This window comes from Lepidothrix coronata, unplaced genomic scaffold (assembly GCF_001604755.1).
Source record: "Lepidothrix coronata isolate B3197 unplaced genomic scaffold, Lepidothrix_coronata-1.0 Scaffold104, whole genome shotgun sequence".
In the NCBI taxonomy this organism is placed as follows: domain Eukaryota; kingdom Metazoa; phylum Chordata; class Aves; order Passeriformes; family Pipridae; genus Lepidothrix; species Lepidothrix coronata.
Window position 1 is genome coordinate 2,892,374 of NW_016690284.1, and position 288,358 is coordinate 3,180,731.

The 288,358-nt window shown below is 38.5% G+C and overlaps 1 protein-coding gene, 2 long non-coding RNA genes and 1 other non-coding gene across 10 annotated transcripts in view; 2 read left to right on the forward strand and 2 right to left on the reverse strand.

Annotated features, from left to right (window-relative positions):
• Window positions 1-1,271: 1,271 nt before the first annotated feature.
• TRNAH-GUG lies at window positions 1,272-1,343 on the reverse strand. Its single transcript has one exon. It is a non-coding gene; the product is annotated as a tRNA-His (tRNA).
• A 25,771-nt stretch (window positions 1,344-27,114) lies between these two features.
• On the reverse strand, window positions 27,115-29,396 carry LOC108501571. The gene is made up of 3 exons (XR_001876221.1): window positions 29,213-29,396; window positions 28,561-28,608; window positions 27,115-27,153 (listed from the first exon to the last, which is right to left on the reverse strand). It is a non-coding gene; the product is annotated as an uncharacterized LOC108501571 (long non-coding RNA).
• An 18,405-nt stretch (window positions 29,397-47,801) lies between these two features.
• NFIB (nuclear factor I B) lies at window positions 47,802-217,004 on the forward strand. Of its 7 annotated transcripts, none has more exons than XM_017823632.1 (12): window positions 47,802-48,131; window positions 54,256-54,787; window positions 143,450-143,503; window positions 153,944-154,012; window positions 155,961-156,081; window positions 157,866-157,984; window positions 173,808-173,939; window positions 176,276-176,460; window positions 187,086-187,251; window positions 190,744-190,826; window positions 199,378-199,466; window positions 210,349-217,004. In XM_017823632.1, exons 1-12 carry the CDS (start codon window positions 48,102-48,104, stop codon window positions 210,476-210,478), a joined length of 1,710 nt encoding a protein of 569 aa, XP_017679121.1. In that variant the 5' UTR covers window positions 47,802-48,101; the 3' UTR covers window positions 210,479-217,004. The 7 variants fall into 7 exon arrangements, with proteins under 7 accessions (XP_017679121.1, XP_017679122.1, XP_017679124.1 ...); XM_017823633.1 differs by having other exon boundaries at window positions 187,086-187,224; XM_017823634.1 differs by lacking the exon at window positions 47,802-48,131 and adding an exon at window positions 53,760-53,857.
• Window positions 217,005-256,814: 39,810 nt separating this feature from the next.
• Window positions 256,815-288,358, forward strand: part of LOC108501576 — a 36,388-nt gene continuing 4,844 nt past the window's right edge. Inside the window, exons 1-2 of the long non-coding RNA XR_001876225.1 lie at window positions 256,815-256,993; window positions 269,795-269,926. This is a non-coding gene — a long non-coding RNA (uncharacterized LOC108501576). The remainder of the gene's footprint in view (window positions 256,994-269,794; window positions 269,927-288,358) is intronic.

A 288,358-nucleotide genomic window follows, 5' to 3' on the forward strand; every position in this document is an offset into this window, starting at 1 on the left:
CGGAGGAAGTTTGCCAAGAGCTGTGAAGCTTGTGTCTGGTTGCCTGAATAGTCTTTGACCTCAGAAGGACATACACTGTCTTCAGCAAGAAAAACTTTTGAGAACCTGGCCTCAACTGTTAGAAACATAAGTCTGTGTACCATTACTGAGTATTTATTGCCTCCTCATTTTTCAACTTGTCTCTTCTTTTTAGTTCTAGTCAAGACTGTGTGCTTAAGTATGAAGAAATTATTTGGTCAAAATGAATACTTTTTACTTCAGTCATCAGGATTTGTAGCTATCTGAAGATAAAATTAGAATTGGTCACATAATCTAAGTTCATTAATACATTTTTGAGCATCTTCTATTAATAACAAAATAGAACTGTGTTGCTGTATGGTTCAATCAGTTTATGAAGTGTCACACTTGGAAGTGTGTCTTGAAAACTTCTTCCCTTGTGCCTTTCAACTAACTTCCCTACCTCACCATCCCCATACTCAAAAACTACTGGTCCCTACCGCTCCCTGTCCCAACAGACAGAAACACCCACCAGGCAGTATAGCCAGGAGGACTGAATAGTGCTTAGATAAACAGAGAGACATATTAGACCATTTCCCCCCTGTCCTGTGGTAGAATTCTCTCTGTCACATCATCCTCTTCCACCCAAAAGGGCATTGCATTTCCAGCAGCGTCTTGCTTCTCTTAATCAAATTTTAGACCTAGACACGATGTCTTCCATTTGCTGCTATTGCTAAGTGTATAATTCTTGGAATAAAGATGGTAGGAAGCCTCACAATAAAGAAATTAATAGCATGTAATTTAATGCCTCCTTTGCTGCTTTTTTTGGGAAAAATTCTTCTGGAATTGTCCTTTGTGGTGAGTCATCTCTGAGGAGAGATCATAGAAATAAATGAATGTTTGCTGGGAGAAGGAAAGGATGTATGTTAAAATACTAATAGTGAAGTCAGTGAAAATGTTGTCCCAGACAACTTGAGCACAGCAACATCTGTGTGATTTTCTTGAAATCACACAAAAGGAGATAAAAACCTGTTTATGCAAAGAGTATCAACCACCTTATCATGTAGCAATGAGCTAGATGACCTCCTTTTTTTTGTTGTTTGTTTGGTTTTTTTTTTTTTTATTTGTTTTTGTTTTTTGTGCAGCTACTGCTTTCTCTTCTCTGTTTTGGAACACTGAGGTCTGTTCAGCAATTACTTCTGAGTGAGGGCTGTGTGGGTGTCTCCAGCACCAAGCCTCCAAATGCGAGGACTAAAACAACTTCCTTTCCCTCGTGCCGTGACTCGGATTTGAACCGAGATTGCTGCAGCCACAACGCAGAGTACTAACCACTATACGATCACGGCGAGCTACAGTGGGTATGTCCAAGGCACTGTGTTTTCTGTCCCCTCTAGCAGAGCCGTGCAGGCATTGCCACCTAGTGTGGGCCGGCTATAATATCCCGCGTGTGGGCATCCTCCCCGGAGTGACCACTACTCTTGAGGCACCCTCGGGCATCCCTCGGCCAAAAACAGTGCTGCTGACAGAGTACATGCTGAAGACAGGCACAAATGCTGTGGTGGCAGAAAAGTATTCCTTCTCCTTTTGACAATTGCAAGCTGGTGAGGAAATCTTTTGTTGCCTTCTGTTTGGCCAACATCTGTCTTCAAATATACAATAATTTTGGTCTCTGAGTCTTCTTTCTGTTTTCAAAAAGTGATGGGGGGAAATCTGGTGAAAGGACTTTCAAAGTTACATAACTAATTTAAAAGCTGTTAAAAGGGAAGCATAAAAACACACGTTCCACTCCTGCTCTAAGCCAGATTTCAACCAAGGTTGCCATAGCACATAGTATCAGGCACTGGAATGTCACAGCAAGCTGGCACATTGTGACAGGTTTTGAAGGGACACGGCAGACAAATATCAATTCCAGTAAAATAACAAATGTTGACAGCAGTGAGTCATTAAAGAAGGATTTCTGTTGAGGCTTGAGAGTTAATGTTTCAAAACACAAGTGTTCTTAGTAGAGTTATTCTAATAATTGTCTTATTAAAGATCTTATATCCACTATTTAGTCTCACTTTTTAATTCTGTGTCTGACAGCAATAATAAGCAAAGATTGATAATAGCAAGTATCTTTACAATTTTGTTAATTAAAAAAGTGGAAGGAATTGGGGGATACACCAGATGGTTGTGCTGCCATCCTGAGGGACCTCCCAAGCTGAAGAAATGGGTTGACAGGAACTCCATGAAGCTCAACAAGTGTCAAACCCTGTGTCCAGGGACGAACAGCCCCATGTACCAGCACATGCTGGGGGCTCGCCAACAGGAAAGCAGCTTGGCAGAAAATGGCCTGGGAGTCTTGATGGACACCAAGATAATCATGAGCCAGCAATGTGCCCTTGAGGCAAGGAAGGACAAGAGCCTCCGTGGCTGTATCAGGCAGAACAGTACAGCAGGTCAAGGGAGGTGATCCCTCCTCTGTCCTCAGCACTGGTGAGACACATGTGGATGGTGTGCCCAGTGCTGGGCTCCCCAGTACAAGAGAGACATGGACATACTGGAGTGTGTACACTGAAGAACCATAAAGATAATGAAGGACATGCAGCTTGGAGAGTGGAGCTAGGACTTTTTACGCTCAAGAAGAGCAGGCTTAGGGGGGATTTTATCACTATGCATAAGTACCTTATGGGAGAGTAAAGAAGTTGAAGCCAGCTTCCTTTCTGTATGCATTGATAGGACAGAAGGTGATTGGCACCAGGTGAAATAAAGGAAATTCCTTTTAAATATAAGAAAAACTTATTTACTGTGAGAGTAGTTGAACACCAGATCAGGTTGCCCAGAGAGGTTGTGGAGTCTCCAACTTTGAGATATCCAAATCTGACTGGATATGGTCCTGTGCAACCAGCTGTGGCTAACACTGCTCAAGCCACTGTGGTACTAGAGATTTCCAGAGGGACGAGTCAGCCTCAGTGATTCTGTTTCTCAGGAAAGGAAAAAAAACAAGAGCAACCCAAACCTCTTAACAAAAAATAAAATGGCAGTGCTTGTAAACATTTTTTTCTTAACATTTCTGTAATGTACACTTGTGCTTAACAGCACAGGCAGTTGAGCAAAGGGAATTCATGAGTGCCAAGAAATGGGATACTTGAAAAAAGATTGACAACTAAATACTTGAAAGCGTGACAACCTTGCCTGTCAAAATCCACAACATCTGTGTGAGCCAGAGAAGTAAGCAATAGCTAGAGGTTGAGTCTCTTATTTGGTACAAAAACACTTAGGAAATCTTTAAGTGTCTTCTCCTATGTTTTCAGAATTGACAAAGGCTTTGTAACATGGATCTTGCCCAGCACGTGTCCTGTATTTTTTCTGGGTGTTACAGGTGCCAAGTCATAGGTACGTATGTTTAAATGTATAGATTAGCAAGATTGCCTGGAATTTTCTAGCTTCTCTTTTTGCCAAGGTGAATAAATATAGATTACATTGTTTCAGCCAAATTCCATGTGATTCTGAAAAAAGGGCGTTGGCTATCTACTAGCTGCAAATAAATAAAAATATGTCAGTTTACCACTGTATTCAGACTACACACCTTTTTTTTTTAAAAATAACTTCACTCAATGTGGCTGGTTGTATGTGCTAGAATAATAATAGGAATATCCACAATCATGCTGCAAATTAATTCCATTTATAGGATTTTATCTTGTCCCAGTATTTGCAGTTCCGAATTTGATCCAAATGTCTAAATTATTTTAGCATTACACAAGGCCACATTTCTGCACCCAAATGTGTATGTACAGCTTTATTTGCATTGCTTTGTAAGACTTTGTGTTAAATGAAAGACTTTTACATCTGTAATGCTTGTGTGTGGTCTCATGGTGATAAAATGCCTATCCACTTCATAATTAAGGTTTACTTGCAGCCCAATAATCTGTCTCTGTTGCTTCTATCCTCCATACATCTCTTTCATTGAAAACAAACCCTATTGTCAGAAAACCCATAGCAAAGCAATACTAATTGGAAGATACTGTGTGTCATTCAAGAAAAAGAGCAATTTTTACAACATTTTAAACATTTTAAGCATGTTTGCTACATTAGTAAGTAAGAATCAAAGCTTATGCCTTTTTTTGCATTTGATCTTTTGCATTTGTAACTGTTAAGCGTGACTAGTTGCTGTTGGCATCAAGGGAAAAACCTGTCACATAACACTGTGTCAGCATGTCTGAATACAAAACATGAGCCTCTGGAGATTCTTTGGTTTCGTAGTATGTTAGTTTCTTTAATTGACTGTGGTTGCTGAAATTTAGGTAAGACCTTGATTAATTTGAAAATTTAGAATCTTGTCCTAATGGCACTGAATGCCAGCAGGTGTCCTTGAAATAATCTTGGCACACCATGTTTCCAGTGTTTCCATTTAAAAACAATCCTAGAAGTAGTGTTTGGCCCTAACCTGGTAGCACATGCAGAAGAAACTTAGCTGTGCTCATAGATAGTAAGGTTGCCTTATATTAGAGCAGACAATGTCAATGTCAAGGAAAAGAGGGTTCTACAATAAGACAAAACCCAGAGGTAAGTAGATTTGAACAAAAGTGACATCATCTTTTTTTGTGTTCAATGTGTGGCTATTTGGAGGTAGCAAGACCACTCAAGTGTATAAGCAGCCTAACTCACAGCGGTAGAACAGACCTCTGCCCCAAGACATCTAAGAAGTCATCTGTACAGTTTTCCATATTTTAGGACATGTTAGCACTACATGTTCACATTCTGCTATCTCTACCAATAAAATCACTTCATCCTGACACCCATATTCCCCTCATGGTACTACCTTTCTTTCCTTGTGTATAACAATTCAAATTTTCACTGGATTGAACTTCTGTTCCCATGTAATTATATCAAAATAAAGGAACACATGAATACATGCTATAGGTTATTGTAATCTTGAATAACTTCCCACAAAATGGACTCAGAGGAAGAGGCTTCTTCCTGGGCTATGCCAAGGACACAGAAGAGCTAACTCAGCTGCTAAGCCCTTTGCACTTTTCTGAGAAAAACAAGTGAACCTCCTTAAGGAGTGTCCATTCCAAAGTAAACTCTGACAAACTAAGTTTCATTGCAATCATCCTGATGACATGGTATCACTAAATTAGTCTGAAAAGTTCTTTCTTGTGGTTAGACTAAAAACTTACAACGCAGTATTACCTTTGCAACTAGGCAAAACACAGAAATCGAGACCCTTATTTTATTTATTTTTTTTGTTGTCTGGGTTGTTATGAGTGGACAGATTATATGAGAATTCAATTTAGACTGTAGAATGCTTAGGGTATGTAAACAATGTACTATTAGACAGTAAACATATTTGGTTTAGAAGTGTGTTAGCATTTTTTTCCAGTATAATTTTTTTAAAAGTTGTGATGGAGAAACTCTTCCATCAGAGAACCTCTCCTATGAGGAAAGGCTAAGAGGATTGAGACTGTTCAGCTAGGAAGAGAAGGCTTCAGGGTGACCAAATTGTGGCCTTCTGGTACCTGAAGGAGCCTTCAAGAAAGGTAGAGAGGGACTTTTTACAAAACTGTGCAGTGGCAGGACAAGGGGGAATGGCTTCAAACTGAAAGACACTGGGTTTAGATTAGATATTGGGAAAAAATTATTTGCTGTGAGACATTGGAACAGGTTGTCCAGAGAAGTTGTGGATGTGCCATTCTGGAAATGTTCAAGGCCAGGTCGGACAGTGCTTGAAGCTACCTGGCCCAGTGGAAGGTGTCCCTGCCCGTGGCAGGGGGGTTTGGAACCCCCTGATGATATTTAAGGTCCCTTCCAACCCAGGCCATTCTGTGATTCTATGATAACTATGGCAATAGTGGGGAAAATTTTACAGGAGCCACATTTAACTTGATTTACAGCTTGTTCTGTGGAAAGGGTAACCGTGAGGCAAAACCACAAAGGAAATATTCACACGTCTCTTATGTGGAGGACTTTCAAAAATATTCAGACCAGCTGCACTAATGCAACAATCATCAGATCATCCTGATTACATAACCAAATCAAATCTGATCATGGATGGTATTTAAGCATCTTTCAAAATAGGAAAAGGATTTCAAAAACAATTTTTTAAGTAAGGGATTTTTTATAAAATGAAAAATTATTTCAAAATGTGTTAGACTCTCAGAAGCTCAGCTTTCATAAAACAAGGTACACATGACATCTGGAACATTTCTAAGAAAGTTTACGGTTTTCTTCTAGGAAATAACAAGGCTCTCTCACTTGTTCCGATACAAAGATTTCCATAACAGAATTATGTAACAAGGCATGAAATGACCTTTCAATTGCAATTCTGCAGCCAAGCATCTTGTTATCTTCACCTCAGTGTAGACATCATTGTCTTCTTTAGCATCTACCAGCAGCCATGAATCCCCTGTCTTTCCGTTATGTGCATCTCAAATCCTGTGCTTCTTGATTTCAAAACTCATTGTTGGTTTCCTGAAATCTTCATCATAATGCCTAATTTCTCTAATACATGAATAGTCATCAGCAGCATAGTATAATCCTTCTAGCAATATATTGCTATTCTTAGCAAACATCAGAAGTGCGTGGATCAGAAGCACTGTGTCTCTGCCGGCGAGTCTTGCCTTGGTGTTCTGATGAATATTTATGATGTAGCCTCCTGACAGCCATGTTTGCCCAATATTGTCAGCTCATAGCACCTGTGGCTGGAGCAACTTTGCAAATATTGCTGCTACAGCTGAGCATTTATTTTCAGCTATCAACCTGTGCTCATTGCTGTTGCAGGAAAAAAATAATCTACCAATTTCTAAGGGAACTCACACAGATTCCTTTTGTCTTTCAGCTGCTTTCTGTAGATCATGATTTTCAGTGTAAAATCATGTCACAACATAATTAATAAGAGACTAATACAAGATGGTCCATAAACAGTTCATAAACAGTTATGTGAACTCTTGTGCAAATTGATCAAATCTTTGTACAATTTTACTTGAAATGTGCTTCAGCTTCTGTACAGATACAGGTTTCTTCTCTGAGCCTTTTTAGGGATATTGCCACTCCTGATACAAATGTTTCTTTTCAGAGAAAGGTGACGCTGGTATCACCAGAGCTGTTGCTACTCAGAACCTCCCATGTTCAAATCCCTGTACATCATCTGTACATGACTACTCTTTATGTCGTTTGGCTATCAAAAATTCTTTCCTCATCTTCTGTTTTTGATGTTTCCTTCAGACTTCAAAAATTTTTAGACAACCTCAAAAACATAATGGATTGTATATTATAAATATATCAAAAGTTCATTCTGTATAATGTTTATAACATAAATTTCAGCATTAGCCTAGTAAAATACTATTAGTCAATGATATTACAGCAGTGTACCAGAGTGCCTGTGAGAACTTAGATTAATTTCCCTGTTGATATCATCCCATTGGCAACCGTTAGATGTTGACTACAAACATGCTAGTGCTTGCCCTGCTTCTGTGAGTCTTTTTGCATTGCAATGAAAAGATACTGTAATTTTTGTTTTTTCTTTTTAATGTACCATTTTATATCTCCGAGGATAGCTTTTGCTAATTCAGTTGTGACTCTTATATTGGCTGCACCGAGAGCTACCTAAATGACTAGCTCAACAACCTACACCGTAAACCCTACATAAACTAATTTCTATTCTTGTAACAAACCAGTAGATTTTAAAAATTATTATAAGTTTAGTTGGTGTTAAAATAATGGTGTTAAGATGATTATAGTCAGATTTCATTGTGCTAGTTACCTCTTGAATATGCTATTTGGAGTAAGGAAAGTGCTACTCATGGGGATAACAAAATGAGAGCTGCTGTTAGTAGAGGCCCTTTAACCCTTTAAAGGTGGCAGAACTTTCTACTGCTTTCAATACTAAGGTTAGAAAGACATTATACTCTATGATATGGTCTTTTATTGTATCTACTGAATGCAAACAAATGAATAAACAAAAAAAAAAATCCTACCCAAACCCCACACGTATATTGTTAAAAAAAAAAAATCCCTAATTATCTTATTTAATATGCTACATGCAGCTAAAAGTGGTTAAGATATCATATTCTTAATGTTTTGTTAGGCTGAAAAATTAAAGAGTACAAAAATTATCTGGCTTAGATTTGCCTGGTAATTAAGATATACCTAGCAGGAGTTCATAAGGAACAGGCATAATAATGTCCAACTTCTGGCTTCCTTGAGAAAGCTAATTCGTGACCCCTTGCTCTTCATTCAAATGGTCTGAAAGAGATTTTCTAAAATTTTTAGAGAATACCAACTTTTAGAAAAGCTCAAACAATCGGTCACTTGATATCTGTAAAATAATGAAGTGTTAAATGATTACCAGGTTAAAAATCAGTCCAGGAACTGGATAATATTATAAATTGAGCCTCAGAACTGAATTAAGGGCATTGTTTAACATCATCTGATCTCAGAGACTGACTCACACTATTAAAATCCGTTCAGTGGCTATGAAATGATCTTATAAACAGGGAATTGTTATTTCATAGCGATTTAACCATTTAACCATTTAACATTTTGAATATTTGAAGGATTCAGATTATTCACTGATATGATCTGATTTGTTTCATTGAGAATCTGTCCTTAATACATAGGGGGAAAAAAAGTAGTTATATAAGGGGCCAAAAGAAAAGTGATACAAGGTTTTCTCTGTTTACCAAATCATTTTCACCATCTTCCGATCTTTCCCTTTTTGATGTACATCAGAATCATATTAAACATGATGAGGGGAGAGCTTTTATAAGATTTGGGACTGTAAAGTGATTGCAATTCCACACACTGTTCATTTTGTAATTTAACTAGATTTACTGCTGCCAGCTCTCCTCTGCTAATCATTCACTGCTACATTCACCTGAGGTTATAAACAGTTCACATCTACTGGCCTAACCAGCCGCATGTTCACCCTCTAAGAAGGCTCTCAGGATGACACATGTTCCCTAAACGTCTCACATAGTAGGCAAGACTAATTATAAGTGAGATATGAACACTTCCGATTTTGAAGGATGGTGACAGGAAACAATAATACTAGCCTAGCTAAGTTGTGCTAGAGTGTTATGGTTGATATTATTGATAGATTGGTATATTACCTGTCTGTAATATAAAATGGATTAGGAAAATTTGCCATAGGCTTGCATCAGCTGACCACAGTAGGCATATCATTCAATCTACATATAATTAGGTTTTTCACCTTGACATGGTTTAGGAATGGTACTCCCTAATTCAGTGCCCTGCACTTAGACTCTCCCAAACCACATATCACTCGCTCACTCCCCTCTTCAGTGCCAATCACTCCTGAAGCAGCTCAAACCCCTTCGTAAGCTGCCAGGGTCTTGTTTTCATTTGGGGTGTAAGAGGCCTCAGATCCTTTGTGTCACTGACTCCAGAACCCCAGGATTCATCACTGAGTCTCCCCAGATACTTTTTGCCAAAGACTCCAGAAAGGGCTATTCTCCCCAGCTGCAGTGTAGAGCACATTTTTCACATATTGTCCTGTCAAGGGCTACTGCGTGAACAATCTCCTATTTAATTTGTTTAAACCTGATTGTTGTTCAGGACCCCTCTTAAAATATTCTGCTTCCATGTCACATGACAGAGACATCTAACAATCTGACTGCAATCTGGAATATGCACTCTCCAAAAACCCACAGTGCCTAGGAAAGCCTGGTTTTCCTTCTTCATAGTTGGTGGGGTCATAACTGCTATTTTGTTGGCCACATCCATTGGAATATGACCATGTCTATCTTGCCATTTTATTCCTAAAAACAAAATTTCCTGGGCAGGTCCCTTGACCTTACCTTGTTTAATGGCAAAATCAGCCCTCAGGAGGATCTGGATTATCTTCTCCCCTTTCTCAAAAACTTCCTCTGTTGTGTTGCCCCATATGATGATGTGATCAATGTATTTCAAGTGTTCTGGACCCTTACCCTTTTCCAGTGCAGTCTGGATCAATCCATGGCAAATAGCAGGCCTGTGTTTCCACCCCTGGGGCAGTCAGTTCCAGGTGTACTGGATGCCCCTCCAGGTGAAAGCAAACTGTGGCCTGGACTCTGTTTTTAAAGGAATGGAGAAAAATTCATTAGCGATGTCAGTGTGGCACCACTTTGCTGCCTCGGACTCCAGTTCATCCTGAAGTTCCAGCATGTCCAGCACAGCAGCACTCAGTGCTGGCGCGACTTTGTTCAGGCCACAATAGCCTATTGTCAGTCTCTACTCTCCATTGGGATCACTCACTGACCATTTAGGACTAAAGGGTGAGCGAGTCTCGCTAACCACTCTCTGGCTCTCCAGTTCACGAATCATCCCATGGATGGGGGTCACGGACTCCAGCTGGTGCGGTGTCGTCGATGGTGCACTGGTGTGGTAGCGATCAGTACCTCTTGTTCTTTGACCCTCAGCAGTCCCACAGCAGAAGGGTCCTCTGAGAGACTGGGCAAGGTATTCCACTGTCTAATTTCCTCTCTCTCCACAGCAGCTATCCTAGAAGCCCAATGATGCCCTTTTGGATCCTTGAAATACCCTCTCCTGAGGTAATCTATGCCAAGGATGCATGGGGCCTCTCTGCCAGTTGCAATGGGGTGGTTTTGCCACTCACTCCCCACCAGGCTATTTCAGCTCCCAGTACAGTCAGCTGTTGGGATCACCCTGTTACTCCAAAAATAGAGATGGATTCTGGCCCTACATATCTTGATGGCATCAAAGTACAGTGAGAACCAGTGTCAACTAAAGTCTTATACTCTTGTGGGTCAGATGTGCAAGACCACACAGATCCACACAGTCCAATAGATCCAATTGTCCCTTTCCTCCACCTGGCTGGAGGCAAGGCCCCTCTGGTTCTGGTCATAGTACTCATTGCTCACTTCTTGTAAATATAAATTGGAGGTCTCTTCAAGAAGATATGAAGTAACATCAGCCTTCTATTCTGTCTGAGGACCTGCCCACTGGAAACTGGAGTGGCATTTATCCTTGAAGAATTTCCTGTGGTGGTTGGTGTTCCTCTCAACTCATGTACCTGTGCTGCTAGGGCAGAGGTGGGTTCTCCATCCCACTTCCTCATGTCCTTTCTGTGGTCACACAGGTAAAACCACAGGTTACCTCACAGCGTGTATCCTCTGTTTCAGGCAGGGAGGCACTTGCTCCCAATAGGAGAGACTCTGGTCCGTACTGGCAGGGCATGGGACATTTCTTCTCCAGCTTGCTTGAGTCTTTCAAGTCTGTCTGAAGTCTTGGACAGTCTTTCCACAACCAATGCACAGGTCATTAGGGAGGAAAAAAGATGATCTTCATATTGATGGAGTTGGGTAGTCACCTGAAGCACTGCTTGTTCTCCTTCCTTCATTGACATCAACGCAAATGAGTTGGTGCATGATGATGGCATGCTCTGTACAAACTTCCAACACATGGATTGTGTACACTGGACCTCACCTGGATCTACAGAGGACCACTCATTATTTGAATCCCTGTAGATTACCTCCAGCACAGCTGATTCTCTGAGGTATAGGATACCTTTCTCCACAGCATTCCACCTGCTTGGGCATACTACTAGATCATCCTTGAGAGAATACCTTTTCCTCACACTTGACAGGAGTCCCCTCCAGAGGCTGAGAGTTTCTGTTCTCTTCCCAATCCCCTTGTCAATGCCCACATCCTGGGACAGGGGCCTCAGTTGCTTGGTTTCACTACCATCTGGTTTCATATCATGGGCCATGATATCTCAGCATCAGAGCAGCCAGGTCACCAGGGGCTCTCCTAACTGGTGCCTGACATCTTTTCACATACCTCACAGCTCACCCAGGGATAGGAATTGAGTGAATATCTCTGGCTCTGCCCCTTCATCCCTCACTATGTGAACTGATTTTCTCTTGGATTTCTTCTTCTGTATAAGGGTGACTGCTACCAGCACAGGTTGTTCCTCTGGTTCAGCTGCAGTTTGAGTGGCCACTCCTCTTCCTCCCCTGAGGGTGCTGTCTAGTGATGAGCAGTGTCCAGTGAATAGCAGCCATGACCTAGCACACTGCAATAAGTTGCTCCTCTCTGGAATGGTTACAGCTTCTCCTTGCACGTATTCTGTCACTGTATCAGGGTCCTGTAGTTGTTCAGGGGTAAACTTCCAAATAACTGGAGCAGACAATGTGCCCCAAAATTGGCCTGTTTTCTCCCACATTCCATTCCACTAATGACTATCCACTCTCTAGGCAGATTTCTGAATGACCTTCCTAGAAATCTCTTTCCTGACTGTAAACATGGTGTGGACCACACTAAGGAGACCTGGCAGATGTGGTAGCAAAACCATGCTTTCCTTAGCATCCAAAAGGAATTCAAAATTCACAGAAGCACTTGTAACAGGCCTGAAGGAAGAAATTGGAGTGAAAAGCTGCATCACCCACAACACGTGTGTAATTTTAACAGCAGCATGTATAACAATCTCCTAAATGTGGCTCAAACTCAAGCACCTAACTGCCCAGGCAACAATAATTGGTTGGAAGTATTTTAAGCCTTCCTATGTATTAACTGATACAGCTTCAGAGTTTTGCTGATATGCTATTGCCCTATAAAAATAATAAGCAAAAAGAGGTAACTGTCAGACCCATGATGACATAAATTTTTATGAGGACTGAAATGACAGAATTCATCCTGATTTTAGATTTCACTTTGACTGAAAGCACAGCACAATGAAAATATTATTACAGTCAAACACAGCCCATGGGGTTTGTTTGTTTGTTTTTGTTTGTGGTTGTAACAGTTCGTTTGGATACATGTCTGGAATAAAAGCAAGTGCAAGAAACATTCAAACACACAACATATCTTTTATTACAGTGAGAATAATAATGATAATAAACTTAGCAAAAAGAATTAAAAACTAAAAAAAGGATACAAAATAACTACCTTATTGGGTGCCATTAAAACAAATACTGCAAACAGCATTTAATACAGTATTAACTACTGAAAAGGGAGTTAAAGGGATACCAAAAAAGGGATCTTAATACAATATTATGGATAACTATTAACACGATATTGGTTAGTAAAAAGGGAGATTAAAGGGAAATACTATGAACAACTTATTTACATAACAATATTCAATAATAAAAGGGGAATTAAAGAAACACTAAAAGGCTATTAAAAAGTTTGTTCTCTCAGTTGCTTCTTATCAATAAACTGTGCTTACCTGCACAGACAGGCCAGGGCTACCAGGATCTGCAGCAGCTGGTTGGTACCCGTGCTTAGCGGGTGTCCCCACGGAGCAACACAGTCTCAGTGGTAGGATGAGTGTCGCTCAGCTCAGCAGTCCTGACACCCCATTTTTATCAGCTCTACATTATACTACGTAGGACCAGTACATAGTATAAGGGGATGCTTGAGTGGCAGCCAAACACCGCCTGTTCATTACCTAATGGCAATAGTCTGCGCATGCCCTACTTGTAGGGCAAGGGGCAAACGACCCCTGCCCGCATAATCTTCCTCCCATCATCATCCTTCTCACCCCTATGTATGACCTCTACTATTGTGTTTCAAGGGTAGATGTATCTATCTTGCAATGTGTAGCAAAACCAAGGAAGAACTCAGCTCTTATAAAAGAAGATATCAAACTGACTTGCTAAAAAGCACAATGGACCTTACAATTAGCTTGCGCCGTAAAGTTACACTGTACCATACTCTAGCTGGTTTCACATCCTAATATGATTTCTTTCTCACGCCTCTATGCTCCATTGATTATCTAATTCAAAAGTACCCCCCTTACAGTGGTTTGCTTGGTTTTTGTCTGTTAAGACTCAGTAATTTGCTTCATATAATTTTGACTTTCTGTGTCTGGTTAGGCAATATTTTCTCTCCCTAAAATTTAAACACCTTACTATTTCACCTGAGCATTTTCTGCTGGCTAAAACAAGCTCCCCCTGCTGGATCTGCAGAAAAGAATATGCATCTGCCTAGGTCTTGTGGACAAGGGCTGGACATTGATTGGAGTTTTGCCATTTGTTTTAGGAAAGTGGATTTGCTTATTGACTTAGCTTGTTAAAAGCACCACTTAAAGGAAAATAAGTATTACCTACAAGGAGTGTTGAACCACTGATGAAGACACTGGGTCCAAAGGGTCAAAGAGGCCTTTCTCAAGACTAGTGTTTTTCACTAGTCATTAGAAAGTCATCCCTTTCTGTGAAAAAAACCCTAAAATTTTGAATAGTAAAGAAATCTTGCTTATGCGTCTCTCAGCCCCTACAAGCTTCATTTGCTTCTTATTACGCCTCACATCTCTCCTTCCCACGACAGCAGAAAAAATGCTCAGCCCTCTCTTTCAAAATTCTGAGACCTGTTCAGAAATCATGAGGTTTGACAAGAAACCTTTAAGACACCAAGAGAGCAAATTGTTGAAGGGGCTGTTCAAAAGGGAAATAAAAACAGACAACTAAGTTTTAGGATGCTCTCATGTTAATGAAAGATGAGATTGTTTATTTAATGGCTTTATACTGAAATAGAGTAGGTTTAGATTTGATACTAGCAAGAAAATCTTTACTGTAGCAGTGGTGAGACATTGGAACAGTTTATCTAGAGAAGTTGTGGAAGCCCCATGCCTGGAAGTGTTCAAGGCCAGATTGGATGGGGATTGGAGCAACCTGCTATAGGGGAAGGTGTCCCTGCATATGGCAGGGGGGGTGGGATTAGATCATCTTTAAAGTCCCTTCTAGCCCAGACCATTCTATGATTTTATGATCATAGCATAATAATTTTATGTTATAATATTTATTAATTATAATCACATGGTTATAATAAAAATTATTTGTTTATAATTATAATTATTATATAGTCCTCAATCCCCAACAGTTGCTTAAGGGAAAACACCAAATGCCACAAAAATCAAAATAATTACATACAATGACACTACAATTCATACAACCTGCAACAAAGCCCTCATTTTTCGAAGTTTGGTACCAAACAAAATCAGCTATCACAAAATGTGTCCATCCTAAATACTGCTTGCCCTTTGGATCGTTGCTATCCCTGGACTCAGCATCATCATCATGGCTAGGCTTTGTGAACGAAGATTTGGGAAGGGCTTTACCCACGTTTGTTGCAAGTGCATTGGTGGCTAAAAAGGCCAATACGAGACAGGCATGTCCAGTTGCAAAAGGCACAGCAGAGAGACTCCTTAGGTGGTATATTCTGCAAGACACGATTCTTTCTGCGTTGTCTTTTCTCCTCAAGGGTGATCCTGCGTGCGTTCTCAAAAGCATCAGCAGCATTATAGATGGTGTGTCTACAGACCTCGCAATTGGAGGCCAGAGTAGACCAGTTATGTTGATCAATATGGCCGAGGCTGAGATGTTGTTTCAGGGAGTCCTTATATCTTCTCTGGACTCAGCATACGCTGACTGCTGAGGAGCTTCTAAGATGTGTGACATGTTTATGTTCCAGTTTGTAACATACTGTCTTTACCAGTAAGGAACTGTGGCCAATTAAGCCTAAAGCTTTCTTGGAGCGATCAGCTTTCCTCCAAAACAGACAAAAAGCATGTTCCATATTAAATGGTACTATTTTGCACATCTAATATTGGTCCCTCTTGGAACTGGTTTTCATAAATCCCATTGCATCTCAGTTCTCTTCCATGTCTCTTGTAGCAGTCTAATGAAAGATTTTTACATAACCTGACCTTTTGGGGTTTTATTCATGTGATTCAAATTTTGATCTGTAATATGCATATGCTGAAGAAGAACAAAGTAAAAGTGAAGAAGGAACAAAACTATCTTTCCACATAACTGTGGGAACTCTTTGCTTGGTTACATGGTTATAGGAGGATAATGTGTTTAAGTATAGCATGTTTCTATCTGCATGTTTCCTTCTGCTGCTAACTACTGTAGAAAAAGGCTATTCTTAAATAAAATAGGACTAGTAGTCAATGCCACAACTTGCTATGGAAAAAGCTGCTCACAGAATGGTTGGGGTTGGAAGGGATCTCTGGGAGTCATCTAGTCCAACCTCCTGCTCTCGCAGAGACACCTAGAACTGGATGTCCAGGACAGTGTCCAGTTAGCTTTCAACTATTTCCACAAATGGAGACTCCACCACCACCCTGGGCAACCTGTGCCAGTGCTTGCTCACTTTCACAGTGGAAAGGTGTTTTCTGACATTCAGATGGAACCTCATGTGTTTCAGTTTGTGCCAATTGCCTCTCTTCCTTTGACTCAGCACCAATGGAAAGAGCCTGACTGCATCTTCTTTACATGCTCCTTTCAGATATTTATATATATTGGTAAGATTCCCATGGAGCCATAGACAAGACTGGATTGGCCACTGTTTCATTCTTCATGTGTCTCTGGTCTGATTAAGGGAAAATTATACCTAGGAGTGTTTGCTCACGCAGAGAAAAAAACATACCTTATCTATGAACAGGATATGCCTTTTAATGCGTCAGAAGAGCAACACTATGGATATGCTGAAGCCAGATATTTCCATTGTGGTTTTTTTGGGGAAATGTTTTTACTGACAGTATTAGCTGGGGGAAGTCCTAGTAAAAACATTGCTGTATCTTCTACTGGACTTTTTTTGTCATGTCCACCAGGCAACCTATAATGAAAATTAGGTAAATCAGAGCTACTTTTTTAAACTCTAAAGCAATTCTTACTGGCACTATTGAAAAGGCACTAGAGCTAATGCAGGACAACTCCCTGCATTAGAAGAGTTTGGGATTAGGACAGCCACAGTAAAGGATGGCAAAGTGATAATCTGTTGACAGTAGTCACTTCTTCCCATGTGTAGTAAGATGCTTCCTTTATTAGGTCTAACATTAGCATGATATGACCAGACTTTCTCTCAACAGACTGACAACTACAGACTGACAATTCTAACCCAAGAAGCAGTCTCAAACAAAGGAAAAACTTTTTAGGAAGGCCAAGAAAGTAACAAATTTCAGCATATGCTTGGATTCAGTTTCTTAAAGAGTCTGAAGCTAGAAAATTTTGGGGTTTATTCAGAATTAAAAGCTCCATAATTATAAAAGTTGCGAGAAAAAGATTGCTTTAAACATTTCCTAATCCTCTGCACATCACAAGTATCCAACAACAGATTTCATAATGCTAATCATTACCTTCTGAGCCTGTCAATCCAGAAAATTTTCCACCTACTATATAGTTCATCTGTACTGTCTACATCTCACCAATCTGGCTGTAAGTATAATATAGGAAATTGCCCTGAAGGCCTCACTGAGCTGAGGAAAACACTGTCCACTGTTCTTCTCTTGTCTACATGGGAAGTTACAGAAGGTAATCCAGTTGGTCAGGTGTGATTTGTCCTTGCTAAGAACATTGTCCGTTCTCCCAATCACTTCTTCTCCTTCAGTCTTCTGGACATGGCTTCCAGTAGGATTTGCTTCATAATCCTACCATGGACATAAAGTGAAGCTAACCAGCCTGACATTCCCTAGACCCACATCTTTGGCCCTTCTGAACAAGGCTGTACATTATTAACCTTTTTCAAGTCATCAGAAACCTCTCTGAAACACCATGACAGTTTGAAGATCATACAGTGTGTGTCACAGGGACATTAGCCAGCTCCCAGAACATCCTGAGGTGCGTTCTCTCTGGTCCCATGGACTTGTGCGTGTCCAACCTGCCTAAGTGTTTTTTAACTCAACCCTCCTCTACCCTGGGTAATCCTTCATTCCCCAAGGCCTTGATAGTAGGCTTAGGAGACCTGAAGACAAACACAACCAGTAAAACGAGGCAAAGACATCACTGGGGGTCTTAGTCTTTTCCATAGAATTATTTATTGCTGCTTTTAACATCCCTTGACAATATCAACTTCTGCTGAGCATGGACATTCCTAACTCCATCCTTTTTGTATCTCAAAAAGTTCTTGGTGCTTTGGCATGTTTTGCGTAATTTCCTAACAAAGAGACCTGTATTCTATTTCTTATACTGCTTTTGGTTAACACAAAAAGGTGAAAAGCTATTCAGCACAGAGTTCCAGGGTCCAGGGCTATTGCTCTATATCTCTGAATCTATCCTACATTGCACCTTACAGTAACTGCACTTGTCTGCTGAATCAGAACTTACATCATAAAAGTTCACATTCCTGTGCCTTGAACAAACATACTTTGATAGAATTCAAAGAAACTTTGAAACAATAAACATGACTAATGTTCCATCCATTTTATCTTTTGTGTTACACAGCTGAGCAAGAGCCATTTTTTATCAGTGCTCCATCAGCAGCAACATCAAGTCAGTCTCTGAAGCCTTACTAAAAAATCATTTACAATTCACAGTTTCAGGTGCAGGTGGCACTGTGTGACACTAGCCATGGGTTTTGCTCTTTCTGTATTTACATTCCTTTTGTTCTAGGTAGTATGGACAGCCTTTGACCTTTTCACAACCTGTGCTTGTGACAGGCAGCTGAGGTTGTTTCTTTTAGAACGTAATAAAAGAACACATGAGCAGAGGATTTTTCAAACTTATGGGAAGTTCTTTTTGAAACATATTAGGCCTTGTTAGGGGATATATTTTACTGTTCCATAAAAATCTGATGTAGAAAAGTCAGTGGGTTCTTTTTAATGAGCAAATATGGGACATAGGGAAATACATTTAGCATGCCAGTTAAGACACACATAGCAGGAATACATAAACTCCATAATTAGTTGAAATCCATATTCTGCTCCAGTGTCATGTATGGAAAAAAGCACATTGCCTTCACTTCTGGTGCTTCAGAGATAGTGTACTCTTTGAGATTTTTAACTGCTTTTTAATTCTGTTTCTGCTGCACATAAAGTAAAAGACAGTAGTTTTCCTATTGTCAATTCAGAACAGAAACAGTCTGTAAGAGATAGTTCTTCATGTCCTTAGCCAGATATTCCTGCCTAATCTTGATGTAAAGCTATACTTTATGCATTTTCTAGTAAAGGGTGCATGCATGTGTTTGTGTTTTTAACTTTTAATACACAAAAAGTAAAATGTTCCGCAATGTGCTATGCATGGCATTATCACTTTTCTGTGTGCTCAGTCAAAAAGACATAGATGAAGAACGTTTAGAACAAGCTTTTCAATTGAGTCTATTTTCTTTCAGCATACTGAATACCATAAATTTTGAATCTGGAAACTATTACAACATTTTTAGAAGCTGAAAAGTAATCATAATGAGAGCTTGCAAACAATGAACTCTATTCTCCCTCTGACACGCAGAAGGATTTATGGACATATTATTGCCCGTGCATTCAAAGAAAAATCCCTTGTGCATCAGCACAATAGGACACAAATAACCACTAAGTTCTTCCACAATTACAGGGCTAGTTTCACCCATTTATGTTTTATGTTATTATTATTATTATTCTAACAGTAGATGGCAACATTTAGTTGAAACTTGGAAAATCTTAGTGAGCTTTACAGAGTCATTTCAGTTCCATTTTTATTCATGAGACTTAGAAATACAGAAAAATAACTATAATTGGAAACCATAAATTAACTAAATTGTTTAATTATCTGTACAAATTAATATGGCAATTACCTTATTTTCTTCCAAACTCCATCCTGTCCTGGATAGTTTCTGACTGAAAGCCAGCTGTGCTCTGACTATCTGGTGATTCAGAAAAATGTCAATGTCCTTAGGGTTAACCTTTCCTTGCACAAAATCAGAGAAAAACAGCAGGTTAAAGGGTTAGCAGTAAAGCTTTTCCTTAACTGTACAGCTGAGATTCAGATAAAAACTGCCAGCATCTTGGTATATTTGGGTCAAGGTTTTCAGTGTAAGTATTTAAAGTTCTCCAATTTTTACCATATTTGCTTAGCGCTGAAGTTAATGAGAATTCTACTGTTGATTTGATGGAAGCATGAATATTCTGCGTAACATTAACAGACAGAACTTTTCTCAGTTATTAGCATTACAGTAAAACTGAAATCTCTTGAAACTTCAGAAACTGTAATGGATGCCTGCATGGCTTGGGTGCAGGCTCAGGCATTCAGTAAAGCAGTTTACCTCCACTCACCCAAGATGGGCAAGTATTCAGATCCTGGGCTGTATTCTAGTCTTCAAATACACACTGAAGGTACTTTTCTAATGTCTGGCCTTGGCAGGACAGGTCAAAGGTTTAGGAAAGGAAATGTGAGCTGCTTGGAGTTCTCTGGACATGCTATAAGGTTATGTCTGTATTTAATTAGACTAGGCAGCACTGCCTGAACTAAACACTTCCTCATAGGTCTGTTCAAGCAAAATATTTTCTTCAAGTTTTAATTGTTTTAAATATTAAATACAGACTTTGTGTAACATACATCTCTGTGTGTGTGATTCCTTTTCTGGATCTGCCTTGAAATCTTGGGTTTCAGCTTCACAACAACAGCAAAAAGACTACAAAGTCACAGAACATTCACCAAATTCTTCTGTTTAAACTACAGTGAAAGTAAAAAGCAGATCAGCAGGTATCTTAATGTGCATGGCTTTGTGAACCTCTCTGACCAAGACACGGTATTCCTCATGGATTGTGCATCAATCACTACGAGAGACTAGGACATTATTTCTGGCTTTCAGAAGCAAAGCCTGGGCCTTGCGCTGTTTGTGCAGACAAGTACAGAAAGAATGTCATTTGAGAGGGAGAGCGGGAGCTGAGTGAAGAGAGGGGGCCCTTGTGCAGGGAAGAGAGAGGAAAAGAGAAAGGAAGAAGGCCCAGACACTGGAAAGCAAGATGACTTTTAAGCTGCCAAGGTTTTAACAAAAGCAATCATGAAGTTATCCAAGAGGAAGTGAGTTTTTTATCATAAATAAACAGATTATTTCATGGGCGTGCTCTGGATCTCACCACACTTCCATGCGTATGCTACTAAATGGTGTTTGGTCTCTGACTTTTTCTTGCAGAAGGATCTCTTCTGCAGAACTTCACTGAAGGCTGCACATTCCACAGGGCCTTTTTGTGGATGTGGAAGAGTTCAGCAGATGTCCCATACATCTATAGCCACTGCACTTTTTTTCTGATAATGGAATGAAAAATGGATGGACAGATAGATAGAGTATTAAGAAATGGAGTATTCTGTAGTTGTAAAACCTAGTAACTGCAGGTCAGCTTCTGTATTCTTCAGATTCACTGAGATTAAGCTATCTGTAAAGAAGAGTTTTATCAGAAGGCGGCAGAAGCATCCAGAGATAGAGGTAAATAGACTAGGATTAAATAACTGAGGCTGCACTCTGTGCTTCCGTTGTGACTGCACAATTCCTTTGAATGTATGTCCCTGCAAGAATTCAGTGCAGCCGCTTGAAAAACCTCTGACTGGCATGAGTGAGAATAGGAAAGTGCTAAAATTTTGGCTGGTTGCTAGTACTGGTTTTGAATCAAGTGCAGGAGAACCTCCCAGCACAAAAGATAAAGAAATTTAAAAGCTGAAAAGCAAGACAAATCAGGAGATTCAGGATCACTCATCTTAAGAAACTGTGCATTACATTTACAAGATGTTATGCCAAAGTAGATTTCTATTTGCAAAATAAAGAAGTCTGTAGGCGACTGAATGAACCTGGAAGGAATTAGTCAGAAAGGACAGGCACACATTATCAGTAATCTCTCCTAAAATGACAATGCATTTAGGCAGCAATTGCCTACTAGCAGTGTGTGCCATTTGATGAAGCTAACCCTAGAGGTTAAATAGAGGGGTTGGAGCATAACTTTATATACACTGCAGCTTGAAAGTAACATGGGTAAAAGAGGGCCTCTGATTTGATGCTGCTTTTTCTGGAATGTATAGTGCAACTGGATCTAAATTTTGGGAGAGTGCCCAGTTTCAGATGTCTAAAGCCTCTGTTGAAAGCAGTGGAGACTATACACTGCCAAAGTTTTATGTATGCAACTGCAGATTGATTGCCTAATGGCAGTGGTGGGCTTTGATCATGAATGTCTGGAGAGAGAAGTCTCAAGTAGGTGCCCTTTTCCTCATTTTTCCCTTTACCCTTCTAACTCCTAACTCTACTCTTTTTCTTTGTTTCCCCCCTGCATTTACTACAAGCCTTTCACAGATATCTGAGATATAAAAGTTCCTCTCCCCACATATTTCTTTTCTTTAACAGCTTGCTAGTTGAGCACTGTGCAAGGAGTTAACTGGAGAAGGTGCAGGGGTATGCAATTGCTCTAACACGTTGTCTATTTTGGGGTTTATTGGTGAGAGAAACAGATGAAGATAATTTCCTCTCTTTCTCTGTTTCTTATTAGTAAATTGTGAAGAATTTTTAGGTACAGAACATTCAAGCAAGATCATCATCTGTATGCAAGGGAAAATTATTTCCTTATAGTTTGGTCAATGTGTGAGTCAGAGTCATATAAAAGATGTAATAAGCTGCTTCTGCTTGCAATTAGAGGTTTTGTTCTGATGGCAAATTAAAATTTAAGTCCAGTAGAATTAGGTGTGAAATCTTGCAGATTCCCAGCTAACTGTATATTGTGATTCCATTTGGAAGCTAATAGGACTCAGAAAATTGCTCTTATTGGCCTCTACTCTTCATTTTACCTACAATTCTAGAATTGTGCGAAAAGACAGCAAACTGCCACAAATATATTTTCAGTCTATATTCACTGCTCACTTCCTTCTTTTGATGAAAATAAGCAAGACACATCAGTTTTTATACCTTTTTATTAAAAAAAGGGTACCACTCTTAATGCTTATACACCTAACAGATGGAATGAAATTACAAAGAAATGCCTGACAGTATAGGTTCTGGTTTTTTAGTGAAAAATTTGCATAGTCAAAGAATTCAAACATTTTTTGTTTTAAATTGTGCTTGCCCTAAATCAGCCTGTTCATTTTTCTTTATAACTGCAGTTATGGGGAATCATCTCAGAAGCTTCCAACATCTGTCAGAAGCTTCTGCCACAAAGACAGATGTTTGAACGATCCCCTCCTGCTCAGTATCAGCTGTTCAGCAGAGGTTGCCTAGAAAATAAAGGACCGGTTACCTCTAATTCTGGCTGCCTTTTCAGGAATAATATGAGGAATTTTTTAATAATAAAGGTACCTTCTTTGTTCTGGGGCTCAACTAAAAAGCCTCTGGCAAACACAGATTCAGCTCACCAATAGAACTTGCTGTGGTGAGTTGAACTTTACTTGCAGGCCAATTATACAGCCAGTATAATTTTTTTTAAGGTATAATGGGGCTCATCACACTGAGTCCCCCATGAATTCTGCATCTCTCTCTTTCAGGCATGAATGATTCATTAATTTGGTGAATAAAAGCAGCAGCAGATCAGGCTACTTGAGAAAGAATGTAGGTAGCCTCATGGTGTGCTCTGCTGTGGGTGCAGAGTGAGGTATTAAATCTGATTTAGCATTCAAATATAAACTGTCTTGAAGGTCTAGTTGCGGATGTTCCTGCCCATTGCAAGGAGGTGGATGAGAAGAGTTTTAAGAGGTCCCTTCCAACTCAAACAAATCTATGATTCTATGAAGGCTACACTGTCACATTGCTTTATTCATAAGTTAACGTCCTTAGGTGTGAATGTGAAGAGGATCTAAAGAAATGAAATCAAGAATGCCCAAACCAGGCGATAATATAGTGTCAGTACACTCTTCAGAGTTGCCATGTGATTTTCTCTAAATAGGCTTCACAAGGAGCGGTCTAACCGTAAAAGAAATCTCTGTTCCTGTTTTCCTTTCCTTTGGTCCCTTGCTTACCATCATAGCAGAGGTTCTTCAGAGTCTAAAAGCCTTCTGAGAGTTGAATCACAAAGCAAAACAACGAAAACGAAACTTGATTTTGCATATTAGGGTCTTGACCAGAGAAGGGAGCAGAAGAAAATTCCCTAAAAATGAACTCCCATGAAAAAAATCATAAAACCTCATAAAAGATTAAGTATAAAAAATAATGGTGATCCAAAAACATGGTAACAAAACATGGCAAATCATTTTTGGAGGGAACTCGTTTCCTTTTCATGAATTAGGATGACCTCTGCATACTTCACCAAAGTTCTGATTTTACCACTCCTGAGCTCATAAAAGAGGGTATATTTCATCCCAGCGGTAATGTTAATATACTGTGAGTTAAGCCCAGAAATATGCACTGAACATCCCCCATTACCAGACAGGGTGGAGCCTTCTGCATAGGAATAAGACTTGAGTAACCCTTTTGAAGCCTTTCTCCTCTCATGGCCCTCCCTGCTGCTACACTCTGGTCTGAGGAACATGTATGTGTGGAGATATGACAGCCTGCAAAGTAAGATACCCAGGTAACCCCAGAAACGCCAAGGCAGTGGAAAGAATTAAAAAAAAAGTTTATTTAGAAGGCCAGAACACGAGAAACCTCACAGTGCAGTTTGCACACTGGGCCTCAGGAAGGAAAAGGCCAGTTCCCACCCTCTCAGGGCCACTTTATCCTCTCTGTTTCTCCCCTGCCTTCCCAAGGCCTCTGTGTATGTCTGTTAGGGCTATCTCTCTCCTCTCATATATCAGAGAGAGAGGCTGAGAACTTCTCTTGTTATGTAGTGGAGGGACAAAGCACTGAAACTGCCTTTGAGAAAGAGTTACCATTTAGGCAGAAAGCCTTCCTAGTGAAAACTGAGTTCCTAGGTTTCTGTCACAAATACTTCTGAAATTGTACCTATCCCGACACAACCTATGTAGTGACTGGGCTTGCTGGAGCCTCTGTGAGAGATCTCCACTCACACTTAATATTGGTTCTTAATATTCAGCAGTCATTGGTGGATTAGAAACACCACTATTCACATGTGGGTCATGAAGGGAAGGAAATTAACATAAAAAAGTACGGCACAGTGTGACCATAAGTATTACTAGGATGACTACTGAAACATGGGGTGGCCTCCATCTCTGATAAATTACACCAAAATCTAATTTGGCTTCTCTAACAGCAGGCATCCTAAGAGCCACCTTTGCCTCACCTGTCATTTCTAAATAGGCCATACGTGCTTCAGTTACCAGAGGTGCAGGAAATTCCCAGATAGCTACTCTGTCTGGAAATGTTACAGGTGGACATATTCAAATAGCAAGGAAAAAAATTATCTCCTTCTCTTCTCCTCATTGCAGCTAAAGCTCTGATAGAACATTACCATGGCTTTCCTCAACCTTCAAGACAGAGCAAATCTAGGTGCTTTATCCTTCCTTGTTAATTCCCATTTCCTCTTCTTCTTGAAGTTGCCTCTTTACTTTGCTTATATACACATCAATCAAAGAATTTGTTTGGATTTCTGTCTAAATTTCTGCTATTCTATAATAAGAGGAGAACAGTTTCTTTTCAGGGATATGGTAGGAGCTGATGCTCCCATTTTAGAGGGTTGCACAGCTCTGCCAAGCTCATCTGCCTAAAGCAAAATGGAGATCAGGTGTGGCACACTGACCCCCCTGGAGGTAATGCCATCCTGGTGCTAGCCTCTCTGCTTCATGAAATGGGACAACGCAGGCAACCTGGCTGACTTTGAAGACCTGATTGCATGATTGAGTTAGATAGCAAGAGTGCTGACTTATAAGCAGCCAACTGATGTTAGATTTGAGCTGATTAAGAAGTCAGGGAGGGAGTGGGGGGTGTAGGTCCTCAGCAAACAATGACACCTCTCTGTGATGAGATGGCATTCTGGAGCACATGGCGCAAAGCTCAGACTGCAGGAAACTGACAGCTCTGTGGAAAAGCTCTGCATAAACATCTCTGCAGGCATCAAGCTCCCTGGAAAAGCTGCCAAGATGATTCCACAGAACGTTACTTTCCAGTTTGCTCAATGAAGAAGCAGCATGCAGTGGTAACAGTAAACAGTTTTAAGCACTCTCCACACCTCCGTTAATTAAAAACTAAGCTGAATTCTGGAGCCTTAATACAGAGTTGCGTCCATAAGCATTATTGTAGAATACTTAGGAGACCAGAGTAGACCAAGAGTTTGATTATTTCAAACAGAGCCTGTAAACTTCGGTTTTTTTCCATTGCTTCCCTTCCGTAAAGTAAGGCTTATGGTCGGAGGTCCGGCGAGCCAGCGTTTGAGGGACGGCACAGGGCCACAGCTGGGGGAGCTGCCGTGGCCTGGGGAGACACGGGGCCCATGTGGGTCGCACGCCCAGGCGGCAGGGGATGCGGTGGGCGGGCAGGGCAGAGCCGGGGCCGGGGCCGGCCTTTCCCGCCGGAGCGCGCCGGGAGCCCCCCGCGGGCGGCGCGAGGGGGCGCGCGGGTGCCGTGAGGCGCTGCGCGCTCGCGCAGATGCCGCGCCCGGGGCGCGCGGGGGCGGCTGGCGAGGTGCCGGGGGCGGCCGCGGGGCTCTGAGGGACCGGAGCGGGGGCTGCTCCCCCGGAGGGAGCGGACACCCGGGGCGCCCTAAAAATAGTGCCGGCCGAGGCCGGGCTGGCCGTCACGGCGCTGCGGGGGAAAGTGCCAGGTGGGTTTTGGGGTGGGGGCGAGGAGGGGTGCAGCACGGACCCCGGGCGACCGGCGCTTCTGCAGCCGGCCCCGCTGGGAAGGTGCCGCCGCTTACCCGCCGGCTTCGGCAGAGGGGTCTGAATCCGCCTGCGTGCAAGAATAAATGAGGGAATGCCTCGAGACGGTCGGTGAATGACAGAGAGGGCTGCGCCGCTGCCCCGCTACAGCCGCCCTGCCCGGGGTGCCCTCGGTGCTCGGAGGCGGGGGGACCCGCGGGCGAGTCGGCCGCGGTGACCACAGGAATCCCGGCGGCCTGAGTCGGCGGGAAGTGGTCTGTAAAGCCTAGGGAGCATTTTCCCGTGCTCCCGAGGAGGTTATTCGTACGCGAAAAGGTGTTTGCGGAGGCGAAAGGGGGCGAGGGCGACGAGGTCCGGGGAGCCCGTCGCCCTGGCAAAACCCGGCCGCCTCCACCCAGGTCGTCGGCCAGCGAGTACGACGCACAGTTGGAATGAAGCTTCCCGAAGGCTCCAATGGCAAGCAAGGGATGCACGCCCTCCCGCTACCCACCATCCCAAAACTATGTTTGTGGCCTTCTTACTTTGTATTTAGTGTGTTTATTAAGGCTTTATGTTCGCGAGAGGCTGCATTTGCGAGGAATGCTGTGCTGCCGAGTGCCTGCATTGGCGCTGCCGTCGCTGGGAAGCGCCCGTTCAGGCTTCAGCCCGCGGTCCGGCGGAGCTGCTGCTCCCGCTCGGGCGGTGCTGCGGCGGGACTCTCGCTGTCCCTGCACCCTCGGTGCCCGCCGAGGCTCTCCAGGCATGTGCCCGTCCGCTTATTTTAAATACACCGGTCCCCCTGGATGTTGCAACAGCGAAGTAAACAGAGATACAAAGAAAATGCGCCTAACTTGAGGAAAAACGTCAGTGTTGCACTGTCAAAGAGAGCTGATCACTATTCTTCAAGAACCAGTAAAAAGCAACTAAGAAACATTAATCATACAGAGGAATTAGAGGCTCTAATATTTGAGTGGCCTCTGTATAATAATATGAAAATGTTACTGCACAGCAATAATAGGTATCCAATTTATCGATGTGCACAGGCAGGAAAAAATAGCCTTTCTGTTACGTCTTTATGCAATTTCGGAGCATTAGTACTGAAATTAGGGTAAGTGGGAAATAATATGTATAATTACAAGAAAAAAAAACGACAAAGATTGAAAAGGACAGGCGGTTAGCAGCACACAAAACCTCACGAAGACAGTAGGCTTGTTAGGTGCAGGGACTGTTTATCTGGATGGCTGCTCACTCGATTTTTTAAGAACAAACGCTATTTTTATAATAAAGCACTTATTGCTTCTCGTCATAACAATAATCACTATACGAGCAGAATTTTTCCCCTTTCTCTCGCGCGTAATGATTATGTTCTGTTGCCGAGAATGTAATGATTTCGAGCTGCAAAACTCGGATTTTCAGATTTTCTAGGTGCTCCCCTTATGCGCATTTCTTCCTCTCTGTGCAAAGAAGACTACTTTGCACTTATTTTATTCATTTGACTTTGTTCAGCCACTGGTCCCTGGCCAAGGAGAGCATGTACACAGTAACAGAAAATCCCGTGAAGAAGATCGTAATGATCAGGCACTTGATTCAGTGTAGTGGTTTTGCTAATGCCAGGAGTAACTGCTATGAGAACTTTCCAAATCTGCAGCCATGAAGTTCAAAACTCTTGTTATAATTTCTATGCCTCAGACTCTACCTATGCATTCATACAAATGCTTATAGCATTGTGTTCTCAAGGGCGCTACCTTTAAAACTCTGGTTTAATGGAATTCACTCTATAGGAAGCATCACTTGACAGAAGTGTATTTCTCCTTTCCCTTCCCTTCTACTTTGTTATGTTTCTTCATAACACTGTTTGCGTTTATGTTGGACGGTTTGTAGCTAAACACACAGAGACGGGTTTTTAAAATGGACACAGTAGTAATATCAGCTGGAACTCCTCGGAGGACGCGAGAGGGAGGGGGCGGGGGTGAGGAGGAAGAACATTTAAACGCACTTTAAAGTACTCCATTACTGAAACAGTAGCTGCAGAAGTGCAGCTGGGAAGGGGCAGCAGGGCTCTTTAAATGATATTTGAATCGGACTCGCATTTTAAGTGCTGTTTATGAAGTACATATGGAACTTTCCAAAACTGTTCAGCAAGTGCCAACAAAATGTATCTATCGAGGAGATAAGAAGACAAGGGAATATTTTATTTAGTTCTTACTTGTTTTGATAGCTGAGCACATCGTTATGGTCATCATAAGTGTAGCACCTACAGTAGATTTATCAGTTTAATATTCCCCTGCAATACTAAAAACGTTTCTTTACTTAGGCAAATGCTCCTGTCTAGTTTATTCAAGGTGATTTGCCAAGCTAAGGGAGCCACTTCCTGTAACAGGTACTTTGACAAGGATAACCGACAGTCTTATATATCAAAGAGTAGTCAAACCGCAATGAGATTCAAAGCAGGGAGTGTTGGAACATTTTGTTCCAGAGAACGAGCTAAAAATAACAGCCCCTCCCCATGTTGGAAGGGGGTTGATTTTCCCACTTGGAAGGGCAAAGAGAAATCAAATTATTAATGTAATCAAATAGAAAAGTCCACCCGGAGAGGCGAAGGGTGAAAGGGGTTTTTTCTGAAGTGTCAATGATTTAAATAAGCTAGAGTCCAGAGCCCGGCTCTGAACAAGATTTGATGGATTGTTGGAAGCTTTAACAATTTTATACCTTCCTCATGACACATCAGAACGTGGCATTTGAACAAGGTCATAATAATGCCAAACTGCACAGCCAAGTTCTGCCACTCGAAGCCAAACCTCAAAGTCTCATTTTCAGCCCAAAACCGAGTTCCTTCTACAGCCTCACGTTTTACTTACCCGCAAAACAGACTTTCTAAAGATGTCAAAAACTGCTTTGACATCTATTTCGGAGATTAGAGGCTAAATTGTGGTGCACGTCAGTAAGGAAATACCTAACAACATGATAATTACACCATCCACCTTACTGGGATATTTGGTTAGAGACTTTCAGCATCCACCCTGCGGGAAAAGAAAGTTTCTTTACTTGTAGACAGTAGGGGAAAATAAAAGCAAAACAGCAACATCAAAAACCCCAAGCACCCACGTTTTTAATCCCCTGATCACTTTTTCTGCAGGCAGGGAAAGCTTTCCTCTTTTCCAATAAACTATTTCCAAATAGCTATTACTTCCCTATTCTCGTGAGCGGCGTGGGGTGTTTTTGGATTTGAATGTTTAAAGCACAATAGAGACATCATATTAAAATAGCCGGCGGCAGCCCAGCCGAGCGGCGTCGTTTCCCAGCAGCTCTGCACAGCCTCCGAGGCCGCGGAGAGCCGCGCTGCCCGGGGCGCGCTGCCGGGATGCCCCGCGGCTCTCGCCGTAGCCCTCGAGCATCCCAGCTCAGCGCCACCGCCCCCGGCACCTCCGGCACCGGCCAGCCTTTGGGGCTGCCGCCCTCCGCACCAAGGCGGGTTCCCCCTCCGGCTTCCCAGTAGCCACGGCGCGGGTGGGCGGCAGCCCGCCTTCCCCTCGTACTCACTTTGTTTTCACCTGGTACTACAGTACAAACTCTGTGTCTTCCCCTCCTCGCTTTAGACGCAAACACAAGCTCTCCTTGATTCGGCCACGCCGAGTACCCCCCCACCGAGATGGGGCGGCAGTCCCGGCCTCCCCCTTTCCCGGGGGCAAGAGGCTTTCCTCTTCCCAACCAGGGAGCCGGGGCCGGACCTTCCCCCGTTACCTCTCTCTCGCCCACCAGGAGCAGGGGGGTAGTCCCGCACCTCTGGCCGCCGGCCTCTGCCTCCCTCAGGGTCCCGTCTGCGGGACTTCCAGCTCTTTTCCTCTTCTGTCCTCCTGTTTGTCTGCCCGCCTGCCTGCCTCCTTTTTTATTTTCCCTGCCGGTGACTTAAGCCCAAGCCAAAGGAGGCACAAGGAAAAATAGCCGTGGGCTCCAGGTCTATAAATACAGCTTGAAGCGAGCATCCAAAAGTTTGCAAGGAAAGGAAGAAAGACAGCGTAGAGAGACAAAAGCCAAGCATCGCTCCGCTGCTGCCGATGCTCTGGCTCTGCTCGGGCTTCGCGGCGGATCGAGCCCGTTCGCTGTTTGTTTGGGTGGGCTGTTTTGGGGGGGCAGGGAGGTCGGTGGTTGTTGAAGGTTCGGCACGTTCATCATTTCAGATTTAAATACGCGAATTTTAGAGGCAAATACCAGTCGATCGATCAGCCAACTTTGCAGCTGCTATTGTGAGAGTAAACTTTCTTGACGCGGCTGAAGCCACTAGTGGAGGGTGGGTTTTTTCTTTTGTTTATTTTGGTTTGGGTTTTTTTTGCAGCTGGTGAAACCTAAGAGTCTGACCATTTCCTTGTTCTCTCCATGTTTTGTGCTTCCATCGGCGAGTAAGAGAAAAAGAGGCAGTCGGCTCTTAAAAAGAGGGGTAGCGGCGCCCCTACCTGCTCTGTGTCGCTGTCTTAGAGCCTGTCTTTGGAATACGCGTAAGCAGGGCTGCGGTCCGCCGTAGAAGTAACACTGGCATGTCAGAGAGGAAATGGCCAACATATGCCTGCCTTATCCTAAGTGTTTATTCATGTTAACTGCTGTCTTCTTCATCCTACGTAAGCTCTTTCTCAGTACGGAGCAGTAGCCGGTCAAACGAACAACAACGACAAAAAGAGTCAAGGAAATGTGCATATATAGGGTGAAACACGGAGAAAACGACCCATTTTTGGAGTTAATCGATTTGGGAGATTAAGGTCGTGAGGACCAAGCAGGTCTGGAGTTAGGGAATGAAGCTAGCAAGCGGAGAAAGTGACTTTCGGTGCGCAGACAGCCTTTGAAAGCGCAAGGAGGGACATGCCAAGCTGCCCTGCAGCGAGAATGCGAAGTGGAAGCAGAAAGAGGCCGCAAAAGAGTGAGGAAAGATGCTGCCCGGAGCGGCCGCCTGCCTCCCGCCCGCCTCCCCTGGGACGGGCTGCCCCAGTCCCAGCGGCTGCCGGAGGGGAGGGAGCGAGGGCGGAGGGGGCTTCTCCCCACGGAAGAGCGAAATAATCGGCGGCTGATGTGAGACAGAAATACAGGGTGCTGCGAAAATAAGGGCTGAAAGGCAGAGGGAAACAATCCAAAGAAGTAAATTGACGCTTCAGCCTTCAGCACTGCAGCTTTGCGGGAGTTTGTGCTTGCTCTGCACGACAAGCGCTAGGCAAAAAAGATATTCCCACACGGAAGAACTCTGCAGGCTTCAGAGGAGCTGTTTTAAGGATCCTCCTACATCTCTCACAGTGGCAGGAGGCAGCTTTACTGCTATAAAAGGGGGAACTGGAGGTTTCTGCTCGTCACCCTGCCCCCATGACACTGTTCACCGAAGGGGAAGAGTTGATCAGGCTTGCCAGGATTCGAGGTTCTTGTTTAATTAGCGGTCGTGAGAGTTATTCACAGGCATTACTTTTGGTTTGGGGAAAGGATGAGGAGATAGAAACTGAGTATCTGCTTTATCTTGGAAAATTCACCAGTGGCCAACGTCTAATAAAATAGCAATACTGCACAGCTTTTGTGGCAGCCGGGCTGTGGAGCCATCCCAATACCTACTCACTGGGCTAGCTCTCACCACATTTGGCACTTCACATGCGTTAACACTTGGAGCAGAGGCTTCCCCACCATGCACATGTGCTGTCACTAGGCCACCACAGCTTTACTGATGACAGATTTCTAGTAACTGAATAGTTACTTCCAGTGAACGGATTGCACTGCCAGCCTTCTCAGCCCATCAGTCTGCCCTGGGGGTGAGCAGGGAGATGGGGGTGGCCAGGGAGCTGCACACAGATGGGGGGGGGGGCGGTAAAACAGCCCACAGGCATAAGCACAGGGACAGAGAGGTGCAGTCCGTCCTGCACCCACAGTAGGTGTCCCCGCTCACGGGGGTGAGCCTGCCAGCCTTCCAGGAGCAGCTTGCAGCCAGGGCTAGGTCTATTTAAAGCCACTGCTCTTGCTGCAGATTCCAGTCAGTGTATGCCAATCCCCTTGGCTTGGCAACATTATTTTTGGCTGCGGCTCCCTCCCACATTGTAGGAAATACAATAAAATTAAAACAAACATTAAAAAAAAAAGGAAAGAAGAAAAAGATGCTGAGTGAGTGCTCCTGGTCGGGTAAGGAGAGGAGCCCATGGGTGTCACATGTCTTCCCTGCCACACTGTTCTGTAGTTACCTCCCCTCCAACTGTGGCACCTCTACTGGCCAGTTGTGAGATGGCTGGTGTGGGGTGAGAGAAGGCAGCATAGCAGTGTAGCCCCACACCAGCTGCTGTGGGTCCTTTCCTACTGCATTTGCTCTGACTCCCTAAAAGAGTGTGGCCACCACTGTGGTCCAAGCCCTAGAGGCAGCAGCCTACCCCAGGTCCTAGGGCAGCTGCCGGGGATGGCCTTGGGATCACCCTGATCTGGACAACTGTTTAGGTAGGACAGACCTCTCTGTGTGAGCACCGCTGGATTAGGGATGGTCTTGGGTCCTGTTGGTGTGATCTGGATTTAGTCTTCAGCTTGCCTTCAGGAGAGGTGTTAGAACAAACTATAGCTTTCCTGGAGCAGGAGGAGCCTGGTTTCTGATGTTTGCCATTCCGCTATCACAGCTTGGCCTTAAAAAGAGTAGTAATGAAAAAAGGCATTTAAACAAATCCTGTTCCTGAATTGTGGCCATGGGAGTTGTAGGCACAATGGGTACCGGAAACCAAGAAGCCTATACTTTCTCAGAAAACTTTATCTGTCAAAATTTCATAGAAAACATGAGGGGATGTGGTTCAGGGAGGGAAAGTAAATCCATTAGGGAAAAAAGAAACCTCTCTTACTGTTGCAGAAGAAAACACTGTGTAACGTTGTAATGGAAAAGCACTGATTGCTTTTTCCTCTAATTTACCAACCTATGCTTCTACCTCCATACAGAGAGCATGAATATATGCATTTATTGAAAATACATTCTTTACTGAAAAATTAGTAGTATTTCTACTCAGAGGCTGTAAGTTAATTTTGCCACCTTCTTTGGAAAGGCTCTTGTATTACTTTCCTTCACACACTGTAAAGTCTGATAGAGCTTTCTCCATTTACACACCTTTCTGCTGGTTTGGTTTCTCCTACTTCCAACTTATTTTCCTCTCTTTGGCTCAGTAAGAAGCAGAAGGAAGACAGGGAGGGGTTATAATAGAAATGGTAAAGGTGGGGGCTAAGATGGTAAAAAAGAGGTGGAACTTGCTTTGAGTTTGCCTTAGCAATCAGTACCACTCTTGTGACAAAGCTTGCCTTTGCTCATCCTAGTCAAATTGAGCTGCTCTTGGCCTAGACTGACCTCCTGATGCTGGCAGTCACATCTTCCTCTCACTTTCCTTACTTCCTCTACTCAAGAGCTGAGTGCTGTCCTGCTCTGTCACTTGCTTGTGTTAATGCATATTGTACTGCAAAGTATATTACTTCATTAATCAGTTCAGCCGGTTAACAGAAAGATTAATAGTCTTACCTTATTAATTTGAGTACATGCATCTCTATATTTAGAGTATTCAAAGAAGTACAGGCTATGATTAAGATACAGAGAAGCTCCATTATAGCCCTGTTTTCCATATGTTCAAAGTGTTCTGAAAATGTCACCTTTGGAACTCAAATTTCATGTGTCTAGTAAAAACTACTAACATGCCAGGAAGTCTTCCTCTGAACACAAACGCTGGTTTTTCAGAAAAGTCCGTATCTATTTAAAGTAAGAAGAAGGACTTTAGCTTAAATACTTCCAAACAAATTTTTTCACTCTGAACTTACATGTCCTTGAGAGACAGGATTGCTTGTCCAGCTAGTGGTACAGGCAGAATATGGATTTCCTTTTAAAATTGGCTCTGAGAGGGTCACTACAGAGAGTGGCTGCCGATGAAGTTCAAAATCATTGTGGCATGTTTTGGTAGCTTCTCAGTGCTGTACTGCTGTTCCCTGGGCCCATAGTGTTCCGCTCTTCTTCCTTATTGTGGCTTACCTCTATGCAACACAAATTACCTGTGGTCAATTGTGGCTTATGCACATGTAACTCTCCTGTCATGCGACTCATTCTATTTTTACATGCAAGTCTCACCTTAGACGTGCTGCCGAGGTTAACCAGACCTTGACAACACCAGGCTTACCAAAGGGTTTCGTTACTCCCTGATGTGATCATGGTTTACAGTTTCATTTTAGTAGCTGCATGGAAAATCAACAATATTAGTGAGGCATGTTCAGAGATGGAGATGAGAAAGCCCTCTATGGCTTCAGGGAGTGCCATTATAAATCCAGTGCAGCAAAATACAGCAACAGCACACTTTGACATGGACCTGCACAGCTGTGGTGAGCTTGAACGGCCCATTACTGCCTAAAATATCTGCTTTTGAATTAAAGAATTTATTATCTTTTTAAAAGAAATCTATGAGTCACTCTGGCATCTTCTTTCTCTAGACAGTGCTTCCTGTAACATCCACACCCGTAGAGCACTATAGAGTTGTACTCCTAAGACTCTGTCTTCAAGTCTAGACTGTAGACTATCAATGTTTGTTTGCATGTAGTAAAAATCTCCACCCAAAGCTGTAGAATTTGGCTTCCTTGAGGTTGTCCATTCACAACCTCACATCCCAGGAGAGGAGAGAATAAATTTGACAGTCTGTGCTAATCTTCACCTTAGTCTTCAATGGCTGCTTAAATACTCCCCCTCCCCAATCCAGGATGCCAGTATTTGCCTTTAGCATTTAAGGTTTAAAATATCAACATTCAGTAGGCTTCTAGGCCAGAACAAACTTCCTGTAGCTCACCAGCTCTCTCTCTGCCATGGTATGCTCTTCACTCAGCAACTCATGAGATGGCAGGTGGAAATTTTTACACATGAGAAAGTTACTTGTCTTCTTAGCAGTAATCTCTCCTTACAAACATCCTGGAATGACCCCTCAGTCCATTTTCCCTCACTTCTTTTTCCAGTCAGTTAAGAAACTAACCTGAAATTGCTCCCCAAAATGCACCCATGAATGGGGAATCTGGTTTCTAGCAGATGACATATGAGCCAAAATGCAGGGCTAAAGGAAGAGGTCTGTGGTCTTGCCAACTCATAGAATATAAGGAGATACTCTTTTTTTTCTTTGACTAGAGGACAAGTTATATGCTCATCATTTTTCCTGAAGAAAGTTTCCTCCTCTTAGAGTGGTTAATAAGCAAAGCAAAATCAACGAAGTATAATAAAAGAGCTTATATGGCCATGAAGTGCACATGAACTCTGGACAGAAGTGAGAAAAACATTTAGGCCAGTGAAGAGGAACACTTAAGATACTGATGTGACGAAGAGCAATGACGACAAAAAAAAAAAAAAAAAAAAAAAAAAAAAAGAAAAGCTAATGAAATGGAGGAATGTAAAGTGACTTCTCTGACCAGGACTAGAAGAGCATGTATCAAGGCAGAAGAGAGAAAGCAGCAAAGCAACTGGTCCTATGGTTTCCAAGGCAGGGGTTCCCACTCCTGAGGCATAACTAGCTCCAATATTTCACTGGTGTCCTCTCCTGCACACTGTTTTCTCACACAGTCAATTCTGTCACCAGAGAGTAGAAGATTTTCAGTTTTTCTGGAACTAGAAGTAGGTACTGCTCCTTATTCACTCTGTTCCTACACAGTGCATTGCTGTGTGGCCAAAGGGAAATAGTATCCTTCCGGAATCCTTCTCAAGCACCAATGTGACTGTACCACCAGCACTTACTGGCATTGCAAATCTGCATCTTTAAAAATCATTATTATAAGCAGTTGGAGTGCCTGTAATGGTTCTAAAAGTGTTTAAATAACTCATCATTTGTAATATCTTTTATTTTAATATTTTTAAAATTCATTAATAAATCAATTAGACAATCTTCACAGATATTCTCAGACATTTGAATGTTCAAGGAAGAAGAAATTAGGACAACTAACATATTCAGCTTCCTAATAGGAAAAACATCAATGCAAAACATATCCATCTGTGCTAGAGGAGAGTGCCATGTCTCATTTTGTTTCCATAGCATGAAATTTCCTCTTGCATATTACAAGCAATGCAGAGAGTGCTTTCTTTTAGTTCTTTTCCTGCTCACTGGGCCCTGCCCCACTGAAGATGACCTGTCTCAGGTCTCCTGTGTCTTAAAAACTGGTGGAGAGTCTTGGAGATCCTCTTCCTTGGAGACACTATGCAGCAGACTGTAGAAGCCAGGAGACTAGAAATGGCACTAGCCAGACTTTTTTCCAGAAATTATTCAGGAAGAAGGACTGTCTTTTCTTTATCCTGCTGAATTCATGTTTTACCACTCTTCACCAGCTGACAGGCTTCTGTTGGGTGCAGTGATACCAGCATGAAGAGGGCAAGAGGTGTTGTCAGCAAACTTGCTGAGGGATTCTCGTGCCAAACTTACCCTAGAGCCAAATCTGATCACCTATGCAATTGCAACACAGTTAGAGTCTAAGAGTATAGGCCATGTGGCAGCTCTTCAAGTATACCTTCACATAGGTGTTTGGTCAGCTGAGATAAGCACGCTTGCACCCAGAGCAAGAAATAGTCTGCCAAGTCAATTTGGATGCTGTAGGACTCATCTTAGAAACAGTGGAATATGCAAAGTTCAGTCAAAAGAGACCCCCTAATTGGATCGGGAAGGAGAGTTGGATCTCGTAGATTGGCTTGCAAAAAATAGGAAGCCAAAATAATTGTCTTCTAAGGGCCTGCCCTGGCTCCATTTCACAATGTTCTGCAATTTCTAAACTTAAAAAAAAAAACAACAAACAAACAAAACAAACCTGCTACAAAAATACAGCTGCTACAAAGTCAGTTAATATGCTGCTGGTCGGTTCACATATCTTGGCTGAAAATGCTTCAAGGCAAAAGTAACAACAAAGATGTGCACCCCTTCTCTTCCTGTTCACCTTAATGAGGTGTGAACTCAAAGGGCTCTGTATGCCATTTAAATGCTACCATTAAGCCTCAGCTTTTCTTTTTTTTTCTTTTCCTTTTTTTTCCCCTATTAAAAACAATGATGTCACAGTTCTTAACAATCTTGTGGATTGAGAGACTCAAGGGTCTGGGGGAAGAAATTACACTTTGTCATGTTATGAAGGACAGATGAAGAGCTGAAGGCTCTTTTATGGAATGTATAGGAGATTTTTTCCTAACTTTTACTGTTTCATTCTGTTATCTCCTAATCTTTTGATTTGTTCTGGTGATGATGTGATGATGTGGTTGTCTGGTGGTTATGGTGGTGCTTCTGCCATATTTTTACAGAAGAGTCCAAACAAATAAAAGTACATAGTATGAGCCTATTAATTAGGCAGGAATAGCCACTGTGCATCAGGATTCTGCAGCTGCTTTCCTGGACAAGGAGAGGGAGACTTGCTGCTGACTAAAACTGTATATGCCATATTTTCTCTCCTGTGTTGTTTTATTATCCAAAGTGAAAAACCTAGCCTACTATAATCAGTAACAACTTTGCTACTTCTTGCTGAAGCCACAGAACTTTAGAAATAATTTCACTAGATCTGCTTGAATTCTCCCTTACCTAATACGCCAGAGCAGGGCTGGGAACAAATGGCACTTGACTCTGTCATGGTGGGAACTCCAGGCTTTGCTTGGCAGGACAGGGAATTACTGATATCAGCCTCTGCAAGCTTTCTGCCCAGTACTCCCCACCTCTGTGCCCAGTGTTTTTTATCCTGGACTGCAGAGTGCTTGCCTGGGGGAAGAAGCAGAAGGAATCATTTTGCCGGAGCCAAACTGGGAGTTATAATTCCGCCTAGTTGCTAGGAGACTGTGCGGGAGGCTCTGCGGGGCCGGGGGCCTATAAAGAGCAGCATGACAAAAGTATGAACTTTCAGAAATAATGAGCAAGTGTTGAGCACATGTGCAAATCGTGGATTTTTCGAGGCACCCTGCTCAGACGAACCAGAACAGGTTGTTTCACAAATAGCAAGCATCACCTTTTTTACAGTAACTTTTCCCTGAAAAGTGGGAAGGTCCTACTTGAAAGCTGGTGAAGTGAGAGCAGTTTTTCACATTTGCAAAATGATGTATTTACCCAAAGATACTTGGGTTTCTCAGCTGTCCTGTTATGCATAAGGATGGCTGTATCCCTCATGCACACAGCCAAACTGTACTGAGACTCTGCCTACCACATTGTTGCTTAACATAATCCTGCTTACTTGGTCTATTCCATGGCTGCACTACTTCGTAGACTTTTACTGGTGAACCATTGATATGCCAGATCCTCTTTCCCTCATTTTATTTTCCTGTGCTGTTGATTAGTGAGGAAACCTTGAAAATACAAAGATTTTAATAAAGCAAATTTGTATCAGCATCTCAGAAAATAAGACTTGAAATATTTGACCTTTCTCACAAATTCTGTTATAAAGGTGTCAGATAATTCTTTAATTATTACTTGTTTTAGTGGAAATTCTACAAGTGAGTCTGTCTTCCTTCAGATTGTTATCTACTCATACTCAGATAGGTAGCTGACTTGGCAACAATTACCCATGGAGGAAAATTATTTACAGTCCTTTCAAGTTTCATCCATTGTGAATGTTAAAAAATATCAAGTATATAGATATACAACCTCAGAAGACTGAAAAAAACCCAAGAGTCAGCAGACTTTAAGGCCATCCTGTTACAAAATGTATGAGCATTTGATTACACTTGTGGAAAAGAAAGCCAAAATGAACATATGTTAGTGCTATACAATTGAGAAATCAAAGGCAACATAAATGATACATAACACAATTTTTGAACTTAAAAATACGTTCACAAAGGTTGCCTATGACAAACAATTTAGGCTTAAAGTAAACTGAAAAACTATGGCAACTTTGCACAATAAAATTTTTCTTTCTAAAAAACTAAAATACCTATTTCTTTCCTGATACCATTATTTCTGTTATTTGATATAATATAAAAAGTTCCCAATTGTTTGCTAAATCACTTGCAGAGCTAGGCTTAGTAACTATACAGACTCAACAAAAACAACCAACCAACCAGAGAAAGCTGCAGAAAGTAATGGGACCGTCTACTAGAAACTGAATCTTTGTCATCCATCACAAAATTAAACCTGAGGAGCAACAAACCCCCTCAAAATCTATAATGATATATTGTCAAAGTTCTTGTAAAAAAACTCTGTTAAGCGCTGATGACCAGCACAAATTGTTAATTGTAACTCTCAGACTCCAAGCTTTTTCTACAAAAAAGGGGAAAAAAATTAAAATTAAAAAAATCAATACCCACAGTTTCCTTCTGGCATGGAAAAAGGTCTGCTCTCCACTCAACTGACTGGCTGCCATTAAGTTTCCAAAATATGCCACACACAGAATGAACAATCATTTCCCCTGCTCACTGAACAGACAAATTCATAATCCAATTTTTCTAGATCCAACTTCTTCATAAAATGATCAGTAAATAAAGACAGAAAAGCTCTACAATGATTGTTCTTAAGTCTGAAAGCTTATGTTTCAGATTTTTTTTTCCTATTTCATGGCAATTTGTGCTTCAGAGTAGAATGTATTTTTAGCAGCTTAGGCTTTTTTCTTGAATCAGACAAAAGAGAATTGAGTTCCTGAAAGGCCCCCATATTCCCGGCAATGGTCTCCAAGCAATTATGAAGATTCTTTGGAGTTTGTACTTGGCAATTTTTAACAGGAAGAAATGTATTTGTTATCTGACTGATTAAAACTCGTTACCCACTTTAACCTCATCCAGTTTTATTTATTTCATTGTAACTGCCTTAATTGTGTAGGAAGTTTTAGATGTGAAATCCTGCCTCTGTGAGGATTACTGCCTTCGGGTTTGGCCTGGAGAACAATTCCTCTAGAGCGGAGTTCATCCTGCAGGAAGGGATGACACAGTTTAAAAAATTCGGCATCTGAAACCATGCAATTATATTACCTGTCTGCAAAAGCCTTTCACAAAAATACGCACGAAGAACCATACTCGTCAAGCGTGGCCCGGGAAGGCTGAAGTAAAATATTTCACCCTTAATACGCAAACCCCCGTGACGGCCCTGCTGTGTGCAGCAGCCGCCAGGCGGAAGCGGAGAGCCGCGCTTCCCGCGCCAAGACCGCAGGAGGAGAAGGAGAACGAGATGGAGGAGGAGGATGAGCAGCCTGTGGCCGAGGAGCTCATGGCCGAGGCTGGAAGGAGGCTCGGGCCGCTCCGCTCCCCACTCGCGGCCGGGATGGGGCGGAGGAACGCACAGGGACGCGCAGAGACGGCTCTCCCATAGATGCACACATCTATATATATACACATAAGCGTTTAAAAATTGTAAAAAAAAATAATTTTTTTTCTTGGGTGGCGTTCAAGTCAGACGCCACTGAAACGTGCTCTCCAGCCTGGCAGGTCAAAAGAGGAAAGAAGACTGAGAAAAGAGGAGGAGGATGGTCTAACCGCAGGCTGTGACTTTACCACCTTTTCCCTTGCTCAGGCCAAGAATTTCCATCTCCTTCTGTGTCAGGCAAAAAGCCGGCAACGAAATAAATCCAAAACAAAGCTGACAGCCAACCTGAGTAAATAAAAGTAACAATCCGCCCCTTTCCCTCTAAAAAATCCCCCAAAATATCCCAAATGATAAAAGCAAACAGAACAAAAGAAAAAAACCGGCACCCCATCCCAAAACAAAAGCCACTTCTGGAAATAAAAATTAAAAATATAAACAAAAAACCAAGAACAACAGAAAGACCTCAATACATTGAGTCCTTGAGAATACAGATATATACCCTGGAAAACGTGAAGCCAAAGGCCTAGTGGTGTGTTAGAGATTTCAAGATCTCATTTATTTAATACAATACACCATGAAGGTACATGGTGTTAAAGTAATTTTTTATATATTATATATATTATATGTATATATTATTTTTAACTTGATTGACTCTTGTTTTGTAGCTCCTCCAGGCTGAGATTGTGTCTCTGTGGTTTCAAAGTGGTTATTATAGCCTTTTCTTAAATGCTGATATCACTTCTGCTTTACAGGGTAAGATATAAGCAGTGGATTGTTTGTATTTTTTTTTGGCAGCTTTTGTATATGGGTCACACTTTTATGCCAGAAATCAGTTAATGGGAGTTTGCGTCCAAAAGTGCTGAACTTGGCACATTTCCTGCTTCAACTTTTTTCCCCTCCCCCTTCTTTTCTGGCAGACAACTATCAGTTAAATGCTGGAAAGGATTAATGCAAATGCTACATTATTTGTATCTTACAGACAGTTCTTTTCCCCCTCTTTCTTGTTGCTGTAGAAATTGCTTCTTTACTCACGTTTTAATATAATATTTTCTCTCTAGCTGTTTTAGTGGTTTCTGTAGTTAATGGACTGCAATTTTAATGTATCATGTTGAGGAAATGGCATTGCTTCTGTGTATGGTCTGCTCGATAAATTGGAGGCTTGTGCTGGTCTCTTTCATGCTATATTGCAGGATGCAGTGTTCGGGTGGCATTTCTGGCTTGTTTTTTAAAGTTACTCTAAAGGGTTTCTTTTTGTTCTTTCCTTCTCCCCCTCCTTTTTTTTTTCACTGCCGTTTTGTTGTAGGACCTGTGTGTGTATTTTAATTCATTCCTTTCTCTTTCGTGTCTGTTTGTATGTGTGAGTGCGTGTGTGTCTGTCTGCTTTCCCTCTTGTCCTCTCTTCGCCTGTGTGTCTGGGCCACATTTTAATGCACAATATCCCATCCATTAAGTTGTGGTTGAATGCGGAGTGTGTGAGGATTTGGCAGCTCTCAGGTTGAAGGGGGCGGGGAAGCCAGTTTCGACTCTGACACAAGATGCCGATGTGGCGTGATCTGAATTATTATTAGTTCTGCGAACATAGCCATCTTCTCCTCCCGCTCCTGGAAAGTGCTGCCATTGAACTTGCGACGGGGCAGACAAGATTTCCAGATTCTTTTTTTTTTTTTTAAAAGTACAGTAGCTGGCAGGGAAAAGGCGCCAAAACACACAGGATTAACTCGTAACATTCTCTGAAGTGGTTTTGAGCTGCAACGCTTAAAATTTTAACGCTGAATCACAAGAAAAAAATATCAAGCACTTTTTAAATTGTAATTTAGGTAGACATTTAAATCCAGCTTCTAGACACTGCCCTTCCCCCGCCTCCCTATCCCAATATTCTGAGAATCTAGCAAGTGACATAAACTGCCAGAAAAGAAATGTGCTGGAATTTTATTTGTGTTGTTGTTGTTTATGTCTAGGGCATTTGAGATCAGCAGATGTGAATTTTTAAAGAATTTACTGCATTGGAGAAAGAGAGTTTCATGCCTTTGTATGGCTGAGAATGTGATCTGCAGAGAGGACAAAAACTGCACAGTTGTGTAACCCAAAACACTGTGGTTTACAGCTTCACACTTGAGGTTTGATGTTTTCATTTGCTGGTCTGGGAGCTGTGGAAAGTCCAAGTATTAAAGTCCTCATCAAGCCATATGTGGACAGGGGTCAAGCGCACACACTTGTCATATGTATGTGTGTCTCAGTACAGAGTCACTAGTGTGTTTTGTTACTTCTGATTGTATATATGCACACTTTCTATCTGCTCATATATATACACAGTTTATATACAGTACGTTTTTCTTCCTATCACCCAAAGCCCCCCCCTCAAAAAAAAGGCTAGTAATTATGATGATACATAATTTTATTGGTGTGATACCACACTGATTTAGAAGTTGTACTGCTTGCTGTTTACGTTTTAAGTCATAAATAATTTACAATTCAGTCACATATGAAAAATATCAAGGCCCCATAAACCAATGTATTATCAGTTTGCTTATTTAACTAGTTATTGTTTTCTTCCTGAATTTATGTTCATATACATACTCTTATACATACAAATATGCCCAGAAAGCATTCCTGCACATAAGAAAACTGACCAAGGCTCTGATTATGTAAAAGACACAAAACTTTACTTTGTAGGTTAATATGCTGGTACTAGAAGTCTTGCAAGGCACCATGATCACTCATACAGATAAAACCACCATTAGGTAACAGTATAATAATATAATATTATTTAGAATATTTGTTACTCCTAGTTGACATAAACTAAACTCTATTTGTGCTACTCAGTATTTATGTATGTACCTAAGGAATTGTATATTGGACAGACATGTGTGTTAATGGCCTTTTCTAACAAAAGGTGAAAAAGGAGCTAACAGTACTGTTATTAAACTAGATATAAAAATACTATAAAGCTTGTATTTTGGATCATAGAGACCTTTTACACAAAAGTTTTGGTGCTAGTTCTCAGATATTTAATATTTTAGATTAAATACCATACACCAAAATCTTTCTGGTTTTCACAGAGAAACTACTGGAATTTTCATGGAAACTTGATTTCTTATAAGTTCACTATATATGTTTAGACATTTGGCTGAACTGCCCACTTGTATTCTGAGAAAATCTTAGGTTTCACACTTCAGCATTAGCAATACCTTTCTTTTCGATGCATAATAATAAGTCTTGTGCTCCAAAACTTGAAACAGTTGAGAAGTTGTCCAGCCAAAAGGCAGCAGCTGAAATTCTGCTTTAGGTGGCATGAAAGCACCTAACTGTTTAACCTTTAAATGTTATTATCTCTGAAGTCTGAGGGCAGTGCCATTTTGCTGCATTTGGTAAAGTTTGTGAGCAATGTCTGAGGGAGAGAGGAAAAACATAGGTCTGCACTGCTGGCAGAAAACTGCTCTGGGGAGTGAGGATGGGAGGTAGGGAGTGAGCCCATCTGGCCATGGTGTCAGAAAGTCTTTCTGGTTCTTTGCTATGAGGTGAGCTGCAGTGTAGGATGTCCCCCATCCTGGCCACCTGTTCCAGAGTTGAGTGTGAGGCACAGAGGGTGCAGATTCTGGGTGAGGGTGACTCAGCTTTGGTATCTGCCACTTACCTGTGTAAAAACTGCCTTTTCTTCCTGAACATGCATTTTTGTTGCACAAAGTTTTCTAGCACCCCTTTGCTTGTGCCCAGCTATGTGTGTGTCCAAGTATTGTATCCTACCTTAGGCCATCCTGGCTCCTGGAAGTCCAGTGGGTTAGGATTAGTGTTAGAGAACAGCTCTCTCACCAAGAAGGTCAGATGATGACTCTTATTTTCTTAATTGCCCACATTGAAATGCTAGTTGAACTTCCAGATACAGCATGGAGATTGGCATAGCTCTAGCAGTGAGGACAAAAAGCAACTGTCCTCCAGCCTGGAGCTTCAAGGGTAGAGAACTTTTAGAAGTAACAGTATTTTTAGTATGTGGTCTGAAGGGTCTTTGGGGGTGTGGGGAGTTCATGCAAGCCAGGATTTGAAAGCAACTGAATCACTTTCTCACAAGGCCTCCCTGTATGCCAGGGACCAGCCACTGTGTCTGCTGTCCTTGCTACATCAATACCATATTTCTCCAGGCTACCCAGTTACCACATACCTTTTTACACACCTCTGCAAAAAAGTGGTAGAGAGTTGCCCTTTTTTATTGTTTTAATGTAGTGCTTTCTCCATTTTGGAAAAATCTTTAGGTTGCTTTCCTGTGAAAGGAGCTGAAAGGTTGAGGTGGGATGAAGGAGGGTGGGGAGTGTAGGCATGTGCACAACTGTTTGTGTGGAGAGTTCTCCCAGGACAAAGCCTTCCTCCTGTACGGGTTCCCACTGGGATTAACCAAGAGAGCAGCAGTGCTGGAACATGCGTTTGAGTGCTCAGTTCAGCCTACTTTTAGTGATGTACTAGAAGCCTTAGGGTCAAACTGGAGGCAAACCCATGGCAACATGTACTAAGCCTGCCATGCCTCCTAGATCATACAGAAGACAAGGTGCTGCTGGAGCTGTGCTGGCTGGGCAGCTTCATTTCCCCCAAGATGCCTTCACATGAGGGGCCTGTTCAATTCTGGCCAGCAAACTGCCTCTGGGGGTGGGGGTGTCTGGCTTTATCGTGGTCCCCAGCAGTGCTATTCTGGGGGATGCTGGCATATGCTGCAGGGCTGTCTGTGCTCATCTGCTGCCTTGTGTGCTCTGGGTAGGGATGCAAACCCACCATCAGCTGGCTCTTGAGGGCATGCAAACCCAATCTCACACTCAACATCCCTTGCAGTAGCAAGTGCTGTAGAAAGTGACCATTTTCTCTCTGCCCTTACCTTGCTCCATTTGTTTTTTCCTTCTTGCCTCACTTTGCTTGCTAGACTTTGCCAGGCAGTTCTTGCTTTTGGTGCACAGGACTCTAGCACAAAGCAGTCCCCTGGCCAGATCCTGGGAGAGAGTAGGGCCGCCTGCAAGCCCTGCCTGAGAATGGAGAGACCTCACACCTATGCAGCTCACAGGGGCAGTCTTGCTGATGTAGTGTTGGGAGCTTGCCCTGATCCTTATGGAGGGATGTGAGGGATAAAGGGGACAGAGGAGCGTTATTTGGTTTTAAATCAGGGCTGCGATAATGGCTTGTTGTGTAAGAGTTCAAATGCTCAAAGAGGTGTGTTCAAGGACATCAGTGCATTTGTGCCAAAGGGAATGTCTTTCACGGTAAATTAACTCCACTTAAATAGAATATTTATTTGAAGGGAAACTCTGGTATTTTAAGCTGGTGTTGTCAGCTTTTTGCAGTGTCTGAGTAAAGCAAAAGACATAGGATTTGAGGGGTATTCTACAACAGATATAAATTTTACTCATTATGGGTAACCCCGAGTTTGCCTCATCCCTTCTTGCCGAAGTGCATGCCCTGAACTTGTCACTTAAAAATACGATCTGTAGAAGGGAAAACGCACCGCGTTTAAACCCTGCAAGTCTGAGGGAACTGTGCAAGAGCAGCCAGAAGCCGAGCTGTGAGGATGCGGCGTGGATTCTGCAAGGGTTAACGCGTTTGGCTCATGCTGTTTCCTTTGACATTACCTGTCTTGTACGGGCTCTCTCCTTCCCCCGCCCATCCCTTTGCTTAGTTTGGTTTGTAAATTTATGGGGATTGCAGCTGGTAGCCTTGGCAAGCTCCCCTCATTAAGAGCCTGCTTTGAAAATGGGCTGTGTTTGAGCATTTCCGTAATGAGGACAGGACGGGGTTAAAAAGTGACCATTTCATGGTTGACTTGAACCTGCTTACTTTCCTTGATGTGTCGTTGTGAAATGCCTGACGTGAATAAACTCTCACTTTGGGCAAGGAGGAAGTCAGCGGTCCCTCCGGGACGCCGCCGGGGGCTGCGCGCTGGCACCGGGAGGGAGCGCCGGTGCCGCCCGGCCGCCGTTCCCGCAGCCGGCAGCGACAGTTCTGGAGGTGGGGGCCGCACACAGCGGGTGCCCCCTCAGCTCTGCAGTGCATCGCAGTCCTCCTCACAGGCGCAGAAATTAAGTTTCGCTCACTGCTTTTCCCCCCCTTTCCCAGCTACCCCGGTTAAAGCTGCCCCGGGAGAATGAAACCAGACCTCGCGCCCTGTTGCTGCCTGGGAGCCGGGACCCCTTCGCCGCCCCCGGCCGCAGCCTGCGGGGGCGGGGACATCAGTCACGGGCGGTGCGGGGTAGGGTCCCCCCTTTGGGCGGGGTGGCGGAGGGGGCTGCCCTCCCCCGTGTCCCCCGCGGGAGGTGGGGGCGCCTGGGCCCCGCCGCAGCTGGCAAAGTCGTACCCCGAAAGGAGAAGAAAAAGAAGCCTCTTGCAGATGGCAGGCCCCCCCCTCCCCGCCGCCGTCTTCCCGCCTCCCTCCCCCCCCCCCCCCCCCCCCGCAACTTTCTCCCACCACAAGAGCGGGAAAATGAGGGAGGGATGTTTGCTAAACGTGCTCGTTCCTTCTGCAGCGTTCGGTGGTGATGAATGCAGAGGGAGGGCAAAGGAATGGGATCTTATGGAGAAGAAATGTGTTTGCAGGGGTAGGAGGAGTGTAAGCGGTAATTGTGTAATTAATTAATTAAAAAAAATACTTAAGTCTCATTTGGGGAGAAAGCTGGAACGGGGTCCAGAGGGTGTAACCGGTGAATTTTTCAACTTCCAAGTTTTGCAAAGGGACAGGCGGAGGGGTTGGGGGTGGGGGGACACACACACGGACACGGCGAGAGCAAATCGGGTGGGAGCGCCAGGGAGAGATTTATCGTTTGAATTTTCAGGAGATCATTTTTATTAAGGTGGGCGTTTGGAAAGCAGTCTCACCACTGCCCGCAGAGCGAGCGAGGGCGGGCGAGCAGAGGCCGCCGGAGGAGCCCGCAGGCCGCGCCGCCCGCTCTGCCCGCCCGGGGCGCGCTCCCGCCCTGGCGCGCTCTCGCGGCACGATCCCGACGGCCCGGCGAAGTTTCTCCTGCCATCACTATCCGGGAGCTTCTTGCTCCGCTCCGGGCTGTAAGGTTGAACTTTCGAGAGCGTGGTGACAGTGTCGTGTTATTACGGCACCACCACCAACTTCTTAAAAAAAAAAAAGAAAAAGAAAAAAAAGGATTAAAAAAAAAGAGCTAAACAAAAAAATCCTCCCGCCCACCCCCCCACCCCCTCGAGTCCTTCCCCCCTCATCTGCAAAACAACCAGCAGCAGCAGCAGCAGCAGCAAAAGCAAGACTCCTGAGCCGCCGACTACAAGAGGGTTAAAAGTGTAGATTGGATTTCACCCCGGGAAATCTAGCACACCGAGTGAACTTGAATCTTTGGCTATTTAAGGAGGACTGGGGTTTGTTGAGAAGTTGTGGTGATCCAGAGCAGAGCCCCGTCCTGATTGATTTCATCTTCCTTGAGTCTCAGATGACTGTAAAATGAATAGATGAAATTATTCCTTTTTGAGGCTTTTCTTAGGGGCTCTCCGGGCAGCGTGTTCTCAAAGCGAAGTCATGATGTATTCTCCAATCTGTCTCACTCAGGTATAGACGCGTTTTATTTATTTTATTTGTTAATTTATTTATTTTCACGTGTTTGTTGGGATTTTTTTTTTAATTTTTTATATGTATGTGAGTTGTTAATGAGTCATTGTTGGTAGTTGTAACGGGTTAAAACACAATTGTAACTGCTTGTCAGATCCAAACTCCTCTCTCAGGAGGGAATATTAGAAAATAAACTGTACCAGGGCATTGTTTTGGGGAGATCCATTCAATGTGTCACCCGTAGACAAATACTGTTAATTGTTGGTGCATAAGAAGTCAAAGGTTAACAAACTGGAGATGAGCATAATTATGCTAAAAAGCAGGTTTGAGGAGTATTGATTTGATTGGAATCATGCGATTTGCACTCTTTTCAGCTCGCCAGTTTACGCAGAGCCTAATGAAAGAGTTTGAAAGCAAAAGTGCTTTTTTGACCAGACACGACGACTCGCCGGTGCGAAGTAATCCCGTCTTATGCTTAATTAATAATATGTAGCCTGCCAACAATGAGGGCGATGTAAGCGGGGATGACGAGGCTGTGCAGTGTTTTCTCCTTCGGTTATACAAGGGCACACGGCATTTTCCCCCTCCCAGCTAAATTTGTGGTGCTGGCGGAGGAGCATGCACCCTCCTCAGCATGGGGAAAGACCGAGCCGGTTTTACAGCCGCACTTGCGGCCGCCTGTCGGTCCCGGGCGGCGGCTGTCACCGGGACGGCGGGAGGGAGCGGGGCGAAGCGGCGGCCGGTGCCGTGCGGGGCGCGGAGGGCGGGGGCGGCTGCGGCGCGGCCGGAGCAGGGGTCCCCACCGCAGCAAAACGCGGGTTTTGCAACCTGAGGGGTTTCGGGAGCAGGTTTGAGAAGTTCCCTGGGTGCCGCGGGAGCGTCCTCGCCGGGAGTACGGTAACGGCGAGTGACGGCCGGGGCACCGGAGCCTGTTCCTGACGGTAAACCCGATCTGCAAAGCCTGGGAATAGTTTTCAGCAGCTTTCGTGAAAGTCTGTCTTAGGAGGATGTGATGTAAACTGATTAAGCGATAACTGCTTGCTTCCACATTGGTGCAACAAATAGCTAAAGAAGTAGAAAATGTGCGAAAGTAACGTCTCCTGCAAGGCTGCTACAGAGCGGCCAGCGTTGCACTTACAGTTCCACTGTGAATAAATAAATATGATTTAAGTTATTTCTCCGTTACAAAGCATTGTAATTCAAAAGCACTAAAGTATTCATAAATTGTGACTGAAGATGGAAACAATGATAAGGCTTATTCAGTGGTTGGATACAGTCCTGTAGTTTTTTGGCTGACACATTTTTTATTGTTTATATTTTGTTTGGCATCTAAGTGTGATTGACTTAGATATGGATATTTTCAGCAAGTAAACGTGAGCTGCAGTGGAGGAAAGCTGGAAAAGAGTGCTGTTGAGATATTTCTTCTTCAAAAGAGAAGCATTTTGTGTAACAGATACGCACATGCTTACAGGTACACACACAGAAATAATTACTTAGCATGGAATCTGCGGTTAGTAAAAATTCTGTGTAGGCTGTCCAGCCTGTGAAATTACTGATAGGCAGTAAGACTTTGGCATCAGAGTATAAACCTGAGAGTACTACTCAAGAAAGCACTTTTGACATTTGAAACACACAAATTTTCACAACCACCTCTATTGCAGCGGTAGTTCATTTTCTTGTTTCCTGATCTAATGCCTTTTTTTTTTTTCCTCCATATACTTGCTTTCTGGACTCACTGATGTATGTAATAGATTTCCTCATTCTTTACAAATCTGTATTAAAATACTGCACTCAGGTATATATGAAAACACAACATCATACTTCTACAGCCATTAATACATGGAAGCAGTTCCTGGCTTTTGTGTGTTGATACCTTCTCCATAATATTTTGCAATCACGCTCTATCATGTGCCAGGCAGAGACAGTTCCCGCTTAGTGATACATACATGGAACACAGTTGCAGCAAATTGATTTTAGTTTGGAATCTTTTTCTACCTACTTGGAATGATACATAAATTAAAAATTAAAATTACACTGGCAGTGAGAATCTATATGTTGCATTCTTTGTTTAAAGAAAAAGATTGATTCATCTCACTTTGAGTTGTGACTGCATTAAAGTAGTGCTGCCAAAACTGCTCTCTATTGTGATCTCTGTCTCTAGGGCTCTTGCAACGCACATTGACTGTGGTAGTATATGTTCAGAAGAAAATATTTTGGTAAAAGTAAACACAGAACACCTGTTTGAACTGAGCTCCTTGGGAAAGCAGTAGTTCAGTTTGTGCTGAGATAACGCTGAAGCACCTTTCAGAAACAGGTCTAAAATCCAAAGTACAGCTTTAAGACAAACCTTGACACTTTGGGTGTTACCTATCACACTTTCAATAAAAGTTTGGTGGGTCAAAATAACTCCAAGGAAGAGGAAAACTTACCAAATGCAATTTAATTTTAGGGGCTTCCTTCCTCTCTTTCCCATATGCCTCTCTCTGTGTTTTGGAATGAGTGTAAACTGCGTTTATCTGTCTTGCTGAGGCATGAATAGGATGCAGTTACCGCGTGCCTTTTAGTGCTTGCTCTCTTGTAATATTTTTGCGGTGGCTTATTTTTATGTTATAGTAGTCTGGAAAGTCAGAATATGTTGTATTTTCTTTTCCTTGTATATGTTTTTCCACCAAGCGCAGAGAAAATCTATGCAGGGAAATTTAGTAGATGAAGATTTCTGTATAAAATTTCTATACTTCTGACTGGCTTATTTATTCTTCAGTCCTCAGTTTGAACTCCCATGAATTGATACAAAGTTTATAAAAGTGGAAGATAGGAGAAGTGTGTTACCTATCCCCTTTACCTTTTCCAAAAAGAAAACTTGGCCTATCTATCGTCATTGGATGACTGCTATTTTTTCCTTTATTTACAAGCTACATAGATGTTATATAGTAACTTCCATTTTAATTTAAATTGCCAGTTCACAATGGTTCACCTGAGCCATTTGATATGACATTTCAAAATCTTACCTTTATAAATCGTTTTATTGCAAGAGACACTGTGATGCATGGATGCATGCCACATAAAAAATAAAAAATAATTCAATATTGCCTGTATGAATATTAAGGGAAAAAAATAAAATTCTGTAGATGCCTTTTTAGGAGGTTTAGTGGAGAATGCATGTGATTAATTGCAAATCTTCATTTAGGATCAATTTTATGGGCACCACTTCTTGTCGTCAAGTAGTGTTTCATTTGAAAAGACTCCAGGTGCACAAGGAATTGCTCGAATATATCTGATAAAATTGCTTTAGAACAGGATGTTCTTTGCCGTATTTCTCCTTCACACTCTTTCACCTATATTTATATCTTTAGGACTTAATGATACTGTGAAAGAAAAGCTTGAATACAGTTTTTAAAAGGCTGGGGTTTTTGGTGTGTGTTTGTTGGGTTTTTTTCCCCTCTCTTTGAAAAGGAAACATTCAGCCAGTACAGATTGGAATTTAAACAGTGGAATTCTTACCTGTAAAATTTTCATAGATGCAAAATGCTGTAAGTTATTATTGGTAATACTGTGTGCATTACCTCAAGGCATAGCCATTCTGAAATAGTTTATGATGCTCTTCTTTGAAATTAAAACTAGATGTGCAGTATTCTAGTAGTGTAGAATATGTCCACGTTTATTTTATTGCCATTTTAAGTTCTAAATACTGAAGTCGGTTTAGATGTAGGGGAAATCATTGTACTGAGACAAAAATTAATTTCTCCCAAAGCTCTTCAGCCACCTGCCTTCACCTCACCTTTAGCCCCAGCTGTTAGAATTTTCAAAGTCTGTAGTAAATCTGTTTAATTCAGCCTAAAATGAATTGCAAGGATTTAACACTGTACAGTCTTTATGCTTACATTAATTTTTCAAAAAAAAAATTTTTTTTATTTGAAAACTCCAATTAAGATTACTTCCATAGAAGAAAAAATAAACTTTCTTCAGTAGTTATAACTGAGGGGGGAAAAAGCATGGCATCAGAAAGCGTATGAAGATAGGGAAGTCTTATCATGGGCTGTGGTTACTCAGAGCAGTACTGCCTTCTCACACAAAGAACAGATTGTGGTTTAACTCTTTCGACAGCCTAGTTTTATATGCCAGTATAGTATCAAAATTGTTCAAATCTGTGCTGGAAACTACTAATCAGTTTAATTGTTGCCTCTGTGGGTCTTTGTTAAGCATCATATTGTAATGCAATTGTTTATGTCCTGAAGTATCTTCCTGTATTGTCTCTCCTTTTTTTTTTTGTTCCTTTTCTTTTCTTTTTTTTTCCTGTGAAGAGAACATGATCATAGGTAGACTGCTTGCAACTTTTCTGTTGTTTTCTGTTTGATTTGAGAACAGTTACGGAAGAGAGGTAACTAGATCTAGTGGGGTTTTTTACCATTCAGGAAATTTTGAAGTTTGTTTGAAATTTGAAGATTTAAACATGAAATCCTTTGCCTGAAGCTTCTACAATGGCAGTCTGCACTCTATAATTGAGACCATTAGTTATACTTTCATCATTTTTACCTAATGGAGTTAATCAGCCTATTGATTAAACATAATTCATTCCTTGTCTAGCAGCGTAACTAAAATAGTAGTTTGTTAATTGTATTCTTGAATATAATTACATAAAAAAAGATTCAGTTTTAGTTTGATTGCACCGTGCCACTCAGTATGATGAGCAATCTGCATGGTATTTAAAACTAAATATGCCTGCTCACAGGAAGAAAGATACCTCCCCTAAGGTCTTCCTTCCAAATCAAAATACAGTAATATTTGATAAGCGGATTGCACTGTTTTAAACAGCAGATTTGTTCATGGAAAAGAAGTTTTTGAGAAAGGTCTAATTAGATATTAACATAGATGTGTGGGATGGTACTTTAGGCAGACAAATCAAATTAATTGAATTGCTATAAGATGTACTTGTAGACAACAACTACGCATTACCTCCTTAATGCAATCCATATTGCTGCTAGGCAGAAGATAAGAACTTGCAGAGGAAGCCAAATGACAGAAAAGGATATTTTGAAACTGTAAATAAATTGCATGGATTTCATAAAAGCAGCATTTGACCAGCAGTGGACTCGTAATGTCTTTTTGCCACAGCATGCAGAAACACAAAGAATGCAAAGTTTGTGCCAAGTTGCCATTTTTCATTGTACACCTCAGATTGATTTTTAAGGGGTTTAGAATAATTGCCACACTCATGTGATCAGTTAACAAATTAACTGACTCCGTGGGGCTTCAAAACCCACAGTGGAGCTGCCGGAAGAACATAAATGTAATTTTTCTTCTCACCTTCATAGACTCTAATTTTACAGAGTTTGGGGGATGGTGTGAGGGAAGCCCAAAGAGCTGAAAGTACAGAAGCTTCTGTTCAGGATTTGTATATGACATGGTTTGTCTTTTGCCTGCTTTCCCTTACTGTATACTGGTTTCTCTAGTTACCACCACTGGAATGGTGCTGTTTCAGTGCTGGAATGTTGGACGTTTGATAAGAAAATGGATCAAGTTTAATGGCGCATGCTCTTTGTACCACCAGCAGTCTCTTGCTGAGAGCATGCTCCAAAAGCGGGAACTCTGTGGCATTACACTGAGCATGTATATGCTTTGTGTTTCTGTGCCACAGAGAAGAGAAATGAACTGTGGCATTTGCCTCAGCATTCTGAACATTTCTGCTCAGATTTTTTAAAACCGTATAGCGTCCTCTTTGTGCAATGGTACTTTTCTTGATGTTAGCTGTTCACTCAGATATTTAAATGTTAGGGAAAAAAACCATCTTGGTAGCATCGCTTTTAAATTATGTAGTCTCTGCAGCATTGTGGGATGAAGTGAGGGGAGGCATATAAAATAAAATCTTCACATGGTTCTTTCAAAGAATGAAATATGGGGAAAATGTGATTTTCTATGCAGTTCTCGCCTGCTGCCTGACAACAGTAGTAATTTCATAAAAGGTGTTATGCAGAAATCTGTGTAACTTTTAAGTGTTTATTCTCTTTGTCTTGTATTTCACTTGAAGATTTTCAGAAACCTTTCTTGATACTGCTTCAGTTATGAGATACTGACTTTCAGTTTTCTTTTTCTCTTCTTCATTTTTTTCCTTCACTTCTTTCCACAGGATGAATTTCACCCGTTCATTGAGGCACTTCTTCCACATGTCCGTGCAATTGCCTATACTTGGTTCAATCTTCAGGCTCGAAAACGCAAGTACTTTAAAAAACATGAGAAACGAATGTCAAAGGATGAGGAAAGAGCAGTCAAGGATGAGCTACTTAGTGAAAAGCCTGAAATTAAACAGAAGTGGGCATCCAGACTCCTGGCCAAGCTGCGCAAAGATATTCGCCAAGAGTTCCGGGAGGATTTTGTGCTCACGGTGACTGGGAAGAAGCACCCATGCTGTGTATTGTCCAATCCTGACCAGAAGGGCAAGATTAGGAGAATCGATTGCCTGCGACAGGCTGACAAAGTCTGGCGTCTGGATCTAGTCATGGTGATCCTGTTCAAAGGCATCCCCTTGGAAAGTACGGATGGAGAACGTCTCATGAAATCCCCACATTGCACAAATCCAGCACTTTGCGTCCAGCCACATCACATAACAGTATCAGTCAAGGAGCTTGATTTGTTTTTGGCATACTACGTGCAGGAGCAAGGTAGGAAGCAGATTGTCATATTTCTATGTTAGTATGTCAAACTCTGATTCCAAGTAGCCCTATTTCCCCTGTGGGCTTCTACCAGTGAACGTTATTCTGTGGTCTGTAGACGTAGTGTGGGTACATACCCATTTGTAAATCAGCATGTGTACAGATATACTTAAGCACACACATATTCCTACAGACCTGTGTGACATGCATGTTTGATATACGTGCCTTGTTCTCTTTCAGGAGAGACACATACCAAGGCAGTACTTTCATTCCACTGAAGTTGCCTTTTTTTTGGTCAAAAAGTGGAAATATATAATTGTGACTTCAGAAAACAGTCTTCTTTTAAAAAAAACAAACCACCAAAACCAACCCCTCCAGTAATGTTAGTAACAGATGAAGGCATGTGCAATTGTACATACTACCAATATTTATTATTGTCTTTGTAGTTACAAATAACCAAGAAGTTATCCTTAAACTGATGAATCTGCTATCACATGGAAGAGCAACTGTAGACTTTCTCATGCCTATAAAACAAAACTTGAAAATACTTTAGCACAGATATACTTCTTGTATTTACCAAATAGAATCAGAATTGCAGCATACATTATCTAATCTTTTATTAATATTTTACATTGCTAGCTTATCTTACGTATGTGAGCTTTAAAACAAAGATCCAGGTCATAATATTTTGAGATAATTTTCTATGTAAAGTGTATTTTCATAATCACACTCATATACTTTAATTTGGCAAGTAATTGAAATATGGAAAATTGCAGGAGCTCTATAGAAAAGCTTCTTAAACTTAGTTTCTGCAGAATGCAAATAAAAACAGGGCTTCTGATAATCATGTATCAGGGCAAAAACCTACTAGTCATATTGCATATTCGATAAAAATACTCATAGGCACGTTCCCTAAAGTTGTAAATGGCTGTAAGTCGATAAAGGTGGGGGTTTTTTGTCTGATGCCAAGGCTTCTGAAATGCGTTTTCTCTGTTAGGAATCATTTTGGTTCTTTCTGGTGATGATACCATCTCTGTGTGTCTTTGTACTGCTGACTGATCAGCAGTAATAAAGCATTTATTTTTTAGCTGCAGATCTCAACTACGGAAAGTTTGACCATCCGCAGATGGTGGGGCCATTTCACAACTTGGCCTGGTAGTAGGCAGAAATGGCCTGCAGAAGGGCAGATGGCAGGCTGTTATCTGATGCCCGATAAATAACTGCAGGATTTAACTGGAAAACAAATGGAATTGATTTTTTTTAGTAACAAAAAAGTAAAATTGCATGGCTTCATTTGGTGTGTACTCATTCTTTCAAAGAATAGATAGAAAACACAATCTTTTTCTTTTAAGTGAACTCTTTTAGCAGTTGCCAATGCAAGAGGAGTGCTGTTCAAGTGATCATATAAATCAGGTTATTTTTTTTTGGATTATTTGTCATGAAAAAAAGAAGTGTTGTTTTCCCCCCCCCCCTTACTTGTATTTTTTGTGGGTTTTGTCTCTCCACAGCAGCAGACACGTTTAGATATTTTACAGCAAATTTAAGTAGCTGCAGAGTCTGGTAAATCTGATAGGAAGAAAGATTTCTTTGATAACATTAAACAAAATAGCTTAATTACAAATAATTTGTACCTTTAAACTCCTTTTGTGAAAAAAAGTTCAAATTATATTTTGAATGCATATAGTGTAAGACATAGCTACTGATTAATTCTATGGATTTACCCGTCTCTAAAAGCCAAAACTGCAAAAGGAGGCAAAACAGTTTAAGCAGCTCTTGAGCCGAAGAATCTGGGGTCAGAGTACTCTTAACACACTGTCGACTTACAAGTTGTTGGAAACTAGTAACTTGAAGTGGGAGAAGGAATTGCAGGGCATAGCTGATTTTGTTGATTTAAATGGATTCAGAAGATGAGCTTATTTAAAATACTTGTCTAATCAGAAATTAGTAAGATAAGCATTCTGTAATGTTATAACTTTCAAAGTTACACGATGGTACTTTGAGAATATACTGAAAGATGAAGCTGGTTAATTTCTATATACGAAGTCACTCTTAGGAGACGCTTTTGTTTATTGTAAACTGCCTGTATTTTGTATCTGTCTTGGTGCTTTACAGTAAATTTTCCATTAACATCTGTTGGCGCGCTTCTTGAAGAAGTCATACTAAGTTATCTATGTATTTTTTTCCCATTTTATCAAACTTTGATTCTCTATACTCCTTGACAGCAGGTTAATTGTGGCACTTTGTAGTGCACTTGATTAAGAGCGCCAGGCTTTGTGAAAGATAAACATGAAGTCAACCAAAATGCTGCTTTATACATATGGTGTTTTGCCTTTTATTTGTCTTTCCAAAGATATAAACATGCTTAATAGTATAATGTAAAAACTAAGTGGAAACATGGAAACAATTAAATCCCTGAATGAAATATGAAGAAGGAATTAGCACATAACATGAATAAAGGGGCCAAGTAGTTTGCTTTTTTGTTGCTTTAAAAAAAGAAGATTAGGGAAAAAAAGAGGAGGAAGGATAGTTCGAGTGCCAGTGATGGTTGCCAGTGGCACCAGGATTGGCATCAGACCTTCTTTGTTTAGCCTAGGATGTCTGTGATTTGTTGGTTGGCATCCGCATTGCAGTGCAGAGTAATGTTACAATATATTGACAATTTCCAGATCTAGAAGTGTCAATAATCTTTTCAGTTCTTAACAAAAAGAGCTGCTACTTCCATATCTGCCTTGAAAGAAGAAATTAGGACTGATCTATGAAGTTCTGTCACTGACCAACTTCCTCTGATTCTACTTTTCGCTTATCTCAACATTCAGCATCTTTTTTTTCCTCTGTGCTCTTTCTGCTATGCTCTTGTGATTTAAGATTTTTATAAAAAAGTAAAAAAGAAAAGAGGATTGTCATACGTTGTGATGCTGCTGCTTTCACTGAAATGGAGGAAGAAAATGGGAAGTATATACTGTGATCAGTGTTTAACATCAAAATAATTCTTGATCATAAGACACTTCCACGGGGCTCTGCCTCTTGTGTGTATCAGGTGTGTGTGTATGTCCCACAAAGAGATTTTATAAAACCCAAACTCAAAGATGGCATGAGTGCTGTTTCTATTGACAAAATTGCCTTTCCCCCCCCGCCACCGTCAGGCATCGGAAAATGTCTATCATTTGCTATTTCAGTCCATAAAATCATTTGATGGTATTTGATTCAGTGCAGCGCTTATGCTGTGTTCCCGTTGCTACAAGAACCGCCATTTTGTTTGTTGAGTGCCAGGAGAAGCGAAAAAAAAGGCAGACAATGTGCTTGATGCCAATAATGGTTGCCAGTGGCACCGAGGTTGGCATCAGACCCTCTTTGTCTAGTTGCTGAATGCCTTTGATTCGTTGGTTGGCATCCGCATTGCAGTGGGCACATTGGAAAGTTTTTGACAATCAGTGAATGAAAGCTGCAGTACTTGTTTGCTGCAACAGAACCTAGATAATATAAATCCCTTCTTCTGATATATGTTTTACTTACTCTTACAATAATTAAAAAAAATAAATTAAAAATTACCTTCCTTTTTTTTTTTCCTAAAACATAAAATACCTTTAGCAATGTGCCTTCTGCAGGATTCCTAAATCCTGCATCACCTCTGCTACTTTTATTTTTGCAGCATAAATAAAATCCTAAATTGATGTTACGTATTTCAGCATATGCTGAATGAAGCACAGTAGACCTTGAGAAATGCTTTGGGAGTTTAAAGTACTGAAGCAATGGTACATGTAAATGTTAACATTTCTAAGTGTTTTTAGTGCATGTGCCTCTCAGAGTATGTTTCTCTGATCAGTCATGTTACTGTTTACACTCTCCTTTGTCCTTATGTAAGGGTGATATAATTGGGGGAGCCCACATTCCCAGCTGTTAATAAACTCTGGAGTCGAGAGAGGAGAGGATCTTTTAAACTATCCAGGGAGTGGGGCAGAAAACAGACACAGATGTCCTTAGTCCCGTACTGTATAGGCACTTTTGGTTTTTTAGTGTCTTAAACCATCAAGATGCTGCCACAGCTCCAGCTGCATGACTTTGTTACCAGGAAATTGGCAAAAAGAATAAATAATTTCTGTTGGAAGTTTCCTAGATAGTTAGCATTAATATTGCTTTCCGGTTAACTGCTATTATCTTGTTAATTAATAAGAAGGATTAGCAGCTCTACCCAAAGGGCTGCACAGAAGGAAGCCTGGCCTATGTGAGTCCCTGAGTCGCCAGACTGTGTCCTGTCTCTTGGGGATTGGAGTGGGGGGGCTGGGCCAGGAAAAAAAAGAGAAAGCAAGAGAAAAGAGATGAGAGAAGAACAAGGGCACTGGCCAGCCATGAGGAGAACTTTGTGTGTGGGACCCTCCTGCCGTGCTGCCCCTGCTGCTGCTGGGAGGTTGGCAGGTGCCGGGTGTGGGGATGGCTGTGCCCTGGCCCTGCTGTAGGTGTCCTGCCCCCCACTAGTGTGGTGCAGACAAGGGGCTCGGACATACCCTGCTTTTGGTGTGCTCTGCACTCATAAAAAGCATGTTTGCAGACGACCCCAGCTGGGGCGCAGGGTGCTGCAGCCGTGTTGAGTCAAAACTTTTGCCACACAGCTTAATGCCAGCAAACTGGCAATACCTAACCAAGTGGGGATATTGCTTTTTCACTTTGGATGGTCCCGGCAACATGTGCACTTTGTCTTACTTGAAAAATATACCCTCCTTCCAGAGAGAATTGTAATTCTTTTTTGAACGTAATACATATGAATTGCAGAAGTGGTGGGTTTATCAGTGGCTTGATCTTTTTTAAAGCTTTTTGAATTTTGTGAATGTATTTCTGTAGGTTTGTATAGTAGTTTTCATGTTATTCTTTAGTTTTCACATAGAAAGTACAGCAAATTTATTATATAAACATGTTATAACAATTCTTTCTATATTTTAATATGATAAATAAAATTATTTTGGTTAGTTTGATGTGACTACGTGAAGTTACACCTAAGATCACATTCAAAATCATATTTTAATCAGTTTCTGACTAAGTCGTATTATGTTCATATGCCTAAGTAGTGTCATACTGCCCAGATGGATTTTGGATGAGGGTTTGCATTTCTTCTGTGCACTGATGCTTCCGTGTACAATTAATAAAGAAATTATGGGCTTAGAAGTATCAATCAGTCTATTGAATTGCTGATTGGTCCTATGTCTATTAACTCTAAGGATTTGCCTCCTTCTGAGTAGCTATGAACACACAGTAGAACATTTTACCTGTTTTACAGAATGATATGTCAAGGTGCAAGGTGATTTGTTGGAGTTTACACAGCAAATTATGAGTTAGAGCAGGAACAACAGGAAATAGAGCTTATTATTACCTGTACCTACAGGCATCTAGGTGCTTTAGGATCTTGTTACTTGCACAGTGAAATGGCATGCTGATCCCCTGGCTAAATCTAAATTTTGAATCAGAAGGCCACTGCAAAAACAGAAGTATGAGTTTATATTTTAACTGCTCTAGTATGAGAAGAGCATTTTTTAGTTGAAAAATCTCATGAGGAATAGTAAACCTTTTAAAAACTGAATTACTCTGGGCAATTTCAGTCTATTCAGGCATGCAGAAAATGTAATTTTAAAAAACCTTTTTAAACTGGAAAAGACACTTTATATATTTATTTATTTTCTAGTTTCCTAATGTAAAATTTTGGATAACTATTTTGTTGACTGTCTCTATTGTGCTGAAAATTACAGGCAAGAAAGACATTTGTCATTATGAGATGCAGGTTAATTTAGTTTATATATGGGCATAATAATGTTTTTTCCATTGATTATTATAGATACTTTGTTTATGAAGAGGTACGATACTGAAACATTCTGAAAGGTTACTTAATGCCATTTTTCAGAATGTTTATGTGTGAACTGATGTTCGAACAGTAGATCTGAAGAATTCAAAATGTTTTTTTTTTCTTTTTAATTTTCATTTTCCTCAGAGCAGGATTGCAGGTCATGTGACAGATTCATGAGAAAGGAAAGGGAGTTTTCCATATTTAATTTTATTGTTGCCAACAGGAATTAAATATACATACATTCTAGGAAGGAGCATTTACCTCATTCTGGTCTTTCTTACCTGATACGCTAAAATGAGTAATTTTCATAGGGTTAAATAACAGCAATTGTGTTTAAGACAAAAGAGATTTAGGTTTATATAAATTCTATGCAATTAGTTGAAAATTTAGAGCTCAGTGTTAATTTATGAATGACATTTAGATTGACAGCAAGAAGCTATAAAGAACAGAAAAGGAAACAGAAGATTCTTGCTTCACTGTAGTTTCAGACAGAGAAACAATACTGTGAATGAAAAGAATGCTTCTAAACTATAAATAACTGCCCCATTTCATAAAGAAAATACTTCAAGCAAAACCAGAGTTTTATGTTTTAAATTTTCTTAAATTTTCATGCATATTGAATTCACTGTAACTGTGAAAATTTCATTAAAATAATTAAACACTAAATAACACTGCAAATTGGATTTTAAAGTTAATTGCATGAGATTGCTGTCAAGTTCACTTCTTTTTCTAGCTTTCCTTTCTTCCCTGCCTTTTCCTTCTTCTCCTCCTCCCTGCTGCTCGTGTAGTAACATAGTTATATTAAGGACACTCGGGCCCTCTGACACTGGTGCTTGGATCAGCAGACTAACCATGTCAAACACAGTAATTCAAGAGGCTTCCTAAAGCTTTACATCCAGTCTCTGCAGCAAGGTGAAATGTTTCTTTGCTGTAATTGCCCACGTTAGGATGATGTTAAGATAAATTTGAAGGGCTATCTTAACTGAATAGGGTTGCTTCTTCCATTGTGGGGCAGAGAAAAAGACTCCTTATCTGGAGTCACTTACTCATGGAGTCATGAGGTGAATGAGAAAAGAGAAAAAGATCTGTGTGATTAGTCAATTTGTTTGATAGATGTCAATCAAGATGTAGCTTGTTATAGGGAGGTTTAATGATTTTACTCTGTATCTCTTTTTTATGTTTTTAAACTCTGGTGGAATTTTTAGAAGTTGTTGCTAAAAACCTGGCTTAGGGCAGTGAGGCCTGGATTAGAAGAAGTTGTAAAGGCTCAGAACCTAGTAAAGAGGGAGTAAATCTTAGATTATTAGCTTTGTGTAAGAGAAAACAGAGTTAATTTCAGTGTGTATATTGTACTGTCTGGGAGCAGTGAGTTGTGTGTGAAGCTACACAGTTGTGTGTGAAGATTGTTTACATTCTCCCTCCACTGAGTTCTCCTTTGAGAGAGGTTCTTTCCTTTTTGAAGTATATTGGATTTTTTTGATTTTACATAAAAATATTTCTTTAGCAACATCGTTATTGGCATTTGACTTTTGTTCTACCTTTGTTTTTTCCCCACAAAGAAAGTGGTGGAAAACAGGCACTTCAGACTTAGCTTTTAGGGGGAATTTTGAGGAAGAGGTGACAATCTAAAGTGTGTTTATCAATAACAGTGTTTTGAATGTTTTTGACTAGCCTGAGGACCAGAGCTTTTGCCTTCATGCCCTGTGACTTCTATGTGTTACATCCTGCTTGCTCCCAGACCCTCTTCAAGTTCAAAAAGGTGACTTAAAGTTAGAGGAACTTCAGAGTCATTTTACCATTAGTTTGCTCCTAATTGCCTATGGTGTTTATTTAAACTACTTTTTTTTTTTTAATGCAAAGAAATAGAGGAGAAGTTGCTGTGATAGGTCATCGAGGAAGGCGTGGTGTAAAAGCTTAGCTAATGCCCCTTCAATCATTAAGTATTCTTTTCCCTCAGAGAAAATTTTCACTTTTTAACACTAAATGCCTGTCTCCAGAATAGAAGGGACACATTATGTTTTCCAGTATTCTTCTGTAAAGGTGCCTTCACTAAACGCATCTCTGTGGCTGTAAGTGGGGTTTTAACTATTTCTCCTCTGAAAAAAATACATACAGAAATTGAACAAAACAATTCCCATTTTCTTCCTTAGGGAGTGAACAGGAAAGCCAAGTGCAAAAACAAACAATTATTGAACTCTGAGAAACTTGGTGTGTCTGTCGAGAAATTAGGAAAAAAGTTGTGTGATTTTTGTTTGATATGAATGCTGTGCACAAGAAATATAGTCTATATTATTTGCGATTATTTAACAATTGATAATTTAAAACATTTATATCTTGAACCTATTGTTTATGTATTTGACATCCTGATCTTCAAGATATATTAACTTGAATTACTATACATATTTTCATAAAGGATGAATTTAAACAAGTGAAAGATGGTTATGAAGTAATTATCTTAAATTTAGCATTGTATTTGAATTTGTAGTCAATTATCTTGCCACGTTCTTCACAAGCTATGTTCTGTGATGTCATAGGATTTATACACTTGTCTTCAAAATAGAAACAGATACATTTGCACACATTAGAATCCAGTAATTACAAACTGTTTGACTTTAGAAATTAAATGTAACAAAAATATTCACAGAGTATGTATTTTTTGCTTGTTAATTGCATTGGCCTAAAATGCCAAACCTTTTTTAATGAAGTGACTAACAGAGAAATGCTTAGAAGATTGTTATGGATGTGCCTTATGTCTGAGAGATAGCAGGTACATTTACTGGAGCATCAGTTTTCCATTGCATCAGTAATGCCACTGAAAATGATGACGGACTTTTTGAAAGGTTGACTACACACCGGTGTCCCTGATTTAAAAGTGTGAAAACTTCTCCTAGTCAAGACAACTTATTCTGACATCTGCAGTTTCTGAAAGGATTACCTTAAATTTGTTATGCCACGTTAAAACACGTGTTTTATGAGGCTGGCCTCAGCGCCTGGCCTTAATGTCAAGAACCCTGCTATGTAATGCAATGGGTCTTGTTAGGTTTAATTGACCAAAGCTGATTTGTTAAAACAATTCATTTGTGCTTAACTCATGCCTAGGCCAAGCTGCTACCTGAATCTCTTGACCTTGACTTGTTCTGGGTCATGAAATGGCTGCGAACTGCTTGACCTCTCCATTGTTCAGCAGCCATGCCACTTCTTCTGGTTCTTTGTGGTAATTGCTGACAAGAAGACCTCAGCCCCAAATTTACAGCCCAGCGGCTTCTACAGTGTCTTTCTGGAGCAGCTGTGTCCTCCTTTGGATGTGCTCCTGATGTCACCACCTTTTGTCTGCTGACAGCGATGGGGACAAATTGACTGTCCTCCAGAGCAGAAGAAGTGGTGTGGGGATTTCTAGGAGCTGGAAGAAAACTTCATCCTCTCTCAGGCTGCTGTGGAATTCTGCTCTATTGAGGTGCATGGGGTCACTACATTTTTTGAGGACAAAAGTCATCAGTCTTAGTCAATCCAATTTCATTGTGAGCTTTGTTTGAGTGGGATGTGCTGGGAGGAAGGTTCTGCTTTGAAAATATTTAGAGATTAAAATCTAATGGATATGCACACTGCTTCAATTTTTAGGAAAAAAAAGTGCTCAAAATAATTTCTGGGCATGAAATGGAGAAGTGTTTCGTGTCAGTGTCATAAATGGCTATTGATTTCTTTAGTACCAAAACATCAATTTCTACAAGACTGAGATTGTATTCAAGAGCAATCATGGTCTCTAAAGCAAAGGACTTTAAAGGTAATGCTTGATGCAGTATCTAAAATTATTGAAAAGGGACAAAGAACAATCTTTGTCATACTTTTTTTTTTTAATTGTGAAATGGATTATTTCTAGTGTAAGCTACTTCTTCTTAAGTATTACTCTTGCTGGGGGGGAGTCATTGGCCCTTTATCTTGACAAATTGCCTACTGTCAATATCCCTGATGCTAATGTCAGCTTCTTGATGTAGGCTTTGTGCTTCCTGTAATTGCCTACAGTTTGACTGCTAGGACAGTTTAGTTTTTTGAGATGGATATTACATCAAATCATCTGCTGCATTGTGACACTGTTTTAGGAAGTAATGCCTTTTAAAATCAGTAACTGGATTTGTTGAAAAACTGGCATGATACAACCTTGCTGGGTTAAGAAAGCTACTAGGCTAGTACTGGTACCACTATAAAACAAGTAAATTTGTAATCCAATTGTCATCAGATAATTGATATGTTCTTATTTTAGGGCTTTAGCCTTAAACTTTGCTTATGTTTATTCAAACAAATTGACACAGTGTAAACCCCATATTCTTTCACAGCACTTTGCACTGACTTCTGCAGAATATGGTCAGGTTTGTATTTCTGCAGTACACCTGATTTCTTTGCAGACTTATTCTGTCTTTTCTTGAAAAAAAAACCAAACCAGATTGTCTGTGTGCATACAGCATTCCCATGTGCTTGTAGATGACCAAACCTTTTCTTTCTGTGTGAAACTCTGCAATGTAGGTGTGATTTTTAATTGCAGTTTTATATTCCTCTGAAGGAAGAGGGTGGGAATGCTGGTGCAAGGAGCTTGAATACTATCACAGTGATGACAGTGTAAAGTATGTCTCAATATTTTGATGCAAGGACTTCAAAATCTTTGTCCTGGTCCCCAGCCCTGCTGTGGCTCCCTTGGTGACCTCGGGCAGGTTACTTAATCTCTCTGTGTCTCTTGTCCCAGGGAGAGAGAACACAACTTGCTTCAGCACTGCCCCAGCGAGGGTTGTGAAATACTGAGGTAATGTACTGCCTAAAAAATTCAGCCCTCCTGTATTTCACTGCAAGAAAAATCCATGTGCTAGTGCCCAGCCCCCAAGTGGGCTCTGTGTTGTAAAAAAATGTTATACCCAGTTTTCTCATGCCCAGACGGAAGAAACTTGCCCAAGCAGGGAGGGCCGGCACAAAGCATTCCTTCACTGAAAGCCCTGAGGTGGTACTGCTTTGTGGGAGAAGGTGTCAGAGAGGAGGAAGGCGCAGTGGAGTTGGCCCATCATAGGAGACTGGGTCTGTGGTGGGAGCACTCCTCATGTCACCTGTGCTTCATTCAGCAGGAGCTCTGGGCAGGGCTGGCCCTTGAAGGTGGGACATGGCTTTGGTAGCTCAGGGGGCTCTGTGAGTTTCCTTGCCCTGCTACAGTGAAGGAAAAAATACTTCAGACAGAAAGATAAAAGAAACACTCATCATGGGGTAACTGTATGTATGTTCATCCACGTTCAACCACAGAGGAGGCATTTGCAGTGCTGCAGGGGTGGCCTTTGATCTCAGTCATCCTTCTCTCCACTCTGGTTACAGGTTTTCAGTCAAGTGGGCCAATAGCTCAGGCCAGAGAACACTGAAGTTCCTCTACTGTAGTCCTGTGCACAGGATGATCAGGAGTTTTGGTGAGGTGTGAGACGAAAACCAAGCTGATATACAGTGTGCCTGTGTCTGGAATATGCTGGCCATCCTCTTTCATCTCCCAGGCTTGGGCAGATCTGGTCTGTGAGGCAACTGATGGGGTCACCATTGTTTTGTATAAGGGCTTAGTCCAGAGCTGTGTCTTAGAGGGCCTACCTTTGTCTGAAGCCTCCACTGATTGTACTGAAACACTCCTAAATACTTCATTAGTAACCTGTACTTTTTGGACCCAGTGTGCCCTCTACTTTTACACCTTGAGTCACTGCTTTCCTCATTCCTTCCTTTATGATGATATTTCAGGGTTGGTAATGAACCAGCCATAATAACACCTACAAAATTACTGTGTCTGCTTCTCAGAGTGGGAGGTGACAATAATTTATGAAAACAAAAGTAAGTCTGTCAATGCACTTTCCCACCTGATACTGAAACAGTGCGGTTTACAGTGAACCAAGGGTTAACATCAAAACTTATTCTATTGTTTATCTTCCAGTTAAAGAATAACCAGCTTGTTCAGAAAGGAGAATTGGAAAATTGATTGGACTGTCTAGATTCAGACACATAATTTCAACTATATCAAGTTGTGATTTTCCCATATATGCATTCATAGGTGGGTTCACTGCTTGTAGTTCAGTCATCTGTAAAGGCTTATGTTGTAGAAGTCACGGACTTTGATGGTTTTATTAAACCCAAGGGAATTGCTTTTAAAGCTATGTGTAATTACTTTAACTGGCTGAACTGTTTTTTTTTTTTTTTTTTTTAGTTAAGGAGACCTATCACATTGTTACATAGAGCATAAGAAATGTTTTTTGCATCTTAACTATAGTGAGGAGTGCTGGTATATTTTAAAAGGTGCTAATCTTGCATTGTCATACACAAATGCAGTGTGTGTATATAGTCCTTGGCCTTTCATGTATTTTTTTCACTATATTGCTGATATAACTTGAATATTCTGGGACAAGAATTATAGTTGTCCTATAATGATTTCTATTCTATTTACAACCTCTAAATAAAGGAAAAGCTGCTTATAGTAAAATGAGGATCACTGGTCTTTCAGTAATTAAATAGACTTGTTATACTGCATTAATCCTTTTTGGAACATTTGGAATGACTTCTTAGCACTCACAAACACGGCATTAGGGCCAGCAATTAATCTGTTGTTTGTCCTTCAGTATTTGTGTGATGTAAAGAATGTGTGTTCAAAGATGTATTCCAGGTTCAGGACTAGGATCATTACGGAGTCAAATAATGATATTGATCATTCAGTAGTGTGAAGCGAGACCTAGAAGGAAGTTGCAACTAATTGCATCCAACTGAAAGGACTAATGATGTTTTTCAATGCTGTCTAGTTTTGATTGCTGTATGTATGTGAGAAAAAAAGTGTGAGTTATTTGGAAGTAGCCAGAAACTTTCTAATTTTCTGATTAGCCTTCCTTATAGGTAGGTCAAGAAGTGAAGACTCAACATTTCATCAGTAAAGAATGTGCTCAAGAAAAAACTCAGTATCTTTCTAATGTTGAGGGTAGTAGTATTTTTATCAAGGACAGGTTTAGGAAGCATCTACCAAAACAACACACCTAAACTTGAGTTGTCTGGCAGACAAGTGTTTCAGGTGATCTCTTGATATCCTTTGTAATCTCTGGGTTCAATGATGCTAATGCAGTAGTCAAATTTCTTCCTTTTCTGAGCTTTGACTTCACAAACAGTGAGCAACTAAGATCACCTGAACTTTCTCTCAGACATTTGCAGTTCTGTAATTGTTTTTCTGGACATAGCATGCTTAGTTTTCTTTGATCAGAAGGCCATACTAATTCACTTGGGGTTGTGTTGGAGTCTTATGCTGTTTTGTATTGTTCAGCTGTAATTAACTTGAAGCATAGTACAGAGCATTAGCTTCTGAGCCTAGGTTAAATCAGCAGAAGAGTCTTATGTTCCTGTGGTCTATAGTCTTAGAACACATTATCCTATTGCAGTAAGATAAAAGTGTTTCAAATATAGTCCAGCCGGTTTGACCTTGTCAGAATTCAACTCATATTATTGGTAAGGGCTTGCTGAAGTGTTTCACAGTAGGATGAACATTAAGACAGACCCTATTCTGTCTAGTGAGAGGGCCATACATAGATCTTTTCTTAAGTTCCACGTCATAGTATAGTGAGATACTCTTCTCTGTGCTCATGACACTTTTCTTGCCATTAATAGGCACTTGTGTCTGAGACCAAAAAATGCAGTTGAGACACTGCAATGCAACAATATTAGATCATGTAGATATGACTGGTGAATAGTAATAGTTGTGGTTTTTATTTTGGGAAAGAGTGATTAGTGACAGCTTTATTGTAGCAACTCTATTTATGAAGTTATTGGCTTTCATTGTAAATGCCCTGGGAACAGGTGTCAAAATTAACAGAATGTAATCTAATGATTAATCTACACACTGCAAAAAGTTGCAAATCTAGAATTCTTAGATTTGATTTTTCTGAAGTCTGCCTGCACAAACACAGTGATAAGATATCATGGTAAGGTATGAGGAAGCTCATGGGAGTCCTGCATTCATATGACATCTTCATGTGCTTTTATGTACACTGCTCCTATGGGTTCCCTACAGGGTGATGTCAACACACTTGGGAAAAATATGCCCATTGGAGTAACCATAGGAGATTAATTTGAACATGTCTCTGTTATATGTATGTTTTGTTTTCTAATACTAATATATGCATCTGTGTTTGTTGATGTGTGTGTTGATGTGGTGTTTGATACACAGTTTCCAGTTTCAGTGAATGGTGTTTGGTACACATCCTAATTATTATGCATTTTATTGTCTAAGATGCCTTACCTTGGTTTTAAAATCTGGTTTTTTTATCACTGGTAACACATGACCTGTTTGAAAGTGGCACATAGAATTCCAGAGTCACTTAGGTTTGAAAAGACCTCCAAGATCATCATATGCAACTGTTAATCTAGCGCTGCCAAGTCCACCACTAATCCCTAACTACCACATCTGCATGTCTTTTAGGCACCTCCAGGGACACCTCAACCAATTCCCTGGGCAGCCTGTTGCAATGCTTTTGGTGATCAGTTTTTTTCCTAATAACCAATATAAACCTTCCCTGGTGCAACTCAAGGCCATTGCCTCTTGCCCTGTCACAAATTACTTGGGAGAAGGGATTGACTGCCCGCTGGCTACAGTCTCTTTTCAGGTAGTTACAGAGAGCACTAAGGTCTCCCCTCAGCCTCCTTTTCTCCAAGCTAAAGAACCCTGGCTCTCTCACCTGCTCCTCACAGAACTTTTTCACTAGACACTACAGCATCTCTGTTGCTCTTTCTGGACTTGCTTCAGCACCTGAATTTCTTTCCTGTAGTGGAGGGCCCAAAACTGAGTACAGGATTCAAAGTGAGGCCTCCCCAGTGCCATACTGACATATTTCTCGTTGCCTTTGTGGCAGACAGGTGGGTGGCAGAATAACTTCATCACTGGCATCACAGACGATGAATAAATGTGCCAGCATTTCCTTTCTTCATGGAGCTGTCTCCACAGTGACGGTTAACACTCATCAGCTCTTTTGGAGACTGTCACCATTTGAGAGCTAGGTTGCTCTTTGTCAATGGAAACTGCAGCAGTAACCCAGCTCCTCCTGACCTCTGGGGATGTGGGGAGGGGGTGAGGTGAGAGAGCAGATGTGGGGCTATGGAGGAATGGGCAGGGTCTGAGTGAAGAGTACTGAAGAGCGAGTGTGAGTAGTGGGCAGTGGAGGATGCCATCTCCATTGCCAATAGCACCAGTTTTGAAACCCCTTGCACTAGACAGGTCTGTTGACTTCTGAATAGTAGTCTCTCTTCTCATGTCTCCATGGAAACCCAAAGTTAGTGTATACAGAATGTTTGTGGCTCTGGATGCTGGGAGAAGAAAATATGCATATCGAATGTTGTGTTCCATTTAGAAAAAATAAAAAAAGGAGAAAAGAATTTTAATTTTTCTCCCTTTCCAGTTTTGTAAATGTGAGGGACATTCTTCTTATATTTTGTAGATTAATATGGATCGTGTCTAGTCTCTTTGAACCTCATTTGTCTCAGGAGGGGTTATTTTACAGTAATTTAAAGTCATAATACTGAATTCATGTTTCAAGGTCTGTGTTCAGATTCATACTGCTTCTTTAAAGGATGCTTGGCCTGTTCAGAAGCTATTCTAGTGTATTGGGTTCCCAGGCAACAAAACTAGAACACATATGACTGAAGTACTGCAGACTCTCTAGACTGTAGACCTAATCCTGCAAATCCCTATTTACATAAATCCCACTGATTTCAAAGGGCCTGCACATGAGAAAGCAGGTTTTACAGGATCAACCATTCTTCCTAGAGACCAACATCTGTTGCACCAACTGTGATAATCTCATGACTGTTAAAGAAAACTCTAAGGAAACATTTTATCTGGGCTAAAAGAAAACAGCAAAATAGTAACATAGTTATCTAGTTCTATAAAGTGGATTATTATCAAAAGCAACTTTCTGTGTATACTGTCTCTCTGTCCTTCCTGTATATTTTTATTTACTCTAGAGAAAACGCTATATGTAGCCATGCGTTTTTATGCTGTTCTACGTCCATAGATGTTGTATAAAGTTGTGGGCCATATACAACAAAGATGCTGTATAAAGTTTGTGGACCATACTGCAGATGTTGAGATATGCTTATATACTGAAAGAGACCTTTGGCATGTAGGTTAATGACTGTCAGTGTCTTGCTTTTGAAGATTTTGGAAATAGAGAAAGAAATGTCTTCAGTACAATTGTTAGGTATTCTGGGTCTCGCCATTCAAGTCTGTGCTGTTTTGGCTTTGGCTGAATTAACTAAAGTAGAATAGTCAGAGAGTCCACTTGGCATTCACAGTGGAAGGGTGGATGGGCTATGGGTAAGACTGCAAAGAACTGAAAAAGAAGAGCAAAAGTAGATGGTGGACATGCTGGGAAGAGTAAAGTCCAGTTCCTTTGCTTCCCTCTAAGAACAGAGAACACTTTCATAGCTGTGGTAGCACTTGCTGCAGCTGGATTTTAGTAGCTTTTGTGCCATGTACATGAAGGTCTGGTGTGAAAGGGACAATAGGCTGCTGCCTTACCTTGGGTGATTCCCAGTTCCTGTGGGCCTGGTTTCATAACACGCAGGAGTGTGTGGAGTTCTGGTGGTGAGGTAATTTAACGTGTAGTCTTGGGATTTCATGTGTGTGTTCGCTGCATTCCTTGGGCTGTACAGCTGAAGACAGAGATGAGGAGTTGTTCACTATCCCTTGCAGGACAGAGGTTATAATAAAACAGTTATAGAAAAGCAAAGCAAAAGAGCTTGGCAGCTCAGTTGGGCCATTAGTATGTTGAAGATCTCCCTGAAGTTCAAAAGCAATGGTGGTCTGCTTCAATGGTGAAGTACGTGCAGAATTGTTCTAGCATTTCACTCATGTTTTGTGTTCTCTGCACTTAAAATTTACAGTAAGTCTGCACATGACAAGGACAGTGGTCTGAGATTTCTATGAGCGACATATTGGCTGCTGCTACTCATGTGATCAGATCAATGGAAAAAAAGAGAGTAACATGGCAAATGTACCTACAGTACATCCTATCAGAAGCTGCAGGGTTGGTGGACAGAGTCATGTTTTTCCTCTAGATGAGTGCATATTCTTGTAAATTTTCCTGATAATTTTGAATGTTTTAGATGATTATTCTCTCACCTCTCTGAAATTAATAAAATTATGTTCAAAGTCTAATAGACAAGGCTTGAGGAACCTGTATTTTAACTGATATGCGAAAGCTAGGATATAAATGAAGCTTCTGTATAGTTCAACTTGAGAAAGTAGCCTGTTCAAAGGTGGTGCTTTTATTCACAAACTGTAACTTTATAGCATCTTTTCTTCTCAGTATCTTCTCTGGTTATTATGAGTCAACTTTCCTTAAATGTGCAAGATTCATAATTAAGAGGACTTTTCATTAGGGGAAAAAATGTTCACTGTAGGTTTTTCTTCAATGCATACACTTCAGAAGGAGTATTTTTCAATCTGTAGTGTATGGATTGCCTATTTAAGTAATCTGCTCCCTATTCATGAAGCCATACTGAATAGTGTGTTAAATACCCTTTTAAATTAAATATTTAATTTCAAAAGTTCATGGTGGTTTGTAAGAAATGGTGAAGATTATTAGTATAATGTTTATTGATAAAAAGTGTTAGGGTATCATGGGCAGCTCTTTTGTAGGCAGTTTAAACTCTCTGTAGAAGTAGTGAAAAGAAATTACACAATGCAAGAGTATATTTCTATCAAAATACTTAAAAGGCTCATCTTGGAAACCACAAAAGTGTGACTCTGGCACAGCCTTTATCCAGATAACGGTATCAAAATAAGACGTGTCTTACAAAATTTATGAGTTGAAGACATTTTTTTTCGTACACAAAGTAAATATTTGAACATACGTGGCAGGTAGTGTTCTCACACATTTGTTGAAAAGTGAGAAATCTGAGGCATCTAAACAAGTTCAGATTTTTAAGAGGCCACTTGCTTTAAAATGTGAATGCATTTGTTCATGTGAATGTAATGAACCTTTGACCTCCAGCAAATTAGTGTAAGCCATAAGTGACCTTGAAGTGCTTTCTGTCATGATCTTTATCATTGCCATGGTTGTCTTTCCTTTTGGTGTTTTTTTGACTTTTTTTTCTCCTTTACCTATGTTGTCTAAACACATTCATAGTGTGTATGCTCGGTAATAGCAGTTTATTTCTACATGGTTTACAGAGAGAGTTAGAAGCCAACAACTGTAATTACGTCCATGTTCATAGCTTAGCAGCAAACTAGGAAAGTGAAGTTAAGGTACGCCATTGATGGAGTACATCCAGTAAGAATTATAGGGTAAAATCATTGCTATACATTCTTTTGGTTTAATGAAAATTGTTACTTACATTTGGTTTGGGGGGGGTTACCACTGCCTGTTGTGTTTATGTGACCACATGAAGAGTATTTAAGTTCTGTGTTTTGTGAATATATTTGTGTTGTATTTATTTGCCACTTCTTCCTTCTGAATCAGCAAAACTGTAAATTACAGATAGTAACTTTATACAGTAAACTGACACTTGTGCTTTGTGGAACTGGTGCCATTTTTACCACTAGTGATGCAAGTATGGGGCCCCTGGTGGTCTAGTGGTTAGGGTGCAGGACTCTCACCGCTGCGACCCGGGTTCGATTCCCAGCCCCCCGGGCAGATGGAGCTCGTCAGCCCTGTAAGGCCATCCATCTAAGAGAAGGTCACTCTAAACAAACCTACGTCCTGGGGACCTCACTGCCACTGTCCAAGCTTGCTCGGCCCCGGCAGATGAACCTCAGGATTAAAGGGTGGGCTCAGTTCAGCGCACGCTGTGTCTCACCTAAAAAATCCACTGCGCAGGCTCAAAGGGTCAATGACCTTTCCCAAATCTTCGCTCGCGAAGACTGGGCATTATATGATGCAAGTATATAAGCAAGGTTACATCATGTACATCAAAGTTTAATTGTGAAGTGTCACACTATTCTCTACTGGCCTACTTGCTCATGTTAAACATATTCAAATGAGGCACCAGCCTATAAGGTTGAAATAAGTGTAACTGAGATTAATATACAATATGTATTCTGTAATAAGGGAAGTCTTAACGTTTAGGGATCCAACTCAGTTGCACATATGCATTTACATGTATAATTATTTTTTGTTATTTGGTGGTTAAATCTGAATGTTCTGTGAATGTGTAGAATATAGTTTATTTGTTGTGGTTCATGTTTTTATCTTTCTTCTTGCCATAATCATGCACATATTTAAATATTTTCTTACAGAAGCAGACTTGAATTTAACACAGAAATACTTTATTTCCTGAACAGCACCACCATGTGTAACAATGCAAATCCTCCATCATTTCTGTGATGAAAAAAGTTTAGCCAAACATAAAAGAGTTGTCCATACACACAAGAGGCAGGTCTAAGACCTGAAGCTACTGAAGGGTCTAAGTGTATATGATATGTAGCAAGAGGTCTGTAGATAATATGAAGCATCTTCATTTAATGCATTAAACAATTTTCCTTAGGCTGAACAAAAAATGTATGGCAAATTGAAAAGGAAACTCTGATCTCCAATATCTCTGCTCATTCAAGTGGGCCACATTACCCTGTTCTCAACTGTTGAAATTTAGGACTGGTTTCCTGCCTACATTTATTGGTGTGCCTCCTGTTGGTTCTCTGAGACTCCACTAAACTCCCTCTTGCATTAGTCTTGTGTGGTACCATCATGTTGGCATCCAGTTTTAGAAGGGAAAGTGCAGTTACATTTTTAAGGATGTTAGTGGGCACTGCTGTGGAGTATGTGACATTTTTGTCGCAACCTAATTCTTACAAAATGAGCTCCCCTTTTAGGGAAGTGCTTTGTGCTAAAATGGTTTAGCCAGTAGTTACATGAAGAAAATTGAAGCAAGATTAGGATATATTTATATGGCATTTTGTCAGCAGACTCAACAAACTTTCTCTATGCTGTTGAGCCAGCCAGGCACCTTGCAGCAACTACAGGGCACTCAGTTTTGGCCAGCTGGCTCATGGCACAGTCATACTGTTGCCTACCAAATACCATGTATATACATCCACACTTGCAATAGCAATGTGAACAGGGGAGTGGTCAACACTGAGCTTGCAAATAGCTCCTCTCCAGCTCAAGTGACAGGGATGAGGCAGGCCATGTGCCAAGGAAGGGTGATGGTGATGGCAGTTGCTTTTCAGATGCAGCTCCTGTCTTCTATCAGGCTCCCTTTGAAGTACCCAGCTGCCACTTAGCAATGTAGCCCACTCTTGTAACCATGACCTAGCAGAAGCAGCAAGAGTGGCTCCAGCTAATTACCTTCCCTCTTTGCAAGGCCTCCTTGCTTGTTTGCAGTTTGTATGGAGGGAGGGAGGGATGGATTTGCTATAGACTACTTTGTTTTCTCTGTTTCCTAGTTGAAGGGCTTTCTCACTTACTTCAATCTCTAGCCCCCCTGATTTTTTTTTGGGAGTTTGTAGAAAACCAGAATAAACCTAAGTTCCCATTAGTTTTAGAACACTGTCTTTATTGAGTTATACATGCTTTGGATTTAAAATGTCCTGTTTCTGCTGGCAGTGACCACAACATTACTTTTTTTGTTTTGTTTCAAAACAGTCCTTGATAACTTAGATTTGGAGACAGAGAGGAGAAATTACCAGGATTTAGCTTCCAGTTTCTGTCTATTCCTACGTCTGTACTCTCCATTTAGTTTTCATTTGATGGAAAATTGTGTCAAAAATGCTTATTGTCATACTAAAATGAAAAGAATAATCTGAAATAGTTAAACTTCCCAGGAAATAGCAGTGGTTTTTTCTCAACTAATATTTGTCATAGGATTTAATGTGGTCATTCTTTTTTAGGGACTGAAAGGAGATGCTCAGATTTAGCATGTGTACCTTGTTAGCAGTGTTTTGACAAAGAGCAGCAGCTGCATAAACTAATCTTTCTGTAGCTTTCACACATGGGACTGAATTAACAATGAGGCACTTTCAGTATCCTTTCTATGTTTCAAAAAAAGTTTCCTGGTTTCTGTACATTTTTCCATGTGTAACTCTTACCTATAAACTGAGGCAAGTGACAGACTGTAAATGGACTGACCTTGCATGATGTTTTATATGTGATTTATAGAAGACAATGGCACTTATGTTTATACTCCTGGTAAATTCAGATTAAAGTGAAGATTAAAGTCTGTTATTTGCAGAATGTTGTAATGATTACAGAATCTAGAATAAAGCTTTGTTTGAAATTCCTGTGTCTCTGAAGTATAGAAAATCAAGAAGTATTGCCCCAGGTATGTCGTTCAGCCTCACTGAGGTAAGCAAGAGGAGAAAGAGCTCTGTGGTTATTGGTTATAGTAAGCCTTTGAACTCATGGTATATATTGTTAGAAAGTCTGTATTTACCTATGGCACAGTCAAGGCACAAGACTGGATAACTGGGCCTTTAACTAATTTCCAAATGGATCTATGGCCAGAAATTGAAGTATTATATATTGTCATAGTGGAAATATTTGGAAATTTTGAGATATTTTAGAATAACAGCAAAAAAATGCAAGCTCCATTTTAATTGCACTTGCCATTTGAAAATTCTGTTTGAAATTCCTGCACTAGAATTATATAAGGAGGACATTCTGGAATTAAAGGGGCTTGGTCTTTGCAAGTAAACAGGAAGATGGCAAAAGGATATAAAGACAGAGCCTAAGCAATATGTCATTAAATTTTTTTCTTTCACCTTGTAAAACTTAAGTAAAGCTTAAATTGCTAAGTTCAGAAGAGTAGGCTATTATCACTACTTACCAAATAGTACATGCTTGTGCATCTGTCAAATCCATATATGAAAGCCACAAACAGAAGCACATAATTTGGCACAGCACCAGAAGCATGCCTCGGCACACTTCTGGAGAGTCTTCCAAATGACTTACTGATTCAAAAATTCTATACTGTTTGTCTGTGTGCATGTGCTGAGTATCTGGAGGAGTTAATCATGAACTTTGCCAGAAAACTATGTGTGTTATGTTTTAATTTGGGATATGATGATCATGTATCCCTACTAATTTACCAGGAGTTCTAGACATATTACAAAGGGGATTTTGTTTGCTTGTTTGTTTTTGTTTGTTTGTCATTGTGGTGTGTGAGGAATGGTGATGTTTCCACTAAGAGAAAATTCACAGAGACAATGTACATGAAATGTGCTGGTATTGAGAAATACTTGTTAGTCAGAATTGCCTTTTTTTTTTTCCCCAGTTACTTTGTTTTCTGCTATTTCTTTCTTCTCTTTCTGTTGAATTTTTTTAAAGAAGGGGTTTGACTAGTGCTTGGAGACCTCAAAACTAGAGTACAAACTCGTTCATAAAATAAATCTCTAGTCAAGAAATCAGTTTTTTTCCTCCCATGGTAACCATTGTTCCTTATGTCAATCCCCTTAGGCTCTGGCACATCTTTTATTTCACAGTGAAGTGTTTCAAATATGCAGATAAATTTAAGGATGCAACTTCATTAAATAGCTGAGATGACTTTATGGATGACTTCTGCAAAGAGGCTCTTCTCTACTGGCCAGCTCCCACAGCTTCCCACAGAATCCTTCTCTTGCCCTGACACTGGTGGTTGTTTGTCTCATCACTTTGCTGACTTTTATTTCATGCTGGCAGGAAGTGCTTAAGTGATCAGGGGGCGAATTTAGTCTGGAAACTCATCTGGTTAAAATGCTACATTTACAAAAAGCAGTTGTAATGATTTGACAGTTTGAAACACAATGCAATGAAACATAGCAGAAAAGTAACTGATAATTTCATTTTTTGAGGAGCTTGAGTTTTTTCCTTCATTTTAAAAGAGTGATCTTGTGTCTCTCATGCTTCTTTGCCACTCCAAATCAAAATTACAAAATTTTAAGTAATTTATTCTGTAGGAGTTATTCCAGTATAAATTACTGTTGTAGGCATAGATGTTTAGAAGTGAAAAAAATGCTTTAGAAGAGGAAAATATGCTTTAATGCCAAAGCAAGTTTTCTGAAGGGATATTATATTATGCCAAAAGAGCTGTCCTGGTAAATCTGCAGTATTGGACAAGTGTTTTGTGAACAAACTTATTTTTTGATTGCACACTTTATGTGCAAGAAAGTGAGGTAGATGCATCTGTACTCTGGTTCATCCTTATGTCCATTCTTCAGCTGAACAGTGACAGACATTGTATAGATACTCAGAGAGAAATCTGCGTTTTCTTAGATTTTAAAACCTTCGATGTGGAAGTATTGCCACCTTACAGTTGTAAGTGTAAAAACACTTACACTGGGGTTTTTTTTTTTTTAAATTGATGCTGAAAATATGCTGAAAGTTGAGAGTGATGAAAGACAATTTATGTCATAAACTGAGATTCTGGCTTTTAGTCTGGACACTTCTAGGACAGACAGAGAAGTACAGAATATTCTGTCGCAACAAGAAAAAGACAAAGCCCGTTTTGTCTTTTCTTAGTGTGACCTTGGCTGGCTGCCAGATGCCCACCCAGCTGCTCTCTCACTCTGCCTTTGCAGCAGAGCAGGGAAGAAAATGAGACCAGAAAGCTGCTGGATTGAGATAAAGACAGGGAGGTCACTTACAGATTACCCTCACTGGTAAACATACTCAATTTGGGGAAAATTAATCTAATTTATTGCCAACTAAAATAGAGTTAGATGCTGAGAAACAAGAAAAAAACTAAGCCACCTTCCCCCCACCTCCCGCTTCTTTGCGAGCTCAACTTCATTTCTTCATTCCTGACATTTCTACCTCCCTCCACCCTCTGCCCTGGTGGTGCAGGAGGATGGGGAATTGGGGTTGTTGTCAGTCCATAATAGCTCCTCTCTGCTTCTCCTTCCTCTTTTTCCCCTGCTCCAGCATGCATCTTCACCATGGACTACAGTCCTTCAGGAAATACCCACCTACTCAAATGTGGAGTCCTCCACAGCTGCAGTGTGGACATCTGAATGTGAGGAGGCACTTTGCTGTGCGGGCGAACAGATTTTCCAGAAATATTGTGGAGTTACCCTCACCAGAGATACCCAAAAGCTGACAGGACACAACCCTGAGTAACATGCTGTAGGGGACCGTGCTTGAGCAGGGAGATTGGACCAAATTTTTTCCAGTGGTTCTTTCCAGCCACCCATTCTGTGATTCTGTGTAATCTGCTCTGGAGTGGTCCTCTCCACAGGCTGCAGGGAAATACCTGCTCCACCATGGTCCTGAAGCACTCCCTGCATATCCTTCTTCTGTGAACTTGGTGTTTGTAGGGCTTTTTATCACACTTTTTTGCCTCATTCCTCACTATTTTTCCCTTTCTTGTATACGTTTTCCTAGAGGCACCTCAGTCTTGGGTGAGGATCTCAGCTGTGGCCTGTGGTGGGTCTGTTTGAGCCAGCTGGAGCCAAGGCAGACTCTATCCCTTCCACAGAGACCACCCTGTATCCCCTCAATGCCAACACCTGGACACCTACACCCAATACACTCAGCATTAAAGGATGTTGTTTCCTGTTGGAAGAAGACTCCATTCATTGCATATGCCATGGAGCATTAAGCCTTTCATTAATAGGTAACAAAGAAGAAAGGGAAACACTCCTATTCTTCCTTCATACTTCCTTCAAACTTACTGCATTAATCTAAGCATATATTAGATATGCAAAGTATCGGAGATGTATTCTACATGAAATTTTTCAAAGACTTGGTATGGAACAAAAAGGCTTTAACAATTGCATTCACTGCTTTGAATACAGTTTTCAAACATAGCTGTACATGTGAGGAGGATGAGACACGTCAGCAGTTGTTTCAGCTGAGATTTTGGGTGAGCTTAATTTATGGAGGTGTGAGTAAAATCTGAGTTAGTGTAGGTAAACAGTTTTTTGGCATCTCTGTGGGAAACTGTGGTTTAGTATTACAGGACCGATTTATTAATTTCAAAACTTTTGATAAAAAACTTTGGATTTGCTTACTTACTTGTTGTGGTTGGAGACTCCAAAACTAAATGCTACTGTTCTTCGTTCTTCTCTTTTACCCCTTCACCTCCCCCAAACAATAGAGAAATTTTAGGACCCTAGTGTGGTATATTAATTATTCTTCAAATGGGTTTAGGGTTTTCTCTTTGTATGGAAAGCTGTTTAAAGTAAGCTAAATAAGCACAGCTGCAAACTCAGCTACTCTGTTCTACACTCCAGTAAAAACTTTGTACCCGCTTTTGGTGTGAACATTGTCAACTTGTGCTGAGTGCCTTTGTGCAGGGAAATTTATTGCATTGGCAGAGTTTAGTAATATGATGGCATTGCTAACTCTGGACAATGCTGCAGTGATTGCCCAGTGTAGACAGACTGTTAAATGAAATACATCTTGGAAGCTACCATATTTTCCTGTGTAACTGATGTGGATGGGCTGCTGAAGAGAGAATTCATCTGTTTATATGTACTTCATATTTAGATCTTTTTAGAGGAAGGATGAAAACTGACTTATTTGACCTAAAAGTCTATTGATAATGCCAAGAATAAAATGTAGTAATCTTTTTTCCCTGTAACATTTAATATAAAAAAAAGCTCCTCAGTAATTACTTTTGTGAGGCTAACAACTAATCATCAGAATTGGGATTAAAAATTTGTGAAAAAAGTAAATTAAAAATAATATGAAAATGAAGATTACAATTAATGCTGTCTACAGTTAAAGGATCACAAAAATTCATGCACTATAATAGTATAATAATTTTTATATGTATCCCTAAGTTCAAACCAGTAAAGCTAATTTCCTAAGGTAAATTTTCTATTGAAAGGATATAAAATGTTAGATCTTGGCTTACTTTTCCGGTTTAGTTTAATAAGTAAGTCCTTTTATGGTTGATAATAAATGAAACATACATGTGTTCAGACCTGCATGTACATTTGTCAAATACTTCAAAGATCCATTTTGCATGCACCCATTCATTATGTAAGCTGTCTGTCTTAGCTCCTATCAGTCAATGGCCAGGAACTTGAGTTCTCTGGGAATCTGATTCGAATCCTTCAGTTTCATTCGTAAGCTTCTTGTTGATTCCTGCCTGAATGGAGGTCAAAGGCAAAACTCCTTTGGACATCACTAGGTGCTTCAGCTTCTCTGCTCTTAGAGTGAAACTCTTCATACGTTTGCTTATCTCCCAGTCACAGTGAGGCTTAATCATGTTTGTAAGACACTTCGAAGCACTTGGATAAAAAGCAGTGCAGTGGTTATCAGTATAAAATCTGCAATTCTCTGTGGTTATTACATTGTGCTGTCTTGGAGACTGCCATATTACCTTGTTTCTAAAATAGGAAATGACTGTGGTATTTCAGAGGTTGTGGTTTTGGAACTGTCAATAAATCCTGATAAGGAGTATATGTAAGAATCCAAAAGCTATGGACTAGGTTTTTGAGTGCTCTGTGTTTTGTATTAGCCTGATGATTGGGAGCAAATTTTTAAAATTTTACCCTTACAGTACTAATTTTAAGATGATGGGAAAAAACCCTTTTCCCTGAAATCTATGAAATGAAAATGAAAAATTGGGCACTCTGGTAGATCTACAAAAAGATGAAGTTGTATTCTCTCATAAAATAATAAAACCTATATTTTTAGGGGCTTCACTGTCAATACATAGATCCAGTTTTATAAGTGTAGTTTTGTGTCCTCAGTTATGCCTAAAATATTGTAAGTCTATTGTCAGCTGGGGGAAATTAGGGGAAAAAAGCCTTCTGTTGTGTTCAAAAATGAGTTTGCATTTCTGAGTAAAGCCCTGATGTGTTGCTCTGGGAAAACGGAGTCCAGCCGCTTTATTGCACAGATAGAGAGGAAGAATGATCCCACAATGGGTGGTATAGTCTAGCAGCAGACAACTGTTGGCACTAGTACCACATTTGGCGCTGACGAGAGTTTTGGTTTGGCTTAATCACAGTGAGCTACACTGCTTTTTAAAATAATTTTGGCACCCGGGACCAGAAACATACACCCTGTTGGTACAATCTTTAATTGAGCATGATTCAGAACAGAAATAGAAAGTGTAGTTAAAGGCAGGACAACACATTTGGGCACTCCTTATCTAACAGTGGTGGAATGGCTTTACAGTGTCTCCTTGTCTTTGGCACTGAAGGATGCTGTACAAAAGGAAGAATATATGAAAACATGAACAAAAAAGCCCCAACAAACATAAACCACAAAACTGAACCCCCCAGACTTAGAGGTTTTTTTTTTCTTTTTTATTCTGTACTACTTCTGGATGTACCCTTCCCTTCTGTCCTGGAGTTCAGAGGAAGTTTGTAGTAGGGTTGGCTGCTGCAGTGTTCTTTCCAAGCACTGCTGTGGCTGGAGAACACATAAATAATGTTGAACATGGACAAATTTCAGACTGAAAATGGTGGAAACTGCTTTCAAAAGGCTAGGAGGTACTACTGCGATTAATCAGTAAAAGTCTGGAATAAGAGTTGTGTCAGAAGTGCCTACTGAAGAATGTGGTCTCACTGGCATAAAAGACTGAAGGTTTAGTTTGACTTCTGGTGAACTGATATCTGTTTAACAGGAAAGCATCACTGAAATGGTTGGTAGTCTCAGCAGAGAAACCCAAGAATGAATAGGCATGATTGACTGAACAATTATTGCTCTTTTTGATGTGGTTTCTTTAGAAAAGCATTAAGGCACATTGATAGATCAGTGAGAGGAAACTACTGTCCCTGTTTATATGTGATTTGCTCTGTAGTTGGGGGATTTGAGACATTAACAGGCCTGCTTTATGTGTTACTTTTAGTTGTGTTTTGTGTTCCTCCTCCCTTTTCAAATCTGAACAAACCAAGCAGTACTAGTAGTGCGTTTGGTCTTTTCCTATTAAACCAAAACTGCCATAGTAGCCTAAAGTATTGGAACTTTTATAGACAAGTTTCATGATGAGTGGCTTCAGAGAAGTGAAAGTTTGCAGTACTGTCTCTGGTTCTTCACTTTCAAAGTGAGTAACAGTGCAAGGGGGAAAGTTGGATGGACAAACAAAATAATGTTGTTTGGCATTGTTCATACAAGTAATGTTAGTTACAAAAGGCTGGAGAATTAAGCCTTTTCAGGAGTAACCATTTTACATACCCAAAGTGGCACTTTCAGAAAAAAATGTTTTCATAAAAAGGAGGAAGAGAGCATTTATAAAATTAGGAGAAATTACGCAGAACACATTTATCAATAAAAATTTAAAGAGGAAGTAGTAATCACAGGACTTTTTCCTTGTTTTTTTTTTTCCTTCCCTGGTTGCATGTCAATACTGCTGCTGCTAACAATATCTGCAGCTACATGCAACTGATTTTGAGCAGATTTGTGTTGCTGTGATTTTTTTTTTGTAGTTTGTTTCCTGCTTTGTTGTACAAAATGTCACCCCTTGTCCATATAAGCACTTTCTTAATCAGATGTCTTTGTGCCTTCAGATATGATTGTCTTATCTCTTTAATGCCACTGAAGGTGAAAAAAAGGCTGTTTCCCTCTTGCTAATTATGGTGAAGTGACACGTTATGTTGTATTGTAGTTAACAAATTCAGGGGCACTGAGAACCTTTAGTTTTGCCCCTTGGGAACGTGACTTTTCCTCTTTTGCTCAGCTCCAGGAAACTTGAACATTTGTATTTTCAAGACCACATACCATTGGGAAGGAAGCAGGGGTGGAGATGCGTGCAGAGATTAAGTGGATATGAGAAGCGGTCTGCTTTGTAAAGATCTAGGAACTGCAGAATTTGGAGAAAGGTGCACTCTAACTGCCGTGTCCTTTGGCATTTTTAAGAGTTTGATGACAACGTTGCTAAATGTAGCAACCTGTCAGAAAATTCCATGTAAAACTGCTTTTCATATCTGGTTATCACAGGTCACACGTTTTTGCATAACAATCCCTTCGTGCACTTTAGCATATGCAACCTGTATGTGGTGCATGTGTCTGTGTTTGGGTGTGGGTGCACAAGCTTTCATAGACTCTAGCTGCATTTTTCTGGAATACATAATTATTATTTATCATGGTAAAGAAATTCCATAAACATGGGAACTAGTTTTTACAAAATAACTTTGTAAAAATATTTTGACTGGTTTAGCATAAGCTCTTTTCACTTGAATATTACATCTGCAAACAGTAGTCTGGATTTAAATTTAGACCCATAAATTCTGTGTCTCTACTTACTTTGATTTCTGATGAGATAATATTTTGGGAAAAATATGTAGAGCCTTCAGATGAAATCTAGATTTACTAGGTATTTTTTAATTTAATGGTGCCACTCAAACTTTTGTCATGCACATTGTTGTAAGTGCAGTTAACAGTGTACCAGCTGAGAAAAAATTTTTCCTTTTCTTCCTTGTTAGAACCCCCTAAACGTATCAGCTCAAGGCCAGATTCAGCATGGTTCATAGCTATGCTTAAGTTCTTCTGTAGGGCAGCATGTCCTAGAGCAATATATAATTTGTGTGTTCTTACAGTAAGAACAGAAACAGTACATTCCTGCCAATTGAATTATTCACGTTTTTATCAATGAATAAAAACTGTACATGTATTATTTTTCCTTTTTACCAAATAGTCCATTAAATTAAAATCACTGAAAATACCGAATGCACCATATTCTTCCTTGCCTTATTTCTTCACAGTTTTTCTGGGTTTTTTTGTGATGTGAAGGAGCAATATGTGCATATAAATCAGACAGGGCAAGGACAGATTGCAGGGACAGCAGAACGAATAGTTCTGTATTAAGGAGTATGAGTGTAGCGGGGAGGAGCACACTTAATTTTTCTGTCTACAGACCTAATAATGCTTTAGAGGAAGCCATAGGTTTCAGTATCGACATATCAAGTCCCCAGTGAAGACGATTTCTCAAAAAGTGGAGCTGTTGAGAAGACAGAATGTGAGGCTCATCCTCCCAGGCATATAAATCTGTGCAGAGCAGCCTGTCTGTGTGATTAATATATTTCCTGTTTCTTCTTTATTCTGATTCTGCAGCACTGACACATTCAAGTGATAGTAATTTATTTTCTAGAATGTTTAACAGTCTTATTTGGCAAAAGCACAGCTGGAACTTCCTTCTTAGTATTTACTTTCTTTTTATACCTCTCAACTTTGGGCTAAATGAGAAAATTGAATAAATCAACCAAAATCTTCCTTCAAATAGGAAAAATAATTGAAGTAAAACCAAATAAAAATGAGTAGTTAAAATGAGGTTTCAACATGGTTTTCACAGTGATTAGCATACATATTACTTGAAAAATATGTAGAAGGCAGACAACTAGTATCATCTTGTCTGAAAGCTAATTCTACGTTTTTTAACCAGAAATAATGCTGGAGGTCTTTCTTTGCAAAGGGTGGTGTTTGCTACTAATGTAATGAAAAATAGACATTAATGAGAGAAATGGTGTAGGTGAAGACAATCTGTGCCAAGTAATTTCCCATCTACTTTTCAGGTTGTGTTTTGTGACTTACTTAGAAAATGCTTTCTGTTCCTGTAACTGATAAAAACCCCCAAGTTGTGATAGAGACATTTTTTGATGGTGGACTCTTCATAACAGAGAAGTTACTCAGCAATTCTGTGTCCTGTTGTGGACGAAGTGCTGTTGACAATGAATGAGTTGAGGCTAATGCAAGACAAAACACTTTTCCAACATTTATGTATTTTGTGCCTGACGTATTTTTATTCACTGAACTTAAACACAATATATGAATGTGTTAATGGTTTGTTTTATCTATCACTTGATTTTGATGAGAGTCTGAGAATTATTTAAAATTAATTAGCCATCAGTTGCACTTCGTATTTAAGAACTACTTTTGAAAGTGAAGTACAGGATAAGGTGCAGGGGTGTGTCTTTTGCAGTGAAAATTTGTTATGCTGTCCAGAAAAGTGTTACGAAGTACAGAAAATGCATACCATGTCTGTGAATGCCTGATACATTTAGAAGTGTAGCAAGCTGATGCATGGTTTAACCTTTTTAGTTGAATTCATACCTGTGTTTGAAGGAAAGAAACTATCACCTACATGAGTTGTGGCAAAATGATCCAATAGCTTCAGTAATCAGATTAGTAAGGCAACGTGTGGATATGAAGTGTGGCAATGCTTTATCCTTTACAATTTGAACTTAGTGAAATCTGACCTGCAGATATTCTACCTTTTGAATATTTTATTTCTTTTGCTGTTTTCGAAATAGTTAAAGTTTGGCTTTTTCCCCCCCAGTATTTTCCTTACTTTAGTCTTTGTTAAATCTGAAAATATCTGTAGTTAAGATAAGAGTGTTACATTTGGAGTAACTGAACTAGGGGGGGGAGGGAGGGGAGAAGGATAAGATAATCACCAGGTTGCTATGAAATCATATGAAAAAAAGATTTCTCACAAAACATGCAGATTGATAATCCTGCTGTGAAGATCAATGTGTTAATAAGTTTTTCTTCTCCTTTTCTTCATAAAGCCCATGCAGAGGTGTAGGGATTTGTTCTGCAGGAAAGTTTTGTCCGCTTCTAGCCTCTCTCCTTTAGTTTTTGCCTTTGGGCAGTTAGTAATGCACATTTTTAATAACTGAAATGTGGAAGGTTAGATGTTTTTCTTCTGGAGTTTTTTTCCATATATTTGCCTCCCCTAATGCAGAGTATGTTTATTTCTATGTGTGACAAGACTGCAGTCATGTGTTCTTTCTGAGTTATAATGATTCAGATGTCATAATTAATTTGATGAGCAGGTGGGGGTTATTAGCCTTGTGCTTCACTTGCTAATAGCTGCACAGCTTTTCTAAAGTACTCTTTCAACTAAGGAGGCATTTCTTCACACAGAATAAACAGTGCAGCACAAAAGCCTCAGTTAGATAACTATCCATGGGTTTGAAAAGCTGCCAAGCAGATGTTGTTATTGGAGCGGGCCCAGACAAGATTGGGCAAGGCAGATGCGAGATGGGGGAGGAGGTTACGCACAACCCAGGCACTTTAACTGCGGTGGCTGGAGAATGGGAGGCTGGGAGGTGTCTTCCCATAAACCAAATCCATTCTTCACTGGTCTCATGTTCATTCCTCAAGACCCACCCTTTAACTGTAAATAAATGAGGAGGAAGCCCCCTCCCCCTGCTTTGTCTTTATATCCATTTGGGAATGAAACCGAATGTTCATCCAGCAGTCAGTGACTTCTGGTTTGCATTAAATCGGCTGTGTGCAATTTTTGAAGGGCCTACAGAGACTTTGCTTCATACCTATCAACATATGTAATGAACATGACTGCACTGACATTTACCAGAACTCTTAGGTTCTGCTCTATTACTATAAATTAGGTTGTGCAAATTTAAGACAAACTGCTGTTTTCTTTCCTGTCACCTCTTAATATAGGAGTGTTTTTTTCCTGGTGAGATTTTTTTCTGTATTAAAAAATTACAAATATCAAATATCAGCCCTTTTTTATTTTTATCAATTTAAAATAAAAAATACTTTGAAAATCCAGAGGATTTGTATTTTACCCTCTCTGGATTTTTTTCTCCTCTGTGTTCCTAGGCTTTTTAGAACACATCTCGCTGTCCCCCTCCCTCTCTCTCTCTCTCTCTCTCTCTCTCTCAATAAAATTGTATAATCCCATTTTTCATTGACTTGATCTCAAGCCAGTGGTCTGGGGTTTTATTGCCAAGGGATAATTTTTGATAATAGGCTATTAAAACACTTGGAGCTTCCATCCTATCTTTCAAATCTGTATATACATAGATTGTATTTCTGTGGAGATAGAAAATCCCTTTGTTGGCAGAAATCAATGAATTGTGTGTATGTGTAGTATAAATAGCTTAAAAGAAATAGATGCTTGTTAAACTAAATACAGCATAAAAATATCAAAAATTCCAGGTGACTATACTTCCTAAAAGATGATGTTCTGAGCCATTAACCTCTATGTTTTGTTATCTGCAATGACGGTTTGCTGCCTCTTTTACAGACAAGTATGGTACGTGCGGGAAGGTTGTCCTACAGTCTCCTTAACCGTGGAAATTACTGGTACATGACAAGATGTACAAGATGTATTTGACCTTTCATTGCCATTTAAAATGTAGTTAATATTGGTTTTAAACAGAAAGACAGCTTAGACCACATCTGTATATTCTGTACAAATATGTACAATTAAGTATTTGGTATATTTCACTTGTAAACTTTGTTAGTCTTCTTCACTAAGTATTGTAAGAGTCATAAAAGCCCAAACTAAGAGTTTATTTACCAGGATATTATTTTTGGTAGCTTAGATTTGATTTTTCCAGTCTGAACACAGTACATTTATGTGCTTCACAAGATAGCAAAGTGAGAATGACTTCCCAAATTCAAAGATTCAGTTTTCGTTTCATGAATGAAATGAAACTCCTTGCTTCATTCGTCTAAGAAGTTTTTTCCCTGAATCTTAACAATGTTATTTTTCATTGTGCTCCTTCAGCAAGTCCATGGAAGATTGCAGACCTGCTAGAAACCTTATTCTTTTAGATTCTTATTGCTAGAGTCTGGCATAATACAATTTAAAAAAGAAGAGAACATAATACAGCTGTATTTCAAAACCAAAGCAATCAGATAGTTTTAGGAGAGAAAAGCAAAGCACAGTTCCTATGCATCTTCGTGTCTGTGGCAGACAGGTTGACCCAGAGTCCTTTGTTTTGCCATTTGTTGCTCCAGGAAGCTGATGTTGTAGGACTCTCCATGCATCAGTCCTTACCTTCAGGCATTTGTTCCATTTTATCCCTCTTTTTTTTTCTCTCTTGATTGACAAGTCTCAGAGGTGAACATTAAGATGTTGATCCTTAACTGTGTTCCAGAATAGTGCTACTTTCATGTCTCGTTCAGATGCACACATAGGATTAAGACTTGTCTTCTGTCCAGGCCTCATTAAACAGAACCAAACAAACAATCCACCCCCAAAATCATGTATCTAGCAATAGAAAAAAACAATTGAAAAATTCTCAGATTTTCTAGGACAAAAAGAAAGCCTGCAAAGGATATTTACTAAAGACTTCTCTGCTTAAGGGCCTTATACAGTTTGATTCTAGCCTTTTAACCACATTACATGATTTGAAGTTGGTGGCAATTTTATCTGGAAAAAAACCAAATGAAAACTTAAAAAAACCCCAAAAAGATATTATTTGCTTAGTTTATGTTTAACTGTTTCTGAAACACTTTATGGTTAGCTGTATGTTTACAGAATTGCTTCTTCTTTTCCTGTTGGTCTTTCAGTTTCTCCACTACACAGTGTATCATAATCATGCAAAATAAAAAACTTTAAAAGAGCTTTAAGCTACATTAGAATAATTTTAGCAGTCCTCAGGGCACCAATCTAGTGTCTCAGCACTCTTTTAAGGGGAAAGAAATAAGAGAGGTTAAAGTAAATGTGAAATTAGGTCCCTTCACATGTAGAAGTTCAACTCCTTTTCAGTATATTTTATTACGTTTATTCAAGATGTATGTAACCACCCCAGTAATAGATTTGAACAATGAAAATAATAGCATATGGAGTAGGTAATCAGTGGAGACACTTCTCTGATGTCATGATCTATTTCTACTGTAAGAGTTTCTGACATATTTCACAAAAGGTCTAAAAATTTCTTCAAGGAGAAAAATTGCGGGTACAATGGGAGACATGAAATGCAATAGGAAAAAATCACTGCCATTGAGCAGTCAGGACTGCTTAGTTCAGGACCGACCAAATATAAATCTGCATGGAGCGAAGAATAATAGTCACACTGGGAAGCATGAGAAACAGTGACCTTGAAAGGTAACTGATAATATATGATAGAGAATAAGAAGAATGTGGCAAAAATGGGAATCACTTCCATGTAAACAGGAAAATCCTAAGCAAGTGACTGATGTAATTTTGGCTTTCTGGTCCAGAGCATTCGCTGATACTGAGCATTGCTCTTCTTCAAGAAGAACAATTTTTAATGAATGTTTTGATGAACACTGCTTGAGGTACTAGTCTAATGGCTAGTTAAAGCCAACCTTGAATCAGATGCATTTTGAAGGAGGCAAAATAGTTAAGTGAATTTTCACTAACTTTTTTTTCTGGAATTATTCTTCAGCTCATCTTTTCATTTGGGATCAGACATGCTGAAATACCACAAGTTCTTACATTATTTCTACTCCATTTGATCTTGTAAGGTTCGAGTCCAATGTTTTGTTAAATATCTTCTTAGGAGGCAAGAGCCAGATATAAAACAAAAGCTTTTACCACTTGAATAATGCTGGATAGATGCTGTGATGTTTTTCAGTAAAACTATAACCTGTGCTCGGTTCAGCTGCAGAAATGTTTGTGTTGGAGTCATCTGTTGTTCTTTGCACTTCCCTAGGTTAGTAAGTCAGTCAGTGAGTTCTGAAAATCAAGTACTTTGTTCCATGATTTTATGTTTTCTAGCAAAGAAAAGTTGATATGCAAGTAACTGAATTAATTGCTGCAAAAGAATACAGAATATAATCATGGCAGAAACACTAGTAATTTGTGATAGTCACAAAATATTGTACAATCATAAGAATCTGTGTATCAATTTTATTTCAAAGGACTCAACCGTTACCTTTTCTCAGTGTCATTGCCATCTACAGGGAAAGTTTTATGGTTTTGACCTATACGTTTCCTAGCCCCATAGAAGATTTCAATTATTTTATTTCTCTTTATAATATTACATGGGTATTGAGATTCTGATTTCATTAACTTCTTGAAATGTGTGAGTTGGCAAATGGCTAATATCCAAAGTTGGCAAATGGCTAATATCCATATATTTCAAAATACCTATGTGTGTTTACAAATCCTAGCCTCAGTCCTTTCCCATAATTTTATTCCAGCAGCCATCTTATGGTATGTAACATTACTAAAAGTGGGACAAACTCCTGTGTTTGACTACACATGAAGTTGGAAGAAGAGCAAAAATTCCCTGTTATCCCATGCCAGGATGCCGTAGAGTACAAGAATCCAGAGATACAAATCTGTCCAGAATCCCAGTGCAGAAGTACTGAGTGGAGCTAGAATATATGTGGTCTTCAGCCTTTCTAAGAAGCAAGATCCCCTAAGACAGGCTGCAATTCCCTTGAAGTCATACAAATCCACCAGTAGAAGCAGTGCTTTAATATAATTCTATATATATATGATCTACGACCTCAATGCATAAATTCTTTGTTTTATATTTGCTAAAGAAAAGACTGCTCTTATTTGTGTGTATAATTGGCTTTTGTGATTGATTTAGCAAGTATTTACTTTTATGTCCTTTCTTCCCTTTATACCTATTTTATACTATATGACTACCATGTATAGTTGTCTCCTTGATGGTGCTTTCAAAAGCACATTTACAGAGGTAAATAACTTAAGGAATAGTCAAGTGTGCTTCCAGCTTCTGAAGACTTGATGGGCAATATGAGAACAAGGTTTCTGTGTGGTCTTCTTACTTGTCATGGCACTGGGCAGAGTTCATTGGAGAAAGGTGTTTTCATAATCACAACAGTGGAAGAACCCACAAAAGAGCCTTACTTCTTAAGGAGCAGAGTGCATTGCAGGCCTTCTTAGAGTGCATCTAAGGTGGGAAGCAAAGCCTCCATTCATAACAGGAATCTAAAGATCCGACCTTGTCCTTTCCATATTGCTGGGGAGAAGGTAGACAGAGAGAGAGATGCAACCGTATGTTAGCTAAACACTGTTCTGAACCCCAAACAGTCCTTAAAAATAGTGAGTATGAAGTGTCTCATGGGTCAAGAAGGGTGGCTTAGGCTTCTGCTTTAAGCAGCTGGACAGAAAATGAGACTGGTCAACATCTTTTGGGCCCAGAATTTTGTCAACCAGAATATTTTCAAAAACAAATCCCCAATGAAGCTAAATGCTGTCACTGTACGCTGTCAAGATTCATACTGTATGTCAAGCTTGCTAGGATTTGTTGTCTCTTTGGCAGCAAGCTGGAAAGATATTTTCGGCTCTTGTCCCAAATAAAGAGTTTTGCTGTATTCATGTTACTACTACTACAATTCTGCAATAGTGGTACAGTTGCTTTCTTTTACTTTTTTTTTCAAAAAAGGTTCATTTTTTTTTTCTTTTTATTCTTAGAGGGACTGGTAACACTATTAAGCGTTGAGGTAGCCAGGATCTTCCCTTTACAAGTGTGCTTCCCATTGCTCATAAATCAGTCAAGCTCCACTTCTTTGAGCTTTGACTTTGCCATGCAGGGTGTCACCTGGAGCTGAATTTTATTATAAAGTTTCAGCAAAACTGGGTTAGACATTCCTGAAAATGGCATTAAACAAAAGTATGTTTGATTTTAATGAATGTGTCTTACAGCTGTATTGTTGAGAAGCTTTGATGCCTCCATGCCTCTGAGCAAAATCTTGAAATTTGGCATAGAGGTCATTCTGGTCTAAGGGTATTCCTGTTGATATTGTTGTGAAAAAAAGGCCTGAATGTGGCCAAGTTGCAAGCCTTTGCGAAGGCTCAGCTTGCATGTTAACTTACAGTCACATCTGACTTCTGCAGACAAATTCTTTTGAAAGTGCTGCTTTGAGAATTTCCAGTCCAGGAACAGCCCTGTATTTTCTGCAGCTTTTGCTAACAGCTCTTGAGGTCCTATTTGGATTTCAGAAGAGGAATAGGTTCCTTCTTGTCTCAGTTCTTCATCAATCAGAAAAGTAAGGAGAAAAGCTCTTGGTTTTTAATACAGTAGGAACAAGGAGTTATTTCAGAGGAGGAGCGGAAGGATGGTAATAAGCTAGGATAAAGAAGAATGGGTTAATTGTAAACATTATACTGTTAAAAATATAATGTGATGATATTTGATTTACTAATGGAAATTATACAGCTTTACAAAATGAATATATTTTTTAGGATAATTTCAAGTGAAGGAACAAGAATTCATCTTTGGCTAGCTGAAAAGGCAGTAGTGAATGGAGGAAATGAACAAACCTCAGCTATTTCTCCTTGCCTCTTTGGCATTATTTATTTCTTCTTGGAAATAAAAATGTTAGTGAAGCCATGAAGCCACAGACCTATGAAGTATTTGTGCATTTATGAAGCAGATCTGATGCTGGTGTGGTCAGCAGCCATTATTCATTAGACAATTGTAAGCTGCTGGTTCTTTTCTGTAGCAAGGGCCTTTCTATGGCAAGATATGAAGAAAGATAAACTCCCTAGTAACGCAAGATCAGACCCGAATTTCTTCAAAATATTTTGATCACATCATGGAAGTCAAGCTAGTTTATGTTTTCGTCAGAGGCCTGCTGTGAATGGCAGTATTGATTGGTGTGCAGAGGTTGATATGACAGTGTACTGCAACTCTAAAAATTAGTCAGTCTGAGAAAAGAGAGTTTTCTGTGTCTGAGCAACACACCGTAAATTACCTTTGTCTATTTTCCACCCTATCAACTTGCAAACTTACCCTGAGTTGTTATAGCTGCACGGGGCTTGTTCCTTTTCATCTGTTACCAGTAGCAAATATTCTACAGGCCAAACTATGTCCTCAATTGCACTTTTGCCTTGAGTCAATCTGCACAGGTGTGCAACTTTAATAAACAAATGTAGTTGTAATAGAAGGGCTAGAATCTATTTCTCATGCTCTGTTAACTATATAAGCTCTTCAAAGCTAATCAAAGTAAAAGTCTTCTTTAGTTTCCAAAATGAGTAGGTTGGCCCTGGATAAGCATGTTGCTGGGTGCTTTAATAAGGAACCTACTATTTTGTTTTTACAAATTTTCGTAGTAGACTTTTCAATTTTTTTTTTTTAATTACATATACCTTTGGCCTTTTTAAAGGTGAAGTCCCCACACCAGTGTTCATCATGCTCCAATTAATTCAGTGAAACCTTTTTTAACAGACTAAGAAAAAATGTGTTGAAATTGCTAAATACATATATTTACATAAATTTGACCACATTTTTGCAGTTATTCCTATTTCTTCAGAGTATCACTCAGAATTTTATATTTGGATTAGACAAGAAAACCCTTCTGGTCAATTCTGGTATCTACAAAAGAAAGTGCTTTAATTAATACTTTGCATGAAGAAGAATGACAGATTAGGGCCTTTGACCTTTTGGCAGTTAACCATTATGTAACATACAGAAATCTACAATAGTTTATCCCCATATATATGGTATGTCCTCATAAAGTTCTTGCACATAGCTCATTGAGATATTAACGATTGGTTGAACAACAGTCTAATTGACCAAACCGGTATTGTTAGTAATGATTTTTTTCTTAGAAGAGCTGTAGACTCCTGCTGCCTGTGTTTTCCGCACTGAATTTGAGGATGAAGCTGCTGTGGTGTACATCCGTACTTAGAAATCAGAACAAGGCGAAAACTTTCACATGAAATATCATCACAATTATAATCACACTCTTTTGTTTGTGTTTCTGAAAATGCCAAAAGCTTCTGCCCTAAATAAGGTTGAAGCCTCTAGTAATAATGCCCAGTTGCTGTGTTTGTGTTTGGTGCACAAAATTACCTGAGTAAAAATTGTAATTTTTCAAAAAAATCAGTAAGCTGAAGGAGTTGTCAAAGACAACCCTCTCTTTTTTTTTTTTTTTTTCTCCTGGCATTAAAACATTCCTTTATGCAGGCTCTGTGCAATGAATATGTAAAGAAGGAGATACTTGAAAAAACAAGATTTTTCTCCTAACTTTTCTTCTTCTAACACTAAAAAGAAATCTTTTTCAAATGAGCTTTCCAGATGTTCAGATAATATAGCCAAATTCCTATATAAAGTAGTCCTGAAAGAACTTGGTAAAAAATTATGTTTGAACCCCTCCTGTGTAACAGTTTGAGACCCTTGACATAGAGACATCTTTAATGGATATTTGTCTGAGATTTCCACATTGACATGGCAGTGTCTTTAAAGAAGTACAGTTCTTGAACTTCTCTGATAGCAGTTTTAAAAAGGGGTTTTCTTTTACACTTCCCTAGACAGTGACTAATTTTAAGGGTGTGGGGATAAAATTACAGCTTCAGATGTGCTTTTTACTATGCTTGAGGAAATCAGTTGCTGACTGTGGCACATAATATGTGAGGGACTTGTCTTTCCGTAACTCTTGGTTGTAGACAACTGTCTTGGTTTGTCTTGCATGGCAGCATGAGCCTGTTTGCACAGGTTGTGCAGCAGAGTACACAGAGTGTGCTTGCACCAAACAGGTGTTTACCCTTTGAGTGTTTGAGGTCATTTTACACTGTGCTATTCTGAGCCTTGATCTTCCCCCAGCCCTGTCCTGGCCCCTGTCCTCTACTCTCTCCTTACCATCTTTGATTCTGGCAACAAAAGTTCATTCCATAGCTCAGGTCAGACAGAAATGATGCATTGCATCACAGCTGCTTTTATGAAAGTGTTTATTTCATATCTGAAATGTTTTTATATACATTTGCTCTGCTATGACTTGCAGGAGGAGAAAGAAAGCAGTTTTACTGGAGGCAAAACAGCCACCTGTGAAAACTAATTGCGTAGGTTGTGTTGTGCTGGTATCTCTGGGAATGATCCGTCAGGAAGAAAGTAAATATCCTTAATCTGCTAGGAGATCACCTGTATGCCAAAATGATCTCCTTTATCAAAGTGGTGATTGAAATGTCCCTTCAGATTTGTGATGGTATGCGCACAGGGGGGAGAAGGACTGGAAGGAGGCATAACTCCTGTAGAGGCAGGTGCCTCATCCCAGCGAAGTATATAGACGAATGAAAAATTGTGAACTTGAGAGGCTCTAACTAAATTGTCTCATTAAAGACTGTAATTTAATATGCTCAGTATCCAGTTACTTTCAAAGAAGAATTTCAAGAGACCAGGTTGCTTTTCAGCTTTATCTTTTTTTTTTCCCCTCAGCGAGATGAGGATTGTAGTGTCAAGTTATGCCCCTCTCCTCACTCCTCCCCAAAGTTCTGCTCTCCATCAGCTTTCTAAACAATTCAAATTTAAAAAAAAGCAGAACTCTAAGGCAGTTCAGCTGCCTGCCACCTCTGGGCATGTTGTTCATGCAGTCATGTGAAAGCCTGCCATGGAACTCTTGAAAAAATTATCGGGGCATTTCTTCAAGGCACAGGCAGGAACAACTGCTTTGTTTCTACTACGTGCTGTGCTCCTCAATGGCTACTGAGAACTTGCTGAGAAGTGCTGGCTCTCCCCCCTCCCCAGACTGCAGAGGCTTAGGAACAGTGCCCAAGTGCTCCATGCTCGGTCCTGTGACCCTGTGTCACAGGACAAATGGTGATTGGACTCTCTGTCAGACGTGTGAGGAGTGCGAGGACTTACACCCAGAATGCTGCTTGACTTACTGAAACACCAAAGGCTGGGGTGTTTAATGGACAGGATTATTTTAGTACAGTCTGACTGTCTCTTCATTCCGTGATGACTTTTTCTCATTTTTTTAACCTTCCTTTAGAGACAGACCACTCCAAGAAACGACCACTTCTCTGTAGGAGTATGAAAACTTGCTACTAGCACCATTCCTGTGACTTGTGACCACTGTGTAGAGGGTTCAGATGGCCTTTCATTGACAACTTTCCATCCCTATTGTTTCCCTATTTTTGGATTTTTGGGTTGTGGGGACCCACAGAGAAAATGATAATTAACTGCTTTTCTGACCTGTTTGTATAAATGGAGTATTTGACTGATATTTCACTACAGCTTAATCCTTGACATATGTACTTAGTGACAGTAAAATACATTACAGAAAGTTGTAAGTGTAAAGCTCTGTGTTTTAAGCAGAATATAAAATCATGTTTTCCCCACCCCCTTCCTTATTCTTAAATTCAATTTAACAAAGTTAATTTTGGGATTTGGGAGAAAAAATAACCCAGCTGATAAAGAGAGAAGTGAATCAAAGGGCTGAGCTTGTCATGTGGCATGCACTGTAATTTCTAGTACTCAGAAGTTGAGAATAATAGAGTATTTAGAACAGTAGACAGTCTGTGTATGAAATGCATATCTTGAACACTATTCTATTAGGAATGAGTAACTAGAGGAACCAAAACTGGAGTGACCTTGAAATCTGAAATTGATTCTTAGTATTATATCACTAATTAAATTAATCTCATCTTTCGGATTGACAGAAATGGATGTAAGTAGTAAGAGCGAGATGTTAAAATGACAGATTGTATACAGTATTGAGAGATTTCATAACATATGGGACCAAATGAAGTCATAGAACTAGTCGTCAGTGGCAGTGAAGATCATGTTTCATTAAAAATGTACATTTTTCAGAAGATGAGTTTAACTGCCTTGTATTTTGATGAGGCTCATAGGAGGTAAACTAAGGCACAACAATTAGCTTAAGTGGATTTTGAAAGAATGCTGAGATCTTGAATGCCAGCTCCTTGCTTTGCATCCTGAATATTCAGATTTCTAAAAGATTTGACCGAGGTGCTTGGATTTAATTTGTGACTCATGGGTCATGGTTTTGCTTAGTTTGTATACAGTGTAGCAAGAATAAGTGACATTACTCTGAAAAACATGCTTAGTAGGTTGGTCTCTGATACAGTGTGATAGGTATACCTTTATTCGACGATTTAGAAGAATACTGTACTATAAACCTGATTGCCACCAGGCAGAAGGATACTGAACCTGAACGACAAAAAAGATGTCCCCCCCAAATCAAACACAGCGTGTATTATTTTTGTTCTGTGTTGAAAATTAAATAAGTGACATTTTTTACCTCTCTTGGTTATTATTGGATCACTGCTTTTTTAATTTCTGTAATTTGACAGATTATTTTCATTTTACGGTCATAGCTGCTTTCAAGGCAATAGAAATGGTTGTCATGGGTGCAACTTTAAACCCTTTCCGCTTGGACTAGGGACGAGACAGAAGGGCCACTTGTCAAAAGTCTTGAATGCTGGAGGGGAGGAGGATGTTACTGATGCCAAAGAAATCCGAGAAACACACACCTGTTGTTATTTCAGTGCCATTCTTTTGCTGATAATTGGCTAAGGTTTAAAGTTATGTGTGATTTAACTCTAATTCATAATTCCACAGGACAGTTAGATACTAGGGTGAACAAGGACAAGTCAAGAGCCAAGATGTTACTGACTCTTGAACTGACTTTGGAAATTGGCAGTGGTCCTCCAAATTAAAAGGAGTCCCTGCATTTTTGCAGGCAGATACTGGCACACATCTACAGACACAGACATTTGAGCCAAGGGGTTTGGGACTGCATTTCAGCCCCATCTGCTTTTGTCACCAGGCCAGCCTGACATGCTTACTTTGTCAGCCAGAGATTTTTTTTGTTCCCAACTCTGTGTCTTGTTGTGAGAATTCCTGGCTTCCTAAACTATTCTGGGCAGCTGTGTTGGGCCTGAGGCTTTAGCTCAGTGTTTAAAGCCAATTTTTCTACAACACTCATGTTAGTTTGTATCTTGCATCACTGCTTCTTTTGAATCTGACAAGGGGATACTACCTAACAGTGGTCAAAAGCAGTGGAATTTGGCTTTGTGAAAATCACTCTAACACCTGAAGACTGACTGTTAAGTCAACCATTTCTCTGTATGTTCCTTTTGAGATAAAAATATCTGCCCTGCCCTCCAGTAAAACAAAGGGCCTTTGCAACTGAAAGTGGAGGAGAGTGTTAGCTCCCTCACCTTTTTTTTTTTTTTCCTGTTGTGAGGATGCAAGAGATACTCTTCAGCATCTCATTCTTTCCACATATTTTCCCTTCTTCTTAGCAGTTATTCCTCATGAGGTCCAGAGGACTTTCTTAAACATAGAATCATGGAGTCGTGGAATCATAGAGTGGTTTGTGTTAAAAGGGGATCTTGAAGATCATCCAGTTCCATCCCCCTGTCATGGCCAGGAACACCTTCAACTAGATGAGGATGCTCAGAGTCCCATCCAACCTTGCCTTGAACACCTTCAGGTGTGGGGTGTCCGCAGCCTCCCTGGGCAACCTATTCCATTGCCTCATCACCCTCACAGTAAAGAATTTTTTCCCAGTATGTAATCTAAAACTACATTCTTTCAGTTTGAAGCCATTCCCCTTTGTCCTGTCACTACATGCTCTTGTAAATAGTCTCGCCCCATCTTTCCTTTAAGTTCCCTTCAGGTACTGGGAGGCCACAATGATGTCACCCTGAAGCCTTCTCTTTTCCAGGCTGAACAATCCCAATTCTCCTAGCCTTTCCTCATAGGAGAGGTACTCCATCCCTCTGATAACTTGGTGGCCTCCTTTGGACTCACTCCAACAGATCCACGTGTTTCCTGTGCTGAGGACCCCAGAGCTGGATGCAGTGCTCCAGGTGGGGTCTCACCAGAGCAGAGTAGAAGGACAGAAACACCTCCCTTGACCTGCTGGTCATGCTGCTTTGGATGCAGCCCAGGATACAATTGGCTTTCTGGGCTGTGACTGCACATTGCCAGCTCATGTCCAGCATCTCATCCACCACCACTTCCAAGTCCTTCTCAGCAAGGCTGCTCTAGATCTGTTCATCCCCCAGCCTATGTTGATACTGGGGATTGTCCCAGCCCAGGTGCGGCACCCCTTAATACCTTTGGGATATTTCCCTGATGTTTCCCTGTTGGCTTCATACACTGATAGAGGAAACAGAACATACAAAAAAACACCCCAAACCCAAAAAACCTGCAGGAAAAGGGTTGTCTGTTTTTTTCTCCAATTAGCCAGACTCAGACAGAGTTCAGATTACTAACTGCATCAATGCAGCTGCCTTGTCAGGGAAGTGTTATTGAAAAACTTGCAAACTTTTAAAGTAGAAAAGATATCTAGTTCTTTTTTTATATCATTACTGCATTTCACTTTGCAAATTATTTGGACACCTACAGTATGATTTATGCTGCTGAGTATATCATATAAAAGAGGAATAAGTCTGTGTATTGGATTGGGTGAAATTTGCAGGGAGAAAAATCTGTTATGAAAAACATCCTACTTACAAATAAGTTCCATTATTTTTTTTCAATTTGGAATTCCTTTAGGTATTAGATGAATATACGTTTTCTTCTAAGACATTTTTGGAGTTTCATTTCCATTCCATACATGTAAATATCTACCTGGTTTCTGTTCAGCTGTACCAGGCCACATGATCTGGTGTCATCTCTTAGAAGCATATTTTCCAGGGTGGAATTTGGTCAGTGCAATTGCTGTAGCTGTTTTTTATGTAGTTGCTGCTGGAGGCCTGAGTGAACACTGCTCTGTGCCCCTCCAAATCGCAGAAGTATGTTGCAGAGGCAAGGTTTGCCATGCTGTGTCTGTAACCCCTGGAAGTTAATGCAGGCGCAAACGTTTGAGCTGATGACATTTGTTTGCATACCATTTGCAGCAACCTGAATGACTGGTTATTCTGGTCTGGAGAAAACAGCGCTGACATCATGTGATTCTGGCAAAGTGAGCCACATTGGATCCTGGCCTTTGAATACCCAAGGGGCTGGCAGCAGTCTCAGGGGTTGGCCAGCAGCCCCATTGAGCTCGCTAGTAATCAGTTGACTGCTGGGCTGGACAAGCTGCCCTACTTTCTCTGACAAGCTCTGTCTAAGAGAATGATGGGCAGCCTGCCACTAGAGCTCTTTAGTGGAGTTACTGAAGATTAACTGTTTAGCAGCTCAGCACTGACAGTGCTTCCTCTTGAAGAATGGGTGCCAGAGAATACGTTGTTGAATAGGGATGCTACTTCTTTCACTTGTTACATATTTTAATCTTAAGAAGCAAGAGTTCCTTTTTTGTTTGCTTTTTTTTTTCTTCCCCAGTGCCTTTCTTGCCAAATTTCAGAGAAATGCTGTTAAATTTGTTTTCCTTTGAAGTTTCTAAGGTTTGTTTTATATATTAGTGAAATGAGACATTCTGCTAATTACTGAACATTGCCAGGTTCCTACACTGCAGAAATCTCTGGAGGAAAGACAGACACAAACGAAAACCCAGAACATTTAGTATTTATTTATTATGACCGATGTACTCATGTATGTTTCTTCTAATAAAACATTTTATGGGTCCTCTATGACAGATAAAATGGGATATTCAAGGTAGAGGGAGGGTTACACTTGTGAATAGTTTTGAGGACCTGATTGTCATAAACACAAGACTGATTGCTATCTGAAGTGTAACGAAAAAGTCATAATCATAAACAAGAAAGGTTATATTAACAAGAAACCTGTTTATCAGGTGATACTCTGAGTTGGAAATACAGTTACAGTACTGTTCCACCAAAATGCAAGGAGATACTAAAAACAAAGTCTGTAGGACAGGCATTTTTTTCAACAGGTATTTTCTGTGGCATTTTGCTTGATAATGGTACTGTTTCCAAGACACATTTTTCTTGGAGTCATTAATAATTTAACACAAACCAGTGTTTTTAGATAGACTTTGCAAAAAGTGAGTTTGCTGTGTTATTATCATGATTCAAAACAATTAATCCAAATTCTTCTGAAGTCAGTGGAAGTTTTAATGACATTTCCCTTTCTGAAAAAGATGAGAAACACAAAAGATTATTATTCTGTGTTTTTTTATTTCATCTTCTACATGTGTAAACCAAGTGTCAAATCTGTATGTAGTGTAAGCAGGTATACCTTTGCATTACTTTCAGTGCAAGTCAGCTGGTTCTTCAGGTTGGCTGCATTTGAAAATTATTTTCCTATCTCTTAAGAAAACGGCAGGCAGAGAAATTCAAAGATAAAATGACATTCTGAGAATACCTTTGGAAGGTTTTAATTTAAATATTTTGGAAAATCCCATTTTTATATGTTATACCATCCTGTCTTCTGCTATGAATGTAATACTTTGACTCCACTGATTTATAGGGCACTGCCCCAAACAGCCCAGACAATGAGTGGCAATTTGGAAACAGTTTTCCTACTATTAGACAACTTACAATGAATTTATTTTTGTGTTGCTTTCAGAAGTCTTTCTCCTCACATTTTTTAAAACTTTAAGTAGCCTTATTCTTAAGTTTCTTTGGTTTAGGTCATAGTTAGTTCAAATGTCTGCTTTGCAGACAATGGTTGATCAGCTGACTAACCAATCATTGTAAATATTTTCTACCAATTGTCTGCTATAAACATGAAATGTTCTGAAACCCGGTGATAAATTGGACCCATTGCTAATAGGAGATGCCTTGCCTCTTTCACCTGGCAATATATATTTTTATCCCACCCAACATGCCAATGAGACACAGTTTCCTTGTTTATAAGTGGAAATACATCAAGAACGCAAACAGAAGTCTCCTGTATTTGTTTCTCTGGCTTTTTACTTGTGATCTTTAATTGCTTTTCTATCATAGGACACTCTTTGAAGGGTCCAGGCATGGCAGAAAATTTTTAGTGACAGCATTTTTAGTTAAAAGGAAGAATGCAAAGTGGTTTAAATCCCATAAATATTGCAGTCAGTCTTTGTGAGTGTCATTCACTATGAATGAGAAAGCAGACTGTTTGTACAGAGGTAAGATGTATATGTGCACTAGGGCATTTTAATTTACTCCAATCTTAATCATAACAGAGGTTGTCAAGATACTTCTGGAGGGTACTAGTAGCCAGATTTTGAAAAGAGGATTCCTTACTTACTCAGATAAACTCTTTCCTGTATGATGAAGCTTTATGGGGATGGATAGTATTCTAGAAACTCATGAAGACCTATCTTCTAACTGATATGCTCCTCTGGTGCATTCATGTGTAATTCAAAAAGGAGAAATTGATTGCATATTGCAGCATAAGAAGTGCTGATTAAGGAATCATATTTTAGTTATACATTTCTGATTCTCAAGACATAACTGTAGTCAATTATAGGAAAAGAGCACAAGTTCATTTCTCAGCCAGTGTAATTTTGAGGAATTGTCATTTGAATTCTCTCAGAGTGATTCTTTTGTGATTGTGATGGAGGTACCTATATATCATGACAGGAACATGCTATTTATGTCTGCATTTCTCAAACTCTGGTTTGAGACGAATTACCATAGATCATTGCAGGAAGGTTTTTTCAGCCATTTAGCTGATTGTATCCTTTTCTCCCTTTTCTTTTACACCATTAAGCCAGAAAAACATAGTGTTTCAGTTGGCTACTGCTGAATGTGAGTGTTCATGGGAGTAGGGAGGAAGAAAAAGTATTGAAACTTGGAAATTATATTTATTTTTGCTTAGGGAAAAATAATTTATATCAAATATATATGTACATATTTGTGATATGCTAAAACCAGACTAGTTTGTGGAGAACTAATCTGCATTAGATAATTTTATTAAAAATTCCCTGACTACAGATATTTGCAGATATTGCAGATATTCCCAAGTGATTTGTGAAGCCTCAGTGCATTTTTAAACATGACAGTTTATAGAGCTTTCAGTTGCTCTATTTCAGCACTTCAGCATGAAACAGTATTTGAGACATAATTTAAACATTTTCTTGAAAGTTTGCTTTCTCCATTTTTATTGAACAATGAACTGTATAAAATAAATTCCCATGGAGTAAAAGTATGTTGTAAGGTCTTCGACTGATACAGAATAATTGCTTTGTTGATTGTATATCCATTCATGATAAGATATGCATAAGAAGAAATCTGGTACAGAAGTATAAATAATACTTATCTTTAAGCCAGCATCTGTCATCTGCTTCAGCAGACAGTGTTTTCTTTCATTCCTGCATAAAAAGAGCTGAGAGATTTATGGAGCAGCTTTGTTTGTGCTCTGTGATGCTTAATCAATTTTTATTAAATTCTAAATTAAAACTTGGCTTTCATCATAGTCTTTTTTTTTTTTTTTCTATGAGCAGACATATCTGATGTATAGAACAAGAGAAAGGCTCATGACAGCCGCAGAGTTTATGCAAAGGTGGGAGGGCTTCAGTCCTGAACTCCTGAGCACTTAGTTTTCAGTGGGGCTACTTTCAGTAATTTTTCAGAAGCTACACTGGTATTTCTGTCTTCAGACTGCAACGGTCCTGAATACAACTAAACCAGAACAACCTTTAAGCTATTAAAATCTATGGACTCCCTGTTTGGTAGAATTAGTATTGATCTTTGCAAGCAATCTTGGAAAGAATTTTATTATTATTAATTTACAGATGGTATGTATGGTTCTGTTAATCAAATGGTGTTTAAAAATGGTTTTTCAACTTCATGGCAGTTGAAAACAAATCCAAATTATACACTGAGATATGTAAATAAGTAGTGTTATCTCTGTTTAACAGATGAAGAAATTAAGGCAGAAGTGCAGTTACTTATTCAGGGTCACATCTCTTGAAAAAGGCAGAATATAGGCTACAGGAGTGCTTGAATCCTCTGCTCAAATCACATCTCTAATAACTGTAATAAAGAATAGACAATTACTATGTACACAAATTTTATTTTCAAAGTTTAGATACATGAAATAAACGAGTCATCTGAGACAAAGAAACATGTCTTAGAATTTGGTAGTTTGTTGCAATGCTTTGTTGTTTAGCTTCACATGCCACTCGTGAAATTGATGACCTCTTTATGACCTGTTATTTTCTCTCTATGAAGGTACTTACACACTCTAATTAAAACACTTTTTTCCTTCTTTTTGAAGAAGTCTAGAACTTACTGTGTGACTTCTAAGTAATGTTTATGTCTCAATCCTTCACTAAAATATGAGGACAAAATGGTGCTTCTGTTGCTTTCCTCTTTCCATAGAGCTACGTCATGTTTTGTCCTGAATTATGACTGGGAGCTTGTATGGCTATTTGCGTGCTTGAAATGTTTCAGAGTCACAGGTTTTGGGCATATAGTCTTCCATTCTTGTTTTTCCTGTATAAACAACTCTTGGAGGAAGAACTGAAGAGGAATCTTCTCAGTATACTCAAAGGGATCTTGATAAATAATAGAAGAAATTGCCTCTTCAGTGTCTTCAAGGGAGTTTTAAAAATAGAGATGTAAAAAGAAGTTTTTTGTTTACCATAACACTTCTGCTTTCAGATAGGTTGGCTTGCATCTTCTACACATGGTTTCTGGTACGCACCAGGCTGACTTTGAGATTGTTTGTTGTCCTCATTCTACTGAGTGCACTAACAATAAGATTTGCTAAAAAGCTGCTTTAAAAGACCCCTTTATGCATGTTCCTTTTAAGAAATACAGCAGGCTGTAATGTGAATTCAGTGTGTCTGAACGCATTAATTTTCTTTTGTGGTCTGTTTTAGAGAATCTGAGAAACTAACTTTGGTGATAACTCTGAGGAAACTGAAATACAGCCTTCAGAGTTCTTATAGCTCAACTCCCAATCAAAGAGATGTCAGTTAGTTCTTTTTGTGTCCTTTTACCTCTTTATCCACTGAAAACACTGCTTGTTATCTGTTCTGAACACATTAGTTCTGTGTCCAGTGCAGCAGCAGCAGCATGGAAAAAAAAGCGTGGGGCTGAGAAACTGGAAGAACTTAGAGAGGAAGACAAATAAAGAGAAGTGTCACTGAAATTTTAAAATGAAAACAGGATGTGGACATGATGTACAAGTGTGCTTTCATGATACAGTGCAACTGTCTTTGTAGCTGCCGAGCTATATGCTATACTGCTGTTTGCCAATGTTCCTTTTTTTTCTTTTCATGGAATGCAACATGGACCTAGTAAGTTCGTATCTATTTCATGTGGAATAAATTTAGAGTAGATGAACTGAGTTTTTGGAGCCACTGCCAAATGAGGTGGTGATGATGGCTGGAGAGGTTTAGAGTTTGGGAGTACTTCTGACTGAAACGCAGCACATACTGCATCATGCCTTTAACCATGATGCTTTAGACACGCTGCCGAGTGTTTCTAACAAGATAGTGCTGTTACTGCATTTTGCTTTCAACTTTCCTGTTGTATAGCATACGTTTCCTTTTTTGTTTTATAAACTGTGCTCTCCATAGTTTTTGTACCTCTGTAAACAGTTCTGGCTATTGATACTTGGGCAAAGTAGGAAGAAGTTTCTTGCAGTTTGCTCCTTGTTACATGATGTTATACACTCCATACACAATCTTGGTCGTGTGGTCAGTTTGACTCCCTAAAGTATGGTAAAGACTTGGATGACATTTGATTCGTAAATGTTAGAAAAAAAAGTGGAGGTATTACTTTTATCTTTTAAACGAGCAAGAAGGCAACTATCAATATTTAGATCAAGACTTTCTAAGAAAAACACGAGTTTAGTCTTCCACTTTGTATAGGGAGAACCTGAGTCTTCTTTTTCATAAAATGCAAACCCTGATGATTAAAATTTAGTGAATTTTGTTGAAATCTCAAAAGAACACTGTTTCAATCCAGAAACTATTTATACATTTATAGGCTGAAACTTTGTCTTTTCTAAAGAAGAAAAATGATATTATTTTTACATTTGGAAATGGTCATAGAAAACACCATTGAGCCTATGCTACACAGTAAGTTCTCAAGTTGTAAAATATACATTAATACTTTTGGTAATGTTGAAGAGGTTATAATCCATTTTAACCCAACCTCTTGTAGTTTCCTCTTAGCCTTTTCCTTTTTAAGTTTTTAATGCTGCTGTTTAAGGGACCTTGTAATGGATTTGGGGTCTCCATTTGAACTATAAAGTTGCCCCTGTCTGAAGGAGTTTGCTACCCTGTATCTGATGGTGGTGTATAATGGTTGTGCATGATTTTTCTGTCACCATAGATACCTTTGAGGAGGTAAGATTATATTAACTATGTATCTTTTGCAGCTTGAGATGTTTCTGAGACACTGAGCTTCTGAAATACTGAGTATTTTTAACTTGGGTGTTAAGCCTTTGCAACTGTTCACCTCAGAGCCCTCTGCATATCTGTGGCGGATAAAATGATTTGTAGTAGTATAAAACAATAGCAAACTTTTCAATACTTTTTTTTGGTAAGAGTTTTTTAAATGTGGTGATGTTTACCCAGTAGCATACCATATCAGCATGCAATAGCATAGCTCTTGTAACGTTAATCTGGTCATCCACATCATAAACAGTTCTGTAGGCTGGTAAGAATAGCAAGGTCAATACTATGTGATGTGGTTTTGGCAACACTTCCATTGTTTCTTTTTGCTTGTGCTTTTTGTAAAAGGTACCTGTTAACTCTGAAAAAAAAATATGCTAACCAGTAAGCAAAAATGTACTTCTTGTGGCTTGGCTATCTTAGTTACTATTGTGAATAACTTTCCTATGTTTGTGTTTGCAAGAGTGGTTTTCCACTCAGAAGGGTAACTGAGTCGCCTTCTCTGCCTACACACCTTCTCTCTTTCTTTCTCCCCAACAACAGGCCAATTCAGTGCTGGGCCATCATAACATTAGAAAAACTGTTCACCTTGAGTGATTTTCTGCTTGTGCGAAAATGTTATTGCAGAGCTGGAGATTAGGAAATGAAAAGTTAAGGACCAGGAGATCTCTCTTGAGCATAGCATTTATTTGAACAGCCTGGCATGTTTGTGTTTATCTGCTGGTTTTCTGTGTTGTTGTGCTTGGGAATTTTTTTTTTCTTTCCTTCTTCTGGTAAAAGAGTGAAGAATAGGTATGAGTTCCAAAGCACTGACTCATGGGACCACAATGAAGCATTAGGATACAGCCATTTCCTACCTTTGTTTGAAATCAACCGAGTGGCTCTGGCGGATGTGGCCCTCAGCTGCAGGGCTTGGTGGAAGGAAATGCTTTTCATCTTTATGGAGTACAGAATGTTGCTCAGCAATTACTTTGTGCATTGCATGTGGCAAGCTTGTAAAAGGCTTTACTGTGTGGTGCTATATACATCATAGTCACCTGTGGCTCCAACGTTATTGACTCCAGGAAAAACACTTGCCAAGTGGTTAGAAAAGTGTGGCAAGGGAGATGAAATAGTGAATTGTAAGAGCACTGTCTACCTGCATTATAACTTTCTGAGACTATTTTACAGGTGTAAGTAAAATATTATCAAAAATATTATCAAAATATTATCCTCTTTGAATCTGAGAAACGCAATGAAGAACTAAAAGAAACAATGGGAATACTAAAAGAAAAACAATGACAATTTAAAACTTAAGTGGTTGATGTGTATTTATCTTTAGTCTTGAAATTGATTGAGACTCTTTCCTATCATTTTTTTCTGGGCTCTTCTATAACTGACTCTTTTGACCTTTCCTTTAACAACACTTGATGTGATTTTTATTTATTTATTTTTTTTAAAACTGTGTTTAATTGGTATGGTTTCTCAGCTGATGATTTCAATTACATCTCAGAGGCAATTTGTTTATTGGTGACCTACCATTCTTTATTTATATAGTGCCTTATTGACATCTGCAGTCAGTGTTAGTGAACATTTAAATTTAAATTTAAACAATTTAAAGAAAAGGCAAATCCCAAATTTAAAGAAAAGGCCAAAAAGTATAATACTGGTAACTCTCCAAAGAAGGGTTAGGAAACAATGTACGGACAAATGCTCTTGCTTGGAACAAAATAGAAAAGGGTCCCTGGTTCATGTATTTGTCTATGTGTGTTTTTAGTTTTTGTTAAGCCAAAATTAAACACAGTAGAGTTCACTGTTTGCTAATCACCATGTGTTTACTTTCTCTTCCAAAACTGAAGTTGCCAACTAATACATTTCCTACCCAGTGCTATGAATCTGTCCAAATAAACATGGGAAGTAGTAAAACAATGACACTATATGAAAATATATCCTCATTCATTAAAAAGAGTCCAAAAAATTTTGTGGGATTTAGCAGTAACAGAGAAATGTGCATCATATAGACTCTCCAGCATATGAAAAAATAATAACATAACATGAATGATGTTTTCAAGAAAAACAGTTATCCTGTGACTTACAGAGATGAATACAGATCATTCATTTTGTATCACGCTCCTTCTGCAATTCCTGTGGACTGGTGCGTTTTGTGTATCTTACGGGTTTATATTAATGAGGAAGGTAAGTATCTTTCAGAGAGAAAATGATCAATTCTAACTACTGTCTCAATCATTAAAGGTTACAATTGTGTCCTTGACAGTGAATTTTAAAAGGGCTTCTCTCACAGATCACAGAGGCAAGAGCAGAAATATTAGATGCAAAATCAGACTCATAGAATAATCATGGAATATCTTGAGTTGGAAGGGACCCACAGCAATCATTGAGACCAAGTCCTGTCCCTACACAGGTCAACTTAAAAATAGCGTTAACCATCAACGTTGTCTATCATTGAGCTGGGGAATGGGAGATGACTTTTTTCAACACCTCACACTGTGCTACACATACTGGATAGAAGATAAAGAACTACACAGAATGCACAGAACTAGACCATGATATGAAGTTTAACAAACCTATTTTCTCAAGATCATACTGTTTTTGATACATTTTAGATCTCATCCATAGAAAGAGACTTTTGGGAGTGCATCCCAGTATGCATAAAACTTCATGGGAAGCCATACTTTGAAAACCCTCTCTTCTTGAGATATAGTCCTGAAATGGCATTTTTCCCTGGGGATTCTCCTAGTTGGCAGCAAGTCAAACAATTGCCCCTTTCTTCTAGCAAACCACCTACTTGTTCTCTGTAGATCCGATTTTTTGAGCCCCATCCAAAGCTTAATACATTTAAGTGTCCACGACTGGCCAAGCAAGGTGACAACTTGGGACTGTCTGATGTTTCACTATAACGACTACAGAATACCCATTCTGCATCTGTGTGTTTTCTTTTAAAGTGCCTATGATAGCTGCAATTACTTGTTCTGTTGATATTTCCTTTGCTTTTAAAATTTTATTTGTTAGTGTTTATGAACTTGAATGGCAAGAAAAAATGTTTCTGTTGCAGTTAGGAGCACATCCTTTACAATGAGATGCAATCATACTGTGTGTTTGTTTTTCCCCCAGCAAGGAACCCTTAAATCAGTGGAACAAGTAGGAATGTGATATTTCCATCTCTGCTGAAGAAGCTGTGTGCATAGGAAATGTCTGCAAGAGTGTGAGGGCAGCAAAAGCACGAGGACAGTGTACCTGCGATTTCTCCTGAATGTTTAATAAGAATTTTAAAATATTTTTATTACTTCAAATTGTAATTTTCCATGACATGAAGTAAAAATCTGGGGTCAAGAAATATGAACAAAATCTTGATGATATTTAATGAAAACAATGCAGTTCCCCAAAGCTGATCCTTAGCTACTCTACTTCCTCTATACTTGAGAAATCTCTAGAAATGACAGTTGATATAAAAATTTAATCACACTGGGCACTGTGCAAAACCATCACAGACATAATATCTGCCCTAAGGAGTTTATGGACTATTTCAAGGCTTTATGCCAGGAGAGGGTGTAGCAACAGTGAGAACTAGGAAGAGGTAGTAGTTCTAGGAACTTGTGACTATCCTGTCTTCCTAGATAAACACTCTGCTCACTGTCAGCATCATTCAGCAAGGTTAAGATACAAACAAAAACACTGGTGCATTTGGTAATCATGGCTAGTCATCTGTCTTATGACAGGCTTGGTGAATTTATGAGATAGAGCTACTGTCAGCTCTGTTTCTCAGATTTTATTATATTGGCTTGTGGGCAGGAGGATTTGGGCCTCAACTTATTAACTCCTTGTTTATAGTTTGTTTTTTGATATACCTACTCCTACAGAGGAGCAGTGCTGACATGCATCTTTAGAACTTTTATTTCCAAAAGAAGAATGTTTTTATAGAAGTTAATAGTTGAGATTTTTCTTCTTCCCTTGCATTTCTGATAAGCTGAGAAATACTTTCCCCATGTGAACATTTCAGTCAGTGGGAGTCAACTAATAAGCAAGCATACAGTGTATCTGAAACAGATAAAACAATTTTGTGGGTACAGGATGCTGCGTTCTTTAGCTGCTTTCACTAACTCCTCCTTTCCCTGGGTCATTTATCTGGTGAAGGAGGCAGACTCTGCTGACAGATCAGGAGCAGATAGTCACCATTTCAGGAAGGCATTCTCTCTACAGGGCATCCTGAAGTACATTCTCAGAGCTCAGAGGAACTGAACTGAATGCCTGCTTTATTGCCCTGGGTAGGGAGGAATGGTTTGTAATCAGAGGACTCCTTAAACAAAAGCCACGAATTCTGTGTAGAAGTGTGTAAAATGCTAAGACAGAGGTGTGCTATGACCACAGGAATTTTATCATATCATATGGGATCAGTAGTCCAGTATCATGTACTTAGCTCTTGGTGCAGTACTCTGTGTTTGATAGCAGCTGGTGGAACGTGCAAGAAACACATTAATTGACAGTTGGAGAATAACCTGCCCATAGGGGAAGTAGCTTTCTAAGCTCAGGCAATTAGTGGTTTTCTTTTGCCTTTTAGCAGGAGTTTGCATACTTTGCCTTTAGTGAGCAAGCAGTTTAGTTTGCTGAATAAGAGCTTTCATTTGGCTGCAGGAAACTCTGTAATTGTGTTGTGCTCCTACTTTCAGAGCTTGCACTCTGCTACTCATAGGTGCAGTATAAATGGAAAAGGGCAAGGTAAGAAAGCTCAAAGCAGAAAGGCAAGATGCATTTTAGTGAGACTTCAACAGTAAAATCTCTATGATTTACTCTTTTTTGGGCTGTTTTTTAAACCTTTAGGCAAAAATGTGCTGCTTGTTATTGATGTATGTGATGTGATGTATGTGTTACAAAGTAACACATCGTGTGCTTTATTGAAGGATATTATGCTTTTTATGTAGTAAATTGTAAAGACTTAAAAGATGTATTATGTACATGTTCTAATCCTTGGGATTGTAATACTGATCAGTAAATGAGATCAACACCTTCCCTATGTAACTCTCCTCTCATCAGATGTCTCACTAAAACATGCATCTCAAACATGCCAACTTCCACAAACCTGCTGTGGTTTGGCAAAGGGAGTGTTAACGTCATTCCTTTCAGAAAAGATGAACAATCCTAAATGTCTCATGAATGCAAAGATTTTCCAGAAATTTAGACTAAATATGCAGGTTTTGATTTTTTTTTTAGACTCAGCTTGTTTACATATATTTTACGATATGCCTCATGTTCTTACTATTTGAATGCTTCGAATCCCTGTTGACTGTCATCAACTGGCCTTTCAATTCCACAGGTGCAGTCCAGTTCTTGGACTTAAAACTGCAATTTTTAATTAATTTGTAATTTACATTAAAATCTATAGCTACATCACTGTTATTGCAAGACCTTGTAGCAAATATAATTTCTCTTTATCCACAGAATTAAAAAGTTGATATTTGATGAGAGGTTTTGGGGGACAGTGGCAAATGCAGAGTTAAACAAGTGACCAGTTTATGTTGAACTGAACATTCAGTGTTGATGGATCCTTAATCCCTAAACAGATGGTTTACCACAGTTCCATTGTAGTCCAGAAGTACCTCTTGCATGAGAAAATGCAGTCATGCAGAAACAGTACAAACACTATTGACTTGCCCACTACTTGTAGCTGCCCCTTCTTTTCTCTTTCTTCCTCTTCCTCTTATTTTTTAACAGAATTCAGTGTTAGTTTAACTTTTATGCCCATAATGCCTTTTTGCCCTTTACCTAGGATTTCTGTTTTGCTTTTAAATTAGATTAATATGATCCAACTAGGTGTATTCTGTGATTCTGTGATTCTGTGAGTAAAAGGCCTTCAGTGTGTACTGCCTATGAACTCATTTTCAAATTTGACTGTTTTGTTATTATCAGAGACTTCTTTTGCTTCACATAACTTCTCAAATCATGGCATTTCAAAATCCTGAAGTCCTGTAATACCATGTTTTGTGAAAAAGGGAGGGGAGAAAATAGATTTTAGTTCCTGCTTTTGTTAACTCATTCTTGTTTTATGCAGAAAAAGAAAGAGGTTTTATTGCTCAAAGTTGAAGATCTGTCAGCTTGTAAAGCATTTCTTTTTATGTGAGGAAGATTAAGTTGGCATTTTATGCAAGTTCCCTAGCATGCACCTTTGTGTCTTGTCATAAGGCACATAATTACTGCATTTCACCACTAGCAATCATTCTTAAGTTAAAACCTGGTATAAACCTCTCATTAGTAAAAATAAGACAATGAAAGTAGGATGTACACCTACAAAATGAGAACCGATTCTTAAGGGAGTTAATCTCTTCATTGCACAATAGATAAAAATAAATAATTTTCACTTAGGGCTTTTCTTTCACATGCAATCAAAATAGTTTGTGATAACATCTGCTGCCGAGAACTTCATAAACATAGGGTTTTATTCAGAGAGACTTGATCTTCCTTCTGTACTGCATTCAAATAAGGGAATTTCTTTTAAGTCACAACATTTGACAAGATTTTGATGCTGCTTGTATTACAGAGGGTAGAGAGGCATTACAGGTGGTTCCACACCACGTATTTACAACCTCAGCCAGGATAAAGACTGTTTTCTGGATAAGGAAAAGCCTGTGGTCAGACCACATTTTCTCTAAAATGTTTTGTCCTGAACTGTAACTAGAGCATGGAGGCTGACACGGTCCCTGAGAGTGGTACTTGACAAGTGTGAGATTATTTTGTGCCAGGCTCTTATGTGTCTTCCAGTCTTGCCTCCTATGTAAAAATCATATTCTCTTCTTATCCAGTTCCATCAAGCCAAAAGATGAAGAGCTAACAAACTAGATGTTTTTTCTTGTTTTCAAAACTTTCCCGAGTTAGCAGGGAAGCCTGAAAAAATTTCAGTGTACCATGTTCCAGTGAATTTCACTCAAAATGAAAATAAGGCTAAGATATCCTCCATATCATGTCAACATTTTAAATGCCATTTTCCTTTGGAAGGCCTACTGTGAGATCATTGATACCTGTGTTTGGTACCAGCATTTAGTGGGCTGCTATACCCACTGATGAATTTGCAGTTTTAAAGGGGAAAAGAGAGAAGGTAAAAAAGGAAGGGAGGGAAGGAACAGAGGAAGCAAAGTGGGGGAAGGAGAAAAAGGTTGCAGGTCCAATACACTGAAAGGAAGGTGTGAGGACTGTGTTCATAAGTAGTGCACACATCCAAATTCTGCTTATTGCGTCATTGCATGAGATACATCTCCAGAATTCACTCAAACTTTGTGTTTAGTATATGGAAAGTGAAGGAAGGTCAGATAAGTGTCTTTTTGATGTTCTGGTATGGTAGTGTCACCAGGAGCAAAGAGTGATGGATAGATTAGAAATAGGTTCAGATGAGATTTTCAAAACTGACTACTGATTTCAACAGTAAAAACTATGGGAATGCAGCCAGTTCAGTGCAGAGTGCTTTTCAGAACTCTGCTCTTGTACCAGAAGATGGGCAGGCTAAACCCACCTGAAAATTCAGAAAACAGGTTTTCAGGCTAAGAAGAACCAACGTTGCAGAGCTGCTTTGCAGGGTTTACATACATGACTTAAAATGGAAGCACAGAACAAAACAATTTTCAGGTAATTTTCCAAAACTTTTTAGTTCCAGAGACAGCTTGTTACATACAAAACCTCTGCGTTTCAAAATCAAAATTAGCAGAAAGATAACATTCTGTTGTTGAAGTAGGATACTAAAAGTTAGCCATGCCAAATTCCTTCCCTACCTTCCCTGAAAGCAGTTGAAAAATCTATTAAATGAGGTTTTTTTCACACATTGTATCCGGTAGGATTGAACCATGGCAAAACTAATTTCTAAGAAACCTGCCATTTATAATATTAATTATAATAATGATGAAAGATTCTAAATAAATTAGTTTTTCCAGAAGCTATCCACTAGAAGTTACAGTGAGAGCCAAACCACAAGCACTTTTTGGCCTCTTCAAAAGATTAGATGTCAGATGGAATGCTTTCAAAAGCAAGGATGTGCTTGAGGGGAAAAAGAAGAAGAGTAATCTTGTTAACCAAAATAAGTAGAATTCAAAATTACTTTTGGAGCTTTCCCTTTCCTATTGAGAGAAAACAATAGGAAGGGAAATGTTCCTAAACTGAAATTCAGTTCAGATGTAAAATACACTTGCCATTGCAGAGTCTACTATCCGTTGCAGCGTGAGAATATTCTCCAAAATTGCCTAATTTTATTCTTCCAAGTAGTGTGACTTGCTGCTTCTACAAGAACTCTGAGAAGAGAATGCACAGGAAGTTAATTCCTTCAGGTGTGTGTAGTATACATCCTAGAGTCATGAAGCACTTTACAGAGTGAAATATCAAATGAAACCAACTACATTCCACTACTGACTTTTCTCCAGGCTCTTTGAGCATAATTACTGTAACCAGTAGCAAGTGCAAATATCACTTCAGTGTAATAGGTCACCTTTGTTCTGAGTTCCAATTACCCTACAACTTGTGCGGAAATCACATAGTAAAATTGCTCAGTCACCAGTTAAGTGGCTCACTGATTTTCCAGGAGGTTTAAATCCCCAACTGTTACATAAACCAGTTGGGATTCATCAAAATCTGGGAAGCAGTTATTTCTTACACCATATTTATGAATAATGACAAGACGCTGCCAGCTGGTGTGTGTAAAGTTGTCTAGACCAATCTATGAACAGTATGTTTTTGCATCTTTTCTTATGGCAGCGTTGATGGCCAAGGAGGCAGACTGGATAATTTTCCAATGACTGCTAAATGACCTCAAGCTCGAGTAGAAATAATGCCTGCAAACGCTGCCACTTTGGCTGCTGTGACAGAAACACTAAAATAAAATAAAATTGGAAGGGCAGCAGCACTTACACTTTAGGATAAATGTTGTCTTATAGAAAAAGGAAGTTTTCCACCTAGGTCTAACATTTCATAATTTTGCAATGTGGAAGTTTTGAGTCATCGTCAGAATTATACAGTGCTGATCAGACTTTGAAATATGATGATGAGTTAACATTTGGAGGTGTGACCAAGTGGGATAGGCAGTTGTATCTGCAGTGAAAGACTGCATGAAGGAATTTATTAAGTTTGTTTTTCTTTTTAAACCACATTTAGTGGCATCTTTTGACATGCATTTCTTTACTATCTTGTGTACATGTTGAATTCTAGAAGGCTATGCGGTTGTATTGCACAGCTTGGTTTGTTGTTTGTTTGGTTTTTTTGTTTGTTTGGTTTTTTTTCCCTCCTTGTATTTATTTTTTTTTTCCTAGAAGGGAGCTGTCCTGTAATAAGCATCCAAGCTACCTGTAGTAAGGGTGAAAATCCTAGCCAAAAATACTGGATTCTGAAAGAGGTGAAAAGGAAAAAAAATGAGGTGAGAGGGAATATGGGATGAAGAAGACTTTTACGAAAGGGAAAATTTTCACAAAAGAAAGGAGGAAAGTAAGAGGAACTGTAAAGGAAACTTAGTTTTATTGGAAGAGGTCTCATTTTTCCCATGAGGCATATATATTTTGGCATAGACAACAACTCCATCTCTAGAAAGGAAGATACCAGCTGATACCTGGATTACCACAAATTACTTAATTCTTTAATTCTTTTTAATAAAAATTACCCATAGATTTATTGGGAATATTGTTGTCCTTGTGCATACTAACTATTCAATTCATGCTGAAAAAACAATATGTAGCTTAGCTTTTTTGGCAGAAATGCTTGATAATTTTTATATATACCACTCATAAATTTGTAAATAACATGCAGCCAGTTCCCCTGAGTGATCCCTTGAACAGTCCTAAATACTATTATTTTTATAAAGATTACTGTACTTGGGTAAAAACACTAAGAGTAGCACAGTCACAGTCCTTGCTAATATTTTGCCTCTTTGAGAACATGTTAACTCTCTCTCTTTCCATTTTTTATATTACAGTGTGTTCACATCTAACAAGTGCACATTTCAAGAAAATTGAGTTCAGCCATGTGTAATAGAAAAACATAATGCTATTGATCTCCTAAAGTCTCAAAAGGGAGGTAAATGTGAAAACATCATTACAGTTTCCATCTATTGCCCCATTGTGCTACCATATTGTAGAAAAGGGCGACCAGTGAGTGAGTTTATTTATCATTTTGTTTTGGACCTGAATACAATGGGTTGCTGTGGGGAAGATCCTGACTCCCAGAGGAATCTAGACAAACTATGACTCATTAGACATTCCTGAAGCATGGTGAAATGGAAAAGTCAACAGAGTGCTGTAATATGTGGGTATAAGTTATGCAAGGACAGTTAAGAGTATAGTGTTGAGGGATTAACAATATATGGTAGGTATTCCATTTAATTAACTAGATGATGCTATTCCTACTATAGCGGTATCTGTAGAGAAATGAATCCCATATCAGCATATATGTTTAGAGCTCTCAAACCAAAAGCTCAGCTAAGTCAGCAAAGAGAACTTCCATTTCTGTCTGGAAATGAATGAACCTCGCTGAGACACTGTATAAATAGCCCCATGTTGGCTACTGTTTTGCAGTGAATACTTGCCCATATATCCAGAAGTCCTCATCTGTGTTTTGGGGAAGGATGGTAAGAGTCTGTATTTCTTACTGAACCATGAGTAGGTGTTAGGGTGATTCTAGCACAGAATGTGTGGAGGAGGTAGATGCCCTTCTGTGCTGGCTGCTGAGTGCTGTGTATCCTTGCCATGCTTCCTCAGTCCTGCTTAACCTCTGGCTTTTTAATAGGACCCTCATCTTCATGATCTCTTTCCCCTTGCGGAGATGCCAGTTTTCTTGGCTGGTCACCAGAGTGGATCGGTCTCACTGCATCTTCTTCCTGTGCCAATCAACAAAATCATTTGCATTTTTTGCTCTTTCTTCCAGAAACAAGAGAGAGAACACCAAGTCCCTTCAAAATGAGAGAAGGATGGGAGGAACAGAGCTTGCATCAATCTCTGGTCTCCTCCTTCATCACCCACTGCAGCTGATGAGAGGCACAGAATAGGACAATGAGAGAAAGGGCTGATTAATTCAACTGATCAGAGAGGGACAGGTTTGCACAGGTGTTCACATACGTATTTCTGTTTGCTGTGGTTATTACTGGACCTGGTACAAAGCCCTGACAGATTCTGCAGGGCTGGCAGTCTAGGTTAGGTATAACCCTGTCCTCTTTTGCTACTCGGATGAGCTGCAGTCTAATGGCAATCATACAACAGCACTCCACATTGCTCTATTCTGTGATTTTAGAGAGCATCCTGACATAAACTGCTTTTGGGGAATAAGTCAGGCCTCTTCCAGAGTTGGTAATGGTGCACTAGGCTGTCAGCTAGTGTTGAAGACTCTGGTTGCCTTCCTGACTGACATCAGTCATGTTTTGGGCATGCAGTGTTATCGTGTACATGCTAGGAATGGCTATCAAAGCTAGAAGTGACCAAGGATATTAAATTTTAGCAAAATATTCATGTCTTTGGTATGTGTGCAGGCTGCACCTCAAGAAGTCTCCTCTGTAAAAGACATATTTAAGTAGTGTAGACTGTTCTCAAGTCATCTGAGAATTTATTTTCATGGACCTGATCTAAGAGTGGTGAAACAGGAGCTGACATCCTCTTTCTATAATACAAACAGCATTACAGAAACAAAATATGCATTTTTCCTTTTTTAAGGAAAAACAAGTCTAAACTGTTTAATACAGTTCTTTTCCTACTACTGTTTTGCATAGGCTGGTTGTTGTTATCCATGTTAAGTCAAGGGCGCTTGACCTGCCAATCATTCTCTTGTGCAACTATTCCAGCATTCCAAAGTCCTGACAGAACTCACTAAATGTATAATAATAATAATTTAAAAAAAAACAAACCTAAACAAAATCAAAAAGAATTTTTGAGAAAGACCTCCTCCTTTATTTCCAGCATAGATCAAGTGCCTTCAGTATTCTTTGCCTAACACTGAAAAAGAAATCCACGCAAATCAAAATCAAATTGCAAAAACCTCAACTGGACTAATGTATACCCTTAGAGTGGTGTGAATGACCGCCTGGAAAACTATGTCATGCTGGGAGACATGACTGTTCATATGTGTCCTTTGCATTATTAGGAAGGAAAGAGTATTCAGGATGTACAACCTACGTGTTCCATTTTAAAACTTACTGGAGTATAAAAAACTGCCCAGGGTAATTTTTTGAGATCCCTATCCTCTGTTACAGGTTTCTATGCCTGTGAAATGTGGGGCTGTGTATCTTAATGGAATATGGTGTTTTTGGGAAGATGAACATATCCTGTGGTATCAGATAATCTTTTCCAGAAGCTAAGTGTGGGGGATTTTCAAAAAAAGCTTTCACAGACAATCTTCTGCTCCCACTTAAAGTGGATGCTGGCAGGAAAAATAAAGCAGTTCAACTGTGTTTTCCTAAGAACCCAAAGATTTGAAACAATTCAACCTAGATATGTGTATCATGCCCAGCTTAAATTCTCGATGGAGTTTGTCTCATATACAGGAGCTTTTTTTGTGATGGCGAGGTTGACAGATCTGTTGTTGTGACTGACAGATTGTTTTCTGCATGAAAGTTGATTTTTTGGAAAGCTCAGGTGGAGTATCTTAGTTTCTGCTTAAATTGATCCATTGGGCTCTAGTATGACTACTCGTAGATGTGTATTCAACAGTATGGATTTATTAGGTGAGGATTATAAACTGTGGCATCTGTGAGTTGTATGCAGCTTAAAAAGTGTATCTTAGAAATGGCTGACATTCAGTTGTGTGTGAAATGCATTTTTTGAGCCAAACTTTATATTTACCTGCATTAGCTTTGCATAAATCTGCATTAGCTCAAATGAAGTCTGTAGAACTATTCCTAGTTTACCTTGGAGTCACTGAGAGATGCCATTCACTGCATAGATCAAGTATGTTAACAAACGTTAAGTTCTAAATATCTTAACAGGATTTATTAGTGATTTTAACCTTATTGTGTCTTCTCTTATTTTCCATCCCAGCCAACAGAAAATCTTTAGATAACCAGACTGGTTGACGTACTTTGGGTCAGAAAGGTGTGATTCTGAGTGAATATATTTCATACCATTAAAATCGATTTGGTATATTTCCCAATATAAGTGATCTAAGGGAGTTTTTGAAAACTATCCTTTGTATTGAAATTCAAGTGTTAGGCTATCTTTGATGCAGAAATATGTCACTGCTTATAGATGAAATGGTTGGTGCCCAGTGGCAGCTAGATCAACAGGTATTTAACATAGTTGTGTAATTTTATTTTTTAAACTGCTTTTGTAGTGAGATCTGTTGGGTTTCCCCCTTGGCCTCAAGAACCCGTCTATTTCACTACTTGGTGTCCTCTGAAGACACTCCTAATTTCCACAGATTTTGTGGTTTTGTAGTGTGGCAAAGTCCCACTAGGTGCTAGACAAACAATTTCTGCATTTTTTATTTAAGCCACATTTGAGCTGGGGCTGTTAGAGGTAAAGGATTAATATATCATTCCAGCTGATTAGTTGGTTGTCCCTCCCAAATCCTTCAGGGAGGTTTGCACACTGGAAATTTTATGTAACTTTTAAGTTTTTAATTTTAAATAGTCATCAAAATATCCAAAACTATTATTACAGTGAACAGTCTGTGGCATTTCAGTTGTTAAGCTAAGAAGTGGAAAGACTTTTGTTCCACAAGTTGTTTTCCGTGTAATGTTCCTTACAAAAACCCGTTTAATGTACTGTTTTTTCAGAATATGTTTTTAATCAAAAAGTACATGTTGATGTTTAATGATAAGACAAGAGGAAAGACTGGCCACACCTTAAGGAAAATGCTCTAATCCTACAGCCTACTTGTTCCCTTGCTTGGAAAATCTTTTTGGCTCTCAGAATATTCAACACCATTCAAATTTGCCTTTTCCTCTAAAAAGGATGCAAAACACTAAATCCCTTCTCCAAAACCAAACGCTTGTAATGTTATGAAAAGGAAGAACAGATGGTAGCATAAAGCTTAAGGGGAAAGTATAGCACTTTAATTCAAATTGTTTGACAGAGCTAAAGACAGCCACTTAGTTACCAATTGCTTAAGTTATTTATGCTCCTTTGTGTAAAAGAAGAAAACAAGAAAATTAAAATGTTTTGTACATTTCAGAGAAAAAAGGATAAGGCAAAATGGTAGTTTATTTGATTATGTTGTTTGTTAATGGTAATACCCAAAATGTGATTGATCTTATTAAGCAGCCATACAGAATTGCTAGAATAATTGAAAACTAATTTTATAATAAGTTATTGTATAATTTTTGGTTTCACAGTGGGCAAGTTTACTCTGATACAGTGTGGTAGCCTACTAGGAAAATATTCAGAGCTTCGTAACTTGGAATACTTTAGGTATTTTCCTTCCACTTTTAACTAAATTAGTTTTGCAGTTCATCAGGATTTAAACTGTGATTCAGTGCATTAACTTATCCCCATGCTGCTTTGATTGAACAGCAAAGCATCCATTACCAGTGCCATATCCAAAGTGACATTTCCATACAGACTGCCTGCTGTTTCATTCATAACCACGAGGCAGCCCAAAATGACTTTACTTCTTTTTACAACTTGCAAGGAGTTAATGGACTGTGCTGGCCCCCTGCCAAAACCTTTAAGAAACTTTATTAATGTGTTATGAGGCTGGGACACTATAGTATGGGATTTTATTGGTTGCTCATTTTAATGAATAAAAATATGTATGCACAATTAAAACCATGTTTTCAAGCAATTGTCTTCTAGTAAACGTTGTCTTTGACAATGATATTCTTAATGTTTGCTGATGACAGTTTTGTTTATTTCTTTTTATAATGCAAAACTTTGTACTACAAGAATATTGAATTTGTGTTGTGAATATTCCCTTCAGTGCAGAACCCACCTTTGGCCCTGAGAATCCTCTTTTCTGATGCACAGAAAGAAGCATTGAAAGCTTCTGGTTGGACTTTAACATAAAAGACTCTGAAGACTGCGTGGCTGTGGAGATGTAGTCAGTCTGTACACAGTACATAACATAAAGAGCTAACATGATGTAACTAGCTTCAAAATTAATGCCAGAAAACAGCTGTCAGTTGGCTGGTTGTCCGATGTAATTTCAGTGTTATTTTGCAAACATTTCTTCTCAGCAGGCGTTGGAATTAGTTTCTATTAGACATTTTTAAAATTCAGAATTCAAGCAGACAATGAAGTAGGTAAGAGTCGGTAATACTCTCAACAGTTTCTAACGGCTGGGAACAAGAACAGAGATTGTTCATTGCATAAAGAGATGTGAAAACTTTTTAAAAAGAAAGTATTTAATTACTTTTCCTTCAATCATTAAAAAATAAAAATGATCACTTACAGTCCTTGTTCGCTGAGAAGCATCATAATTTTCAGTCCCTGGAAGCTTTTTCTAAAACTGATAAATACTATCAAAGAAAAAAAAATCATAGCTTTAATGAAGATAACAATAGGAAATACAGAAAAAAATGTGGAAGTGAAATTCAGTAGGGGATGGAATGAAGCATTAGTAGTAAAGCAGAAAGTTTAAATAAAAATGCCTCAGTCTGTTTAAATAGTTTACTATATTAGCACATGTTGACAACAGTTAAGCTCACATAAAAGGTTCCATTCTGCCTTCAGGCCTTAGAAAGCAGTCATGCTTTGCATGTAATTTGAGCAAAAAAGATGACAATGTATAAGGAGACTCATAAAATACAGTCCTTCTTGGTATCAAAATAGAATGATCTTGTGACTTTCATTTACACTGTTTTCCTGTTAAAAATATCTTGAGATCAAAAACCTATTTGCTGGGGACCCTTACTGAAGAGTGCTAGTTCAGGTTTGGTGGGATGCGCACAGTTCTTTTGAAGGAATAGTGCTTCAGAATCCCAGGTGTAGTTCAGCCTAGATTCCTTCTCTCTTTAATCTTTGATACAAGGACAGTTTTGTGTTGATATGCCTGACACTGCTAAAGATGGCCACAAGCAGTTAGTGAACAAAATTCCCAAGGAAATGCTTCATTTGGTAGTCAAATTAAAGATTTGGACTCAGGAATATATCTTCCAAATAAAATGGAGGCACCCTTATGCAAATAGAGACTCTATTTCCAAAATAAGATTTCTGGGGGTTTTTTTTACACATATATTTTATACTGAGATGAGTTAATTGGCTTTGTGAAACTGGTTAATGTTTTATAATATATGTATGTGCACAGGTGCTGTATAAGTATGCAGCATGAATTTGGCAACCTTTAATGCATGAATATATAAGACAGTTCACTTGATGCAGAATTTGAACAAAGTATAACAAAAAATTATATTGCATGTGGCTCAGAGAGCTAAGAAAAACATCAGTATTTCCAACACTGATTGTGACACTTTTGAGCATCTATCTATTAATCTTTGATTTTTGCAAAACAGTTTTTTGTACTTTAGGCAAGATGCATTAGAGATCTCTGGATGTGCAGGATAAATAATACGTTAATGCAAGAAGCAGAATTAACTTATGACAACTTTTGCCTCCTCATTTTTTAGGCTCAAGTACACATTTCAGTGTTCTTTTCTAACAGATTTTTATGGAATTTAGAGCCAGCCATTAGCTAAGGAATGCAAGGAAAGGGGAGGTCTTACTCACAACACTTCTGTAAAACTGAAACATCTGTGGTGACACTCCTGATAGAAGAAATACTTGGAGTTTTCCTGACTTGAAAATTCTCAGCAAAAGGAAGAGAACATAGGAGTAACTGTAGATAAAAAGAAAATACATCTTCATCTTTCCTTACTTTGAATACTTCAGAAACTCAGTGAAAATGTGAACCAATTGGTAGGGGCCTTTCTAAATACACCCACAGAACTGATAATATATATGGATGTTTCCTCCAGCATTAAAATTAGAACGTGAGTATCACAGGTTATTTTAATACAGTAAAAGGAATTTGACAGTCATTTGAAAGCTGAAATAGGTAAAATTTGTCCACTTTGGATTTAGTAAACCTGTTGGCAGTTGCATGCAGAACCCAGGACTGGGATGAGATCTCATTTTCTTACTGCTTGTAGTATGAAAGTGCTGAGTTACATGCAAATATATACTAGTCTTTATCCCAAGTCACTGGCACAGTATTAGACTGGTCAGATAAAGCGAGACCCTGGAATTTGAGCTTGACAAAGCTGTTTGTGTACATCTGTCTTTTGTCTTTCATAAATAAATGGAATGGTATTCTTGAGCACTCCAAATATTTCTTTCAATCCAGATAGGTAAAAAGGGAAAGTTTTGAGATTCCCAGTAAGCTAAGTACCCGGTGCTTCCATAGGGGAAAATGGCCTGTATTTGTTTAGTGTTTTAGCTAAAAGTGCTATATTAACCCAGCGAGGATGAGAAATGAGCAACATGTAGCTATTTATTTTAAAGTACACATGCATTTGAAAGGAAGAAGAGTGATGTGATGTTCACAGAATGAAGCTTCATCTGTAGAAGGTGTAAGAAGAATGTGCGATAGAGAAAATGACATGATTTTGTGAAGATAATGTTTTGCGTACAGGAGATTAGCCATGGCAAATTCTTCAGATACTGGGAGTGATAAAGATGCTCCTGTGCATATTTAGCTGGTAAAATATTTTGAACATAGTCCCTTGTTAGTTTTGACCCCCCTTTTTTTTTTTTTGGTGCAGAGCAGTTTAGAGGTGCACTTATTAAATATTAATAGAAGAAAGACCAATTGGAACTGCATGCCAGTGCAATCCCCATGCTCTTTGGAACCTTAACCCTAGCTCACTGGAACCTTGCAAGGACATCAGCATTGCATACCTGTGTGACTTTGACCCTGATTACTAATTAAACAGGGATGACAGTCAATTCAGAAGTTGAGTGGACGTTACTATCCCAGTCCTCTCTATTTAGAGGGAAAAAAATCTGCTCGATAGAGTAGAAAAGATTAGAAATTAAATGAAGTTATATAAATAGTTGACTGGGCTTGATCTGAAGTCTTCTGATACAGTCTTCTGTAGCCATGGACAACAAGCAATTCATGGATCGGTCAACTAGCATTTTCTCAAAAAGCTCCTGTTCAGATGTTATATAATGATAGTTGATAGGGAGGCTTAGGACAGTAAATAGACAAGGGCAGCACCCACAAGATAGGCTTTGTATTCAGTTAGTGTCCGTAAGGTTGTGATTCTTCTATTAATGGAATATTTATTTTTATGGTGTGGACACTTCCTATTTTCTTATTTAATTTTGTGTGATGATAAAATACCTGTAGAGTTACATTTTTTAATGGAAATTCACTGAAAAGATTATGATACACTCAAGCATCAACTGTCATTATCCAAACCACCAGATCCACCAGATCTATCTCATGAACTGCCCAATGAGTGGTAGAAAAGCAGTGGTCTCAACAAAGGCTTGAAATACCTCTACTTCAGTTGTGGACAGTTACGATTAAAGAAGAGTAACCGACCTAACAAATCTCTCAATTTATGTTTAAATTGACATTGGATACAGTGAAAGAACGCTCTCCTGTCTTTATTATACAGGCTCGGGACAGAATAGCTAAGGTTTCCTAGTTTTGGCCAAAGGTGGGTTGGTTGGTGAGGACTTCTATCTTAAATACAATAGAGAGAGACTCACAGCAGAGGCTTGAGATGTTTGGAAGGGTTTTTCATGTTTTGTTGGTTGCTTGGAAAAGAGACAGATTTTCTTTAGAAGCTGACAAATGCAATCAGTGTGAAGGAGGTATCAGGTACCTGGGGCTTTGTTCATGCCTTGCACCCGAGTGCAGGGTGGCTGTGCTTTGCATTTGCTCCCAGCACAGGGGAAGTGTATGATGATTTGTGCATAATTTAAAACAATAAAATAAGCTTCCCTTCAGGAAACTCCTGCTCCCCCTTTTTTCCAGTGATGGGACGCTTGGAGCAGTCAGCATGCCTTCTCACCCACTGTGCCATGCACAGTGTACTGGTGAGCTTGGTGTCACAAACCTGCAGTGCCAGGTCATGCTCTTGTCTGGAAACTCAGCTCCTTGCCTCATTTAAAACAATCTGATGGTTTTAGAACTAGCTTTGGCTTATGCCCTTCACACAGGACGACACTAGATCGACGACATTTCAGGATAACTGTTTGGCAGCCATTTTAGATACTGCCTGTGCTGAGAGCTCTCTGGCTGCCAAAAATTGCAGACACTCTGTGCCAAAACACTCTTGGCAGTAGAGATAAACTTTGCAGAGATACACAGTCCAGAAATATCTTATAATTACAAAGCACAGGGGGCAGAATGTTTTTACAATACAGCTGTGCTAATGTAAACATTTAATTTGGCAGCCTTCTCCACCCACTTTTCAATTAAACGGGTTTATGCAGATACTTTAGGTCTGCAATAAACTTTATTGCTGCTTCTCTTAGAGTACAGTTTATGAAACACAGATTTAAAGTATTTTGGGGGCTTTCCATCCATTTAGTGAGGCACATTGAAAATGTTAGGCTGTCGTAAAGGGAAGTGTCAATTCCTGTTTTAAAATGCCTTAGCTCTGGCTTCACTAAAAGCCTTTGCTTTAAAAGTATATATTAATTGGGGCCTGTCTCCTTTGCTTTTTCCCAAAACAAGTAACAGGATATTAATAGAAAGAAATGAAATCACTTAAAGACCTACAAAAGGACATTTGTGCTGGTGGTGATCATTAGAAAAGACAAACGTTCCTGGCATTGAAGAATGTTGCTACAGAGAATAGCTCTGAACAGCAGTTCTTATGACTCTAATTGCAATAATTGTGTGATAGCTGCAATAATTGTTCTTATAGAGTAAAAGAAAAATAATTTCCAATCACAAGCATTATTCAGCCTTAGATGGCAAAAGCAGCAAAAGATCCTTTCCTAAAAACTTCAGAATGCTGGGGGTTACCGTATTTTATACTGAGATGAGTTAATTGGCTTTGTGAAACTGGTTAATGTTTTATAATATAAGAAGACATATTAGATCTTTTTACTCCCTATCAAATCAATTAAAATAACTCTCTCTAATTATGTTTGCATTTTGTGGGAATGAAAAGCTTCAGTGTGACTTTCAAAGGCCAAAATGTGGAGTCCTTCCTGACAGTCAAGAGCTCTCCAATTCTGTGAGGGATCACACCATCTCAGAGGGGCTATCTCTGGTTTCAAAGGCTCTCTATTTAGGAGCTAGGCAAAACAGAGTAAGCACAGTCACAGAATAGATTAGCATGTTGTCTAGGGATGCCAGACTTCAGGATTCAAAGGATCAGCTCAGTTTGGATAAGCTGAGGAGTAGGAAAGACTGTTTGTTGGTTTTCCTTTTTTTGAAAGTATGTTCAGACTTTAGTCATGAAACTTGGAATAGCATCCAAGAAACTGCTATCTTGTCTGCTTTAATTTTGGCATTTGTAATTCCAGGCCAAACCACTCATTGTTGATAATTATGCAGTAGCAGCAGCAGAATGAGGGCTGTTGGTTATCCCACAGCAGTCTGGATGATGGTCTCTGCCCCACAGAGTGTTCAGCTTTGATTTGCATGTGTGTGGGGCCAGGAGGTGATGGCAGGGTGATGACTCGTAAAAGGCACCAAGGTTCTTCTCGTATTTTTTCAGTTGACGTGCAGGAACTTGTTGGGGACTGGTTAAAGCATTTTTGCTTTAAATTTTGAATGGGGGAAGGAGAGATATGAAAATAGATACAAGTGACAGTACTGAGGGCATAGTTTACCAGGAAGTTTTTAAGTAGGTGTGCTATGGCCCAAAAGCAAGTGAAATTAACTGCTTAATTTTTTTATGGACTAATTTGAATGGATTCCAGAAAGTTTGATTAGCGCAAGGCCATCAGAAAAACAAGAGCTTCTTCCAATCGATTTCGCACTTTCCCAATGTTCACGCGATGAGTTAATTGTAAATGCTGTTTTTTAAAAAGTATATTTACTTGTCTATAGTAGACATCAAATAAATGTGATTAGGTTAGTAAGTATTAATGCATAACAACATAGACATATTAAAAAGCTAACTGAAGAATGTCAGCTAAAGCAGATATTAAAGCACTAACAACATAAGGTATGGTCTAGTTGTAAGGATAATTCTCTCTCTGTAACAAAGTTATAAAGATCAGGAGTGTGGAAGGGAATATAGTTTATGGAGGGCATTCCATTATTGCAGGAATACAAAGTAACTTTTTCTGCCTTGTGATCATAAGATATTTTCTTAGACTCCTATTGTAGGAGTGATCATTACTTTAAATTGACAGTCTTCTTACTCTTTCTACTACTCAATCAATCTTGCTGATAAATTGGAATTATCTAGATTTTTTTCTCTAGTGCTGTCCCCTTAATTAGGAACACAGTTATTCAAAATTGTTGCTGTGATTAGAGTACAAGTACAGTACGGAACAAAGTGCTTTTAGGAGTAGTATAAGACTTTTTAATAGACTCTGGCCTTTTCATGAACAATAAAAATTCAGTTTGGTTTTTGGTGGTGAAGGACCTCGTAAGTGAGGTACTTATTGTCGCCTTTATTTGGCCACAGGAGTCTGTGAGAATGCTATCATGGTCCATAGGCAGAATCAGCATTTTATAAAAGGATGCTTTGTAATTCATTGGCATTAAAATAACATGTGGTGTTAATATAGTAAAAGCCTGGCTGCAGGAATGAAAAATCTGAGAGGCAGAAGTGAGAAATGCATTGTGCATCTATGAAGAGATTGATTATCAGGTACCTTTGACAACAATAATTTAATAGATAAATGGTAAATAAAATGCAATCCCCTCCTCCTTTCTCAAGGCTTTAAATAACCATGGGTAATATTTGAGATTGAAATAGTGCTTGTATTTTTTCTCTATGAATAGAGAAAAACAACTGGGTTTGGCACAAGGTGATTTTGTACCACTCTGGGAGGCCAGATTCCCTGTGAAGGATCCCTGCTGAGGGTTTTCTATATGTAAGCCAGTCTCCAGGTCCATGAGGGGGCCAGACCTTCCTGGGTAGCAGAGCAACATGTGCCATAGTCTGCATGTTCCCTTTGGAATTTGTAGTCTGCTGCTCTAAGTGCCAGAAGCCTTGACTAACTGATGGAGGAAACATCTATAGTCGTTCTCCCTCTGCACACACTGGCAGTGTTCCCACTTCTTCCTTTGTGGCCATGAGCACCACTGCTGCACTGCCCCAGGTAGCAGTAGCCTGCAGCAATCTTCAGGGCACAGTTCTGGAGTGACCTACCCAGTTCTGCACTCAGGATGAGAACTGTACCCACAGAAAAGCCTGAAACAGTCTCCTTTTCTTTGGGTGTTTGCGAGGAAAGAGAGGTGGCTAACAGCCAGCTTTACCCAAAGCCCTTCTCTCATCCCAGATCACAGGTTTGAAGCTGGATGTTTACCTAATGTTTGGTCAAACACTGGAAGTCAAGTAGTACCACTCAGCCAATGTGGCAAGAATTAAAAAAGTATTTTCAAAGTGGTAAATGCAGTTGGGCACAATTGCCCATGCACTGCCTATCCTGGGGGTGCTTGAAAGTTTGGATTCTCAGGTATGGGGGTTGGGAGCAAAAAATGAAGGTGTGTGGAGGATCTTAGAGGATTCTTTAGAAAGATGCTGAAAGCTCATGCTCATACAGTAGCAGCAAAATTTTAAGTTGCCAGCCCATAAATGGTAGTAAAAATGCTGTGTCAGTTCTTTAGGAAACACATGAAGAAGGGAAAATGAAATATTCTCCTGTACAGCAGAAGACAGTTTAAATAGATTAGGCTCTGGCATAGCACTTAAGTTTATCAAGCGTTTAGTGTTTAGGATGTACAATACAACCGTATGTAACTTGCCAACTATCTGGGCTTCCCCCACTGTTTCTGGTTTGGCAACAACATGGTTTTTCACCCTGTTGCAATGCTGACTGCCAAGGAGACATGGCCAGCTTTCTGCTTCCTGTCTTCCTCTTTGTTCTGGCTTGGTCTGCATTCTGCCTGCCAAGTCACAGATGCCAAAAGCTTATACAAAAAGGTCAAACAACTAAGGCTTGAAGTCACCTATGCCAACATTCGTATTTTCCTTCTATTCTTCTAAATGAAAAGTACACAGCACATAGCTGAGACAGGAACACAGAAAAATTTTTGCAAAAGAGTGTATAGATTACAGTTTCTGCAGACTGCTTGTAGAGGCAGTGAGCACTGAACATTTTAAGAGGAATTCCAAGTGCTAAAGAAATAATCTTTCAGTTTTGTGAATTTATTCCTCTCCAGTCCCACATCAAATTTGTTTTTGCTTATTCCTGCTGTTTTACTGTATTTAGGAGTCAAGTTCCTGTAGAACTTAGTGCTACAGATCTCTGCACTTGGATCTGCACCTACATCAATATCTGTGACCCTGTTGTAACTACTAAGAAAATTAAGTTTTCAGTAATATTTATAATTGGGAAGTTCTAATAATAAATATATAACTGTTCAGATCCTAAACTTCACCAATATAAATATGAAAACTCATGAACTATATGGTTCTGTACATTTTCCCCAGAATAATATTTATTTTCCTGATTTTGGTTCAGCTTTTCTCCACCTTGTGAAACTGAAGCAGAAAAAGATATCTACCACTTCTATTTCTATAATGTTTCTTATGATAGTGATATTCACCTATTGCTTTAATCTCCAAGTTTTAGACTAAACAGTAAGGCTGATAATCATAGCCATAAATGCAGCATGACTTTTGGCAGTGAGTTATAAAACAGTATAGTTGTAAGGTAAGCCTTCTGTTCAGATGATTCATCAAAGTGCAGGTTGCAAAGCACAGCTTACTATTTCAGTCTGTCTTCAAAAGAAAATATTCACTTTATTCATCATCCTCTCATCCTTTTGCCTACCTTACACACCTTTAAAGAGAAGGTGCTTCTTTAAAGTAACAGCAAGAAGCAAAAGGAAAAACAGAAAGATGCTTTTAGCAATAGACCTTTCATAATAAGCAGCATTTGATTGTCTCTTACTCAGATGAGCAAGAAACCCGTACTCTGCTTAGTGATTTTACTTTGTTTTACTAAAAATGTTTTCCTGCTCACTGTGAAAATTGCAGAGTTGAAGAATATTCCTAGACATATGGTGGTGGTGGGAGGAAGATAGAGAGAGAATGCAGAGAAGGTAGGGAAAAGAATGTGTTGTTGGTTGTTTTGTTCATTCATACAGTTGGTTGTAAGCTATCCTGTAGTAAATCTTTAACAATTTTATGAACAGTATTACTAAAGTTAATTGTATACCTGGAGCTTGGGTTAAAAGGGCTGCCAATGTCTTTAATGGGATAACAGCGCACTTTCTAGAGTTAAATATTGCTTGTGGACAGCCATACATATGCAAAGATGCGTCAGTTTTCTGCTGCTCTCCCCTACTAATCTCATGGAAAGATATGGTCCAGAGAATTTGCCTTGTTCTGCCCCATAGTCACTACATTTCTTTTTCATGGCCTTATAACTTCATAAATGTTATATCTTAACACACAAATTTTTTAATGTATGTTTAGTCTAGTTTTTTTTTTAAATGCTGCTACATACTGATTACATATTTTCCATCTGCTTACACTAATACATTTAGAAAGGCAAAGATCATTTTGATGTTGACATTTGTCTTTGGTGAGAGATGTGACTGCCTGTGTTCTACACAAACTTAATGTTAGGCTGTGGCACGTTATTTGAAATGGTATAGGTGAGTTCTGTGCAAAGATACCCATGCTTGCTGGGACTGAGGCAAGTGGCATATGAAAAATAGTGTAGGCTTGCAAGCCTAACAGTCTTCCTAGACTGATCTTTTCTACTCTGTTTCCTATATACAATCACATACCGTCTAACCAAACTATGGTAGCCTCTAGACTAAACTTGGTATAAAACTTTAGTTTTATTCTTATTGTCATGGTGATCTGTCTTCATGTGCTGTTTCCCTCTCCTGAACACTTACATCATGCTGTTATAAATACCTTTGTGTATGGAAGTGATTTCGTTGTTCATTTGATTAAATAGAAGAAAAAGTCCATAGAGTATTCCTAGTGTTTCCTGGGGGAACATAGGGCTTTAGACTTACAGGAGACAAACTGGCTTGATATGAAATGTGTTTTAACATCGTTACAGAGATTTGGTTTTAACAATTGTGTATGTAGGATGACTAATGCCAGAATCACTTTGGAAAAATTGGCCAAACAATGTACTGGTGTATGCTTAGTTTCTGGAGGTTGTTTCACTGCTGGTGGAGTGCTTCTGTTGCCAGCTCTGATGTCGCTTTGCTCTACTGCAAGCAGGCCACACACCTTTGTTCTGCCCCCACGTGCGGAAGTGCCTGGGGGCGAGGGAGCAGAAGAGCACGTTGCTATGAGGCAGCTTCAAGTTGGAGGGGATCCGGGAGGCGTGCTGCTGAGCAGTCTTCTGAACTTTGCTGCATCCTGGGATCAATGCCTTTTTTTTTGTTGTTGTTTTCTTGGTTTGTTTTTTGTAAGTGTGACGTGTGATTGACTAGTGGCCCCTCTGCAATGCTTGCCTGTCAGTCGCACCCACTGGGTGGAGAAACACAGCCCTAGGCCAAGGTGAATTTTGTGAGTGAATTGCATTTTCTCATGTTCTTGCCATTACTGATATCATACTGCTGTCCTGAAAAGGCTCTATTGTTCATGTTTCACTTTTAAGTTGGCATTAAAGGGATACAGGTGTTATTCAGAGGAAAACTGCTTGAAAGCATAAAAGCATTTTGGGACAGCAACGCCACCGAAAGAAGGCTGGGCTAAAAAGGGAGCTGTAAGAATGTTTTCTTTACAGAATCACACAAGGTGGGTTGTGTATTTGTGGAGGGCAGGGAGTGACAGGCAGAAGGGAGGGAAAATATGAATTCCCAGGTTTCCATTACAGTATTGTCACCTGCTTGAAACCGGTCATAAAAGGGCTTGCTGTAATTGCAGTGCATACAGCTGAATTCTTGTGCCGTGCATTGTGTCTCATCTAACTCCTTCAGGTCAAGTGGGTTTAACCTATTTGTCTGGGAAAAATACAGTGCAGAGCTGCCAAAGGGCTTGAATACACATAAGGTGTTAAACTGAATCTTGAACCTGCAATGTGGATGCATAAAGGGCAAAATAATTAGTATCGTTCACAGAAGAAGGGCAGTGAAATTAAGTTGCTATTTTTGGTATAAAGTTTTTAGAAAAATCTGAAATGTTTCTGTAAGGAATGCTGTTGTGAAGGTGCTGTTGTTCATATTTATACCTGTTCTTTCAGTAGTGCACAAGAGAGTTAACATGTTTAGCCCATCAGACTTTCCCATCTACAAAGCCCCAAATGTTATAAGATAACCCTGAAGCTGTATGCATTTAGCTATATGCATTTCAACACATATACAAGCACACACACACACACACACACAGACATACATATGCACAGATACAGAAATATGAAAAGTTATTAAAATTAAAAGATCAGTTTGGATTAAATTTTATCTTATATCTTTAGCTAGCAGAAAGTTAATTTTTAAGTATTAAAGGGCCTTTAATAAGAATGTAAATCTGCAGTTATAGTACACATGTTGAATGTCTAAGTTTACTCATTCTGACTTCATGTCTTGGAACTGTTGGGTGATACAACTCATTTTGCTTTATACCACAAACTGAAACTTGAGTTTCTGTTGTATTTTCAGTAAACTTGCACAATGTTTTTTAACTCCAAAGACTGAATTTTTTATAGATGCAGACAAAATCAGTCTTGATAGTTTTCTCAAGGTCCTGCTGTGTTGGAGCAATGGTAAGAAAATAAGCCTTAGAAACACTCAATGGTTAAATAATGTTCAAGGCACTGGCAAATTACCAGGTGCAGCAAGAATTTTGAGTTAGGCTTTTTGCCTCTCTCTCCCCCCCAATTAGCACTTAATTTTTACTCATGCAAACAAAAAAAAGGTAGTAAGCAATAAAAATGAAAGCCTTGGAATTTGAATCCATACATCTGGTTTTTTAGATAAAAAGTAATATAGTTTTTTCAAGTATATAATACCCTTAGGTACTGCAAGAACATGTGCCAAGTTTTGTAAGTAAACGAAATTGAAAGAGCAAAAGCAGCCTCTGCTGTGTAGTGAACGAGCAAGCAGCTGGTATTGTACTTACACCAGGGAACGTCACCCATGTAGATGATTAGAAAGTTAAGGAAATTAGAAATTAGGGAATTAAGAAGAAGTGAGGGATATGCTAATATGTAATATACAGTGAAAGTTACAGAATTACAAAACAGACGCTCCCATATGATATTACTCACAAAATGACACAATTATGTTGGGAAGGCACAAATGAACATGATCAGATAGGATTTAGTATTTTTTAATAACTTTTGACCAGTATGACTGCAATGGCAGTACTATTGCTAACAGGGAGATGGGGAGTCCGTGGGAAAAATGCTCTTTAAAATTGCTTTGTTTTAAACTTTAAAGTCAAGGTTTAAACCAGGATACATTTTTTCTTTTTTTTTGGTGTCATGTTTTTAGAAATAGTTCCTTGCACTTTTTTTGCAGAACATCCCTGCCCAAACCCAAAACTGGTTTGGTGATACATTTCTATGTGTTAGCCAGTTCTACATTTTACGTTCTCCTGTGGCACATCATGTGATTAGGTATTTCTAATTTTTATCTACTTTAAAAGGTCAAAATAGAAAGAAAATCAATGCATTGATAATAATTTTTTTATCACTACTGCTTCTTAATTATATATATTATCTCTTCTCATTATTTATTATAATCTTGCATATAAACATAGTGCCTGTGAGCACACATGCAATTACAGTCAAGTTTATGAACCACTGGTATGAAAAGATAGGGTGATTTTTCTCAGCCGGTTCTTGTACATTACCTGCTTAGTGCCTACTGATTAATTTAATCTTTTTTTTTCTTTTTTTGTCATAGTTAGCTTGTTTTAATAGTGTGTGTTTGAATATGGACAGGAAAAGTGGTGCATATTTTCTCTGTGAATTTTTAGATTATAGGAGATGAAATTAGATCCACTTTATAAAGAGCACAGTATCATAACATATAAATTTTGTATATATACCGCCATTCGAGGCATCATGTTTTCATAAACATGATCTATGATAACAAATGTTACTTAAGGATCCCCAGAACTATGGCATTCCTTATACCCTGTCTCTGTTAGATGTAAATTAATATCCTAGGACTTAAAAATTTCACATAGCTTCTCAAGACAAGAAATACTTAGCAGAGTATAGACAGCAGCTGCAAAAAAAATCAAACAAACCAACCAAAACCAAACAAATCATTGCTCCTCTAGGGTCTTTTCTTGATGTGTTCCATATTCTTTATGCTAAAGATTGTGTTTTATCACCAGTCATAAAGTTGAAACTAATTGAAAATAAAGCATAGTTGTGGTAGAATTGCAGATCATAGGTCAAAATTAGGAGATCCCTTGGTAAATGTTATAGTATTTAGAAACACTGCAATGATGCTCAGTTTGTCAACTCATTAAATCTTTCCCCTCCTATGTCAGAGAAAACGTTATTTATTGAGGATGTTCTTAAACGCAGTTATGTTTTCTGGAAGAGGTCTTACCTCATGCTATTCTTATCTGGCTTGAAGACTTCAATACTTAAACACTGCGGTGCTCAATTCTAATATTGGAGCTTCCATGATATGGAAAGCCCTAACATTTTAGTTTAATTGCTGTTTATTTCCCCCAGTTAGTGTATAGTGTGGTGGAATACTTGGCATTTTAAGTGACCTCTGTCTAGGGAATGATTGAGAGGCCTTGTGAGCCTCTGTTAATATTTGTGAGTTGTTTGTCAGATGATGTATAAGACTCATGACGTAGCATATGATTGTAACTTTCTGAAAGACTGAAGAATCTGGCTTTTATTACTGTATGATTTAGTGGGGAATGCAATGCACTTGGAAGAAAATATGCAGATCTGTCCTACAGTATTTGTTGAACTGTGCTTTTTTTTGTACTTTTAAACGGTAATTTACCATGAAGTGCCTCATCCAAAACTTGCTGGAGCAACTTTGCATTGATTTTAACAACCTTTGTCTGTGACTCATGTTAACAAAGCTGATTTTTTTTTTTTTCTTAGTCCTGTCATCACCATCCCTTGCCTAAAAATATTACCGCCTTTGAATTTTATCTCCCTAAACTCTTTTTGCTTTACTGTTCTAAAATTCAACAGAAAGTGAAATCTTGATTGCATGGGAGTCAGTGGTAAAATCTATGTTGGCTTCCGCGAAACCAGAATCCATGCAGAAGATTTAGGTTGGACGTTAGGAGGAATTGCTGCTGATTAGGCATTGGAATGGGCTGCGCAGGAAGGTGGTGCAATCACTGTCCCTGGAGGTGTTTAAGAGAAGGCTGGATGTGGCACTTAGTGCCATGGTCTAGTTGACAAGGTAGTGTTTGGTCATAGGTCAGAGTCAGTGATCTCAGAAGTCTTTTCCAACCTAATTGATTCTGTGATTCTCTGAAGATCTTAGTAATATACATTGTGTGAAGGCCATGGTCAAGCTTTGTCTTACAGAACAGAATGAAGTGGTCAGTTTATTAATTAGCTGAAGGTATATGCGAGGAAAGTTCTATTATTTGCTTACAAGTATTAACTTTTAAATTAACATAGTCTATTTGTTTTTTCCCTAAACATCCAAATAAGTCTTTCATTATGTTCTAAATTTTGCTTTTAATTTTCTGAAGAATCTGTAATAAAAGACCTTTATGAAACATACCTTAATCTAAAAAGTTTCTTGGTTTCCAAAAATGAATGTTTCTGAATATTTCTGACTATGGCTAGTATCCACAGTATCTTCCAGATGGATAAAATTAAGCATTCGCATCTCATCTTTTCCTACTGAATCCAACAAGTTTTGGAAAGAAACTTCATTCTTGCACATTCATCCACATGTGGTGTGATACATATATAAATCTCTTCTTAATGTATATGTCAAAAAAGAGCTCAGCTAATATTATGAGGTATGGGAAACATTTGTTTCAGGCCATGTAAAAGTGTAACCCTTTTCTTAACTTAAAAATATGTGTGTGTATGTGTGTGCATACATAGATATGTATTTATTCCATGCACAACTTACAGCTGGGGAAAATTGTTCGGTTTTTAAAATGAGAAACATATGGTCTTTATAAATTCTATAAGAAATATTTTAAATAAATAAGTGTTGTGACTTATTTTGCATAAACAAATAAAGGAATTTAAATTAAAAAGATAAATTTGTGCATGGTATATAAAGCTGAAAACTTACTGTGCTTATTGCTGTTTTGTTCTATTAAGTGCTTCTAGGTCCTTGAATTTCTTTCAACTATATAAAAACTGGATTTACTCCCAGAGCTCCACTTCTTAACTAGGGCAGTTTAAAAACTAAACAAGGACTGAGTCAGTTAATTAATTTAAATGAGATTACAAATCAGAAACACATTACGTAATGTTGATTTAATTACCTTTTTTTATTTACCTAATTAAAACACTCTGAAGGAAAGTTAACAGTCTCAACAATGGCCAGCTGGGTGACTTGGCAGCAGCAGATCTGAGCTGCTGATAAAAGGGGAGGTGAAACAGGGAGCCTGCTATGACCTGTCTGGCTCTGACACCCCAGCTCATCACATGCCACCTTAGTATCAGCCTATCTGGTGCTGGGATTGCCCTGACCAGCCCGAGTGTGGGGATGCTCCCACAGCGGCAGAGGCACAGAGTTTCACCCAGTCATGCCAGCCATAGGTGAACTTGTCTGTGGTAGGAGGGCACGGGGGCATGTGGGGTTACGTGTTAGCTGATGGCTTAATTTTGCTGTGTCCCCAAACCAAAGCAAACAGTTTTATACCAAAATGAAAACAGAGCCCAGCTTCTGCTGACTGGGCTGGCAGACTCCCAGCAGAAGCACCTCCATGCCTGAGCCTTGAAGGCTTTGTGAAATGACATGCCTGCTAGGTACTAACATTAAGAGATACCTTAGCTCTCTGGGGCGAGCAGTCAGATCTATTCCTTGCTGCCTGTTTCAAGTAGGTGAAGGTTAGACTGCAGCACCTTTTTGAGGTAAAGATCGTAGGTCACTGTTATGGCTCTTGGTGTGGCACGTGAGTGCTGATGAAGCCTGTCCACATAGGATCAACACATCCAGCCTTCAGTGTAGCTCCTGCTGTTGCATGGGTCTCCTGAGAGGTCTCTCCTATGGCTACTGGGTGCAAACTAATGAAAGGAGAAAAAAATTCTTGGGCATTACTTGCCTGAATGGAGTCTGCACTGAGGAACTGGGGCTTTCTTGAGATGTGAATATACCTTCTGTGAACAGCAACCAGGACTTTTTTCTGTGTCAGCTTAAGAGCCTTGGCACATAGGTTTCTTCGGTATGCTTACTCAAATTTGTGAAACCAGATCTGCAAATGGATGAAATCTAATGGTTTCATAACTGGAGGATGCCACGGAGCCTTTGCATACCGAACAACAACCAATCCTTCCTTGAATGGCCAACAGAATTTGTCAGTGAAGTGTTGTTTCAGAGCCAAAGACACTCCCCGTGACTTGGACCTAAATGTCCAACTTCATTTCTCTACACTGCTCATTTACCACCTTTTATATGAATACTAAACACATTAAAAACTTATAGGACAGAGTTTCATGTACTTATCCAATGCAACAGCCGAGCAATCTTGGTGAACACAGAGTAACTCCAGGCAGAATAAGAGTAGCAGAACACCATATTTAAAAAAAGTCACTGCTTCAGTGTTATGGAGGTATTCAGTGTGGATGTCATGACTGCATATTGCTAACAGAGTATATGCTGTTGGGAAAAGATGTGAGGCTTAGTCCAGCAAATGTCTTTCTCACAGTGGAGCCTTCCTTGTATTTTAAGGTGCTACTTCTCCTTGTATGAACTGTGCTTCATACCATGTATCATCAGGGATATTCAATCTTGGAATCATTTAGCTTGGAAAAGACCTTTAAAATCATTAAGTCCAACCATGAACCTAACATTGCCAATCCTCCACTAAACTATGTCCCTAAGCACTGTATCTACAGGTCTAGGAAATATCTTCAGGCAAGGTGCCTTCATAACTTCCTTGGGCAGCTCATTCCAATGCTTAGCCACCCTTTTGTTGAAGAATTGTTTCTTAATATCAAATCTAAACCTCTCTTGATGAAACTTGAGGCTATTTCCTCTCTTTCTATCACTTGGTACTTGGGAGAAGAGACCGACCCCCACCTGGCTACAACCTCCTATCAGGTAGTCGTAAAGAGCAATAAGGTCTCCCCTCAGACTCCTTTTCTCCAGGCTAAATAACTCCAGCTTCTACAGCCTACCCTCATAAGACCTGTCCTATATCAAGGAAACTGGTGAGGGTGAGAATTTTATCAAATAGCCAACATTTTCAAGGGAAGTATTTCAATGAAATGTAGTGGTCTATGATAATGTGAAAACTAAATCCCCCTCTAATTAACATATTTATGAAAACAAGTCTGACACTGGGACCCATTCCATTTCCATGTTTATAGCATTTCACCAAGCATTTCAGTGGATACGTAATGCAATAAAACACTTGGAGCTTATTTACACCATAAATTAACTATTATATCACTAGAGTTGGTGTGAATCATGGTCATAAAATTGTACAGTAATTCAGGATTGTCAGATGGAGTAATACTGTAAAATGAAAGACACAACTTTTGCAAAATAAAATTGATAAAAGTCTTTGGGAATTTTGTCAATCCAATCAGTTGCTTTGTCAAGATAAAAAAAGTGGGTAGTAGAAGACAAGTGCGTAGTAAAATTAGGACAATAATAATAATTAAAGGTAATGATTTAAAGTGCATAGATGAAATTATTTATTTATTTGGTTTGAGGATTTTTGTTATTCATGTTATTTACTTTGGAGGAGAGGGAAATAATGTACTATTTTTCTGCCATGAATGCTTTCCTACCATGACAAACTACTGAAAGTCTTTGAAATATCGAAAGTTGATTAGGAAAGTCTTTTCCCCAAGGAGACTGGGCTATCTCCACCCCTGAGGGCTTTCATACCTTGACTTTGTAAAGCCTTGAATGCCTGAGTTTAATCCTGTGGTTGAGCCTTCTCAGGGCAGGGGCTGGGACTACCCACGTCCCTAGCACACTGTGGTAGCCTGTGATCCTTTGATCATTTGTCTTAAGCTTTTTATATCAGATGGCAAAATAATCCTTAAGGATGACAGTCTGGAAGGTAGTTGTGATTCTTGTTCATGACTGTGACTCTGTCAGCTGTAAAGTCAGGTGCTGTATAGGTATGTGAAGGTTTAAACAGCATCAAAATGATACATGGTGCCACATCCCTATGGTCCTTTATCCCCCATACCAAAATCATGGACTATCAAAGAGCAAGAATGTATTTACCTGTTGGTGAATGATTAAATTATTATCTGTCAACTGAGATGAACTGAGTACAAAGGCTGTCTCATAGCCTGTGGCAAATAGAAAAGAGAAATATGTTCATTGAAACCACTGAGGAAGTTTATTTGATTAGTGTGATACCTGGGGACAGTTTACTTTTATTTCTCTGAAACATGGCTCAACAAACTATTTTTTCTTTTTACAGATTCTGACACTATTTGCTTTCAAGGCATTCAATGTTATGCTAATACAGAAAGCCTTAAAAGCAAAAACTCGTGTACAATATGGGGCATAAGGAAGGTATAGCATAGCTTAGTTTTTAAGGAGAGTATCTTCTCTTATCAGCTGAAAAGTGGAAGATTAGACTACTGGGGTGAGAAATACTGAAAATCACTCAGGAATCTGGTGACTTTCTTGGCTTTGCTGGAGTGGGTGTCCTTCCTTCAAAGGAAAGGTAGTGCAAATGGAGAGGTCTTGTCCCTCCCTAGATGGCAAATCATTGGCTTTTTTTTCCACTCTGCTTTATAAAGCCAGGACTGATGTCTCATGGCAGCACCTTTCCTAGTGCAATACAGGGGAAATGGATGCTTATTTCTTCACTTCCACCAGGCCTCAGCAATCATTTTTGCTTAACTCTGGCTGCACTGAGAGTTGTCTGCACTCACAGATGCTCATTGGGATTGACACCTGGAAAAGAAAACATGGGAAAACAAGTATAAAACGTATCAGCTTCTTTACTCATCCTTTTGTACAGTCGACTAGAAGCAAGAGTAATTTGAGATAGAGTTTGAATTTCTTGGTGATCGCCCTGCTAATTCATAATAAATTGTACTTAAAGTGTACGGGGCTACATGACCAGGTAAGAGTAAATTCTGGCTTGAACCTATTTCCTATAAACTGTTCATCCATGGGGCAACAACTTATCAAGGCATCAGTCTCTGGTTGTTGGATTGGTCAGCACCAAGAAGAGCAGAGCAGAAGATATGCTTATTGTACTTGTGAGGTGCATTTTGTGGAAATGGTATGTGGCTGAGCTTTTGCTCTGTAGTAAGAACAACAACAACAAAACTAAGGAAACTTACAGCCAGGAGCTACTTAAATGAAAATGTTGAAAAGTTCAGTTTCGTTACATAAACATTGTGGGGTTTTACTTGCTTCTTGTTGTGCATCTTTTCTTACAACTTCTAGCTTAGGAAGTGGTTTGGGTTTCTGTGGGTTGTTTGGGATCTGTTTTTTGTTGTTGTTGTGGTTGTTGTTTAATTTTCACAGGGCCAATTGAATGCAAAGTGAGCTAGACAGAAAATGAGTCTGGCTTATGTATTTCTCCATCACTCTGGAAAAAAGGGTTCATGTTGTTCATTAATGATATTGTAGAGATGAGGACAAAGAAAGATTTAAAGTTTCTTAATATATTTTTTTCTTCCTTAGTTTCTTTGGCTTTCCAAAAATGCCTCTTAGTCCCACTTTTAGAAGAATATTGCTCCAATGTCTCTCTGTTCATTCAGTGTTCTGCTTATAAATTAAGTTATTCATATAATTTAATCCTATAATGATCACGGTTCTCATGTCCTTTGCAAAACTATTTGCATCCAATCAAAACAGAAGAGTGCTTTATAATTACTGACACTGGTAAGAGAATTGGATCATCACAGGCCATCCCAGGGCTGTGTCTTTCATCTTGAGGATCAGAGGTTTCTCTGTGTTTAAGTGCAGAGTTACGTAGGTTGGTGCTCTCATGCTGAATAAAATTCTTTGCTTTCTCAACTGCGCTAAGTGAAGGATTGGAGAATTTGCTTCTCATATTCATCTGCGGTAATTTTCTTTCGCAAAATCATTGAGACCTCACTGGTGAATTGTTAGTAACATCTACTGCTCAAAACACATTCTGAGAATCAATCTGTAAAAATCATGATCAATGAGTAGTTAACATAAACCAAAGCTAAGTCTGACTGTAAAATGATAATAAACAGCCAACTGCTTATCCCTATAACTGGAAAATTCTTTGCTAAGTTTCTTATTATAATATGAAAACCAATTGTTTAAACTATCATCAGTCTTTAAATCCTGGATCCAGAGAGTAGGAGTAAAGGCAAATTGCTGTATAAGAGCTAAAAATATCACTTTCCTTTGTCCTTCTTTATAGTGAATTTTAACAGGAGAAAACTTCAAATGTTATTTTCTAGTAGGCCTCATTCAGTTTCAAATCTCTGTGATTCCAAAGCTATGCTGTTCAAGCTTTATTGGGTGCATCCACTACCAAACTGACACTTCTTGTAGCTACACGTCTATAGTAGTTTTACACTCAGAACATTGCTGTGCAAAATAATTCTCTCTGATAATCTGAATTTAAGTGTGTATGGTTTGCAGAAGCAGAGAATGCCTATTAGAAGAAGATTACAGTTCACCCCCTGCAGGGCGAACCTTCCCATTGCAACACAGCAAGAAGGATAGAGAAGTCCATATGCAGAGAAACATATTTTTAGCATTTCTTGTAGCTGATTAAGTTTACAAATTGACTTGGTATTTTAAAGGGTTGTGCTCTATCTTATCACGAGAAGAAACAGACATACTGAATGGCTACGTACTGTGCTGTACAATTGCACTCCTAAGAGTACCCCAAGTGTGCAAACCAAGTTCAGAATCTGCCCCACAGACTTGCCCTTCATGCTTCCTGCCCGAGATCGAAGAAGACAGATGAAATTTCATGTGAAATTCGCTATTCAATGTATATTTTATTGTGTACAAGAGACACATATGAGTCAAGCCATGTTTATTAAGCTACATAACAGGTGGCACAGATTTCAAGGAACCTCTTATAGCAGGCAGAGGGAATCTCTCATTCTAGGTTAAGGGCTACACTGGCTTTAAGAAGAAGTGATAGGAATTGAAGGACAAGTATTTGTTAATATGTACTTTTCTTCTTTTCTATCTTTTTTATTCTTTAATTTGGGCATCGTATACAGCAGTGCGTTAAACAACTCTACTTCTGTCTGGAGTCTATTTGGTGGGAGCAATTTCTGTGGTGCTTTGATGTAATCTTTTGATAGTCCTGTGCTCATATGCTACCAATAGCTCTGCTGCATTTAAAAAAATTAATATTTTTTATTCAGTTTGTAAAATTAGATACCTATATATGGAAAAAATGGTGGTGCTTCATTTGGTTTCTTACTGCTTTGTATATTTTGTTTGTCATGTCTTTGTTAAGAATTTCTTGCAGTGGAGCGATTCTTACTATATTATTGAATACAGTGACACGTAGATGGTTTTGAAAGCAATTGATTTCATGAATAAGGATATCACTTATCATTTAGTGTATTAACATGAAATTGCATTCTCCTCTTGATTCATTCAGTGCATACGTTATGAAAAAAAGAGTCTTTGGGATCTACAGGATTTGAGTCTTATTAGTTTTTATGTTACATAATTTAATTTCACAACAGCAGTTCTCAGCAACAGGCTAGGAACACAAAGCCTATATTGTATTTAAACATACTGTCATATCCTCAGTGCAGTCATAAGTCTGTGGAAACAGCATAGGCCTTGGTGCTTTAAGGAAAGGCTAAAGAAACAGGACTTATCACTGCAAGTGCCACTAGTTGCGTGATCTGTTACATCTTTCTGGTCATTGCCCGAGAATAAGCTACCTCTCCTTTGCTGATTATGCAACATTATATTTAGGGGATGGAGGGAAAGGGAATGAAAAGGTACTCTTGTAAATGTGTTTACAACTTGAGTATTTACCTCAATGACTCTCTTGTCCTTATTCAGTGATCTATGAGTTCCTCTTACTAGGATCATTGCATCTTTCACAATGTTTCTGTTTCGCATAAAACAGGTTATATATAGTGTGTTTGTTCAATAATGCTTCACATAGAAAGTCAGGGAAATGACCTTTGCAGAATAAAGTAAAGTATTAGTTGAATAATGAAGGAGAGCATTAAAAGATTTTGAGATACTTGCAAAACAAATTATTAAAACATTTCTTTAATTTCTTTATAGATTCTGGACAACCAGGAAGTCCAAGCCACAATGATCCTGCCAAGAATCCACCAGGTAAATATAAGTTCCAGAACATGTGCATCTAAGATTGTTTGAGAACAAAGATTCTATTGTTAATAGCTAAAGAGAGCATAATCGTTCAGCAACCTATTTTGCACTGGTAAGTATTTATAATCAAGACAAGCTGTAATTATTTTAGTTCTTTTAAACTGGCAGTGCCTCAGTTGCAGTTTCATCAACATTCATTTAATCTAAGGAATTTTTCTTTAATTTCATGGGTTTTAGAATTTTCCAAGCGGAGGTGGGTAGAGGAGTAAGGAGACAAGATCCCAAATAACTTTAATTTTATAAAAGTCTTCAAATGATACAATTTTTCTTATATCTCAATAAAATGCAATTTACCTACTTCTAAAGTCTGTGATATGAGCTATAAGGTTTTTTACTTTTTACATGTGCTTTATAGAATGCAAATATATTAATTTAAAAATATTTTTTGTATCAGCTCAGAGCAGTTTTTGAACATGTTAATGGGTCACAGTAGTGACAGCTGGAATTTCTTTGAGAGAGATGTCTTAGTAAATGGTCCTTTCAATTATTCTAACATAAAAATTCAAGAGAAAATCAAACTCAGACTTCGCCATTCCAGTCTGTTTAGACAAAAGTTTCATTGTATTTTCATGAAATTATCCTTCTCATCAATTGGGTTGTGCTAGTAAATCTTGTAAATCTTTGCCATGTTAGGAATTTTATCAGGGTAAGACACGTGACAGATGCACTATCACTTCTTAATGAGAAAGGAGTGACTCCTGCCACCAGCATCATGCTACAGCATCTCATTTTAGCTCTCAAAAGATGTGTGTATCTGAAATAAGCTGCAACTAACTGAATTTGCTGTTTTTCTAAATACCAAATGAACTATAGTCTGACCAGGAAGTAATTGTGTGATGCTGGGCTGTTGCATATACAGGGATATTTTCTGGTTCTATTCAAACATTATGGAAAGCAACCTTCCTTGTGGCTATACAGTTTTATACTATGCATACAATCAAAGTATACTCTACTTGTGAAATATATCGTGCATGTTGCATGTGAATACCCAAAAGTGAGAGAACTATAGTAGATCATTATACAAAAAGCCATGTTCCTGTAATATAAACCCCAGATACATACAGATTGCAGATATATTTTAGAGATAAGAGGGCAAAACAAGTCAAATAAAACAATTACGAGCTCTTTTTCAAATGATTTTTTTTTTCTTCAAGAAATGATGTAGACTTGGTATCACTTTTGCTTGGAGAGTTGGATGCTGTTTCTTTCCAAACTGTGTGCGATGTTAAGAGTAGACTTTTATTTTTCTGTTAAATACATGCCATAAATTATGTATAATAGTGGTTTAAAAACCCAATGCAGCAAATTTACACCTAAAACAAGTCTGAAAAATTTCCTCATGGATAATTACAGTTTTTTGAAACTTGGAGCATTTAGCTGTAGAGCATTTAATTTTGTTTTAGAGTATATCTGTTTGTGAGAAGGTAGAACTATGTATTTTACTAGTGAAGATCACATCCTGTAGTGAGTCCAGTCTGTCCACTCCTCAGTCTCAAGTCTGGTGAGGAGTAATCTTGCTGCCAGCAACAGAGACCTGGGGAGGGCAGCAGACAAGCTGTATAGGCTTTCTCAGCAGACTTGGGGGTCAATACCTAATGTTTGACAAACTTTAGTGTCTCAGAAGACAGAGGGACATAAAAAGCAGAGAAATATGTTGCTGATTGCATCATGAAACTTCCTGCTTAAAAATAAGAGCATAACACTTTCTCATGATTTGAACTCACTGCTGCCAGTATTATTCCTTTATCTGCTGCCAAGGGGGGACAGAAAATGAAAACTGTGCCTTGCTACCCTTGAAACCCTTCATTTAAGCAGAGACAGAGGCATAATTGAATGTCGTCTCCCAGAGCATACAGGACTTTCTAGCCTTGTTCATCTTGCCTGTGTAATACCATCTTGGAGTTAAATTGGCAAGGTTTAGTTGAGGTGTTTAGTGTTGAGATTTGTGGGACAGCAGAACATAGGACTTCTAGCGCTGTGCAGGAGAATGAGGGGGAATTGCACTCCATTCAACTGGTCTAGGAAAAGGGCTACTGTCCTGTTCTTTCTTACTAAACTTCACGTGATTCTTATTATTAGAGCCAGACAATCACTTCTCTCAGAACCCCAGAGGATATCCACTCTGAAGTTTGTTTTCGGTCCCAGGCCAGGAGCATGTGGACTGGTAGTGCCGGGAGGGTTTGTTCTTCTATCATGTTTTGTTGTAGTGCCTGTGTGGCATGGAACCAGGGTGCTGGCAGGGGATATGTGCTGTTAGCTTTCAGATGCCATCACCTTCAAAAAGATATTGCCACGGAAGAGGATGTTGGAAACTGAATGGTAGTTGGCAAAGCTGCTGGTGTTAAAAGTGTTTTTTTTCTAGGTTTGGGTGTCTGGTAATTTGCTGTCCTAACCACGGAGAGAGGGTAATGTCACTTGCCAAACAAAAGAACATTAAGGGCACTTAACTGATAGCCCAATACAGTATTAAGATGGTGTAGCTTGTGGTGAAAGTGGCATGTAGCTTTTGTAGTTAAATCCAGGGGTATACTCCCCTTAGTTTTATTTTTCAATCACTTTTATCTGATGTATTTTTAAAGAATTAATCTTGTTTTTCTAAGAGGTGTGTTGTAAAGATTGTCTCTCTGCAGGGATTATTAAGTAAATTCCAGAGAGATAAATGAGCTGATTTGAACTGAGAAAGGAGAAGAATCTGAACACTACCGTTGTTGCATTGGCCATTAAGTTCCTGATACCTAAAAGTTTGTATTATGCTATCACAGTTCTAACTATTAAAAGTTTACATGATCTAAAAGAGAGAATAAACATGTCCATGGATCCACTGACGGTGACTGAACAGATGGAGGGACACCTGGATTAATAAGTTTTAAAACTGAAAATACTTATAGCTTTGCAAACTATCAATAAAAGCAAACAACAACAAAAACCCAAAAGCAACCCAAGTACTTCAGGCCTACCTTGTTTCTTAACATTCTACTGGGCATCAGCTCAGACCTACTGCTGAAGCCCGCTGTTTGATTATGGAAATTTAGAGTGGCAGTTTCCCTGTAATGCTGCATTATTGTTTGCTCCTGCAAGTCTCATAGGTTTTGTGTGTAGCTTAAGAAAAATCTAAAAAAAGAGCCTTCTCATACGTGTCTTGAAATACTTGCAGTGGTGTGGCAGGATATGTCCTGAAGACAGAATATGTGATCTTTCAGTAAGTTCACCTGTTTGGCATAAGAAAATTATGACAAAGAGTAAAAATAGAAAAATATCTAGAACTACAAGTAAGCTAATGATATTGACACCTTCCATAACAAATCAGTCTCCAGACATACAGTTCTTACTGACTAGTTCTTCCAGTTGAGGATTTTCCGAGTTTTGTTTTACTTTATTATTCTTTTCCTTACTGCCTGCTGGCCACAACTGTTTGACATTAATAAGATTCTTATTGTTTGCCATTGATTTGAGGTTGCTGCTTGGCAGACTTGATTTATTTATTATACATCAGTGTTAACATGCCTGTGTCCAGTTGTTACCTTGTTGCTCAAATCTTTGAACAGCATTTTTAAGCTACTAAAATAAGAGTAAGAAATAACAATACTGATAGAGTAAAAAGCTATCTTGATAGGAAAATAAAGAGACTCAATTAAAGAAGGTGTTGCCAAAAAGCTTGCAACCAGATGCATTTTGTACAGGTGCCTTCAAGATTTTGGAGCTATTCTTGCCCAACATTGGGGAATGCAAAAATAAGTGCAAAGGAAATGTAGCCATCCTGACACAGACAGCTATGAGCCTTGCTGGTGAGGGAAGAAAAGCGTGTTTAGATTTTTCCTTACATCCAGGCAGTTGAGTTCAGAGGTTATTAAGTTATTAGGTTATATGTTTCCTATGCTAATTTTTTTGGTTGGTTGGTTGGGTTTTTTCTCCTGATAGAACTTATTCCACTTCAGGTGGTTTAAGGAATATTTGCATATGAATTTTGCAGACTCTATAAGATCAGTCAGGGCTGAATGAGAAATGCAGAGGACTTAGGTTTGAGCCTGTGTACTGATGAATATTAAATTATTTATATGGGGTGACACACTTTTAGACAAAGAGATTGAGAAGCTGTCTCTTTGGCTCTTTGCCTTTCATTCCCTCTCACTGCTTCCCTTCTTTCCTCCACAGTAGGCCATGAAACATTGTCAGGGAGTTTGCCTAGAGATAAAATCCTTAATCTAAGTGAAACACAGGTAGGTGAATTCCCAGCCCCAGCCTCACTGCTCTGAAATTGGTTTTACTCTTCTATTTTCACTAGAAATTTTGTTCTTGGAACCACTTCCAAAGAAGACCTGAGTGAAATAACCATCTCTGAAGATTAGCTTAGTTTTTAGTTAAAGAAAGTGTTGCCAAAAAGCTTGCCATAAGCCTCACGTATCTCTCAATATGCAAATCTGTCTTGCAGCTGTAGAGCCCCAAAGGGTTTTTTTGCTGTTTCATATGGGATAGCAGCCATAGGGAGAACATTCTTTTTGGGTCATGCCTTAAGAATTGTGCAATAAATTTATCTATATATGACTGTTTCAGGTAGAAATATTTCAGTTTTAAGTTTTAGAATGCATAGTTTCAGAAATAGCCTCTGCAGAGTAGTGTAGTCTCAACCTTTGCACTCTTGGAAATGCAATAAGGAAATGTCATAGGTTTTGAATGACTCAGACCGCAGATGGTTTCATTATTTTACTGTATTGCAAGTTACCCTCTTGTGGATGGGGAGTTAGCCCCGTAATTAATAGGAATAGAAGAGATATGGCCTCATCATTGTAAGCAGCTTTTCTTAAGCAATGATGCCATAGTAGCAGTTTGGGGATTCAGATAGAATTGTATTTAAACAAACACATATTCAACACTGTTTTTCAGCATGGGAGTGGAGATTCTGAAACGCTTGCTGTTTCCCGTATGCCTTCAGCCGTGGCATCTCAGATAGTGATCTTCATATACAACAGGGTTGGATTTGGTCAGGGCTTGATTTTCTGTGAAGTTCTCCCTCTCTCAAATGCCTTATGAATTAATAATGCCAGTGATTGAGAGGTGGTGCTCCTTCTCATCAGCTTCCCAACACTGAGCCAGGTGGGACATTCTGGGGGCAGAGCCCAGCTGTGCTATTTTGGCAATCATAAACCTGCACAGGTTGTACAGCCCCTTTTTCCAAAAGGGAGAGTTTTTGGCCTTGCACGATGGTTTAAAATTTGATGAGGGTGATTACTACTGTCTACTGGCTTAGGATTACTTTTGAATTCTTGTTTGCATTGACTGTTCTTTATGAACTTACCGTGTGAATAAGTGATGCTGTGATAATTCTTATGCTGTGTTCACTTAAGATGCAGTGGTGTTCAATGTTGGCTGCAATGGATTTTACTTCAAAGTGTGCACAGAGCAAGAATTTACTGAAAAATCTTATGTTGCCAGTTAGAATTCCTGAAACATGCTTTGGCATCAGAAAATTCCTTTTTGGTACCTGGCAATACCATAGCTGTTAGGAAGCAGTCCCCCCAACCTCTTCTTAAATTTTGACTGTAGTTTCTGTATAACCTGGGACCTTCTGGAGTGGAAGGCAAGTCTGCATTTGTGTTAGTTACCCTTTCTGTTTCTTGCTAGATTTCAGGGCAACTCACTTCTTGGATTCCAGAGTCCATTAAAACTGGTGTTTACTTCTTCAAATCACTGCAACAATGAAGGATATTGTAGTTCTGGCTATAATCTTGAGGGTATTGAAAATCTCATTTGTTTCCGAAAATGGCATATTTAGGTTTTTAGTTTCTCATCATGCTAAAAGGTTCAATGGAGTCAGGGCATCTTTTTTCAGCATGTTTGTTTCCCATCCCAGTTAAAACATTATTGCAACTTTCAGGAAAAACAAACCAAAATAAGCTGTGGGTATGTCACATGGCTGGAGATGGTTGTGCAATAATCAATACAGCCTTATTCTCTGGACAGACCTTAGTTCAAGTGTTTTGAATGACATAATCACTGGAATCTTCTTTGTCACTCCTTGGCTAATACTAGTCACCCATAACTGCCTTTAAGTACTCTGGTTTGGTGGCAACCTGTTTCCCGTACCTTTTTTCAGATACTGGTTTCAAAAAGCATGAAGTAAGAAAGCAAACTGCATGTCTGCTGACTATATTTTGACTTACAAAGAACAGTGTGAGACTAATTTTTCACTATCAGTTTGGACTGTAAATAGCCGTACAAAACTGTAACAGCATCCAGAACATTACATTGCATAACTTGAAGTTTACATACAGCTCTCTGCTATACACCAGGCTGAAGCTTCCAGCTTCTCATAGTAGCCCTGATGTTGTACCTATCTTACTGCTAGTATAATTCTACTGCACAGCAGAATTATACTAGCAGTAAGACAGATGCAACATCATTCTACTATACAGTAGAATTATAGTATTATAGTAGTATTACTCTACAGTATCTACTTCTGTGTAATTGCTCTTTTTAAGGATCCATAAATAAAAGTGCACTAATACAAATTTGTTCCAGCACTGTTTGGATCCGTACCCCTGTTTTATAGGTTACTCAAAACCAAGGCAGTATCAGTGAAAAAACTAGATGTAAAATGATACCAGGAAATAGTTTTATGGTTTGGCCCTAGTCAATATGCAACAGAACGTAAACAGGCATTCTATTCATAAAAGTACAATTGAATTAGAAGACATAAAAAGACTGGTTAAAGATTTGTAAAGCTAAACGTCACTAGTAAGCTTTTAAGTAATGTGAGAACAAGCCCGTTAGAGTAATTGTTAATGCAAACTGAATTTATCTTTCTGTAGGCTTATACAATTTTATTTTTCCCCCCTCAGTTTAAGTCTCTGCATGTTTAAAATGGTTAAAAACTATACTCAAAACTCATCTCCTGAAGGCATAGCAGAAGGCATAGTACAGGAATAGAGTAGAAGGACTAGGACAAAATGACGTCTATAGCAGTTGGAGGCATTACTGAAGGTTTCTTCCATTACCATTGCGTATGGGCGCTTGATCAGAACTGCTTCTTGGCTTAACCTCTTTACCTTTCATACTTGATGTCACTGGCCTGGCCATTGTGGAATTGTTTGGAAAATATATTTTTTAGAAATGAGTTTTCTGTAAAAAAGGTAAGCAGAGAAAAGAGATTTTATACTCACCCAGTACAAAAGCTAGAAGGAATTACAGAAAATGATCTACTGTTATATATGGGTTTTGGAAGTTAATGAGTCTTTATGCAGACTTGCGCTATGGTGGTTTTGTCAGAAATGTTCTTTTTGTAAAAATCAGATTTTTAAAAATAATGTCAATTAGTAAAATGCATGCATGCATTTCAGGCAGTGCCATCTCTCAGGCAAGATGAATTTTAGTAAATGACAATACTCAATGCTTGCATTAGGTTTGAATGATAGAGACAGCGAAGTGTTATCATGATCATCAAAAGATACAGTAAATCCTCTATGAGGAATACAACAATGGACTATTATCCAGTGCATTAATGTCTCTACTGAACAGATCATAAACACACAACAAGAATGCTAATTTAAGGCTTTTTAACATGTTCATGCAAACAATGCATTAGGGAATGCTTAATCAAAAAAACCGGTAAGATAAGACCTATACCATATGAAGTATCACCACATATTTTTGTCTTGCCTGCAGTGTAGTAATGAGAATATGAATGTTAACTCTAATTCAGTAGGGTGATCAGTTTCACAAGGTAAAAGGCACTGTCACACCGTAAAATGAAAATGTTCTGTACTGTTGGCCTTCTGCATACTGTCTTGTTGTTTAACCTTTATGTTATAGAGAGTGCATTTTCTTGCAACAAATAGCAGGTGTTTAATGGCAAGAACATTTTCCTATTGCACAGCTGAGAACCAAGAATAGTTCTGTAACATACCCACCATAGATTATCTTCATAACTAGGTGAAACTTGACGTTTACTAGAAATTGAACATACTCTGTTTATTGTTCTGCACCTAGAGGCACCACTGGAGTCCACCTTCCCTGTGGGAATATGAGACTCAGGATGAAGTTTCTCAGTGCCTGTGAGATAAAAAATTGTTGCATCAATTTTTTAAATAATATTTTGTCACATAACATAAAGAAAAAAGTCTAGTTGTTTTTTAAGTTCATGGAGATTGATCCCTCTCTTTCCTTATGCAAAGCCTTTGCATATATCTGTGGGTGTGGTTAATTTTGGCCAATCCAAGGCAGAATGAAACCTGGGTGAAAGACGTGATCCATCAGTTAACAATGCATCCTTTTGTGAGGGAATGATACATAGTGGTATCACGGTGTCAACATTTTTTCCCTGCTCCCATTTTGTTATCACGAGGAGAGAAATGATGTATTGCTCTTCATGGATATTCTCATTACTATCAGTGAGAAAAAACTGAGAATTCAGGAGAGAAGACTGAAGATTAAACATGTGTGTCTGAATGTGTACGTGCATACACATGTACACATCTGTGTATAAAATCTGAAATAGGCTTTTTCTTCTTTTAATAGGAGCCTTGGGCCTTGTTCTCACTATAATATAGTTTGATTAATCTACACTTGGGAAAAGCTCCTCTCAAGTTAGTCTGACTTGAATGAGAGGCATTGTGCTCCAAAGCAGTGGTGTTTGAAAAAGCAGCAGAGAAGTTCAACCATGTGTCATTACCAGCTTCAGAGCTGGCTGCATGGTTGTACGCTGGCTTTAAGCCACACTTTACTTATGGGGCAACTAAAATCAAGAAACCAAATTCTTCTTTGGGTATCTCCCTTCAATGTGATACTTCAGATGTATCCTGCTAGAGCAAATAAGCAGAGAAGGGAAAGATTGCCATTGTTCAAGGAATTACTAGTATTCATCCAGCTTGCCCATTCTTAGGTTAAAAACCAGAAACTGAGACGGAAAGGAGAAATAAAAATTTACTCTTTGTATTTTTTTATGACATGGGTATGCCAAGTTCTGTCAAATAAAGAAGTAAATATTTGGGAAGCAATGCCATCTTTTTATTCACACAAAAAACATGGAGAAGGAGTGCAAGAGAATGCAGAAGGTGAAAGAGAAAACTCTTACTGGAGATATATAAGGTTGCAGAGGCCTGCAACATCCAGGGGAAGGGTAATGAGAGAGGAAAAAGTAGTGGAGATGGAGAGGAGCAGTTCAAAATGAAAGACAGGGAAATGTGGAAGGAAATGAATTAGAAGGAGAGGGAAACCTACAGAGCTACTAGTGGAAATAAAGACATGCAAGTGTAGTGTGCAAAGTGACATTGACTGGAAGATGAGAAGATGACAGCATTGGCAGAACACTGTTCAGGATGATCCCACAGGCCTACAATGCTCTGCACACCCACGGCACTTGGGTCTGACAGTGTTACAGAGATGTCAGGAAATGTGCTCAGTCAAATTCATTCAGGTTCTTTCAGCTTATGTCGTCAGATGCACTATTTATACCTGCACTGGTAAATATACCAGAGGTGATGGAGGAGACAGTTCTGTGAGACTTCACAGACTGCGAGTAAGCAGTGAAAAGCACTCTTTTGGCCTCTGCCCTTTTTGTTTGACCATGAAAAGTAAGTAGAGATTTATCCAGGTATACCAAGGATGGACCTCTCAAGTGAAGTGTACTGCTTTTACAGTCACTTTTATTATTATAGTGACAGTGTTGCTAAATTACTTGAAGATGAAAGCAGTAATTGCCAAAAGAAACCCAAAGAAAATAGTACTGAACCATTCTTTTCCAAACCAGTAAATATTCCAGTAGGTGCAATTTTCATTTGTTTGTTTATTCAGAATGTTTTTACTTATTCAAACATTTGGAACAGAAAATTGGCAGTTTATTTCCAAAAGAAAGAAAGCTGTTTTAATTCAGAAAAGAGACTAGAGAATCCACAGTAAGAAATTCTTAGTGCACTGTCTCATATGAAGGCAAATAAAAACACTGTTGGAGCAGCAACGTGCACTAAGTATAGATCTAAATATTTTTATTGGTAAATGGTGTTTATTACTACCTGTAAAGGCTATGATGCCATGTAATCTCAAATTCAGTAATACAGCTCTTGCAGCGATTATTGATATGAGACTTCCACAGAAAACTGTTTCTTAACTCTCTTTTCATAAGGTTATCTAGTTACAGTACTGAGATAAGTCTTGATTATCATTTGCTGTTTCACTGCAGTACTTCAAATTGAGCCTGAATTTCACAGAAGGGAAAGTGTATCATATACATTTATCTTATATATTAGATTCTGTGAGCAGCTTTCAGTGTACTTTGATCTGTGTATTGTAGTTCTGGGACTCTGTTGATACCATTGTTAGCTGGTGTATAAACCTATCTATAGTTATTTATTAATCTTTTCATTATACTGATTATGGTACTGTGATCTTTTTCAGTGTACCTTGAAGACAGTTTTGTGAAATCCGGTGTATTCAACGTGTCAGAACTTGTGAGGGTGTCAAGAAGTAAGTTATCATTTGCATTTAATCATTTCCAAAGCCTACTGTAATCAAGTGAAGGATTTTCCCTTGAATTTTTTTCTCCTCAAGATGTAAGTTGCATAGAAAATGCCTATAACCATGCACAATTTTGATATATTTGTCCACAGTATTACTGTTCATCTTGCATGTGTTTGTAATAAAACAAATAAGGTCTTCTTCTGTCTCTTTGATATTTAAAGATTGAATAAATTTTTAATATCTCTCTCTGCACACATTATTGGTCTGATATGTCAATAAAATTACCTTATGTAGCAAAACTTTTATTTGTTAGACTTTCAGCTTTTTAAAGTTGCCCTATACATCCTGGAATTTTGCTAAGATGTCTGATTATTCTTTTAGTTTGTTTTTTAATTTGTAGCTCTTAAAAGAAAAATTGCAGCATGGATATAAAAGATAATTAACTTAGTGTATTAAATGCTAGTGTTTCTTTTAGTCATAGCACTGGCTGTAATTGAAATTCTAATTATATTGTCTTGTTTTGGCATCAGAAATATAACACATGAATGTACAACCACCTCCCCCAAAAAATACAAATATAAAAGGGCAGGTGGAGTTTCTACTGCAGAAAAAAAAATATCCCAAAAGAATATTAATTAGATCTGCTTTGTTGACATTTAAGAATTTGCTATAATAGTATGGCATAAAACCATAGTATGGTACATTTTCATTTTACATTGCTTTCTGATTGTTTCTTTTCTCCCTTTACTATTAAAGTATTTCTCCTAAGAAAGAGAATCTGAATGGTCCAGAATAATCTCTTTTCTGATGAGATGAGGAAAAACCAATGAGGCACGAGTTTCCAAAACTGTTTGTCCAGATTTTGCACAGTTGTTAATTCATGCCAGGTCAGGATGTTTGAGGAATTTCTTTAACTTACCGAGGCTTCAAATGCATGTGTTATTTCATTTGCTCAGTGAGCATTGCCATCCTGCGTTGTTAAGGCATACTCTTTTTTTTGTGCTTGCTGAAGATACGTTTTGTTTTTTTAGGAGGCTGAGGATGTGTGAATTACAGCTTTCTTTTGTCAGGTGGTTAAATACATTTTAAAGTGGCAGGCTATTGAGACTGACAGTATTGTAATTATGCTGTGAAATCGTGCCTTATGCAGCTGTTATATATGATATACTTCTAATAATAAGCTTTAAACCATGTGGTTTCTGTGGGATTTCTTACCATGCATTTGTTTAACCTCAAGCCGCAACTGTCAGGAAAAATACAAACCTACAGATATGTTACACAACATGCAATTATTCTTTTAAGTTCCAAAGGTAGTTAAAATGCACAATGCACAGACAATGAACAAAGGTAAATACACCACAATATGTAACATATAATTTACTCTTGAGTTGCCAGAATCTGTATGGTACACAGGAGGTGAAGATAGTGCTGAGTGTATGTATTTGTTGTGTAGGTGTACATATGCAAAGCAGAACCTGTGGCACTGGGTGAAAGAAAAAGAAAGCAGAAAAACATGCGCTCAACACCGAAGGCTATTATTAACAAAAAAGAGTTACCATTAAGGGAAAAGGATTTTTTGTATCCCTGGGTTTATTATTTCCATTTTTTTTCAGTTCTTTAATAAGTAATGCTAGCTGTCCTCGTAAACTCGGCATCATTCATTATAATGTTTGAGGTTTGTGTTATCTTTTTCATATTAGTGATTCCATGTTATTGCTTATGAAACAAATGTATTATGTCTGCATAACTGTTAAGGAATTTCTAGGTACTGAGGAAGATAATTCACTTTTTTAGATATATAATCATTGATAGAACTTGTCTGTACTTGGTTTCTGCAAGAGGGAGAAAATTAGATACCTGCAGTACCATCTTGATATTTTTCCAAGTGTTAAAAATGAAAAGATTGCTGGAAAGATAGAAGATTATCTTTGACGTGTTATGATGTGTTTTTCAGCACCCATAACCCAGGGAACTGGAGTGAACTTCCCAATTGGAGAGCTTCCGAGCCAACCATATTACCATGATATGAATTCGGGTGTAAATCTACAGAGGTCCTTGTCCTCTCCACCAAGCAGGTAAAAACTTGAAATGAGTACTAATGTGAACAATGTTTAATAGTGTAGGACAAGCAATTCACAAATACTGTCAATAACCAACTATTTTATGAATTTTCTCTGATTTTGCGAGGTTAGCTACTTATGTGTGTACCCTAATCTATGTACAGATATGTAAGTTATAAATCTTGTAATTTGAAGTGTTGTAATTATTTCCTATGATATTGAAGATGGTGATAACTTTTGTCAGGATTTGAAGTGCTCACTAAATCCAAGAGAATACCAAGAGAATAGCTACACATCCCAAAAATGCTGCGGAGTTGGAGGAAGGTTTAGCAGTTGGGAACATTCTGGCAGGTCTCAGGGTGGTTGCAGACACAAAGGCTGTCTTTGGGAGCTCCCTCTTTGATCTCTGTCTTGAGATATATGTTAGGAAAGCTACTGTTTCTTGTGGAAAAGGCATTAAGCCGGGTATGTAAAGAAAAGGTGTCTTTATCCATAACATCAGCCCAGCTCATGAAAGTGTGTTTCCTGCCTCACTCAGGGAGCAGTTCTGAACAGAATGGGAACAAGGAGGAACATGTGAGGTAGTTACAGGCTCCAGGTGCAATTTAATCTGAGGAACCCACTTCTTCCTTGTTCAACATGCTCTCTTCTCCTATCTCTGAGAAAGACTCCATTTCCTCCCTCAGGAGAGGCTGATGGGCCCACAGAGGGAGGGGGACCTGCAGTGCTCTCCTTCCCACTTCCAGATAACATAGTGTCTGTCAGGCTTCTGGGGCCCCTTGCTTTTATGAAATTGTTTGATATACCATGAACTCATAAACACTATAGGAGTTGTCATTGCCCCACGTTTCTGCAATCCAGTGAGTTAGGAAGTGTCTGCACAGTGGGACAGGATTTAACAGGACTGTCAGGGGGCTGAGGTATTCCTTCACCAGCACTTGGTGCTTCTGAGTTACTTTGTTTATGTTCCCCTATTTCATTCCATCATATTTTCAGTTTAGCAGTAAACCATGTACATTTTAGAAATGGATGGATTAATTAGAATATATGGATTATTTAGAATAGATAAATTAATTATCACAGTGTTGTAGTAGTAATAGTAATAACAACAATGACACACAATTAAAACCTTCATTCTAGTTTTCTTTGGCAGTCACTATAACAGCTCAGTATATATTGCTATGAAGAATCTTGACTTTCCCCCACTGTATTGAAGTTCTGCCTCATTTTATATAGTGTAACTTGAAATATGGGCCTTTTGTTGTTTTTGATTAAACTAGTCAGAAGTGAAAAGTGTTTGTTTCAGGCTAGACCCCTTTGAAAAGCTTAGTAGTTTGATCTGATGAAATTCAGTAAAATACATTTTTTCCTCATTTACACATTCACAAAAGCTCCTGTTCTACCTTGTCTTTATTAGTAATACTTTACAGTGAATTGTTTTGCTTTCCTGGTTTCTTTCTTGGTTTCTTTCTTTTGCTTTCCTCATGACACAATATCTCTTTGGTAGGCTACAGCAACTGGTTTCTTGGTTGTTCAGTGAAATGCTGGTAGATTTTATGTTACCCGTTCATGCCATTTCTGAAATATTAAGTCAGATGAAAAATGCAAGCACATACCTGCATTACATATTACTAAGTAACATCACCTGTGCAAGTTAATGTAGGCTCTAATATCCACTTTTTTTTCCTTTGCAAGCCTGAATTACTCTCTATTGAAATATTTGTTGAAATCCAAACAGTTTATATACCACTACTAGCTGAATATCATATTCACTGCCAAATTTCACAATCCTTCAACAGCAAAAGACCCAAAACTATCTCCATAGATGAAAATATGGAGCCAAGCCCAACAGGAGACTTCTATCCTTCTCCAAATTCACCAGCTGCGGGGAGTCGGACATGGCATGAAAGAGATCAAGGTGAGTAACATGGGATTATTTTATCTTGAAGTATATTCAAATATACAAGTTGTTGCATCTGCCTTTCCATTCCTGCAGTAAAATGATGGCTTTTCAGAATAATATTTTTTTTTCTGTCTGGAGTATATATATGCTGCTTTTGTAAATGTAGTTAAAACTAACAGTCAACAGGATATTGTATAAACAACTGTGTAATAATTTTTCCATCCGGCGATAGACTTATTGTTTGAAAAGATGTGTGGAAAGTGAGGTACTCGATATTGTGTATGCTGTGATCATCCCAGCAGAATTTTAAGTACAGTGCTTTCAAGGAAGAACCAAAACATTTATGATTTAGTCAACACTAGATTATGCAGTTTCTGTTATACCATGACAGACTCTGATATGTGCATTTAGTCCACACCATGTGACTCAGAATAGGTCCAATAGTTCTTTCTGAAGCGCCCACACGTAGCTCTGTGGGACTATATCCATATGCTAAGGGATGTTGGTAAGTGTTGTGTTCTGGGTTATCCAAAATAACAAACATGTTTGTGTGGAGAAAAAAGTTATGTCTGTCAAAACAGTGAAATTAATTGTCACAATTTCCCTCATGTTATCTTGATGCTTTATAAACCTAGATGCCACTGTAGTCTTTTCCCTCCCCTTTTTTGGTGTGAAAATGTATTTAAACACTTAAACAGTGTTTGTTAATGGATCCTATGGCTGATCCATGGTGCTGCAGCTATCTGGAGAGTCTGTGAAATGTGCAGTACAGTATGTACAAGTGAAACAGAGAAAAAGACATTGCCTCCCTTGCTGATGTTCTGATGTTTGCCCTTCTTTTCCACGTCCACTGCTCATCATTGCTCTCTGTTCTTCAATAACTGACTGACCCTTTGGTTTTATCTCATTTTTATATCGTTTTAAGGCTTTTTTTTTTCCATTTTCTTTCTCTTTCCTTTTTTTCCTGCTAAGTTTTCTGCTTCATCTCCATGTGCAAGGTAGCATGTGATTGGTGTTTATTTTAGCTGTCTTTTAATTTCGCATTTCTGTTGTAGTTGGTCTCCTTTTAATCTGCTTCTGCTTACCCTCTGATCTGTGGTCTCGTTATTAGGCTGTTCCTCTCACGCAATATTTACTAGTCTTTTTCTTCATAATTTCTTCTGTACTTGCTTTTTCTCATGGAGGCTCAGGTATTGTCTTATTTTTAGCTGCTTGCAGGGTTCACTTTTGAATCTTTACAAAAAATCTTACCTGTGGCTTTGCCTAACCAAATTTAGGAACAGAAAATAGGACTTCTGACAGCCAGAATCTTCCTCTTTATGCAAAATATTTTCCTACCTGTTTTGCCAGGAAATTTTAGTATTTTCATGAAAGATCAGATTGTACCTCAATTAAATTTTGTATTTTTTTGGATAAATTATTTTTGTAATTGTTAAAACAGCCCATTGTTTTTCTCTAAACTGGTCTCCAGTTTTGAAATTAAGTCCTTTTGTGCTGCTGAGTGAGCTATAGGGGTTTCTGACAAGTGCAGAGCCGTATTGACATATGAGCACAAGTCCTGCTGACAGAGCCTTTCGTGAATTATCTCTATAGTTCTGAAGTATCTCAATTACATTTTAGGTCTTGAATCATTCTGCTTGCAAAGAACCATGTTCCATGAACCCTGGATTTGTTCAGTTTTACCAGCTTTCTTCATGTTACAATTATCAGTGGTGAACAATGTTAAAATTCAGACTGCTTGAGTATATTTACAATGAACCTTTACTTAATTTCTGTGCCACAGGGTAGCTAGACTTCTGGACTGAAACAGCCTTTAACTCTGTATGTTTTATAAACCAGTGAACTCCAAATGAGGAAGAGAGAATAAAGGAGGCAGACTTAAATCAGTGTATTTTACTTTTACTTCCTGGAGTTGGCATGCCTCCCTGAATATTGTGTCTTCCAGAACTACTGCACCTAGTGAAATTTTACTGGATCCTTGGCAGAGAGATTGTCTTTGAGACACTATAAAGAATTTTTGTTTTTTTCTGTCCTTAAGATGTTCTTCCATTCCTGCAAAGGCACCACTGTCCAATGTGAAAACCATTGCTCGAGGGAAACATAAGCCTTTTGCCCCTAAATGGTTATGTTTGGCTCCAATCACTTTCTGAGGTTATCCTGCTGTTGTAAAAACCCTGTAAGGGGGTAACTGCAATGCCTGTCCTTGATGCGTGGCCTCACTGGGAAGGGGTATGTGGCAGCTCCTGGTGTATTTGTTCTGCTGCTAGTTTGTAACATGCTTGATATCATCTTCATGGCCCTGATTTCTGCTCTCTGGTGACCCGTGGTAGGACTCGAGAGAATGGCATGAAGTTGTGTCAGGACGAGATTTAGGTTAGATATTAGGAAAAGGTTTTTCACCCTGAGCGTGATTGGTTACTGGAACAGGCTCCCCAGAGAAGTGGTCGCAGCACCAAGCCTGCCAGAATTTAGGAAGTGTTTGGACAATGCACATGGTGTGGCTCTTGGGGCTGTCTTGTGCAAGGCCAGGAGCTGGACTTTGATGATCCTTGTGAGTCCTTTCCAGTTGAGGATATTCTATGATGATTCTGTGATTCATAAGAGCACGTATCTGTATAAAGCTCCCTTTAGACACAGTGATCTTACCATGATATGGTGCTTATGAAAACCTCTTTTTCTGTTTCCTTACTCCTGAAAACACAAAGCTAATAGCGATAGCAGTTTGAAGGTGGTTTCTATGCCAGAGATCTCACTGGTGTTACTTCCCTCCTATGGATATCCACATGCCATATGAAGTTAGTGGTAAATGAAAAGAAATAAGCCATTTGGGCTCACATTTGTGTTCATATGGTGTCAATAGGGAACACATATAGTCACAACAGGTACTGCTTCTTCAGGCAGCGTCCAAAGGTCATCAGCATCAGAAATGTGAATATTTCCACAGTACCCACAAATAAGACTATGCAGAGATATCGTGTTTATGGGTAGATAGCTTGTCTTTCACTCTAGTGCAATTTTAACTTTTCTAAGAGAAATAAAATGAAGAATGGGATTGATACTAAGATACAGCATTACTAATTTCAGTTTCATTGTCTAAGTTTCAAACCTGACAGAGAGCTTCTGAGCTTAGATAGACAGATCTAATTTCTTCATCTCCATATCTAAGTGTAATGTATTTTCATAGAAGTTGCAATTAGATAGCTTTGAAAGACTCTTTAATTATGCAGGCTTTTCAAATCTTTAACTCTATTTGTAAAAAAGCAGAAATGTCTTGATGGTGGTAGTTTGGAACTGGAAATAAACACAATAAAACAATACTAGCTGAAGCAGATTGTAATAACATAGAGTTTCATAGGTGTGTAAGAGATATCTTACAATTTTGATAGAGAAAACAGGAGAAAAATTAATGAGTACCACATAAATATACTGAGATTAAAAGAGGACAGATGAAAATTTGCAGTGGGGTAGAACAAGTTAGACCAACCTTTCATTGTTTTCAAAAACAAAATACCATGAAGTTTAGTCAGTGAGTGGACATTAGGAGAGGAGTGATTCTGCTGTAATCTCCATAGCTTCTATAGGTTCTCTGTGCAAGTACGCATCATGAGGGGTAGCAAAATGACTACAGGAGTACTTGTGATGTAGCCAGGACGTGGCATTCGTGAAACTAAGTAAAGTAAATCTACCCCAGTTACAGCAAAATCTTGCTCATACCAGAATCTATTTTCAGTTGCAAAACTCCAGATTTTGTCCTTTTGCTGTTAACTGTCTTCCTGTTATACTGCTGCCAAAAATATTTTGATAAGATTTCCAGATGTTGTACTTTATAGTCTATTTTCAGGGAGCTGGCTGTTTGAGGATGTAATTCTGGGCAGAAATAAGTCAGTGTATTTGAAAAATAGTAAGTTTAGAAATGGCATAAACTTGGTTAAAGACAATCCACAAAGAATTACGTTACTGATCTGATATAAAAATATAAAACTTCCTCTAATTAACCAAAATTAAAATTGAAAATAGTTTTTTATTTGTATTTATTTAAGTCAGATTATAAATCCTTATGGAAGAAAAGAAAATCTTATGAAACCATGATACTGTCCCGGATGTTTACTTCATTGCCTTGCAAAAAAGTTTGTGACTATTTTAAAAATACATGCAACCACAAGAGTATATGTAACAGTTTCAAAAACAAATTAAAAAAAATACTGCAGAATTACAATGTGTTTTTTTACTGTACAGCCATACAGTTGTTGTGGGAAGAGTCTGTAGTTCAGGCCATTATTTTTGCTGTCTTAAATACTTATAAACCTTACTCGATTTCCATGATTTTTTGAGACAGATTTGATGTCTTCTGGTAGAGCAAATAGGCAGGTTTATAACTGCAACTATTTCTCCCAAACCTTCTCTTTGCCATTAGCCTTCCAAGTAATTAACCATTCTTCAAACATCCCACAGTCCCAGAAAGTGAAGTCATCTCTGAGAATGGTGCATTACTTAAAAGTAGGGTCCTAATATGACAATTAGGAGCTCAAATGCTGTGTCTTCTGTGAGATGTTGTGCAAGTTATTTATTCTCTCTTGTGCTTATTTTCTTCCAACTGGATGTCTTAATAACTTCAAAAATGTCTGAATCGTGTCTTAACACTTCTATCAGTAGAAAATATATTTTATATCTAAAAAATAACTTGCTGTAGATCTCTTCCAGTCTTCTTTTTTCCAGGTTGCTGTTACTCAATTCTTTACATGGTTCCATATGAAACAAAATTTTGAGTTCCTGCAGTAGTAAGACTTTGTGAAATAAATATAAGTTTCTGCATGAGTAAAATTGCTGACTGTTTTATAAATTTAGAAATTTTATGCAGGTAGAAAAAAAAAACAATCCACCTCACAATTTGGAAGAGGAAGTTATTAAAAATACATAAAAAATTAGTTACTAGTGCAGTTGATAAAGAGCACTTAGGACCTAATAGGCTAAGAACTGTTGTTGGACATCTTGATTTACTAACGTGTAAGTAAATCAGACGCTTCTTCCTTAACCGTTTCTTTAAGGGAACAGGAATATGACAAGAGGGGAGCAGAGTGTGTGTGTATGTGGCTTTCTTTCTGAAAGCTGTCTTGACAAAGTTCATTAACATAGTTACAGACAATTTCAGTGTCTGTCCTTGAGATCTGTTTTACTGTTCTAGTGTTACAAAAATGTGTACATTGGAAATAAATAAAACAGGGGTTATCAACTATGCATGCTGTTATAAAAGTTGATTCATGTGGCTTTCCATAGTAGTCAGTTGTCTAGAAATACTGAATGTCAATATACAATGAAGTGAATTTTATAGTTTCTTCATCATGTTAGTTCTCTTACACCTCACCCACTTCTACCAACAGTCAAGAGCCAAGATGCCAGCACACCATTAAAACTGAAACAGCTGGACCACCCTCACTGATTGTTTGGCCAGCAGCTGTTGAACTCTCCACTTCTCAGGTCCCAACCCCCTTTGTCGGATACCCCTCTTCTGGACACTTGTCCCCTTTTGCTTTATCCCCATCCATGGGACAGTCCTTCTCCACTGGGATCCTTCCCAATGGCTCTTTCGTTCTTGGGCCTTCGGCTCATCAATCGTCAAGGGAGGATGTTCTAATTTTCAAAGTGAGGGAACTAAAAGAGGAAGTTGTTAATGTGGTCCAGGAGTTGAGAACAGTAACAGATCACCTTAGCTTTTTGGTGTCCTGTGTTAGACAGGGTTTGGAATTTTTTCCAGCTCCTGGTGCTGTTTCTGAAGGTTAATGCTTTAGAAACACAGACTCCATCTAACAGACTAATTCATCTTGCAAACATTTACCTTAATGAATGTCTAATATACGCAGTTCTGTGTTTGTGACTCAGTCCGAGTTCTCAAAATCCTTATATCTCAAAGCTTGTTTGAAAGCAGTTTATGTCTTGTTAGTAACTTGTTACTTCTGCCTTTGTGTTTTTTGTTATTTCAAAATACTCTTTAAGAAATATATACACACACAAATGTTTTATATCTAGCTATCTCAATAGATAAAATTTTCTATGTTTTTAACTAGTATAGACTTATATGTATAAACTTAGTGAACTAGTGTTTTTGGCTAGTTAGCACAGTAGTCAAATGCTGCCAGTTGATGTTTTCATAACTTCATAACTTTCATAACTTCACTTTCATAAAGTGAGATGTACTTTCCACCGAGTAACTTCTTAATGTGTACTTCCAGAGAAAATTCTTAACCATGACTTCTCTTAGCTTGTTGCCTGCTATGATGCTGAAAGAGGCATCACAGTAACAAACAACTCTAGTGAGTAAGTCATACTTGGGAGGCGACAGTTTGGGTTTTCTTTCTTCTTGGTTGCAGAACAAGACATTGGTAGTTTTCATTGAATGAACATTGTGTCTACTTGTTAAAAATCAATATTTCTGCTGTGATAGTTAAAACAAATTTAAAACCAATAGGGAATTGCTTTACTTTTTGTTTCCATAGGGGCAATTCGGCAAGAAAAGCTGCTAGTACATAAAATAAGTAAAATATTATTTTCATGAAGATGAAAAGTGCTTTCTTATTCTTAAAGTTTGAAAGGCACTAAGTATAGAAAAATAGATGAAGGTGCTTTCAAATGTTTATTTAATAAAAATACAGAGAAAGAGAAAATAATAATGTGTGAACAGGATAGCCAAAATGTTATCTCAAAATGAGTGAAGGTGTTTCTACATCAAGAAAATTTACATCCTCCATTACTGAGTGGAATTATGTTAAGTTTACACTCTCTCCAAAAAGTAAAGCAACAGAGATTATACTTTTTTTCTGTTTTTATAATAGCTTTAGACCAATTTGCAACCTGTTCATTAGTATCTTCAAATATTCAGAGAAGCAGATGAGGAATTTTTTATTCTGGGCAGAGCAGTGACCTGACTTTCAGCCCATGAAAACTTCAGTTTTTGAATGAATGAGGAGTAAAGAAATATTTGGAAATAGAGAGAAACACAAACACAGGAGTAGGAGATACAGTGGAAAACATACAAAAAAAGTTTGCTTTTTTTTGCATTCCTGGAAATGGCTGTTATTTGCTCAATAAAGTCACTGTAAAAAAATCTCATTACAGGTTCTTTGTCTTTTGTTCTGACAAATATATTGTGGAAAGACCTATTAATTAATGTTTTCTGTGCATGATTAGTGAGTGAAATACACTCAAGATCCCCCATATAGACCAGTGAAAGATGTAAGTGCAAAAGCATATTTTTCTTGTATGCGTAGCACTTATTCTGCAGTGAACTTTATTCTGTGGAAACATCATGTTACCTTGATGGTGACTCTAGATGTCCTTTAATTGAAATTAGTGATAAAATGCATGTATTAATGCAAGATTTGGCCCAGGAACTATGATGTGTCATTTTCCTGTCCCAATGTTGCTGAATAAGAGATTTCATTAGTATTTTTGAAACCGATAAGCTTGTAGTAGACCTTGTAGGGTATGTATTATCCTGTATGATTTAACTGATGCGGTGCAGAATATCTTCACTTACGAAAGGAATAGGTATCTAGTACCTCACTAGAATTTTTTTTGTTATGTGACATACATGAGATTAAAAAAGTAATTTAGCACACATAATGAAACTCTTTTGGACACCTCTCCTTTTTTGTCTTCATTCATAAATTCTTTGTTTCTGTGCTGTATAGATAGATATATTTGAAAAGGTCCTCTTTTTTACTGCTTTCATACAATCTGTATCAAACTTGATCAAAGTAGTATATTTAAATGAGTTAATGATTTTCTCTCCATTCAAGACCATTCCTTTACATGATTTTATCTCAAATTCCCCTTTAATCCTATTGCATTAGAAACTGGGAATACTTTTCCGACTTTTGCAGTTACGGTTACAATGTTGACTTTATCTTCTAGCCAGGGTCCTTGGAGTCTCAGCATTAATGAGATGTTATAGCTGTACATTTTCCTCGAAGTCGGGATGACTTTCTGTAGGATAATTTAATAAATGACTGAAATGTACTCCAAAGTCTTTATAATTTGTTTTGTTTTTTAATAAGATTTTCTCAGTCTCCCAGAATGCTCTTCTGTCACAGCTATCTGCTGGAATCAAATCTCTCAATATTGCTTCATAGATGATAAAATGGCCCAGTCTGTTTCTGAAGTGTAAAGTTAAATTAAAAAGTAGTCAAATACCTAAAGTACCCTGTAACTGCTTAAGGGTTTTTATGGCAGTGCAGATTTCTTGGAGCCTCATGTAGCTTTGTTAGTGATGGTATATATATTCGTTACAGCAGTGCTGTATTTTTGGTCTGATGCTTTTTACCTCTGTTTCCAAAATCATCCTCATTACTTGCAGTGGGTGTTCCATGTTTAACAGGTGGCAACCCCACTGAGCTCTATATTACTCCTGAGTACTTCCCATATGACATCTGATGGCTGTGTTGGTACAGAGGTGGTTGGATAAACTGAGTCTGAAGCTGTAGGAAGACCTGAGACAGGAGAAGCTGCAGAGGTGTAGTCTGGCACTCTGCGGCTGCTCCCTGTGGGAGGTGGTGGAGACATTCTCACTTTTTTCCAGCAGCAACACCCCAGATCCCCATTGTCTCTGTGGTGACACCAGCATCTTGCGGCTCACACAGCTGCACCATGTTTCTGGTATGAGCTGAGGGTGAGGATAGGTGAGGAAGGCTGGCCAGCTTTATGCCAGCAGATCATAGTCATGCTGATTATTAACCTTACCTAGGAGGTTTACTGTTGCTTTCTGGTGAGGAGTGACAAGATGGGTTTGAAGAATGGGAACTAAGAATTTCTGCCCAAAGTTCTTGCAGAACAGCATGCCATAGTTTCAGCCTGATCTTATTGGGAATACATACAAATTTAAATAGGAATAATCTCTTCACTATGGTAGGTAATTACTTACATGTCATATGATGCAGTCAAACAACTGTTATGGGATTAGGTCTGTATGTCCTGCCCTACTGTTGAATGTTTTTTGAAATTACTTTGGGATATGGATGGTTTTGATGCACACATATTCAATATTTATGCTTTAATCTGACCATCCTAGCTTTCCTCATGCCTTGTTTTATGAAAAGGCTTTTGTTAAAAGTGAAAAAATTTTCAAAAGGTAATTTTAGGAAACATATATTAATTACCCCAACTTAAATGACCATGCACTAGAATTATACTTTCCAAAAGCTTGTGCATATAATTTTAACAGGAGCTATACTGAGTTGTTTTGCTTTGTGTCCATAAAATATAGGATAATCAGTAATGCAATGGAGTATTTCAGTTGACCAACTTTATACAGTTAGTCACAAACACCAACAAAAAGCATCCTGCATTTGTTTCTAGATAGGTTCATCTGGGTTTCCAGCATATCTCCCTATCCTCCCCCTCCCCAAATATGCTGTCTGTTTTACAAACCCCTTTCTGTTGAGGAAAAGAAAGTAATTGAAGTCAACACAGCCCACAGAATGTGGCAGTCAGTAATGGAGTAGAGTATTCTGAAAGTTCATGTGGGTAAGGATGAGAAGAATGACATGTCCACACCATTTAAAGGATTTTCAGCTTTTGTGTTTCATTTGTCTGGAAGTTCTTGTATTACTTCTCTTATGTATATTAATACTCATTGAGCAATACAAAATAAAATAGTGCAATTTATTAGAGGACTAATGAACAAAGACATAATTCAGTTGGTATCGCAAGTAATTTAGTCATTTTGCTGTAGCTTTTCGAAATTGAAATATTGTTTTATTGTTTTGCTTGACAGCTTACAATACTGAAAATGATATTGATAGAAATTCTAGTCTAGCTTCCCAAGTTTTTCAATACAAATCACGAAAGATAATAGATTGAAGTGGCTTATCTGTTGTGAAATGGCAGAATAGCATGACAGAGTGTTTAATTAGCCTTGGGCATGGTTCCTGATGGGAAAACAGGTGTCACAGTCTGGTAGACTGGATTGTGTAATAGAGGAGGTATGCCTGTGAAAATAACATTGGCACTAAGTAGGCTGATTTGAAGATGGGAGGTTATCAAATCTTTGTACACTGAAATATTCTGATCTAGTATAAAATTTTCATATGTAAAATGCTTTTCCACACTTGATATAGGAGCAAAAATAAAATGGAGATCAGTTTTTTAAACATGAAGTGAGCAACTTTCTCCAAACCTTAACACAGGCTGCTCCTAAAGTTCAGAACACTCTCAGCTGCTCATGCATCTTCATGTAAGACCCCACTGTTTCTCTCAAAAGTGACTACAAAGGCCTTCACCCTGAGTATTTCTAAACATGTCTCAGAAATTAACGGAAGAGAAGTGATTGTGAATTTTTGTTGCTTTTGTTTTATTTTGTTGTTTTTTTCATACAGGAAAACATAGTTTACCAGAACTGATTTTTTAATGTAAATAAATAAATAAAATTTTAAGAGGGTTTCTCTCTAGTCCAAAATAAAACTTAGAGTAAAGGGCAATGAGACACCAACAAGTCATTGATTAGAGCACAGATTTCTTAAAGGGAAGAGCTAGTTGCAAAGGCTAATCTCTGTCTGATACAGAATAGGAACTCTTGCCAGTCGTTCTCTGCTACAGACGTCAGGTATCTCAGACACCCAGCTTTTCAGGCATATCTGATTTTCTCTTCTATTTATTCACAAAAATATGTCCCCATTTCTTTTCTTTTTGTTGAAAAGATAAATGAATTAAAATGTTTTAATTTGCAGGATTCTTACTTTCCATTCAGCCCTGGTGCAAAGTCTTTAGGACAGATATAACAAAGCCTTTTTCCAATAAGTGAGAGATGGCTGTGCTTTAAAGTCACTCATCTGTCAGTATTCATTGTTAGGTACTTTATTAAGACCCACAGCTGAGAAATATATAATGCTTACAGTGCTAAAGGAAATCAGATTGAGTTTATTTGAAAAGTGGTGATGTTGACTCTGTTCAGAGTGTCTGTGCTCCTTTTTCACATGCGCAAGTGTAAAGCAAAACAGATTCTTCTGAGTACCATGGAAATTGTTATGATTCTTCATCATCATACACCTATACAATGTGAATTTAAAATTTTGCCCAAGTTTTCACGTGTGCTTCGTACATACCTACCAGATGTGATGAAGGCAGTGGAGAGTGAGGCCCAGCTGGATGTGATGCATGTAGTGTGTCCTGACACCAGAAATTATCCTAATTACTGCCTCTGGGAAAGGATCAGTTAATTTAAAACTGTAGCATGAAAAGGTACCTCTTATAGCTTGACAGAGGTGCTATAGACTGCATAGTTTTCCTCTTTCGCTGTGGTGATACATAAAATTGGACATGGTTTTATTTTGTTTTCTCTGGAGATGATGCTACACTAATAAGTTGTAAAATAAATCTTTACAGATTGTTGTTTGCAAGTCTTTCTTGTAAAGAAAGACTTGTGAAACTAAGCAGTAGAAAATATATTAATAAGAAGAGTTCAAGAATTAACTGGATTAAAAGATAGTTAATATTTCTTTATTGATTCTTCTAACTCCGCTCATGAGCATGTGTCATCAGCAAAAAAAGCGAAGCTGCTATGTTGTGGTGGTGAGCTAGAAAGCAGGTCATCTGTCCAGAAACAGGCAGGTAGACGTTTAAACTTGCTCTGGATCACTGCTCGATTCCAGCTGACTTTTTCTAACAGGTGGCCTTGCCAAGTGGTGTGCCAAGGTGACATTCATCCAGGAATTGCCTGGATGGCACGATGCTTCAGACTGAGGAAGAGGGTCTTTGCTCTGATGCGGAAATTGCCAAAACTCATGTCTCATTAGTGTTTCCTAAAGTTCTTTGGAAGCGAACAACAGTTTAATTAAAGGCTGATGTAAACACATTTCTGCACTTTCCCTACAGCATTTTATCACATTAGAATTGATCAAAATTGTTGCCTTGGGCTGTCTCGAACAGCTATACATCTGGAGCACCATTTGTGCAAGCTGCTGATGAACAGGCTACATATGCTATGCTTCACAGTAGCTCTTCTGCCTTCCTATATAGGCAGATTTACCTTGTTGGGAGATGAGATGATTTAACTATTTTTATTTGCATAAGCTCTTTTTACTTTGATGTGGTGCTTTAAAATGTATAACATGCCACCCATTTGGGTGCATGCATGCTGCATCTCCAAAGTAATATAAGAATACAGGCAATAGTGATTTGGAACAGCACTGAGAATTTCACATTTGAAGAAAATTCTAGGCAGGAGGGGACAAGGGATCAGATTAGTGTTGACCTTTCAATAACTTTGTCCAAGTGCTTTTGGCCTCTTTCTGCTTTTCATCTGTATTTAACATTTTTTTTCCAAAAGTCTGTTGGGTTTTTTTTTAATTCTCAAAGTAGTAAGGATTGGAATCCCATTCCTGAAACCTTAACATGGTCATAAGGGCAAATGGCTTTTTTTTTTTTAACTATGTCATTCATTATGTAATTATCAGTATATAACTAAGTTCCCTATAGCTATTAGACCTTATTACATGATGTGGAAAAAATAAGACGTGTTTTAAAATGAGAAAAGTATGTGTTTTCTATTATATAGAAACAACTAGTAAAATCATATGAAGCCTCACTGTCACTTTAGCGCAACCTTTGTTTAAGGATTCTTGGTGTGACTCTTGGGGATAGTGCATCCCTTCCAACTGGGCATATTCTGTGATTTTGTGATTTAAAGTACTGTATTCAAAGGCTCTGTTTCTTATGCAAAATTAAAGGCATTGAAAAACTGCTTTGCATTTTTAGATTTTTTTTCCTCACTTTTTTGTTTTTGTAACTGGCAACTCTCCAAAGAAACATATCTCACATGTTTTCCTCTTAAATATTGAAGCTTCCTCTCTTGGTCAAGGAGGAGTTGGCTGCAGCCTTTCTTCCAAACCCATCCAAAGAGTTATTCTGTCTCTCCTGTTGGCTTTATGTATTACTTGTCAGGGACAGGAGCAGGAATGCTCCATCATGATGGCCTGACACGTGGGGAGAGCTGTGACTGTTGTGGAGGAAAAAGACTGTCTGAATTACTTTTCAATGCAAAGTGCATTGGTTTAAAAAGAAGCTGCTGCCTGCACTTCAGCAGTTATTCCTTGCAGTTGCTCTGCTATATATAACAAGGCTTCTGAAGGTATCCCATGGTGGTGTGCTGGGCAAGCATACAAGCTGCTGTTTTGGTGGGTAACAAGTATTTTTATGGCAGTACTGAGTTTTATTTTCCAGGCTCACAGTACCACAATGAGAAGGGAGTCAGCTGTATGAGAAGTTCACTAAGTTTGATTTGTAATTTATTCTTTGTTTTCTTTGTGCTAGCTACAGTTCTTATTTCTATAAAGTAGGGGCATGAATTACACATTTTTAAAGTGAATGCTAGGATTATCATAGGTACCAATCACCTTTTCAGTGTATTCTTCTCAAATTAGTGATGCCACTGAGAGGTTAATGGGTATTATGATTAGATTGCACTTCATAAAGCATACTTCCTTTGAGCATTTACAATATTTTGGTTTTGAAAAACACAACTTTCGTGTGTTGAATGAAGTAACAGTTCCCAATCAAACTAAATCTCTGTTGAATTCCAGAGATCAGAGCTGCTGACATATGTAGACCTTCAGGAGATAAGCAGCTCTCTCTTTCATGTGTTCTTTTGTTGAATATGAGCTTTACAAAAGGAAAAGATTTTCCAGTTCCAGTCCATAGTTGTTTGATTTGATTTATTGGGGTTTTTTTCCCCATTAGGGAGACTTAAGTGCAGTAGTTTTAATTTGAAGTAAACTGTTTGTACATTCTCTCTTTTGCAATAGACTATATGTGGTAGAGTCACCAAAATATTTGGTCACTGATAAATTCTATGACAATTTCTGATGGCCACAGTGTTGTAGTCAGAGATGGTGTTTGTAAGCTATTAGACACTCATCTTTTTTCTCAGATTATAATATTGCAGCATTTCTTCAGAGACAGATTATGCATGCACAGAACCACAATACAAAGACAATAGCCAGTTAATTTTGCCCTGGACTTTTATAACACTTCATATCTGTTGGGGAAGTGTGGGAATTTTCTTGCCCTGATGGGTCTAGAGCCTAATATGAAGAAGCTAGGGCTATCATTTCAGCAGAAAGTCAAACATAGTGAAATGTTTGAAAATCATTCCAGGATTATTCCTATCATGGTTTACCTGTGCAAAACTCAACTTAAGAAAATTCAGTGTTGCAATTTAAAAAATTATTTCTTAGCTTAACAGAATATATTCAACAAAGCTGTAAGCATTTGGTAAGTTTTACTTTTTTTGCCTGCTGAGCTATTAAAAATATTCCTCCATTTTCTTCCTTAACAAAACTGATTTACCAAATTTTTAAAGACAACTAGAGCTGCCTCTGTCAGCACTCAGTGTTTTTGAGAACATTAGATTGCAACTGATCAGTATAATAAAATCATAACAACAACCTTCGACATCTGTTAAAACAGAATGATTGCTGAATTGCTCTGTTGTAAGCAGTTCTTTGTTCTTACTGAAGGTTTTGCTGAACTGAATCCTTTTGCAACAGCATTCTTGAAGATGTGAACTTTGCAGGGTATCCAGGCAATCACGAGACTTAGTTGTCAGGGCCAAAGAGGACTGCAGGAGATGCAGGGGGATTGATGGAGGTTTACAGCCAGAGTCTGCTCGGGGTCTGGTGCTAGTGTCTCTACAGGGCTTGGCAGCAGGATGGGACAGAGCAGAGAAGTGGAGCCTCAGTTTCATGGGTCCTGCTCTAAGTATTATTTTCAGGGTGAAAACCCACTCTTAATGTTTATCCAGTTCAGAAAGTATTGCTCCAATTTGGTTTCAATAAGACATTCACATTTTGCAGGCCTGTCTATGACTTCTGAGGTGATTACATGTGTCCCAGAATAGTAAAATACAGTATACCAGTGTACCAGTGTATGATATTAAAATTATCAAAAATCCATTTAAAGCTACATGGTCCATGTAGGAAAATCAGCTGCAAAGTGGCTCCTGTCCAGTAAAGTGCTTAAGAACTTATGTTTTCTTTAAACATGAGTTAGTACCACTGATTTGAAATGGAACCCAAATGCAGTATTGATGTGTGTCCTATAAAAATATTGTAATTAACTTTGAAATAATTTGGTGCAAAGTCCAACAAATGTTTAATTAATTTAAACTTTTAGAAAGAATACAGTAATTCAGAATACAGCTCTATGAAATATCAGTGAGCTTGCATGGTAGAAATCATACATTTGTCCCTGCTATCTTCACATAGTTAGCTCTAAAGAGATGGTTTTGTTGATAAGGAAACTGGAAGGAAGAAATGAGAAGGACTTTCTTCAGATATGGAAAATATGAGATAGAGAATTTAAAAGCATCCTTTGTTCTTAGGGAGGTTACATTGTTTCACTATGGTTTTGGGAAGGGTAAGGGATAAGTTTTGAAATAACACAATAATGAAAACCATAAACTGACATATGTATGGCAGTTATCCTGCACACCTGAGTGTAGGTGTTCCATTAAAAAATGCAATAAAATTAAGTGGCTGTTGAAGGAACAGATGATTTGGTGATGTTCTGGAGAGCTGAGAAGTGTCTAGCAAAGTTTCTTCACTGTTTGACTTGTCTGGTATGAAAGGAATGTAGTTTCTGTTTTTCAGGAGAAAAACCAGTTATGGGATTATTATAATTCTCAAGTTTGAAAGCAATAGTTTAAAATTAGTTTATTGGTCATAGGGGAGTTGGGTCACCAAACGATATTTATGCACAAACAGTGAAAAGAAATACCTTCAGTCTACAAAATGATGTGTCCTGACACAGGCTTCTAAGCTAATGTCACCCTTCTGTTGTTTTTCTGTTACAGATATGTCTTCTCCTACAATGAAGAAACCTGAAAAGCCTTTGTTTAGTCCTACTTCTCCCCAGGATTCTTCACCAAGATTGAGCACTTTTCCCCAGCATCACCACCCAGGAATCCCAGGAGTTGCACACAGTGGTGAGGGTTATGGAGGAGGAAGAAAAAACCTCCCTGTTCTTCTTTCCTATAATTAGGTTGTGATGCATTTTTGCAGACTTTCTTAGAGACCTAATACCATTTATAACACTGATTGAGAGTAAAAATGGAAAAGGTTATGATATCCTTGCAGGAGTGTTCATTAAACTGTTCAGGTAATCTGACTGCTGGAAGTTACTGAAAAGGATTTAGGATTAACCAGTGAATAAAATAAACTGTATACTGCATGAAGAAACTGACAGAGGAAAACTCTCTCTGTATTTCTTCCTTTCACCTAAATCCCTTTTTTATTTTTGTTGTTATGACTATATTGTATATAAATACCAATAGCTTCCAGTTGTTTAATACATGAGAGAAGTCACAACCATGTTCTCTATCACACAATGAAATAAATACCAGTGCATCTTTTGAATGCTTAGACATAGAGTCCTGATAAGTATTTTTCAGCACCTGTTTTCTGGAATCCACAGTGAGTCCACAGTAAAACTTCACTTAAAGTGTGAAGGAGATACTTGTATACTTGTAATATGACAGAATGCATGTTGTCTTGAGGCTTTATCAGTAACTACAGGGAAATTGCAGCATCATGGTCTGTTTAACTTTAGAGGTGAGACTGACCCTGATTTTTCGGTTGAGAATGTGGTCTTCAGAAGTGTCCCCTCAGCATCTCATCATGTCTCTTTATAAACTGAATATAAAGGGTTTAATTTTTTGAGTAGAGCTGGATGACTAGGGGAGTAAAACAGATTTGAAAACTTTCTTCTTTTCTTTCACATGCAGTTCTGCTTTGAGAAGTTTCTGTTTTATGATTTCTCCATGATTTCTAGTTCCCATCATTCAATTAACGTGTAAAGACTATTCTCCCCTTAATATCCACTTATTTTGTTTTATGAAAATGGGCCTGTGCTCATTCTTGTCCCTGTAAGGTTTCCACTACCAGCAAATACTCAAGCACATCAGAGATGATGGGGGAAATGGAAGGTATAGATTTCTGCACATTTGTGTTTGTTTTGCACAGCTGCAACATGCCAGAGCAGTAAATAGGATTTTATATTTACACTGAATTTGGTGGGGCTATGTTTAAAATGAGTCTGCCCCAAAGAAATTATTTTTGATCCTATACTTATGTGTATATCTTTATATTTACTTTAGAGTATAATTTTCAAATATACATACTTGAGTCATAACCTAATTTGCAGGTGAACTATTTACTTGATAGTAAACTTATTTTTATTTTTGTAGGCTGTTCTATTATGTCAGTGAGCAGTGCCCAAAAAACAGCTATTTCAGCTTTAAAAATTAAGCTGAAAAAACCAGAGATGTGAAAGGTGGTCCAGAAAAGCACCTTGTGTTGATACAGTAAAGAACCATGAGTGGTTTATAAAAAACCTTGCTTATACAGACTCGATTTTGCACTTTCCTGCTGATGAAAATGAAAACGTCTTTTCTCCACTTCTATTGAACTTAGTAGCTCTTTTTTAATACACCAAGTAGATGCTCTCTTGGTGTGTAGTAAGGGTGGAAACGGTGTTCTTGTGCTGTTCACTTCTAGACCAACAACTGGGCGGCAGAAAGACGTGCTGTACATTCCTTTCACTATGAAAACAATGCCAGTTGTTTAGACACTGCACACACTTTATAGCTGGAGAAGTATATGTTTGTAGGGGATGGAAAGAAAGAGAATACAAAGAAAAAAAAGGTGTAGATACTTTTTTGTTTGTCAGAGATAATTTTATTAGATGGATTGGTTTCCAGGATCTGAAGTTGGATGTTCATTAGGTTTTTCATAAAGATCAGCAAATATTTGTAGCAATATTGCTAAGTAGATATTTTCCCCTGTCCTCAGATGAGGCAGATAGAGTGCAATACAGTGAGGAATCACTAACTGTTTCTTGGGGCTTGGTTACTTTCCTCAGTGTTGGAGTGCTTTGAATAGAAGTGTGAGGTTTATATATTAAGCAAGTATTTGACTTCTTTATTTGGGCTCCAGATGATAAAACTGTGTAATTGAAATGCCTTTTCATGCTGAAGAACCATAACTATTTTAAAGAAAAAAAAAAATGGAAAAAATATGATGGCATAACTTATAAACCCAAAACAAGATACAGTATTTACAAATTTGAAACAGTTGCACTTTCCATTTCCTGGGAGGATATAAGGGGAGGAACTGTAAGATTTTTTATAAAAATGCCATAAAGCAGGAGTGCAGTGTATTGATTTATAACTGACTTTTTATTTTTCTTGCTGTGACACAGAGGTGAAGAATTTTAGAAGAAACAAGATGCGAAGTAATTTTAATTTTATTTTATCTTCTCCAGTCATCTCAACTAGAACTCCACCTCCACCTTCACCATTGCCATTTCCAGCACAAGCTATTCTCCCTCCTGCCCCATCTAGCTACTTCTCTCATCCAACGATCAGATATCCTCCCCACCTGAATCCTCAGGATACTCTGAAGAATTATGTACCTTCTTACGACCCGTCCAGTCCGCAGACTAGCCAGGTACTGTAACAAGATGCGAACCCTCCAAAACAAATCCTATGAGGAATTCCAGAGCATCTAGGCTGGTATCTCTCCATTTCTGGTCTCAGAGAAATCTGGAAGATGATATATGAGTGATACAACTTTTTCTGTTCATCATGGTTGAATAAAGGGTACAGGGTAATCATATCCACTTGCTCTGTCAAGCATAAGAAAAATAGTTAATTGACTGAACAACCTGGCAGCAGTAACAGAGCAGTCCTGGTCTTGCACCCCTCCTGCAGGCTTGGTGCCTGTGTTCATGCAGGGCCACCAGAGGCAAAGTTCCTGCAGGATGCAGCAAGGAGTGTGCTGAAACATACATATGTCCAAGCACACACATGGACATGGTGTATTTTATAAGCTGGCAATGAAAATAAGCTCTACCAAGGTAATGCTAGCCTGGTTCCATAGGCACCTAAAATTTCTTTGGAGTGAGCACAGCACTGACCCACAAATTCTTTTTTCCTTCCTTTTGTAGAAAACATGCAGTAGCAGATGCGTTGCTGGCAGCTTCAGTTATTCAGAATTGTGTCTGATATAGAAACTTAACATGTTTTTCATTAGTGAAGTAATTTGTGAAGGATTGTGTGCAGAACTGCTTTCCATGACAGCACCAGCACATAGCGTTAGCATGTGATCTGCACTATAGGATGAACTGCAGTTGAGACTTGGTCTGTCAATACCTGGAATATTTCCAATGTCAGTGTAATGTAATCTTTGCTGCTCAGAGTGTTATTTATTTTCGATGCCTTGCCTGAAAGGCTCTTATGGAGCCCTGTTGCTTGTGCTTTAGCATGTTTTTTGGAAGAGCCTTGGGAATGTAAACTGAAGAGACAATGGTCAGGTTTTTCTGCTCCTAAGAGTTAGTTTCCTTTGGAAGGACTGTCTTATCAGGGATGAAGGGGTTGCTATGACAGCATTTTGTTTTGGGCTTCGTTTGTTTGCTTCATTTGTTTTGTTTTTCATCAATAATGACAGGCCTTTCAGCATTCATTTTGGACACAACAGCAATAGAACTTGAGACTGAATCAAACTTTCTATGTTGAATAACAGATACAGACCCTTTGAGCTGTGCAGAAGGTCGTGGTGGCTATTGTCCCCATGGGCTAATTCCCTGGTCCAGCTGCATGACTTTCTATATGTTTAGTTGAAAAAAAAACAACCAACAAAAAAACAGTGGGTCCAAAAACCTAAAATTTTCTTTGAACAGAGAAATCCTAACTATGTGATTTTTGTTAGTTACAATATTAATGCAAATTAAACCAAAAAGCGATCATGAAGTATGTCGATTTTAGAATACAAATTGCACGTGGATTAAAAGTCTTTCAGTCCCGTATAGCGCTTTTTCTGAGACTCAGCTGGGAACGTTGCATGCAGGACCTGATTTTAATTTGTGTAAAATTTCCATGAATAACAAAGTCTAATTAAGACACCCATTAAAAGTCCTTAGCGTTAATTCAGTGCAGAAAATCTCAGAGTTCTGTTGGATTTTTTTTTTTAAACTGATGTCTTAATTAGGCACTATTAGGGGAAAAATTATGCAAATTAAATCAGGCCCTTACTGTTATGCATTTCTTTAATTATTCAGTGCTTGTTTTACTTACATTTTGATTTCTTATATATGTTAAAAGAGCAGATTAGGTGATAATCTCTCTGGATTGTTTCATGTTCTACTTTGGATCATTACTGAAAAAACCCCCAACATCTAAATGAAGCATCTTACTTTCTTTCAGACAGTTGAAAAATGTGCTGTCTTATGATTTTAACATCAGGGAGTATATTAACTGAGCAGGATTTATGCCTTCAATTTTTTGCCCGACTCTCTTTTCTTACCTCTGGTTGAAAGAATAATCTTTAGACTTTAAAAGATAAAATTTTACTCTGCTGATTTTTTTCAAAGTATTAACAATCTGAAAACACTTCATGTGCTTGTATCGTGGTATCGTAGGGAATAACAGGCCTAACTGGCGTAAATTTAACACTTTCATCAGCTTTCGTAGCCTTTATATTAGGGCAATGTTTTTAATTTCATTTGATGTTTGATTTAGTTCCTGAGAAGAAGGAATGGGGTAAATAACAACAAGTATGCAATTTCAGGCATCTGCATCAGCTATTCACCACATTTTATTATCATTAATCACAATTATTAGTAGAATATTTTTAAAATTTAATTCTTTAGAGTTCACCTCTGATATTTGCTGTACATTGGAGTAGTTGCATGCCCAGTCAAAATATCCCTAAATAGAACACTTGAAGTTTGACTGTACAAAGAGTAAAAACAGCAGGATTAATTTTTTGCTTAGGAACCGAAGCAACCGTCTGTGAAGTTTCAGTGACAAAAGGGAATTGTTCTGATACAATGGCATGCTTTGAGCCAAACCAGTTTTTCTTTTCTAAATAAAACATGAATTTTTATTCAGACAAATTTAATTATTATAAAATGCAAAACTGCATCTGTAGGAATACAGGTCAAATTTAGGAATAATGTAGGAATACATCAAATTTAATTATACTTTCCCACCTCAAAACATACTCATTTGGATTTCAAAAGGAGAACTCTGATGATCATTTTAATTTCATCTGTAGAAATAGAAAGGATGGATACCCTGACAGCATTTACCTAAAATGAACTGTTCCTCCCCAACATCTTTCAGTAATACGCTAATTTAGATTGTTACGACAGGCAACTGAGATGCCTTGTATCCCCACAGCAATTTTGAGATTAATTACATTCCTGCTGCACTGATTATAGTGAGACAGTCAAGCTATTCAATGGAATACTTTAAGTAAAATTAGTTTAAAGATATAGAGCTCCCATAGGTTTCCATGGTGGGAAGCAGTGGGCAATTTTCTTGACATAATGTCAAATACTCTAAATTATGTGTGATGAACAGTCAGGAAGTTCTAACAGGCCCTTTGGCTGCAGTGAAAAATGATTCAACAATGGATGATTCTAAACAAAAGAGAGCTGTGGCTGTCGGTTTCATGAATATCTGCTTTTTATCGCCTGCTCAATCTGGAGAATAAACAAACAAATGTACTGAACAGAAATGAACCTTGTTAGCTATAGAGCTGGACTTGTCTTCAGCTAGTAGTCTGAAAAGTTCCCAACGTTATGAGAACTGCTGCACTTTCCACTGATTAAGAATTTCAGCTGAGCCCTTTTTATTATACTTATTTCAAAGCTTTTCTTCTTAACTAGGCATTCATGTTACTAGTTAAGACTGTATGTGTGAGTGTGTATCTGTATTATGATGGGGTGCAGGTATCTCCAACTGGTACTAGTTACTGTAAGTTTCATCAAAAACTAATTTATTGATATGTGTCTTATCCACCTACGGTGTTTATCTATCTACAGTGTGTTGAGGTTTTCAAATCTACCACAAATTTCAAGCATGTGTTACCTTTTTTAATCATTCTAGATGGGTGAATCTTTTAATCCTAGAAAATATTACCTCTGTGTCTGCGTAATGTGTGCATGCACACACACACATAAATATGCACTGTGCACACTTGAAATGTATTAATACTCAAGAGCATATGAACCACTTTATAGTATCAAAATCAGGCTTCTAATGACCCTGAACAAATCGAGTACACCACCACTTGTGGGGCTGAAAACAAAACCAAAAGTTCCAAACTTAGTGCACTGTTGAATTAAATAGAAAAATTTCCTGGTTAAGGTGTGGTGAATCACAGAAGGATCAGCAAGTGTGATGAAGGAAACAATGGTAAAGCAAACAGCTGAGGTGAATTCTGCTGAGGAATATCCTTCAATCAGTGAGAATTTTTTTTTCTGACTGAACCAAGCAAACAGAAGTAGAAAATCTTTCAAGATGTTTGAGTATGGATTTGAAGGGCAAAATCTACATGTAACCTTAGATCAAATGTTGTGATATTTTTGATGACATATGCAGTTTTCAGTGATATGGCAAAAATTGACTCCAGTTTGGAGGAGTTAAATATTGGACCCTTTTTCTCTTACAATAGATGCCTTACATATGTGGTGTCTGAGTGAACTGCTAACTGTATGTTGACTAAAATTCGTGAGCCTGATAAAACGTACTTTGTTGCAATGTGGTCAAGTTTGCAGCTTTATTTTTTTGTTGGTTTTATCTTTTTCTGAAGATAGAAATATCTGAAGTGCTTGAGAAGAGTTGCTTCTGGAAGCCACTTATTTTCCTCTCATAATTGATTGGGATATTCAAGTTTCTATTCAATGACAGACATGCACACTCTTCAAGAACATCAGGCAGATGCTTTGTCATTCTTCAATACAATAACTACAGTCATTTAGTATTGAGAAGGGAATCTTATGAGGCTCTGTTTGGGCTGGTCAAAGGGTTTCCTGTTTGTTCTTGGGAAAGTACTAGCAGAATAAGCCAAGAAAAGCAATGTTGTGTGCATGTGGTTTCTTTGGTATAGCTAGCACCTTTATTTGTTGACATTTAATAATTTCCAGCTTCTTGGGCAAATCCTTTCTTGTAATTTTTACGAAATTATTGAAGATTAAGGAAAGCAATGTGCAGTTTTTAATTGTGATTTGACGGCAGAGAGCAAAAGAGTCCTAGCTTAGTGCTATCTATCAGCAAGGCATTTTAAGATTAATTGCAATTGTAACTGATTACTTTGTGTAGTCTGCACTAAATGCATGGGTATAAGTCTCCAGAGTGCATGAAATAGCATGTAACATAAAGATATCTTTTGAACATTTATCTACAAAGGGATTTCCTTTCCCATGCTTCTGTCAAACAAACTTACCCTGTTGTTAAGGCAAATTACGAGGAAAGCTGGGTATTTCCTTGTGCTCTACCTGTTGACAAATAACCTAGATTTTATGAGCTCAGTAAAATTGTGCTTCAAGATGGAGGACTCTAGAATATCTTATGGCATCCATGTCTGAACCTGGATTGCCGAAACTGTGTGGTTGCTGTCAGTTTCAGCAGCATTTCATGAAGGCTTTCTCAAATGGATGAGACTAAGAGCTTTATAGATCAAAGTTAGCACCTTGATTTCTTATAGAAAGTAGTACAGAAGGGATGTTGTCAGCCAAGAACTGGCAACAACATGTTTTTTTCTAAAGCTAATTCCTCAAGTAGACAGGTAGCTGCATGTCACACCGGATGAAGCTTTTGTGTGGCATCTCAGAGAGAGGTCTGTGTAAGATGTGCTGTTGCAATGAGTTACTCAGATTCCTGGTACAGAAACTAGGGAGATTCATCCTTATGAAAAGTGGTAAGGGGCACTATAAAAAGGCAAAGTACATTTCTGTTGCTATCATAGTGTTCAGTAGCAGAAAGGAAATCTGTATAGTCTTGCTTCATGTTAACCAAATGCTTTCTGGAACCCACCAGCTTCAACCTGAGGGCAACTGCCCTAAAATACCTTCTACAGTCTCACTGGTGATACTCTAAAAATGCCATTCCCTTATGTTTAGCAGAGTCTCAAAGGCATTATTATTATTATTACTCAGATAGGTAACTTGTGTATATGAATTCCACACATGAAACTGCCTGCTGTACCAGTGAGCTGTCTCTGTTGGAATAATAACATGGCCATTGGATTTTTACAGGTGATTTAGCATTAGGGTCCTCTAGGCAAAAGGGAGAGGAGGAGAGTTAGAAAAATGAAAGTTACTACTTCTAGTTTCTTTTACTTGTAGATTTTCTGAAACATCAGTCACCCTCTGTGGATACCACAGAGCACAAGGACATGGGCTCACGGACAGAACTTATGATGATCTCATACTATGATCTATGAACTATGATCTCCAGATTTACACATGTGTCTAGTAGACAAATGTGAAAGTAAAATACTTGGTATGTGATCAGGGGACCAAAATGAACTGGATTTTCTACAACTTCATCAACAAAATTAATTCAATCAGTGGTCTCAAAACTACACTGTTATAGGGTTTTGTAGTGATACTGTCCAGCATAGCATCCGAACTTTGTCATTACAAGTGAGTGGAATTGTTGAGAGGAAATGGGTGATATTATTTCTAAATACACTGCATCCAGTTGATCACCTGGTTATAATAAGGTAACCTTCTTGTGAAACACAGAATTTCTATTAAAAACCTGTGTTTTGAGTTGCGAATATATTATTCTTCAAGTGTAGTAATTAGATGGTATATAATATATATCTAGGACATGCATAGATTAAAATGATTTCTGGCCTTTCTTAATGATTTATTTGAAGATGCTATGTATTTAAGATTCAAAGGAAAATTTTATTTATTTTATTTGGATTTTGAAATTATAATTACAATTATTTTGTTAAAAAAATGTGCAGCTTTAGACATCAAATATATTTGAAAATTTGAGTAATAAATACTTTATGTGAGTTGTTTAATAGGTATGTCAAATTTCTGTTATGTTTGGATATCTCATCTGTAGATGTTAGTGGTTGATATTTCACTATGGCATTAGAAAGACTTTTGTAACACTGGAAATAGTGATCTATATGACAAAACACTGTCCTGAAATGTAACTGAATATGTAAGGGTAAATATGCTGATATTTGGGCATATATTTAAACAGAATATATATCTTTAGACCTGAGGATTGACTGAAAGTGTGTACAATGCACACCATCAGATAGGAACAGTCTGATATTCTGAGTTATGTTACAACTGCGGCAACAAATACAACTCATCTGTGGCTTTGGGCACATGAATGAATTAAACTGTGGCAATTCAAGATAGTGTGGAATTAAAAAACTGGAAAATATAACACATCTGAAAATAAATTTAGCCTCTAATCCAACAGTAGAAAAATGTATAACTGCATAAATCAGGGTTAAATTTGCCAGACCTTCATTGTGTTTGCTTCTTTTCCTCTCCAATTTTCAAATGCACATCTTGTTTACCTAACACAGCTGCCTCCATGGAATTTGCTTGAGGTTTATGCCTCAGGCATCATCTCTGTGTGAATCCATCACAAAGACATATTGAGGCCCTATTTGATAGTAACAGTTGATTTTTCACCTGTAATGCAGTTGTCTGTAAGAATCTCTTCAGGGAAAACTGGAACTAGAACTTAGAACTTATTTGATCTAAGGACAAAATTAATTTGTATTAAATGATGTGCTGTAACTATTTGTACTTGTAATTCACGCAGATACCGTCCAAATAGATATGTAGTTTACATGCCAAAATATCTCTTGACATAATTGTAAAAGTTAAAAGGAGAACAGGTCACAGAAATTATTTCTAGATGGCTGTTTTCAGTAAGATTACAAAGGACGTGTTTCTGACCAGAGGATTTCCCTCTTCAGACTAAAAACTTAAAGCAGGTCAGAGGACTTGAGACATCCAAGAGAGTCAATGTTCATGAACTTCTACTGCTATCAACTACCACAGCCCAGGATCTAGACCTTTATTTCAAAAGCTTTTAGTTTTGTGTTTCCAAAGATAATCATAGAAGTGTGAATTGAAAATAAACCGATGCAGCAGTATCAGCATCAATTCTGAAGACAGGCCAAAGCAATGACTCTGAGACAATTATGTGATCTGCTTATTAGGACTACTTTCATGATCTTAAGCTGCAAACTAATTATGATAACTTAAATATCAGTTGGGTTAACTCTACACTGTTGTTCACTGTAAGAAAGGCAAGTATGGATGTTTCGTGAAGGCTTCTTATGAATGACATTCCTGTAACAGAATTTGGGAGAGCATGAGAGTTCTTTTCATAAACTTGCTTTCAAATGCAGAATACTTAGGAAAAACAGTGATGTTTTAAGAGAATTTCATATGCACCATTTTCTATGAAGAAGAATTATATTTATAAAAGTTCCACTAGGTATGTGCTTAGCTACAGCTGTGGTTAGTTAAATTTAAATACAGGAAACTTTCAGTATGAGAGAAGAAGTTAGGTTTTTAGACATAGTATGAACTTATCCTTTCTTGTGTTATCCTTTTTGCTGTGCAATACCTGAACAATATACACTATTAGACATTACTGCAAAAATTTAAAACTACTATTTTGTTATAAATGTGAAAACACAGGTAAAGTACTGGAAAAAGGAGAATAATAGCCATTAGAGATTACAAAAATAAAAACAGAATAAATCATATATGACAGTCAGAATATATTTGGGGAAATGTGACAATATGCAATAACATATTTAAGAGATAGATAACTGGATTGCTGTTGCATTTGAAATCTAATATGCAGAATCTGAAATCTTGGAACCATGAGAATTAAACTTACTGAAGTAACATTTTCTTACTTTAGAGGTTTTATTTTTGTGTCTAGTAGATATCGGTTTCATTGGATTGCATCTGCACTCAGTTTCATATGTGAGACAGATTTAGAGAAATACCTACCATTTAAGAAGAAACTGGGGAAAACAAAAAAAGAAAAGAAAAGAAAAGAAATGTGTGCGGGGAGTCACAAACTGCATTTGCTAAAGTCACTAGTGACAACCCCATGGTTGTCAACAAGGACAGGATTTCACCATCTATTTGGATGAAGCATGTGATGTATTGGACTGCTGTTGTGTATTGCACTGCTGTTGTGTATTGCACAGGGAAAAACATGGTTTACAAGAGAATGAGATATAAGTATAATCTTTGTCTTAACAATGAACAAGGAAAGAGTTTGCTCATTTGGGCAATATAAGTAAAGGCTAAGCTGGACTCCATGTGAGCCATTGGATTCCCGTTGACTGGGGTCACTATGGGACAATATAATGCTGTAATCATCCTGGGCTCCTGCTCTGTTCTTCTCATTTATTCTCATTTATTCAGGTCTGTCTTTAGAGACAGCTGCTTTTTTAAGCTGACGATACTGCCTTTTTCAATCCATACACGCTCCGTGAAATCTGCTTTCTTAGTTTTTAATAAAAATTGATGATTTTGGTAAGGAATTCTCAACTGTTTTTGTGATGTTAGCACACCACATAAGATAAGGCTCCTAAGGTAGCCCTGTGGCCGCAGGTCAGTGACTCCACCTAGGAGCTACCAGATGCAACTGAGACGTGGTATTCCCTCCAGCAGGCTGTGTGGACAGCTGGGCTGTCAGGACAGGAGAGAGGGCTTGCCTCTGCAGCAGAATTCCTAGAAGCATAGTGAAAATTCATTCCAATATAGCAAGCAGATCTTACTGACAGGAGTTATGTTTAGGAAGTGACTTTTTCTCATTTAGAGGGATAGGTTGTTGACCGTTTAATGTGCATTTTTACTGTTAGTTTTCATTGTAAGGCTTGCGATTTTAGGGAGGGAAATAGTCTGCTAACTGCTCAATGTTCCTGCGGACACCAGATTGGTTTCCATTTGCACTTATATTTTCTAGTGTTTGCTGCTTAGTTTTAGGTGTCCTAAACAAGACTCTACGACTTTCCCTTGGGTGCATTTGCAAAGTCTAGTAGATCATACTGCCAGGACGTTTCTCCTGCTATTAGTTTTAAATTTCCTCCTTCTCGATTTCATTCCATTACCCCAAGTATGTATTTACTGTATTTTCCAAATAATTCCTTCCTCTTCTATGTGTTTATACTCCTCACATACTTGCAGTAATTGTCTCCATCTGATTATTATTTCATTACCAAAATCATGCTTACCTCTTTTAACCTTTCCTTGAATGAGTTGAATTGGGTCTTTTGTCAGTCCATGTCTTTAAGTTATCTTAAATTTGACAAGATCCTTCTGATAAAAAGATTTCCAGTATTTCATAATTTCTATGGCTTTTTTAAAATACTTATGACTCGTATAGTACACAATCAGTTTAAGACAGAAGTTATCAGTTACTGTTGAAAAAACTATTTACTACTAGCTGATTTTATTGCAAGTTATTTACCTTTGGAGTATTTGCAGTCATAGAGAATGTTTAAGGCGTGTTTAAGCACTGGATAAACATTTACATTTACCAGTCAACTTTGCCAATTTCACATATGCCTATACATATAAAGTAGCATTTACCTTATGACCTGCACCACAAGGCCATACACAAACTGCCTCTTGTATCTATGGAAGGAGCGTTCTTACTTATTATGCTCTTGACTTGCAAAGTTCCCATTATGAAACACTTCTGTGTTTTTGGTAAGCGGCTTTTGGCCAGATGTTATGATGTGTGCATTATAGTGCATTGTATCCAAATCCAAATTCCCAAGCATGTGAATTATTAGTTAGCCTTCCAGTATGAGTAATCTCTCTGGACAGCTGTGGTCAAGTCTTGATTATCCTCCAAGCCAGAGTAGTATGGCATGTGAAAACAGAGGTTTCACATCAGTCATTTGCTCTTAATACTTCATACATTACGGCCTCTGCCTGGTCAGTTTACTCCTGCTATGATAGGATTTTTGTTCACAGACACTGCATGAACAGCAAATATATTTTGAAACTATCTGACACATGCTGCACCCAAACAGAAAGAAAGCTTACCAAAAAGTACTGCCACTTAAGCATGTACTACCTATGAGAGAAGAGACCTGCCTGATGACAAATATCTCCTAGAAATTCATGGCAATGCTATAACAGCACATTCCAAAATGCAGGTACTACAACCATGGGCATTTTGGAAAACCCTAAGATAGGTAGGTAGGTTCCTTAAATGCAATGTATATGTTTCACAAGGCATTCTTTTGGTTTTGTTTTGTAGCCTAACAGCAGTGGTCAAGTAGTAGGGAAAGTGCCTGGCCATTTTACTCCAGTTTTGGCACCCTCTCCCCATCACAGTGCGGTGCGACCTGTGACCCTGACCATGACAGATACTAAACCCATCACTACATCCACTGAAGGTGAGGCATCTTCACCTACAGCAACCAGTAAGTATTTCTTTAGGAAACAAAAAATGTCCATCGAAGATTCGATATGATTTCAAATTGAGGCCAGAAAAAGGCGCCTTTTCCTACTATTTGACCAAGTGGGTGCTCATCATTTTACATGGAGAGCAAATGTGATCTGACTGCAAAGCTTTTCCTCTGCAAATTTCAACCAGTGGATCATGTTACATGAACCAAAGTTTGTGACATGACAACTAAAATGAAAGGGAAAAGCCTGCATATTTGACCACTGTTCAAGGAAAAGAAAATGTGTTTGTTCATCTGAGGCGGACATTGTTAAGACACTGAGAAGCACACCAAGACAACCAGGTTTTACAATGACCCACAGATGGAATTACAAACAGATATTGGATAATTTGCTTCTCAATAAACTTTCCTACAGAAATCAAGCCTGTTTGCAACACATACTGAATCCGAGCTATGACAATTGCATGTTAATATAGGTTGTGTCATTTTTACCAGAAACAACTGCTGTGGCAAAAGAAAATTTCTTCTCATTGCTGCAAAGGATGGTAGACCCACTGTTTGTGGTTGTTGTTTTTTTGGTGTTTTTTTTTTTTTTAATACAAAATAACAAACTGCATCTTCAATATTTTAAGCTCTTTATTACATATAGGACCATGTTATTTATCCTATTATCTTCAATGGAATTGCGCTTTTGGAAATAGGAGTAAAGGTGTTACCACATCTAGGCTAATTTCTTCCAGATACTCATGTTTAGTTGTGCAAAATGTTGCATTTTTACTATGTTCTGCATTTCTGTTGTATTTGAACTTTTACTCGGACTTGAGATGGCCAGTGGTGCCGTTGTTTATCAGAGTGGTGAAGATTTTTAGACGCTTCCATATACACTTTGGAAAAAAAATTTACTAGTCTAAAAATAGACTCTTTAGGGTCTGTTACATTAAGATTATTTTTTCTAGACCTATTTGATATTTGAACTGCATATCCAGATGATAACTTCTGGTCTGTCATTAACGGAGACCATAAACTGTATGCCTTTCAAGAGTCACACTCCTTGAAATCTTTTCATTAGAATATGAAGCAGATGTGAGACTTGTGCATAGGAGCGGTCAAGATGTAAAAGAGAAAAGAGAGCTTAAGAATTTATGTTTGTTATGAAAGGATAAAATGTTTGGACGAACTACTGTTTAAGTATAAACAAATAATTATATGGATAGATTTCTGGAAGCATTTCAGCTGTTTTTTCAGTATAGGTAGAGTGTATCTGTAACCCTACTGGTGGTTTGTGGTACAGTTCTTGCACCTTTTAAGAAGAGTTAGTTTTAACAGCAAAGAAGAAACTGTTGCTCTAAACATTTGGACCAGAACAGAAAACTGAGAACACTGAGTTCATGTGTAGTTTCAAGTATTGATGGTTTCATTCTCTTTGCTATTTGTCATGATCTTGCTTGGCCTACATATCTGTGTCAGATGAAGTCAGGGTTTCTGATACACATGGCCAAAAGAGTACACACAGTGCCAGGACTGTGTTGGGATCTGGTAATCTGATCTTAATATTTAACATTACAGGAAAGCATACCTAGTCTGTTCATTGCCCTGCTACTAAGGGAATGGTTAGGACTATATTTTCCAGTTAAATATCTCTCAGTTTGTTGTGCGATTCATGGGAACTTGGGTAGCTCATTCCCACTGAACTTTAGAACATCTTGGCTTAGATACTTGAAATAAGGCCTCCTTGAGCTTCATGGCAGTTTGCAAGTAACTTCTTGTCATTGCAGCACATAGATAATAGCAGAAAAAAATCCCTATTTGCAGATTTTATTTGAATGTGCCAGATAGTGTATAAATGCTACATGCTTAGGGTGTTATGATTTTCAGAGCATTGCAGTAGTCTGTCTGCTGGTAAACCCCTTTGAAATTGGTTTGTTACTGTAACAGCAAAGCACATGAAGAAATGTAGCTTATTGATGAAGAAAATAGCAAAAAATGAGGGATCGTGTCCTACTGATATTGAAATTATATGTATATGAATACATATAAACTGTATTATCAGTCATAATAGACCCATCTCAGAAAGTGCTAATGTTAACTTAATGGGAAAATCAACACTGAATATACTTTATGGCTCAGTTTTACTTTTATTTGCAATAACTGATTGATTGGTTGAAAATATATATTGATATATACTTATATAACTTATGCTTGGCCAACAAGTTATCATGATTATTCAGTCTGATGAGAATTAAATAGCAATTAAATGATTAGCACTCCTTTTCATTCTGAAGTGCAATAGCAGAATTGTTTTGAATAAGAAAGAAAAGCAGGCTTTAACCATATTTGGAGAACCCTGTGGCCTCCACCATAATTTCCTTCTAATAACTTGTTAATTTTTATGAGAGTTTTTTGGTAAAGCCTGTTTACTGTATATAGCATTTTTAATTTTTTTTTTTAATTAATACATTTTGCTTGCTTGTATTTTCTGTATGACTTTAGTACTAACAGGCCAGTTCAGTAAGTACTCCCATCTAGCTTCTCACTGGTATCCTTGTATGTGTCTGTCCATTTTCAGTGGTTTTGCTACTAAGTCTTTGCTATTTTGCCAGCAAGTTTCCAGTTGGTTCAAGTTGCAGTGTGGACATCTCTGCATTGGGCAATGGAGTAAGATCACCTAAGTAACTAGATATGTGCCAATAAAAGCCATGAGCAGGTAATGGCAGAGACCAGACAGGAATGTGTCCTACAGGTGAAGTATTCATATCCTGTAGCTTAATCCCAGCATCACTTGTCATTCTCTTTCTCCTCAGAAATGGATTTCTTCAATCTTCTGTAGCAGACAGCGAGAGACTTCTTTAAATTTTTCCCATGGGAAAAAGTTGTTTCCTGATGAATGGGAGAGTTGAATATTTACTATAATATTGCACCGTAAGAATTAGTTCCTTTCTTATGAAAATCCTAGTCAGATTACATCCCATTTTCAAAGGCCTGTAAAGATTCATTTACATAAGTAAACCAAACTTTTTATTCTAATTTTTGTTGTTCTTTTACAGTTGTGGTTTGTTGTTTGTTTTTGTTTTTTTTTTTTTTTTTTAACAGGGCCTTCACAGCAGTAAAGATAATGTGTATATTAATATTTTCTCTCAACGTTGTAATTTCAGTGATTTCACAGGTGCTTTAGATTGGTATAATGGAAATAAAAATTGTGATTCCTTTAAATAAATATTTTAAGACATCACTTGACAAAAATTAATCAGAGGAACTACTATTTAAAAGAGACATCATTATAATTTACACATGCAGCTTCCATTGAAGTTTATAGGAATTTACACATGCCCTCCTATATGTGGTCCAGTTTTTCTTTTGCTTCCTCTTGACTAAAGGAAAACCACAGACACATCCTATATAATGCAAAATCATAACTCTGGATCTCTCATATTTGTACTGTACCTGCACAAGGTAATAGTTATGATAGGTTGGTATTTTTATCAATATGTTTTGTTCTTCCTTAATCAGCCTACACAGCCTCAGGCACATCCCAAGCCAATCGATATGTGGGACTAAGCCCAAGAGACCCATCCTTCCTACACCAGCAACAGGTGGGCAAGTTTCACATAGGTGTGATGATATAGAGAAGCCTTTGCGATATTACCTTCCTACGTGCTGCCACTGTTATCTTGGATTAGATTGAAATCCTAAGGGTTTCAATATTTGTCATGTGAAGATGAAGTTTATTCAAAACAACTGAACCCTTTGAGAAATACCAATTTAGCCTATGCTGTATTTCTTAGATTTGTGCCATCTTAAGGACTTCTAACTATATTTCTTTCATTATTTTATTTTTTCAAGAGCTCATACATGTAATCTTTAATAGAATTTTAGGAAGGAGAATGAGCTGTTTAAGAAACAAATATTGATTTCAAAATCTGTTTAAAAAAATAAGCAAAATTTCCAAAGCAGAAAGTCCAATTTATTATTTTCAAGCTATTTTGTTTTTTTCCCCGGATATTTAACATTCTCAATGCAACACATCATCACTTCTAGTTTAATAGGCTTAAATTGGTCTGCTGATTTAAAATGTGATAAAACCATGTTTTTGTTCTAGTTTTTTACATCATTTATGTTTCAAGTAGCATTTTGAATTTCACATCTCATTAATGCTGTAAATTTAATGCAAATGAAGTGTTTACCCAAACTGTGAAAATATACAGCCGAGATTAATGGTGGCATACAAATAAATTAGTTGCAGTCAGTAGCAAGGCCATGCACATACAGAAACGCTACATTACTAGTAACAAACATAAATTCAGACCCTTTAGAATTTTAACATACTTTATGATGTGTGTTTGTGTTCCTCCTAGATCTTAACAGTAGAGTACTTTGAAATTCACAGCATGTAAAATCTTATAAAGAAAAAAGCTGATTGGGGCAATAAGAAAGGGGCTGTTAAGTAGTCCTTGGTATTTGTTGTAATGTATTTTTTTCTCAGACTTGGGTTCCTGTCTGCAGTTTGTACCCATGCCTGTTTAATTTTTCAGTAAAACCTACCTGTTCTGCTTCAGCTGGAACTCCCTATCTCTACCCACTCTGAGGGCAAGGTGGCAGTATGTCCGTTTTAAAGGTCACCACATGCAGAGTTCAGAGAAAATCATAAAGATGATGGTTTATTTAAAGTAGTTGGTGCTTTGCCAACTTTTTTTTTTTTAACTAGTGAGACCTAACTGCAAACATCTGTACACTCTGAAAATACCGAATGACATTTAGTGGGTTTGCCAACCATTAATTTCTCAGTAAATTTTCTGGCATAGTGTTTTGTTGGGGGTTTTTAACCTCTCAAAGATTTTTTGTATTATGAAATGTTTTGCAATTACTATAACACGGCTCTTTTTAAAACATACACAGTATATGTTTATTGTGTTTTAAAACACACACAATATCTCTCTTTAAGCACAGCGCATGTAATTTGTGGACTTCTTGTGAAGTTGTGCACAGTATCCTTTGAAATGTCTCTGACATCCAGTTAATTTGGGAACGTGCAATAATTTTTTTTCACTCCATATTTTTTGACACCATTTTTTCTGCAAATTTCCTACTGCCTAAGCACATTCGACCTTCCAAGTTCACTGAAAGACTTACAAACTTTTGTCATGTGCCAGAAAGTAGTGGAAGCACCCTTTATTTTCTCCTGGCTGAGTTTGTGACATAAAAAGCATATATTGCTAATGTTGTGCATCTTCTATTTATTTTGGCTTTGTGCAGATAGAAATATATTTCAAAATTTCAGCAGTGTCGTTGGAATATAAAAGTGAGAGGGATCTCAAGGGTCTTTGTGGCATTTACATGCACTGCGTCTTAAACTCCCCTTCATGGTAAAACATGTGGCCAGGTGGCTTAGGGGAAAGGGGAAACTCGGTTACGTCTCACATGCGCTTCTGAGTGAATTATTCAATGTCACTTTGTTAAACCAATGTTCTCCCTGATAAAATATATTGCTTAATAGTCTCATTATATTAATTCAAGAGCATCAATTGGTGACCAATGAGCCATACAGTAAATTTAAAAATTGTGTTATTGTCTTTGCTGTTAATTCTCTGTTCTCTTCTATTATATACAATGGACATATCTATACTTGCCTGAGTGTGTCTGTGTGTGTGTATGTATGCCTATACATATGTAGGAAATTAATGAATAGAATGTACAGCTGAAACCACTTGAAAGAACAGTATACTTTAACAAAAAAGTTTTTCAGATGGATAAATATGAATATATAAGTATGTATGTATAAGCTTCTAATTAATTAATTACCTTCACTCAACTCTAAAGGCATGTTGGAGATGACAGTGCCATATACATATATTACCCAGAAAGTGAGGTAGAGCATTGAGATTGCCGAAACAACTTCAGTAGAGCAAAGGTTATCCTTTGGTAAAGCAGAAATGGGATTGATTTACTATGTCCTTTCATTACTTTACAACAATTTAAAAGAGACCACTCTTCTTGTGGCAGATTTTAAATGCATTTGGTTTAAAGCAGCCCATGATGAATGAAAAGAAAAATCAAGGGGTACATGAAATAAAGGCAATCAATCATTTTGTATTACTGGAGAGAAATTCTAAATTAGAAAGCCAATGGTTTTAGTTCCAGAGAGGTCTTTTAAATATTCACCGTACCCTGTAATGCACATTGACCCTTCAAGAATAAATATTGTCACCGGTACATTTTTTACCTCATTGGAGGAGTCTTTATGAAGATTTATTCTCTCTGGTTATGAGAAATATTGGCATGTACCCTTGAGTACTTTTTATTGTTAAAAAGAATCATTACGTAGCCCATTTAAATTACAGTAACAACAGTAAATTTAAATGTTACATATGTATTTTGCAACACATGCGCACACAGAATCTTGACAAAGTGACAGCTTTCTAGAACTTCCAGTAAACAATTTATAGCACAGTTGAATTGGAATACTCATATTTAGATGGGAAACACTGAATAAAACTTAGAAAGACAGTGCATAATAGGACCAATGAGAGAGTTTGTTAGCTTTTACTGGTATAGATACCATGAAAATAAGGTGTTATATGCATTACATAGCATGTTACAGTGATAGTTAGGACGACCAGGTTCTATTGAGGAATTGTAACTATGTAGTCCACTTTCTGATGCAATTGCTGGTTGATCTTCCCATTACCTGCCTTGAAATACCAAGTATTTTTATACTGTGGCATGAATAGTTACAAAACGTATCTCACTTTTGTGGCATACAGAGTCACACTTATCTTGTAATTTTGTTGTAAAAAATTCATATCAGCCCCCTTCTGTATATTGCAAAATATTAGAGACCACTCATTTTTCTTTTCTTGAAAAGGGGCAACTGAAGTGGTAAGAGCTAGTACCTGAATGACAGAGTTTTTCTTAATTTTACTGTTGGTGGTTGGTGGAATTATTTTATGAAGTCAAATCTAGTGCTCGTTGCTCTTCATCTGTGCTGAAACATCTTAAATAAATTGTGCATAAAAGTTTGGTTAATCTTTCCAATTGTATGGGAGCACCTTTTTTTCCCCTTTATTTCTCTAATTTGCACTTATTGAAAATTTGAGGTTTCTAAGCCTAGACTGGAGGAAAAAGGAACAAATTGAGGAAAGTTAGTCAAATTCAGCCTTCTACAAGTGGACAAAATTCCTTGCCAGATTCTATTTGTATCTCTATTCTTTTGGCTTATTAACTTTAATGGCAAGAACATTAATTCAGTAACAAAATCTTAATGGTCAGAACTCTCATGGTTATGTGATGGCATTTCTGGCATCTCAACTTCATGGATTTATTATGTTCTTGAAATGACAGACACCTAGAGTCAGGTATATTGTTTCTGGCAATAAAGTTAGAAAGTTGCCAGAATATCAGTTGTGAACTTTACCTGTGTAAACAGTATAAAAAGATAAAAGGATGGATGGATGGATACATACAAAGACATTTGTATTTATTGCAAATACAGACTAATGGTTTCTGTAATATTTCTGTTAGAATGAATGATAAACTGAAAGGTTTTCTTTCTTGACCATTTACTTAACTTTTATACACCTTGGGGCATTGTATGGGTGATTCTATTTTTAATTAGAAAACATAAATAAATTGGATAACTATTGAGGTGTGTGAAGACAATGACCTCTACACCTTTCCTATCACAGTAAAGATGCTAACTAATACTGGCCCAATTGCCAAGGAGCTAGTGAACTCCTCCAGTCTTTGCTCTGATAATCACTGTGGCATGGTTTTCACTAGAGCGTGGACTTTCTGGGTGTGGTATATTGTACTCATTATTTTCACACAGCTTTTACAATTATGAGTCAAACATTTTCAATGTATATAGTAAAAAGGTCTCTAAAATGCAAAATCAGAAAACTGTAGATAGCTTCTTATTTTCTACAAAAGTCTTCTCTGTCTCCTCAGTAGGACGTTCTTACCAGATATATCCTTTATTTACTGAGTTACACAGTTCAAAATGCAGTTCTCTTCATACTATTCATAATGGAACTTGCAAACTTAAATATCTACTGAACACAGATTATTTGTTTGCAAAATGTTTTGAGTCAATGTCACTTTTGCTTTCAGCAGCAGGCTGAAAGAAGAACACAAGTGGACTCTTTAAGAGAACTTCTCAGTAAACTCGGGAAACAGGTTATCAGCACTTTGACTGTTCTTATTGTGTCCCTTATCATAATTGACAGTTTGACGTAAAACTGGGTCACATGATCACCGGGGAGGTATGTAAATGGCTAAGAGGTCACCTTTCACATATGCCTGCTAGAAAGGAAACACATTTAAAGGAAGTTTCAGTCAAAACAGTGACAATATGCAAATGATAAGTTTTATAGGCTTTTCTCAAGTAAGAGAAGCTATAGCACAGTCTCATATTACACTTTCTAAAATATGTATCTACTTTCCTTAGCTGTCACAGAAGCTTGAAATGAGTGTTAGTCTTGGACAGCCTCTCTTTAAATACAAGACTACAAAATCTGCTTACATTCTAACCCCTAAAAATTATTCATACTATGATTAAAGATTGTGCTTTCGGCTATGGATTTATAATGTATATGTGACTTGCATACTTAAAACTCTGCAGGATGGTTGTGCTTGAAAAGTGCCATTTAAGCTGTAAAGGCAGCTGTAGTGAAATCTAGCTCTTGGGTAGAACTTTGCATCAGTCTCACAGCTCTGGAAAGTGCTAAACTAAGTCAATTTCCTGACATTTTACAGAACAGAAGCACTTGGTCTACTGCTCTGCTTCTGTCTGGGCCTGTGGCCCCTTCCTGTAAGGTGGCTGAAGGTGAATGAGGGAGTTGCACTGCCTCCTGGGAGAAGTGCTTGCAGTGGGCTTTGTGCTCCTCTGCTGCTTCATGAGTCTTGTAGGGAGGGCATATCATAGGGATGAGGGCAGTGCCATGCATCAGGAAATTGCTGGGTGCATGTGATTATTCCTCATCTGCTGCAAGGCTGGACATCCATTCCCACTTCAGAATACAGATCCATCCTCTGTTCCTTTGTGGTTAGATGAGAGATAAATGAGAAAATAATTGATAATGTTTTGTGGATGGAAGGTGTTATTAAAATGAAGTTCCTGTGGCTTTCCTTGCTAAAAAAAGACAAAACTGGAGGCTGAAGGGCAAGACTGTCCAACAGGCATCTAGGAAAGACTTTTTACGATGTCACATGCCAAATCAGGAAATTTATTTTGTGTTCGTATCATATCTCTGAGAAAATTTGTAAAGTTTTCAACATTTGTCAGATGTCTCTTGAGGATTATTTAAGTCCCTCTAGTGAGGAATTCAAATTTCCCACCTCTTCTTTTCACATGTCCTGCAGAGTAACTCTTTTAGATGGCTTAGAGTGGTTGAGAGTGAATGTGCCTTCTCATCTCCAGCTGGAATGATTTTAGAGGTCACCTAAGTTACTTTGAGGACAATAAGTAGACAGAAAGCTTTCAGTACAACTCCAGACAATATATAGCACTCATAATACTGTAATAAAGTGCCCTACATCCTTCCAAAGCTTGGTACTCATGTCAGGTCTGTGCCCCCAGGCTTTCCCTACTGGGCTGTCTGGACACTCTCCAAGGGCAGCGTTTCCACTGCTGCTGTGAACAGACTTCTTCTTCCATCAAATGGACCCCAGGCTTACACAGTTCTTTTAAGGTTTTCCAGCCTTTTTGCCCAGAAAGCATTCTACACACTCACAGGATGCTGATGCGGACTTTGGAAGTAATATTTCTATATCCTTTTGACGGTATATTTCTAAATCTTAGACATCTTGATCTTTCAGCAGGAGTAATTTGGGAGAGAAAATTTTATGTGAGGGAGACAAAAAAAACCACAACCCAAAAGGTTTTCCAGGCAGGTTAGTTTCTAAAGATAATGTGGCAGTTATGTGAGCCTACTGAGGAGTGTGGAGCAACAATTTTTAACATTAGGAAAGTATATTTCAGTACAGTTGATATAGTCCTGGGCTTGCCACAGAACCAGTGGTGTAGACCTGTAGTTCTTCAAGGTGTTGTCAGTATTGCAAGTGTGGCACAGCTGGTGCAGTGAATAGTTGGTGTAGCATGGATCTTCATATACATGTGCATGTATGTGTCTACAGCAGATATATAAAATGCGCATGTTGTATTATTACATTGCAGTATTTTGGCGTATATGCACTGAAGTACATATTACTATGTAATAAGAAACATGTAATTACTAACCTTTATGAAATATGTTTAAAAAGCCTTTTGGAGCTTTCTTAATGATAAATTTAACACATTAATTTTACCTGTGGAAGATTTTCATATAGACTACAGGAAAAATATAGTGATTTAGTGCAGAAGCTAATTTACTAAAATGTAATATATCAATCCCTTACTGTTTTCCCCCAAATGGCAAATGCAGTTAGGTTCTATTGGAAGCTAAGTGCTTGCCAGTTTTTTTGAGTTAGATTTAAGTGCATAAAATTATTTGGTAACACTAAGTTTGTAATTTTAGTATTTTTTTAATGCCTGACTTTTACTCATCGATTTTGTATTTTGTGAAAGACAAAAAAAAAGGTGGATGGGTGGGTTTAACCTTTCAGTTTTCTGTTTCAGCTGGAAGTGAGTTTTAATAGATAAATTATAAAGTTTTAAAATATATACCTCTTGTGAAGATGATAACATTTTTATGGATTATAGTAGAAATACGTCTACTGTACAGTGAGTAACTGAGCTGAAATATTTTACTATGTTTTCACTATGAAAATCAGGTTTAGAACACTGTTTTGTATAGTGACTAAATCAAATATTTACTTACCCATTTCTTTAAACATATTCGCAGTTACCTCTAGCAAACTTTTTGACCGCCTGTTTCCTTTTCTGGTTAATTTCATGTGGTTTAGTCATGCTTTTAATGGCTTTTAGAAGGTCCCTTGGAGTTCTTTAGATAACAAACAAGAAACAATTGCTATGAAAACATCAAAGACTAACATTTCCATTTCTCAGACCTTAACAGCAGGAAGCTTATGACTCTAACAGCCAGACAGGGTCAGGTTTGCAATATTGTCTTGTCCTCAGCATTTGTATTTTTCAGGAAAAGACTGCAATTAATTGTGCTCCTGTGAAAACAGTTTATTATAGTTTGTTTGCTGTAGCCTGTGCTATCTAAAAACTGTGAATATGGATAAAATGCATTTAAACTTAGCAATATTATCTTCAGTTTGGAGTGCTGCATCGTATATATTGGAACAGCAATTTATATAAGCATGACTATACAGAGGTTAAAATGTATGTTTTATTCACAAGCCAGATAAGTTCACTTTCTTAAGCTTAAAAATAAGCAACATATCTTTTCAATAAATCTGCTAACACTATCAGGCAGCTGTTAAATAAACAGAGCTGTAGAGGGTTGCTTGAACAATCTGTGAAAGCAGAACTGATGATTTGAGGATCTGGGAAGAATTTGTTTCAGCTAACATTTAGTACATTCCTCATTATATTAAAATGTAGTAAAATATTTTAAATGCTACTTTTCTGAGTCTAAAGCAAGATTAGGTTATTTTATCACTTCATGCTAAGTAATACCACTTTCAGTAACACTAGATTAATAAACCTTAATTACATAATACCTTTACTCTTCTTAAATAAAAAGATAAGGGCATACAGTTTGTTTAATTTTGGCAAATTTTCTAAAAATTGCATGTCTTCTATGGTTTACAAAATGCATGCTGGAAGATATTGATTGTATTTGACCTTTACTCAATACACATTATATAGAGCATTGCTTAAAAACCCCAGCATTTTTATTTCCTTTCTCAAAATATCTCACTATTGAATATTAACATTTCCTTTTATTCCAGCTCAGTTTGTAATCTAATAATGGCTAATTGTTATGTGCTACACACTAGTTACTCTTTTATGCTTTATTAATAAAGGATCATATTAAAGTAGCATTATCTTAAGCAAATCTATAGGCGTTTATTTCTCAAAATAAGTTATTTTTCTTTGTATTCTTTTATTTTTTAAAGTTACTTCTTGGGAAGGTAAGATTTTTGCCATGTACAAGTACTAGTTTGCATGTATTCATTTAAATACTAAAAACTGTAGTATGCTCGATCCATATCTGACTGCTAGGTTTCAATTGACAGCTGAGAATTTGTGACTGGACCATGAATCAAAACGGCAGGCATTTATACCCCAGTGCCAGTGAGGATACATTGGGAATTACTTGGCAAAGGTAACATTTTAATTATTTCCACCCCTACACCACCTCTAAAAAAGTTGCATAGAGCTACGATATCTGTGTTAGTGGGTCTCCAGAGGTATATGTGACAGCGTTTGATCAAAGTATGTGTGTAACATTTCTCCTATACACATTCAGGTTATTCTTCATGTAAAAGCTGAATTTAGAAACTACCTTAGTTAAACACCTGGAACGATAATGTTGTGCTGTCAAATGCAACGGGTTTGTGAATTGAAGGGAATACTGATTTTAGGGTTTAAAAATGTCATTTCCAGTCATATTTTGGGGGCCTCAGTGTTAACACAAAGAAAATAGTACTGTTAGAGGTGTAGATGAGTATAAAACTAAATGGCTGAGGTGGTGGTTGTTTTGGGCAATGAATAACTATATTATCCATAGAGACTTTTCTGAGTAATTGACTGGTGTAGATGTAGGTCACTAAAATGAACATGAAGGTAAGCTATAAACAATCTTATTTGTCAACTAAATAACAGAATAATTAGGGGTGCTTTACACAAAAAAGAGGAGTTTTTTATATGAAAAAAGATCCACAAATAAAACAAGCGATAAACTCCATTAACCTTTGTTATATTATTAAACTGTAATATTTTACACCTCTTGGTATATAATGAAGTATGGTAACAGAAGAGGATGGGGGTGTGTTTGTGTCTAAATAGGTGTATAAAAAAATCAGCATAATTTTGATACATCTGTTTTCATCTTTTTCATGTGCAGGATTATCTGCAGCACTCAACACTTAATGGGAGTTGTACCTGTAAAACAGGTTGGGGGGTTGGGAGCCTGTCAGATGAAGCCAGTCACTCTTGAAATAATTTTAAATACTTTCTGGAAATTTGTGTGTACATGAAAATATATATATTTCTGAATAGTTTGTGTAAGAGTGTGTGTGAGTGTAGTTGTGTATATATATTGTGTGCAAAATGCCTTTTGATACACTATAGTACTATGGATTGTAAGAAGTTTTGGGGCTTTTGAGAATCAACTTGGAAGGCCAATTACTGAATTTGAAAATTGTGTTTACAAAATCTGAAGTTTAGATTTTTTTTCCAATTTTTTCTGTAATAATTTTTTAAATCTGTAAGAATTGTAGTGTAAAAATAAGGCTGTGTCACTTCTGTCTTTGTAGATTAAATAGCAGAATGGAAATTTAGCTAATGGATTCACCTCACTCCTCAAGGGCTATGATTCACATTATAGATCCCCATCATGCAGTAATTGTTTTCAATATACAGCCAGGAATGAATCCAAACTGAACTAGTATAGCACAGAGAGGGTTGATTTATTCTCCCACTACAAAGGGTGTTGCTTTTTCAGGGCATTGACAGCTGTTAGGAAATTACATCACAACAGCCTATCTAGGAATACCCTTGAATGGTTTTAATCAGTCATCACTCGAACCCTCTTTAAAGTAGTGCCAGTTATACTGGCTGAAGCACTGTCCTACTGTTTGCTGAATTCTGTTTTTCAGTACCCATCATACAAGACCATGGGCATAAATTGTAAAAAAAAAGGAAAGGCAGGGGAAAATATTTCTAGCAGTGACCATGAAAACCTTGGTGGTGAATGCAAGCATGCTCCATGATCCACTCAATGTTATAGACAAAACTGCCTTGCAGGTCACTCCCAGAATGCTGCCTGCCACTTTGGCCTGAGGAACGTACAGAAGCGCTGCCAGAAGAGCTTGGGCACGAACTCTGCCATAGGCATTTCCTTAGAGGCTATGTTGCTTGCTCTTGGATTAAGCACAGCCTTGAGGGACAAGGAAACGAACAGTTCTCTCTTAGCAGATTGCTTTTAGGATTTGGGTTTTGGAATACAACATTCCTTAAATTCCACAGGGGTGAGAATCTAAGAGGAGAAATTATACCTGCACAGGTGAAGGAGCAGTGAGACTTTCTAACACCAAAACTAATGCTAAAAAAAAGAGAGAATGTATTGCAAAACGAATTGTCACATGTTGGCAAAGAAATATATCCTAGTCCAGACAAGTTTCCACAACCCCAAATGCTTTGATTATGTTTGATTATGTGATTTCCTCAGATCTGTTGTGCTCATTTTGATAGTGCTTAATCTGACCTCTTACATCAGGCTTTTGTGGTTATTTTAGGTATACTGATTTTTCTGAAATATTAGTGACCTCAAGAAAGTAAAAAAGTTGGCAGTTCTTCAATGTTAACTGCCCTGTCTCTAAAGAGATCAGGGAGCAAACATGGTCAAGCTGAAAGCTTTGTCATGAAGCATTTTTGGTGAACCACAGTTTGAAAACTTGGGGAGAGTGAATGATGAAAAAACTTCTGTTGTTTCTGTGTTCTTTGTCTTATTAATAGTTGCCTATCATACCTGATGGTAGATCTAATGCATAGATTTCAAAATATGATACATAGATTTCAAAATATATTTTCTGGGATTTTGTTTCCTTATAAAATTATGTATCTGCAGGCATTTAAAGACTCAGGTGTAAGACAGTAGTGGTCTGAACTGAATTTTGCGAAAAAAAGAAGAGAATATGAATAATACAAGACAAAAACCCAACACCAAGCCACAGACTTTTTAGTCATTGATGAACACCATGTTCTACAAAACCAGAAGACTTGCAAGGAATAGTGATAAAAAAACCTAGATTAATACTTTGCTTACCTGAACTAACATTCTAGTATCTTTAAAGGAAATATATTAAAAATCCTGTGAGCATCCAAAAAAAAAAAAAGCCAAAAAGACCCTCAGTTACTTGATAAGGTATTTGAAAGTAGTAGTTTTTATTTTGCTCCTGATAACCTAACCATCTACAATTTTGTTTTGTTTTGGGTTTTTGTGGTTTACTTAGAGCATTAATTGTACATATTACGTCTTTATATATTTGTTCTTATATATGTGTTTCATATATGTGTTTCTGTATTTATTTGTAAATATATTTTATTATTTCTGATGAACTTTGAAAAATATTTAAACACATCCATAGAATTAAGTTCACCAGTACCTTTAAGATAATCTAGGCCAATTTTGGGTGTAAATGTAAAGAAGATACCCAGAACCATTAAAAAACCCCAAACCTTTCTTTTTTTTGGTAACTGCAGTTCTGTGATAATACTTGTGTTCCTGGAGACATAAGGCGTAGGGAAGCTGTGAAAATCTCTAAGGCTCATCTTGGAAAACACAGTCTCTGTCACTACGTGAGGGCAAGAGTGTTTGCAAAAAGTACACTTGAAACATGAGTGAGAGTGACAAAAAGTGTGTGTATGAGTCTGATAACGAGTTTGATCCTGAATCTAAGCCACTATTACACTATTAGTAGTATTTCCGGTATAAATACTCAGAAAAGCTGGCATGTCTGACCTCTTTTAGAGCATGTGGAGTATTTGGAGTATTTGCAAGTCTTTCACAGACTGTAAGCAGCTTTTCATTGACAAAGTGTACATTTTAACTCAGCTATTGACAAATGTGTTTTTATTTATATGAATTCTTTGAAGAATCATTCTGTGTTAGTTTTGTGGGTTAACTGTTACTTTACCTTTACAGTATCCAGGCAAATGGACTAGGCTAGCATTTCCTGCTTGTTCTGTTATCTTCACACATCATCACAATAAAACAGCTGGTTTGTTGCTGGAGATGGTGAGGGAAGCTCTGTTCTCAGAGTGCTAAATTTCCTTCTCAACTCTGGTTGTAGAAGTGTTCAGCATTCCAAGCATCATTCCCTCCCCCCCCACCCCAGCACCACTCTGTGTTTATGGTAACAATGCTGATAAAGCAATCAAATGGGATAATCTGATTTGTGAAAGAAGTCAGAGAGGAAGTGAGAATAGGTGCAGATTGCTTTTGCAGCACACTACCTTGTGCATGTTTGATATCCAGCAAACACATAGCTAAAGGAACACAGTCAGGAGCATTGCTGTGGCAAGCACTTTTTGGCAAACACAGACACCTGTTAGAGCAGTGGTTCATATACTCTGACCCCTGCCCCTCCCTCATCTCTCCCTCCTGTCCCCATTACCCTGGCAATGTTTTGGAATAGAAGTATCAATTCATTATGGAATAGAAGTATCAATTCATTATGATTTCAGAAAAAAAAGGCTGAAGTATCCTGATTGTAATAATATTCATGGAGAGAAAATCTAATGATTTCTGATCTTTATAAATTTAAATTACTAACTCTAATAGTTTTGCCCAACTCCATAATGCAGAAAGATGTGCAGAACATTATGTTTCCTCTCCATCTAGGCAAATATGTTCCAAACACTTCTTAAGAAATTAGTTGTATTCAAGCCAGACTTGCATGCTGCCATCCCACAGGAAATGGGTCAGTAATCCATTAAAATGCCATTAGATAATCTAATTTGGGACTTAATCTCTAAATTAACCATGCTCCATACTTGAAGCGTACTTGAGAGAAAGAAAAAAAGTTTATGTTTGAATCGATAGGGGAGCCGAAGCGTGAAGAAGGCTGTTTGTTTTTTCTGTAGCTGTGGTCACGTCTCAAGCCGTCTGGTAACCAGGAGAAACCAGACATGATGTAATTCCAGATTGAACTTGAACTTCAGGGACTTAGAATGGGGGAACAATGGACCATAGGAATCAATAATGTCCATTTTCCACATGATTATGTTTGGAGCTTGAAGTTAACCTTTATGAGAGAAGCAACAAGAACTGCAGTGTGACCAAAATGAATGAGATGATCTAGAAGCAAGATGTAAAAGTAAAGAAAACAACTTCAGTAATATTTTCTGAGTCGCACTGCAGATTCCAGCAGAATTAGAAAAGTTCTTGCTCTACAGTGAACTGATTGCCTGTTCTGAGCACTCTTTGTTCACTTAGGTGGGACAAACTTAATCTTATGTTTCCTGTCATGTGATTTTTGGCAGCTGCAAGGGAAGGAGGAGCATATTATAGACAATTCCCAAGTGTAAACTGTATCTTTAACCCCTTGGTTACTCCAGCTTTCTACTTTGTCAGCTTACCTCCAATTGTTTCTTTTGAAACAGTAGAACTGCACTGGTTTTATTTGTTTGGTTAGTTGGTGCTGTTAGGATTGTCTCTATTTAGTCATGCTAATTTGATAGATTCATAGTTATATTTTTTAAAACTGCTACGGTAAAAAATCTAATGGTTTAAAATGGAAATAGTAGTAATTGGAGGATATGAAGTAGTGCAGGTCTGTAAAATGGAGAGTCAGTTCTTCATAGCCGACCCAGTGGCCTCTGGTAACCCAAGCACGTATTCTCCATGGTTTGGCTTCACTTGGTCATGGCCTTCTCTGTGCAACTGCATGTTTTCAAACTTCCTTTAGCCCTGCTCCTGCACCAAATGCTCATACATGCACGGTCCAAAGCACAGCAGGAACATGCACCATTTCTCTGGGTCCTTCCACTGCTATGGGTAGTCTTTGTTAGTGATGGGCTCTGTAGCCTCTTCCTGTTCTTCCCTTACCCTTTTTTGTTGCACTGTCACAAGAAGGAGTCTGCAGGGAACAGAAAAAAGTATTCTTAGAGCAGAATTCCCTTTTCCCTCTTCTGGACATAAATCGGTAGGTCTTTATCTCCTCCATCTGCTAGATGGGTGGTATGTGCCTGCTAAACTATAAAGGTCATCCAAAATTAACCTGAGATATACTTAATATATCTCTTGAAGATATACTTAATATATCTCTTGAAACAAGTGCTCACCTTGGGGAAATTTGGCAGCTGTTTACCTACAGAGACCAGTTCAGAATGTTAACAAGTAGAAATTTAGCCAGGGCACTGGGATTAGCAAAATTGCATTTCTAAAATTCTTATTATCTTAGTAATTTTAAAGGCTAAAGGTCCCTTAACTAAGTGGGAACCTAGTACAGACATAGATGAACCTTGCTTGGTGGCTTGCTATTGTCTTCTCTCAAAATTGGAGGCATTTCTACCTTTTCTGTACAAAGACTGACTTGGCAGGATCTGATTTATCTTCTGTAAGGTAGTAGGTTCATGTACATGGTAATAAAGCCTCAAGAACGAAACTCTGGTTTAGATGTACTTTCTGAATGGTGAAATACTTTTAATTCTGAAACCGTAAAAGAAAGAAGGTAGTAAATGGTGGAAAATAAGAATCAGAAAGACTTCAGATTTACTCAGGTCAGATTAGATTTGTTTTTTATTGCATTTAGTTAATTGTTTAACATTATTATACTCTTCATGTTATTATAACCCCCAAAATGGACTGTATATACACATAATGTAAGTACTACTTGTGGTCCATTCCAGTAATATTTTAATGAGAGGTTCTTGAAACAGCAATTATTATCTTTAAGAGGAAATCATGGCAGAAATCTTCATTGAATTAACATCTGGAAACTGTAATAGATACTGTAATGGAGAATGTAAACCCTGTAGGCTGCTTGCAGAATTTTCCTTTGCTGTGTTATTACATTTGAACAGATAAATACGTTATTCTTCCTGTAGATAGAGAGGGACTGATGACTGTGTAACACACCTGATAGTCTAGCTATGGTGAAGTGAAAACCCTTCCTGGTAGTGAAATTACTTAAAGATATAATGTTTCAGGAAGGTGGTCCTGCAAATCGTACTTTCTATCACAAAGGCTGCTAGTACAAATCTCACTGCAGTATCTGATGGTGTTCTCATGTAATTTTCTTCAAAACTTAACCTTGAGCAGATTTTTTAGATGTCATTCATATTCCAAGGGAAAGGCATTTATATTTTGACCTGTGTCAGCACACATATCATAGATTTCCTCAGAAGCAGTAAGCTGGAGAGTGGGGTAGGCCTGCTTTATTCCACTCATACATACAAAGATTTTTTTTATAGGAAGGAGAAGCAGTGTGGGCAGAAGGACATTTCATTAACTTCTTCAAGGACAACCACTTTGCCTATGTCCTGTGCAATGGGAAGGAGTTTTGGCTTCACCGGTGCTGAGGCGCTTAGTGGACAGAGGCAAAGCATTGCCTTCATTTTTGTGAAACCATGAACTGGAACTATACCTGGCACTTACACAAACTGCAGGATAGTGTGGTGAAGGGAAAGGTGTTATTCTATTTCTTGCTATTGCTACCCATGTGGACACCAAGGCAGAGTTTGCTTTTCAGCCAGCAGGAACTGTCTTGTCATTTCTGCTAGGATGCTCTACAGAGAAACCATGAATGGTTTCCACAGCAGAAGCTGAACTCTGCAATATTCACAGAGGTCCCTTCAGAACAGGCCAGACAAAGTTGACAAGAGGACCTTGCTCTTCTGGGCTGTCAGTCTGGCTTGGCTGCATGCTGGCTTTCTGGAGAGCTACAAAGCAGACTGTGGCTCATGAGGTAGCTGAAAATTTAGCTAAATTTGCCATAAACATAATGGGGGGTTGTGGGAATGTTGGATAGACATTCAGCTTAGCAGAGCCTGTGTTGCGTTTTTGGTTATTTGTTGTGTCATGGCTGTTCTCAGAACTCTGCGCTGTGATTAGGGTTGTCCTCCTCAGTAGCTTTCAGTCAGGTTTCTTCCTTTGTCTGCAGTGAGCATCTGGTGGTGAAACCAGGACTGCGGTGGCCCAAGATAGACATACTGTAGTATGATAAGGTTTTTTCCCAAAATATGTTTTTTCCTAAAATATAGCCAGAACTCATCATGCCTTGAAGATCATGGCTCAAGAAGAGCCAGAAAACAGAGGGAATGGCTGTTTTTTCCAGCTGCCAGCACAGACTCTGCCCAGTTTAGATGTTTAGACCAGGACTTCAGTCATCTCCCGAGATGTGGGATTGGCAGCTGTTCGAGCCCTGCAGGAGGATGGTGTGAGGCTCTCCCAGTCCCACATGTGCTCTGCTGCTTGCACTACCATTTCTGGCAGAAGGCTTGGTGCGAGCAGTGCAAGGGACTTCAAAACTCCTGTGGGATACACACAGTGCTAACATGGGAGATATCTATTACTCCCTTGGGATTCATAAACAGTGCTGATGAATTTGTTGCAGTCTGCATTTTTCTTATGGTCATAATATAAGGAGGGAGGCTTGAAAGGTTTAAATAAACACCTGTATTAGATTTGTAGGTCATACAGCAGTAACAGTCCAGTTAGGCACTTGCTACAACTTATTTTATTGAGGACTTTCCACAAAAATCAAAATCTCTGTCTGGTATTTGAAGTAGCGGATGAAAAAGCTGCTGCAAATAGTAATTTGTTTTTAGTCACCATTTACTTGTTTTCTTCACCCACTGTAGTCGTTAGAAGGTTGGCAACTTTAAAACAAAGCAAAATGTCACACATATATATGTGTCCAACCACTGAAGTGCACTGTAAATCTTCAGAAAGATAACCTGGAGCCTGTGTGTTTAGCCTTTGCCACAGAAATTGTTTAAATACTATGTTTAAATACTATGTTTAAATACTATGTTGACGTCAAACATTCTTTTAGTTAGTCTTCTATTTTGTTTGAAGTCACTAAATACTGTAGATCGTGTGTTACAGGACAGCAAAGAACTGTGCACTGTAAAACATGCATTCAAGCAGATCCCAAGCAAACAAATCTTCTTGGTTCTTTATTTTTTTGTTACTAATTCCTATTTTAACAAATCCCTGTACTTGGAAGCAATTTGCTTTTTGTCTATTATTTCATAATTTACTTCTTAACATCACTGAAATCCAAAGAGGAAGGAGCAAAAAAAATGCATTTTAAAACAAATTTTGAAGGAAGATGAAGAATAAGTTGAAACAATTAAGCCTCTTAGATGAGATTCTGGTATTTACTTTATTTTTTTTTTTTTTGAAACATAATCTTTTCATCAGATCTCATTGGAAAAATCTTTCATGCATAACTGGGGTTTAGTCTTTGTGAGTGCTTGAAGATTTGTGATGTAACTATTTTTAATTTTCAAAACTTTTTTTTTCTCCATAACAGACTGTTTTTAAGAGTCAGTAGACTTGAAACAAAAAAAAAAAAAAAAGAAAAATTTTAGTGAAATGTATTAGCTGATCTTAGATTTTGAAAAGAGCAGATTTTTTTTTTAATTTCTGAAGAGTTTAAAATTATGAAGATTTTCGGGTGCCCTTCAAGAATATACCAACTGAAAAACAAAATAAAACAAAACACCCTATTGAATAATATTTGTACTTGAGACATTGAAAAAAATAATATATTCATAGTTATTTTATTTCCTTGATGAAATAAAATTGGTGCTGTTCCCTTCAGAATTTGACCATCATTGAGATAAGCAGGTCAGGAATTCCACTTTTTTGTGTGTCTAAAACAGGACACCGGAAATTAATTGTTAGGAGTCAAAATAGTAAATTAACAGATTTAGAGAGGTAAATAGTATGAAATAGGAGTACATGACAGAAGCTGTTTGTATTATTTTTAATATGAAAGACCTGAGGAATATGTCCCCTGGATTTCACAAAAGAAGTTGACTGCATTCTTTAATATTCATACAGCAGCAACTGAAAAGACCACAGAAGTCTGTCAGGTAAAATGTATTATTTTGTACACATTTAAAATAGATAATAAGAGTGTGTTTTACTCTTTACACCACTGCCACAAAAGTGCATCTGCTTATCCAGGAGAGAGCAGTCCAAAAAGGGGACCAAAGAAGAGAGGAAAGAAAACTTCCAGCATGCATCCTCCACAAAACACCGTCAGAGGGTTTAGTCTTCAGATGTGTTATCATGAAACTCATCAATCTATTCCCAGAATGTATTTCCAAGTAAGCAGTTATGTTTGTGGAAAGACCTAGTGAGGAGAAAAACTTGATAAGTGAAATGCAGAGGAAGGATGTGTTTGCATGCTCTGTGTCCAGTTTTGCTGTTAGTTCTTTGGCAATGATTACTGACATAAAGATACTGTTTTATTTCTGATTAAATGTGACAAGACTTTCTTTAAACTCATAGAACCATATAGCGTAGGATTATTTGTGTTGGATTTCTGATTTGCCAGAATCACATCTAAGGAAAAGGCTGCTCAGGGTCTGTGCTGGCTACTGATTAGCAGCAGCTGAGGCCTGTCTCTGAGTATCCATCTTGCAAATAGTGTTGGGGACAGTACCTGTTCTGCTTGGTGCCTGTTGAACTTGTCAGTGCCATTGGGACTTCAGCTCCTTAGTCACAGAGTGCTTTTGAAATGATGACTTAAGTTCCTTAAGTCATTGAATTGTCTTTGAAAATATTTTATTTCTCAGAGGTTTGTTGAAAAAGTTATGGTACTCACTGCTACCCTTGACTGATGGCTAGCCTTGGCTGCAAGTGTTTACATGATTGGGTCCTGTGTTAGCTGGTGTTCCTTAGACTCTGACACTTTTAGGGAAAAATCTCTTTCTGTTTTTTTGAATATTAAAAGTCTTCTGTTCTCTTGGTGATCTGCACACCTGAGAGGCCCAACTTGGGATAAATTGCTGGGTTGTAAGAGGGTAAGGTTTGCACAGGAAACTGAACAACTGAATCTTTATACAGCATTCTTGAAAAGAGAAAAACCTGTACACTGTAGTGTATTTCACTAGCTCTTAAATAACATCTGTTGTGCTATATATTGTCACTTGTATGGTTTACTTGTGTCTGCTCTATATATTTATGTCTGAAATTTTTGGGGGGCTTTCATAGGCAGGCCACCTAATGTAACACAGGAGTGTTACAACTTGCAACTGAGTTCAACAAAGTTATTTTTCTTTCAAATAACTCATACTTTCACAAAGAAAACTGGGAAGTAAAATCTCAAATAATACTCACAATTTGGTTTCCAATTTTATTTTAAGTAGTGCTATAATGAATATTTTTCATTATAGTAGTGATATAATGAATATATTTTCTGTAGTAATAATGAATATTGGCTTAACTCTGAGTCAAATTAATTTTATGTTTTGTTTTTTCTCTCTCTTTCTCTCTCTCCTTGTCTCTTTCCCCTTTTCAACAGTCCTGGTACCTGGGCTAGCTTGGTTCCTTTTCAAGTATCAAATAGGACACCGATCCTGCCGACAAATGTCCCAAATTATGGTTTGAACATAATTGGAGAGCCTTTCCTTCAAGCAGAAACAAGCAACTGAGGGAAAAAAATTTATTACAATTAAAAGCAAAATTAAAAAAAAAAAAAAAGAAAAAAGAGAAGAAGACAGGATGAGAAAAGAAACTGAAGAAAGAAGAAAAAGTAGACCAGCAAATGCAGCTCTTACAATCACTAATTCCCTTATGGTTGAAACTGAAATGAGATACAAAGGGTCGATGATATTTCACTGATGGGTAGAATGCAGCTCCTGCTAAGTAGCCTTTGTTATATGAAGTCCGCTGGGAAATAGATGTTCTGTCTCCGACAATATATTTTAACTGACTTTCTAGATGCCTTAATATTTGCATGATAAGCTAGTTCTATTGGTTTAGTATTCTTGTTGTTTACGCATGAGATCACTATTCCTGGTTATCTCACAAAACAAAGGCTAGGCAGCAGCAGCAGAGCTGCAGGAGGACAAGGGCTGTGAGCCAGCCATTTTCTCAACACTCTGATTTCTAAATGTTTTAAAAATAAGCTCTGTAGCCTTTAGTTATCAGTATGGTTTAATTAAACTTTGGCCCTTAATTCAGCCTTTTATAGTGTGTTATGCAGTTTGAAGTTTTCAATCAGTATGAACACACAGGCTCTATGAAAGAAATGCCTCTACATAGGTAAAAGTGTTATCTTCTCGTGCAACAGTAAAAACAAAAAAAGAAGCTGAAAAAAGTGACATTTTCCCCAATAAACACTTATAGAGGCAAGTGCAATTTAAAAATCGTATCTAAGGGGTCATCACTATAAGTCCTTCAGCCCTTGGACTCTAAATTGAGGGGATTAAAAATAGAAATAAAAATTACTTTGAACAAACTTACTTTTCCCCTCAATTTTTGAGGGCATTAAAAGGCATTAAATCAAGACAAATCATGTTCTTGAGAAAAAGAAATCAATGGAAACACAGCACTTATGTTGGTTTAGCTGCTGCCTCCACAGAGGGGTAGGATTTATTTATTTAAAGTTACTTGTTGCATCAAGAACCCATAGGGTTTACATCTTTCAGTAAAATCTACATCATAGAGACAAAGACATAGGCAAATCCATGTCACAAGGGCAAAGCTTACCGTTTACAAACTGGTAATACCAGGATGGGGATATGTTGTATTTAAATAATGCACTCTTAATGTAAGTCTAATTACAGGGTGCTGTAAACTTGCATGGTGCTTTCAGAAGTTAGCCTTGTTCAACAATTTTCACATATTGACAGAAATATAATGTGCATGGGCAGACATTTTGCCTCTACGTCTCTTTAAAAATTTAAAATACTCTTTCCAGTTATCCTAATTTGCACGAAGATATAATGTCCACATTACGTGCCTTGCCTTGAAATCTAAAAAATGGAAAAAAACAAAAAAAAGAAAAAACTACAAAAAAATTGACATCACTACACTTGTTTTGCTGCATTTATTATAATTTTAAATCTTTACCATTTTTATGACAAAATATTTTGTATTCCAGATGCGAAAAATGTGTGACATCATGGATTTTTTAGACAGTTATACCTTTATCTCACATTTATAAAGCATATCATGGCTGTGTATAGTTGCCGCTTAAGAATTGTAATCGACCAGCAATATTTTCAGTATTTTGGTGTTTTTTCTATTAACCTTTCATGTTTTTCATCTTCCAATTAATATTGGGGGGAGGGGATACAAATTTATACGAATTATGCAATACCAAGTTTTGCCTATGTAGGTAGTGCTTTTAGCTGTATTGGTTATTATAGGTAAGTACACAGATTTAAAAAAAAAAAAAAAAAGGAATACTGTATGCTTTTTTTGTTTGTTTTAATTGACCAAAGTGGGTACTGCTATTTTTGCAGTGTGATGAGGTCCTTTTCTGTACTGAGAGGTGGACAGGGGATTTTTTTTTTATACATACATATATATATATATTCTGGGGTGGGTGGGGAGGATTTTTAACACTTTACAGTGTAGCTGTGAAGCAGTGCACCCTTAGCCAGGCAAGGGCTGCAAAGCAACTGTTCTGCCTACTGTGACAAACTTTCAAATCGGTTCCCTCTTTTTAACTTCACACCTGGGGTGCAAGCTGAAATCATTTCTGGATTTAAAAAATAAATAATGAATTCTGTTGGAGGCAGACTTGACTTGAGGAAATTGTTTTACTTCAAGGGTTTTTTTCTTGAGAAAGAGAGACAGACAGAGAAATAGGTCAAGACCCACAGTGAGGTGAAGCATTTTCCATTCTGGCAGATACTGCACCCAAAAGAGTGCATGTTAGAAAATGCTTTTAGCTCAGAATGACAAAGACACTTGCTTTGTCTATGAAATGCAAATACAGGGCCAAAATCTTTGCTGGCATAGTTCCAGTGACTCCAGTTGACTCTGGAGTTGTTTATGCAGAGAATTTGCCTCCCTTAGACTGCTTGACTGGTAAAATTTATTTTTTTTTTTTTTACTTCACATTATTATTTTCCTCCCTGTCCTTCCACCAAGTTTTTTAATTCACAGCATCTGAATTACAACTTTCAGCCAGCTTGGGCTACATCAGAGGTTTGCAAAGTCTTCTCATACGGCAGATCACATGGAGAGTGATCTGTAGTGGAGAAGGAATTTATGCAAGGAATTAGACTATGATGGAAATGAAGGTCTTTTTCCAGTAAAATCTCATTTAGTAGACCAGTAATGGGCCTGTTGCTGGAGACCTCTTTTACACCAGGGATCTTTGCAACGTGTGGCTTAACACAGGGTGAATTTTTCTTTAAAGCACATCCTTTTATTAGGGTGCAAGCAGAGGAGAGTATAGATGTGGATATAAGATACTCTGGTAGGAAAATCCATCCTTTGCAGTTGTCTCTGCCTTTTGGAGGTTTTCTTACTCTGGAGCAGTCCCAGAGGTGCAGCTCCAGGTTCAGCCACCCCTTTGAGTACTGGTCAGGGGCACACCACCATTAGTTGCTTCTGGCTTCAGCCAGTCCATGGTGCTTAAGAGCCGTGGTGGTGGCACAACCCCGTGTCTCCAGGAGGAGATGTGTAGGCAGGGCCTGAATGGCTAAAGAGACAGGATTTGTAAAGAAATAAATCTTTGAGATTTAGCTAAACTGAAGAAAAATGTAAGACACAAAAAAAAAAAAAGAAAAGAAAAAAAAGGTAAAATTGTGTTGTTCTTTTTCTGAGCTCCATGGTAGATCAGTTGTTTGCTAAACATATGATAAAGTATGCTAGACCCAACCGGAGTGCATCATAGGCTCTGGTCTGGTGAAATAAATTATGTGTTGTCCTTTACACATGTCACTGATGCAGAACAGTTTGGAAGCAGAAAGGTGTGCTAGGGCGACATTCTTGATTATTACCATTAGAAAGGTGTTCCCCGTATGCTTTCAGTAGCACATTGGGAGAAAATTGGAACAAATTCAGGCTTCAACATGCAATAGCCAAAATGATGATTGCCCTTGTAGGAAGATGGATGCCCTTAACAGAGCCTTTTTTTAATCTCTGACCACCTATATGCAAAAAAAAGCTGAGCTTACAGATGCAATTTTTTAAAAAGTAAACTCTTTCCTTCCATGTGAATAAATGAGATTGTTCAGCAACTGTGGGTTTTTGACACCTGCCTCTCTAATAGAAAAGCCTGTTTGGAAGATAATGAACTTTTCATTTATTGTAGGTTGGTTTTGTTGGTTGTTTTGGTTTGGTTTGGTTTTTTTTGAGCTCAGCAGTCAAAAGATTAAGATGATTGAGAACTCAAATCCAGTCTCTGGCCTCCTCCTTCACCAGGAAGTGTATTCTGACTAAATTGAGCCACCCCGTTCTATGTGCACTGTTCTGCCTTTATTAAGTTGCTTTGCAGCCCTGGCCTCATGGCTGTGCCACTGAAGTGTGTTTCCCCTGGAGTGACATGAACGCTTGAGGCTTGACTAAGGAAAAAAAAAAGGCAGTGAAGGAGACTGTACATAAAGACATGGCAAAAATATTAATTATAGCAATATAGTTGTGGGGTGATGTTCAGGTGGGCAGCTCCATTGAAAATATGTGAATGAGCTTGTGAAGCTGCAAGTAGCAAGAAGAAAGGAGGATCTTCTGAATGAACCGCCTACCTTGTAGACAGTAATTTGTACACTGTATAGTTTTGTTAAGGATTTTTTTTTAATTAAAATACCCTTGTTTGTAAAGCTAACTTTTTAACAATTATAATGGAAATGTGTTTCCATTTTTAAACAAAAATATTCTTTGTTTGGAAACTGGACTTGGGTTAAAACTCTCCAGTTTCTTAATTTATGTATTAAAAAAAAAAATCTGTCCATGTTAGGAGTTATTTCGCAGATTCCTGTGCTTGAAAAGCGTGGGTTACTAATCCTTTAAAAATGTAAATGGAGAAAAGTTATATTTTATGAAGGTTATTTTGTTGTATTTAGTATTGGAAAAGTTGGTTTTCAGAGCATTTCAAAATGTTGGAAGCACCACTGTCTTTTTATTAGTATATATGGCCTTTAGCAAAAGTTTTTGTGATTGTTACATGATGGTATTTAAGATTAGGTTCACAGAGCAATTCAGGATAGGTAGAGAACTAAAACAGTACTTAAGTCTCACACAGCTGTGTCCTCAGGGAGCAGAATTTTGGATTTGCAACTTGTAGCTTCATAAGGACTTAATGAAAGAGATTGCACAAGGACATCTGTGACACCGGAGTGTGTTCTGTACCTAAATTTAAATTATGTGTACTGTGTGAGATTATGAAGGCTGCAGAAAGTTATCCCATATTCAGTGTACAGTTTTCACTTTCAATAAAAAAACTCTCTAATGTTGCTGGCAGTAAGGCCCCAAGCATGACATCCTCTATGGTTTACATGATCCTGTCAAGGTCTTTTGTTAACATTAACCAGCTGCATGCTCCTGGATTTTTTTATTGGGTTTCTATAGAAGGCTTAAGAAAAAAAAAAAAAGAGAGTAAAATCATATGCCAGCTAATAAAGTTAAACAGGAAGAGCTCAAAGCTGAATGTTCTACTCCATGCTGAAGGAGCTGAAAACTGCCTCCTTCTTATTTGCACTTTCTGCTAGTTCCCCAGTTTTTCTGATTTTTCAGAATTATGTGGGTGTGGTGGAGCACTGCAGTTGGAGGATAACATGGACCACTTATTTTGCCCTTTAACCCTGCACAGTGACCTTTGCATCAGCCAAACTTATTGCCATGACAACTCTTTGTACTGTTTCCATGCCACAGCTCTGTTGGTCACGTTGTCAGTAGTAAAGGGGACAAGTTGGAGACGGTCAATTTTTACATTTTTTTGTTGCAATTTTTTCTTCAATGGTTGTAAGTAGTTGTTTGTTTGTTTGTTTGTTTGTTTTTTATGATAAAAGGGTTCACTAGTTAGTACTCTTTAGAAATATCTGTGTGTTGCAATTCAGATGTATGTTGAATTTGTAAAAAGGGCTTCAGTGCCACTAGCATCATGATATACTAGAATAAGCCTTTGATACTTTCATTGCATGATACGGTAACAGTAAAACAAAAGGTGGCCTAAATAAATGGAGAGCAGTGTGAGCTAGTGACACTAAAGCCAGTCTTTGTATTACTGTATTTTTGACAGAATCGTTTTGAAAACTGTGCTACAGGGACTGATGTGGCAAATGTATCTCTATATGCAGAAGGAAGTTTTTTAAGAAGTATGGCTTATTATGCATTCTTCATTGAGGGCATTGAAGTTGCATGGACTGATAGAAGTTGATGCAAAATGAGAAAGAAACAAAAACCAGCAAAATGTTTACCAAAAAACTCAAACAAATGAGCAGTGCCTGTTCAATTTCACAGTCTCTGTTGAGTTCAGCTGTAAATATGTTTCAGATAACATTTTCTTCAAAAATAATCTCTACAACATTGTAGAATGTGAGGGGTTCCTTAATCCCAGGCATAGGCTTCTCAAGAGCTGCATTAGATGTCTTCATTAAGCTGTTAATTTGTGCTTATATCATATAGAACTTTTAGTAAGCTGGGAAGAGGCACCCCATCTCAATGATATTTCTCTGAGAACAACTTTTGTAGGGCTGTGTGTTTCTTTAGATACATTTAGTACAACTGTAGGTGACAAGTAGTCAGTTATTGCTTGCTAGCTACATACCAGGGTTGATCCATTTTAAAACTTTTGGCATTTTTCCCCATACCGGAGGCCATAAATCCTGAAGGTTACATTTTAATTAAAAAGACGGTGCATGCACAGTCTTTGTGTAATGAACCTTCACTAGTAGGATGTATTACAGTACAGCTACTTAATTTTGGAATTAGGGCCCTCTGGCATCAAAACTGCTTTTAGCCTGAGTGTTAACAAAGGTTTTTATTGTGCCTGGTTGGAGGATAATAATGTTCTTTTTGGTACTTTTTTTTTTAGGTTACAAATGAACTCAACTGCCACAAGTTTTAAACTGGTGTAAATCAAGCTTGACTTAATGTGATTGTTACTGTTATATCCAGCCTACACTGCTAGCAGCTGCTCATACTGCAGTCAATTACTGGAAGCGGATATATTTCCTATGCAAAAACTGTTTAAACAATAAAAATGAGCTATGCTACAGACTCTGGTCTTATGTTTTCTTTTCTGCCTCTAAGAGTCATAATTAGTAATATCTTAGAAACTAACCTGAAAGCTTGTACCCTGATAGCATGGTACAACTTAGAGAGTTCTGTGTATACTAAGTTTAGATTTAACATATTTGTTTGCACACATTTTGGCTTAGCAGTTCCACTGGAAGCAGAGGAGAACGAGAAGAAAAGGAGATACAGTCAGATAACTGACTCGATTTAAATTTTATGTTTAGTTTTCATCATCATGTTTTACCAACCCTAGTAATTACACAGGTGACCTGAATGTGATGTAAGATTCATCATGACAGTGAAAGGGCAGGAAACTTCTGTTTTCTTTTAATGTCATTGATTTGTGAGACAGTCAATCTTTGATTTCTTAACTGCCTTCATGATAGCATGTTAATTGAATAAAGATGGTAAGATCCAAGCTTCCCAAAATTCTTTCTGAATCCAGAAAACTTTGTTTCAGCTAAAGATCCTTCAACTCTACAAAAGAAGAATTATTTTTCATAAGTGTGAATTAGGCGTATGTATGGGATGTTTCATTCAGCTCATGTTCTCCAAATAGATAGTTTTCTGCTTAGGCTGTTAGGATTCTGTAAACCAGTAGCAACAGAGAGCAAGTGAAATGAACACGGTCAAGAAGAGACTGGTGGGATCACAATGTAAGGACTTAAATTGGATTATATATAAATCATCAAACTTTGTCCCACAGTGAAGCTAAACAACTCTTCATCTACTAAACAACTCTCCATCTACTTAGACAAAAATATTCTGGAGTTTCTAGAGCATAAGATTTATCCAGTTTCAACTAGTAGTAAGAAAAATGGAAAATGGTTTAATATTTTTCCCTACTTGTTTCTTTACACAAAGACAATTTGTTTATTAAATGTACTATTTTTTCTGCAAAAGGCTCTTTGTTGTACATGTGTGTCTCTAAAACAAATTGCCAGGCATGAAAATTTAGGAAATTCAAACAATTTGCCCTGCTAGAATTTCCTTGAATGATGTCATTTGGACATGATTTGAAAACTATATTGAGGATTTCAGGTTCCATGCCTAAAGCTCCAAACCATAAAACTTTCCTGCATAATCCAGAGACAATTAAATTCAGTCCTATCTCCCCTTTCTGATAAGAAAATGCCCTACTTTTCCAACCACTCTTCAGCATCCTGTTGCTGTATACAACTCACTAGAATCCTGCAGCAATCTTACATGACTTTGATCCCCCATTCCATGCATGCCCCACTCCATGAGCCAGCTGCACAGTAGCACTGATGCAGATAGTTCAGGACAGAGACTGGCAGCTGCCTGCATCTATTCACAGGGCCAGTGCCACAGCCAGGGCTGCAATGCCATGCTCAAGGTACACAATGCAGTGCCCAAGAACACTAAGGTAGAAGTGGCAGGAAGAAGAGAATGCAAAGACCATGACTTGCAACTTCATGGTGAGGACAAGCCCAAGGGGGTTGAAAGGTCCTGGTTCAGGCCTTTCTGCTCTCCCATTTGCTAGATTTTTGAGAAGAAATGGGCAAACACTTTATAAAATTTCAATTGCAGTGGTTTTTTGTTTATTTTCCCATGAGCTTAAACGTTATAATTGAAAAGTAACATAAATTTTGACACCAGATCGAAACACATGCACAAGCAACAAGGTAGAAACGTGCACTGCTGCTTGCTGCTTAAGTAATTAAATGAAGTTCTTAAATTGTCTTTTCCATGTCTGGGTTTCTTTCTGAGTCTTATTTTAATTTTTATTCTGGTTACTCATCTGAATTTTTATATTATACCTGTTGCTCAATCAGCTTCTGCTTTTTTGAATAAAGCTGAAAAGAAACATAGACTTGGCCTCTTCCTTGTAAGCCTGGGCCCAGGGGCATCTGTTTCTTTAGGGTGATGGCACTGAGTGCTAGAGGACCCTTGGCAGTGTTTAACTGCCAGTATCTGAGTCACAGCTAGGGCTGTCTGAACACAAGAAGGTTATTGAATGCTCAAGACTGAACCAAATTTTGTCTGCCTTTTGTTGGTAAGGTAACTACAGGATTGTTTTATAGATAGGTTATATATGTCACCCTCAGAAATAGCAGAATTGAGACTAATGACAGAGAGAAGTCTGTTGGCATTGTCAGATGTAAGCAGGACCTCACCAAGATCTTCCTTAGAAGAGCTATCCTACTTCTGCCTGCCAAATATATCTTTAGAGCATCCTCTGATAGTTTCTTTAAGGTCCTTATTGGCATGAGATCAGCCACTATTTTCAAGGCCTTTACCCACAAAAGTTGATTGACTGAGATGCTGAGAGCTGTAAAGATCTGTCCAAAGATGTGCAAGGATTCAAGTATGTCTTGAACTCGATTTACCTTTTATGACATTCACCATTGTATAGTACCCTGGTCCTCTTTTCTTACTCTGTTGAGAGTATCATCATGTTCTCCAGAAAAAGAATGAACAAAGTTACTGGACATTGCTTGTAAAATGCAAAGCTTAAAAAAACATATGGGATCTAATGAGAAAACCACCAGTCCTTTATATCAAGCTTGATATAAGTTGCAGTGGACAAGTACCTAAACAGAACCTGCTACTTAAAAAAAAAGAAAAAGAAGCAGGGGGTGGAGGGGGCACCAGCTCCTCTGGAAGGCTGAGTGATGCAATCTCAGTCCCTCAGATGCAAGTCCCTCTGAAATCCTGCAACTGATCTTTAACAAGGATTATTAAAAACCGTCCACATTTCTGGTAAGGCACCTTAATTTAGGTGAACATGTATTTCCAGGTCTTAATGTGCTTTTTTTTTCCCCTGAGGCAAGTGCCTTAGGATGGACAGAGGTGTTCGAACTATTTCTGCTTGCTAAGCTAATACTCACTACTAAAACAATGGTCTCCATTGACTATATTTAGATGCATTGCAGTTGCCAAAACCAGCACACATTGCTGTGGGCAGACAAACAACAAACTGATACACAGCAGGGCTGAGGCAGGGATAAAAGATGTATCTCCTCATAACTGACAAGTCAAGATCTGCAGCACTGTAAAACTGGCACTATATCAATTGTAAGTAGCTGTCTGTTCAATTTTCGAAAACTCTGATCAGATAATTGCTGATGTTTCAAGAAACAAATGGTGCCCCCAGTTAGAATGCTGAAATGCCACTAAATGCAATGAGGTCACCCAAGGATAAGTGGGGGCTTTAGTACTTAAACACTTTTCAGATATAATTCTGATTTTAAACCACCTCTCTCCCAAATTATTTGAGATTGAAATGTTTCCCTCAGTGTATTTTTCTGCTGAAGTACATTGAAAGATGTCACAGTTACTTACAGTGGATTTGTTTCACAGATCAGAAAAATTGGATCTGTGAAACCCATTAGAAGTTGAGTATATTTTTCTGTTTCATGGAAACAAGAATACAAAGATAAGGTTTTGGTTTGCTGGGGGTTTTTTTGTTGTTGTTTTGTTTGGGGGTTTTTTGGTTGGTTGGTTTTTTTGTTTTGTTTTTTTTGGGGGGGTTTTTTGGGGGGTTTTTTGTTGTTTTTGTTTGTTTGTTTGTTTGTTTTTTGTTTTGTTTTTTTTTGTTTTTTTTTTTTTTTTTTTTTTTTTTTTTTTTTTTTTTTTTTTTTTTGGGGGGGGGGTTGGGGGGGGGTTTTTTTTTTGTTTTTTTTTTTTTTTTGTTTTTTTTTTTGTTCTTTTTTTTTAAGATAGGTTGATTTTCTCCTGCCCTCACTCCCTCCTTTTAAAATACAAGAATTTACTTTGTATCTAATACCTCAATGTACCCCAGCCTGTTTCGGTTTTGAACAGGACAGGAGGACACGTACTACAATACCCATAAAATACACCTGATTATAAGAAAATAAACCTGATATAACATGATGCTTCTAAGACTCAGAACTTGCACAAGTTAGAAATATTAATGGTGGACTGAATATCAGTTAAGGCACTTTAGGGGATGTGAAAGTGACTTAAACAGATCATGCAAGCGTAGCTGTAATCAGATGGTCACCTGTTAGACCTTCTTTTGCTTAGTACCTTCTGGACATGTTACGCTACCATCACACAAGGATGACTGTGCCATTATAGCCACCAGGATCACTCCGCTCAGGAGCATACAGCAGCAAGAGCCATGGGGGCTGGCAAGCCTCGACTGGTGTATCAATAGGAAGCTTGACAGCACATGCTATGGATGATGTGTTTCTCTGGGTTAGTGGCTTTCAATCTGTGGTCATAAGAAACCCTGGGGGTCCTTGGAACACTTCTGTTAAAGTAGTGGATAGGGAAGATAAAGGGAATGGTACAGTGGTGGCATTTTAGTAATTAGTTTTCTTGTTGCACCATTATGCTTTTAAGGAGGCAAGAGAGACCCCTTCCAAGCAGTTTTTCGTTTCTAACCCTTGTGTTCAGGCCTGTGATGTTTCATGCAAGGAACAATGTGAAGATCAGAAACACTTGCTATCTTATAAAATTACAAGTTCATTCACTTTGCATTTTGATATTGTGTGGAGGGTTCCAGGAGGATGATACTAGGGTAAGGAAAAAGAAGGAGTCTTGTCCTGTGCTCAGGGAAGAAATTTGAGTGGGCATAGCATCCCACTGTGAGACATAAAAACTCTGTGTTCACAGGGTACTAGGGACTGAAAAGACAGACAGCTGACATATCCAGACTCACAGCTGGCTTCATAACTCCTGCTGCCAGCTCTGTCCCGGTCTTCCCATGGGCTCACAAGGCTCTTCTCCAGCATGGTCAGTGAACACCCTTCCCTTTCTTGCCTTTACCCTTCTTCTTTATTTGCTCAGGCTCCTTATTTACCATTCCCCACTATCTCAGCCCAATAATAATCAAAGCAGCAGTTCCTATAATGCTTCCCTTGTGCCGTGCGTCCTCTTTGTTCCTCCTGAGTATGAGAGGTGGTGGAGTTGAATCACTCTGTCCTAGGGAGGGTGGTGGATCACAATGGGTGAACAGGAACTCTAGTAGGATCCCTTCCCATTTCGGGGAGCAGCCAAGGGAGAAGGGTGCTCCAAGGTCACATGCAGAGATGACAGGCATGCCTGCCCTCTCTTTCACCTTCAATGGCATCACTTCTCTGAGGAGTGGCTATACCAGGGTGCCACATTGTCAGGAGTCCCTTTCCAGCCTAACTTTGAGATTGACTGACCTGATGTCCCAAAAGAAGGTGGGACTGGCTAGGTCTTCAGATAGAAGGTATGTGTTCTGTCTTGGCTGCACTTGACTCCAGTTTTTAATAGTGATTGATGAAATAAATAAACACAAGCTGAGGGTCTGTGGTAGCCATATCTGTGTTTGCTGGGGTCCAGGGTGTTTTGTTCTATAGAAACAATCAAGGTGACTGTAGGATTGTAAGTAGAAACAATTTCATTTCTACATTTTTGCTCCAGGCTTGTGGTGAAAGGGAGAAAGACTTTGCAAAGGTGGTTGACAAATGCTGGTAGATAAAACTTTCCTGTAGGGCTTTGTTAGGCATGACTGGAGCAACAGATCCAGTGTTTGGGTGTCCTGTCTGGAAATATCCAGCAAGGGGAAAATTCTTATAGGGTGAGCATAGTATAAGGCAAAATTATGATTCTGAACAATGTTGTCTAGCGGTTAACAGTGATTAGTGAAAGAGTGAATTGGGAACAAGCTATAGAAGTGAAGGAAGGATTGGTATGGAAAGGGAACATTTCAGGTTAATTATACCTTAAAGCAGTTTCACGGATGGATTCACTCCCTGTTCCCTTGGATGGGCAATGCCTCAGAGGCTCTGTGCTTCAGTCAAGTCCCCAGGCTGAGAGACCCTGGAGATGTGAGCTGGGGTCAGGAGCCTGACTCAGAACCAAACTCTGCTCTGTGCTTGGCACAGGGTTTGCCAGTGGCTGCTGGTGTATGCACCACAATGGTAGGTCCCAGCTACTGTACCACAGAATCTATAGGAGATTAAAGGGAGAAATATTAAAAACAGTCTATAAGGAAGAGCTTAATCTAACTGCCTCTGTCCAGCCCTGTCTAATGACTCCAAACTTAAGTGTTCTGCTGTTGCTCTTGCGTGCCACTAGTCAGGCACACTAATGACACCTTTACAGTGTAGAGATGGGCTGTAAAAATATCTGCCTGAGGGGAATGAGTCAATGCACAAACATTATCAATAGTTCTTAGAAAAGTACAGAGCAGCTGCTGGAGATTATAAAGGTCACTCAGACTTAACAACTTTTAATGTTGTTCCATAAACAAAAACACCCCTTGAAACCAGTATAATTTCAAGGCTGTTTTCTGAAAGTGACATACTGAACTTTCTGGTTGATTTTCAGGTAAAATTTAGGACTTCTTAATAATCTCATGTTCTGATGTTCATATTGACCTGGGTTGCAATCTGGCACAAACTTTTTTGGCTTGACTTCCTTTCATCCAATTTTTTTGCAGGTATGTCGTTTAGAACTGAAAGTACAGAAACAGATTATTTGGTAGCAAGCAGAAAATTTCAGATGAGTTTGGCACTAAATCACAGCTTCCTGAGCTGCCACAAGGACTCATGTGCCTTTTCCTTGGGAAGAATGGAATGGCTGACTTTAAGCAGCCAGCATACACCTGAACATCAGCCACTTGTTCCCTATTTTCCTCCATGCTGGTCCTCTGGGGAGTCTTCCGTCAGTGAGACATCTAACAGTGGAACTTATGCACAACTGTGCACGTAGCATATTTATTTTGGTGATTTTGGAATAACAAATGACATGACAACTTTAGAAGGATTTTATATGTGCCATCAATGGCTTAACTGTGAGTACTCTCAGCACAAGCACAGTTTATTGACTCATGATTCCCAACAACCATTTTCAAAATGTAGGTCCATGGAGACTGAAAACTGGAATAGTTACATTTTAACCTTCGTATCTCTTTGTTTCTAGGTGGTCAAATAGGATAGCAGCACTTAATTTTGTGGTCTACTTGTTTAGCTTCTGGGAAACTGAGATGCCAGGCTTCCTTGAGGTTTCTAGGTGTTCACATTAATACAAGTAATAAACTATTATTACAAACTCAATACAATTTTTTGGAAGAATCAGATTTTGTAGGTTTCTGACACAGATGGTTTTCACTCAGATGATCAGTTCTTTCTCTCTACATGAAAGTCACTTAATTCATTAAAAGTTCTGATGGATCTCAAACTCTTCAACCTGAAGCTTTCTATCTTGAAAGAAGGAATCAAAATCACTTCCTCTACAGTCAAAGTTTTCTTGAAAGATCTGTTAAGTTCACAAAGTTTAGTGCTTACTTACAATTTTTTGACTTTATATCCATTTCCTCTTTTTACCTTCTTTATTAAATTATTTCTTTATCTTCAGCTATTTCAATGATGTTGATTATATCAATAGGCAAAAAATAATTCTTCATCTAGAGGAAGTGTTATCAAATTCCCTGATTGTTGGCATTCCTTCACACAATTTGCATGATCAACATGATTCTGTTTTGATTTTGATTATACATTCAGAACCTGGGTGAAAGCCTTTGCTTATTTTACCGTATCTCTGTTTTATGAAAACCTTCTCTAAAGCATGGCTTCATTGATAGTGACAGAATAAAAAAGCTGAAGAGATGTACATCCATATGGCAAGACAGCTCACAAGCAAATGTGAATCAACTTTAAACTAAACCAACAATCCTACACAGTGGTGTTGCATGTTGCAGTTGAACAGCTGTTCCAAGAGTGCAGCAGAGGTGACCTACTGAGCAATGCTGCAGGCAAACTGCAGGTGTAAGGTGGCAATAGAAACTGCTATCAAGAAAGGGTAGGTATATACTGCTGGGTGATGGCATGTTTTGCCTTTTTCAGAGATCGAGGATGGCAGGGGGAGCGCTTGTGTTGGGCTTGCCTGATGTTTTTCCATTGTTTTTCTGTCAAAAACTGCAGACGAAGAACCCACCTCCTAGATGGAAGTTGCTGTCTAGGTCAAAAGGACAGAACAGAAAACCCAAGCATCTTCTGAAAATAGTTACGAGGTGGCTTCAGTCAATATTGAACAAGTTGCTGGCATTCTTCAGTCTGCATACCATCTATGTCATTTATTGTGAGGGGATTTGTATAAAGCAGAGAGTCCAGAATTTGCTAAATCATAATTTTGTGCAGATGATGTGCTTAGAGCCATGTGCTGCCTGATCTCTTACTATTAACATGCCTAACATGAGATGCAACTTCTGTTGCTGCAACAATGTACATCTCCTCATTTATTGTGTTTTGTTACCTGAAACACTCAGAAGACACTTGTCTTCAGGTTAGATTTATGGTGGTTAGGCATGCCTTTTTCTCCTAGATGTCAGGTACCTAATCTAGCACAAAACAGCCAGAAATGTAATTATAATCTGACAACTACTTTTACAATTACCTTGCAAGACATTTTTTCTTTTTTCTGACTTGAACATTTTCATGAGTAATTGTAGGATTTCAATCCTCTCAAGTGGAAACAAAAGGATCTGACATGTCGTCTCTGATAAATTTGAATGCTATGTTTCAAAAGAAACCCAAAACACAACAGCAAGAACAGTGAACCACCCAAACAAACAGAAGAAAGAAGAAAGGGGGGTGTGGGATGGAAAGCAATGAGAATATCTGTATAGTCTTCTGATTTCTTAAAGCCATTGAAACCATTTATTAAATAGCTATGAATCCCAGGATGCTTGCAAAGAATGAGACATCTTTGCAAAAATCTCATCTGACTCTAGTGTGGAAGTAGAGCTGTCTGCTAAAAAAATGTACAAGCAAGGATATATGTAATATGACAAAAATGATATAGAGAAACAAAGGATGTTAAGGAAAGTAATGGTTTATAGGACTCAGAATAAGAAGGAGCCAAAATATGTTAGGAACAAAGAAATCCTTGCAGTGAAACAGGGCCATTATCAAATGGAGATGATGAAAATAATTGGACTTCAAACCAGACTGGTGCTATACTGTGTTACTTAGTGCCTTTGGCTGATGTCTGTTAGTGAACATGTAACGCTTTAATTCCTTCTGCTATCCTTCTCTGTTACTACTGAGGACTGGTTTACTGATAGGAAAGTACAAAGAAATAGGCTAACATGGTTATGATAGAAGTTGTAGAAGCAGGAATTATTTGGAGGTTTACTTTCTAGACCATTTAATTCTGTGTACAAATAAAAAATTCTCAGTTCTTAAATGGATTGATGGATATTGAACTGTACATTTCACTTTCAGAATAAAGTCTGTACTTTATCCAAGTTTAGTTTTAAGACTTTATCTTTGTTGAGAGGCTCTAGGAGTTTTTATCTTCAATTTTGATTTGCTGTACAAAATTTGATTTTTTCCAATCTGCTGAAAGAGCAAAGAAGTATTTCCTGAATTCTACCTGGGTTTAATTTTCTCAAAAGAAAAAGTGTTTTTTCTTTCACCATCAGACTATTCACACTTCAGGTGAAGCCTGTGTGGGTGAACTCTGTGGATCTGTTTGCTGGGGATTCATCTTTCTTGAAACCAGAATTTCTCCTATTGTGTCCATGGTGAGTTGACTTTGGCTGGCCGCAAAACCCCTACCCATGTGCCCTCCCACTCCTCATCTTCAAAAGGACTGAGAGGAGAAAATAAGATGAAAAAGCGGTTGGATTGAGATAAAGACAGGAAGGTCACTTAAAAATTACCCTCACTGGCAAAATATAATTGGCATGTACAAAATTAATTTGATTTATTTCCAGTTAAAAATAGAGTTGGATGAGAAACAAAGACAAAAACTAAAACATCTTCCCTCCACCCTCACCTTTTTGCAAGGTGCAACTTCACTCTCTAATTCCAAATCCTCTGCCCTATCCCTTCCCCAGGTAGCTCAGGAGATAAGGAATAGGGGGTTACAGTCTGTCCATAACTACCCATTTCTGCTGCTTCTTCATCCTCACACTCTTCCCCTGCTTCAGAGTGGGTAACTCAACAGTCCTTCAAGAAATAGGCATGGGATCCTCCATGGCCACCAGTGTGGATACCTGCTCTGCTGTTTTCCTCTCCATGAGATATCTCCTCATGCCTTTTTCCTAGCCAGGAAAATAACTGCTCCACTGCAGTCTGCTCCAACTCTTCTTCCATCTCCTTCTCTGATCTTAGTGTTTACAGGTCTGTCCATTCCTGAAAAATTTTTCCTCATTTCTCAGTGCCTGTGCATTGTTTTTTGCTCATTCTTAAATACATTTTCCACAAGACATCACCATCCTGGCTGATGGGTTCAGTTGTGTCCTGTGGATGTGTTGGAGCTCTCTGTGTCTAGCACTGGGCACACCAAACTCTTCCACAGAGGCAAACCCATACCAAGGTCTTGACACCTACATCCAGTACAATATCCTTATTATTTCTGCCCATCTGATCTACTCTTAGGATTAGAGGATGTGTAGCTGTACCCTGTGCTGCAAAAAAAAGAGAAAAATTTTTGTTGCCACAGTTGATATTACTTTGCAGAACAGCTTACGCCAAATTCCTTCTACTAGTGGCAACTTTGTTTTTGATGAGAAATTATTTCCTTGAATGAAGTCGTGGAGGAAGTGATGAACTCAATGGTTGTACTTGGAAGGGGCATACCTTTTGGGAGCATTATTTCAATGCAGAAAAATATTTGTATTTACCACCATTGTGCAAGATTTTTACCTAGTACTCTTGCAAGGTCCAGTTTGCTTGGGGGATTTGCAAGAATGTCCTTTTCTTTGAGGTAAAACTACTACAAGAATGATGCTTATTTTATAATCTTCTAGGTTTTGTTTTCAGCTGAAACTTGGAAAGACTGCTAAAGAAGTAGAGAAATGCTGGCAAACAAGTTCTAACTGAACTGCAACATTGGAACATACTTCATATGCTTAGATAACCTCATTTAACTTAGTTCAGACCTTGATTCAACTCCTGGGGTATGGGCTAATACAGGAAGAGTATCCAGGACTTGTAACCAGGACCTCTTTCTCATCAGGAGTCTGAAACACACTGTGGTGAAGCTGGCTGAAGCAGAGGGCTAAGAGCCAGCCCATGGCTGTGGGATTGCTTGTGTAAGGACAGTAAATAACTCCTCTACTGTTAACTTCCAAAACAAGATGCATGACAGTTTCCCTTGGAAAGACTCTAGCTCAGTAACAGTGAGAGAAAATATCCCAGTCACTTCTTGAAGTGGAACAGCAGAGACAGACATTAGTGCAGCTGTGCAAGTAAGCTACTTTGAGGGAAAAGGGAGCAGCAAGTCTTCTGACTGATTTATGACAGAGAAATGAAGACTATGTGCCATCTGAGCAAATCAGTTGCCTCACACATTCTGGTTGGCATGAAAGAGATGGGCTCTTTTTTACTTCTAGGGATAAAGGAATAAATGAACTTTTTTCCTCTTTTAAGCTCTATCCAACAGCATGAGTTCTAATGGCTACACATGTTTTAATATCACAGAGAATAAGATCAATTGCAGTTCTCTCTGTGTACAGTGAGTTGAAGATCAGCCCAGCCTGCTAGGGGCTGTCACTACATATTCACACTTTTCCAGGAATTAGGAAAAAAAAAGTGTGAGCCTCTGTTCAGCATAAACTGTGCAGGGACTAGCTAAGATTAATGCTTTTTCAAAATTATTTTAAGCTTTCCAGCCATAAAAGCAGGTTGGTATGTGGTTGCAAGGAGGTGGAGATGGCATACAAAACAAACTTATAAGACTAACTGTCCAGTACAGAATATGAGGATGCCAGAAGCCATGCATTTTTTCCTGTTCCACAACAATCATTTTGGAGAGAAGAGAGACAAACAGAGGTTTGCTGCAGCTCTACACCTGAAGAAGGTGTAGAGGGAAAAAAAATGATGCAACAAACATAACCTCCTGTTTCTCATTCTTTTGGTATACCCAAATTTTTTACATCAGCTGGAGCACTGACAGGTATTTCAGGATCTGGGACTCCAAAATCAGACTGAAGATCACCCTGACCTTTCCTCAGATAACATTCCCAAACATGTCTGCTCATTGTGTTAATTCTTATGTCATGAGATACTCAAATCTTTTGGTATTGCATACTTAAATAGAATAAGAAAAAAATAAATGATTATTTTATAGATTCATAGTATTTTGAAAAATAACAAACCATTTTTTCCTATGAAGAAAGCACAAAGTGTTTCTTGGGTGGGATTTAGGATGTTCTGCCTCATGACAGAGATATAGTCTCAAGATTGCATTTTAGAAAAACTAAAATGCTTTATTTCTTCTTGCTGGGCCCTATAAAATTGCACAATCCTATGTTGCAAGTCACTGACAGGTAGGGGTTCAAATACAATGCATTTGAAAACTTTTTTAGAGCAGAAGGAAATTCAGAGTCAGAGTGGGAGCAGACTGTAGAAATGCAACACTAGAGAGACGGAAAGTAAGAATAACACTTTTGCTGGTCTCACAGTAATAACACCTTTAGAGCACTGACAGTGTTATTATGGGATTAACATATTTCCAAAAGCCAATGTATCAAAATACTACAATGAGCTGAGCAAATGCAACATGTAACAATAATGGTATTTTTCTATCTTCTTTTACGGAAAATATTCCTGATCCCCTGAAGACTTGAAAAATACGTTACCAATGAAAACAGAGCAATTTTGAACACTCAAGAGGATAACTTGCTGTTTTATTAATTATGTTAAACCAAAACATTAAATTCACTCAAACTTCAGTTTGAATGGCTCTTGTTCAATCACAGTTCTGATCTGTCTATTAATAATTCAAGAATTAAAATGCTTTTTCTGTCAGACAAAACTTGCCATAGCAAATGGGGCATAAACAGATGCATTAAGCCACAGGAACACATAGCAGCCAATCAATAAAAGCACACACTAAACACTTACAGAAACATTTCTGTTTTAGAAAGCACATACATTGTGCCTCTGCGCACAATGGCATGGGAAAAGATTATGAATCGCTCTGTGAGATAAAATTACTGTTATACAGTGGTCATTATCATTGCAATATTTGTCAAATCTGAGAAGCCAGCAAAGCATCTGGCTTTAACAAACATGCAACAAACATGTTGAGTCTTCCTAACCCTAGATACATTTCATCCCCTTTGTCAATGTCTATTGTCAGAGATTTCATGAAGCTAAATAAATTCGACTTGCTTCTATTAATGCATGGGAAAATCAAGGAATGTGTTGTTTTGCTTTGTAGGGTTTGTTTGTTTATTTTCTTTCCTGCACATTCAGTTTGTTTTTAAGTAGAAATAACTTGGGTCATCATGCTAGTGTCTACAGAACTTGTAAGGACAGAAGCAAATTATGTTCAAGGTCCTTTTTGTTTTAAGTAGGCTCTTATGAGCTTTTCTCAGCTGTTCTCTTTCCTCACGCTGCAAAAAAAAAAGGCTGTCTCATCTGAATTATCTCATCTGGGATTGAAACAAGTTCTACACTTGAGATGAGTTTGCAGGGCTGTGTCTCTTGGGGTAACATATAAAACTGACAGATTCATCACTAGTCTAGCTGATGTTTTTTGGCACAACTGGCAACGTAGGCCTAGTAAATGACAGAAAATGAGTGAAGATGGAGGTTGAATTTACGCTTCATATATAACATAAAGGGCATTTTTTCACAGGCAATGTTTAGGTGAACAAGCGAAAGAATATTTGGCAACAGTCCACGTGCTAACCAGTTTATGTATCCTGCATTCAGTTTCTGCCCCAGGATCATGGGTAGGTGTAGAAATATTCATCTTCCCAGAAACATGGGAACAAATTTAGATACTAAGTCCTTACTTCCTTCCTACTTCCAAACATACTACTTCATCTTCTTAAAGTCAGGCTGGTTTTGCTCAGACGCATCAGTTACAAGGAAAACATTAAAACAAAGATGACAAAAAGGAAACTAAGAAGAGGAATAGATCTGCTTACCAAAAATACTGATCACAAAATTGTCCAGCAAGCAAAAATGCCCAGTGATGACTTTGAGGTGTGAGGAAAGGACTTCTCTGTAAAACCCAACTAAACTTTGCAATTGCATTTCAATTGCATTCCATTTGTAAGTTATTTCCTTCTGAGCCTAATGATCTAACCCAAGAAATTATTGTGTCATGTTATGATAAAAAATCCCACCAGACATTTTTTCCTCTTTCTTTTGTGTTGTTTTAGTCCACGAAGTTAACAGCCAATGAGGATCACCTATTCTCTTTGTGATGCATATTTTTCTCCAGGGAATGGTACTAACTAATTTCAGTTCACATAAAAATAGTTCATAAAGTAACTCCTTTTTTGGCCCATGAGCACTGTTTCTTACACTGTGTAGTGTTTTGACCCTGGCCAGATGCCAGGTACCCACTAAAGCCACTCTCTCACTCTCATCTGCAACTGGACAGAGGAGAGATTAAAAAAAGCTAAGGATTCGTGAGCTGAGATAACAACTGGGAGAGGTCACTTAATGATTACCTTCATGGGCAAAACAGACTCAAAGAGGGGATATTACTTAAATTTATTACTAAAAGGACCAGAGTAAAAGAGTGAGAAGTTAAATAATCTGTAGAACACCTTCCCCCCACCCCTCCTTCCTTCCATGTTCTTCCTCTTCTCCCTCTGTGGTGCAGGGGGATGGGGAATGGGTGTTATGGTCAGTTGTTGTTTCTGCCACTGCTCAGGAAGATGAGTCCTTCCCCTGGTCCTCTCGGGTCCCTCTGATGGACCTCTCCAGCATGAGTTCATCCCTCAGGCAGCAGTTCTTCCCAAACTGCTGTCCCCTGGGTCACTCCTCCATGGGGTGCAGTCCTTCACAAATGAGCTGTACCGACGTGGGTCCCCCACAGGGGCCACAAGTCTTACCTAGGAAAAACCTGCTCCAGCGTGGGCTTCCCTCTCCACGGGCCGCAGGTTCCTGTCAGGACCCTGCTCCATCTTGGGCCTCCCATGGGATCACAGCCTCCTTCATGCATCCACCTGCTCCAGCATGGGCTCCTCCATGGGCTGCAGGTGGGTCTCTGCACCCTGATGATCCTCCATGGGCTGCGGGGGCACAGCTGCTCCACCATGGTCTGCACCACGGGCTGCAGGGCCTCAGCTCTGGCGCCTGGAGCACCTCCTGCCCCTCCTTCTGCACTGACCTTGGTGTGTGCACTGTTGTTCCATGTTGTCACTCCGCTCTTCCCTGGCTGGAGTTTCTTCTGCGCAACAATCTTCTTAAATATGTTATCACAGAGGCGTTACTATTACTCCTGATTGGCTTGGCTTTGGCCAGCAGCAGGAAGCCCATCCTGGAGCTGGCTGGCATTGGCTCCACGGAACAGGGGAAGCTTCTAGCAGCTTCTAAGAGAAGCCACCCCTGTAGCCCCTCTGCTACCAAAACCCAGCCACAGAAACTCACTACACACTGTGTTGAGGGGATTGCTGAAGTGTAGGCCATATGGTTTGCCCTGAGATATGAAGGGAATATCACATCTTCAAAAGAAGCAGTTAATTTCCTATAGCTGAAAGACAAACTTTGGTTTTTACAAGAAAACATCTCCTGCCTTACAAAATGTTATGAAGTCACTGATGTCATGGTACAAAATGAATATTTGTCTGGTTAAAGAAAGGCTGGAAAAGTTAACTTTTTATGCTACCTTTGGGTTTTGTGAGAAGAGTCCTAGAGAGTAACAGGAAATTTTACATTATGTATGATTTAGCTAAGATGAGGTTTATTTGAGATTTGGGAGAGGTGTACTGAAATGCTCTCTAGGCTCCTAATAATAATTTCTCCAAGTTCTCCCTATCCTACCTGAACAAAACTGCTGGCTAAGGTCAACATTCACTAGTATTCTGGATGTTATTTTAGTAGTTCATGAGATGGGAAATACAACTGACTGTCCACACAATACTTATAACACATGCTCAAAGTAAAGATACAGAGAGAGAAAAATAGGAAGATATATGAAGAAAAATAGGAAGCATTACCACCACTAAAAGAGATTTGAAGTTTAATTTAGGACTAAGTTGTGGTGGTAGCAGGTATAAAGCATTGTAGCTCCTGCTTCTCCTGAATAACATCTAATAGTGGAGACTTGAAATCATACCATTTTCCTCCTCCTGTGTTAAATTCTAAGGTATGCAAGACCAGATGCTGAAATGTCATCTGGATTACTGTGCCGCAGATCCAAATTTGAGCCAGCCAGGAAGGCAGTGGTTTTAAATGCATAGGCCATGTACTTAAACACACGGTCCCCTCCTTTCAATGAATTTCTTTATTCCTCCCTCCTGTTTCAGAGAATACTCTAATCTAGATTTTGTCTAATGTGTTATTAAAATTTCCTTTTACTTTTGCCAGTCTCCCTTGGCCCTTGCTGCACTAATTCAGCATTTCCTGACAGAGCTATTGCTTGCTGGCACTGCTCATTTTGTGCAACTTAGCTTTATTAGAGGTGAACTACGAGTGCTGGAAGGATAGCATTATCAGAAAGATGCTCCTCTTCAACTCTCCTTCCATTCCCAAGTATACTGCCACTTTCCACCTTAAACCATCTGGCAGATTTATACTGAGATTCCCCTCAATCTGGTCAGTTTAGTTAGTGCAGCCCCCTCCTTGGTGAAAATGGCTGAGCTATGCTGCACCACTGGTACAGCTATAGAATGACCTGGAGATCTGAAGCAAAAAACAGATGTCTCAATAAATTTCTGTCAAAATGTAATTATCTTGGGAACAGGGAAACAAATGGAGGGAGAGGCAGAACCAGATGCATGACTTTAAAATATACAATGATAATTATAAGGAAATTTTGAATAACTAAGTGGAGGAGCCAGTGATGGCAGTAAAGAAAAGTCCTTCTTGATGGTTTGTGATTGTGATTTCAAATGAATCCTGAAACTGAGTTTCTGATAATGGTGCTCAGAGCAGAAACAGTGAGGTCTGCACAAAAAAAAAAAAAAAAATCATCCTGAGTGCTTTTTCACAAATAAATCTTTGAAAACATGACAGGCTATCTTTCCCCCAGGAATCTGGCCAAGTCACTTCTTCCTTTTTAGCGAATGAAACACGATGAACTGCAGATTTCATATAGTAAGTAATGGGGAGAGTTCATCTCTCTAAAACATCAGATTAAATAAAACAAGTAGGGAAAATTAATTTACTCAGCCAGTGTGGGGCCACAAGGTCCAAAAATGCATTTTTTTTAGTGTAGTTTAACATTAGATAATTTGATTAAGTTTCAAACAGTGATTTTATTTTTTTTAATTTTTTTATTTTTTTTTAATCAGACAAGACCATTCTACAGCTGCATTTTAACAAAATGTTGTGAAGAGTCAGACCGGTTTGTTAAGCTGCCTTTTAGGTGAATATATAAAGCCATTTCTAATGCTGCTGATGCTTTTGAGAAAGCACGCAGGATCACCCTTGAGGAGAAAAGGCAACGCAGAAAGAATCGTGTCTTGCAGAATATACCATCTAAGGAGTCTTTCTGTTGTGCCTTTTGCAACCGGACATGCCTGTCTCGTATTGACCTTTTTAGCCACCAACGCGCTTGTAGCAAACGTGGGTAGAGCCCTTCCCAAATCTTTGTTCGTGAAGCCCAACCATGATGGTGATAAAGCCATTTCTAGTCACTGTGAGTAATGTCACAGAAATTCCTTCCTAGGAGCACTTAGGTTCTCCTCGTTCTGTGCAAAAAACCATTGCCATTCCCTGAAGTGCAGCGTATTGCAGCTTGGTGTATCCATGGATCACCTTACCAGAAATGCTTGCACCTGAAGTGCCACATGCAGCCAGGCATCTCCTTTCCAAGGGACTTGCTGTATCTTTTTTACAATTAGAAGAAGTTTAATAAGTCACACCTCTACTGAGGCAAGTTTAGCTCACTGCAGAAATAATTTCTTCTTTATTTCCCACTTTTTGTCTCATATTCATATCTGTCCTGTGACTGTAAAGGATTCCACTGTTGTTTATCTTCACATGGAAACAGTAGTTTATGGGAAGTGTTCCCATAGCTTGGAAAGCAGCTGGGATCCATTCTGTGAAGAAGAGTAAAGATTATTCAGGAAATAGTAAAACTTTACTCTTGTAGCTGACACCTTGTTTAAACACTGTAGGGTTTGGACACACTCACGGTCAATTTATGACATCAAAAAGAAAAAATATGCAAGCCAGTTTCCTTGAAAAGGGACTCTGGTTCCTTCCAGATGCCTTCTTTTTGTTGTGCTGCCAGATACAAAGTCAGAAGTTTTGTTCTGTCCACAATAGAAGCGTCTGGGACTCCTTATTTAACCTCATTGATTAAAGGGCCATTTCTGGTTTTGTTTAATAAATACGATGGCTGAATTATAGAAGATAGCAGCTTAGAAACTTTATTAGCATATTAGTTTTTTCCTCTTTATATGGCCTGTTTTATAAATAATAATGAATAATGTTCTCCATCCCCCAAAATCAAGTATACTTTAGTCTTCAAGGCTGACTTTAGTCTTCAAGGCTGCTCCTTTAAAGGCAAGGAATACTAACACTTTGACTGACTCTTCTCTAATAATAAACATCCATTTCTCTTCCCCCACCCCGATATATTTTCAGTTCTTTCTAAATAGACATTCCATGAAAAAGGAGCAGGGAAGAATTAAAACTAAGTGTGAATCAAATGTAAGTCTACTGAATTTTATTCCCCTATTAATAGTAGCAGCCCTAAAAGGCTTGCATGAGTGGACACTGTTCAAAGTTAATTTAGAAAGATAAGTTTTATTCTTTGTATCAGATTGAAACTGAGGATACAATTGAAATTGCAAGTTAATAATTTATTCAGGAGAACAAGCCTAACAATTTCAAACATAACTTATAGTTATGCAGCTTACTGATTTTCAGTGACAGTGGACACCTAATTTTAGCTTTATACATAGACTTTAAAAAGTCTTCTGAAGATTTAAACATGAACATAAAATTTCCTTAGGTGTAAGAAGTCATATGAGATCTAAGACACAGGTGAAAAGAACAAAGATCAAAGTGTGATCTTTAACATACCTAGTTAGAGCTGCCTCACTATAGAGGTACCCAGGTTTTTCCAGGTAAAACAATAATTTTATTGTTCCTGTGAATGCTTCACATAGCCAAAATGCATACAAAAAGCAAAACTAAATCCTGACAATAATTTCTTAATTTTTTCACTGAATGGGTGGTCAGGTATTGGAATGGGCTGCCCAGAGAAGTGATGGAATCACTATCCCTGGAAGAGTTAAAAAAACATGTTGATGTGGCAACTGGGGACATGCTTGAACCATGAACATGGCAGTGCTATCATCATGGTCAGTCTTCGCGAACGAAGATTTGGGAAAGGTCATTAATCCTTCGAGCCTGCGCAGTGGATTTTTTAGGTGAGACACAGCGTGCGCTGAACTGAGCCCACCCTTATTCCTGAGGTTCATCTGCCGGGGCCGAGCGAGCTTGGACGGTGGCAGCGAGGTCCCCAGGACGTAGGTTTGTTTAGAGTGACCTTCTCTTAGATGGATGGCCTTACAGGGCTAACGAGCTCCATCTGCCCGGAGGAGTTCCCTGACCGGGAATCGAACCTGGTCCGCCGCAGTGAGAGTGCTGCATCCTAACCACTAGACCACCAGGGGTCCTGGCAGTGCTATGGACTAAATGATATTAGAGGTCTTTTGCATCCTTAATTATTCTATTAAAAAAACCACACAGATGAAGCATTTAGAAGAACATGATCTCCTTATCTGTTGAAAAGGTGGTAAGGGAAAATGGTTTTTGGTGTATATTCATATTGTTCTGCAAATTAAAGGATTGATTATATTGATTTTCATGGTTATTTGGGCTAGATTACCTGGTTCAAATACTGCATGCAATACCTCTGGCTATTGGATTATACCTTTTAATTGTATTGCAGCTATTTAATTAATTAATATTTTATGTTAAATTAATAATGGATTTAAATATATATATATTTACAAATTCTGAAGAGGAATGTTGGAAATCCACAGACACATCTGCGGACTGTACTTTTTTTTTTGCCTTTATCTTAGTTCTCAGATAGTACAACATAGTTTATAAACGTGTTGTAAACAAGAACTGCTTGGTAGGAAATACTGAGATCTGCAGGGACTAAGCATGACCTGCTTGACCTGCAAAGTAATAAATAAATAAATAAATAGTCTCCTCCAGGTATAGACCATGAATGCAACATTCTGCAGTCATTTTCAAGACTGAAAAGTGATAAATTGAAATTCAGAGCTACAGGAAAAGAAGGTTACTATAGAAACCACTATATAACCTTTGTAACATGTTATTGTAGGATGTCTGAGTAGGCATATGCATCTATATAAACAGGACTTAATCATTCAGACTGTGAGTTGAAGGAGCAGCAGGGACAGAAATTTCTTGATGTTTTAAATAGCCTGCTGCCCACTCAGAGAACTGTCTTTTTACAGAGCAGAAAAATGTATTTTTACTAATGCATTGTATCAACTACTTAGCAGAGTCTTCTGTTGACCATCAGATGAAGAGTGAAACTACCAGACATGCAAATTACGAGGAAGATCATCTCTGTTCCACATCATTGTACTGTCCCTTTTGTAAATGCGCAATGTGGTATTGCCTATTAAATTTTATATGCTTAGCTTTAGAAAACTTTGGAGGGGGAGGTTAATATGTAAAATAGTTAGATAAATTTTCAGTATTTTATGATCAGAAGGCTCCACATTCTTTGTTCTTGATTTAAGTTAGATAATGATGTAGTGGTTAGATTTAAGTGGTAGTTTTTCATCATAAACAACTGATCTGAAGTTGTCACAGCCAGAGGCAAAGCAGTGACTGAGATATAATTTTTTATATTCTCATTCTAAATAAAATAAAACATTGCAAAACAGTAGATTAAACAAAAGTGGCATAATCCAGTGTAAACAAAATAATTTTTAAGTGAAAATTTTTTTCGGTCCCAAATATGAATAAGATTAGAGTCTAAATGATAAAAAAATATTTAGAACTCAATACTTTGTTTTTCAAAAAACTCAGTAAATACTTGATTTTAATTTAACGTGGTCTAGATTTTGTGCAGCAGCTTTCTTTTGTTTCTCATGTGTCTCTGTTTCTTCCAATCAAACCCCCATACCACATGCTCTGCAATTCCTCCTGTTTCCATTTCATCCTTCTGAGAACTACTCAGTCTAAGTACATTGAGAACAGTATGACACGTTTCAAAAACATAAAATTAACCCTTAAGTGTCCCGTGACAAGCTGCATAAACTCAAGGAAATTGTTCTTGCATAGCCTTGTCGATCAACACTTCCTCGTAGCTGCTGTCCTGAAATGATGATAAAGCATCCCTTCCTGAACTAACCAATGATGCACTGTGATGAAGGGTTAATTACCATCAGTTATGTACTCTACTTAATGCCATTTTTCTCATCTGTTCTCTCTCTGCCTTATGCACATGCAGCATTTCATAAACGAGAAGAGAAAAAACTTTGGACGAAACCTTTTTATCAAAACCACCAGAATCTGGACTACATGTGCATGGGTATCTAAAATCTTTTGCCTTCCAAGCCAATGAAAGAGTTAAGACCTTTAACAGATGAAAAATATATTTCAGTACTTCTTTGCTATTTTGTTGCTATAAGGGTTAGCTGTAATCATGCTCCTGGATTTATTTTTCATTTTCATTCAGTCAAATAAACCCAGCAGGTTTATAGTTCCATGGCTGATTGTATGTATGTATATATGTATGTCTGTATATGTGCATGCATTATTCAGAACCTAAAACCATATGGAGAATTCTTCTTTCTTAGGTACTCTTTTTTTGTACCAGGAAGTAGCAAAAGGTTTTGAGATATTATTAAGTCTTTAAGTTGCAAAATCTAGATTCCACCTTAAAAATGTTCCATACTATATGTTGCATAGCCTAGGGTTCTGACTAGCTGCCAAATATCTATCAGAGAGTGATTTATGATATATGATATGTTCCTCAGCCCAAGTGGAGACTGTTTAGTTGAAACATGAGAAAGGAGAGGCCTTGTGCTCTCAAAACCATGATGACAAGTTTCTGTTTGGCTTTCTGAGGGAACACACAGTACAAAACGTGCCATATTTTATAACACCAAAACTTATGTAAGGAACAAAACTAAATTCACTTAACCCTTGGTTTCATTAGTTTTTCTTTTTTTTTTCTTTCTATTTTTTTGTGAAGTCTGCTTCTTATTGTAAGAAGCCCATTTTTCTTTTATTGTTTGCAGGATCTGTAAAATAGAGTCACTACAGCTTAGTTCTGAAAATTAAAATATTTTCAATAGCTGATAGCTGTGTGAACATATTTTTAAAATGAGATTTCAGGCATACCATTTAAATTTTGCTTCAACTGTAACTAAAGTCTGTGTTATGATTTCTGGGGCATTTTGTTCTGAAAATAATTTTTCCCTCAAGCTGTGAAGAAGTACCTCTCTCATGCAGTTTTTGGGATCCACAGTGTAACACACCTGGGTAGAAAAATAGGGAAAAAAAAAGAGAAAAAACTTCCTGTTTAATTTAGGTGATATGTCTGTTTCAGTTAGACATTCAGCCACCATAGTACCTAAGTACTAAAGTGCAGCATGGAACAGAGACAAACTCAAACTCTTATTACCTAAAGGAGACTGGATTTGTTTCTTCATATCATTATATTTTCTTTGTATATCCTCTCTCTGTATTTGTTTTTCTCCATGTTTTGCTGTGGGAAAACAGCTGATACAGAAGGCTGGTTTTACACAGGGCAGTGAAAATGGTCAGCATGCTCTGATCTCAAGTAAAGCTTTTCACAGCTGCGCAGCAAATGTATGTCATTTTCAGCATTTTGTATCTATGATACATTGAAAGCCTCTGCCCACTCAGAAGATACAGCAACTACATATTATGAAAACATGTAACCTCTGTTAACAAAACCTTGCAGCTCAGTATCTGAAAAACGCCATCCCACCTTTTAAATTTAAGAAGTCTAAATGCAGAAGGAAACAAATACTTATTCTGTCTGTCTGCAAGTGAACAATTATGGCAAAGGCTATATCTAGTCTGGGGAATCCAGGACTGCTTTTCAGGTCTACTATGACGTTATTCCAGCTCTCTATTCAAGTGAAGACCCAGAACCAGGATAGCACTATTTGGTCTGGACTTTTGCCAAAGGATATGGGCCCAATAGAGCTAGGGAATACTTTAGCCAAACCCCAACCCTGGCAGCTGTGAGCACAGGATTGTGGCATGCATAATGGCACCCATCCTCCACTCAGTCCAGATACAGCAAGGGAGACAGAATGATATACATAACAAGAAACTGCTAGTAGCAAAAGAAGCTTTCTTCTCCTATTCTGAGTCCTTGTAAGGTTCTTAAACAAAGAAATTTTATTTCTATAAAATTTATTGAAGACATAGACAATTTCCATGTATGTGATTAACAGTTATCTGGAGAAGCTGCAAATCATGTGGATTTGAGAGGTCACTTTGGCCTCAGTCCATTGAGGCTGTCAGGATGAAGGATCAGGCTTTTATGCTGGATGTGCAGAGAGGGGAGTTTGTGGATAAAGAACAAGCACTGGTCTCCAACCACTAAGACAGAGAAGATACTGCTGAGGTAGCAGGCAAAATAAACTATGACACAAGTAAGTTTCTGTTTACATAGAATATTATTCTTGCTCCATTAAAATTATATCTCTGGGAAGTCAATTTGATTAACTAGTCAATAGCTGAAAAAATCCAATCAACACCAGCTATGGAGAATGACTATGCTTTCAGTTCCTGAGTAAATATGCTTCATGCTCAGTTATTGGCCCCTTCTGGATATGTGCAGATCAACAACTCAGGAAAGCCCCACTCTGAAGGCTTCTCAAAAATACTGCTTTTTCTTTTGTTACCCACAAGTCCAGGCATTGAAAGCTGCTGTGGGGAAATGCAGCTGATTGTAAAAGATGCAAGCTGGAAACCTAAGAACTATGTACATACCTAGAAGGTAAGCAACTCTTAGTTTGGGAATAGTGATACTCCATCACTCAGGGCTGTGCAGCTACATGATTTCACTGCATACATCTCTCAAAACTGGTACTTAATGTGACAAGTTCTTACCTTAAATTGAATCTTGATATATTCTGAAATATATCTTTAGGAACCTGTGGCTTTTAAAAGTTCTTTCTCAAATGTTACCTTAGTTGTTGTCACATATTGCCTTTCTGAGAAAAAAAAGAGGACCCTGAGTCTGCGTATACTCACTACACCTGAGATACATGTGAAGGCATAGAATATTGAGAGAAAAAGAAACAAAAACTTTCCAACACTTAAGAATGGATTGACGCTGAGAGACATAATCCTGTGAATAGAATAATTTTCTAACCTGTGACCACTACAAACCTTTATATTCTGAATTAATGCTTGTTCCTGTGTGGGTTTCTAGTTAGTTCAGAGTAACAATACTGCACAAACCACCGCTTAAGCTGTCGCAGGCATGTTATCTATCTTGAAGTCTTTAATTTCTTCTGTTCAAGCAGGCACAACTACCACCATTTTCTGTAAAGTGACCCAGCCTCTTCTGCCCCAGGGATGCAAACATGCCCAGGCTGTTTTTGATCTGGAACATCCACAAGCAGGTTAACAGCAGAAAATGGAGCAGCAAATAGAAAATGCATAGTGAGCTACTGAGAAGTCTGGAAAGCTGTTTTGATTGCTTTTCCACTATATCTCACACTGTTACATCAATATTTGATGTCCCGAAATAATGATGTTTTATAATCAAAGTAGAAGTCTGCCTATGGAATGCTAACTAGTGACTATTTTAGACTGATTTCTGCAAAAAAAAATGAAATAGGTTTCAGACTTCTCAGTCTGCGGTATATGGGTATTACTTGTTTTTTTACTGACAATACCAAAAAGATCTAGTTGTGTTTAAGAGAACACTGTAAGTTGTCTGGTATCTGCTCTGCAAAACTATTAGAATATGAAAACTGCTGAATCTTATGGGTTCATCAGGAACTTTTCCTCACCTGGGAATAATCTGTTGCTGTTTTAGAGCATAAACAACCCTGTTAATGTTAAAATAATTGTTCAAGACATTTTCTTACACTTGAATATTCAATGTAAGTGCTGAGACTTGCAACTTGGCTAACGTCAGCAGCAAGCAAACATCCTGTCAAAAGTGCCTGGCACTCCGTGTTCCTGCATGATTGGCAGGAAACTGTGTGTTTGGGGAAAGGGAAGATGGACACTACAAAAAACTATAAACTTGTTTTCCCGAAACAATAGCATGATACCAAACCAAAAGAGACATTTATTAAAATATTTGCTGTTAGATTAATGTGTTGCAAGGGTAAGTGGGGGGAGGGATAGGTAGAGCGTGTGATTGCTCAGTATGTAACTTAGGCTTAATATAACTAACACATTATACATGGTTTCTTGTAGGCTATGCATCAGCCACTCTTCAAAATGCCTGAACTGAAAGCACCCATCCATACTGCCCACAGGGTACACTGCATTGGTACTAGTTCCTACAGTAGCTTGGTCTGTCTTCTCAATCACTTGGCAATGCGGATCTCCTCCTTTTTGCATCTATTGCAGCTCAAACTGTAAGGAGGACCAGGCGTGTTTGTCCCACTAATGCCACCCTGGCATTGTGCAGAAGGTTAGCTTTAATCTCTGTGTGGCACTGTATACAGCTGGCCAAAGCTGCAGTATGTGTGTGCTGAACAAGCATGTTCTCCAGCTGCCTGGGCAGCATCTCCTCCCAGTCTCCAAAACTCTTGGTGCTGTTCAGTCACCTGAAAGCTCCTGTGACGAAGAAAATTGAAAGAGCTCTTCCTTAGACTGCACTCCTTCAACCTGAACATCTTCTGGCTTTCTCTATGTCTTCCTCCTGAAAAGCAAACTGAAGCAATTTAGGAGTTTTATACATCTATACAGGCAGCCAGACAGCTAATTTATCCATCTACACAGCAGACAAGTAGGTAAGGCCTGTCAGGAGGGGATTACTGAATCAGACTGTATTTGAAGAACAGTCAAAACTGGGAAGTGGAATTTGCCTTTTAAAAAATTATTTATTTATTTCCAGAAAGCATTTCTAGACATATTTCTGCTTGTCGGTGAGACCCAAAAGCATCTTCTGAAACAATTAAAGTAAATTGCAGCTAGTTCTTAAAAAAGGGGGTTCAAAACATGCAAATGATGACCAAAAATGAAATGGTGAAGGCGCAAATCCTCTGAAGGAGCTGTGCACAGAATGTGGGAAAATCTGTGAAATCTGTGGTATTTGGTTTTCTCTTCTACTTCATCCTGAATTCATTGACTGCCAGTGGAATAAAATAAATCATAAAGTTGTGACTTCTATATCTGGTTGTTACAAATATATAAATTCAGAAATCAAAAGAAGCTTCAAATAGTTTTGGGATGGAAAAGAATATGTCAGTAAATTATTTGTAATTTATTCAACTGTGAAAGGTTTTATGCTACTATGAAAGGTTCTTGAACTAAAAGATGTCAGCCTTGTGTTGGTGATATTTGTGGCAACTTCATATCGATGGTGGTTCCGGTAAGAAGCATAACGAAGTTTTGGCAGCAAACTTAAGTGATATTGAGAAAGTTGAGTTTCTGCTCATTGGTCAGAAATAAGGACACTTGTGCCTCACAGTGATAGATAGATCCAATGCAAAGCAGAACTTCTGGTGTACATTTGTGCTGGTCTTACATAGGGTAGAATTAATTTTATTCATAGTAGCTGGGATGGGGCCATGTGTTGATAACACAGAGATGTTTTAGTTACTGCCGAGCAACACTTACACCTGCCTGCCCACAGGAAGCAGTGAATTGATTCCTTCTTTTGCTTTGCTTGTGTGTGCAGCTTCTACTATACCTATTAAACTGTCCTTATTTCACCCTTGAGTTTTTTTGCTTTTATACCTTCAATTCTCTTCCCCATCCTACTGTGGGAGAATAAGTGAGCAGCTGTGTGGTGCTTATTTGCTGACTGAGTTAAACCATAACAAAATTGGGTATTTCTCTGGAATTACATGCTTTCCACCCACTGAGGATCTGCTAGCCATACAAGAGCTACTATGTGGCAAAAATGACATAGGTAAGTTGAAATGTGTAGAAGAAAATGCTGAGGAGAGACAACAGTTATACCTTTATGGAAGTCACTGGAACACATCAGCCCACTGGACATGAGTATATTGCCATCTTATTGTAAAACTTTAAAAGAATTGTCTGATGTGCTTTGTCTACAGTTACGTTATTTCCTGTGCAGATGAGGTGTCTACATGTCCATGGATCACTGTAGAGACATTTAGTCCCTTAATTATAGGTGGATGAACTAGATGTTCTAGGCGGGTTGGAGGGGATGAGGAGAATCCAGTCTAACTCCAATACAGTTATTTCTCTTCCACATGTCTTAATCCACAAACAATTTATACACAGCATAAAACAAAGAAACCAGCCAGCCTTAACCAAACTGACCCTACAGCTTCATTATTGCTAAACCTTAGTCATGATAAGGACAGTAAAGATCCTATAGGAGGAAAGGATGGTGTAATTCTTATTCTGAAAAGCTGGCATAGTAGTCCTTCCGCTAGCATTGTTACTCCTTTTTACTGCAGATCTCTAGTGGATGTTTGAATGTCATATTGCAGACATGGCGGTAATTTTATCTTGATTTGTCTACATGTTCTGCAGCCCGTTACACAGGTGTGGGCAGGCATGACCCACTGTTGAGCGTTGCAATATGCTAGTCTCAGCCCACACAGATAAGGCTACAGTAACTTGGAAGATGCCAGTCAAGCTTGCTGTCTAAAGGAGTAACTAGCACTAGTGCAGCTGTAGGACTCAATCTGGTTTGGGCTGGCTGAAGCTTTTTCTTTTTTTCTCCAGATTCAAGCTTATGAATGTTTGCAATTTGTTTATTGAAAAGACCTGGCCTAGAATTTACAGCCATTTTGTTTCATTTTGAACAAACGCAGCTTTCCTACAATGTTCTCCAGCCTTAATTAAAAGTCTTGTCTATAGTAAAAAGATCCTCCTTCTGTGGAACTGATTAGCTAGTGTAGAAGCTGAATGAAAACAAAAAATTGTAAGAAAAACCAGTAGCAAATAGTATTTGAAATTTGAACAAATATCAATGAGAGAAACTGCGTGTAGTCTTCATCAGTCATAGTAAAGAGATTTCTCTGTGAGTGGCATTTAATTTAATGATTTCACAAATGGGTGGGGGCAACTCCATCAATTTTTGGTGAGTTGACAGGCTCATTACACTTGTAATAGGCAGGACTTGATCCTGCAAACCTTACTCACCAGAGTGAAAAATAGTTTGAGGCAATGCCATTGTTATGTGCAAAATAAAGGAGAAATAAAGACCAAAATAAACATATTTTTCCTCCCTTTTTTCAAGTTTACCATCAACAGAATATTTCTGAAGCTGATGAAGGGATGATCTGAGACACAAATAAGTCTTCTGTTTTTTTCTGATGTATTCTTGAGGTAAAAAGCAAATTAACAATAGTAAAACCAATAATGCACAACTCACTGGATAAGCAGATTATTAGTTATGCAGTATGTTATGACAAAGCAATAATGTGAAGGTGACATAATCAAATACTTACACCCCGCAACAATAGAATTAGAACACTCCAATATCTTGCAATGATATCTTTTTGCTAGACTCTGCTCCTCTATTTAGTGGTTTAACAAAGGGAGAAAGTAAAATTCAAAATATCACTGGGCTGCCTGTGCATGAAGTGTCTTACTGAATGCCCTTCTCTAATGCTTTTCTGGCTTGAGAGCTGGCAGCTGAGCAGTATGCAGTGATGACTGTAAATCAGTGATCCTGAGGAAACAGCCTCACCTTCACTGCTCTATTTCTGTCCTGGACTGAGAAGTAAAGTTCGATGACATATATAAAAAAACCAAATCAACATTTATTATACTTTCTTTTGAGCCTAAGAGTATTTTTAAAGCATTTTCATCTCAAAGGAGACCAAAATTTTTGTGCTTAACTGAGAACAGACCTCTACAAGGATGAGAGTTATCCTGTGCCAGCTGTGGTACAGAATGTTGAGAAAGAATATCATGGAAAAGAAAGAGGAAAGAGAAGGAAAGGGGATTGAAGATGAGGTATAAGCACAGATCAGTACAGCTGAATTTGGTCAGGACACCAAGGTTAGTAATCCTGGTAAAAACTACCTCGAAGTCTTAAATAGGAAATAGACAGTTTTGCATTTCATACTCCAGAGGGAAAATAACTGTCTAATTCTGAGAATCAACATGAGGCATACTGCAGGGTATGCACTATACTACAAAGCACTTTCTTGTCCAGGAACAGCACAGTAAAGATGCATGTTAGCTGAGGAGTCGTTGTGTGAGCTTTATTTTGTGGCAAATCCTTTCTTTATAAATTGATAAAAAGACTGATTTACTTGTAAAGTTTAAATCTATTCTGATTAGTGATCACTTCATCACTTGAAATACTAGAGTAGATGGGAATAAGAAGGGAAGGAACCAGTTTCCTATTTGTCTTTAAAATAATAGGCATTGGACACCTGGCAGTCCATAAATACTGTGACACTATATGATGGCAAACATGGGCACAATGCAGTGCTTATTCTCAGTTGGAATCCATCTGTACACTACAGTAGTAAGACAAAAGAGGATTGTTAGCACTTAAAGGCACCTTGACGTAGTCATACCACTTGAATGTTTTATTAATTGCCCCATCTGTTAAGTGAGAAGTTTCTGACATAGGTTGGTACACGCTCTTAAACCCCTTGGTCTGCTTCCTATTGGTTCCACATGTGTTTGTATTTGTTCTCAGTAGGCAAAGATTCCAGAGAGAAAATGAACCGCTGCAGATCGATTGCAGTATCAGTCATGCAGAAGACATGGTAATACATGCCACTTCAGTCTGGTTTGCCGTTAACCCTTCCAACACAGAAAAGTAGTGGGTGTGGGGTGAGGAGAGACAAAAAAACCAGTAAACTGCCAGAGTGTACAGGGAGGAATAGGATTGGTATCACGATTTCTAAACTACTCATCTCATTAGGGGCTCTCTGCCTTCTAATAATTCTTTGCAAATTACATTTTTACTGCTGCCTGTCTTAGAGCTATGTACTTTAATACATCCAAGCCAGACAGTATTAGGATGATGTGAAAGATTATACTGCTGTGCTGAGTATTCCTGCCTCGATAATTCTCTGAGAAAATTATTGTGACAATAGCAGTGTCTGAGACCTAGAGTGACAAAAGCCAGAGCGTTTAAAGATAAGGCCATGATTCACACCAGCAGGAATAAAACAAATGCATAGTGTTGCTAAGTGTTCGCAGAAGGTGTAGGGCTGCTTCCCAGAATTTTTGGTGGCATTTATGTCATTGCTTAGAATTATATTCTAAAACAGGATTTTCAAAGCCATTAAGGGAAAATTAGTAGTTTGAAGATGTATAGTATAGACAGACGAACAGTAATTCAAGGCATTTCAATTTATTGAGCAAGTGGGATTAAAATAAAAAGATGAACTTTGTCTGAACTCACAGGTAGAAAAGCAGAATTCCTATCAGTTAAAAAGGATTGGCAGTGTGGTACTTGGGTAGGGCTCTAAAAACTTAGTGAAAAACTTCTGAACTTTAAACACAACTTCTGTGAATTCCACGCATGTATTCATACAAGGATGCTTGAGGGAGGCAAGTAGGACCTGTTTTCTCAAAAGTCAAAGGCAGCATAAAAATATTGTTTTGTTATAGTGCTACAACTGTGTTGACTGCAAAACCTGCTAACATCTACACTAAACACAAAGGTCCACAAAGTCCAGTCATTTTTCATAGAACAATTTATGTTGGAAAAGACTTGTAAGATCATCAAGTCCAACCACAAACCTGACAATGGCAAGTTCACCACTAAACCATGTCTCTTAAGTGCCACTTCTACCTGTCTTTTAAATACCTCCAGGGACAGTGAATCAGCCACTTCCATGGGTTGCCCTTTCCAGTACCTGACTGTTTTCCATGACGAAATGTTTCCCAATATCCAGTCTAAACCTTTCTTGGTGTAACTTGAGGTCATTTCCTCTCATCCTGTCTCTTGTAACTTGGGAGAAGACACCAACCCACACCTTGCCACAACCACTTTCAGGCATTTGTAGTGATAAGGTCTCTCCTCAGCCTCCTTTTCTTCAGTTGAAACACCCCCTGCTCCCTCAGCCTCTCCTCATAAAACTTGTGCTTGACACCCTTCACCAGCTTTGTTGACCTTCTCTGGACTCAATCCAGAAGCTCAGTGTTCTTGTTGTCATGAAGGGCCCAAAACTGAACACAGGATTCAAGGTGCAGCCTCACCAGTGTCGAGCAGAAGGGGAGGACCACTGCCCTGATCCTGTTGACCACACTACTGCTGATACATTCCACTGTGCCATTGGCCTTCCTGGCCACCTGGCCACACTGCTGGCCCTTGTTCAGCTGCTGTCAACCAGAACTCCCAGGTTCTTTTCTGCTGGGCACCTTTCCAGCCAAAGCTGTAGCTTTGCAAGGACCTGGCACTTGGTCTTGTTGAACCTCATACTGTTGCCTCAGCCCACTGATCCACTCTGTCCAGATCTCTCTGAAGAGCCCTCCTACCCTCCAGCAGAACAAATCTCCTGCCCAATTTGGTGTCACATGTGAACTGACTGAAGGTGCACTTGATGTCCTCGTTCAGATCATTGATAAAGATATTAACTAATAAAGATACTGGCCCCAGTACTGAATTCTGGGGAACATCACTTGTGACTGACTACCAACTGGATGCAACTCCATTCACCACAATCCTTCGGGTTCAGCTATCCAGCCAGTTTTTAACCCAGTGAAGAGTGTACCTGTCCACACCATGGGAAGACAGCTTCTCCACGAGAATGCTTTGTGAAATAGTAAAAAAGCTTTACTAAAGTCACAGCAAATTGTACACTTTTTATTTCAATTAGATGAGAGAATGACATTAGAGTGGAAAAGGAAGCACAAAAGACGAACGTACGAGTCCTTTCAACCCGTAGCAATTACCAGGGTTGTGCAAGTAAAAAGGTGGGAGATTGTATTACATGTGACTTTTGCTCCATGCAGTGCCTGATCTTTCTTAAGTGAAGAATAAGGAATGGGCTGATCTGGCCAATCAAATTCTCAATGTGGCTTCTTCATATTGTTGTAACTCAAACTACCAATAATGATGTAACCACTGGGTATATGCTTAGTTACACAGTGTATTAGCTGTGTAACATCAGCCTTCTGAAAAGACAAAACTGGTGAAGGTAAGTGAAGTTAAGTACCGGACAGCACAAGCCATGGCATCACTTTCTTCAAATGATCTGCTTGTCCTAGATTCTTCTGAGTTTTTTCCAATGAAATCTTTCAATCAGAAGCTAATGATTGCACTGATTGTGATTGTTTGGTAGGTTGTTGGAGAATATGAAATGGGAATTCTTTAAAAAAGACCAAGGCTTTTCAAGTGAGAAGGGGAGAAATCCCATCACATGGGAATCTTGATATTTAAAATATAGAATATTCCCTTGTCCAACTCTGGTCAGTTGTCCCAGCTGTAACCCCACCCAACTTCTTGCCCACCTCTCCCCACCCACTTTTTCTAGTTCCCTCTTCTTCATTTCTTCCATCAGGGATCCCATCAGGTATTTATACACATGTAAAAGACCTTCCAGAACATTTTTTCCTCCAGGAACACATTTCTGCCTCGTAGTCAGTTTGCTATCCATCAGGGGCTTTTCATCAGAAAAATTCCTGAGATACAGTCTGTTCTGTTGTCCAGGTCATTAAAGAAGATGTCAAATAGTACTGGTCCCAGTGTATAACTTGTAACAGGCCTCTAGCCGGACTTCATGCCTGTCATCACAATCCTCTGGGACTAGCCATTCAGTTGTTTCTTAATCTATCTCACTATTCACTTATCAAGCCCAGATCTCATCAACGAGTCTATGAGGATATTAAGAGGAAGACAACAGAGTTGAAAGCCTAATTGAAGTGGAGATAAATTACTTCTACTGCTCTCTACTCAATCACTATATCAGTTACAGAAGGCTACTGGGAATTTGCTTTTGTGAGTCTATGCTGACTACTCCAGCTGACCTCCTTCATAAATTTGAAACTGGTTTCCAGGATTATTCACTCCATCTCCTTCCTAGGGAGTGATGTGACTTTACCAGCATATTCTTCTCTAGATCCTGCTGGTCACCTTTCATGAAGAAAAGTGACCATTCATGAAGAAAAGTGATTTGCTGTCTCCTCCGTAGCTTTCTCTGGTCTTCACAATCTTTCACAAGACAACTGAGAGCGGTCTTGTGGTGACATAGGCCAGCTTCTTCAGCACATGTGGCTACATCTTACCTGGATTTGTGGATATGTATAGGTCCAGCTTGTTCTAGTGCTCCATAACTGATCCTCCACCAAGGGAGCAACAATCTCCTCTTGGGCTTGTAGGACTGTAATCTTAGGCACCTGGGGTTCCTGAAGACAAGTCTCACCAGTAAACGCTGAGGTGGAGGAGGTGATTAGTACCCCTGTCTTTTCTCTATTCTTTGTCATCAGCTACCCTACTCCACACACCATCTGGTCCATATTTTCCTCAGCCTTCCTTTTGCTGCTGGTGTCTGTTTATAAAACTTTCTTGCTGCCCTCCAAATTCAAAGCTTTAGACTGTTTTTTAAACTATCTGAGGGAAAATCATTGCTATCTCTTCTTAAAAACTTTTAATTAAAGAAAATATATAATGGTGCTGTTTAATCAGAGGTTACATTACAGTTGATTCCTATCAATTTCAATGCAGTTTTTAGTTGAGATTTTAGCTTTAGAATGGTTTGTGTTGGAAGGAACTTTAAAGATCGTCTAGAGCCAACCCTATTGCCATGGGCAGGGACACCTTCCACTAGACCAGGTTGCTCAGAGCCCCATCCAATCTGGGCTTGAACACTTCAAGAGACGGAGCAACTTCTGTGGGCAACTGGTTCCAGTGCCTCACAACCCTCACAGTAAATAATTTTTTTATATTATATCTAATCTAAACCTGCTCTCTTTCTGCTTAAAGCCATTCCTCCTTGTCCTGTCACTACATGCCCTCGTAAAGAGTTCCTTTCCATCTTTCTTGTGGGCTCCCTTCTGGTACTGCAAGACCGCAATTAAGTCACTCTAGAGCCTTCTCTTTTCTAGGCTGAACAATCCCAATCTCCCAAACTTTCCTTCTAGGAGAGGTGCTCCAGCCTTCTAATCAACTTGGTGTCCTGCCTCTGAACTTAATCCAGCAAGTTGGTGACCATCCTCTGCTCAGAATAATTCCAAAACAATATATTAAAGCTTTAATCTCAGAGTTTATGTGAGATAGTCAGTTTATGTCCATGGGAGGACAACAGACACTCCACATAAACCGAATTGAAAGTTGGCTGATGATGTTTCAGTCACCTATTTCTCTTTAAAAATACATATTTTCTGAACAGTCTCTAGTTAGCCAAGCACTTAAATGCCCAGGTATGCATGAAGAATGTGTAAGCTGGCCCACTGTTGCAGGGCCTCCTGGTAGAAGACCACATATACATCTTTCTCATAGTGGACTCTAGTAAGGAGATGTGGCAAATTTCTAGCTTTGGAGCATTGAGTCAGATTATTTTCTATTCTAACATGATTATTTTGCATACATTGAATTTTTTTGGCTTGTTAATGCATGTCTTGATGATTCAAGGGAGTTTCCACTAAAATTGGTTCTTGCTCAATGTTCCTTTTTATAGATGCTCAATTGTAACTGGAAACTATCTTAGTGTATGGTCTCGTTGACAGGTATCCAGAGGCTGTGATCTTTAAGTCTTGCTTTTTTTTAACTGAGAGATCACACAGAAAAAGGTTGTGAGCATTGGATCATATTTAAATGTGTAACTTGTATTAATATTCTGCTTTTATTTTCTAAGCCCAGAAAGAATCTTGACCAATATGTTAATATTTCATTTACTGGTATTAAGTTATTATTCCTCTTTTCTAAGCTATTACTGTAAAACTGAGGTTATTATTAATGGAATGTATGTAGCAGTATTTGTTGTGTTCTGTTGCTGAGGGAGTAAAATAGAAGCAGGAAACAGTTATCACTACAAACTTAAAAAGCAGGCTTGAGCCCAACTCAGTTAAGAATGGCACACTATCCTCAAAAACAGTCTCTTTTTACAAATAGAGCTAGTAAATATATTTACACGTATAATATTTTACAAGTTAATAAGACTTAGTATAGTAATAAGTGGTGAGAAGTCACAAAAAGCAGCTGTTGGAGAGACAAGGAGTGATTTCTCCTATGTCCTGGTATCTCTAGCTCATGTTTTTTGTCTCTGTAACCTTATTCTATGAAAAAAGAATGTTAGACATCTGGTAGGGTTGTGTTGATCATAAAATTCCTCAATAAATCCTTTATTTCTAGTAAAATAATTTTTTTTATAAACACTAATTTCTCAAGACATTTTAAAACAATCTGTAATTAAGAGCCAATGCCCATGGAATAAAATGTTATCATCGGTTAATTGCCTCCTGCTGGTTCATGAATGCAGAAATGTTTGTTTTCCAAGCAGCAGGTGCTGATCCTCTGATCGTGTTCTATTATATATAATGACTAGTGCATTGCAGATTTAAACATTTTATCTGATGGATATGGGTACACTAATGTGACAGATACTGTACTATGTTTGACCCAATGCAGTTTTACAACATGAAAAGACCTCTCTCTAGGTCCTAGATTAATTACTGGTTATGAATGGACCTTGTTATTTGATTGGGCTATCTGAAGAGTACTTGTTTTGATGTTTCCATTCTCTTCTTCCATTCCATTTCTCACAAAACCCCAGCAAAAATTAAACTTCTAGGAATTCGTAAGCATTTCCACAAAACAGTTCAGGGTCTTTTTTGGAAATGGTTGGGAAACAAGAAAAGAAAAATAGGAAGTATATCCCATAAAAAGAAAACTAGGATTAATAAAATTATGTTACTGAGATTGTTTGAGGGGTAACATGGCTTCAACAGTCTGTGTGCAGCTTGAGCTTTACTTTAAATCTTGCCTTCATGACAATTCCCAAAATGATCAGTATCACGTTAATAGGAGTAAAGCTAGAGAAGTGGTCTGTGCAATCTTACCTTTTTTTTCATGTATACATGCCTGAGACTCAATCGTCAAGAATAAATGGTGAAGAAAAAATGTGGGTTTATGCAATGGTCAGTCTGATAGGCAGGTGAACATATCTTCTAATACAAGGTATGTCACTGACTTCTTCTGTCACTCTGAACACTTCCTTGCTCTATCTCCCTGTTGGGACTGTGGTTGTAGATCATTAACAATTGTATGAAATTTCATGGTTCAAGGAAAAATATCATTAACAATAATTTTTTTGGATATAATAGGAAAAAGGAATTGGGCAACAGTTACAGGAGAAAGAAGTCCTCCTAGACGCTGGGTGTTGAATACGGAAACAAATCATCTCAGAGGGTACCTTTGGAGATAAAATGCCATGAATATTTTTTTTAATCTTACAGAACAGAAACTGTAACTAAATGGTAATACTGTGAACTATTAGCATGATATGGCAAGTGATGATTATGAAATTTCAGAGTTAATGGGCTCTCCTTATACCTTTTTGGTATGAATACTGTTAAAGATGTTGCAAAATCCCTTCCAGTAATAAAGGGTAAACGAACACAGTGACTGAGTATTCTGTTGGTTCTGAAATACATTTCTTCTTTGTCACACTCCCTCACTCCTTTGAAAGACTTTTTGAGTCAGATCAGCTTTTAACAGTTTCCTTTGAAAGATATTTTTGAGCAGAACTTTAAATTCTTTATCAAAATGTAGGCAATACACTATTTCTGATGTTGAACACTATTTGGCCTGCACTAAATTAATTTAAAAAATACTCAGTTTCTTTACTAGGAGAGGGAGAGAGTGCAAAAGAAAGCAGGAAATTATCTTTACACATCAGTCTCTCTTAGGGAATAATTGAATGCCAAGACTGCTGACCAGGTTGCAGCTATAATGAGCTTTTATTAACTTTTCTATTAGTTCTCCCATTCTTTTCCTAGTAAGATCCCCTCCCTTCATTTGGCAGCAATCCCAGGTGGATGACCATGCAGCAAAGAGTCATTTTTGCACAGCTAATAAATGTGGAAATAAGAAAATGCTTTCCCTGAAGCTTAGCAACATTGTCTGGAAATACATCCTTTGCACATACTATTTCCAAACGTCTGGGAACATTATGAAATCTGGGTTCACATCAGTTAAAATTTAAGTGTCTATTTAAGATTAGGAAGAAGCTGGGCCATTGCTGTGGGATCACAGTCCACGGTTAGAGATGCAGTAACACTTTTGGTGTTTGTTAACAGTATCTTTCTGAAAATGCTATGAGACTAATGGCTTAGTGAGATCTTATGCCATTATAAATCTCATGCATTAGTACTGCCGAAAGCTACTCCAGACTGAGGCTATTAGAAGCAGGAGCATGACAGAACCTAGGTTTCTGGTGAGACAAAACTTTGTCTTCCTTCTCTTCCAAGCAAAATAACTTCATGGCTTTTTATGGCCAGTAAGTTCAAAGAGAGGAGACAAATTCTCTGGAGGGGTGAGGAAAAACAATGAAGCTTATGGAAGAGTTATTCCGGTTTAAGATGTCTTATGTTTTGTACTATGGATTGCAGAGAAAAAAACCTGAGTACCTAAATACCCCAGATATTAGCCAGAATGTTCTCCCAGGAATACCTCTTCAATAGGAGTGAATGAGAAGGCAAGATGAGCAACAGAGAATGTGCAAGCTGCCCAGGAAGCACAGTAAGATGCAAAAAAAGGTGCTAGTATTAATGATTAAAGAAAACTTGAAGTTGGACCTCATAGCTAAGTGCAAGTCTGCTAAATCTTCCTGGGAAGATCTCACCCACATCTCTGGCACTTCCATAGCAGATAACCTAAGCTGACATTCACCTTGGCTGCATTACAGAAGTAATATTTTCAGCTGAACAAATTGTTGTTGAACAGCAGCCCTATTGGATTACTCATGCTTTCCATTAGTCGGTGTGCATGTTTTCTTTTCCATAGCAGGTTTTTTTTTTTTTAGTGCATACTAAGATACTCTCAGTCCCCCTTTCCAATGTTAGGTCTTGCTAGATTTACTTCCAGAACAGTCAGCGTATCGTTCGCTTACAGCACTTTGACGGGAAGCAAACCATCATTTTGAGCAATTTTGTAAAGCAGTTTTGCAAGTGTGTAAGAAGTAATTGTGGGGAAAAGTTATTGCTCTTGCAACTTTGTCTTCTACTTTTTTTAACTTTATAGAGAAAATGAGGGCTTCATGGCTATTGACACAACTGTGGTAGGACCAGCCTCTCTCCATCCTGGCCTACAGCAGACAAAAGCCTAGATATGAACGAGAGGAATTGCAAAATGTTTTCACAATGGAAACTTTACTTATAATAGTGTCAAAATTACTAGATTATTAAATTGAATAAGTTGCCCAGCTGCCCCCGGAAAAAAAGTTAATGAGAAGGGTGGGATGGTTTGCACCAACATTTATCCTCCCAAAAAACTGTCAGTCGACAATGTTTTTCTCTCTTCTCCTGAGAAACAGGATTCATCAGACTTCCTGAACCAGTGGTGTTTAAAATATAAACAAATTAAATGAAAAAACAATAGGTGTTTTTCTACAAAGCAGCTATTCATTTGTGCTTGGCTTTTCGTTTAAAAAAAAAAAAATCTTACAAAATGTCTAACTACTAACCTGTGTAAAAACATCATTGTGGAGAGGAATATAAATTTTTTTTTTTGCATCAACTTTCAGCTTTTGATTGGTCTACTTCTCAACCAACTTGGTCAGTAAAAAGTCATAAATCTGGCTACTTCATTCTACTCTGCTTTTTCTGACGCTTCCTCCTTTTCATCAGTGTTTTAGTCTATGAGTAGTTTAAAATTAGTGGACCTATGTGCATAGCAAGGTGATAACGTATCCTGGGCAGATAACAGGATTTGTGCTTTTGTCTGTGCTAGCAACTACAGACAGGCACTGGTGAAAAAACACAGAATTACAACTCTGAAATGTGTTTCCCAGTTGCAACTATTTTATAGTCAGAACAGCAAAAGAAATATAGCACCGTACACCGAAGACAGCTAACAAAAGTCCCTACCTAATCCCATGCTGTACCTATGAATATTAATGTGCTCTCTTTCATCCAAACAACCTCAATCTCACAAACACTGGTGAACAATGCTTTTATTTTCATGTGTTAGGAACAGCATGGCATAACTTGCCTGTGGCTTCATTCAGCTGGTTCTTGTTTAGGACATTATGCTTTTGTCACTAAATGAAAATTGCCTACTACTATCAGTTCATCCAATAGATATAAATGTAAATAGAGGGACAAAACCAAACAAAAGCTCCCACATCCATGCTTTGGGTTGGTGGCTAGATAAACTCATGATGCATTTTTCAATTCTCCTCTGTCTAGCAGTGAATTTGAACCCTTCAACCTTGCTGTAAAACCTCAGTTCCTGATGTAAAAGGTCATTAGAAGCCCTTATTGTTGCAGAAGACCAATACATCTTGGTGGATAGTCCTAGGAGGAGCAGGAACCTTGCTCCAGATAATGAGGACCTGTCTCAGATGTTTTTCCTATAAGTTGTCCAGTATTCATTTTACTGCAAGGGTCTGGAAGTATATCAGCAAGTGCTGTTCAGCACCTTCTATTCTATTTTCTCACTGATCTCCATTTCTGTTTCCTGGTCGAATGGGGTCTGTCTGTCTGTGAGTATTCTTGTGTGGAATAGTGACAGTCTTGACTGTGGGGGTGTCATAGAGGCGTACACCAGAGTGCCAGCAATTGGAGAGACTGGGGTGTCTGCATGTTGTCTGGGTGCGTGTGTCAGTGTATTCAATTGCTAGCAAACATCAAGCTGGACTAGTGGTAAATAGGTTGAGAGGTCTGGGAGCTGTGTATTGGGGTGGGCCTAATTGTGGGCTGGGTATCACTGAGACCAGAAGGTCTGAGAGTTGTTTACTGGACTGGTCATAGATCCAAGCCAGCTACTTCAGGACCAGAGGTCTGAGATGGGTAAAGGTAAGTTCCACCACTCTGAACCAGCTACCAGCAATAGATGTTTGTGTGTGTATGAGTGTGCATGAAGCAACTTGGAGACAATTGGGTTCAAAGCTACTGCAGATGTATATCTAAGGCCAGTTACTGTAGGGATCCATATTGAATATATACATATATATGTATATTGAATATATATATGCCTATATATTTATATATTTTCCACTAACAGACTTTCACACTGATCAGAAACAGAGGGAACAGGATGAGAATATTAATGTTGTCTATGTTTTTGTAAATGCCTTTTCTTCTGTCAGTGAGGCTGGCCATGTGTTCTTGTATACATGTATTGTGCTATGTCTAAATGTGAGCCTTCCTACTCACTTGCCCTGGGGACAAGGGACTTCCTCACCACTGTTAGCCTTCTAGAATCAGCAGCTCTCAGTACATACTAGCAAAATCTTACACTATTAGAACATAGACATGCGGACCTTGAAGTAACATCCTTGCCATCTTACACTTGGGAAAGTTGAGGCAGAAAAAGGAAACATAAGCCAATTTACCTGGTGGGCCAAAGGCAGATCACCTGTGGTTTTGATCTGCTATAAAAGTGAGAGTCACCACTCAAAGACAGTGAATAAAACAGAGCATCTCTGAGCTCAGGATGCTGTAAGCGAAGAGGAGTGGAGAGGAACAAAAGTCTTCCAGCTCAAGTAGCAAGATGTCTGTGAGAGGAAAGAGTTTGTAAATATTGAACACACCTCACTTCTGCAGGGAGAGATTAATACTTTGAGAAATATTCAAAGTGAAGACATGGCAAGTTTTATACTACTTGTCCCAAATCAAATCAAAGAAACAAACAGAACCAGGATGCTTCTCTTCAAGAGAGTGTTGTATCTTAGGCTGATAGGCTATAACCCATAGGGTACAGTAAATACTATAATAACACATATTTTATCATATCTTGTTCTTTAATTGTCTTTCACTCTATATAGTTTTCCATTCTATCCTCTGCCTTCTCCAAATCTAAATATAAATTAGCCACATACTAAAGAAAGGCATTCTAGCATTTAGCATTAAAGTCTTTAAGACAGACCACAGTGCAATTAAACTATTGTGTTGCTTGAGGTGCAGAACAACTTGGCATGGGGTTTTTCTTATACTTCACACTTTGCTTGTGTCAAGAAACAATGCCAAATGGCAACACATGAAGTCTGTAGATGGTGGCTAAATATATCTTATTGAGGCTAGTCTGCAGATCCTGCTTCCTTGCTTCAAGCACCACAAAGCAAGCCAGAAGCTATGCAAAAGCAGGATGCCTGTGTCAGACTAATCCTAGAGAGATTTCCATCCTGAGTATGCTAGTTGGAGGGAAACTTGTTAAGATTATGAGCATTTTGAACTGGCACACATGGGGTATGGTGGAGGAGACAGGAGATAAATCCTGACGTAAACTCTTTTACTGCTAGAGAAAAATACTGTAACTGTTTGGAGACTGCCCTGCCGAGTATCTCTGGATAGCTTTCTTTGAGTGAAAGCCACCTGGAAAATCTTCCTGACTCAGCTGGAGTATGAAAACAACTTGCCAAAACATCAGCTCAAGCTCAGCTAATTGCAATACTAGTTATTAAGCTATTAATGGAAACATAGAGGAGTGAAGTGAAAGGGTCAGGAAGTGTAAGATACAGAAGGTGGATGCTGCCTTCCCTTCCTTTTTTTACAAAGGAATTGTATCATAAACTTCAGAGCACCACATTTGTGCATTTTGTCTTTTTGTGTGTGGTGAGATTTTTAAAAATATTGTATATATATAACTGCATACAAAATAAGAGCATATATGTATATGCTCTTCACGTGTCCGCATAAGAACAAGATCTAATTAACAGCTTGAAGTCTTCTGTGTAATTGCTTGCATTTCAGTAGGAGTTGTTATGACATCATAATTCAATCAAAACAAAATCAAGTTTGATTTTTTTAATGTCATCCGAGTCTGCCTTAATGTGACAGGGACCACTGGAAACAGACATCCTCTTTGAAGGGAAACATGGCCCCTTCTATCTTCTGCATCAAAATCCTGTGACTTGAAGAAGGCGTGCTATGATGACAGCAGCATCACAATTTTCTACTTGATATTTTTGATGGTTTAAATGGCACTAGGGTTTTATTGTCCCAGGTCTCATTCTATGTCTTAGTGATGACAAAGATGAGTTACCCCTGTGTGGATAAAGTTCCTAGCTGGGGAGAAATGTGCATGCAGCCTATCTTTTTTTTGACATTGGTTAGCAGGATCTTTGACAAGCATTCCGATTATTTCCCATGCCTGTTTTGGACAAGTGAATTCCCCATATCATCATAAGTGGATTGTTGCAGTTGCTGGGATATATGTAAAAAGTATGTATAATGAAAATAACTATACCTATGTGATGCATTCAAATAAAATCCTGAGGAATAATGCTGCTCAATTAACAGCAAATAGAAACCAAATGAAGATGATTAAATTTCTGTTTCTTGCTATGAAAGTAGACACTCCTATGCTTCAAATGAACGGTTAAAAGGACTGAGAACACGTCAAGTGTTCTCTAAAGCTATTATGAGCTTTCAAACCAATAGCTGTCTTAGGAAAGACAAGCTAGAATCTTTAATTAAGAGTGAACTGGTGTAATTTCCCAATAAATGGGAACAGAATGATATGCTGCTGTGTAGAACTAAATGATAGCACTACTCCAGACTGGCAAACAGCTCTAGTTGTTTTAAGGGCAGATCCTGGGGAACAGAACTGTATTATAAGTTCATGAGTGCCTGTTCCCTGTGGTACTGTATTATTTGACCAATTAGTGTTCAGAATGGGTCACAAGACACTCTGTTTTAGAATACCTTTTCAGATAGAATATTTTAAGATCTGTGTAAGCAATGCATTAGCTTCCACAGTATGTATATCAATAAAGCCTTCAACAGCTTCACACTTACTTTATAAAGAATGGTAATTTTATTATTTGAAAATGTTCCATAAAAGTATATTCAGTGCTCAGAATTTGTTCAGACAAAAATATTGTTATTTTTTTCTTTCTCCTAAAAAATATCCCTGAAGTTCTTTTACTACCTTACTACTGGCCCATTTTTTACCATTTTTTTCCATTTTAATTAATTTGCTCTGACATAAAATATGCATATATAAATACATACAATAATGAATTCACTCAGAAATCATATTTATTGTACTGTAACTAAAATGAACTGCTCTAGTATCACTTAAATGTTTTCTTCTCCAAGTTGACTGCAAATGTTATGGTATTTTTAGACAATTTGGGAGAAGGTCAATCATGATTAATTTAGGATCGTTAAAGAATGCTGGCAAGGATAGAGTGTGAATTATAAAGAACAACAATCAGGGTATGTGTGGCAGTTTGAGCCACATTAGAAATCCAAAATCCAATTTCCAGACTTCCCCCACCCCTTCCCACAATCTATCCCGACACCGAAGAGAAAACTTTCAGGCCAGAGGCTTCTATAGGGGAAGGGGAAAGCATATATACATTTTATTTACACAAATAAATACTATACAAGCTAAAAGCAACTATATATATATATATATATTGCACTTCTATCAGTCGCTTCAAAGCTTCTCCTTTTAACTTTAGTCCAGCAAAAGCCTTTCAAGGCTGATAGGTAACGCAGTCTCTTGCTCGTGGGAGTGTTTAGGGAACCTGAAACACTCCCTCACCAAACCTCCAGCTGGTTGCTGAAGTCCTTTTTCCTCACAAAGTCCAAGAAGATAGCTTTGAGTCCTTTCTCCTTGGTTCTGTGTCATTTCTGCTGTGTGATCTCTCTCTCTCAGTCTCATACCTCGGTTCTGTAGGCTACTGTAGTTCAGTCAGCTTATCAACGTACATGTCCTGGAATGTTGATTCCTCCACCGAGTTTTCAGCTGTCCTCCGTTTAGATCACGGCAAAGACATCCTCCGGGCCTTTCTCCGGTCCGTCTCCAATTTCACCTGGGATTCTTCTCCCTGGTACCGAGCTGCTTTCGTTATCAGCCCGTCCACTTGACTCTGCTTCAATGCTGAGCCTCTCCTCCCCTCACGGTGGGAGGGTATCGGTGGAGAGGCACGAACAGATTACTCACAGACCAATTTGATTGGCAAAATGTCGGCTTTATTAGAAGAAAGACACTTTATATACTGCCTATTACACTCAGACATGTGATTCTTCTTCACACAGCATTGGATACATAAGGAAAACATACTTTGTTGTCCACTGCTAATTGGACCACAAGAGGTGTCCATATGAGCTGAGGGCATATGTTCACTCTCCTGAAATTCCACCTTAACTTTGGCAGGGAGCCTCCTTTGTTCTAACTTCAACGCCTGTAGCCATATTTAGCTATGCAGTTCTTTTACTGCCTACACCCAGCTATGCCAAGGCAAGGCTCACAGAAACGCAATAGAAATTGTTCACGCACAATCTCTGTTCTCCCAAAAGGAGGGAAAGAAATAGCCCCCCTCTACAGCCTAACTGCAAAAAGTGGGGGGAGGAAGAAGAGGGCTTGGCTGCAAGGCCTGCCTTCTCTCTCTCCCGCTTACCTCAACGGTTGTGAGCCTCTCTCCTCACAACAAACACACTCACTCCAATGCTGCCTCCAACTCTGGCCTAGGCAGAGTTGGGGGGCAAAGGGCTCTCCTTCCCCCCCTGGAGGGGGGAAAGAAGGGGGCCCAGCCACCCCCTAGCCTTCTACACCCACACGCAGCAGACACAGACAAAAATTGCCAATATCTTCCGGTGCTGTGTATATATGATTTTTCAGCAGAAGCAAACAAGACGAGTGGTGATTGGCCCTCCAGGGAACACTGCCCTGGCACCCAATCCCCTCTGAGCCCCCGAACTCTCAGGGGGGCCAATCTCAATCCATGACAGTATGCTAGTGAAAAAAATGAATGAAGCGTGGTGTTCAGTGAATTTGAGTCTGGTTTCAACTTCCATGACCACTCCATCATAACTTCAGTTGCCACCCTTAAGCCTATATTTACCTCAAACTCCCTTTGCGTCCAATTGCCTGCATGTCTACCTGACTGGATGGGAGGGAGCAGGGAGGGGCACTGCTCTGGATGGGAATTCATGCTAAGCTGTTAGAACAGCTATGACCTCTTTAAATACACAGCCGAGCTACAGCCATTCCTCTGGAACAAGCACTAAACTTTGGCTCTCTTCAACTCAATTTTACGTGTATTTTTAGTTTAAATAGATACTTGTTCTCTAGTTTCATTTTTGGGAGAGAAAAATATTAGGGTTTTTTTAAATACCTATTTCTTATCAGCAATTTAGGATAATTGCATTATAAGGGAAAAATATAGTTCTTTCACTACTTTTTCACTAAAGGAGAAAAAAAATTAAATGACCATAAATATCAGAGTTGGGTAGTTCTTCTGGGGCTTTCTTTGGAGGTGTGTTTAAGATACGTGCAAACAGAGGGCTGAAATGTGCTGCCAGGAAATGTGTCCGAGCATGTGGTACTTTGGAGCTTTTGGTTTGAGGGTGGACTGGTAGGAAACTGCTATTTGGATTTGTCTCTTCAATGGAGAATTTATAAGAAGGAAGCAGCTGTGGTTGTATAACTGCTGGCTCATCCACAACTGCAGGTCAGTGGGCGAAGGTGCTAATGGCTTGCCTATTAGTGGGTATTGTGATGTAAACATCCAGGGTGAAATTTCCCACGAAAGGAGGAAAAATTGCTATATGATAGCGGTGCCCATAACAGTAGTGATGTAAAGAATCCTTTACATCACTCCTGTCCCACTGAGCCTTTCCTCTATACACCATACTGTCTCTAATAACAACCTTGAACATGAGATTTCTCAGCTGAAAGGCTCAATATTGTAGTAGGAAAAGGGTCACTGAGTCTGAACTACATCCAGCGAAATCTAACTGCTTAACAAAGGCCTTTTGATGAAAGTTGTTTTCTATATGCAACTGGATCCCTTTTCATTGCCTCTCTTCTACCACCTGCTCAAAGAAATAGGACTCATGTGCACACTCTGAAAATGAAGACTATCAAAATGCTGCAAACTAGCACACCTACAAGCTTTGCAGCTCTGTTGCTGCATAATGAAGAAATTCTTATTTTTTCAATAAGAAATCTGAAAATTTAATAAAAAAGATAAGGGAAATATTTTCTCAGTGTCCTTCATATATAAAGTTTGTCATAAAAGTGTACTGAGATGTTGAAAATATTATTTCCTTTAAAGCTGAACAGTCATTGCACAATGAGGCTACATTTTAACGTGCTTGAATTGGTAATAAACTGCTGAAAAAAATTTAGGGAGCAGGTAGGTTGTGATTATAGTATTTTAGGAGTCTGTGTGTTTGAATTCAACAATCAGACATTCTTACTACACAGAAGAGAATATGATCCTGCACTGGAAGCATTCAATGAGAAGTGAATGTTTTCATTAAAGAAATTCTGAGAACTGATTTACGGGCCTCTGGTTGCACCTCATACTGGAAAAAGGAAACCCTACAAAAAAAGTTGCTTAGAGGGAATTCATTACACTTTCCAAGGGCCATCTAAAAGGTTTTCTTTTAAACTAAATAAATTCTGAACAATAGCATTAATTTTAGCTGCTTCCCCATGTTTTAACTGCTTTGTCCATGTTTAAACTGCTTTGTGACTATATTTTTTTAAGTTTTTGATAGAGCTTTCTGAAGATACAAACTCCTAATGAAAAGACAGATGCTAGACTGATATATTAGATATGTAGGAAAACATCTGGAAGTATCAGTATTTGCAATCTCGGTAAGGTCTGAAGATTTACTCATAAACTGAGATCCTGTTTTACTGAGTACTGTTTAAACACATTGCTGGTCTTTGGGTGGTTGCTAGTAGGGACTTAGATTTATATTAATTAAAGATATTACAAGCAAATGGGTTTAAAATTGTATTCTAAATGGCCCAGAGATATGAAGAAGCAAGTAAAGTGAAAAAAAAACAAACCGGAATTTATGATATCCTTACTTCAGAAAGAAGTCTATCATGTCTAAAGACAACCTACAACACGGCAATTAATATTGTGTATCTGACAAAATTTGTTTCTCAGGAGTAAATATTTTGTATGTAGTTATATAGTGAAATGGGGTCCCGGGCTGGCTGGGTGTGAGTGGTGGGTCCCAGGCTGGCTGGGAATCCCCCGGGAGTCTCCCCCAGGCAGTGCGGGCGCTCTGTGCGCATGGTTCAGGCCTCAGGCGCAGCCGCGATAGGAGAGTGGAGAGAGTGAGGGAGCCTTGCCGGCAGTTGCTGCCGCCCGTGGAGGAGGAGAGAGCAGCTTCGGAGCACACTGAGCTTTGCCGTTCCAGGCTTTGGGTGGGAGGAAGGGGTACAGGGGATGGGAGGGGGGTACAGGGGAGTGGGGGTGGGGGAATAGACGGGAGGGGTATCGTGTGGGCCATCGGGGTCCTCTGATTGGCGGGAGGGAGAGCGGGCCACTCCTGTATGAATTGTCACAGGTGAGCAGTGCGCCTTAAGATACGTGCTAACATAGTGGAGGAAGGATATGGTCAGGGTGGATAGTGGGGTTCCTTTAGAGTGATGGGGGTCCCAGCCAAGCTGGGACCTTGAAAGGCACCCCAGCCTTGGATATGTATGGGGGCCAGAACGGTTGGTCGGTTTGTTTGTCTGTTTGGTTTTGGCTCACCTGCAGCTACTGCCCAGGTTCGGCATGTTCTGGATATATTTGCTTTGCTCTGTTACATACTGAAAGGTTGAGCAGGACAAAGGGTTGTTCCTGGGTATGTCCGGGAGATTGTATATAAATAGGTGATAGTAAAGTAGAAAATGTAAGACTTGCCCAAACCGTTCTAACAGGAATGTAGCCTGTGTAATCCTATGGGGTTGTGAGCTATGCTGGCGATGGTACATGCCTTCGGTAGGATCGCCCACGCCAGACAGGTCAAAACAGCAGGGTCAGACACAACACATCTGTGGGCAGGATGAGCTCGTTAGCCTTCTGGCAGTCATCCTCGGAGAATGACAACTCTAATCCCAAACCTGGGCAGATGGAGCTCGCTTAGCCCCGTAAGGCCATCCATCTAAGAGAAGGTCACTCTAAACAAACCTACGTCCTGAGGACCTCGCTGCCACTGTCCAAGCTTGCTCGGCCCTGGCAGATGAACCTCAGGATTAAAGGGTGGGTTCAGTTCCGTGCATATTGCATCTCACCTAAAAATCCATTGCGCAGGCTTGAAATATAGTGAAACAGTTTGCATTTCCCTTTTCCATGTTAAGATCTGCTTCTGAACAGTTTATCTTCCTAGCATACGTAAATGGACACCGTGTCTGAAGTTGATGATGTGAATAATAAAAAAATGGGAAATATGTATATGTTTACAAACCTGTATCTTATCCAGCAACAAATTAGTTAAGCAAGATCTATAAGCTGTGTTTTGCCTCCCTAAGATGTTCAGGTGAGATAAAAGCTCAAGGTCTTGCTCCAAATGCTCACTGTATTTCGAGAAATTCAAAGACAGAACCAATCTCCTCTGCTGTTTCTTTTCTGTATAACAGACTAAACCAATACCTCCAGTAAAAACACTCCTGCCTGGAGTGGGAGGAAAAAATTAGTGTTGACAGGGAATGAACTAGATAATTTTCAATGCAACATTCCAGAAAACGTATCTACGGAACATGTCCAGTTCCTATTTACTAACCAGAGAACTAGCTGCAGCTGTTTATTATGACTGGTTGTGCCTGTTTGATAGTGTGGAATCATATTGGCATAAAGATAAAAGGGAAGGTGATAGAGAACAGAGTTTAGCCATGCTTTTACCATTAATTAAAGGTAATTTGAGAGAATTAGATATAATTTGTTAAAGAATTCTTTCCAGTAAATGGCAACTCTGATTTCACAATTAAAAGACACTGCTTGCTATGACTTTCAAGGCCATACCTGTGGGGGTAGTGTCCCTCAGTAGACAGATCTAATGCTGCTGTGAAAGACAGGTGTTTTGTTAGGTTTCAGCTATACCCTTTCACACCTGCAAAGCCTTAACGGCAGCAGTGATGCTAATGAGGATCAGGTGCTTTTTCCACTCTCCAGACAAGGAACTGGCATGAGTGTTACTGTATGATATCTGGGAGCCTTTCATTTGTATCTGCAGATGGGCTTTGAGACTTGCCATAAGGTGCTTTTTCAAACTAATAGTGTGGAAAGAAGCTCAGGTCTGGAAGAAAGTTCAGTGGAACAGTCAGGTATGGTCAGACAGGGAAAATGCCAACATCCAAGCTCATGACAAACGAAGATGGTGGCTATGCATAGAGCGGGCAAACAATTTATTTTAAAAAGGGTACTTCAATAATACCATTGTCTATTCTTTTCATACTGGGATCTGAGGCAGAGACCTCAATATACAGAAAGTAGCAATAAAGTAGCTATAAAACCTGCAAAACAGATGTTGAAAAGATGTCATATTAAGCCCAATTGAAGGACCCTTATTCGCTTAAAGTTTGAAAGTTTGCTATTTATTCTGGAAAATAATAATAGATACCTTCAGCAAGGTTTATTTTTAATAAAACAACTGCCTTTATTTGTGATTGCACCTACATAGTTCTAATATTCCATTATGGAACATGAAATTTGTTAAAGGTAATTCCTAACAGAGCAATCTCTCCCACTTTTTTCCTTTGTATTTCCATGTGTTAGTTTTGACGTTCTCCACTCCCTGCAATTTATAACAGTTAAAGAGAAGTTAATAATGGCTCTGAGAAGGGGAAAAAAAAGAAATCTACTGAAAGAGAAAAGAAAGGGGAAAAGGTCTACATTCTCAGCAGGAGCTTAGTTAATTACCTGACTCCTTTGGAGCCACCTGTGGCACATGGCACTACCTCAGTGAAACAATTAGCATTTCTACACTGAGGGGGAAAAAAGAAGAATGGCCAAATACCAAGATGTTTGACACGGTGCTCAACTCTGAAGTCCAAATTTAGCTAGAGCAGACATGAAGGACTGCAGATATAGGGCTTGTTTCTTTCTCTTTGCTTTTTAAATACGACATTCTTGCCCTGAACGGAGAGAGTGAGAGGACAAGAAAGTTTTGTATAAGGTGGAGTTTAGAAAAGCTAAGCTGTGGTGCAGTGCATGTAAAATAGTATTGTGCTGTTCTGTTTATGAATCCTCCTGTACTGAACTCTGATACAGCAAAGAAGCAGAATGACCCTCTGTTCTTTCTTTCCCTGCTCATTTGTTACCGACTTTACTCTCTATTTGGGATGCCTGTGTAGTCCTTGGCCAAAAATTTCTTAGGCCACAATATATATAAAACATTTGAAACCAACAAATCAATCTGCATATACAATCTGAGCATTGTGGATCTACTTCTTTTTTTCCCTGTAAGTCGGTCAGCCTCATCTTGATCCCTGGGATGGTGACAGAGCACCTAGTCCTGGAAATATTTCCAAGCACATAAACAATGAGAAATTATGAGAAAATCATCAGTAGCATGGCTTCACCACAGGAAAATAATGATTGGCCAACTTTACAAACTTCTACAACAAAATGACTGGCCTAGTAGATGACAGGAGAGCAGAGGATGTTGTCTACATGACTTCAGTGAGGCCTTTGACACTGTCACCCATAAGATCCTCTTAGACAAGTTGTTAGTGTTGGGCTGGGTGAAGTCAGTGTTGTGGGTTGAAAACTGGCTGAATATCGAGGCCTGGAGAATGGTGATCAGTGGAACTAGGGCCAGTTGAAGGTCAGTAACAGTGGTGTAAACCAGGGATCAATACTGCGTCCCGTTCTGTTAAATATATTCATTAATAATCTGGCTGATAAGTCAGAATGTATCCTCAGCAAGTTTGCTGCTGACATGAAACTGGAAGGAGTGGCTGATCCTGCTGCAACCCAGAGGGACCTCAACAGCCTAGAGAAATGGGCCTACAGGAACTTAATGAAATTGAGCAAGCAGAAGAGCAAGGTCTTGCCCTTGGGGAGGAATAAGCCAATACAGTACTGTATGCTGGGGAGTGCCCAGCTGGAGAGCAGCTTGGCAGAAAAGGACCTGAGGGTCCTGGTGAACCTGAAATGGAACATGAGGCAACAATGTGCCCTTACAGCAAAGATGGCAGACGGTATTCTGTCTTGCATTAGCAAAAGTACTGCCAGGAGGTTGAGGGAGGAGACCCTTCACTGTACTTCACTCCCCCTGTACTCAGCACTGGTGAGGCCTCATCTCAAATCCTTTCAGTTTAAGGCCCCTCACTACTGGAAAGACATGGGGGTGCTGGAGCATGTCTAGAAGGGCAACAAAGCTGGTGAAGGGTCTGAAGCACAAGTCTTGTGAGATGTTGCTGAGGGAATAGGGATAGTATAGCCTGGAGAAAAAGAGGAGGGGGAGACTTTATTGCTTTCTAGAACTACCTGAAAGGAGGTTGTGGCAAGGTGGGGTTCTTGTTACTTCTCCCAAGGAACAAGTGACAGGACAAGAAGAAACAGCCTCAAATTGTGCCAGGAGAGGTTTAGAATGGAAATTAGGAAATTTCTTGTTGAAAGGGTGGTCAGGCATTGGACAGGTTGCCCAGGGAAGTGGTGGAATCACCATGGCTGGAAGTGTCCAAAATGTGTGTGGATGTGGTGCTGGGGGATATGGTTTAGTGGTAAACGTGGTGGTGCTGGATTGATGGTTGGGTTTGATGATCTTAGAGGTCTTTTTCAACTGTAATGATTCTATGATTCACCTCTCCTCAGCACTGGTGAAGCCACACCTGTAGAGCTGAGTTAATTTCTGGGCTCCTTGGTACAAGAAAGACATGGAGATTGTCCAGGAAAGGGTCACAAAGGTCATGAAGGAACTACATCATCTCTTCTTTGAGTAAAGGCTGAGAGGGCTGGGGACTGTTCAGCCTAGAAAGAGGAAGCTAATCAGGGAAATTATTAGGTATATAAATACCTTAATAGAGAATTCAAAGAAGACAGAAACAGGCCCTTTAAAGTGATAGCACCAGAGGCAATAGACACAAACTGAAACACAGGAATTTCTCTGTGAACACCAGGAAGCACTTCTTCACTGAGGTGACCAAGCACTGTTGCAGGTTGCCCAGAGAGGTTTTGGAATCTCCATAACTGCAGATATTCAGAAGTTGTCTGGACATAGTCCTGGACTGCCTGCTCTGGGTGGTCCTGCTTGAACCAGGCAGTTGGACCTGCTTGAGCAAGACAGATGACCTCCAGAGGTCCCTTCCAACATCAACCATTCTTCTGAATATGTAATTCCACAATTCTGTGATTTTTACCTCATCCTTCTTCTCATCACTAACTTGAACAAGTCATACAGCAGCCACTGTCTTCCTAGCAGTAGAAAAAACCCCAAACAAATGCAAGTGTAGATGCTGTTTATGTTAATGACCTTTGGGACAGCAGTTAACATTGAGAGGGTGGAGTTTTTCTGTAGGAGCTAAAAACTGATTAAATGATATGTCCTTTTCTTCAGTGACCTCTGAATCAAACATTTTCGCACAGACATTGTAACTTCTTTAACTCCAGCCAGCATACATTCTAGGACAAGAAAATGCTCTTATTGAAATTGTTAGAACTATTACTATTAATGTTTGTGTTAGTGCAGCAGTAGTTTTATATATTAGTATTAAAAACCTCTGCAGGGCTATATATTATGTCCTTCTTTTTACTTAAAGTGATATTGTAACTGCTGTCTTTTATAAGAAAGCTTTAGCACCCCAATCTCTGAGAAATATCTATGTTTTTTAGAGAAGATTCAAGAATACATATTTAATGTAGTTTTGAAGTCGAATCCATTAAGAATATTCTCCACAAATTTGTATTTCAGTGAATGTGCCTTTCTGGATCCAGTGACAGAAAAAGAAGAAAATATTGAAAATTCATTGGAAATATGTTCCAATGAATAACCTGCACCAGGATGATTACACTTGGAATGAAACAAAGCAGACAATCAGACCAGGTGCTTTCAATAGTCTTCCATTCTGCAGTATACAGTAATTGTGCTAGGAGTGCAATATATATACTCTATATATACAAATACAAGTGAGACAGCAATCATATATAACTGATTAATTAATATTTTTCTTTGTTTTCAGGTAATTTTATTGTAACAATCTGACATGGTGTTTTATTGTTTTGTGGGTGACTGCACAAAATTATGCAGTATGGAATTATTTGAATGAGCAGAAAATGGAGATACAGAAAGCTTAAAGGTTATGTTTTATCTAGATTTTAGAATGTTAAAACATTTATCTGCATAGCTAAACAACTAATGGTACATTTTTAAAGTATTTCTTATTGTCCCAGTGTCATTTTGGCAATTGAGAACTGACTCATAGATACCCACTCAAAAGACTCTGTGACAAAGCAAACCCTGAAACGGGAAGAGGAATGCTGACCACCTGAAGTGCTAATTCTTCTTGTCCAGCCTGTTTGAAAGCTGTTTGAACCTCTGGTTCAATGGAGTTAATTCACAAATCTTTAGAGAATCTTTATAACTTTTATATAATAATTGTAGAAGTGGAACAAAACTATGAACCACCTAGGGCAATCTTCTTTCTATAACAACTTCTAAGTGTCTCCATGGATGGCATAAATTACTTGCAAGGCACAAAGTCATGGAACAGTTTAACCATGGGAGAAGTCTTTTCCTAATGCCAACTAATAATCAGTTTTGCACCAAGGCATGAGGTTTTCTTGTCTCAGATACAGCATATTTATTCAGTGAACTGACTGAGAGAGTGCCCTTCCTCCCCTTCACTGTTCAAGGGTGACAGTTTGTGGGTCCTATCAAGCAATAGCTTTAATCTCCAAATTGTGTTGACTGTGTATGCAACACCCCTGTGTCCAGGTTTTTTGCCAAGGAGAGACAAAATCTATGTTATGTGTTCTTACCCCAGAAAAAAATGAACTCCCCAGTTCTTCAGTCAATAGCATAAAACACAATTACAAATATTCATACGCACCTAATAGCTGACTTTCATAGGAATGCTTGATTTAGCCCTGAGGTATCTTGCACCTGGACTTCCAAGGGTTTCCTTCTAAAACAAACACTGCAGCTGTTGAGAATAAATTCCACTTGTTCTCGTCATCATTTCCTGATGCTTTCTTCCTTCAATCTCTCCTGTTTGCTTTTTTAACTGCCTGTAATATATTTGAACAAAAGGATAGATGTGAAACCCCTTATTATCTTCCTTTGGGGTTTCTGGATGGGTTAAAATGAAAGAAGTGGCATTGCATGCCTATGTGTCTGAGTTCAAACCTCCCCTGACTAACAGTAAGAATATTGCAGTTTGCAATTATTTTCATTCATGAAAGAGATAAACAAATCTTTCTCATGATGGAGTGCCAGATTCAAAATAATATTTTTGGTCTGGCTTTTTTTTCTTCATATACTTCATATACATATACAGACCCCACATGGTCTGGCCCTTGTGTCTTACTGCAAGTTTGGTAACTGACATCAGCCTCTAACAATGTAGCTAGTATTCCTTGTCCTCACATTCTGTTCCATAATGGATGTAGTTTTCCTTCTTTTATTAATAAAACTTCTGTAGTACTATTTGCTATGTACCCATGTCTAGCTGAAAACTAATGCACAGAATTTTCATGTGAAATGATATTTCAAATGATGACTCCTACTACAGTATCCATCTTTCCTTCAAAAAAATTTATGTAACCAGTGATACTTTTGTTCTTTTTGTTCACTTTGCTGATGCTTGGAAAATGATGTAAGGTTTTGCATTTCTTCTCATGTGCTGGTTATGGCACTGAATTTTGCTGTTTGCAATTGCATGTGAACTTTTACTTGGTTAGTATTTTTTCCTATGATGAGGAGCTCCTAAAGCCTTTCCTTTTAGTTATATTTTGAAGTTATTAAAAGAGTATTCATTGTCAGAACTCTGTTGACCTTCTATAATCTTTGACATCAGACAGATGACTGTTTTATATTGGTTAACGCTAGTTATTCCAGTAGTTATTTCAGACCTGTTCCTTCCAAACCGCACTATTTAACCCTTCAGCTTCATCTTTCTACCTTCTGTTTGATAGAATTTCACTCAGAAGTGTCATATAACTTCTGATAAACCCATTTGTTACAGTTGCCTTCTTAGTCCTCTCTGCAGGAGTTAAATGGAAAATCAGACAGAACTTGAAATTAAAAACTACAAATACATCAAGGCTAGCTCTGAATAGATATTGTCATCTTTTTTTTTAGTGGGACTCTTGTTTGCAAATATAGATGAACCTTTCTTGGTTCATCTGGTTCTTTATAGTGTTAAGTGATCACTCACTGCTTAAGATACTGCAGGATTTAAGCTTTATTCCGATGAGTGAAGGACTTCAGCTCTCTCTGAATAATGAAATCTGCTTTGTATTGCTTCCTCTGAGAAGCTTAACTGTGAGTGTATATCTCCAGCATAAGAGAATATGCCACACCCTGCTCTGTAAAAATTTTTTCAAGAATTAGTGAGCAAGATCATAATCCTTGATATGTTACAGGAGCCAAACTAAACAGAGGTTTGAGATGAATATGCCGAGATCATCTCCCAGTGCGAGAATAGAAGACTTTCAAAATAATCATGATAACAATAATAAGAGTAATGATAGTAACAATAACAACAACAACTCTAATTTTTATTAAAAAAAACAGTGGGACATTTAACTTTTGAAAGAGAAAAATAAAAGATCACAGGGAGACAGAATAGGTTTCTTTAAAAAAAATTAAAAAAAAAAATTAAAAAAGCTTTTCCACTTCCCACTGTGGCCTAGAAGGTAGGTCCCATACTTGTTTTTAATTAGTTTCCATAACCTTCAGAGTTTTGGTAACACTGCATCCTCCTCCAGTCACCGACACATTCTTTCTGTCACATCTGGCTTCCATGGCTGCTCACTCAGCATTTCCTAGAGCACATTTCCTTTCCCTACAGCCCCCAGAAATCCCCTCCCTCACCCTCTAGAGGGGCTCACCTGAATGTTTATCCTAAAAGGAACATAGTGCAAACTGAGAAATAAACAAAACCAACCTACTGTCATCACAGGCCCTTTGCCTATAGTTGAGAGAAGAGAAGCATAAAATTCACAAACACAGTAAATTGCAGCAGTGTTTCATTATGTTCTCTGGGGTCTGCTTTTCACTTCAGGCTATGGGGTTTTTTTTTTGTTTTAAGTCAAAGATTCATGAAATGTGCATTATCCAGTGTAAAGTCAGTTTGGCCTTCAATCCACCTGCTGGATTAAAAGTGTTACCCTTCCAAGTACACAGTTGTTTTTAATTACCCCTTCAATGAAGCTGAACAAACGGCAGTGAGGTCAGACTATCCAGCATGGCTCATAAGTTTTATGAGCTATACTGCACACCACAACAATATGTGCAACCAGCTCTCACATAACAGCACACTAGCTCTCAGCCAGATACTACTTTTACTGCAGATGGTCCTAACTGCATGTCTTGCATGGCTGTTGTGTAAATTAAATATTCACCATTTACATTGTAAGCAATGTAAGCTCCTCCCAAATCTTCGTTCACGAAGCCCAGCTACGATGATGATGATGAATGTAAGCTCCCATTACCATAGCTTTGTCCTAAATTCAAGCAGTGCTTGGTACTTTTCACCTGTAGCATACATGCATTCTGTCATGAGAAATTTAACATTGTCCATGAAAAAGGTAGTCTAAATATTTAGGGACTATAGTGGAAACAGCCTCCTATCCCTTCCACATGGGTTTATTGTGAAGGTAACAAAGACACAGGTTGCTCGTACTTTTTTCCCGGCTCTGTGACATGTTTTGCTTTCAGATGTCAGACTTTTGAAGCTCTCTTTTCCACTCAACATACCTTCTCCATTTCTGTATTTTCATTTCTTGATAAAGTTCTTAGTTATTTGTTCAGCACCAACAGCTTAGGGACATAATTAGTGCTTGAACTGTTCATAGCAGAATGCTTAAGAAAAACAGATGAGCAGCATTGCCAGCAGTTGTTATCTTCCAATCCAGACTTCCATTAGAAAAGTGGTTTTCAAAGTTTCTCTCTATTTTTCATGTAAGAAGTGCTAATAGTGAAATTACTGCTCAAGAGTAAATGTTAATTAGACATGGGCAAAAGAAATCTTTAGGTTTTGCTTTCTCGGGGAAAAAAAAGTGTGTGTAGGGGTAGGTGCATGGGAAGAGAAAGCAAAAAAAAAAAGGAAGGGAGTTTCATTTCCTGCTAGTTCTCACAGCATGGATCAGTGTTTCTTAGTAGTATGGCAATAGTATCCAGAGACTGCAGTTAGGATCAGACCATACTGCTAGGCAATGCATATGCAAGCAGGATACTGCCTGTGTTGAAATAGTGCCACAGGCAATCTCTAAGGTCTTCCCTTGAGGTCCCTCTCAGTAATACACTTCAGAAATCGGACTGTTGCTCCCTTCTCATATAGATGTCCTGGTTTCTATCTCAAGGTTTTGGGATCTGGCTGGGGTGTCCCTGGCACCCAGAGTCAAGGAGGTGGATGATGTCCAATCAGCCAAGATCTCAGAGCAGTAATAAAAATGAAAATATCATATGAAGATGACAAGGGAGAGGGATGGGAAACAGTGAGGGAGAAGAAGTACATTGAATTAATTTGCCTTTTGGAGTTTTGCCCACTGTTTACAGAGATGGTAAGGCAGTTAAAGGAAAAAATGCTGCAAGGATCTAGACAGGGAAACCCACGGGAGAAAGACAGTCTGAAACAGTCTTCCAAATCAGTAAATACAGAAGGCAGCAAAATGCTGAGCTTTTACTGTAATCAATGTCAGCTGCAAGTTGTAACTTCATGCTATTAGTTACAATAGAGCATACTTCCGGAGTGTTACTGTTGTGTTTCTTCTGTTGGCATTAAAATTTCCTCTTTTCCTTTTCCTCCTGCTCCACTCCAGCCCCCACCTTCTGAAACAGGATCAAGTTTCAAACTGCTGTCTGAGACAAAAAAAAAAAAAAAAAAGGAAGGGCCCTAGAAGGGAAAAGGAGCTTGTGGTTTTAAGGGCCTCCTAAGGAATTCTCAGTGTGGACCCCCTCCAACTGCAAATTCTTTATCTGTGAATGCAAACTTTATAGTATCAGTTCTAATGTTATGTCTTTTCAGAAAGGATTAAATCACTATTTAGTCGACAAATTGCCAGACAATTCCTCCTTGAGTAATTTGTACCTCAAACAAGTAATGAGCCAAATGATTTGGAGAGAATCAGAAGGAACCTATAGTTTTAACACTTTGAATCAAAAACAAAGTTCAGTTTGAGGTCTGGGTTAGAGATGTACCCAAACCACTGCCCTTGCTAAAAATAACTCCAAATTTTAGAGATGTTTGATGTAGGTTTTGGCCTGATTTTGGGGTTTGGACTCACTTCAAGTTTGGTTTTTTGTCGTGTCAAATGTGTTGATTTGCAGGAAAAGTAGGGAACATTACTTCTGTAAGCAGGAAAATTTTATGACACATGTAAGTACACAAATTAGCAGGGGTATATTTTTTTTTCTCTGATTCATTCTCAGAGTCAGTAAATCTACTGTGAATTTGAGGAGAGAAGCAAAAAAATTCTAATGGTGTCAATGGAAGAATTTTGTAATAAATAACATTTACACAGCAACAGAGCTGCTAAATGTTCTGTCTTCCACCTAAACTTTTAGCTACATGCACTAGTTGCTTTACAGGACCAGGATGCATGCCAGTCTGTTCTACATCCTGCTGAGAGGTAAAGGAATTCTGATTTTAACGGATATGAAGACTTCTTATCTGTCAACATGCTTTTGCAAGAAATACCAGAATGGACATTTGCAATGATGCAGACCTAAATCATGGGGAACATATGCCTCACCATTTTAATATTCAGGCACAACAAGACCCCAGGATAGGTAGAACTTTGACACATCATATCTTCACCTTGGAAACTGTTAGGTTTGACAGCTACTTCTTGCAGTTTCTGCTACTTACACCAAGTCAAAACAGTTGTTCTGCACTTTCAAGACAGAAAATAAAGGCCAGTTTGACCAGTCTGAGACACTGGAGGTCAGTCTTTTCAAGTGTCTGGAGTCTGGTTCTTTAGCTGGTCTTGCAGACATTAAGAACATTTTGAAAATCTTTCTTAGTCTATCCTAAGTTTGATACTGTCAGAAATACCTTTAGCTAGAAAGAATGCAATTTTTTGAGGCACTTCAATAATATGATACTGATGCACTCATTTATAAAGTAAAGGATTTTTCCCTGTGATAGCTTGCTTTTATTGTAGGATAAGAACCTCTTGTGTCTACAATCAACCATGTAGGTTTTGTATCTGTTTTTCTTCTAGACACATTTTTATACTGTAGCAAATATTAACAAGAAAAAAAGACAGAAAAAACATGCATTTTGTTCAGTTTTTATCTGTGTAAACCCATCTGCAAAACAGTTTACACAAACCAAATGGCAAGAGAGAAATCAAGTAAATAGAATATTCATTTAAAAATTTTACTTCAACTCTGTTGGAGTTCTGTTTTGGTTTTACTTTTTTAAACACAGAAAAATCCCTTTCTTATTGCACATAAAATATTGGTATATGGAGCGGACATGGAAAAAAAAGAGTAGATAGGTCTGCTGGGAAACCTGACTGGTTGAAAGGGCCAAAAACCCCACCAATCTCTTGTGAATAGCTTTTGAGCTGGCACACCTGCTAACAGTGCCTCAAAGCTGGACAGGCAAGATGTACATATTCCTCCTTTTCAGTTGCTCCCCTGCTTGGCTGACTTAATACGGAGGATTTGTGGAGGGATGTTTTTAATGGCAGGATTTCATACGGTAAGAATGTCATGCAGGAAACAAAATTTGGCATGTTGGCAAACGCATTCAGCTCATCTAGATGATTGAAAGCCTGACATGACCAAGATGATGTAGTGTCTTACAATTTTATCTTAAAAACTTAAACTAGCGTGCTGTTGTGAATGTTTCTAGGGATACAATCTCTTTGCCATGCTCTAAATGAAAGATGAAAATGGCAACTGTCAATGATATAAGTGTGAATTTTAGGTAAATCAGAGTTCCTCTTGACACCCTCAAATAGTTTACTGTACTGAACATTTAGAAAATCAAAAGTCCCAAACTAAACTCTGAAACTTTCTGCATATATTTGAAATAGTCTATCCAAATGCCTACAGAAAACTTTACAACTGCTGTTTGGATTTCATAACCCAGTTTATACCTACTGTGTAGATGTCATCACCATATTAGTTAATTCTGAATATCGTCCTAGCGAAGTGTTTTCATTCTTGACTATTTTATATGCCGATATAAACTTGGTTTTATCCTTTTTCCTGTAATGTTACATAGCAATATTCTCATTTCAAAATGAGACTTTGACAAGTCTCAAGATAATAACAAATAATGAGCTTTAAATCTTCTTCTCTTGTTCATATTGTCTTGTTCATTCTAGAAAGGACAATGCCATCAGTTTGTATTTCACAACAAAGAGCCCTTAAGAAAACTCTGAAAGAGGTTTTAAATTTTTCTTCATTTTTTAGGAGTAAAATTAAGAAGGCTGAAGGTGTTTGAACTGCTTTCAGTGCTTATCTGTTTGGTAGTGCCTTGGAGGCTTTTTTTTCATACCTATTTGGTTACAGTGCTGGTAAAGCACGGAAACTAAGAGAGTTTTTGGGCAGGTTTATGAACACATTGACACATTCCATTTTGTCAGCAAGCTGTTGTAAAGAGGGACGATTATACAGTTTATATAGTTCCTCTGTTACCCCCAGATTTGAAAACGGACAAGGAAGCCATATAGATATTGAATAGGGAAGCAGATTACCCTAAAATTAGAAAAATTAAAGATAGGGGCCCCTGGTGGTCTAGTGGTTAGGGTGCAGGACTCTCACCGCTGCGACCCGGGTTCGATTCCCAGCCCCCCGGGCAGATGGAGCTCGTCAGCCCTGTAAGGCAATCCATCTAAGAGAAGGTCACTCTAAACAAACCTACGTTCTGAGGACCTCACTGCCACTGTCCAAGCTTGCTCGGCCCCGGCAGATGAACCTCAGGATTAAAGGGTGGGCTCAGTTCAGCGCACACTGTGTCTCACCTAAAAAATCCACTGCGCAGGCTCGAAGGGTTAATGACCTTTCCCAAATCTTCGCTCGCGAAGACTGGCCATATATATATATATATATATAAATTAAAAGAAGAAAAGGAGGATTTATTTTGGATCCAATATGTATGTCAAAATGTTGTACGAAAGTAATATTTTACTTCCATTTTTCTACTCTAAATTTTTCTTAGAAGAGTTTTTACTGGCTTATGAATAGTTTGCCTTTTAAATAAGTATATGTGTGTTTTTACAGGAAGTTGTTAGTAAAATATGTAGTTAAGGTTTAGTTTGTAGCCAGAGAAGTATTAGTTAATGCTCATTGCACTTAATTCAGTTGGCTGAAAATCAATCATCATTCAAACATGTGAAGCTAGATTTGACCCATTTACAAAGAGATGCCTTGAATCCTGCTTGAGAGAAAGGCCTGCATTATATATGTGCTTGACAAACTATAATGCAAGGCCAGTTGCTTAGATTTTTTTTGGCAAGTTTTACACCTGAAGCTGAAAAAGAACCAAACCCAAGACCCTATTTCCTTAGTATCAGAACTTTTTCTTGTGATGGAAATTGTTGAAATAATTTTTTTAGATTCTCAACCAGATTTGGCTTTTGTACATTATACCACCACCATATCAGGGCTAATTATAATGGAAGACAAATGTTTGAGATTTTTTATTTTCCTTTGCATTTAAAATTATCAATTAACTTTGTTCTGATTTAAAAGATAAACAAATTTGGAGATATTGGAACTCTGAGTGGAATGAAACGCTTTTTGTTATTTTTCCTCATAACGCAGATCCTGAACCAGGCCAGCTGGCATGCTCTCACCTTGAAAGGTGTCAACATATCTCTTGGAATTCCTGAATGCTTTACGTGTACAAATAAACACTTAGATCTATCATACACATTTAGATCTATCAAGCTCTGCCTCATCTTGTGGTCTGGCAGCTGTAATATTTCCCCCATCCTATCTCCCCACCCTGGTTTGCTGAAACGCCCTAGGGATATCAAACTGCAGTAAGCCAGGTGCATCCATTGACTTGTGGATAGTGATGTGTGTTTTTTGTCGCTGCTGTTTTTGTAATGAGCTGTAGGTTAACTAGACAGAAATGATAAATTTTGTGTCAGGGGTCTACAGACATCTGTAGCTATACTGTCACACTTAGAAGTGACTCTGCTTCCTAGTTAAAACATTCCTTTTTCAGTGTGCCTTGACCATTCTTCTTCCCCAAGAAGTGAAGATGTCATGATAGGCTCAATTTGTGCTTGCATCATAATGTGTCTGGAGGTTCAAAGGATATGCTGCGGCCACCCTCCAGGGGTCTCAGTGGTATTCCAATTAATCAATTTATTGTCAATGTCGATTAATAAGGTGTTATCAGTGGATCAGTAAGAAAACCCCCAAACCAAATAACTTAGGAATCAACTGTGAGTGTAGACATTTACTACACAGTTAATCTGAGTTTTTGGCATGCATATCTAACCTGAATTAACACCCAGGACTGCAAATGTTCCTGGAGCAAAACCCCACCTCTGATATCACAGCATTGTTGCTTCTGCTCTTGATCTCTTTGGGCTTGAGGATATGGCCTTTACCCTAAGACATCTCAGTATTTCTCCATGATCTTTACAGCAATTCTTTCTGGAGGAACTGTGAAAAGTGAACTAGATGACCATCACCACTTTAGTGATGGTAAATATTTAATCCTTCCTAAAAAAGAAATGCTTGGATACGTTGTATAGCGTAGCTGATACTATCAAACTGCCAGATGTTGTTCTGAGAGTTTTCTGGAGGCATGATGCAAAGATAGTTTGAATTCAACTGCTATCTTTCTTGTTGACTTTCACAAGGGAAATCAGTTGCCATAAAGTTGTGTTAGATTCCTTAAGCAAGAGACCTAATGTGCAAATATATTTCCATGATTTACACTTATACTTGTCATTTATATAGCAAAGGGGATATAATGTATGTGTTTTTGTTTGGTGTTTTTTTTTTTTTGGTTGCCTCATGAACTGGTTAACTGCAACAGATAATATTCAACTATATTACCTCATCTAGCTGAAATCCTCATAACTGATGTGAATGTGATTAAAGAAATTCCTTTCCCCTAAGGGTTTTGAGTGAGTTTGTTTCATTTTGCTGACTGATAAGGATTGTCATATTTGATCTGAGATCAAAAGTGTGGAGAGGAAAAGCAAAAGCAAAGCAAACTATAATTTTTTTTTTTTTTTGACACTGAGGAGGAAATTCGTAAGTCACGTGAGTACAAATAATTATGCCTCTTCACACTTGTTGAGATATGGAGATGTTTTATTCTTGGGGGATTTTGAACAAACAGTTGCCACCACTGGGGTGGATTGCTTCAATCAGCGGCCTAGTTCCATGGAGAGAACATAGGCTATAGGTAAAACTGAAGGGAACAGAAATATTAATTAATTTATTTTAATTACAAGGTACACCCATTTTCCTATCCTGGCTGTATTCACAGTTATTTCTAAGCACTTTAAATCATGCATCTAGACATATCTTTAGAAAGCTGCAAACAGAAATTAGGGATTTTCACCTTTACATTCACAAAATTTGTTTGCTTTTTTCCTTGAAGTTACTGTTTTTGATTCTGGTTAGGGAGGGATAATAGGGGGATAATAACCATTTAAAATGTATGGGTTAGATTCTCACATGATGTCACTTTGCATTCATTTTGCATAGTAGAGGATCTGATTTTTATGATATTAAACCAACTGAAAGTAGTGGAATTATCTAGACTCATCAGCTATGCCAGCTCAGAGTGCATACAGTGGTGCTTCTGAAGACAAAGAAAAATACACAAACATAAGTAGCCAAGAGGTTTTTAGTGCAGATGGATTGAGGAAGATGGTCCAGCAAAACAACATGATTTTAAGAGAAGACTGGGAGCAGAGATTTCGTATCTTGACTACTGTCTCCTTGCTTTAATGTAATTAATTATGACTACAATGATAGGACCTAGAGGCTTAAAAAAAAGTATCTCAAAATTGCTCTGAATTACTTGTTCTCCAGAAGAAAGATAAACAGGACAGAGAGCAGACTCAGCTGCAATAAACAGCATGAACAATGCAACAACAGCAGATGCCACTGATGTGAGGAATAGGGAGGGAACATGTGGTGAGGTCAGGAAGAGAACTTAAAGAAAATGGGATGAAGGCAAGGAAAAGTGAAGGACAAGGTCAAATAAGAAGAGGATAAAGGGGTAGGTGTAATTAAGCAGAAAAGGAAAGGAGAGATGTGTTAAACTGGTCACTTTCTTATTATTTCTGAGGGATCTTATTTGCACTTTTGCAGTCATCCTCTGTAGACCCCTCCCCAGAGTGAGTTCCCTAAATCCGGTGGCATCTCTCCAAAATATTAAGGGTTCTGGGGAGGAAGCTGAACCTTGTATTGACTGTTTCTCATTTATTCTTTTTTTTTCTCCCTAATTTTGCTGCTGCTTCTTGTAACTAGTCAGCTTATCTAATCATGAGTCTCAGTTTACCCAGGTGTGAAAGCCGCTATCATCTGAAGATGAAAAGTGCTATAAAAATGCTCAATCATTCTTGTTCATGTCAGGCTTTGCAATGAAACTGGTTTCTCACTTGTCACCTGTCTATGCTTGTTCTTCATAATCTTTTTAATGAATGTACTATCATCAAACTGAGCTCAGAGATGAGCTCTGGAATATATATTATTGGCTTTAAAGAACTGAAAGTGAGGATGACTCTATCAATTGAATGTTTTTTAACATTGATTGTTTTGGAGGGCCTTCTACGGCTACTGGTTGTAAGCTTTAGGCTAGACTAATCAGTATGCAGCTGCTGTTTCACCATCTAATCTTATCTGAAACTACAATACAATTCAGATAAAAAAGACTTGGTAATTTTGAGATGGCTGAACAGCCTCTTAAATTCTTTAATTTTTTCAGTCAAATACTCGTAGTTTAAAACTTCTTCAGTCTTCTGGCACAAAAAAAAAGTGGTAAAAGTTTCCTACATAAAAACTTGTGGCAAAACCTTTCTATCTACAGGAAATAAATATACAATCATCATACTAAACATGCCTATGATAAGCTGACACTTGAAAATTAATGAAATACGTCATTAATTACACACATTTGAAGAAACCTACATGTAAAGGCTTATACCTGGAAATTTCTGAAAAAGTCCCTTTCCCATTGTAGATGGGCTAAAAGGTTTTTTTGAGCATGATTTTTCTGTGAGATAACTTCTCCACTAGTAAAGTTAAATTTAAAACTAAAGGAAAAGAAAGAGGATTGCATGATTATTGGAATTTTCCAGCCTCTTTTTCCTTGAGTTTGACATTTTTCCTATGTTGGCCTCTGAATAACCCCAGACTGTATCAAAATGTGTCTTTTTTCACTTCTCAACACAAATCATAGTAGTTATGAGAGTAAAATTTTATACGTGAAAAACTTTAAACTCCTATTAAATTTTATGAAGTATGTCCCTTTACTCATCACAAATCATATACTTAGCTGCCTAATCCTTAAATTCTGCTTGTTTATTATGCAGGATCTGAGTTAAAAACTTAGTGATGCTTTAATAAATAATATTTCAGTAACTTAAAAAAGTAACTTCAGCTATGTGAATTTTATAGTTTATTTGAAATGGAGCCAATAATCTTTAATTTTCTAGGATCACAGTGCACATTTGTCACTCATGATCTGCAACATATATTCAATAATTAAGAAATATAGCAGGTTTCAACATTAAAAAATTTGGAATTTGCCGTCCATCTGGATTTATGGTGTTCACTTCAAGTCATCTGCTGTTGGTATGAAAAATATTAACTGCATTGTTTCAAGGCTGAAGAAACTGTTTGAAAAACAGGAGCTCCTGAACAACAGCAATTCCCTCCTTCCATTTACTGTGCCACCCATCTTACTTGGATGAATTTTTAACACGACATTTTGTCTTTCGTACCACACCTGTTATTGCTGGACTCAGATGATCAGTGAAGTGTTTCATTCTTATTTTGTTACTATTTGCATGAGGACCGTGTGTTAGGGATCTTTCTCTGCACACACAAAAGCAGGAGAAATAATTATGAATTTCATTCCCTTCCAGAAGACCATGCTCATCCCTATGTCTTTCATTCGCTTTGATTTCATTTAAAAAAGACAAGTGAGAGACTATGAGCCACTAGCAGTACTGTGAAACATCAGAAGTCGAGGCAAGATCAGCCCAAGTTCTGAGCACTGTCCCAGTGTCCAGATATGACTTACAGCTATTAAAATCCTTCTGTGATTTATTGGTGATAGAGAAATGAGGAGCAGGATATTTAATTATCTCCATATAAACTATTCTTTCATCTTCAGAAATATGTGGGGGATGAGTCCTGAAGAATATATTTAATGATTTTTTTCATGGTTTTTTGTGCTGCAATTTTTATTTCTGTCATGATTGCAGTTGCTATGTGAAAAAACAGGTCCACTGCTTGCTCTTGATGTTAGGTGTTACCATGTAAGTAACACAGCATCAGAATAAACATTTCATTATTTTCATATTGTTAATTTTTTGTAGAGTCCTGGAAGTCTACTGGAAATTTAAAATGTGCAGATAGTGAAAGTTGCTGGGTTTGTGCTGTTTATGTCTTTTCTAAAAAATCGTAAGATTTAATTTGTCTTAGACTCTGAATAGTCAGCTTGACTGCTCTTTTGTTGAAAATCTTTCATAGTACAAATGGAGAGCCAGTCTTGACCCGAAGCCTTTTATTTTGTGTATGTCTTTTAAAATACTCATTATGATCAGAACTTAATAGTTAGGCCTTCTGCATTCAAAGTGGATTTAGCTTGTATTGTTGTGGAGTAACAGGCCACTGTGAAATGCTTCAAAACTAAGTTGCCAACAAAAATATTTTAAGTTAGAGGACTAGAAAAAATTAATCTGAGATTTTTATAGCAACACTGCGTTCCTTCCGCCCCATAAAACAGGCAGCATCTCTAAGACCATAACTAAGCTGCCTCATGTACATCTAGAAACATGAAGGCATCTGAGAGGGTTGTCAAAAGCCTGAACCAATAAACTGCTTTTTCTGGGGCTCTCTGAGGATCTATGCATGTGTAGCTTGCATGGAAGAGACTGCGAAACGGAGGTCTTGGTCACTACAGCGTGCTGGGCACTTTACTTGGGGACACCCATACAGTAAAGGAGTCTTAAAAAATTGTCCTACATGTGCTCAAGCTCTTCACCTATCAGTTAAAAAGTTTAGAACTCAACTATAATAAATGTGATATCTTGCATTTTCCTGATTGTAATACTCAGATTAACCTTAATTAAAGTTTGAAGAAATGAATTAAACTTAAAAAGCATGTTTAGCATCAGAATTGAAACAAACAAACAGCATGCTACTCTGTCCACTTAAAGTGCTCTTCTGAGAAGAGCATTAATGCATGTCCTCAACTCTGAATACTCATTCTCTCCTATTCCCCATCTTCCCTTTTTAACAGTTAAACTATTGGACTGAATTTTCACAGCACTGAGAGAATCTTATGCAATTTATAGACCAGAGATGCTGACTACACGCAGAAACCTGGAATAAATGTGCATTATTTATACAGCTGAGTTTCTCATCAATATGGGATGTACTGTATTGTCCAATTAGTATTTCTGAGTTGTCATGTGCCAAAATACCTTTAATTTAAATACAGATGTAATACTTAGCTGAAATAGGACTCAAGCACAACTTTTTAAAGTTGACTGTTTCCACATATGTAAAAACTAAATGACTATGATTCAATTCACTGAAGGTTATTTATACCTCAGAACTTACTGTCCTAAAAGTGCCTGTCCCATTGGAAATATGATTCAGATGCCCCGAACTGAATAAATATTTTCCTTTTTCCTGTGTAAAATATGAAACAAAAGACAACTGAAAACAACCTCATTAAAACAGTTCCTTTGTCCTTCTTTGACAAAGTAAATTGTAAAGGCACATGGCAGTTTCCCTCCATAGGTGATCTATTTTATGTGCTAACCTCACAATGACCTCTGAGACACACTGTGAGTTATTGATGTGTTCTGAAGATTTTTAATCTGCTGAAAATCTACATATTGTGCAATGAGAGGTATCAGGTTTTCAGTCTATTGGAGACTAAGTTTACAAGTGCAAGAGATTTCTTTCAAAAATATTGCTTTTCTTTGGCCTCCTGTACTTGAGCTAGGTGAGTTTAACCAAGATGACTCTTTCATGCTGGACAGACTTCCCTTACTTAACCTTTCAGGAAGACACAACCAGGTTTTCATGATCAGTTGCAGAGAGCTGATCTCATCAATGAGTTCCTGTGTGATCTTTGAATATGCTCCAGGATGACTACCAGAGGCGCTTCTTCTCATGTTTAGTGGTCCTAGTACGTCTTACTATTCTTTTATTTTCAGCTGAATGACTTTGCATATATGAAGGCAGGCAAAAGAATCTTCTTTTGGTGAGAAAAAATGGATATCATGGGCCAGACCCTCAGCTGGCATAAATCATGCCTGCTCTGCTGAAATCACTGGAGACATACCAGCTTATTTCACAGAGGAAGCAGCCATGTGTTCTTTGTGACTTCCTTTTTTAGAAGCATCTTTATAGAGTTGCAAATGTGTTTCATATCCTTGGTCCTGGGAGGAGAAAAAGCCAATACTTGAGTATATTACAGCTTTTTAAATACAGTAATTTAACGATGCCCATTAATCAGTCAGTTAACTTAAAAGGAAAGTCTCTACAAATGAGAAAATAGAACTTTCAGTTGTTAGACTCTCAGTCTGAAATTCTTTTTTTTTTTAATATACTTAGTGTCATTTTTTTCAATGCCAAGTAAAAGCAGAGGCATTTCACACTCTCTAAATCTTCCAAACTGTCACTACCCATAGTCTGAGACAGTTGTGGGAGAGGAACTAAGCTACTACAGGGTCTAATGTAGTATCTCTGAGGGCTGGGTCTGTCATTGCCCAGTGATCTAATTTCATTAGTTTGTACAAAATGGTTGGGCTAGTACAGTTTGTTTACAGACACTTACTTACATTCCTACTACCTATATAGGAAAACAATTTTTAATAGCAGATAGCAGGGACAGGATGGAAATGTTCTTGCTTGAACTGGTACCACATGGCTGCATCCGCCTATTTACGGATGAGCCAGGGGCAAAAACTCCACAGTCTTTCTTCAGTCTGCCATACTTATCGTTGATTGGCACAGAAATACTGCCAAATTAGGAATAAATGGGAGGCAAAAATATCCCTGAAGGTATGCTTCTGAAATTTGTTTTCCTTAGATCTATTTAATAGTCCAGGGAGGACCACTATATCATCCCATCTCACCTTCTGTACATCACAGGTCATTAAAACTTCATTAAGCTATCCCTATACACAGCCCCAAAGCTGTCAAAGGGTTTAAGCATTTCTGCAGTCTCAAAGGAGCTAGGGTGTCCAGAGAAGGAACATGAAGGACCCTGGTACTGCTTACATCTAAAGCTCTAGACTTAGCAGTGTACTGTGTATGTGAAGGGTTTGTCCACACAACCTCAGAAGAGGAACCAAATTCCACATTGCAAAGTAGGGTTTAAAAACTCTCACAAAAATGGACCTGTTAGTCCTTGTTAGTCTAGTATCACAAGAAATTCTCTCTTCATCTCTATGGATATAAAGATGTTTCAGGTGAGTCCCAGGGGAAAAGGTCATAATGTAGCAGATCTATAGTTGTGTCTACTAGGAAGAACTAGAGTTTTACCATATGACAAAGCATGCTTGGACCATTAAACTGTCTTTGGCAAGGATTAACATAATCTGCAAAGTATGGGAGGAACAGATCTGGAACAATGCATTTGCACCCGAGTGGTATTCCAGCTCTTTCCCAGAACAAGTTCCTGTGGTTGGACTATAAAAAATCTGTGCTTTATAGCTGTAGGCGTATACCATGCAAAAGACAGAAACATGATTAAAATCTGAAAGTCCAGTGAGGGAAGTCTTCTCTGCTATGATATGCAGTCAGGAACAATAACTTTATGTGCCTTTGTGCTGTCTCAGTCTTTGCTAACAAATTCTTCTCAATGACATGTTATGCTCTTGCCTGCTTTCTTTCCCTTCCCCTGCTCCTCACTGGTTTTGCACCCGGGTCTGAACATTCCTGTCAAGCTACCAGCCAAGCTGGAAAGAGTGATACTGTATGGGACAGCATGGTTATTTATATGCAGATGTAAAACCAGAAAGGAAATAGGAAAAAAAAAAAAGGAACTTCAAACTGCATCACTTTTAATCATACACGTAGATTGCAAAAGTCAAAAATGGTCGTGAACAACACAAATCTAATCAAATCCTCTATGTGGACAATAGTGTAGTGAAACAGTGGCCACTTCATATTGAGAAGTTTCTGCCAAGCCTTAGGCTGCTAAAAGATAATAGAGAAAAATGGATAGGGCACAGCTGGGTAACAAGTTGACCTGGGTGAAGAGGGGCTCATGTGAGATGATCAGCTGGTGAAGTAAATCCTAGTGACCCTTGTTTGAACATTGTTTCTTTTTTCAGATAGCAGCACACTGAGTGACTACACCACAGTCCTTTCATGAGTGCGGGATCAGATTGCCCTGTTTCCTGCTATAGTCATCTCTTTTTATACTGCACTTACACTGATATTTATAGCACCCTACGCATGTGCTCTTCAGAATCAAGTCCACAACACTAAATTTTGAGACACCAGATTTTGTGTTCAATATTGCCTGTTTCAGTATTTTACATTGCTGAATGTGAGTTTCTGCTTTTTTCCACATGAGAAAAGAAAACAAACGCAAACAACCCAAAAGAATACATGTTTGTATTCTGTGAAAAACATATGTTGTAAATGATATGCCACACCCAATATGTCTCCTGTTGTTTGACTTCGCACTTTAATGTGGCCATTAGGTGGTATTTTGAATTTTAGTTCATAAAAAATCATAAACTGCTAATTAATTAAGGTGGCTATTTCTCAAAATACAAATAACTAAAGGCTACTAAAGTATCTGTAATGAGGAAAAAACAGTGGTGTAACTTCCAAAGCTATGACAGTGCTCTGTAACACTAATGAGTAATCACCAGCTGATTACAAAGGAGAGAATTACAGAGGGTTAACAGCTTTGAAATTAATAATGCTTGTTAATCTCTAGGTAAGGTTTAGTAATCACTTGATAATTATTTAATTTACAATAATTCTCCACATTAAATCTAAATGAAATATTATGTTCCCTATTTGATATTTGTATCTTAAACTATGCTACTGGGAGTTGGGTAGCTAAAACCTTGTTGTTAGCATTGAGACCACATAATCTGAATAGGAACC

Bases quoted from the DNA above. Each gene is read 5' to 3' on its own strand.
- NFIB (XM_017823632.1), top strand. From the start codon at position 48,102: ATGATGTATTCTCCAATCTGTCTCACTCAG. The intron at 154,013-155,960 runs GTAAGTTATCAT...TGTGTTTTTCAG, and splicing joins ACTTGTGAGGGTGTCAAGAA to CACCCATAACCCAGGGAACT. The intron at 173,940-176,275 runs GTGAGGGTTATG...TATCTTCTCCAG, and splicing joins CCCAGGAGTTGCACACAGTG to TCATCTCAACTAGAACTCCA.